The following is a 288358-nucleotide window of genomic DNA, read 5'->3' on the forward strand; positions in this document are numbered from 1 at the left end:
AACAGTAAAATATGGTGGTGGTAGTGTGATGGTCGGGGGTTGTTTTTCTGCTTCAGGACCAGGAAGGCTTGCTTTAACCTCCTTAGCGGTAACCCCGTGTGTGACACGGGGTAAGCCGCCGGAGGGTGCCGCTCAGGCCCTGCTGGGCCGATTTAAATAATTTTTTTTTTGCTGGACGCAGCTAGCGCCAGCACCCCGATCGCCGCCGCCGCGCGCCCGATCGCCGCTATCCGGTGCGGCGCGCGCCCCCCCCCAGACCCCGTGCGCTGCCTGGCCAATCAGTGCCAGGCAGCGCCGAGGGTTGGATCCGGAGTCCCAATGACGTCTCCGACGTCGCTGACGTCAGTGACGTCATCCCGCCCCGTCGCCATGGCGACGGGGGAAGCCCTCCAGGAAATCCCGTTCTTTGAACGGGATTTCCTGATCGGAGATCGCTGAAGGCGATCGAAGCGGGCGGGGGGAAGCGGCTATCATGTAGCGAGCCCTGGGCTCGCTACATGATTTAAAAAAAAAAAAATTAAAAAAAACTGCCGTGCTGCCCCCTGGCGGTATTTTTCATACCGCCAAGGGGGTTAATAGATGGAACCATGAATTCTACTGTCTACCAAAAAATCCTGAAGGAGAATGTCCGGCCATCTGTTCATCAACTCAAGCAGTTATTGCTGCTAAGGGTGGCCCAACCAGTTATTAGGTTCAGGGGGCAATTTTTTTTTCACACAGGGCCATGTAGGTTTTGAGGGTTTTTTTTCTCACTAAATAATAAAAACCAACATTTAAAACTGCATTTTGTGTTCAATTAATGTTATCTTTGACTAATAGTTAATGGTTTTTGATGAGCAGAAACATTTAAGTGTGACAAACATGCAAAAGAATAAGAAATCAGGAAGGGGGCAAATAGTTTTTCACATCACTGTATATATAGAAATATATACATTTTTATTCTTTTTTTTTAACCCCTTACACCCTTTCCCAATAGTTACCAAAATAAAACATTTGTAAGCAAAAAAAGACACCATTTAAAAACAAAACAAAAACAAATAGTTACCTTATGAAGTTTTTAGTATGTATGTGAAACGTGTATATTACTGTTAATTTTGCAAATAAAAGCTCTTCTTAGTTATTGATATAGTATTAACATCACTAAACGGAAAAAATACACCTTTATTCCAAATAAAATGTTATCACCATACATTGCACTAGGGACCCAATTTAAACCTTGTAATAACCGGGATAAATAGATAAATAAAATGTGTGTTTTCTCCACAGTAGCACATTTTATTTTAAAACTATAATTGCTGAAAATGGAGAAATAATGAATGTTTTTTTTTTCTTATATTCCCTTTTAAAATGCATATAAAATAAAATAATTCTTAGCAAAAAGTACAACCCAAAGAAAGCCTAATTTGTGGTGAAAAAAGGATGTATAGATCATTTCAGTGTGATAAGTAACAAAGTTATTGGCAAATGAATGGGAGGAGCGTGATGTGAAAATTGCTCTGGTTTTTAAGGAAAATAAAACCTGTGGTTGGAAAATGGATGCATATTTTTCCCATAAATCAATCACATTAGTTGATATATATGTTTGAAAAAATCTTTAATAATATTATAAATGCAAAAGTTTGGATGTTTGGATGTTTGTTACTCAATGATGCAACAATGGCTAAACAGATTTCATTGAAATTTGGCACACACACAATACATTACCTAGAATAACATATAAGAAACTTTTTATCCCCATAACCAAAAATTGGACAGAGACTAATACAAATTTTACTGGGAAAATGTAAACTGCAGCCATTCTTACACTGTTAATAGTAGGGTTCTCAAACTTTGCACAGTTGGTTACTGGGTGACTGGGATTAATATTCAGAAACGTGGGTGGAACCTACAAAAGCCAATCAAAATTCAACTATTGCTTTTCAAGGAGGATATTTAATTGCTGCCATTCTTGCACTGTTAATGGCACAAGCCTCAAACCTGGTACAGTTGGTCATTGGGTGACTGGGGTTCAAATTCAGAAAAGGGAGTGGAGCCACAGCCAATCAGATTTATTTCATTTCAATGCAAATTTTTGATGCCAAAGACCGCAAAGCTCACAAACTTGGTCATTGAGTAATTAAGTAATTGTGTGTTAGGATTAGAAAAAGTGGGCGGAGCCAGCACCAGCTAAATACATACCCAGGCAACGCTGGGTCATCAGCTAGTATTATATGAGAATATAGAAGTAAATGCTAAATAAACAAAATATTGGTAATATTGTTACAGATATTCTCTTTTTTGGCACTGCGAGTGCAAAAAAAATGCGAACCCCAGTGCAAAATGTACATGCCCCAAGCCCCCTGTGTTGGTGCACTTTTCCCAATGATTTCCATAACTGTGTAAATCATTTATTTGTAAAAGTTTCCCCTTTTCAGGAAAAAATGAACAAAAAAAGAAATGTCTCCGTTTTACTCCTAAACAATATGCTTGTAGATGCCTGGATGGAATAGATGCTTCTCTCACATTAGCCAGGCCTGTAAAGCAATAAGCTATACTGGGTTTGCCTTTGCTGTTCCCCTATGAAGCTGCCACTAGGAATGCAGAAAATACTTACTCCTTAATCCTTCCCTTCTAATCCCTTCTGTGACAGCGAACAACCATAATAGCAATATTATCTGGGATCAGCATAAACAACTATTTTTAGAAAGGCTAATTTTATTTTAATATCTCTGTCGCTAAAGCACAGGGATAGGAATAAAATCTTGACAGTAAAGGCAGCAGCCAGCCTTTAGTTTCCTACTTTTTTACCAGGTTCATGAAGAAAACAGGACTATTGTGTGTACATTTTTGAAAGGGGAAATTAGAGACGTTAGTTTACACCTTGTTATTTTCAGTCACTCCACACTGTAATATGTATTAACTGTATAGGTGGTGGATTCCATCGAGTATCATCAAGGACGGAGTTATACTTTGCAGCAGCACCCCTCCCATTCCATGTACAACTGTAACTAGTGGCTGGACAGCATACTGGTTAGGGCCTTTGACATAGGACACCTGTGTTCAAATCTCGGCTCTTCCTGCTCAGACTGCAGCTGGGGCACATGTGTGGCACTGTTTACTGGGCCCCAGATTCACTCGGGCCCCATACAGTAGTCCCCCCTGTGATGGCCTGAAGGCGGCCCTGGCCCAAGGCCCAGACCTTTGTGGTCTTCCCAAAAATCCGGCCCTGAGTATCACATGATAGATCAAATGGAGGGGTATGCAGCTGTGCTTGGCATATGGATAGGTTCACAGTGGACATAAGAATTAGTCATTTTGCACATGTTGATGAATTCTACGTTATCTACCGACTCTTTTCAGACATCTCGGGTTTTCAACAAATCCGCAGTCTCCATTGCGGTAGCAGAATATCCCCTCTTCCTCAGTCCCGTCTTCCTCAGTGTTTCCAGACACTGTGCACACTATGCTGACGGACACAATCAGGGCAGTTTCTAGGCTAAATTGCACCCAGGGCGAGGGTGTAAAAATTGCAACACCTTTCCCCGCCACCCTCGTGGACTCGCAAACTCTTTCTCTTTAGGGACAGTCACACAGCCACAGATAACAATTAGATCTGCCTACTTACTAATGACCAGCCGCTCATCCAGGAGGAAGCAGGGACCAGGAGAAAACACAGACGAATAAAGCCCTGAAAGCCAACTCCTCCATGGGGGCTATGCACTGACAGCCTGCAGTACCGCTACAGGACATCAGGTGTCATCACGCGGTGGTGACGCGATGATGACTTGACGTCTGACGCAGGCAGCCCAGAAGGAGTCAAGGAAGGGGGTTGCGCTGATAATCTTCTTTTTCCATTTGGCTGCACCGTCTGTCACCATCTCCCTATCGGGTATGTCTTTCTGCCTATGCCCCCCCCTCTTCTACTTGCCGGTCTGCGCCCAGTGCGGTCGTTTTGCCCGCACTGCCCAAGAAACAGCGCTGGACACAATTAAAGTCTATAGACACAGACTACTTTCATTCTCACTAAAGGCTGATGGGTGGAGGTATCCAAAATAATAAAATGCTTAAAACAATTTAAAGTGAACCTTAAGTGAAAATAAACCGATGAGAAGAACAATTGTCTATCTATCCAAAAACGAAGCGTATTAATAGTATATTAATAGCATACATACAGTAGAGTCTCTGTTCTCTGGCACTGAAGTGTGCTTTCCGGTTGCTTGAGAATCAATGTTAAAAATAGGCCTAGCTAACACAGTACTTTACCAAGCTCTACAAACATTACATTGAACTCTTAAATGTTAAAATACAGTCATTGAGAATATATTAACCTAGATGGAGCTGTAGAATCCAGTCTTTAAAGAGAAACTCCAACCAAGAATTGAACTTTATCCCAATCAGTAGCTGATACTCCCTTTTACATGAGAAATCTATTCCTTTTCACAAACAGACCATCAGGGGGCGCTGTATGACTGATATTGTGGTGAAACCTCTCCCACATGAAACTCTTGAGCACGTACTGCTGGCAGTTTCCTGTCTGGGAACCTTGCTGCATTGTGGGAAATAGCTGTTTACAGCTGTTTCCAACTGCCAAAAAAAACACCATGCAGCAGCTACATCACCTGCCAACAGTAAAAATGTCACCATGTAATAAATGTCAGAATGTAAATTAGGCATTTAAAAGATTTTACAATATGCACACACAATGACTAAATCATTTATACATAATTATTGTAAAAATTACGCACTTTTGTTCATTACGTTATTTTCACTGGAGTTCCTCTTTAAGCACAGCAGAGCCCTCAAACAGCCTAAGAAGCTGACGTTCACCACTGTGAGTACTGCCAGCTATTTGTCCTGGTTGGTTGAGACTGCTGGTTAGTTGAGTTCTGGAGAACCGGGACTCTACTGCAATTCTATGCAGGTACCAGTACTGGTTAAATGGAACTAAAAACACACCAAACAACCTCCAGTATTTGTTGCTTCAACTGCAAAGTATATTTATTAGCATAACAACATTAGTGAAATGCATGTAAATCACTAGAAACTGGCTGACATAAATATGACATTACACCACCTTGACAATGCATAATTCTGAAAGCTAACTGTCTGCAACATAGTTACACTGCATAAATGCACTCCTATAATTGTGTCTTGTTAGAAACAGTCCATAACAACATCATATGCCATAAAGGGATGGTTTATCTCATAAAGATTACTACTTAGATCACATTGGTTGTGAATGCAATTAATCAGTTGCCAAAAGAAACGCCCACTGCAGTGAGGCCAGATATCCCAATCTTTTGCAATTCAGTAGTTCAGATCAGGGATGCTCGGATATCACGTTTTAAAATCCGAATTAATCCGGATCCAGATATCCAGATATCCGGATCCGGTTCGGATTTCCGAATCTGACCTTTTCGATATCCGCATGAACGTGGATATCAAAACGCATTATCCGCGGATATCTGACCTATTCGGATATCCAGATAGACAAACCGGAAGTGCCTTTTAAAATGCTTTAAAAACGTTTTTAACCTTTAACAAGGCCCTCCACCCAATGAAATCATGCCTAGCAGAGGATGGTTTCAATCCATCAACCTCTGGGTTATGGACCCAGCACACTTCCACTGCACCACTCTGCAGTCTGCTTACATTTGTATACAATCTTCAAGTTTAAGAAGGGTACATTAGTTCCCTTCACAAAACACAAAAGGCAAGGCCGTCCCTGGGTGGGCTTGAACCACCAACCTTTCGGTTAACAGCCAAAATGCGCTAACCAATTGTGCCACAGAGCCTGTGTATGTAGTTTCTGCTTAACCTCCTTGCCGGTCTAAAAAATCCGGCAAGGAGGCAGCGCCGCACTTTTTTAAAATTTTTATTTTTTTTTAAATCATGTAGCGAGCCCAGGGCTCGCTACATGATAGCCGCTGAGCGGCGGCATCCCCCCACCCACTCCGATCGCCTTCGGCGATCAGAGTATGCAGGAAATCCCGTTGAGAACAGGATTTCCTGCAGGGCTTCCCCGGTCGCCATGGCGACGGGGCGGGATGACGTGGGACGTCACAGGGAATCCCGAACCGCCCCTCAGCGCTGCCTGGCACTGATAGGCCAGGCTGCGCAGGGGTCTGGGGCGGGGGGGGCGGCTCGGCGCGTTGGGTAGCGGCGAACGGCAGCGATCGCGTACTACACGCAGCTAGCAAAGTGCTAGATGCGTGTAGGAAAAAAAAATTATGCAATTCGGCCAAGCGGGGCCTGAGAAATCCTCCTGCGCAGGTTACCCCGAGCTGAGCTTGGGATAACCGGCAAGGAGGTTAATGGCTATCTGGGGTTCTCTTCGGACAATTGTTGAACACAAAAGGCAAGGCCGTCCCTGGGTGGGCTTGAACCACCAACCTTTCAGTTAACAGCCAAATGTGCCAACTGATTGCGCCACAGAGACTGTATATGCAGCTGCTGCTAAATGATTTTATCAGAATCAGAATCAGATTTATTTCGCCAAGTGCGGCGGAAGCCACACTCAGAATTATTTGTGGTACACACAGGCGTAGGGCTTAGTGCAAAAAAATTACAGGTTTACAACAGTGAACGTAACTGACATTGTGCAAAAGGTGCATAAAAACACAGACAGAATAAAAACAGAACATAACATGCATATATAAGGGCCTAAAAGTGGCAGTTCTGCAGGATGACCGGGGGGCCATGCTGGGTGGATATGCAGCGTAGGGGGCTCTAGTTTAGAAGGTGTACCGCTTGAGGGAAAAAAGAGTTGCTGTGCCTGGAGGTTTTGGTGGGAATAGTTCAGTAGCGGCGGCCTGAGCACATGCGGATGAAGAAGCGACTACCGGGGTGGAGGGGATCTTGTGCAATCCTGTTTGCCCTAGATCGTAGCCTGGATGCGTGGAGGAGGTCCAGGGGTGGCAGGGGTGTCCCAATGATTGTAAAAACAGTAAACACCCCGATACTGCGCTCATATAAGGGTAAAAAGTCCAAGTTAGCAAGCAAAAGCACCACTAATCAGTCTATTGTGGACAAGATTATGACAGTGGTAGCGCTCTTCCCAGATGCGTGTACCATCAATCAAAGTCTTTAGTGTGTATGGATAAGCGCTCAAAGACTTGCTTGCACATCAGTGATAGGTGAAATTGCAGAAAAGATAGACCCCCCTTCGGGGAAAGACTCACCAGATGTTGCGGCCTACAGGGCCCGTGTTCACTTCCGGGGTATTGGCCACCCCGCAGCCTCACTGGCAATCCACCAACCGCTGTTCCAGATCTGTTTGGGCAGATAAGGTGCTCCACATAGCGTAAAAGTGTAAAAAATGTATTCAGATAGCTAAAAGCTCTGCCAGCATAGGCAGGCAAGTCCAAAAGTAAAGGTGCATTCAGCAGCCAGTCCCCTTACATATAAAAACCGCCACTCGAGCGGGTCAGGGGGTGCAGGGGTCACACTATGCTCAGTTGGCGGCAAGGCGTACACCTCTGCCACGTCGCTCACCCTCAGTTTCTGATGGGGGATCCCCGCTGGCTAATGCTGGTAAAAAAGCTCCTCGCACATACAAAAACAAAAACAAAAAGAAACAATACCCCGGAAGTGAACACGGGCCCTGTAGGCCGCAACATCTGGTGAGTCTTTCCCCGAAGGGAGGGCTATCTTTTCTGCAATTTCACCTATCACTGATGTGCAAGCAAGTCTTTGAGCGCTTATCCATACACACTAAAGACTTTGATTGATGGTGTCCCAATGATTCTCTCCGCAGCCTTGATCACCCTTTGCAGTTTGTACTTGTCGCTTGCGGTAGCGCCTGCATACCATACGATGATAGAGGAGCAGAGGATAGACTCGACTGTGGCCGTGTAGAAGCTCGTCATCAGCTCCTGGGGCATGCCGAACTTCTTCAGTTGCCTCCGAAAGAACAGCCTTTGCTGTGCTTTCTTTTGGCATTTGGTGATGTTTTTTCCCCATCTCAAGTCTTTGGTGATAGTTGTACTCAAGAACCGAACGCTAGATACCTTGGCTACTTCAGAGCCTTCGATGAGGACAGGATTGAGAGGTGGAGGGCACTTCCTAAAGTCTACAATCATCTCAACGGTCTTTGCAGCCTTTAGGACAAGCTTGTTGCTCTTGCACCAGTTGCAGATACGCTCAATCTCGCTCCGGTAGGCGTGTTCGTCCCCACCGTTGATGAGGCCAAGGATAGTGGTGTCGTCCGCAAATTTAATAACCTTGACGCAGTCTGTGGTTGAGATGCAGCTGTTTGTGTACAGTGAGAACAGAATCGGGGACAGAACACATCCTTGGGGAGTGCCCGTGTTTGTGGTTCTCTCCCGGGAGGAGCAGCTGCCGAGCCTTACTAGTTGCTTCCTGTTGGTGAAGAAGTCCTTGATCCACGCGCAGAGAGTGTGGTCAACTCCAAGTTGCACTAGGTTGTCATACAGGATGCTTGGACAGATAGTGTTGAAAGCAGAGCTGAAGTCTAGGAAGAGGATTCTGGCATAGATGTCCGGCCTGTCTAGATGTTCCATGATGGAGGCCAGGCTAATGTTGATGGCATCCTCTGTAGATCTGTTGGCTCTGTATGCAAATTGGAGTGGGTCTAGGAGAGCGTCCGTGGCACCTTTCAGGTGGGTGAGGACCAGTTTTTCAAAGATCTTCATGACAGTTGAAGTTAGAGCAACAGGTCTGTAGTTGTTGAGGTATGTGATGCCCGTTTTTTGGGGTATTGGTATGATGGTAGACCTCTTGAGGCAGGAGAGAACTTTGCCCTCCGTCAGGGATTTATGAAATATGGAGGTGAGGACAGGAGCCAGCTGACTGGCACAGGTTCTCAAGCAGGTAGAAGACACTCCGTCCGGGCCAGGGGCCTTCCTGGGGTTCAGCTTTTGGAGCTGCCTAAGTACATCCGCCTCTTGGGCTGCCACTGGCACTGAGAATCCCTGGACCACTTTAGAGGAGGTGGTTGTGGGAGGCGGGCTAGGAGTGGTCGCCTGTATCTTAGGATGGTTGGGTTTGCGTTCAAACCTGCAGTAAAACTCGTTGAGTTTTTCAGCTAGTTCAAGGCTTGGGGTCGCGTGTTAGGGAGGCGGTTTGAGATTTGTGACAGCCCTGAGACCATTCCAGACTTCTCGTGAGTTGTTGGACCTGAGACTGAGAAGCAGCTTGTTGGAGTAGTCCCTTTTAGCGGCGCTAAGCGCCCGTTTAAGGGTGTATCTGGCGGTCTTGTATTCTTCTGGTGTGCCGGACTTGTGTGCTGCTTCCTTGGCTTTGCGGAGTCGGCGTAGCTTGCCGTTGAACCAGGGCTTGTTGTTAGGGTAGACCTTGAAAGTATTTTTGGGGATACACAGCTCCTCACGGAAGCCTATATAGGAGGTGACATTCTCAGTCCATTCCTCAAGGCAGGGTGTCTCCAGGGCCGCCCATTCGGTGCACTCAAAGCAGGTCTGTAGCCTCAGCTTGGCTTCGTCAGTCCATTTTCTCACAGTCTTGATAGCCAGTTTGGAGGTCTCAAGGAGTCTTCTGTAGGATGGTATTAGGTGGTTAAGCAGTGTTCAGAGTTGCCTAGAGCAGCCAATCTTGTGGGTTTGTAAGCATCCTTGAGAACTGTGTAACAGTGGTCCAGGGTGTTTTGGTTCCTGGTGGGGCACGTAATATGCTGCTTGTAGCGAGGCACCTCTTGGTGGAGGTTCGCACTGTTGAAGTCGCCGCAGATGATGAAGAGGGAATCCGGCAGAGACATCTCCCAGGCTGAGATGGAGTCGCTGAGAGTTCGCAAGGCGTGTGGGGACTACTCCTGGGCCTTTCTTGGTTAGCGCATTTGGCTGTTAACCAAAAGGTTGGTGGTTCAAGCCCACCCAGGGACGGCCTTGCCTTTTGTGTTCAACAGTTGTCCGAAGAGAACCCCAGATAGCCATTAAGCAGAAACTACATACACAGTCTTTGTGGCACAATTGGTTAGCGCATTTGGCTGTTAACCAAAAGGTTGGTGGTTCAAGCCCACCCAGGGACGGCCTTGCCTTTTGTGTTTTGTGAACTAATGTACCCTTCTTAAACTTGAAGATTGTATACAAATGTAAGCAGACTGCAGCGTAGTGCAGTGGAAATGTGCTGGGCCCATAACCCAGAGGTTGATGGATTGAAACCATCCTCTGCAAGGGCATGATTTCATTTTTGCACCTCGCTTTATCGCATGGGCAAACGGTTTCCATAGCCCTGTAAGAGAAAGTGTAATAAGGGCCCTGCCGTAACATAGATATTACGGTAGCTAAGACTACTCCTGGGCCATTCTTGTAGTTGAAGAGATGAGTGAAATGGCTGGCTTCAGCCTGGAATGTTAGTTGACCTGGGTTTCAATCCCAGCCAATGGTGGTATAGTGGTGAGCATAGCTGCCTTCCAAGCAGTTGACCTGGGTTCAATTCCTGGCCAATGTATGTGAGCTTGCTTTTGACAGCCTACAAATCCCTGGAAGACAAAATCAGAGAGAGAGAGAGAGAGAGTGGTGGTGGTGGTCGTGGTCCTTTTTGCCCCTGAACTAGTAATCTACTCGGATTCGAAAATATCTGGTAGAAATCCGCGGATATCCGGGTCATGGGTGAAACGATCCTCAGATACTGTAGCTATCCGGATTTTAAAAAAAATACGGAATCCGAATCGGATAGCTGAAAAAAGTTTGGAGATCCGGGTTACCGGATGTCCAGAATCTAGATGAGCATCCCTGGTTCAGATAGTTCCATATATGGCAGATATTGCAAACTGTATGCATTCAGTCCAGTTAAACAATAGCTCCTTATGTAAAGCTGCACCAGTACACCTTTGCATCATCAACCAGTAATACTGATAACTTGCCATCAGGATAAAGCACCATCTGTAGGAGCTTCCATCTTGATTAAGATATTAGTGACATCTGACACTGAAAGGTTATCTCTGCATTTGAGCTACCCTGAAAGCATTTTTGTTTACATTAAAGAGTCAAATGAAAGCCAAACCTTTATACAAGCAAGTGAAATTCTCATCTTATTACAGGAAAACTCTGAAAATGTAAATCACCTCAAAATGACTGTTGATCTGCAACAGAAACTATGAGGTAAATTCACTCACAATGAACATTCAGTTTTGTGGTGCTAATTGTAGTGAAAATAATGTAATAAATACAATTGCTTTTTTTTTTTTTGCAACATTAATTTAGACAAGACAAATAACATTTATATTGCGCTTTTCTCCTGGCGGACTCAAAGCGCCAGAGCTGCAGCCACTAGGGTGAGCTCTTTAGGCAGTAGCAGTGTTAGGGAGACTTGCCTAAGGTCTCCTACTGAATAGGTGCTGGCTTACTGAGCAGACATTCGAACCCTGGTCTCCTGTGTCAGAGGCAGAGCCCTTCACCATTACTCCATCCAGCCACTAATTTATAAATTATTTAGTCAGTGTTTGCCCATTGTAACATTTTCTCACCCTGATTTTAATTCTAAAGTTTATCGCAGGTGGTGACATATTTACTGCTGGCAAGATGCATCACTGAGGAATGGTTGGGTGTTGTGTGTAGCACAGAACAAAAAATACTCAATTTATATAGGAATAGAGATTGTGCTACAGAACAAAAATATTCAATTTATATAGGAATAGAGATTGTGCTACAGAACAAAAATACTCAATTTATAGAAGAATAGAGATTGTGCTACAGAACAAAAATACTCAATTTATAGAAGAATAGAGATTGTGCTACAGAACAAAAATACTCAATTTATAGAGGAATAGAGATTGTGTTACAGAACAAAAATATTCAATTTATAGAGGAATAGAGATTGTGCCACAGAACAAAAATACTCAATTTATATAGGAATAGAGATTGTGCTACAGAACAAAAATACTCAATTTATATAAGAATAGAGATTTTGCTACAGAACAAACATACTCAATTTATATAAGAATAGAGATTGTGTTACAGAACAAAAATATTCAATTTATAGAAGAATAGAGATTGTGCTACAGAACAAAAATACTCAATTTATATAAGAATAGAGATTGTGTTACAGAACAAAAATATTCAATTTATAGAAGGCGCTGGAATCACCCAACCTAGATGAGTGGGCTGATGCGGTCTCATCCTACATCAGCTTCTGTGAGGAATCCTGTGTACCCACCAAGTCCTTTAAGATTTACACCAACGACAAACCGAGGTTCTCGAGCAAGCTGCGCCAACTGCGGAAGCGCAAGGAAGTCGCCCACAAGTCTGGCTCCCTGGAGGACTTCAGAGCGGCAAGGAACTCCCTCAACAAGGAACTGCGCATCACAAAACGGTCGTATGCCGAAAGGATTCAGAGCAATCTCCGCTCAAACGAACCTCGGGCTGTCTGGAAGGGCCTGAAGGCTGCCACCGGCTACAAGCCCCCACCCCAACAGGCCACTCCCTGCCCCAAGCTAGCCGAGGATCTCAGTAACTTTTATTGCAGGTTTGAGGTTCCGGGTGCCTCTGGGGAGCTGCCAACTCCTTCTGCCCGCCCCTCTTCCTCTGAGAGCTTTGAACCCAGCTGGAGCACAGGCCCGTCCCCGGCAGTATCCGAGGCCGATGTCCTGCACCTGCTGTCTTCCGTGAACGCCAGGAAAGCATCTGGCCCTGATGGTGTGTCACCTGCATGTCTGAAGTCCTGCTCACGTCAGCTGGCCCCCGTCCTGACCTCTATCTTTGCCAGGTCCCTCACCGAAGGGAAAGTCCCTACTTGCTTCAAGGACTCCATCATCATTCCCGTCCCGAAAAAGCTTGGGGCTTCTGACCTAAACAATTTCAGGCCCGTGGCCCTAACATCAGTGGTCATGAAGACCTTTGAAAGAGCGGTCCTGCCGCTGCTCAAGTACGCTACCCTGGACCGACTGGACCCTCTCCAGTTCGCATACAGGGCAAACAGGTCCACTGACGATGCTATTAACATCGGCCTGGAGTTTATCACCGACCACCTCGACAGGCCGAACTCATACGCTAGAATTCTTCTCCTGGACTTCAGCTCAGCCTTTAATACTATCTGTCCCCGGATTCTGCATGACAATCTCACAGAGCTAAATGTCCACCCAACCCTTGGCCTCTGGATCATAGACTTCCTCTCGAACAGGTCCCAGGTTGTTAAGCTGGGTGACATATCCTCCAGACCCAGAGTGACCAACATTGGAGCCCCCCAAGGCTGTGTCTTGTCACCATTTCTGTTCTCTTTATACACGAATAACTGCATATCCACAGAGGACTCTGTCAAAATCATCAAATTTGCGGACGACACCACAATTATTGGCCTTGTTAGTGAGAACGATGAACAGGCTTACCGCAAGGAGGTGGACAGAATCTGCAATTGGTGTAGTGAGAATGGGCTGGTTCTTAACACTGCCAAAACAGTGGAGATGGTCATTGACTTCAGGAAGCATGCCAGTATTCCTCCCCCGTTATATATTGAGGGTACCGAGGTCGCTAGGGTTCCCAGCGTCCGCCTCCTGGGTACAACCATCTCTGATGACCTGACCTGGAGGGCAAACACTACCGCAACCCAGAGGAAGGCGCAACAAAGACTCTTCTTCCTTCGCCAACTAAAGAAGTTCGGTATGGACCATGAACTTCTGAGGTCCTTCTACTCTGCTACAATCGAGTCAGTCCTCTGCTCTTCCATCCTGGTCTGGTTCGCTAGCTGCACCGCCAGCGACAGATATAAACTCCAGAGGGTCATCAGCTCAGCGGAGAGGATTATTGGAAAACCCCTCCCCCCTCTAGATCTCATCTACAACACCAGACTGCGTAACAGAGCATTGAAAATTGTGGGCGACCCCTCTCACCCTGGTCACAGTTCCTTCAGACGACTCAAACTGGGCCGGAGGTTCCGGTCCATCCCTGCCAAGACTAACAGGCGCATGAACACTTTTTTTCCCACAGCCGTTAGACTCTTGAACTTTTCCCATTCCTTTGACCCCACTCTCTGCTGCCACCTACAGACTAATACCTGACTTCGGCTACGGCCGCTCTTGCTTACCTGCTTACTGCTTTACCTGGTTGTACCAGAATCACTATCCTCCGCTACACTCTGTTATTCCTGATAGACCCGCAATTGCGCTACTGCAAATGTTGTATTACTCCTGTTCTGTTGCATTGCTCGTGTTGTATTACTCCTGTTCTGTTGCATTGCTCGTGTTCTGTTGTATTACTCTGTATCATCTTGTCTGTTGTATTATTACTATCTCTATGCCAATCAATGTGCCAAATCCAATTCCGGGCACGGTCCAACCGTGCTTGGCGAAATAAATTCTGATTCTGATTCTGATTCTGAAGAATAGAGATTGTGCTACAGAACAAAAATACTCAATTTATAGAGGAATAGAGATTGTGTTACAGAACAAAAATATTCAATTTATAGAAGAATAGAGATTGTGCTACAGAACAAAAATACTCAATTTATATAGGAATAGAGATTGTGCTACAGAACAAAAATACTCAATTTATATAAGAATAGAGATTTTGCTACAGAACAAAAATACTCAATTTATATAAGAATAGAGATTTTGCTACAGGACAAAAATACTCAATTTATATAAGAATAGAGATTGTGTTACAGAACAAAAATATTCAATTTATAGAAGAATAGAGATTGTGCTACAGAACAAAAATACTCAATTTATAGAGGAATAGAGATTGTGCTACAGAACAAAAATACTCCATTTATAGAAGAATAGAGATTGTGCCACAAAACAAAAAAATGTTCAATCTCCATTTTCCTGCAGCAAACATACACACATACACATCTGCATGCTGCAGTTTTGGTTCATCTTTGCAGAGTGGGAAGGAAAAAGTAGGAAAACTGCAAGTACATTACAGCAGAAATTGAGAAACAATCTCCTGCAGGTTTTTTTTCCCTATGTAGACAGAAGTTCATACACTGCCCCAGCGCTATAAGAAGCAGGAACTTAGTTTAGATCTGCAATCAGGTTTAAACTTGGCAACGTTCCTAAGGCTTTTCTTCAACAAGCTCTCATTGAGCCAGAGCAGGCTGGCACATAATGCAGAACAGGTGTGCAAACTGCTGCTAAACCATGTCCTGGGGAAAACGAGAGGAAACCCCATCCGCAGGGGGTCTCAGTTATCAGAGTAACTCAGTACAGAGTCCTCAGGGTCCCCTTTCTCCAGGGTGCTAATGGAAAGCTGGACAGTGCAGCCAGAATTTGTTAGCAGTGTCTGCACAGGGAGGGGGGTAGGAGAGGGGATTGGAAAGTAAAAGCTGGAGTTTGTTGCTAGTTGTCCTGCACAGAGATAGCAGCACACTGTAGCAGCTCATCTGACGGTACAGTATCTGCTGTCAGCTATGGAGATAAGGCAGGACTGTAACTCATTACGCATAGACCTTATGCTGACTGTTCAGTCACAGGGCAAGCAGGCAGCAGAGGACAAGGGGAAGACCGTCACTCGTCCAACAGCAGGTAGTGTGTCTGTATATAAGTATGTATGTATGTGTGTGTCTGACCTTTACTTACCACTTAACCTTTGTGCCGGTTGTGAAACAAACTAATGCAATAATAAACTCTGAAAATACTATTCATTGCCTATCTGTTCGAACAGCAGGTTTTCTTAGGCATGCATTGGTTCCAGTCATAACTTGTGCTTAGTTTTGTATACACACGCCAATCAGATTGTATATAAAAAAAAATGTGCATGCAGAAAAAAACAACAGGCATAATTTCTAAATTTCACCAATATTATTTTGTTTTTAATATTTCCTGCAAAATGTACTATTTGGCTAAGTAAACTGTAGAACTGACGCTTCCCCTGTGTTGGAAAGTAGAAATTCCATTGGTTATTTTAGCTTGTGAGCAAAACTATTTACTTGGAGTTTGTTGTTAAATAAAGACTGTCATGGATCACTTAAACACAACAGCTGTGAGGTAACAACTGCTCCAAGGCTACAGACTCTACAGAAGCCATCTTTAGTCAGGGCGCACGTGAATCGTGAGACTCATAACAAAAAAAAATCAGAATAACTGAACTTTATTACTCAGATGCGATTGACATTAACAGGCCAAACTATCAAGAAGGAATAATGACTTAATATAACATTCGTTAATAGATACTCACAAGTCAGGGTCACCAGCAGGCAACCACTGTAAAGGCAGGTGGGGAGATTATCCTGACCCCACTCAGGATTAAGAAGTCGCTCTCTGTAGACAGGAAAAAAAGGGTAGCAACCCTCCACCAAGGGTGGACTCGAAATTGTATACAATGAACAGAGGCGCCAAAAGTATAAAATTAGATTCAATGAGCTTAAAAACCACCTCAAATGGCAAAAATGAAGGAGGAAGTGGTGGTCTTACCTCCCTCAAGCAGACACGACAACGACTGCGATTCAGACAGTCAAACACATTTATTAGAAACTCCCCCAAAAAATTTTGCAACGCGTTTCGCAGGCTCAATCTCGCTTCATCATGCAATACAGGGAGGAGTATCAAGCGATCTGCGCGAAGATTCAAGTTAAGCACCTCTGTCAGCACTTTAGCATCTCCTGTTCAAATTGTACAAATTACTGTAACAAATAAAGTTGCAAAAAACAACATAAACAAGGTGGTTCAGATAATATATACAACACAGCAATGTTATTCAGTATTATATACAGTATGTATAAAAGCCTGAAGCGGCAGTTTGTTATAGTGCCATCATCTCCCGCACAGGACGAGGTAATCACAAAGCTTTTAACCACTGATGTTATGAAATAGATATCTGTTGTGTCTTTACCACCAGAAATATCTCCCGGTCGTCATTATCACTCTTCCCTGGGATAAAAAAAAACTTATTTTCGGTAGTAACAGAATTTATTTTTATCACCAGGCAGAAACAGGTGTCAATTGCATCTTCAGCGTAGGAATATATAGAATTTGCTGAATGAGATTTTGTGATGTGTGCCGGCCAAACAAATCTTCAGCATAATATACTTCATAAAAGTAACTTCTAATTGTGTTTGATCACAGGTTAATGTAACATAACATAAAATAAACTCATAAGATATATTATTTTGTAATAAATCATTACAGTTTATAAATGTAATCTTGCCTTCTTAGAACACAATGGGGTTGATTCACTATAATAAATAGCATGCCTTACCAGAGTTATTGTGCCTTATCAGAGTTAAAGTGCCTTATCAGAGTAGTATAACGAGCACTACGAACTTATGCCTGCTAATTGGCAATGACGATAGCTCCACTCGTCCTACCCTGAGCCTCTCCAATCACTTTAAAGGACATTATCCCCACACTTTGATTGGCCCAATACGCTGCCTGTCACTTGACAGGAAACTTGACAGGCAGCCTATTTGGCCAATCAAAGTGCGGTGATAATGTCCTTTAAAGTGATTGGACCCGCAGGGGGTTAAGGCAGGACGAGTGGAGCTCTCCTCATTGCCAATTAGCAGGCATAAATTCGTACCGCTCGATATGCTACTTTGATAAGGCACGTTGACTCTGATAAGACACGTTAACTCTGATAAGACACGTTAACTCTGATAAGGCACGTTGACTCTGATAAGAAACGTTGACTCTGATAAGACACGTTAACTCTGATAAGACACGTTAACTCTGATAAGGCACACTATTTGTTATAGTGAATCAACCCCAAGGTATTTGCGATAATTCAGATATAGGCCCTTTTTGCACTTGCAGGTAATTCTTGCGTTGCATTACCCTATTTTACCAAAAGGAGCCGCAAAGGCAATGAAAGTCTATGGAGACCTTCACACTTATTTCTATCCATTGCAGTGCGCCAGAAGAATTTGAGTCGGCACAAGGGCAACAGCACGTTACCGCAAGGACCACAATTAACACACAGTGCTTGGGGTAACGGAAGTCTATGGGAAATGCAGAAAGTGTAAATCCAGAGTGTTGTGAATTGTGGCGTGCATTCACGGACCAACAGGAATTCCAGTGACATACTCTGAGCAGCGGGGAGTACGTCAATGAATGCTTATGACCCTATTGGCGCACTCTACCGCAGTCATATGATTGTCCTTTTTGCGTTGCTTTGGGATGCGGCAGGTATGCACTGCAGCGCAAAAAAAATGCAAAACTGGCCTCAAATGAGCAACTGTGGTTTCCAGTTATGCTTTCCTCCTGATGATGATTTGCATCATGGGAAACCACAGTTGTTCACTTTAATTTGAATTATAGCAAATGCCTTCTAAGAAAGCAAAATGACATTTAGCATTGCTTTTTAATAGAGGGCTTTTTGGTCCCTTTTAGCCCTTTAGGTCGCAATCACAGTGCCACGTTGTGGAGCTGCGTTATAAAGTCTTATAACACAGCTTACCGCACTGCAATGCTAATCCTATGGGTCATTCACAGTGTGACGTTAAAGTTGCATTGAAAAAAGGTTGTGTTGTGGTAACTCAGACGTTACCTCTCAATGCAGACACGTTGTGACTTTAACATCGCATTAAAACGCAACGTCCCACTGTGAATGTGACCTTATATACTTTCCTAGTGGTTCTGGGTCAACATAAGCTGCTTAGGTATTCATTTTATAAAATAACAGAAATGTAAGCCTTTTCGTTTCCTCCGTATTGTTAAAGAGGAGCTGTTAGGTATAAGGTCTCAGAGAAAATAAACACATATATCAGTAGCTAAAGATTGGCTGTACTTACATTACATATGCATTTCACTGTCCACGTTTGGATTTCACAGAATTTGTATATAGTATATGCAGAGATAGATGCTCCTGACAGCTCATGGCAGGCTCCATGTTTTTCTGTCAAATGTGTCGTCATGTCCTGCCTGCTTCCTGATCACAGATAAGCTCGTACTTGAATAACACAGTGTGCAGTGAATATTAATGAGCCATGTGGCTAGGAACAATAGCTGACTCCTGCAGTGTACTCTGCCCGGAGATTTATCAGTGCTACGCGCTGGACTGATTACAAGCTGCTGTAACGTCTCATTAGCAGCCGAGGGGAGGGCCCCAGAATGCTTTGCAGTTTAGTATGCAGCTTGCGTCCTTATGGGTCTATAACAGCCTTACTGATAAGCACACATCAAAGGTAACTGAGATTTTTATCTTCACTAATGGCTTTTGGGCTTCCTTCTAAACTGTTTAACACAGGAGAATAGAGGTTTAAATTAGCTTCTGCAGCCTGACAGTTACTCTTTAACAGTGCAATGTCACTTTTTTTTTTTTTTTTTTGACTGAATGAAACTGAACTGAAATTCACTGAAATTGAGTAAAACTCACAAACGACTTTTGAAAACTCAATAAAAAGGTACGAGACAACAAAATCGTTCATAAGATGCTGAACAGCAACAGGAAGATGACGTTACAAAAAAATTAACTTTTGATAAAAATGTATGTCAGGGCCTGTCTGTGCATTTTCTGCACAAGAAAAATGAGAACTAATGTTAATCAATACGCTAGTTCACACTTGAATGCATTTTTCACAGGCAAAAACACAATTGACAGCAGTGCAGCATGGTCAGACAACTCATGCAGGAAAAATACTAATAGACAAGTGTGAATCCAGTTTAACATAACAGGCCTGATTTACAAGCTGAAGGATTGTAAATGGTGATTCTTCAGTCCACTACAGAGGTAATCGCTAGGCGGAATAGTATCTCATGAAGACCAAGTAACAGTGTGGTAATGAATGAAGTGCAGATAACTGCAGATTCCTGCATCTCTCTGCACATCAAAAGCCTTGACTGGCTCCCTTGAAGTAAATAGGGCAACATGCATGCATGTACATGTCTCCCTATTCATCACCAGGCAATAGTCTGCTTCAGTTTTAGGCAACCCTTCTCATTTATCAAAATAATGACATCCATAGCCATGCCCAACAAACACTTTTTTAAACACTATGCATGCGCTTATGTGAAAAGTTTTACAAAAATGTAAACTAAGGCCCGGTTCACATTAGCGTTTTTTTCCTGAACGTAACCGGAACGTATGCTGTACAAACGGAACAGATGTGAATGGATCCAATGTTAACCTATGGATCCATTCACATGTGTCCGTTGGTACAGATACGTTCCGTACGTTCCGGCCCCCGGATCCAAAAAATGCTGCAGGCCCGTATTTTCCGGACCGTTCTTCCTAGCGGCAGCATTGGGGGACAATGGGAAACGGAACGTTTCTACACACTAGTGAAGAAACTGACCGATCCACGGGGAATGGGGGCATGGGCCGACGCAAATCTAGAGACGGAAGGGTATAGGAAGGTGCAGCAGCCGGGAGGGTGGGCGAGGGAGGGTTTATACATACCTAATCTTCTGTAGCAGTCGGCGGTAGAGGCTTCCGTCTTCTTCCGTGTCATGTGACTACATGACGCGTCATGTGGCTAGTGTACTTCACCCACTACTGCAGCCAAAGAGATCAGCAAGACTGCCAAGCAACTGGTATTGTTTAAAAGGAAACTTCCTTCAGTTAAGGTTCCCTTTACGGAGGCTTCAGACTCTCTTTAACACTGGTAAAAACTTGCAAAGGGATGGAAAATTTTTTCCTCCTCTTGCAAAGCCTCCCAGTCTACTTTTTTCTTCCTGACCCATTAACCATTTACTAAAAAGGGTTAACTGTAAAAAAAACAAAAACAAAAAAAACAGTTTGAACACTTAAGTTTTAAAAATCTTTATTGAAGACCAAAAGAGTAAAAGGTGTCTATTTTCCAATTCCAATACTCTATCTTCCATTCATAATCTGTGTTTTTCTTTTTTTTTTTTTTTGTTCTTCTAGCTTGCTTGAAGAATGCTACCTGTAGTGATGGCAATCCCTGCCCCAACTGGACAAGGTGCCGGTCACCAGGATATCTGAATTTCCTGCTGAGGCCAGTCTGGCCATCTGGACCAACGGGAATAGTTGGTAGCAAATTCAAATAAGCCAAAACAGGAAATTCAAATAACTTTGCTAAGGCTTTTTACTTGTTTGAATTCAACCAAAACATTTTTATACATTTTCATAAGTAATTTTTCACACGTGGGCATGCATAGAGGTTAAGATAAAAACCCTGTTTCATGGCCATTTGTGTTAAATATTACGGGGGGTCAGAAAGAAAACTACTTCCTAGTTTTGTAATGGGCAGTGACTATTTGGTTCCACCCTTATCATGCAGTGACCAGATAGGAACATCAAGCCTTGACTGTAATCTGGGACTAGAATTACCTTTGTAAATCTGACCTTCAGTAAAACCATTTCATAAGTTTATATTATTAAAATTACTTATTATTAAGACAGTTTCCAGCAATGATTTCCAGTCATGGCATATCAGTCAAAATATGTTTCCAGCCATGACAGCAATATGGAGCAAAACATAGTGGAACACCGCTGCACTGCACAGGATGATAAAGTGCTGGATCTCAGGTTGCCAGACCAACAAAACCATATGAAAGCCACAAAATCCGCACTTATATCTCCACAAATAGCGTTTATTCAGGACATGTCCCAGCACAGTAAAAAAGCATCCGCTGACATGTTTTGGACTCACAGGTCCTTAATCATAGCACGTTTTACAGCTTTCTGCATGGAGTTTAAAAAGGAGCGTGTCTATTGGGGGAGGGTTTAACCACCCCACTCATAGGAGGAGGAAATCAGACGGTGACACCCATACCCAATCGACTCCTCCTGCACATGAGAAAATACAAATGTGATTAAAAAAAACATACAACAATTAAAACAAAAAAATGTAGCGAATATATTGTCATGGCTTTAAAGAGAACCTGAACTAAAAATAAAAAGTCAAAATAAACATACACAGGTCATACTTACCGCTCGTGTAGTCTACTTCTCAATCTCTTTCTCCTCTCCTGCATCCCATTTGTCCACTGTGATCGATGGAATTCTCCGTCCTCCATTTTAAAAATGGCGATTAACCCCATAACAGCTTCCTGGTCAGCACACTGTTCAACTGTAATATCGCCCACTTGAGCCATAGGGAAACATGGATATTACCTTGCACATTCAGTTGTAACTGACAGGTGCTGATATATAACTGACAGCAACTGGTATATTTCAGTTCTGACAAAATATTGCCAGAACTGGAAGAGATCACTGTAAGGAGAAAATAGTGAGCTTCTGAGAGGAACTGACGATGAGGTTAGTATGTAATATTCATTTGCAGCTACGTCATGTGCTTATTTTAAATAATTTTACTCGCTTTAGGTTCCCTTTAAGTGTTTAGTTAACCATCACTGTACTTCGATTCAACCTACTGTAAAAATATAGATTATTATATACTGAAATACTTTGACATTAAAAATAATAAATAGCAATATAATTCCAATGAAGACACTTTATACATTCTAAATAATAATAATAATAATAATAAAAAAAAAAGTTATTGCAGCTATTAGAATGCAAAATATATAAGGAAAACAAATCTATAAATATTGTGAGAAAAAGAAATGAGTTTGTACATTCAAAAATATTTAGCGGTCACTCATACTAGTCAATTAAAAGACCGATATCACACAAAAAAATGTAAAATGTATAATACGTACCATACATAAAAATTGTACATTTCTCCCAGAGTAGAATGTACTATAGCTACTTTTCTCTAATGTTGCTATCACTTACAGTAGGTCGTTAAAAGCTGACAGATCTGACAGATTTTGGAGTAGTCTATGTTTGTAAAAAGGCACTCCCTGGAAAGGATCCATTCAAAAATTTCATCTAACTCCCCTACTTGTTTTCAGACTATTTTGGCAGTTGGGCTGAGCAACCGCAGTTCAGTAAGTGTTTTTGTAAGTAAAGAAATAACTGAGACTCCACAATGAGGAGAAGGACTAGTCCAAAACCTGACAGATCTGTCAGATTTTCACTAACTTCTATAAAAGACAGCAACTAAATGCATTCTTAAACCAGCTGGGCGTTACGGACAAGCTCAGCTCGTCCAGTACCGCCGCGCTGGACTGCTCAGGCCCTGGTGTGCCGATTTGCATAATTTTTTTTTAAAACACACAGCTAGCACTTTGCTAGCAGCGTGTTTGTTCCGATCGCCGCCACTCGCCGCCGATCCGCTGCCACCCGCCACGAAAGAGGGCCCCCCCCCCACAGACCCCTAGTGCAGCCTGGCCAATCACCGCCAGGCTGCGCTATCGGGTTGATCGGGACTCCCCCTGACGTCAATGACGTTGGTGACGTCAGTCCGATCGTCTTCATGGCAACGGGGGAAGCCCATACAGGAAATCCCGTTCAGAACGGGATTTCCTGTTGGGTATTTGCACCGGCAGCGATCGGAGGGGTGGGTGGGATAGCGAAGGGAGGGGGGAAACATGTAGCTAGCGCTAGGCTAGCTACATGTTAAAAAAAAAAAATTAGCCCAAAAAAAACCCCTCCCGCGGCCGTGCACCACATATAATCAGAACGCTAGGGAGGTTATTAATCTTAAAATGTTTGCAATAGTTGTTACTTAAGCGGACTTCTTGGTTTTGCTTCCTGCAAAACGAACAGATAAGCCTGATTGGATTGGATTCATGCTGTCCTCATTTTTCTCAAGACTTTCCGCTCCAATTCTATTAAGATACGCATCTACCAGCTCTACACACTGAATGATTGAGACTTATTCTTCTTTTTAAGAGTACAGTTTTCATGTACTTTAATATTGCACCCATTTAGGTGGTAATCCAAACGTTGGAATATCTAGTATTATATATTCAATCAGCTAATTACATTTTCAGAAGAGTCAACATCTGGGGTAGTCACACACATTTTATTTGTGATCATTCAATTGCATATTTGATTCAGTAAAACAATTAACAAAAATTCAGTAAATTGAATTAACTAGTTAAGAACAATCAATTGACTACATTTATCACAAGACTATTTGATTAAACAGGAGAGCTGGAAGCAGGGGCGTAGCAATAGGGGTTGCAGCGGTAGCGACCGCATCGGGGCCCTTGGGCCAGAGGGGCCCCAAAGGGCCCTCCCTCAACAACAGTATTCGCTCTCTATTGATCCGGTGCTCATAATAATCACTTCTATAGATACTTTGAATACTGGTAATCATTAACAAACTGTTCCCCATCCCCTTCTTGCACCTCAGACACTGTAGTTGCCATTGGCAGGTTTTGGTGCGCCGTATCCATTGATATGTATAGAGTGCTTGGGGGGCCCCATTGTAAACCTTGCATCGGGGCCCACAGCTCCTTAGCTACACCACTGGCTGGAAGAGTTTGATTGCATTGCATTAATTACCGGTATTATAAAATAATGAAAAACAGGCACTTTCAATTCTTTTGATAAGACTTTAAAATCGAGACTGAAAATCTACATGTGCTTGACTAGCATGTATTATTAGCTTTTCTATTCAACTCAGTACATTGAATAGATAGATTTAGTTTTATCCCTTTTGGTCAGATTACCGGTATGTATGGTATGTTATGATAAGATTATCTGCGATTGGCATTATTGAAAAAAGATCACAATCGCCTCCAAATTGTTATATGTGTAGGTGCCATTCCACTGATAAATACCAATGCATTGGTTAGAAAACAGGTGCAAGCAAATATTCAAGTGTCTGCGTCATTTAGAAGGAAGTTACATCAAAGACGCTACTTAAAGTGGACTTGAACTCAGAACGTCCTCTCTGCTCTAAAAGATACACAACAGCATAATAAAAGCCAAGCAAAAAACATTTATTTGTTACAACTGATACATATCCTGAAATAAATCTGCACTGTTTCTACTTCCTGATTCATGGAAGCAGAGTCATTGTTTACATCCTGTGCTTTCAAATAAGCTTATCTACCATCTCTGCCATGGCAGTCATGGGGAGAGATATCAAATAAAATGTTGTGATTAGACACAAATAAGGGGGAATTAGACAGGCGAAACTCTCTAAACACATACAGGGTGCATTTCACTACGCTTTCCTTCTGTCCTGTGCAAGAGTTCAGGTCCACTTTAAAACAAATCTGAAGCAAAGATAAAGTTATACGATAATGAATTGTATCTGTAGTACAGATAATACATAGAACATTAGTAGCAAAGAAAAGAGTCTCATGTTTTTTATTTTCAGTTATTTAGCTTTATTTATAAAATGTCATCAACTTGTCACATATTTCAGTTTAGAAACCACACTCTATATTGTAGGCTTTAAAACAAAACACAGCTAATGACCCTTTGAACTTGCCTGCAGTAAAACCTTGTCAAGCTCTCACTCACTGTTTCTTGGCTGTTTTAGTGCTTCAGAAAACAGGACTGAGTTTGACCAAGTTGGTTGACGAGCTCAGAAAAGATCTTTTGCATAGATAACAACTCAAGTTTTTTAACTCTTCCTGCACTGGTAAAACAATAGGAGACTTTTCTTTTCGCTGTAGATTTGCTTTAAAGGTTCATCCCTTCACAAACACGACCAAAGATATGTAAGAGAAGCAATCGAATGCTTAGCAATTTTTCTAAAGAATCATAACAGTTCATTAACTGCGACTGGAGTAAAAATGTTCAAGTCAGTCTAAAATATATACATACAAATACAAGTTAGTCTAAAGTAAACGCGTACAAGTCAAACTAAGGTAAATGTGTACAAATGAAACTAGACTGAATACATACACATCAATCTAAAGTTACTGTAAAAGTTTGACTAAAGTAACTGTGTATAAGTCCGGAATACATGTGTATAACTTAGGGCCTATTTCCACTGCTGCGGAATAATAATAATCTGAACATTTGTATAGCGCTTTTATCCTGTCGGACTCAAAGCGCTCAATAGTTGCAGCCACTAAGGGCTCGCTCCAGAGGCCACCCTGCAGTGTTAGGGAGTCTTGCCTTGAACTCCTTACTAAATAGGCACTGACCCTAGCCAGGATTCAACCCCGGTCTCCCATGTAAAACACAGTGCCCTTAACCAGTACAATATCCAACCACTGCATTTTCCTGCAAGCGGTTCGAGTGGGGATATGCTGCCTATTCCGGCAATGGTGCTGCTGTCCAAATTGCATGCCGGCATGATTCAGATGGCATGCTGCATTTTACTGCATGGCACGGCTACGGGGATTCGGATCCATACTTGCATCACTGCAAGTGCCGGGGCTGGCTCAGTGGAAACCAGCCCTTAGTCGTTAGTAAATGTGTATAAGTTAAGGTGCCAATCAATGATAAAATCTTGGTTGTAGAATCTTAACTCTTCTATGTAATATGAGGGACTACCTAAAGTATCCATTTAAAGTATATCCACTCAGTGTACCTGTCTAGTGCATAGATTTGGTAAGATTGGACAATGAAGATTGTATCATTCATGTGTATCTTTAGTCAGCAGTAAACATGTACAATTTAGTCTGGGATTAATGTGTACGAGTTAAACTGGAGTTGATGTGTACAAGTCAGATTGGAGAAAATGCATACGAGTCAGAATGGAGTAAATGTGTACAAGTCAAATTGCAGTAAATGTATCTAAGTCAGTCTGGAGTTAATGTACCAGGTAAATAACCTAAATTAATGTCCAGCGCTGCGTAATATGTTGGCGCTTTATAAATACAACAAATAAATAAATAAATAAATAAATAAACTGCCGTTCATGTGTACAAGCAGTGGTGTAGCTAAGGAGCTTTGGGCTTCTTTACACATTTTGTTAATGATTACTACTATTCAAAGCATCTATGGAAATGATCATTACCAGCACAGGACCACTAAAGAGTTAATACTGTGATATAGGGAGGGACCTTCTGGCCCAAGTGCCCCAGTGCGATCACAACCCCTGCACTCCCTATTGCTGTACCATTCAGACTATAGAAAACATTTCCAAGTTAGATGTATGAACAAGTCTTGTTGGGGATTGGTCTTCAGTGCTTCGAAAGCATCAAGTAGGAATGTGGATCTGCTATATCACCAATGGTAAGCATGGCCTCATTTCAGCATGCTCAGTCCAATGATGGATCTTTCTTCACGCCTGCTCTTACTCTTTGCTCCAAGAGAGATTTGAAGTCACATAACTGATTCCTAATAATGGCAATCTGGCGTATCCCATTAGTGATAGCCAATAGTAGGCAGGGAAGCCATACAATGCATAGTCAAAAAAGACTGAAGGTTAGGTCAGGTTTAGTAAGTACTTTGAGCAGAAGGGTGGGGTCAGCTTATTCTTCTGCCAGAAGTAGAAAGGCCCTAGCAACAATCTTTCTCGAGAGCATAGCAAGTCTGCTTTTGCCTTGACTGAGGATAGGTTTCTCAGCCGCTGCTTCAAATTCATCGGACATTATTACTTCAAAAACCTTGGCAGTCTTTAGGATCACCAGAAAAGCCTGGTGGCATAGTGGAGGTAATTAGCAGCAACTGGAGCAGGTGCTGGAATTTGAGACAGAGCTGGACAGGCTGCAGCAGATGCCCCATGAGCAGTCTTTAGCTGTTAAAAAAGGTTTTAAAGAGGTTCTCTAGGAACTGGACAGTGTGATATTGCGCATTTTCTTACTTTTCAACCAGAAAGGTTAGATTCTTCAGCTAGTCAGGGAAGGGCATGAGTATCCCTTATTGTACTCGTATCCACGAACTACATCCCTTGGCACGTCTTTGCCAAGAAAATTAAAATGTGCCACAGTGTGGTCGACCCATGGAGAAGATGGTGGATCCCATGGGGATGAAAGGTCAGAGGAGCAACTCCCCATAGGTAAGTAATGATGCTCACCCCAACCCCATTCCCCCAACAGTACACCATTACAAACCTTCATTTCATTAAAAAAAAATCATTCCAGGTGCTCAGATCGCTTTAAAGCACACCTGAAGTTAGAGGAATATGAAGGCTGACATATTCATTTCCTTTTACATAATGCTAATTGCAAATTGCCTGGCACTCCTGCTGATCCTCTGTATCTAATACTTCTAGCCATAGAACCGAAAGAGATCAAGTGCTCGGACTGATGTCTGACTAGATGAGTCACATGCTTGTTTCAGGTGTGTGATTCAGATAAAACTAATGCCAGAAAAATCAGCGGGACAGCCAGGAAACTGGTATTGTTTAACAGGAAAGAAATATGGCATATGTTCCTCTCTTCAGAATCCCTCAAGGAGGAATGGGTTTTAGGAAATACAAAGAACCTGTTACCATAGAGAAAAAAAGCCGCCACCTCCCTCCGTCCAGGAATAAAAACATTAGAAAGACCCCAAAACTCAGACCATAGTTTTTTTTCTGAGCGGGAATTCCAAAACCAAGGCCAAAGTAACAGTGCATTGGTCTAAAGGCTCGTACACACGCTTAACTAAACTCGGCTGAGGTGGCCAATAACGATCGCCTCAGCCGATTATCAAGCAACTGCAGAGCACTAGTGACTTCCAACCAATCTGCATGAAATAGGAGCTTGCAATCACTCAGAAATAGTGGCAAAGCTTGTAGATAATTACTTTAAAAGACAAAAGTGCAGTACATTCTGAGGTAGCTAAAATGGGCACCATCATTTTGGTGGTACTCAGTTTTCAACTGTACAGGTTTGCCTCAAAGCAAACCTGTATAAACAAAAAAAATAGATACCTCAGTGAAACAAAAAGAGTGTCCTGGGCAGCGGCAGTGGGGTTGACACAGGAAGCCTCTGGACTATTCCCTCTACTTAGGTAAGTATGTATTTTTTATCTTTATTCTTTCTCTACAGGTTTGCTTCAAGTTTGTATTACTATAAAAGTTATTACTATTATTATTTCTATGCAACTATGTTTAAGAAGGTTTAAACTTGAAACAGTGCTTTGTGATTAATAACATTTTTTCATCATCTTAACTAAACGCTAATCGCTGCTCCAATTTGTGCTAGAGAGATAATGCAATGAAATGAAAGTGTTCTCTTTACCCGAGCAATAATGAATAAATGGCCAGGCTGGACTTAACTAACTAGCGCTTGTATTAGAGTGCGGTGATGATTAACAAGGATATTATGTACAGGGGACGTGTCCAAGTCACATGTCTCATTAATCCGTTTTTAGCTTCAGATCTTAATATTTTGGCAACATGGAGGTCATCAGACACCATTTATTTATGGATGCAAATGTGTCCTAAATGGAAGGTCATCTAATAGTGTCATTTACACTTTGAGTTATCTTTATAGAGATTGAGTAAATTCAGGCCCTGTTGCCTGGGTGGACTTCACCAACTCTCTCTGTCATCTGCCAATAGTATATATTGCTATTTAAAGACATTTAGTGAATCCAATACATTACATAAGTAAATGAGATTTTTTTTTTTTTTGCTAAAGGTGAATGAAAAGTGAAATTATAACTTTGTTAATAAGATCTACACATCTCAAGAGTGTTGGCAACCATTACTTCAGCTTTCATATCTTGGTTTAAGAGAAAGGCAAGACACAGCCATTCCTAAAAGCAAACTGTCTGGTGGGTGTGTCAGGGTGCGGATTACTTCAGGTTCACTGTATGTGAAGAGTTGCTTGATAAAAGTTTATATGAGATTTACACTTCTTATCCAAATTAGAAGTAGAAAAATAATTTCAAGGGTAACAAAGGCAGCAACAAATCAAGTAGTAGGTTGAGGAAGCATTAGAATTCCTAACTAATTCTTATTGTTGTGCCTTGTATCCTGTCCCTGGGATTACCAGTTCTCATATTGAAGTCACAGAGCTCCGTGTAGGTCTCATAGACAGGAGCAATCTCTCTACTGAAAGCACAAAATACAGCAAAACACTCAAAAAGTTGCTAACCCCTTTCCGCACTACATAAGGCTTGTTCGAAGGACAAGGGGACATGATCTGTGTATGGAGGATAAAAGGTTTTGGCATCTCTTTAGGAAGAGGTTCTTTACAGTAAGAGTTGTTAAAGTGTAGAATATTTTACCACAGATAGTAGTTATGACAAAAATTCTATATCTGCATTTAAGAGCGGATTGGTTGCTTTTCATGCATTGAAGGACATCCACAGCTATAATTACTAGGTAATTGCCAGTAGAGTTGATGCAGGGATTTTATCTGACTGCCACCTGGAATCGGGGAAGATTTTTTTTACACCTTAAAGGTTAATTGGCCTAAGCCTTGTAAGGGTTGTTTTTTTTTTTGCCTTCCCCTGGATCAACTGGGATATGTGGGGGTACAGGAGAAAAGGGTACTTAATGTTTACTTTTTTTTTTTTTTCTGGTTGGACTTGATGGACAAACGGCTTTTTTTAACAAAGCTAACTATGTTAAGCAGACCTGTGCTGCTGTTGGTTTGCTTGCTTACTTGACTGCCTCCCTACAGCGTCTCCCTGTATGCCACTACATTGAGGAAGCACTCCAACAGCAGTGTATAGTTGGAAAGCTGAACACAAGGCCACAATGCCTCTATTTGAAGCAATATAAGAAAGAATATTTTAGCTTTATTAACTTTTGCAAATACTGTATTTTTTGGACTATAAGACTCACTTTTTCTCCCCCAAAAGTTGGGAGGAAAAGTCACTGCGTCTTACAGTCAAAATGCAGGGAGTTCCTGACTTGTAAATGCCTGCCAATCCGAAACCTCCAACCCGCCGCAATGTCGGAAACTCCCTGTACTATGCCCATGCAGTGGAGGACATGGTGACACAAAGGTGCATAGAGGACAATACAAAGAGGCATAGAGGATGATACAAGGAGGATGAAGGCGGACACAAGGGGGACACAGGAGGACACAGGGAGACACAAGAAGCATGGATGCACCAGGTTTAGCATATATTATTTTTCCCCTGGTTTTTGTCCTCTAAACCTAGGTGCGTCTTATGGTCAGGAGCGTCTTATAGTCCGAAAAATATGGTAGGTTTTAAATAATTTTTTTAAGTTTTATGGGGGAAGGGAGAAGAGATGTGCACAGAACTTGGGAAAATATCAGTCCATTCCAATGTAACAATGACTACATTCTGTACAGTGATTCACATTATACTTTCCAGCAGTGACACCATCTTTGAGGACGTCTCTTTCCGGAAGACACATCATCAGTAGCTACGAGAGCCAAGGTAAGATCTCTGCTTTTCTTGTTCATCAGTTCGGAATTAGAAAACTAACATGAAAAAAAAATGAGCTTTGTTACATTTGAGCAAAATTAGAGATGAATCTAATAGGAACCATGCTTGATCAATCATATACAGGAGTGCAAGTGATTGCTATAGGTAGCAGTTTCAAATTTAAAGTAAACCTGAACTCAGAACCTCCTCTCTGCTCTATAAGATACGCAACACCATGATAACCTTTAAAGAAAAAAAAAATCTTTGTTACAGCTGATACAAATCCTGCAATAAATCTGTAGTGTGTCACTTCCTGCTTTTATGGAAGCAGACATATTGTTAATATCCTGTGCGTATCAATCAGCTGCTCTGCCATGGCCGCCAACTGATGCAGCTGAGAGATCAAATTACACTGGTGTTAGTCAGAGATGAGGAATTAGAGAGGCTAAACTCTAAATACATAAAGAGTGCATTTCTATATTTTTTCCTTCTGCCCTGTGCAAGACTTCAGGTCCACTTTAATTTAGCTATTGTAAAATAAGGTACTTTGAGCATGTTTACTCATAGCATGATAAAAGTCTCTTCATCACATCTGGAAAGCTTGCTGCCATAATCTTAATAGTCATTAAACAATGTGGTATGTGCACTAAACTGGCGTTAATAAGAATAACATGCATAAAGTCTTGTGCACAATGAGTAGAGTCTAAAGGCAAGATAGATTAAATTCGGCAGAGGTGGGTGCTAATCCGGCGTGTCAACTTCCACCTGGCCAGCAATCCGCCGGTGGATCAACTCAGAAGAGCGACGGCCAATAGCTCTCTCTCTCTTCTCTGTGCCCATCATCCTCTCAACAGTCCACCATTCAGTTTTGCCCACCAGCGCGAAGAGTTATTTTTTACAGCAGGGCTGTCCAACTGCAGTCTTCAAGGGCCGAGGTCCTCACACAGTTATGGTACAGCTCAAAATAATTGATGGGACTGAATCAGGAAAGGTGTGGATAAGCAAGTAGAATACATTTCTCAGTCCATCCTAAACACTGGCATCGATATGGAGCTCAAGCACTGGAGTTCCCCGTTTTACAGTAATGAATACCCAAACCTATTGTGCTCAAAAAATACAAACCACACACAACAACACCTTAACCTCCCTGGCGTTTTGATTCCGTACGGCGCACGGCCGCGGGATGGTTTTTTTAACCTAATTTTTTTTTCATGTAGCTAGCCTATCGCTAGCTACATGATTCCCCCCTCGCCACCGATGTGAATACCTATCAGGAAATCCCGTTCTGAACTGGATTTCCTGCAGGGACTCCCCTGTCGCCATGGCGATGAATGGAATGACGTCATCGACGTCATGACGTCACAGGAATGCCGATCCACCCCATAGCGCAGCCTGGCGGTGATTGGCCAGGCTCTGCAAGGGGTCTGCGGGGGGGGGGGGCCTCTTTCGCGGCGGGTAGCGACGGATCGGCGGCAATCGGGTAAGACAAAGTGCTAGCTGCGTGTATAACAAGAAAAATTATGCAAATCGGCCCAGCAGGGCCTGAGCAATTCGCCGCGGCGTTACTGGACGAGCTGAGCTCGTCCATAACGCCCAGGTGGTTAAATATATATTGGTTATATATTTATACATTTGGAAAAATGAAAATTCTGCTTCCATTTTCCTGATCACCTATAGCTGCTGCCTGTACTTATATTGTGTAGCCAACCACAGCCAGCCACCCCACTCCACACTTTTTGTCCTACAGCTCGTTCCTTACTCTGCAGTGGACTTTTTGGCCAAAGGCATTTCTGCATCTGTCTCTCCCACTCTCACCTGTGCTGTTATAAGCATCTTTAATATACACTTAAATGGAACCTGAGGTGAAAGGGATACGGAGACTGACATATTTATTTCCTTTTGAACAATGCAAATTGCCTGGCTGTCCTGCTAATCCTATGTTTCTAATACTTTTAGCCATAGTCCCTGTTGATCAAGTGTTCTGACTAGATTAGCTGCATGCATGTTTCAGACTCTTCTGCAGTCAGAGACATTAGCAGGACAGCCAGGCAAGAGGTATTGTTTAATAGGAAATAAATATGGTAGCCTGCATATCCCTCTCTTGGTTCAGGTTTTTTATAACTCAGCCCAAACAACTGACTTCTAACAGGCTTGTCCTGCTCGGCTGGAACAATGCCCACCACCACAAACACAGCCGCATCCTTCCACACAAGTACGGGTGTCACAACTTAATTTGCACACATATTTGTCTCCTTCACACAGCACTGCTCTGCAACACACAAGGAAACACTGTGCCAGAATCAGTGTCCTGCTAATCCTTGTCCTGCAGCAACATCCAGTTCTAGGAGGCTTAGACTTCTGCCAGAAGATGTTAGCAATGCCTTGTTAGGTTACCCCATCCACATACTTTTGGCCAAAGCATGTGATGCAATTTCAATGAAGAAGAGGACTAGAGTGTCTCAGTATAGGATTGGATACAGCTGCTCCCATCACTCAAACATCCAGGACATTGACCAATATATTAGCAGGTTGATTTGCATGGATACTAACCATAACCACTAGGCTACCAGAGAAAGTCAACAAAGACATTTGCCTGGGATATTTCCAGTTACCACTATGCACCTAGGGTTATTACCCACTGTGTAACCAGGGGGCATGTATGGGGACGTTAGTCATAATGTCAACATGGAGATTTATCACTAAGATACCAGGACCATTTCACCACAAAGCCACCATGGTCATTTCCAAGGACGTTAAGTAGTATGCTGTCGAGGATATTTACCAGAGACATTTCCAAGTAAAATAATTACTGTCACCAAGGACATTCATTTGTATGCTATCAGGAAAATTCCTCAGGTGAATTTTCCTCCATACTACTTAAGACATTTCTATGGATATCAGACACCACCACCAACTATAGTGACCAATAACATTAACCACTGTAACATTAACCACTTTTTTTAGGAAACAGTAGTTTGCTAGGACAATGCCCCACCAACGAGGCCATTATTACCAGAGATTGTACACACAACACCACTGTGGACATTTCTAGGATTAGTAGATACCATACCACCAAGAACACAAACTACAACATTAGCAGACCATCATCCAGTATACCGCTGGGGGCATTACTGATCTCCATCAGTCTGGTTCTCTGGTCCCCAATATCTAACTCTCTTTGTATAACAAGCCTCTTTTCAACTCTGCTACTTTCAGCAGGTTTCCCAACAGCCTCTCTTTTGTGTTGCTACTTTCCTACCTGTGCCTGACAAGCCCAACTTTACGACTACAAACAATGTATTATGTATTTACCATGCCAAGCATCTTACAAATGATCATGGGCAAAAACAGAGATTAAAACCGCTTCACTCCACAAATGAGAAAGTGCTGGAACTAGGGCAGCCCACCCAGGAAAAACAAACGTAGATAAGGAGGTCTGCTCAATTTCTCTTTGGAACAAGTTTATTCAGGACGTATCCCAACAAAGTAAAAAGAGCATGCAGCTGACATGTTTTGGACTCATCTCAGTCTTTAGGCATAGCTATCACTAAGGACTGGGACGAGTCCGAAACATGTCAGCGGCATGCTCTTTTTACTGTGTTGGGATACGTGCTGAATAAACTTGTTCCAAAGAAATATTGATCGGACCTCCTTATCTACATTACAAATGATCATGTTGCTGGTTTCAATGACAGTACGGGAGAATTCCAAATACATCTTTTTTCCATAGCAGTCCCTACTATAAAAGAAAACCCTAAGGATGCTAGGTACCATGATGTATATACTAATAAGAGAAGAATATGTAAGGGGTAGGAGGCAGGTCTTACAGCTGCTGACTTATTAGTGAACCTCCAATCATTATTTTAGGTATGTGACCAACATAGCTTTAGTTTCACAGTTATTTAGGTTGAAAACAAAAAGGCATGTCCAACAAGGTCAACCTCTTGAGCGCCTCTCTGTACCTTGATCTAGACCACAAGTGTTGAACTCCAGTCCTTGAGGGCCATATCCATGGCAGCAGGCCCGGATTTACCTTACAGGACCGTATAGACACAGATGTCCTGGCACCTTAGACTTCGCCCTCCATGAATCTACAACCCCTGCCGAACCGCACCACAAGTGTACTGGCTGCCTCAGCTGTCACTTCTCCCTTACTTCCCCTGCCTTCATTGGATGCTACTGGTGCCCCTTAATATTAGGGTAGCCAGAAGTACCCTAAATATTAAGTAGCTAGAGGTGCACCCAACTGAAGGGAGATCTCATTAGTGGAAGGCCAAGAGCTGGGAGAGTAACCTCTCATTTAAGCCCTGCACAGGACTCTGCATAGGGAAGGAGAGAGGGAGGCACTTGGGGAGTGGAGTGAGCCACCTTTCCATCATCAGGCCCCTGTAGGCATGTGCCTACAGTGCCTTATGGAAAATCCATAGCAGTATTTAAGATGGAGTGAGAAATGGAGTCATGTGTTCTACTTGATGAACCACACCTTTCCTGATTCAGACTCGTACATTAATTTTAGGACTGGAGTTTGACATCCCTGATCTAGACTTATTAAAATCATAAGGGTACATTTTTGTTCTTACTGGATCCAAGTAATTTTCTGTATTACACAACTCTCAGTTGTCTGCATAGATGATATTTAAAATGTGAATTTTCTGTATCAGGAGGTCAAGTCCGTGTAGAAATTCACCCACAAAACAGCAAGCCCCAGATCTTCAGCAGACCTCCAGCTCCAAAAGGTAAGAGTAAGAGAATACAATTTACCATTTTGTGCTGTTGTGTTTTCCTCACAGCCATGAATTGACAGCAAAGAAGTGACTTGGGACAATATGCTTCACCTACTTACAGATGCTCATTATCCTGTGACTGTTATCCTAAATGGCCTGCCTACCACTTTAACAGCTCTTAAGGTTGGGGGGGGGGGGGGGGGGGGGCAGGACCCTAACACTTAAAGCATCTGCCCCTCTGTTTATTTACATACTATGCCGCTGCCCACTCTGGCTTCTAGATGAATATATACACTTTATAGCAGGTGAATATATACACTATATAGCAGGTGATTATAAACACTGTAAAACAGGTGACCTTTCTATTCTCTTCATTGGAGAGTCTGTCTACTGTTTCATGCAGTTTTTACTTTTTGGGGGAACCGATTACCAACAGATTTGTTCAGAGTGATCGAATATGTTGAGGAATTACATGGATGGGAAAATCAGCTAGTGTATGGACACCTTTAGAGTTATACAAAAACACTTTCAGAGTTATGGTACATTGGTGCTAAAATTCTCCATGTGTTGCAGTGTTGTCTCTGCACTTTCTTTGTGACTTTTTGCTGAATTACTAGTGAGCCAGATTCATCACCAGCAGGGGCGTAACTAGACATCACTGGGCCCCCCTGCAAAGCTTTGCATGGGGCCCCCTCCCACCAAGGGGGCTGGGCGCTGTACAAAAGAGCCTAATGCACACTGAATGGGGACTGTCTATAAATGTTTGTCTGCAAACTTTGTATGATTCCTTATCAGTGGCTGAGCAGATGCAGTCATTAGAACAATTGTGCAGAGTGTAGAAAGCTTCTTCTCTTCTTGCCCTTAGTTGTCAATCTATCAGGATGGGCCCCCCCTGCAGCTGCACCCCTTGCAGGGTCTATTGTTACGCCCCTGATCACCAGCATTCTGTTTTAGCCAACAAAGTCCGTGGGTGATACTGTTTGTTGTCTATTGGTTTCTGTTCACAGGTTCGGATTGTAGCTAGCTCAATAACACCAGAAGAAGACACACATCTATAAGAAAATAAATGTACATTAGAAACCATGACCATGAGAATAGTGCTGCTGGGTGCTATTTATAATGTTGCTAAACTTTACAAAGCATTAAAAAAAATAGCTTGATCACCTTTAGGGTATTCGACTTTAGTCCCCCTCGAGTTCCTGTAGCCTGGCAGCATTTTGTAACAAGAAGCCCTGGTCATTTTGTGCAACAGGATGTAAACAAACATCACATGATAGAGAGTGACAAATAATAAAGCAGATCATCCTTGGTGCTATTATTAGACACAGCAGGCATATGAGGAAAGTCTTTGCTGTACGTTGCAGTGATTGTATATTTTGAAAAATAAGGTGATCCTTTTTTAATGAATTGATGAAAACAAACCTGAAGCGAAAATATTCGTATGAAATAATGAATTGTATGTGTAGTAAGGCTAATGGTGGCCATACACGGAACAATAAAAACGTTCGATTTTCTCTTTTTTATTCGATCTAAATGATCGAATTGAATGAAAGTTGAAAATATTTTTTTTTCGATCAAGAAATTCGAACGATTATCCCGTTTTTTCGGGAAAGATGATCGGACATGCTGGAAAAATCTTTATATTCAATCTAACAGAATAATCGAACTAAATTATCTAATTCAAAAATTGTACCATGTATGGCCACCTTAAGAAATAGAACATTAGTAGCCAATAAATCTCATATTGTTTTCCTGTACAGGAAGAGTTAAGAAATTTAATTTGTAATCTATGCAAAAGAACTTCTTGGGTAGAAGATGGGCCTGTTTTCTGAAGCACTTATCTTAACCTGTCTCTCACTGTTTCTTGTATGTTCAAGGTTTTACTGCAGGAAAGTTCAAAGGGTCATTAGATCTCCTTTGTTTTATAGCTTAATATACAGAATGTTTTTTGCAAACTGCAATATGACAAAATGGTGCAATGTTATAAAAAAAAGCTATATACCTGAAAATAAAAATAGTAGATAATTTTATTTGCTACTAATGTTGTATTCATTATCAGTACTACACACACCATTCATTACATCATAAGTTTTGGGAGGTTTTTTTTGCTTCAATGTCAGTATAAAGACATTGCAATACACAGCCAAGTGTAAATAAATCTTGTGAAATTAGAAAGTGTTCCATAATTATGTCACTATAGGTCTCCAGAGAGGGTGCTGGGAAATGTGTCATTACCTTGCATAAGGTCTTTTAGGTGTAGCAGCACTGGCACTGCACAGTACTATTTAAATATTCCACATCACTCAGGCATGATTATTGATGAAAACAGCTCTTTCAATTTAAATCACCATGTAAACGATCTTAATAAGCAAATGTGCCCTTTACCAATAACATCATAAACCCACCTACCAGCTGTAGAGTGTAGATAGACCCAAACTACGAAGTCCATCAGCAATCTGTGTACATGAACCTCAAACTCTTATTTCTTGATCCAGGCTCTGTACCAACTCCAGTCATCAGTAGTATGTACTGAATAAAATATCAAATCTAAGTTAACAGCGATTACATAAAAGTAAAGCGATTTATTAATTACACACATTAAAAAACGTACATTAAGGTCCATCAACCATGGACTCAAAACAATATAAGTACACTCCCCTTGTGAAATCAACCATCTCTAATAGCTTCGCATTTCCTTGGGCGGAACAAGAGGTTACATATCTGGGAATCAAATTGACCAAACTATCAGAAAATCTGTTCAAGGCCAACTACATTCCTATGCTTACATCGGTAAAAAAAGAATGCACGGACATGGCCAAATCCTGGCTCTCATGGTCTGGTCGAGTGTCGGCATTCAAAATGTTTGTACTGCCAAAAGTCCTATATATATTTCGAACAGTAAACATCCCAATACGGAAATCCTTTTTAATAGATCTAAAAAAGTGTGTTTCCAATTTTATTTGGCAGGGAAAGAAAATAAGAGTCCCATACAAGGTAATGACACTGCCCAAAAAACAAGGAGGAATGGGCCTACCTTGCTTAGAATCTTATTACTATGCGGCCAATCTAGACATGATTAAACAACTCCCCAAAACCATGGGTACATTTAGAAACAAACCTGATAGGTGCCAACCTAAGAACAATTCTTATGAGTAAAATGTTAAAAGCTAAAACTCCCCCTTCCCAATATCAAACAATTCAAGCAGCTTTCCTTGCGTGGGAACATTTCCTCAAGTTTCCTCCAGATGACACTCATAAAAAATACCCAATCTTCCCATTGGAAGTGCTGCAACAATTCACTCCACAGCTTAATCTTCGCCTGTGGCAGGATGCTCGAATTAATACCTTAAATGTGCTATTCGAGGGGTCAAAGATCAGGACCTTTGCCAGCCTCCAGGAACAATTTCAGATACCAAACTCCCAATTATATACATATCACAGAATATTCCATCTGATAAAGAACCACCCTATTAAGATGCCTCAAGTATCGTCTAAAATTCTAGCTATATTAAATCATAACAGCCCGGGTATTGGGGGCATTTCGGCCTGGTACGAAGTCATGAATGAAAACTCACATTCTCCTATCCAAAAATACGCTCTGAGCTGGTCAAATGACTTAAAAATGCAAATAACAACAAACCAAGTAATTAAAGCCACAGACCAAATCCTGAAGCTCTCTAAGTGCAATTCACATTGGGAGCAATCCCGTAAAGTACTATACAAATGGTACTACACACCTAGAAGATTGGCTTCCTTCTCGGCGGAGGTGTCCCCTATGTGCTGGCATTGCCTATCGGCTCCAGGCACTCTACTTCATATGTTTTGGGAGTGTCCAAAAATGATTGTTTTCTGGAGGCAGGTAGAAGCCCTGATCAGGAGGTCTTTTATATATAATTTTAAGATCTTACCACAAATGGCCCTCTTATTAATAGGAGTGGAAGAACTACCACAACAGCATCGACTGCAAATATGCCATATACTGATTACAGCAGTGTCATTAATCTCTTTAAACTGGAAGTCCGCAGATCAAATATCTATATCACAATTAAAAGCAACAGTGAAGAGAAATCTAGCGATAGAGCAGAAGATCAGAAGCAGAACATCACAAAAAATAGTCAACTGCAGACTACCTAGCAGTTGGGATTAATTGGGTATAAGAGATAGAGACCCACACCTCCCATCTCTTCCCCCTATCGTTTATCAGAAAAAACTCCTGGATACTAACATAGTGAGCTCTGGTTGTCTTTTACTTTCTTTTTCTTAGTTTTCTCCGTTATGGTAAGGACTAGTTCCAGCCTTCTCTTTATCCTTTATATCCTCACAGGGATATAGATGCTACCCAAACAGAACAGTTTAATTAAAGGCAAAACCGTAGCATTGAATTAGCACATATAAGTATAGAAAAATAAAAATGTTAAAATAATAACATCTATAGATAGATTTCATACAAATAAGCTTATTGAGGGGCTACCTAGCCCACTGATTCAATAAGTCGAATGCCACCCCCAAGTTGGCAGGATATTGTAATGATATCCTAGGACACAACAGTAAGGGATGGCTATATAAGAAAATGGATGTTACAGGAAGGAAATTGTACGGAAATGAATGTATACAAAAAAAAAACAAAAAGTTGTTATAAATGAATAATGCGTAGTTTATTAATGTATAGATATGACATTATACTGTTATACTGCTGTTATGATCGCTTCTGCAGCGTTTACTGCTGACTGCAGTGGTATTTCAAACCAAGCAGTTCTAATGTCATTACATGCATTTGCTTGCATAGTTTGGTTTGCACTTAAACTAGTTGCTGATTCCATCTGCAGTCGCTCTGAAGTTAATGACAGTTTAATATGCTTTTGTGTAAACAAACATTGTCTGCTGAAATGGAGTGGCAATCCCTTTCCTGCAGGCTGCATATCATTGTCTGCCTTTTCCTGCTATCAGCCTGTGATTAATTACCATTCACTTGTGTGGGAATCTGCAGGTCTGCTCCCATTGGATGACCTCAGTATAAAGAACTGCTTCCTGCAATGCCTCATGGGCTATCATAGTTTCAGACTCTATCTGTTACTCTGCTCGTGCCCCACCTCGTTCCTGGTCCGTGTGGACTGCGCTGACTCCTGCGAAGGGGTCAGCGAGTCCTCCTAGTTCTGCTCTTGTTCTAGAAGTTGCTACTTGCTTGTCTTGTGTCATATATTGGTTCATCGCCAATATATACGCATACTTGCGCATTTTTGTTATTTTCCTTGTATTCGTGTTACGTTAATATATCAGTGTCGCTGATATATACGTACACGAACTGTTTATTTCCTGTGTTCAGTTAGTCAGTTTTCCAGCACGTTTTGGTAGTTTGCGCGTATCGTGAACACCCGTGCTGAGCTAGTTATCCTGTTCCTGGTCCTGTTTGTGGATTGCGTTCATCTCTGCGAAGAGATAACGAATCCTTCTGAATCCTGTTCCTGGTCCTGTTTGTGGATTGCGTTCATCTCTGCGAAGAGATAGCGAATCCTTCTGAGTCCTGTTCCCTGTATTACTTCAGTCTTAGTCAGAGTTCCTGCTTATGTCATATATCGGTTCATTGCCAATATATACATATGTTAGTCAGACGTTACGAATAGTTTCATTGATAGCTGTAATTGTAATACGCTAGGAAAACATACTTATTGTATATTTATCTGTGTTACGTTCATCTATCTCGATCCTGCTATTTCCTGTCTCTCCTGTCCTGTCTTTGTGAGGCACGCCATCGCCGCAACGCATTGGCTGCCTCATTCCAGTCTGTCTGGTTTTGGACGCTTGCTGTCGCTAAGTAATCGCTAGCTAGCAAGCGTTCATTCTGTCTACCTGTCCTGATCTCCTCAGTCCTGGTTTATGCGCTCAGCGCTACTTTGCGCTGAGACGTTATTACGAAAGTGTTTGTGGCTGTTCAGATCTGCACCGGCTCTGTGCACCACAATCTCCTATTGGAGTCAGTCCTCTCCTCCACTAAACTGGGGATATCCTGATCCCTTGTGCTGGTGTGTGTACCTCCTTCACGTCAGCTTATGTGTTGTATGCTGACTGTGGAGATTACACCCCCAAGCTTAACATTATGATAGCCCCTTTACCAATCCCCATTGTGGGGGGGGTTCCCAGCAAAAATGACACTGTTGGTTATGGTTCCTGTTCCTTTAAGAAATTTGAGAAGCTCAATTCTGAAACAGAAAATGAGTTTTTTTTCTGAATGTACCAGGTTCCTGGCTAGTCCCGAGCTCCAGGCTACTCCTGTTTCAACGTGGGCCTCCCAGCTAGTTTATGTTTTATTTAAGGGAAGATTGTTTCAGTGGGCCTACGATGTCTTAGATCATACCAATTTAAAAGAAAGACCACTGGAATTTCTAGCGTTTGTGATCCATAACTGGCTGCGCAAAACCGATTTGCCTAGCCCTTTTGATAAGCTCCTGGCAGCTTGTCAATCAGCTGCTCCTTCTACTGCCTACAAAAATAATCAGCAAGCAGATAATTGTTCTGATAACTTTTCTTCTGCTAAGGCAGCAGGGTCTAAAGCCAAACGTAAACGCTCCAAAAGAAAGGCGTTACAATCAGCGGTGTCGTTGCCCTTAGCGACTGCGCATCAGATCTGTAATGAGACTCCGCCAGTAGCAGATAATGAAATTCAGTCACCATTCAGGGGAGTCAAATGGACCTATGAAACTACTAATGAACTTTCATTGCTAGCCAGGGAAAATAAAAGTTCTTGTTTAAATGAATTATCTGAATATGATTATGAAGATATATTACAGAGTATTGAACAGATCAATTTATTCGTGCAGCAAGGGAAATTTGCATACACTACAGTTCAACACTTGCTACAGGTATTGGAGACCCTTAAGGTGCGTACACACATGCGACTATAGTCGTTTGTAACGATCGTTCCCCGATCTTTACCAACGACGATCGTTACAAAAAACGAACCAACGACTATTAAGGCAAACGACAAACGAGGCAAATCGCTACAAAACAAAGTTCTGTCTTGGCGGATTTTTACCACCGACGATCGTTAGCAAAAGTGGTACATCGTTGGAAACGATCGTTCGTACCAGGCTGGACATGCGCATTTCACTTTTTCTCCAAGGAACTTTACAATTTTATGCGCAGGCGCATTAAGTGCTTTTACGTGGTGTAACGTTCGTTCTAACGATGTGATCGTTACACACTTTTTACAACTAACTTTACTTCGGTCGTTCTTTCGTCAATTAAAAGATCGTTCGTCGTTGACAACGAACGATCGTTGTCGCATGTGTGTACGTAGCATAAGGAATAAGAAATCGGCCAATCACCTGCTAAATAACCCAATGTATGTTTCTGCCACTAACACATTTGCAAACTATGATCAGCCGGAATGCTCAGCTGTTAAATATGCATGGGATCCTCCATTTGAGAGAGGAGAGATGGAAGCCCTGGTCTATGAATGGAAGAAAGATGCAAGTTCATTTTGTCAGTTTTACAGTGCAAAAAGTGAATTAGTATTGAATGCATGCATTAAGTCTGCCTATAACCTAATAAAAACTGGTGTGTGTGGGTATGACTTTGTGGCTCCATTGATCGATGTGTGGAGAATGATTCTGGACGATTTTTATGCGATTCAATCAGTTGATACCAGGGAAGACACACTGTCAAGTGGAGATTGTTCCACTTCCTCAGTTCCTGAGGACTCGCCTGCTTCAGCACCTTTGGCTGATTCAGCGAGTGATTCAGAGCTCCTTTTGTGTGAAATTGAAGTTCCTGTAATTCCACCCTGTACCATGGATAACTCAGTGTTACTTCCCAGTAAGACAGAAATTACTAATACTTCCTTAATCTTGCCCTGCACAAATTTCTCAGCAGAGGACCCAGAGGTCCTGCTGACTTCTGAGTCCAGCCTAGCTAGTACTCATGAGTCTTTGTTCAGTGAAACAGACACCAGAAAAATCTTGCCTGTCTCTGCAAACACTTCTGCAGAAATTACCTGTGTTAATAAAGTTCAACTCCTGTCTGATCCAGCAGATGCCAATAGATGCACTACATCAGTTTCTGAGTCCCAGCAATCCTGTCCAGAAATCTCAGAACCCCAGCATCTGAATTTTCCAATTTCACAATTGAATGGTGATTTAGATGCGCAAACATTGTGTTTTGATCTTCCTGTTTCTACACCTCACTCTAGTTTCATGAACAACTCAGAGCGTCTGCTATGTGAGTCCGAAATCGCAGAATTATTACCGTGTTCAGAAAATGTTCCAGTGAACTTGCCCTGTACCATGAATTGTGCAGTAGATCTCTCCAATGAAACTCAGGTCACAGAATCATTATGCTGTCCAGCAGGTGCTTCCATGGTTTTGCCCTGCAGTGTGGACTGTTCGGTGATCCTGTCCAGTGAAGCTGTGGTCACAGAGTCTTATGCTTCACCCAGTACTTTGGATACTTCAAACCCTCTAGCAGAACAGTCTGAGGCACTGCTTACCTCAGTTGGTGTTACAGTAATATTCACTTGTCTAGCAGCTGTTTTGGAATTACAGTCTGCTCTAATAAAACTTAATGAATTTCTGCCCAGCGAAGCAGAAGCCATTGAAATATTGTCCTCGTCAGCAAGTGTGTTAGATACCTTGCCCTGTACACAGTCTGATTTAACCAATGTTGTTGAGTCCCTCTCCAGTGTTGTAACAGCCGAGGAACTCCAGCCCTGTCCTCTGAATGTTTCAAAAGTCTTGCCCTGTAACATGGATAATTCTGACTCGCTGGAAAAAATAATAGAAATATCAGAATTTCAGTCCGGGTTAATGAGTGTTTCTGAAACCCAGCCCTGTATCCTGGAAAATTCTGGTTCTCTGGCCGGTGTGGCAGAAGTTCCTGAATTCCCTTCCTGTCCAGTGAGTTACTCAGTTTTGCCTAGTTCAGTGGGGATTGCTGCACTATTGACTTGTTTTGCAGCCCTTCATGAGCTCCAATCCAGTGTATTTGATGAGTCTCTGTCTAGTCCAGAAGAAGTTATGGGAACCCTGTCTAGTTCGGTGCATACATCAGAAGATTTGTCCTGTCTTGTAAATGCCCCTGAACATGATTTGTTAATAACTTTGCTGGAATCAGAGACATCTAAGTCTGATCCTGCATTTTTTAGTGAGAATCCAGTAACTGTGAAGTCTAGTCATGATGATTTTTTTTTGCCCAGTCCTGGTTTCGGTCCTACCTTGACTGACTTTGAGGTTTGCAGTTCCTTGACATGCCCAGAAGTCTCTCTTGTGCCAGTGTGCCCAGATGTGCTTTGTATGCCAGAGCGCCCAAGTGTGTCTGTGTTGGCGTGCTCACACGCTTCCCTAGTGGAGACATGTTCTGATGTTGCCGGTTGGCCTGCATGCCCGGAGATGGTTCTGGTCCCTAAAAACCCTGATCTTGATGTTTGTCCTTGTGACCCTGACTCTAGAGTCGCCCTGGGTTCCATAGGGGTTCTTGATGGTTCTCCATGTGAGCCTAAGGGGCGTTCTGACCTATGGGGATCTCTTTGGAGCTTCCAAGTGTTCTGGGAGATCTCTGGGGAAACTTGTCCTGGTACCTTGGACTGGTTCAACGGTGGGTTTTGTGTTGGTGGGGACAGTTCCGGTGGGCATTGCAAAGGCTTTGGCGTTTTTGGACAGTCCCGGGAAGGCGATGGGTATCGCTCAGAGAGTTTCTGGGGGCTTTTCTCTGGAAGTCGTGGTTCTGATGGGTATCACACTGAGGCTTGTGGTGCTGACGGGCATGGCTCGGTAGGTTCTGGTTCCAATTGGTCTAGTTTTGGTGAGACTGATTCGGGAATTTGGTTTTGTCGGACGGATCCGACCTTCATGAATTTTCAGTCAGATCAGTTTGCTGGATTTCCCACTTCTGATTTTTTGGTTTGGGTGGTTCAGGAGAAATATGTCAGTTTTCATAGGCGTCCAGAGGCCGCGTTTAAGGGAGGGGGTACTGTTATGATCGCTTCTGCAGCGTTTACTGCTGACTGCAGTGGTATTTCAAACCAAGCAGTTCTAATGTCATTACATGCATTTGCTTGCATAGTTTGGTTTGCACTTAAACTAGTTGCTGATTCCATCTGCAGTCGCTCTGAAGTTAATGACAGTTTAATATGCTTTTGTGTAAACAAACATTGTCTGCTGCAGTGGAGGGGCGGTCCCTTTCCTGCAGGCTGCATATCATTGTCTGCCTTTTCCTGCTATCAGCCTGTGATTAATTACCATTCACTTGTGTGGGAATACGCAGGTCTGCTCCCATTGGATGACCTCAGTATAAAGAACTGCTTCCTGCAATGCCTCATGGGCTATCATAGTTTCAGACTCTATCTGTTACTCTGCTCGTGCCCCACCTCGTTCCTGGTCCGTGTGGACTGCGCTGACTCCTGCGAAGGGGTCAGCGAGTCCTCCTAGTTCTGCTCTTGTTCTAGAAGTTGCTACTTGCTTGTCTTGTGTCATATATTGGTTCATCGCCAATATATACGCATACTTGCGCATTTTTGTTATTTTCCTTGTATTCGTGTTACGTTAATATATCAGTGTCGCTGATATATACGTACACGAACTGTTTATTTCCTGTGTTCAGTTAGTCAGTTTTCCAGCACGTTTTGGTAGTTTGCGCGTATCGTGAACACCCGTGCTGAGCTAGTTATCCTGTTCCTGGTCCTGTTTGTGGATTGCGTTCATCTCTGCGAAGAGATAACGAATCCTTCTGAATCCTGTTCCTGGTCCTGTTTGTGGATTGCGTTCATCTCTGCGAAGAGATAGCGAATCCTTCTGAGTCCTGTTCCCTGTATTACTTCAGTCTTAGTCAGAGTTCCTGCTTATGTCATATATCGGTTCATTGCCAATATATACATATGTTAGTCAGACGTTACGAATAGTTTCATTGATAGCTGTAATTGTAATACGCTAGGAAAACATACTTATTGTATATTTATCTGTGTTACGTTCATCTATCTCGATCCTGCTATTTCCTGTCTCTCCTGTCCTGTCTTTGTGAGGCACGCCATCGCCGCAACGCATTGGCTGCCTCATTCCAGTCTGTCTGGTTTTGGACGCTTGCTGTCGCTAAGTAATCGCTAGCTAGCAAGCGTTCATTCTGTCTACCTGTCCTGATCTCCTCAGTCCTGGTTTATGCGCTCAGCGCTACTTTGCGCTGAGACGTTATTACGAAAGTGTTTGTGGCTGTTCAGATCTGCACCGGCTCTGTGCACCACAATCTCCTATTGGAGTCAGTCCTCTCCTCCACTAAACTGGGGATATCCTGATCCCTTGTGCTGGTGTGTGTACCTCCTTCACGTCAGCTTATGTGTTGTATGCTGACTGTGGAGATTACACCCCCAAGCTTAACATTATGATAGCCCCTTTACCAATCCCCATTGTGGGGGGGGTTCCCAGCAAAAATGACACTGTTGGTTATGGTTCCTGTTCCTTTAAGAAATTTGAGAAGCTCAATTCTGAAACAGAAAATGAGTTTTTTTTCTGAATGTACCAGGTTCCTGGCTAATCCCGAGCTCCAGGCTACTCCTGTTTCAACGTGGGCCTCCCAGCTAGTTTATGTTTTATTTAAGGGAAGATTGTTTCAGTGGGCCTACGATGTCTTAGATCATACCAATTTAAAAGAAAGACCACTGGAATTTCTAGCGTTTGTGATCCATAACTGGCTGCGCAAAACCGATTTGCCTAGCCCTTTTGATAAGCTCCTGGCAGCTTGTCAATCAGCTGCTCCTTCTACTGCCTACAAAAATAATCAGCAAGCAGATAATTGTTCTGATAACTTTTCTTCTGCTAAGGCAGCAGGGTCTAAAGCCAAACGTAAACGCTCCAAAAGAAAGGCGTTACAATCAGCGGTGTCGTTGCCCTTAGCGACTGCGCATCAGATCTGTAATGAGACTCCGCCAGTAGCAGATAATGAAATTCAGTCACCATTCAGGGGAGTCAAATGGACCTATGAAACTACTAATGAACTTTCATTGCTAGCCAGGGAAAATAAAAGTTCTTGTTTAAATGAATTATCTGAATATGATTATGAAGATATATTACAGAGTATTGAACAGATCAATTTATTCGTGCAGCAAGGGAAATTTGCATACACTACAGTTCAACACTTGCTACAGGTATTGGAGACCCTTAAGGTGCGTACACACATGCGACTATAGTCGTTTGTAACGATCGTTCCCCGATCTTTACCAACGACGATCGTTACAAAAAACGAACCAACGACTATTAAGGCAAACGACAAACGAGGCAAATCGCTACAAAACAAAGTTCTGTCTTGGCGGATTTTTACCACCGACGATCGTTAGCAAAAGTGGTACATCGTTGGAAACGATCGTTCGTACCAGGCTGGACATGCGCATTTCACTTTTTCTCCAAGGAACTTTACAATTTTATGCGCAGGCGCATTAAGTGCTTTTACGTGGTGTAACGTTCGTTCTAACGATGTGATCGTTACACACTTTTTACAACTAACTTTACTTCGGTCGTTCTTTCGTCAATTAAAAGATCGTTCGTCGTTGACAACGAACGATCGTTGTCGCATGTGTGTACGTAGCATAAGGAATAAGAAATCGGCCAATCACCTGCTAAATAACCCAATGTATGTTTCTGCCACTAACACATTTGCAAACTATGATCAGCCGGAATGCTCAGCTGTTAAATATGCATGGGATCCTCCATTTGAGAGAGGAGAGATGGAAGCCCTGGTCTATGAATGGAAGAAAGATGCAAGTTCATTTTGTCAGTTTTACAGTGCAAAAAGTGAATTAGTATTGAATGCATGCATTAAGTCTGCCTATAACCTAATAAAAACTGGTGTGTGTGGGTATGACTTTGTGGCTCCATTGATCGATGTGTGGAGAATGATTCTGGACGATTTTTATGCGATTCAATCAGTTGATACCAGGGAAGACACACTGTCAAGTGGAGATTGTTCCACTTCCTCAGTTCCTGAGGACTCGCCTGCTTCAGCACCTTTGGCTGATTCAGCGAGTGATTCAGAGCTCCTTTTGTGTGAAATTGAAGTTCCTGTAATTCCACCCTGTACCATGGATAACTCAGTGTTACTTCCCAGTAAGACAGAAATTACTAATACTTCCTTAATCTTGCCCTGCACAAATTTCTCAGCAGAGGACCCAGAGGTCCTGCTGACTTCTGAGTCCAGCCTAGCTAGTACTCATGAGTCTTTGTTCAGTGAAACAGACACCAGAAAAATCTTGCCTGTCTCTGCAAACACTTCTGCAGAAATTACCTGTGTTAATAAAGTTCAACTCCTGTCTGATCCAGCAGATGCCAATAGATGCACTACATCAGTTTCTGAGTCCCAGCAATCCTGTCCAGAAATCTCAGAACCCCAGCATCTGAATTTTCCAATTTCACAATTGAATGGTGATTTAGATGCGCAAACATTGTGTTTTGATCTTCCTGTTTCTACACCTCACTCTAGTTTCATGAACAACTCAGAGCGTCTGCTATGTGAGTCCGAAATCGCAGAATTATTACTGTGTTCAGAAAATGTTCCAGTGAACTTGCCCTGTACCATGAATTGTGCAGTAGATCTCTCCAATGAAACTCAGGTCACAGAATCATTATGCTGTCCAGCAGGTGCTTCCATGGTTTTGCCCTGCAGTGTGGACTGTTCGGTGATCCTGTCCAGTGAAGCTGTGGTCACAGAGTCTTATGCTTCACCCAGTACTTTGGATACTTCAAACCCTCTAGCAGAACAGTCTGAGGCACTGCTTACCTCAGTTGGTGTTACAGTAATATTCACTTGTCTAGCAGCTGTTTTGGAATTACAGTCTGCTCTAATAAAACTTAATGAATTTCTGCCCAGCGAAGCAGAAGCCATTGAAATATTGTCCTCGTCAGCAAGTGTGTTAGATACCTTGCCCTGTACACAGTCTGATTTAACCAATGTTGTTGAGTCCCTCTCCAGTGTTGTAACAGCCGAGGAACTCCAGCCCTGTCCTCTGAATGTTTCAAAAGTCTTGCCCTGTAACATGGATAATTCTGACTCGCTGGAAAAAATAATAGAAATATCAGAATTTCAGTCCGGGTTAATGAGTGTTTCTGAAACCCAGCCCTGTATCCTGGAAAATTCTGGTTCTCTGGCCGGTGTGGCAGAAGTTCCTGAATTCCCTTCCTGTCCAGTGAGTTACTCAGTTTTGCCTAGTTCAGTGGGGATTGCTGCACTATTGACTTGTTTTGCAGCCCTTCATGAGCTCCAATCCAGTGTATTTGATGAGTCTCTGTCTAGTCCAGAAGAAGTTATGGGAACCCTGTCTAGTTCGGTGCATACATCAGAAGATTTGTCCTGTCTTGTAAATGCCCCTGAACATGATTTGTTAATAACTTTGCTGGAATCAGAGACATCTAAGTCTGATCCTGAATTTTTTAGTGAGAATCCAGTAACTGTGAAGTCTAGTCATGATGATTTTTTTTTGCCCAGTCCTGGTTTCGGTCCTACCTTGACTGACTTTGAGGTTTGCAGTTCCTTGACATGCCCAGAAGTCTCTCTTGTGCCAGTGTGCCCAGATGTGCTTTGTATGCCAGAGCGCCCAAGTGTGTCTGTGTTGGCGTGCTCACACGCTTCCCTAGTGGAGACATGTTCTGATGTTGCCGGTTGGCCTGCATGCCCGGAGATGGTTCTGGTCCCTAAAAACCCTGATCTTGATGTTTGTCCTTGTGACCCTGACTCTAGAGTCGCCCTGGGTTCCATAGGGGTTCTTGATGGTTCTCCATGTGAGCCTAAGGGGCGTTCTGACCTATGGGGATCTCTTTGGAGCTTCCAAGTGTTCTGGGAGATCTCTGGGGAAACTTGTCCTGGTACCTTGGACTGGTTCAACGGTGGGTTTTGTGTTGGTGGGGACAGTTCCGGTGGGCATTGCAAAGGCTTTGGCGTTTTTGGACAGTCCCGGGAAGGCGATGGGTATCGCTCAGAGAGTTTCTGGGGGCTTTTCTCTGGAAGTCGTGGTTCTGATGGGTATCACACTGAGGCTTGTGGTGCTGACGGGCATGGCTCGGTAGGTTCTGGTTCCAATTGGTCTAGTTTTGGTGAGACTGATTCGGGAATTTGGTTTTGTCGGACGGATCCGACCTTCATGAATTTTCAGTCAGATCAGTTTGCTGGATTTCCCACTTCTGATTTTTTGGTTTGGGTGGTTCAGGAGAAATATGTCAGTTTTCATAGGCGTCCAGAGGCCGCGTTTAAGGGAGGGGGTACTGTTATGATCGCTTCTGCAGCGTTTACTGCTGACTGCAGTGGTATTTCAAACCAAGCAGTTCTAATGTCATTACATGCATTTGCTTGCATAGTTTGGTTTGCACTTAAACTAGTTGCTGATTCCATCTGCAGTCGCTCTGAAGTTAATGACAGTTTAATATGCTTTTGTGTAAACAAACATTGTCTGCTGCAGTGGAGGGGCGGTCCCTTTCCTGCAGGCTGCATATCATTGTCTGCCTTTTCCTGCTATCAGCCTGTGATTAATTACCATTCACTTGTGTGGGAATACGCAGGTCTGCTCCCATTGGATGACCTCAGTATAAAGAACTGCTTCCTGCAATGCCTCATGGGCTATCATAGTTTCAGACTCTATCTGTTACTCTGCTCGTGCCCCACCTCGTTCCTGGTCCGTGTGGACTGCGCTGACTCCTGCGAAGGGGTCAGCGAGTCCTCCTAGTTCTGCTCTTGTTCTAGAAGTTGCTACTTGCTTGTCTTGTGTCATATATTGGTTCATCGCCAATATATACGCATACTTGCGCATTTTTGTTATTTTCCTTGTATTCGTGTTACGTTAATATATCAGTGTCGCTGATATATACGTACACGAACTGTTTATTTCCTGTGTTCAGTTAGTCAGTTTTCCAGCACGTTTTGGTAGTTTGCGCGTATCGTGAACACCCGTGCTGAGCTAGTTATCCTGTTCCTGGTCCTGTTTGTGGATTGCGTTCATCTCTGCGAAGAGATAACGAATCCTTCTGAATCCTGTTCCTGGTCCTGTTTGTGGATTGCGTTCATCTCTGCGAAGAGATAGCGAATCCTTCTGAGTCCTGTTCCCTGTATTACTTCAGTCTTAGTCAGAGTTCCTGCTTATGTCATATATCGGTTCATTGCCAATATATACATATGTTAGTCAGACGTTACGAATAGTTTCATTGATAGCTGTAATTGTAATACGCTAGGAAAACATACTTATTGTATATTTATCTGTGTTACGTTCATCTATCTCGATCCTGCTATTTCCTGTCTCTCCTGTCCTGTCTTTGTGAGGCACGCCATCGCCGCAACGCATTGGCTGCCTCATTCCAGTCTGTCTGGTTTTGGACGCTTGCTGTCGCTAAGTAATCGCTAGCTAGCAAGCGTTCATTCTGTCTACCTGTCCTGATCTCCTCAGTCCTGGTTTATGCGCTCAGCGCTACTTTGCGCTGAGACGTTATTACGAAAGTGTTTGTGGCTGTTCAGATCTGCACCGGCTCTGTGCACCACAATCTCCTATTGGAGTCAGTCCTCTCCTCCACTAAACTGGGGATATCCTGATCCCTTGTGCTGGTGTGTGTACCTCCTTCACGTCAGCTTATGTGTTGTATGCTGACTGTGGAGATTACACCCCCAAGCTTAACAACTGCACTGTTTATATACATGTAATGCTAGTTGGAAAATCTTAATAAAAGGTTTCATGAAAAAAAAAAAACAATATAAGTACAGAACACCAAAACCGGATAAAAGAAAGCTGCCGTCTTCCACCCAACAGTTTCGCATTATGCTTCGTCAGGGTCATCCCTGTAGTTTGGGTCTATAGACAGCTGGGAAGCAGAATTTTGATGTGATCAGTGAAGGGGCTGTTTGCTTATTTGGATGCTGTACACTGATTTGGACTTAAGGACTTACTTATAATCCTGCCCATGCGCTGTGGACTGCTTGAATTGTACGTTTTTATTGTTCTTGGAAAGGCAATATTCCTGTGGCTGAAAAGAGGATTGGTTATATTGTGATAAGTGCACAGAGCAATTACTTCTGTTTTTTGTTTAGCACTGCACAGTAGCCCGTGAGATTTTTCTTTCCACAAAGCTTCTGGAATTCTTGTACTGTGCTTGCAATGTACTCTACACAGCTACACACTGGGAAAGTTGCCAGGAAATGATAAAGTCCTCCCAAATTAGAGCACAAAAAGACTGGAATGATGATAGCGGGTGCTGGAACACACTGTTTATATCTTGCAGATGTACCTGTGCCCACCAGGAATGGCAGCACTTGGGAGCAGATGCTACAGCCCAGCGCCAATGACTTTTATGGTAAGATTTTAAAAATACTCACCAATAATTATATTATCATCAGATTCCTCCAGCTCTGACATCTTCTGCAGAGCTTTACAGAGGCTTTAGTCCCATCAGTTTCATTTTTGTGTTAGAAATTATTTCAGGCCAGTTGCATACCTAATATTAGCGGTGTGATGAGATGCAAGCACCGCATTGCACAGCAGAAATCAGCCTTGATATGACCCTGCGCCACGGTAAAGTGTAGAGAAACCGAGAGCCCAATATAGTGTAGTATGTTAAGCATAAATGAAATAAAGCTTATCGTGAGAAAATTATACTCACAAACATGGGTTACCACACAGGCAACCACTGTATAGGCAGGTGAGGAGATTAGACCTGTCCTCACTCAGGGATAAGAAGTCGCTCTCTGTAGATGCGAAAGGGGGTAGATCACCCCTCCACCAGGGGTGGACACAGTATAGCAGTAGAAGAACAGAGGCGCCAGCAGGATAAAAGTGGATAAAAACTTTAAAATTTGCTGGGAGGAAGCGGTGGACTTACCTCCATAAAGCAGACACGAAAGACTGTCTGAATAGTAGTCACATTTATTAATTAGTACCCCAAAACAGTGCAACGCGTTTCGCAGGCCCAGCCCGCTTCATCAGGCAATAAACATGGAGATAAGACAGAATTTCAGCAATAGCAGGTGTAGCGCCTCAGTCGAGACAGTCTTTCGTGTCTGCTTTATGGAGGTAAGTCCACCGCTTCCTCCCAGCAAATTTTAAAAAGTTTTTATCCACTTTTATCCTGCTGGCGCCTCTGTTCTTCTACTGCTATACTGCGCCACGGTGTGGGTCATATGCATAGTGCCGCCCCCAGATAGTGACGTACTGCCATGCTGGGCAGGAAGGACGTCACTGGGATTCCTGTCAGTCTGAGCATGCACGCCGTGTCACATCGCATTCCCATCATGAACGCTTACTGTGTTGCCCATTGACTTGCATTGCTGCATAATCCATGTGGCAGGCACAGTTCACATGGCAACGCTCTGCAGCCTTTGCCTCAGCATTGTGGAGACTTGGATACTTCTGGTGCATTGTGTAAAGTGTGCAAGTCCCCATATATTCTCATAGCCCTTGCAGCGTGGGGAGCAGATAACAATGGCGCAGGACGAGTGCCTATAAAAATGGCGCCAACATCGGTGGCAATAGTACATGCTGCGATTAATGGCAAGAAGGTTAAATTACGGTGCTCAATAAATTGCAGGCGCTTAGTGCCTGCTATTTATTGGGCAGCATGGTTTAAACTTCTTGCCGCTAATTGGGGCTTGTACTATTGCCGCCCTTTAGCACGGCAGGTACAGGCGGGGGCAGGGGCGTAGCAATAGGGGGTGCAGCGGTAGCGACCGCATCGGGGCCCTTGGGCCAGAGGGGCCCCGAAGGGCCCTCCCTCAACTACAGTATTAGCTCTCTATTGGTCCTGTGCTCATAATAATCACTTCTATATATACATTGAGTAGTGGTAAACATTAACAAGCTCTTCTCCATCCCCTTCTTGCACCTCTGACACTGTAGTTGCCATTGGCAGGTTTTGGTGCGCCGTATCAATTGTTATGTATAGAGTGCCTGGGGGGCCCCATTGTAAAACTTGCATCGGGGCCCACAGCTCCTTAGCTACGTCACTGGGCGGGGGGGGGGTTAGTGTTAGGCAGCGCAGCGGGGGGTACAGTAGTTAGGTTTAGGCGGGGAATGGAGTGGTAAGGTTTAGGCAGAGGGAGGGTTCAACGTGAGAGTAGGCAGAAGCATTCACATTAGTATACATTAACTGGTCCCAGGCGATCAAGTGTCCTTCACTTTCTTGTTAGTTTGCAGCTGTTCTGCAGCTGTTCATCATGCGACTTCAGTCCGCGCATGGTGATTGGCTGGCTGCAGGACTCCTGCACACTAAACAGGAAGTGGAGGATAACCGGGACCAGGTAATCTATTAGAGATGCTGATAATGACATCTTATTACTAAGGTTATTTAAAGAGACTTCGATCACCTCTAATGGGCATGCCTTTAAGACAGACGACTTCCAACAAAGTCGTTCTATGACCCATCTAGAGGAGCCTCTTGCAATGGCCATGCGTGTCACTTCCTCTTCCTGCTTTATTCAGTGATGCACTTTCTCTAACAGAGAGGACAGGGGCGACCTGCAAGTTATAACATAGCCAAGATGGCAGTCACGATTTTTTAAAATTGAGATCGAATGAAAACTATTTGGTGTAGAACAGCGATTCAGGCATCAAATGAAAGAGGAGAGCACAAGCTACAGAAAGGTATGAATCTTTAAGTACTTTGCAGTACTGGTCGGAGTCTTAAAGCCATGCCCATAAGATGTGCTCAGAGTCCCTTTAATGTTTTAGGATAATTCTGAAACGTTAAATACCCTTAGTAGCAAGATGCCATTATCGGCATGACCCTGCTACATTTTTTTGCCGTACCATTTTTTAATGTACCATACAGCGTGGAAGAGTAACGCAGTGTGAAGAAGTGTGCAAGTGGCCTCAGGGTCTAACTGAGTTCACCATATTCAGGGGAAGTGTCAGGGATTTACTCAGCTGTAAAGCTTTGTGCACACGCTCAACCATAGTTGGTAAAAAACATCAGTGGTGCGGCGGGTTCCGTAGGAAAAATGCCCAGCATGGACACGTTTACAGTGGCAGCGACGCATACTATCAATGTACTGTATGCTTCACTCTATGCCACGCATCACACTTATAATGCACAATGCATCTTTTCACCACTGTTGCCTTGAGATCCTATGGATTTTTCAAATGTAACATCTATGTACACCCGACCACCATTCTACCACTCCACACACAGCTTCCCTTACCTACTGTCCTATCCCTTAAACCTTTAGACTGTAAGGCCTTTTGGCCAGGGCTCTCTTCCCCTTTTGTCTCACAATGCTGTGTAATGGGTGTACATACACCCACCTCTTGTAAAAACATGTAGTTAATTTGGAAAACAAGAGTTTGCTTTCTTAAAACAGAAATAATTTGTGATAATTCAGGTTGGAGTGAGCTTGAGATGTCTCCCAGTGCATCACTGCTGAATATATGCAAATTAACCATTGTGGCCCTCCATAGAGCCAAATTAATCCATGCCATGCACTGATGAGGATCAAACAATTCGAAACAGTCTGTATGCATGTTGGAATATTATGGCTCTGTACAAATTAACAAGCTGACACATCATTGCATTCCAGCAGTTCTGGAGGTGTGCTTAGCTTCTAAGGGAAACAATGGTTAATTTGCATACAGTCAGCAGTGATGCACTGGGAGACATCTCAAGCGCACTCCAACCTGAATTATCGCAAATTCTTTCTGTTTTAAGAAAGCAAACTCTTGTTTTCCTTAGTATCTTAGTAAGGGGGCTTTTAGGACCATTGTAGCCCCTTACACACTCCAATGAGTTCTGGGTCACCATGAGCTTGCTGGTTAGACAGAGGTGCTATATCTGGCTCTTGACCTGACTTTGCTCCCTCCAAAAATTGTTTGCCTGAAGAAGCGGGACTGTTACCCGTGAAACGCGTTGCACTTTTGGAGCATAAATAAATAGTAATAATAATAATAATAATACACCTATCAGTTTCTTATGCCATCATCATTCTCTGTTTAGTATTACAATTACGACTGAACACCACGTTGCTACTTAAAAATGTATTTATCACATTTTTCTTTCTGCAACCACTCGTTGATTTCAGTTTTATATTTAAAATAAATAAACCAAATACAACACAGTTATATTTTACTTGTATATTTTTCTGGTTCACACTCTCCAAAAGGGTAGTGCAGTCATCCCTTTGAATTTTTGGCCGCCCACTTAAACACTATATATAACAGATATATTTTACTATCACTCTACCGAACGATTACATACCTTACTATTTCCATCTTGGTCTGAATTTTCCAACACCTTTAATCTCAAAACATTGAAAAAAAAATGGTAAATTCAATCAAACTTCTTGGTTGATTTTTCTGTACAACAAATCGTTTTCATCGCACTGCGGTTCAAAATTGAACAGAAAATCTGTAGCATGTATAGCCACCTTATGGCTACTATTACACGCACACACGCCCATATGCAATTCACTTTTTCTCCTTAGTTTTCTCCAAGTTGATATTTTTACACCTTGTCAATAAAATGCTTTTTAAGTCACCAGGAAGCAAGAAAATGCTCAGAATAATTTTGGCAGTACTTTTCCACCTAATTTTTTATATTTTTTCAATTGCAAATTGTTGAAAAGTTATTATAAACAGAAGATTAAAAATGATCTCCTTGGAGAAAACGTAGGTGAAAAAGGGAATTGCATATGGGCCCCTGTATTGCATTGTGCCAGGCAATATACTCATATAGCAAACATGATTTTATAGTAATCATTTATTCACATCGGCACAATAGCTGTGCCATGGATTCCATCAGAGTGATGTGATACATGCTGTTCTGTACAGTGCTTACAGTGGCAGTGAAACATACTTTTCATGTACTGTATGATTCACTGTATGTGTCGCATCCAGTGGCGGAGGGGGTGTAAAGGTAACGACCACACAAGGGCCCCTGTACCAGAGAAGCCCAGTAGGGGCTCTCCTTCAACTGCTTTATTACTGCGGGTACCTCAGTTAGTAACCGCTACTAATACTGAGGTATCTCTGGCTACCTAATACTAAGGGACACCTGTATCTACCTATGACGGGCAGGGGAAACAAGGGAGAAGTGACAGCCGGGGCAGCCAGTACACTAACAGTGCAGTTTGGCGGGGGCTTGTAGGTTGACGGAGGGCAAAGTCTAATGTGCCAGGATATCTGTGCCTGTAGGCTCCTGTGAGGTAAATCTGGGCCTGCGGAACACCCCTTGGATTTACAGGTGGTCCACAGTGAGGTAGGCTGCACAATATACCTCTATATGTGATATTAGCAGATGAGGAGAAAACTGATAAATATACTAGAGATGGAATTGTAAGATTGAATCCACTAAAACACCACTTACATGTGAGGAGGAGAATAATAATAATAAAGTGTCACAATAATGTTTTTATCACAAATGCAAGTTATTCACAATGTATGTTGTTGATGTTCTATGAGCAGACCACAGTTGCAGGTTTATTCTCTCATATTTGTTTGTGATATTTTGCTAGCTTATCCCTGGGATAGATCCACCTCCAAATCACTACCTGTCAACCTGAAGAACTTTGAAAGGCTGGATGCCTATGCTGTACAAGTAAGTACAAAGAGCCATTTGTTAATCAAGATTTAAATCTGTGCTGTATTTTTACCAAGCTAGGCTGATGTGAAAAATGAACTGAGATGGTGAATGGCTTGGAGAGATTGTTAATAAGACAAGACAAGACAAATAACATTTATATTGCGCTTTTCTCCTTGCAGACTCAAAGCGCCAGAGCAGAGCAGCAGCCACTAGGGCGCGCTCTATTGGCAGTAGCAGTGTAAGGGAGACTTGCCAAAGGTCTCCTACTGAATTAGTGCTGGCTTACTGAACAGGCAGAGCCGAGATTTGAACCCTGGTCTCCTGTGTCAGAGGCAGAGCCCTTAACCATTACACCATCAGCCAACTGCGATGAGATGCAAATCATTCTGGCTTGCATGTAAATTGTATGTAGCTTGTAATTGGGCCAATCAAATGCACTTCCTGTCAATTTTGATTGGCACAATTCCAAACTGCATTCCCATAATAATTTGCTTTTCATTGACCATCGCTAGTAACTTGTGGGAGTATGTTCCTATCTGGGTATATGCTCCCAGGGGCGTAGCAATAGGGGGTGCAGAGGTTGCGACCGCATCGGGGCCCTTGGGCCAGAGAGGCCCCGTAGGGCTCTCCTCCAACTTCAGTATTAGCTCTCTTTTGGTCCTGTGCTGGTAATAACTACTTCTATGGATGCTTTGAATTTTATATATAATGCACCTCTGACACTGTGTTGTCCTTGGCAAGTTTGGTGCGCTGTATCAATTGTTATGTATAGAGTGCTTGGGGGGCCCATGTACAACTTGCACTGGGGCCCACAGTTTCTTAGCTACGCCACTGTATGCTCCAAACAGCTCATAAATAAGGTTTGCTTGTTGTATTGACTCGAGGAAGCGGGCGAGGACCCAAGAAACGCTTTGTCAACAGCATAACCAGTTTTTGAACATTAAAGATTCATTTTTTGTAAATCTTGTGTGAGTCATCACAGGAGGTAAGATATTTATTTTATATCCAATATTTCAAAGCGCTTCAGCCTCTCCTATACATATTCCAGAGTGCGCTTAAAACTAGGCTTGGCCAGCACTTCACACAATGTTATTACACAGTTCAGCGCTCATCTGCAATTTTAGTTAGGTTGTTTCAAGTCCAACATATGTGGATAAAAAGTTTTTCACATCCAATGCACTTTGTTATATACATGCATAAAAGAGTCCATTCCACTAAATCTTACAGCATTATGTTGTAGATGTTCTTTACTTCACATAAAGTTTTCCACCACCAAATTGCACCCTTCAGGAAACAGACTCACCAAAATCAAAAGACCACTGCTAGACTGGTCAAAGTTCACAGGATCAGGATCCTGATCCCAATATCCGCACACATTCCGTGTATGCCACATACCTCGGATCAAAAACCTCTCATAGCGTTATTCAGTTTAAAAACATAAAACCTTTATTAAAAATGACACTCGCATGCTCCTTGATAAGTATTGCACATAGAGTTTTGTTTACGGCTCTCCCCCATTGCCAGAGCTGGGCAGCGCTGTGTCTCCACCGCTTGGTATATCGTATAAATGCTTCTCTCCTTCACCACCACAGCCAGCGAGCTCCCAATGCATCCAGCCTTTGCCCTACTAGTTTCGTAACTGTCTCGTTACACATCAGGGGCCCCTGATGAGTATCCCCTGATGAGAAATCTTTCCAAAACATTCATACATTGGGTGCCTCTCCAACATTTAAAAAAACCCTTGTCATTTAGACATCTCAATCAGAGGTGTTAGTCTTTACCAGCTGTAGTCTCCTACAAGTAAAAAATAACACAGGTGGAGAACGACCGCCCAGACCTAGAGGATCTGGGACATCAAGTGGGAATGGTTATATTCCCACAGGTGTATACTTTGTGAGCATCCATTACCCACAATTACTGCATTATACTCCTTATCTTACTATGCTGCACCATTCGGCTCTTGGATTCCCTTCACCCTACACTGTAGGGTGAAGGGAAATTCAAGTCCAACATAAAATTGTGGCTGCAGCGATGCCCTGTAGGGCAGGGATGCTTGTAGGGCCTACAAGCATCCCTGCCCTACAGGGCATCGCTGCAGCCACAATTTCTTGTATAAGTGTACAAAGTATCCAGAAACCCAGAGAGTGGCATGGCAAAGAATCAATGGCAAAATAGTCACAACAAAATATATATTTTACGCAAACGCTTTAAGCGGGTTAAAAGCAAAACCCCCATACATGCTGGAATCATCAAATTTGCGAGGTAGGATATGGAGAACAGTGGGAACACTGGTCTTTTCAAAAAGACTTTAAAGTTGCGACAGGAAAAAGCTTTTTTTTTTTAAATGCAGTTAAATGACAGATAATGTATCAACCTATTGGTAGTGTAAATTTACATTTTTCAAAAGAAAGAGCTGTGAATGTCATGCCAGGGTTTGCAGGTGGTCAGTAGGAAGTGCAGAATGGTGGTCAATACGCAGTGCATAATGACCACCTGAAATCCCTGTGGAACCTGTGATGCTTTGGCCAGGGATCGCTGTACATCCGCAATATTGCTGTTTATATGGACCTCTGGCAATTCTATCTATGATTTGGACTTACTTTATCTATTCTTTCCCTTGTTCTCTTAACATACCCTGCAAATGGTGATTCTAGCATGTATGGGGGCTTTGCTAATAACCCCTTAAGTCGGCGGCCATTGACTTTTTTTTGTATTTTAAATTTTTATTGAAGTTTTTGTATAACAAGTAAATTACAGACTTTAATGTTAAATGTGAATGCAAACTTTTGTACTGCTAACTGCTGGCGAACAGGCCATCACTAGTTAATATAAAGGCTCGCCTAATACATCCCTTAGATCAGGGGTCTCAAACTCAATTTACCTGGGGGCCACAGGAGGCAAAGTCAGGAGAAGGCTGGGCCGTAAAATGGGCGTGGTCATGACATCATGTGGGCGGGGCTAACTAATGTAGTTGCATTAAAAAAATATGAAGTAAATGCACATCATGACAGACAGCGTTTCACCAGTAAACGCACATAAGAGACAGCTTTTCACCAGTTACTGCTCGTAATGACAGATAGCGTTACCCCAGTAAATGCATATAGGAGACATCGTTACCCCAGTAACTGCACATAAGAGACTGCATTACCAGTCCAGGGGAGTGCTCACTCAGAGTCAGGCAGGCCTAATGGTGGTTGGTGGTGGTGCCTGCTGCTGGTGCTGCTAGGCCGCTCAGCACAGGAGGGCAAAAAAACAACTTGGAAGTTGGCTGGCTACAGGACAGGAGTCAGGAGGACACCCACCCACCTACCCACCGCACCCTGCACCCACCTTGTCTCGTCGGAGTTCCGACTTTAGTTCCGAGTCCTGCCTGCCTCTGCCTGGCTGTCTAGCTGAGCTTCCGGGGGGCTTCAATAGGGGCTAATGATGCGCCAGCCGGAGCTGAAGCCTGGGTAAGCCCCAGCGTGGCGCCGCTACTGGCTGCAGAGCCCCCAATTCCCCCGAGGGGCAATCTGTCCGGCATTTCCTGGAAGGGGCAGAGCTTTCAGCTTCAACTCTGCCCTTCCTGATGTCAATCGCGGCGGATCGCCGCCTCTGCCCGCCCCTTTCACTTTTCCTTCACAGAGGGGCGAGCAGAGGCGGCGATCCGCCGCGATTGACGTCAGAAGGGGCAGAGCTGAAGCTGAAAGCTCTGCCCCTTCCAGGAAATGCAGGCGAATTGCCCCCTGGGGCAATTGGGGGCTCTGTAGCCCTCATTTTGCGGCGGGGACAGGCGGATTAACTATAGGAGCACTGAAGCGAACAAAAGTAGTTCGCTTCAGTGTCTTGCCGGCGCGGGCCGCAAATCAATGTAACGAGGGCCGTAAATGGCCCACGAGCCGCCAGTTTGAGACCCCTGCCTTAGATAAACAAACATTACACTAGAAACACAGCTCCATTTATCTCTGTAAAGCCACTTGACATGACTTTGTGTCCATAATTGCAGGTGGGGAAACCAAGCACAGTAGAGGAGCTGGTGAGGTCTCTACTAAGGACAGCCCGTACAGACCTGGAGAAAGTCAGAGCCATCTGGATGTGGATCTGCCACCACATAGGTGAGAATAGTAGTAAAAAATTGATTTGTGTTCAGGAGATATTACAATCTCAGGAGTCAGATTTCCAGTGCACCTAAACATTACAGTTGGAGCCTGTTTTGAACCATTTTTTGTTGTGTGGAAGTACACATGCACATCTCTCTTGAGTGGAACCCCCAAGCCTTTGGGTGATTTTATATACAAGGATAATCCAAACTTGAATGGAATAGTTGTTTTGGGGTGTTATTATTGATTGGCATCACAACATTTTTGCAAAATATTTTAAAGTAGGATAAAACTCTCTAAGGTAAAATTCAGAATTCAAGTACCCACTCTTAGGTACCTTAAAGAATATGTGAAAGCATCCCCTGTGTGTAAAATACTTACAATGCAGAGAGCAATAAAACTTTGCACTGCTCTGCTAATTGGACAATATATATACAGGATCTTCTCAAAAAATTAGCATATTGTGATAAAGTTCATTATTTTCTGTAATGTACTGATAAACAGACTTTCATATATTTTAGATTCATTACACTACAACTGAAGTAGTTCAAGCCTTTTATTGTTTTAATATTTATGATTTTGGCATACAGCCCAAAATTCCTATCTCAAAAAATTTGCATATTTCATCCGACCAATAAAAGAAAAGTGTTTTTAAAACAAAAAAAGTCAACCTTCAAATAATTATGTTCAGTTATGCACTCAATACTTAGTCGGGGATCTTTTTGCAGAAATGACTGCTTCACTGCGGCGTGGCATGGAGGCAATCAGCCTGTGGCACTGCTCAGGTGTAGAGTTGGGCCGAACGGTTCGCCTGCGAACGGTTCCATGCGAACTTCAGTGGTTCGCGTTCGCGTCCCGCAGGCGAACCTTTGCGGAAGTTCGGTTCGCCCCATAATGCACATGGAGGGTCAACTTTGACCCTCTACATCACAGTTAGCAGGCCCAGTGTAGCCAATTAGGCTACACTAGCCCCTGGAGCCCCACCCCCCCTTATATAAGGCAGGCAGCAGCGGCCATTACGGTCACTCGTGTGCTGCCTGCGTTAGTGAGAGTAGGGCGAGCTGCTGCAGACTGTCTCTCAGGGAAAGATTAGTTAGGCTTAACTTGTTCCTGTCTGGCTGCATACCTGTTCTGTGAACCCACCACTGCATACCTGTGCTGTGAACCCACCACTGCATACCTGTGCTGTGAACCCACCACTGCATACCTGTGCTGTGAACCCACCACTGCATACCTGTGCTGTGAACCCACCACTGCATACCTGTTCAGTGAACCCACCACTGCATACCTGTGCTGTGAACCCACCACTGCATACCTGTTCAGTGAACCTGCCACTGCATACCTGTTCTGTTCAGTGGACCCGCCACTGTATACCTGTTCATTGAACCCACCACTGCATACCTGTGCTGTGAACCCACCACTGCATACCTGTTCTGTGAACCCACCACTGCATACCTGTGCTGTGAACCCACCACTGCATACCTGTTCAGTGAACCTGCCACTGCATACCTGTTCTGTTCAGTGGACCCGCCACTGTATACCTGTTCATTGAACCCACCACTGCATACCTGTGCTGTGAACCCACCACTGCATACCTGTTCTGTGAACCCACCACTGCATACCTGTTCAGTGAACCCGCCACTGCATACCTGTTCTGTTCAGTGGACCCGCCACTGTATACCTGTTCAGTGAACCCGCCATTGCATACCTGTTCTGTTCAGTGGACCCGCCACTGTATACCTGTTCAGTGAACCCGCCACTGCATACCTGTTGTGTTCAGTGAACCTGCCACTGCATACCTGTTCTGTGAACCCGCCACTGTATACCTGTTCTGTTTAGTGAACCCGCCACTGTATACCTGTTCTGTTTAGTGAACCCGCCACTGCATACCTGTTCTGTTCAGTGGACCCGCCACTGTATACCTGTTCATTGAACCCACCACTGCATACGTGTGCTGTGAACCCACCACTGCATACCTGTTCTGTGAACCCACCACTGCATACCTGTTCTGTGAACCCACCACTGCATACCTGTGCTGTGAACCCACCACTGCATACCTGTTCAGTGAACCTGCCACTGCATACCTGTTCTGTTCAGTGGACCCGCCACTGTATACCTGTTGTGTTCAGTGAACCTGCCACTGCATACCTGTTCTGTGAACCCGCCACTGTATACCTGTTCTGTTTAGTGAACCCGCCACTGTATACCTGTTCTGTTTAGTGAACCCGCCACTGCATACCTGTTCTGTTCAGTGGACCCGCCACTGTATACCTGTTCAGTGAACCCGCCACTGCATACCTGTTCTGTTCAGTGGACCCGCCACTGTATACCTGTTCAGTGAACCCGCCACTGCATACCTGTTGTGTTCAGTGAACCTGCCACTGCATACCTGTTCTGTGAACCCGCCACTGTATACCTGTTCTGTTTAGTGAACCCGCCACTGCATACCTGTTCTGTTCAGTGGACCCGCCACTGTATACCTGTTCAGTGAACCCGCCACTGCATACCTGTTGTGTTCAGTGAACCTGCCACTGCATACCTGTTCTGTGAACCCGCCACTGTATACCTGTTCTGTTTAGTGAACCCGCCACTGTATACCTGTTCTGTTTAGTGAACCCGCCACTGCATACCTGTTCTGTTCAGTGGACCCGCCACTGTATACCTGTTCAGTGAACCCGCCACTGCATACCTGTTCTGTTCAGTGGACCCGCCACTGTATACCTGTTTAGTGAACCCGCCACTGCATACCTGTTGTGTTCAGTGAACCTGCCACTGCATACCTGTTCTGTGAACCCGCCACTGTATGCCTGTTCTGTTTAGTGAACCCGCCACTGTATACCTGTTCTGTTTAGTGAACCCGCCACTGTATACCTGTTCAGTGAACCCGCCACTGCATACCTGTTGTGTTCAGTGAACCTGCCACTGCATACCTGTTGTGTTCAGTGAACCTGCCACTGCATACCTGTTCTGTGAACCCGCCACTGTATACCTGTTCTGTTCAGTGAACCCACCGCATCAGTGCGCATACCTGTGCAGTTAAGTGAACCCACCTACCTACGTGAGTGCACGCAGTGTGATATACCACTCCGTGCATACCCGATATGGACAAAACAGGTAGAGGAAGAGGTAGTGCCAGAGCCAGAGGAAGGCCACCCGGCAGGTCTGCGCGAGGTCGTGTAAATGTAATTTCGTGTGGACCTGGCCCACAGTACAGTGCTCGGAAGAAGGCACGTCCCATCACCTCCCAAGATTGTCAGGACGTGGTTGAGTATTTAACGACACAGAACACCTCATCTTGCTCAGCCACCAGCGCTACTACTAGCACCACTTCCGCTGCATTTGACACTTCGCAAGAATTATTTAGTGGTGAAATCACTGATGCACAGCCATTGTTGTTACAGCCAGATGAATTTTCACCAGCTCATATGTCTGAGTTACGCGGCAACACTATGGATGTAATGTGTCAGGAGGATGAAGGACCTACTGATGGTGCAAGTTTGGATTTGTCTGAGGCAAGCGAAGCTGGGCAGGATGACTACGATGATGACGGTAATAGGGATCCTCTGTATGTTCCCAATAGAGGAGATGAAGAGGGGGACAGTTCAGAGGGGGAGTCAGAGAGTAGTAGGAGGAGAGAAGTTGCTGAAAGAAGCTGGGGCAGCTCTTCGTCAGAAACAGTTGGTGGCAGAGTCCGGCACCATGTATCGCCACCTATGTACAGCCAGCCAACTTGCCCTTCAGCATCAGCTGCTGAGGTCCCCATAGTGCCCACATCCCAGGGTGGCTCAGCGGTGTGGAAATTTTTTAATGAGTGTGCCTCAGATCGGACCAAAGCCATCTGTTCGCTCTGCCAACAAAAATTGAGCCGTGGAAAGGCCAACACTCACGTAGGGACAAGTGCCTTACGAAGGCACCTGGAGAAAAGGCACAAACAGCAATGGGATGGCCACCTGAGCAAAAGCAGCAGCAGCACACAAAAGCAAAGCCACCCTCCTTCTCCTCTTCCTCCTCCATCAGGTGCATTATCTGCTTCTGCCGCTTTCTCCCTTCCACCTTCACAGGCACCCTCCTCCACTCCGCCTCTGCCCTTGAGCGCTTCCTGCTCCTCTGCCCACAGCAGCAGTCAGGTGTCCGTGAAGGAAATGTTTGAGCGGAAGAAGCCAATTTCGGCCAGTCACCCCCTTGCCCGGCGTCTGACAGCTGGCGTGGCGGAACTGTTAGCTCGGCAGCTGTTACCATACCGGCTGGTGGACTCTGAGGCCTTCCGTAAATTTGTGGCCATCGGAACAGCGCAGTGGAAGATGCCAGGCCGCACTTATTTTTCGAGAAAGGCCATACCCCAACTGCACCGTGAAGTTGAGAGGCAAGTGGTGTCATCTCTTGCGAAGAGCGTTGGGTCAAGGGTACACCTGACCACGGATGCCTGGTCTGCCAAGCACGGGCAGGGCCGCTACATTACCTACACAGCCCATTGGGTGAACCTGGTGGTGAACGATGGCAAGCAGGGCGCAGCGGACCAAATTGTGACACCTCCACGGCTTGCAGGCAGGCCTCCTGCCACCTCCTCTCCTCCTGCTACATGCTCTTCGCTGTCCTCCTCCTCCTTGGCTGAGTGGCAGTTCTCCTCTCCAGCTACACAGCCCCAGCTCCGCAGGGCCTATGCTGCATGCCAGGTAAGACGGTGTCACGCCATCTTAGACATGTCTTGTCTCAAAGCGGAGAGTCACACTGGAGCAGCTCTCCTGGCTGCTCTTAAGAAACAGGTGGATGAGTGGCTGACCCCGCACCACCTGGAGATAGGCAACGTGGTGTGCGACAACGGCAGCAATCTGCTTGCCGCTTTGCATATGGGGAAGCTGACACACATACCCTGCATGGCACATGTCATGAATCTAGTGGTTCAAAGATTTGTGGCAAAGTACCCTGGCTTAGCGAATGTCCTGAAGCACGCCAGGAAGTTCTGTGGGCATTTGAGGCGGTCTTACACAGCCATGGCACGCTTTGCGGAAATTAAGCGCAAAAACAACATGCCAGTGAGACGCCTCATTTGCGATAGCCCGACTCGCTGGAACTCGACCCTGCTCATGTTCTCCCGCCTGCTAGAACAGAAGAAAGCCGTGACCCACTACCTCTACAACTACAGTAGAATGAAACAGTCTGGGAAGATGGGGATGTTCTGGCCCGACAACTGGACACTGATGGAAAATGCATGCAGGCTCATGCGGCCGTTTGAGGAGGTGACCAACCTGGTGAGCCGCAGTGAGGGCACCATCAGCGACTTAATTCCCTACGCTTACTTCTTGGAGCGTGCTGTGCGTAGAGTGGCGGATGAAGCTGTGAATGAGCGTGACCAGGAACCGTTACGGCAGGAACAGGCATGGGACCAATTTTCATCAGACCCAGCTGTTTCCTCAACACCTGCGGCAGCACAGAGGGGGGAGGAGGAGGAAGAAGAGAAGTCGTGTGCAGAAGATGAGTCAGACTCAGAGGATGATGAGCAAGGTGTTTCTTTGGGGGAGGAGGAGGAGGAGGAGGAGGGGACAGCGGCAGGAGAACAACCTCAGCAGGCATCGCAAGGGGCTTGTGCTGCTCAACCTTCCCGTGGTATTGTTCGCGGCTGGGGGGAGGAGGTTGACTTACCTGATGTCACTGAGGAAGAGCAAGAGGAGATGGAGGGTACTGGATCCGACTTTGTGCAGATGTCGTCTTTTATGCTGTCCTGCCTGTTGAGGGACCCCCGTATAAAAAACCTCAAGGGGAATGACCTGTACTGGGTGGCCACACTACTAGACCCTCGGTACAGGCACAAAGTGGCGGACCTGTTACCAACTCACCGGAAGGTGGAAAGGATGCAGCACATGCAGAACCAGCTGTCAACTATGCTTTACAATGCCTTTAAGGGTGATGTGACGGCACAACGCCAGCAAGGTACCACTGCCACTAATCCTCCTCCCGTGTCCACGCAGTCAAAGACAGGACGCTCCAGCGATCTCATGGTGATGTCGGACATGCGGACGTTCTTTAGTCCAACGCCTCGCCGTAGCCCTTCCGGATCCACCCTCCACCAACGCCTGGAAAGGCAGGTAGCCGACTACCTGGCCTTAAGTGTGGATGTAGACACTGCTGTGAACAGCGATGAGGAACCCTTGAACTACTGGGTGTGCAGGCTTGACCTGTGGCCAGAGCTGTCCCAATTTGCCATCCAACTTCTCTCCTGCCCTGCCGCAAGCGTCCTGTCAGAAAGGACCTTCAGCGCAGCTGGAGGCATTGTCACAGAGAAGAGAAGTCGCCTAAGTCACAAAAGTGTTAAGTACCTCACCTTTATCAAAATGAATGAGGCATGGATCCCGGAGGGCTGCTGCCCGCCCCAAGACTAAGTCAGTCCCCGCACACACAGCATCTCTGCCTGCACGCCGTGTGACTGGCTGCCTGGCCTGCCCCAAGAAGACTAAGTCGCTCCCAGTCCCTCCACACAGCATGTCTGCCTGCAGGCCGCTTGACTACCTTCTCCGCCACCACCAACAGGGTCCGGGACTCCAGGCGGATTGCTGAATTTTTTAGGCCGCTGCTAGCAGCGGCCGCTGTAATAATTTTTCTGGTGCGTGTACATGACTGCCTAATTTTTCTGGCTGCACTGCGGGCAGCTGCAACAACAAAAGAAAAGGCATGTACATGCGCCCATTCCCCTTCGTGATCATTACCTTGCCGTGGTGAAGGGGCTTGCGTATCACAATGAAGCAATGACCGGCGCCTAGATGAGTGTCTCGGGGGGCACACCCACGATAATAAGGTCGTTGCTTCATTGTGGTCAGACCAAATTTGATCAGCTGGACAGTCACTGTTCTGTCATTCAGCTACATCAGCCAGGCGACCATATGGGCTGTAAAGCCACCAAAACCTGCACTCTCGCCATGGTGCGCACCAGTCCAGCACGGCCGTCACTACACAAACAGCTGTTTGCGGTGCGTTACACGGTGAGTTTGGTGTGTCAGTGTGAAGCAGTACCTTAATTACACTACCTGATTGATGTATACACATGCAAGATGTTTGAAAGCACTTTAGGCCTGTCATTTAGCATTCAATGTGATTTCTGCCCTTAAAACGCTGCTTTGCGTCAAATCCAGATTTTTCCCCGGGACTTTTGGCATGTATCCCACTCCGCCATGCCCCCCTCCAGGTGTTAGACCCCTTGAAACATCTTTTCCATCACTTTTGTGGCCAGCATAATTATTTTTTTTTTTCAAAGTTCGCATCCCCATTGAAGTCTATTGCGGTTCGCGAACTTTAACGCGAACCGAACCTTCCGCGGAAGTTCGCGAACCAGGTTCGCGAACCTAAAATCGGAGGTTCGGCCCAACTCTACTCAGGTGTTATGGAGGCCCAGGATGCTTCGATAGCGGCCTTAAGCTCATCCAGAGTGTTGGGTCTTGCGTCTCTCAAATTTCTCTTCACAATATCCCACAGATTCTCTATGGGGTTCAGGTCAGGAGAGTTGGCAGGCCAATTGAGCATAGTAATACCATGGTCAGTAAACCATTTACCAGTGGTTTTGGCACTGTGAGCAGGTGCCAGGTCGTGCTGAAAAATGAAATCTTCATCTCCATAAAGCTTTTCAGCAGATGGAAGCATGAACCCACTTTTGAACCAGAAACAGCGGCAGAGGCGCCTGACCTGGGCTACAGAGAAGCAGCACTGGACTGTTGTTCAGTGGTCCAAAGTACTTTTTTTGGATGAAAGCAACTTTTACATGTCATTCGGAAATCAAGGTGCCAGAGACTGGAGGAAGACTGGGGAGAGGGAAATGCCAAAATGCCTGAAGTCCAGTGTCAAGTACCCACAGTCAGTGATGGTCTGGGGTGCCATGTTAGCTGCTGGTGTTGGTCCACTGTTTATTTTATTAAGGGCAGGGTCAATGCAGCTAGCTATCAGGAGATTTTGGAGCACTTCATGCTTCCATCTGCTGAAAAGCTTTATGGAGATGAAGATTTCATTTTTCAGCACGACCTGGCACCTGCTTACAGTACCAAAACCACTGGTAAATGGTTTACTTACCATGGTATTACTGTGCTCAATTGGCCTGCCAACTCTCCTGACTTGAACCCCATAGAGAAACTGTGGGATATTGTGAAGAGAAAGTTGAGAGACGCAAGACCCAACACTCTGGATGAGCTTAAGGTCGCTATCGAAGCATCCTGGGCCTCCATAACACCTGAGCAGTGCCACAGGCTGATTGCCTCCATGCCACGCAGTATTGAAGCAGTCATTTCTGCAAAAGGATTCCCGACCAAGTATTGAGTGCATAACTGAAAAATTTTTTTTGAAGGTTGACTTTTTTTTGTTTTAAAAACACTTCTTTTAATGGTCGGATGAAATATGCTAATTTTTTGAGATAGGAATTTTGAGTTTTCATGAGCTGAATGCCAAAATCATCAATATTTAAACAATAAAAGGCTTGAACTACTTCAGTTGTAGTGTAATGAATCTAAAATATATGAAAGTCTAATGTTTATCAGCACATTACAGAAAATAATGAACTTTATCACAATATGCTAATTTTTTGAGAAGATCCTGTATATATATATATATATATATATATATATATATATATATATATATATATATATATATATATATATATATATATATATATATATATATATCTCCTTCCATGGGAAAAATTCATTCCTTGTCTGGCCTCTTCACTCTGTTCCCCCTTCCTTATCTGCTAAAGTGGCTTAGCCGTTACCACAGCAATGTGTCTATTCAGACAGAAAAAACATTTATGTGGGTGTAGTTTTACTATTCAAAAAGTCCTGGAAGCGAAAGTTCTCGCTTCCAGGAAGCATTAGAAGGACAGGAAACTTTTTTTGTGCAGAAACACCGCAGCCTCTGATAAGAGACCGTCGGTTTTTCTGCCGGGGACTTAGATCGATGAATGGGAACTATTTTCCCATTCATTGATCTTAGGGCTATCGGAAGGCAGCAGGAGCGTGCGTGATCGCACGCCCGCGCAGTGGCAGCAGCACAGTTTATCTGGACTGATATATCCGTCTAGATAAACTTAAGTGGTTAACTACTTCCGTTGCAGTGTGTTGAATCACAAGTATGAAAGTCTCAGACTTTCATTGACTTAGCAGACTCTTGCGGTAAAAAAAGCTTACAGCAACCGCATAGTGTAAAAAGGCTCTTACTGCTCTCTGCATTGAAAGTAAGCATTTTTAAACACAGGGAATGCTTTCAAATAATCTTTTATTTACCTAAGAGTAGGCACTTACATTTTCGTTAAGGAAGGAATCCTATTAAAGGCTTTTTTTTTTTTTTTTTTTTTTTTTTTTTTACAAAGGAAGATGAACTGCACACTTGTCGGGCTGTTCAAACTACCATCTGCTGGACACAGAGTGCCTTCTGGCTGCAATTTAAAGTGTAACTGTCGGGCATAAAATCAATTCTTTATTTTTTTCTGGTAAACAAGTAATAAGGATGCTACCCAGGCAATCCAAAAGTTTAAATCATTATTACTTTTCTTGTTGATAAATGATCATTGCCCAGTTTACCTGTCTCTTATGTGGTACATTGTCGCACAAAGGAAGCTGCAAGGCATGTTGGGTTGTCTTTTTTTGCTTCTTTACTTTGCTCGCAGACTTAATTAATGCAGCCTAATTGGCTGAAGCCTCTTTCCCCTCCCACACCTCTGTTCCTCTCTGATTGGCCAATATTTCTCATGCTGAGACAATGCACTTTCTATTGCAGAGCTGGGTGGGAGTGCCTGAAGACTGGTATGTGAGCGGGCAATGCATACACAATCAGGCACAGGAGAGTAAGGGAGGAAATGACATCAGGATTGGCTTTAAGATAGACACAGTTAAAATGGAGAATCCCAAGAAGGATTTTCTCTTTTTTTACTATCAAAAAGGTAAAGATGACCAGCTGTAAGGATCCGCTCCTCTCGGCCGCAGTATGGTCTGAGGCGACGATTGAGGTAGAGTCAGCTAACACTTAGCAGGGGTTTATTTTAATAATATAAAATTATAGTTTGTGACCGTGCCTAGGATTGAACCCTGGTCTCCCACATCAGAGGTGGTGAGCTTGACCACTGTGCTATGGTTAATACACTCAGAAAGCTTTGCTGGTCAGCATTGGGTGGGTCAGCTGGCCTGTTGTGGTCATCTGTATCAGCTGATCCCACTGTCAGCTGATTTATGCCTGCGTGTGATTGGCTGTTGTGTGCATGTGGCCGGCCACTGATTGGTTGCATGTAGTATATAAGTTTGCTTCCCTATCAGGTACGTCTTCTGGGTTTCCAGTGTTGGAGGATTGGCTGTCACATATGGTTTCGTTATGGGACCAGGTTAAAAGAAATTTAGAGGTGGCAGTCAAACAGCAGAAAAAATTTGCTGATAAACATCGTTCTCAGGAATTTTCCTTTTCACCTGGTGATTTAGTCTGGGTCTCCACCCGTAACCTTTCTTTACGGCAGCCTTCTTCCAAACTGGGTCCCAGATATATAGGTCCTTACCCTGTAACAGAAAAAATCAATAACGTCACCTACAGGATTTCATTGCCTCAATCCATGCGGGGAGTCAATTCATTTCATGTTTCTCTGCTGAAACCGGCAGTTAATACCATGATATCTGACTCTCCACCACCTCCGGTCATTGTTGATGGAGAACCAGAATACGAAATTGAAAAAATTCTGGATTCTCGTAAAGTACGTAATTCTTTACAATACCTTGTTGACTGGAAGGGCTATGGCCCAGAAGAAAGATGTTGGGTCCCAGCACGTCAGGTACATGCTAAAGAATTAATCCATCAATTTCATTTGAAATTTCCAGATAAACCAAGGTTGGAGTGTTCGGAGACCACTCCTCAGGGGAGGGGTACTGTAAGGATCCGCTCCTCTCGGCCGCAGTATGGTCTGAGGCGACGATTGAGGTAGAGTCAGCTAACACTTAGCAGGGGTTTATTTTAATAATATAAAATTATAGTTTGTGACCGTGCCTAGGATTGAACCCTGGTCTCCCACATCAGAGGTGGTGAGCTTGACCACTGTGCTATGGTTAATACACTCAGAAAGCTTTGCTGGTCAGCATTGGGTGGGTCAGCTGGCCTGTTGTGGTCATCTGTATCAGCTGATCCCACTGTCAGCTGATTTATGCCTGCGTGTGATTGGCTGTTGTGTGCATGTGGCCGGCCACTGATTGGTTGCATGTAGTATATAAGTCTGCTGAGTGCTTCCTGTCATTGCCCGTGATAGCGTTAGCTAGTCTAGCTGCTGGGTGTGTGTATCCTGGTTGGAAAACTATTCTTTATTGGATTACTTGGCTTTTGGACCTCTGCCTGATTTTGGACCTTCCTTGCTCGCTGCCTGAACTGACCCCGGAAACTCTCGACTACTCTCTTGCCTGCTCCTTCTGTACTGCGAATCTCGGATACCTGTGTTTGACCCCGGACTGTTATTGGACTCTGCTTTTGTTTCTTGTTTGGTGTTGGTGATCTATCTATACCCACCCTGCATTCAGCCTCAATATCTTGCGCCCTAAAGGCCTGGGTGTAACCGAAGTCGGGTAGGTGTTGTCTCTCACCTCCCGTTCAAGCGGGGACGCGCCACACAAGGCGAAGACGGCGGAGGTAGATTGGGACATTGAGGCTGATTCGTGGGTGGATAGGTTGCCAGGCCTTACACCAGCACTTACCAATTCTTAAAAAGCAGAATATTTATTCACAAAAAAGAGTGAACAAAAACAGCCATGACATCCGGACTCCCAGAATGTAACTATAGCTCTTGGTAGTAAGTATAGCTCTTAGCTGCATACAATGGCATGAGGACTTCCTCCAGAATAAGTTAAGCCTCCATTGCAGCCCAATTCTAGTCACAACTGACTGTCGCCGTTTCGAACGGATAAACTGCTCTTTGTCAAGTGAAAGCATGTCTTTCACTTGACAAAGAGCGGTTTATCTGTTCGAAACGGCGACAGTCCGTTGTGACTAGAATTGGGCTGCAATGGAGGCGTAACTTATTCTGGAGGAAGTCCTCATGCCATTGTATGCAGCTAAGAGCTATACTTACTACCAAGAGCTATAGTTACATTCTGGGAGTCCGGATGTCATGGCTGTTTTTGTTGGCTCTTTTTTGTGAATAAATATTCTGCTTTTTAAGAATTGGCAAGTGCTGGTCATCTTTACCTTTTTGCTTGCATCAAGTCTGTATTAGCCACACAGGCTAGACCTTGCACAGCCGTTGAAGCAAGACAGGTGTGCTGTCCAAGAAGTACTTAACTCTTTTTTTACTATAGAAAAATCACTAAAATCAAAACGTAGACAGTGCAATACATATATAATGTAAGTAGAGCAAGTATTTATCTACTTATACATGTGTTGTTTTTTTTCTGAGATAGTATGGCTGACCGCTTCTCTTTAAAGGGAAACTGAGGTGAGAGGGATATGGAGGCTGCCATATTTTTTCCTTTTAAACAATACCAGTTTTCCTGGCTGTTCTCTTGATCATTAAATCCTATACAGCTTGCAGCACTCTATCTGTTGCAATTACTCATGTTCAAGCCTACCCTGCCGCCTGATACACCATCAGATTCCAGCTCTTTGCCGCCTCATACAGATTACTGGCAGGTTGAAAAACAGGAGAAATGTTGTAACAAAGGGAAATTATGTCTCATTCTTTTTAGAATATGACTTAGAAGGACTGGAAGACAAGTCAAAGTGGAGTAGTGATCCCTCCCAGATTCTGCTCACAGGAAAGGGAGCGTGTGAAGGGTATGCAGGCCTGTTTGAGAATATGTGCAGGTAAGAGCAAACCCACTGCATTCATAGAGTGTTTCCACCTAGCTGTGGAAAGTGGATCAGCCTTTTAGGGCTAGTTCACAGTGCTTACTTGCGTTGCAGAATAATTCTGTATGCCAACTCACTGCCCATACAATTCTATGAGCCTGTTCACAGTACTGTGTTGTAACAGATCATGTTATTCTATTCTGCATGCAGGACCACTATCGTGAAAGTGTACAATTTAAAATACATGTAAACACATACCAATAAAGAAGTTTTTTCTTTCAGAATAAAATGAGTCATAAATTACTTTTCTCCTATGTTGCTGTCACTTACTGTAGGTAGTAGAAATCTGACAGAACCGACAGGTTTTGGACCAGCTCATCTCCTCATGGGGGGATTCTCAGCATGGCCTTTATTCTTTATAAAGACACTCCCTGCAAATGATTTATACAAAGATGCTGGTTAGCCTCCCTGCTCATCGCACACTTTTTTTGACAGTTGGATGGAGCAATTTCCATTCACTAAGTGCTTTTGAAAATAAATAAAACACTGAGAATACCCTATAAGGAGATGGCCTAGTCAAAAACTTGTTGGTTCTGTCAGATTTCTATAAACTACTTTAAGTCATAGCAACGTATGAGAAAAGTGATTTATTGCTTATTTTACTCTGGGAGAAATATACTTCTAATTTGTATATGTTCACATGTTTTTTAAATTTCACGATTTTCACGATAGTGGTCCTTTATGTGTGGGATTCTGTGATGCGTCTCATACAGCACAGCTCACAGTCCGAAGACTAAAGCTTGCACCGTACCCAGAACCACGTGTTACTATGATGAATTCATCGCATCACGGTGCACCCCAATAGCACCATTTAAGCGCGTTACGATGCGATTTTATTGTCTATTGTGCAGCAACGCAAGAAACGCTGATAATGCTACACGCAGACAGTGCACGGAAATATTACCGTTACTACCAGAACGCATGAGTAACGCTATTAGCACAACCCGTGGTATTTGAGTAGCATGACCATTGCTAAGGTAGTGCGCATTACCATTAGTAACGAGCGTTACCTTAGCACTGGTTGCGCTACTCAAGTACCGTGGGTCGAGCTAATAGCATAACTTGTGGTACACAGTGCCAGTAGTAACGGTAATATTGCAGTGAACTGTCTGCGGTCAGCAATATTACCGCACTTTCGTGCCTCGGCCACATGTTGTGAAAGGACCCCAAGTAAAGTTCTAACCAATGTGAACCAGTTACACAATAAATGCCTGACCGAACTTCAAACCACACTTTGCTCTAGGAATGATTATTGAGATGTTAATCATTTTGAGTTGATGCAGCATTATATCAAATTTTGTAAGCAAATTGAAGCAGCTTGAAAAAGAACCAATCAGATTCTGCTGAGGTAAGATTCAATTGGTCCATTTTCAATTTGCATATAAAATTTCCATAATTCTGCATCAACTCGAAATTATTTGCATCTCCATGACCATTCCTACTTTGCTCTAGATCAGGTCACTCCATAATGTTTGGGATTTTTAAGTATAAATTGACAAAATAAATTATATAAAGTATAAAAGAAAATTGACCCGCTGAGCATCTTTCCTCTCCCCCTTCTGCAGGCTGGCAGGAATACAGTGTGTAAAGATTGGTGGCTACTCGAAAGGTCTCTGCTATGTCTTGGGCCAGACATTTTCTGAAGAGACGAACCATGCCTGGAATGCAGTGTATCTGAACAAAAAATGGCATCTTCTAGACACCACATGGGGAGCAGGAATTGCAGACAGCAGGAGTCATCAGTTTACCTATCGGTAAGGAGATTGTTTGTAGTTCAGGTAGACTGTACAGTTAGGCAAAGTGAAACATTCAAGCAGGCAGAAGCATATCAGCTCATACAATATTTTGATTGGTCCCCTAGCCCTAGGCACCTTAGAGTCGTAACATCCCCCTCCATGAACATGATTGAACCAAACAATGCCCAGTCCATGAATCATACCATGCATATAGCATGTGGGTCAGTGGTGTAACAAAAACCACCTGCCGCCACTGCAGTGGCTGAGAGGCCCAGAGCTGGGAGGGGGCCCAGGAGGTGGTCTTGTACATTACTATGCAGAGCAGGCAGCTATTGGCGCACGCATCTCCTTCACTCCCTTCTTGGTTTGCAAGTGCCGCGCACTGCATGCAGCCAGCCAATCATCATGTGGCTTCAGTCCAAGATAGTTACACTCCTGACGTGGGCATAGATATACTGTTATAACCCCTTTCCCCACCGATGCAGAGCTTGCAGGAATGGTATGCTCAGAGCCTGGACAATGTTCTCCAGCACCCAAGGCTGAGACACCAAAGTGTGCCCCTCCATCCCTCCCAACCCAGCTGTCACACACGGATTGCTATTAGACTGAGACACCTTAATCTCTAGTTCCCTGGCTTGCAGCCACTGCCATGTATCTCCTTTTCTTATTTCTCTCTGCTTCAAACATAATAGGGGAATGATAGGATAGCTGAGTGAGTTGTGCACCCCCTCCTACACTGCGCCCTGAGGGTGGAGCCTCTCTCGCCTCTGCCTCAGCCCAGCCCTGGTTATGCTGGACAGTCTTTCGCTCCAACATATGTTGCTTAAAAATGCCAGTACCTCCTCTGAAGTGTACTGTGACCCATGATGGCACTTCCTGTGGGGGAATCGATTTATATTATCCAGTTAGTGTCAGGAGAGAGACACTGCTGGATTTTTAAAGGGGAGCTATTGCGAAAAACTGTAAAAATGTAAAATTCCTATTTAGGCACACATATAATATGTTCATTTTTCCCAGGATAAATGCACTATAATTTAGCGGTCACTTACAGTAGACCTTATAGTCTACCAACTCTGAACCCTTACCAACAGGTATGACAATGGTACAGTCCATCTGCTGGCAGGCTGATCAAGGAGCTCTGCTCCATGTCTCAGCAGGAAATAATCACGCATGCACACGTGTTCCCCGCTAATCCCCGCCCACCACTCTTGGCGCCGATTGGCGCTAGGCGGTCTTGGGGGAGCAACTCTGAGGCCGCCGATTTGCGTTAGGTGGTCGCAGAGTGGTTAACCTCTGTAACTACTGCTGCTGCTCTTGTGGTAGTAGGCCACCTTCAGTTTGTCTTTCTGTCTCCATAGATGGCAGAGGAATGTGTCTGTACAACAACTGTTACTAAACGGTCAGGCAGTACAACCACAAATGTTCATTTCCAATGTTTGGACACACCTGCTCGTATATTGGATTTTCAGCTGATAACTCATGCTTTCTCATGTTAGGGGAGGAGAACTAGTGTAGTATGTCTCTGCCCAAGAATACCGTGCAAGGAAAATAAAGGAGACCAGCAGAAAGTGTCATCCTCAATCAGCTCATGCAGACCTTGTATTAATGTAAAAATAAGCTGGAGGGCAACAGGAAGAGTCCAAAGAGTGCTATGCTGATTGCTTGGATAGTTATTGGAGTGTTGTTAGAACAATAGGGCCCAGAAAAGAAAGCTATGTGAATGGTTTCCAAGCAGGACTTATTGGTGAAAATTATATTTTGAGTGTTAGGTAAGGACTCTTTAAAAAGCAGATGGAAATCAAATTAAGGCTTCTTTTCCAAGGACGGCTGAACGGCATGCTTGTCAAGCAATTCAGCCTCTCAGCTGCCGGTCACGAGCGCCTTCAGGCTGCAATTTCATGCAGTCACATGACAGCATTCGGTAACACCATGCAGGTCATTGTTTGGTGTTACCTGCTAGGCAAAAAAAAAAAAAATAGGACTAGTGCTACAAAGCAGGAGCAGATGACAGCCATAATGTAATGAAGGAAATTCTCTTTGCACAGGTACAATGAATTCTACTTCCTGACTCACCCTGCACTGTTCATAGAGGAGCATTTCCCCGATAACCAGAACTGGCAGCTCCTGCAAGTTCCATTGTCCCTCAAACAGTTCGAAGGAAGCCTGTGTTGCAAGAGCAGCTTCTACAATGCTGGGCTAATTGCATCCTATCCTGAGACCCTACAGGTGGAAACAGGTATTGCTAGAAATGACTGCCTCTAATAATCTCACATGACATGAATTGATGTAAAATCATGGGCTTTCCTACCCATTTATTTAGTTATAATTAGTATTTGAACATAGGCATCAAAAACAGAGAAAAAGATTTAAAATCAGTTTAAGAAGGGAGGCAGTAGTGGACGTACCTCCCCAAGTAGACTCAAAACAGCCTAATATCATCAAAAATACTTTATTTGTAATTCAAGAATTTGCAAAGCATTTCACAGGTCTATGACCAAAATAAACCAGCTTTTGATCCTCCCAGTTATTCCTGTTATAGCCTGAGAAAGTGGGCATAGACCCATGAAACACCTTGCCGATTTTGGAGTTACGAATTAACTATTTTTGCTGATAGTTGACTGTTTCGAGTCTGCTTGGGGAGATAAGTCCACCACTGCCTCCCTTCGTAAACGGATTTTAAATATTTTACTCAGATACAGTAATTCTGAGTTGATGCACATTTTATGGTACTTTAATGATAATGTATGAAGCTCAAATTTGTAAAGGAGATTGGTGACACGCTGACGTCAAGTGGGAGGAGAGGCTGTGCACGGCGATAGCAGGCTGCATTCTGCGGTGCAGCCGCTGTTGTAACTTTTGATGCCGATCCCCCTAAGACTTAAACCTTTATGGGAGGAAAGTTTTTATATATATATTTTTTATAAAAATAACTTTTAATCCAAAGTTTGATCCTTGCGAGATCGGATGGGACCAGGAGCCAAGGGCGTACTTGGAGTACTGATACGCTATAGTGCAAGCAGCTTTCCGGTAAGTGCATACCCCGAGGGGGGTGGTCCCAGTGTGACTCCCAGCTGTGGGCACATCCCGTGGAGTGCAAAGAGTGGTGGCAAGGGTCCCTTAACTAAAACGTTATTCAGCACTATGTGCAGTTTTTAATTTAATTTTCCAGGGTAGATTGGAGATACCTCTGTAGTGAGGGTTCCATGAATGTGGAGCGCAGCAAGTGTGAATTGATAATGTATGAAGCTCAAATTTGGACCAATCAAATGCAGTCACTGTGTCACTGTGACATTGGATTAAACTTTTTAAAAACATTATACATTTTCATAAAACCATAACATTTGCATCAACTCAGATTTATTTGCATCTCACTAATTATCCCTACCTGTCACTACATAAATATATTTTTTGTTAAAACGTTAGCTTGAGCTGATTGAGCACCTGCACAGAAAGTGTTAAAAGGCGTGTCTGTAGATGAACTGCTCTGACTTTACCAAGGACAATTTGGGTGTTGTGTTTACCAAGCAGTATAAGATGCAAGGGGTACAAGTAAGGATACTTTGAATTATCATCAATGTCTGAGAAAGTGACTTCAGACTGAAAAATAAAGGTCATTTTGAATAATGTTAAATTACAAAATAGCTTAGGTAGCACTGATATTTTATACCAACTTCTCAACAAATGTTTGTTCTTCCTTAACTGGGATTTTAGCAATGTGCAATGGTAACAGCATCAATATACTGAACTTTAAAGCTATGTTTATAAGTAGTATACATTATAGATGACAGCGTTTTCGTTTTCTTACAGTTAATGGAAAGGCCGCCTTTACTATAGAAGGTCGTTCCCCAGCACTTTTCTCTTTCACATTAAATAAAACAGAAAAACCAGGACTGATGACCTTGACTAAAACTGGTATGCAGCTTGAAGTGTATCCACAAACCACTGGAAGACACAGGCTGGAAATATTCACCAAACCATTCGACAGTACCAAAGAATCCTATGATAATGTAGTAGAGTATATTGTTAACTGCAGATCTGTGGATCCAGAGTTCAAAATCCCTAAAGAGCTGGATGTTATAGTTGGCCCTAGCTGGCTAACTGACAAGAAGGGCTTTCTACAGCTCACATGTCGTGACCCAGTGATTAACACTCACGATGGCCGTTGTACGCTGGGCCTAACTCTAGCCAAAAGAAACACAGTTCTAGCAACATTACACAGTGATCACATTAGGCATGGAGATGAGAGGAGATACGTTCTTCAAACCCAAAGAGGAAACAGAGTGGAATTTAAAGTCCACATACCCCAGCCTGGCTATTATGCACTTAAAATTCACAGCTCCACTGGCCCGGGAAAGTTTGAGTGCTTCTGTAACTACCTCATCATATGTACAAACCCTGAAGTGGCCTGGCCACCCTTCCCACAAAAACTTCAGAACCCCGTTGGCCCATCTGCATTAATGGAGAAAAAAGGTCTTCTGCAACCATCTTGTGGTGAACCAATTATGTATACATCCAGTGGACATTCTTCTCTATCCTTCACTTTAAAGGAGGACATCAAAATTCTAGCAGCTCTTCAGAGCGATGATGCATCTTTGAACGACTGCAGAGAGAAACGCCATGTAACACAAATTCAAAGAGGACATCATTTAGAAATACAGGTTCGTTTGTCTCAGACCGGCTCATATGTTCTTCAGATCTTTGCCGACAGCAAAAGTTCCCCAAGTAATTTTGAATATATTTGCAATTACTTAATTTGTTGTTCTGGAATAGAGAGCTCATGCACCGAGTCTCTCGCTATACCACAGATACCTGTGGGCTCCAACAACTCCTCAGACAGAAAGGGTTTCATTCAGCCAACTCAGTTGGGGCAAGTAATTAATAGCGCAGATGGGCGTGGTACCTTGAGTTTTTCCCTTGACAGAGATATGAATTGCTTGGCTACATTACATTCTAATGATAACAAGTGGAATAGCCAAATGGAAAGAAGATACATTCTGCAAATCCAGAAACAACGTCAAGCGGAGTTCTACATCCAGCTTCCGAGACCTGGCTCTTATGAGCTTAGGATTTATGCAGATAATAAATTTCAACCTGGAAGCTACGAGCTTGTATGCAGCTATCTTATATCATGTTCAAACCCAAAGGTAGCTTGGCCACCTTTTCCCAACCTTCTCCAGAACCCTGTAGGACCAACTTCTCTGTCAGAGAAAAAAGGCCTTCTGCAGCCTTCACACACTGAGCCGGTCATTCACTCATCTGATGGAAGGTGCTCTCTCTCTTTCACACTCAAGAAGGATATTGGCATATTTGCCAGGTTGCAGTCAGAAGATGTGTTATTAACAGAGGAGGGAGAAAGAAGACACATTCTCCAAGTCCAGCGGCAAAAACGAGTGGAATTTCAAGTGCAACTGCCGCAAGCTGGGATGTATGTTCTGAAAATCTACACCGAATCTGAACAGGGCAATTTCAAGTTTGCATGCAATTATCTGATTTCCTGTGTTAATACTCAAGTGAAGTGGCCCTTACTACCCCCTGAACTGTGCAATCCTGCTGGACCTACTTCCCTGTCAGACAAAATGGGTCTTCTTCATCCATCCCACCTTGAGCCTGCAGTCTTTACAGATGATGGATGCTGCTGTGTCAGCTTTGCTATGGATGAAACGGTTGATACGGTGGCAACATTGCACTCTGATGACATCACAACAGAGGAAGAAAGGAGAAGATACATTTTTCAGTTAGAGAAGGAAGGTCGGGTGGAATTTCACATCCAACTTCCCAAAGCTGGCAGTTATGTTCTAAAGGTGTGCACGAAGAAGAAGACAGACCTCAGCAATGTTTACGATTATGCTTGCAACTACCTCTTGTGTTGTTCCAACACAAAAATAAGGTGGCCATTTTTCCCCATGAGATACAGTGGCTGGAACTCAGGTTATGAACTGCTAGAACCAAAGACCGGAATTCTGCCAGCCAACAGCGACGTACAATTTAGAATTAAGGCGAGAGGACTGGCAGCAGTGTCCGTTAAGGGTAAGAACCTTTGGCCTTTGACCTTAAGCAGAGATGGATGCTGGGAGGGGGTCTGTAGTACAGCTGGAAGCAAGGACATTCAAGTGTTAGTGACAAACAACCTCAACAAGAATTATGCCCTAGTGCTCAGCTATCAGGTAAAGGGAGCAGGTCATCAGAGACTAATAGAAAGCTCATATTCCTCTTAGCTTTACAAGCTGTGAACTGTCTTCCAAAGCCTCGGCTCCCACACAATATGAATCATCTTAACAAGTACGCTTGTCAGAGGTGCTAAAACATGATACAGATGATCAGCTACACTGAATCCTTGTTGTGTGCCATGTTCTCATTTTAAATGTTTCAGGTAACACATACAGCCACAGTGATGGACGTAAAAGCAGCATTAAGGAATTGCTGTTAAAGGAAGGATCTGAGAAGAGTGCTAGCTCTTGCTGAAATAGGAGTTTGTATATAATGTGGATGTTGTTGACGCTTTTTCCATGGCCGAATGGGCATTTATTTGTACTGCAGTAGGTGTGGTCTGAAGTAAGTTGGATCTTAAAAAAAATGAAAAGGAGCTTTAGTTGGTGTTTACTTCTTTTACATGCTTTGAAGTATGTTTATATTTACATGTATAGCTTTGTCTTATTTTTTTCAGATAAGCTTATGTCCCAATATTCCCTTATTGGCAGCTCAATGCATCACTTTGTCTTCCTCTGCCTCTCAGGAAGTGCTGAGGTTCCACCTACTCCAAGTGACATCACACACAATGCTTCTAATATAAAGTAACTACTTTTGTGCATTTTTTTTAAATAAAACAGCTGGGTTATGCATAAATTAAAAGTGCAGCCATTTAATTTCGCAATTGTTTAACAGATGTAATCAGCGAACATCACATTGGCTCCCACAATATTAAATGAAAGGCAATTTGGAGTCTTGCTGGACTGAAAGTGTACAGTTTGTTATAAAAACACTATCTCTGCAGGAATAGACCATTCCTTTACCAGTTCTAGGATGATGATTGTCGTGGCATAGAAGGAATAAATGAATGATTTGTAAATAGTTGTGCGTTTTAGAATACTTATTTGCATTTACGTACAGCATATTACACCAGGCATTAGATAGTACTGCTGCTTGTTTGTATAGTACAGCCCTGCACACTTGCATTTCTTCCTCATCATAGCTTTGTGTTACGGGGATTATTCTACTGCAGCTTATTACACCAGGCACTGAGTACCACTGCTACTTGCCTACATTATAAACCCATAACTACTTATACAGTACAACTTCATAATCCTTGCGTGATAGGGCATATTCTACAAAAAAATGCAAATGCAGCTTATTACACCAGGCAATGGGAAGCACTGCTGCTTGTCTACATAGTATATACCCGTAAACAACTGATTAATGCTCATCATCAGCAGCATTGCCTTGTACTGAGGGTTCATGCTACGACATTTGAGAAACAACTTTGTGTGTTAAGGTCCTTAAAAAATTAAATTACTTTGTATAGCGTTTGTATATTTATACCTATACAGTCCATCCAGTTCTTTCGTTTCTCACTTCAGGTTAATAGAACCATTGCATAAAGACGTTTTTATCTCACATGCCAGACAGCCATCTGTCTTAATTACAGGATAGTGTTAGCAATGGATAAAAAGAAGTACTCAACTAAATGTACACACAACTGTTGTCATATGGCCATAAAGTTGTCATTGGCCTCAATTCACTAAGATCATGCTAAAGATAATAAAGCAAGAGAAAACTTACCTCCACACGTGAGAGTTATCTTACCTCTTCATTCCTTAAGTTACCTCTCCTGTAGTTAATTTACCTCCTCTGTAGTTAATTTACCTCCTCTGTAGTTATTTTCACATGCAGCTAATTAACAGCCTGTCTTTAACTCTGGAGTTATTTTAAGGATTGGAGAGTTAATTTAAAGACAGAAGAGTTAACTTTAGGCTTGCCTGAGGTAAAATGTTTCCTGAATACTACATGCCTTATCACCATGGTAACAACTCTAGAAGAGTTATTAAAGACAGGAGATAAGCTTAGTGAATTGAGGCCATTGGCCTCAAGTCACTAAACTTATCTTCTGTCTTTAATAACTCTTCTAGAGTTGTTACCATGGTGATAAGGCATGTAGTATTCAGGAAACATTTTACCTCAGGCAAGCCTAAAGTTAACTCTTCTGTCTTTAAATTAACTCTCCAATCCTTAAAATAACTCCAGAGTTAAAGACAGGCTGTTAATTAGCTGCATGTGAAAATAACTACAGAGGAGGTAAATTAACTACAGAGGAGGTAAATTAACTACAGAGGAGGTAAATTAACTACAGAGGAGGTAAATTAACTACAGAGGAGGTAACTTAAGGAATGAAGAGGTAAGATAACTCTCTCACGTGTGGAGGTAAGTTTTCTCTTGCCTTATTATCTCTAGCATGATTTTAGTGAATTGAGGCCATTGTCTCTTACAAACTAGTGTCAGTGTTGAGAACAAAAAAAAAAAAAAAAAAGTTGTAAACTTTGTGTGCGTACATTTGTTGTTATCATACTGGTCAACTATTTAACAATAGAGCTGCAACAACTTGCGACAAGAGGACAGGCATGCCTGCCATTTCTTAAAGCAAACCCAACGCAAACCTAATGCAAAAAAAAAAATCTATGAAGGGGGAAGCCTCTGGATCCTCTAGAGCAGTGATGGCTAATCTTGGCACTCCAGCTGTGACAAAACTACAAATCCCATCATGCCTCTGCCTCCCCGAGTTAAGCTTAGAGCTATCAGAGTCTTGCAATGCCTCATGGGACTTGTAGCTCCACCACAGCTGGAGTGCCAAGTTTAGCCATCATTGCTTTAGAGTCTTCTTGTGTCCTTCTTGAGACCACTGTCGCTGCCCACAACCCCGTTTAAGTTCGTGTTCCTCGATGTGCATGAGCATGGCTATGCGCGTGCATGGAGCCACTTGCGGATGAGCGGCTCAACTTACTGTGCAGGCATGAATGACCATGGTTGCATATCCGACAAGCTCTTGCTGGATATGTTACAGTGGTCTGTGTGCGTGGCAACCTTGGTCTCCAGAAGAAATGGAAAGCCTCTGGAGAATAGAGATGGCCCGAACGGTTCGGGGGCGAACTTCCGGGGTTCACGACCGGAGAGCGGACTTTTCCAGAAGTTTGATTCGCCCCCATAGTGCATCATGAGGGTCAACTTTGACCCTCTACATCACAGTCAGCAGGCACATTGTAGCCAATCAGGCTACACTTCCTCCTGGAGGCCCCCCCCCCACCCCCTTATAAAAGGCAGGCAGCGTCAAGCTTTTCACTCACTCGTGTGCCTGCAGTAATTAGAGAAGAGAAAGCTGCTGCAGACTCTCATAGGGAAAGATCAGTTAGGCTCTTGTAGGCTTCTTAGCTTGCTCCTTGCTGATTCTTATTGCTAAAAAAAGCACCCCTCAACAGCTCTTTTGAGAGCTAATATTGTTCTTGTGATCTATTTTTTTTTTGTGTGTGTCCCACTGACACTTGTGTTGCATAGACAGCCTTGGTAATTCCTACTGTGTGTGCCACTGCCAGGCCCATCATCCATGGCAGAAACCCAACAGACAAAAACAGATGCCATAAAATTGAGAAGAAGTGTGAAGAATACACTGAATATCATTTATTGACGCTTTAAGCAACACATTTTACGTCTATTATCCGTTCCATCAAAATGCAGAGAAGACCTAGGGGTTGATTTACAAAGCTAACTTATTTTTCCTTCTAATGTAGTATGAAACTCAGCAGTTCTTTGCTCTAAAAGATTATTTACACCATAAAACCTATTACCACAAACAAAACAAAAAATATGGTAGCAGAACAGCTACCCGCCTCCTGTGAGCTTCCACCAATCGGAAACTAAGCCGCGACCCAGTAAGTACCTCCCAGGTCGCAGCTTACCTTCTGATTGGAGGAAGCTCATAGGAGGCGGGCAGCGGCAAAGACAGATGCGGGGAGTGCGCATTGTATGACATACAGAAGGTAAATAGACGGCTAGCGACAAGGAGAGAGTCGCTAGCCTGGCGCTTTTTACAGGGGGCACAGGAGACCCCAGGGGGGGACTAGAGGCGGCAATGGCAAGACCCAGATGCATGTCATTATGCACAGGAGATGCCTCTGTGTTCTCTTAAGAGTTCAAAGACCCGCCTTGGGTTCTCTTTAAGTAATTTAATGAGAGATAATTCAACACAAAAGCTTTGCATATCAGCCCCCTAGTGTGAAGTGAGCCTTGATCAGGATCAGTGGATGGCACATTTGTGCAGAGAAAGAAAAGCACCAGTGTTCTGCAAGGTTATAGATTCTGTACAATCTGAATGCATTGCCCATTTTCCATCCCCTGCTGTGGGGCATGCAAGTGGGAATAGCAAAGTTAACAGCAGGCTTCTATAGAGAGGACAGAGTGGGGGACATTACTGCACACATTTTATCATTTTTTTTACATTCTCATAACAAATGTCCTTTAAGAACTTAAAAAATAACACCACAAATCAGTGTATTGCAATAATTTATTTCAAGTATAAAAATATTATTTTATGTAACAGGAAGTTAATCAAGCAGTCATTTCACAGTTCAAATAAATTAAAGAGACATATTTAAACAAGGGGGTTTGTTTAGTAAGATGAAGACTAGCCTACAAATATCTCACAGCAACCAATCAGCAGTCTTTCACTGTCCTGACCTCAGTGTAGAAAGCTGGCTTGTTGTAATATTTGGTATTGAGGTTTTATAGAAATAATATGAAAGCAAATGAACTTCTCATGTAAAATAGAGAACCTGCAATGTAAGGCTATTGCTGCAGCATAGATGAGCGGGTGGTAGGGTTAAGTACGCACCTGCTAGCCTGTTATGAATTTATGACAGCAACTCCAGTAACTCCACCCCCACCTTAGCACAGCTGCCGTGGCAGATTTTAAAGCTGTCCGAAGCTCTGTGGCCACCCCCACCTACTTACGTAGCCCACCTCCAGTTCAGCAATTTCAGCCTAATTGGAGGCTGGTGAGCTGGGGGCGGGCCCCGGCAAGAAGGTGGGGTTTTTCACTGAAGTCTTTTACACTGGACGCACCGTATTCATTAACAACATTTGTACAAAAGCTGTTGAAGTTACATGCAAATGACAACTTCTTCTAATGACCCTATTCCATCTCTACCAATACACACCTTACTTTAATGAAGTTAGTACCTATACTAACAATAGGCACATGAAGGTTCTCAGCTACCTTTCATACTGACTTTAGTATTAGTTTTTTTGAAACTGCTGATAGCTTGAACATGCAGTTGCATGCTGCTTGGGATTGGGCCAAGCAAAAAACCCTTTTTGCAGGTTGTTGTTGGCCCAACTCCCTGCTGTATACAATTTACATGTAAGCTACAATTACTTACATTTCCTGGACGATCTCTACTTACTGTGTCAGGGGGTGCTGGGAATTTGGCTAGAATTCCTGGTTTGGAAGCCCTGTCATGCCCTCTCCAGCTACTTCCACCTATGCCATGAATACTAAGGCCAGGCAGTTGTCAGGAGGGAGATACTAGTCAAGCCATTGTTGTATTCTGCAGCGCCATGAAATCGGGGTCCAAGCAATTTTTGGTTACCCTGAGTCGGAGCCTTCATAAACTGAGGAGTCGGATGATTTTTGTACCCACTCCATAGGCCTGCAAGGGCTGTGGGGTTAGAGTCAAGGAGTCGGAGCAATTTTGGGTACCTGGAGTTGGTGATTTCATAAAGCGAGGAGTCAGAGTTGGATGACTTTAGTACCGACTCCATAGCCCTGGTATTCTGATCAGACTACGGTGGCTCTCAAGGGCTCAGTAGACCTCAGTTTATGACAATTGCTGCTTAGGTAGGTAATGTTGTCTAATGTGCAATCAAATTACCAGGTACGGAAGCAGTGACCCATTACAGTGTTACTTTAAAGGAGGAAATAGAAAGTAAATTTAAAAAAAAAAAAAACCCCCAAAAAAACCTGGGCCTGTTCAGAAAGGGTTGGTCACTATTTCTTTTTTTCTTCTTTATCACCATTTTCCTATTCACCATATTTAGTAATAAGTGTGCAGATCAGGTGAAAAGATCAGGGTAACCGCCAGTTTTATATATTATTCATTGCGTCCATTGCAGTGGTGTAACTAAGGAGCTTGGGGCCCCAGTGCGAGTTTTACATGGGGCCCCACGCACTCTATTGATATGGAGCCCCAAATCCGATTAAGGACAGCTGCAGAGTCCGAGAGGTATAAGCAGAGTAAGGAAACAGTATGTTAAGGATTACCACTATACAATGCACATATACATGGGTTCATTACCAGCATAGCACCAATGCAAAGCTAATAAAATGATGGATGAAGGAGGGCCCCTGGTGTGCACACCTAGTCCAGGGGCCCTGGTGCAGTCACAACCTCTGCACCCCATATTGCTACACCACTGGTCCATTGCTATCATTTAAAAAACAGCAAACAGATCCATGGAGATATCCGCTTTGATAGAGATGAACCCCATAGGATATAGCCGAGAGCAGCGGTGTTTGTTATTAGAACCCTGCTCACCCTTTTGCTAATAACAGCTAATGGCTTGCTACAATGCTACAATGTTCATCAGTTCTGGCAGGCTAATCACCAGGCAACAAAAGTGATCTGGCTTCTATAAATGCAGCCTGATGAAAGTGGTGAGCTGGATTTCAAGAGTGAAGAACAAATAAAGTGAAGCTCTGCTTTTCAGATCAAGGCCCCTTGTTGTACACATACATGTGTAACATTAATAAAGACCTTTTCACACCTTTGTTTACATGTCAGCTCTCACATTTTCCTGTGGTCATTGCTGAAAAAAATATGGTCATACTTCCCGTGTTGATATGGCAGCCAGAGTGAATAGCCGTTAATCTACTGCCTTGGTAGCAATGCAGTGGTCAGGAACGAAACGGCTAATTTCCGCACAGTGCTGCGGCGATAATTTGGGAGCCACCATATGCTGTAATGTGAATTACCGCTATAGCGCCACTCAGTGACTTATTTGGGCGTTTGCAATTGCTGAAGCTCGAATTAGAAAAAAAAGCGAGATAATTTGTCTGCCGGTTATAGCCGATGCCCGTATTACGCCTCCCCTCGCCCAAGTTCTATGACTCGCAGGGGAAATAGCATTAACGCCACCCGGGATTTTCAGCCGAAAGACTCATCCTGCCTCGGAATTTGGCAGCACCGATTTTAAATGAATGCGTAAGGAGAGCTACAAACCAGTATTCACAGTCATCAGATAGGCATTAGTGGTTAAGAGCCACTGCTAGGGATCATGGGAAGTTCTAGTCCTGTGTAGACCAGTTTTGGTTCAACCAAGCTAGCTCAGCTTCTTGTGTAGACAATCTAAAATGCTAAAATGTCCATTTAAAAAAAAAGTGAGTCCTGCTAATTAAATATGCGCATTGTACTTACACACACTTAACATGCACATACACGGTGTTGGCGTAATTAGCAAATGCTTATTTAATTAGCAGGACATAAAAATAATGAAAAAGCACATTTGGCAATTCAGAGCGCAGGACACAGAGTTACTCAGGTACTCATAGAGCCAAACCTAAATCTGTACACTAACATTAGTATAGACAGACTAGATAGGGTACAGCGTCTAGACCAGGCATGGGCAAACTTGGCCCTCCAGCTGTTGAGGAACTACAAGTCCCACAATGCATTGCAGGAGTCTGACAGCCACAATGCATTGTGGGATTTGTAGTTCCTTAACAGCTGGAGGGCCAAGCTTGCCCATGCCTGGTCTAGAATTAAACCATCAAGACAATGAATGAGTTGCTAATTTTTGTGGCTTGGTACAAATGTGGTTGAAATTTGTAACCAGACTGAAATTAGCTCATTTAAATGCAGTTGTAGTATTTTTTTTTATTGGCTAAACTACAATCTGCATATAAATTGCAAGCTTTATTTTTTTAAAGTTTTAAATGTAACCCAATTAGAGGAGAGGTGGGAAGGTGTATGAAACATGTTATAGGTGCTTGGAACTCCATTTCAATATACTTTTATGTACTCCATAGAACTGGTCAATGTAAGACATGACAGAAAAAAAATGACATGTAAAAATATACAAATAAATAGAAAAGGTAAAAAAAGAAAAAAAAAATAGAAATTACCGTGTTTCCCCGAAAAAAAGACAAGCCCTGAAAATAAGCCCTAGCTGAAATTTCGAGCATGCTCAAAATATAAGCCCTACCCGAAAGTGTTTCTATTGGAGCCAAAAGGTCTTGCAGGCTCTGTTATCAGGCCAATCACTGCACTCGCTGCTACTCAGCGAGTGTAGTAATTGGCACAATAACTAAGCGATGGTCCCACCCACAAGACCATTGGCTCCAATACAGTAGGCAGCCAGCAAGGAGACACAATGTGGTGCAGTGCCGATCGGGCATGGGTCCTGTCATCCTGGCACACAGCAAGGTTATCAGCTAGTAATCCAAGACAATCTTATTTCCAAGGAAACACGGTATATCATGGGATGCAAACAAATCACAATAAGAAATCTTGTTGGTGGCTATGGTTTGATGCACATTATACAGCCTGAACAACTGGCTAAGACAGGCAAGAAACAGGTTCCTTTCTTAACCTGCTGAGTTCATGAACCAACATTGTTGTATGACTACATGACAGAAGACTTTAATAGTAAGTCTCCAGGTGAACAGAGAGCGCAGTCATAAAATGTTATCTAATTGACTGTAGGATACAACTACTTGCCCTGCACAGTGGTTATTGGCCAAGCACACATCTGAACACTGATGTTCTCATTCACATTACAAGATAATTATACAATGTCTAAGCGTCTGCAAAGTCCAGCAGCTATCAGGAAGGACAAATGTTGAATTCACAGCCAGAGCCGCACTGCATTTGAAAGCAGACAAGTATATCTTTTTTTTTTTTTTTTTTTTTACAGATTTATAAGGTTCACTATCTTAGTATGCTTAAAGTGAACCAGAGACAAAGCACCCTCATGTATTTTATATATATACACACACATTAGAGAAAACACCTACCCTGCTCTCGGTTTCATTCTTCACTGTTAAGCCTGTTTCCTATCAGCCCTGATAGAATCCCCGACAGAGCATTCAGTCTGGCTTTGCTCAGGGGAATCATAATAGCAGAGTCTGTCTCCTCTGATGTCTTTTCAAGCCCAAGCCTGGCCTCTTGTGGCTCTGCTAGAATGACTCGGCTATAATGATTCCTGAGCAAAGCCACACTGAATGCTCAGTCAGAGTGGATAACAAGACTGAGCAGTGAAGAATGAAATAGAGAGCAGGGTAGGTAATTTTCTCTAATGTTCCCACTGATATATATGGTAAAATACATGAGGGTGTGTTGTCTCTGGTTCACTTTAACTTCTGTACAATGTGTAAGTTCAGTTTATGGTAGAACTAAATATTCCTGGTAAAACCTGCTACCCAGGAAATCAGTACTCTGCTAAGGCAAATTCGACATGTTTGGCAACTGGAAAATGCCCAACCAGAATTAATTACCACTAGCTCTGGGTTAAACCTGTACAGCTAATGGCAGGGAAGGATGATTTAAAGAACTGTCCAACAGCACAATTTGGAAACATCTTATTTATCAGATCCCAAATAAAATGTGATAAAATGTCCTAGCGCTTGATCCCCAGCCTCAACGCTGGCCACTTGGTGTACTAACACAAAGAGTGATTCTATGAAGCTGGGACTATGGCCTTGTGATAGAAAGAGGAGACTCCTACAGCTGGGATAGCTGTGCAATGCAAGCGGGTGGTCTGCAGGAAGCGCTACTGTCAGCTGATATCACTCCGATTCTCCTTCTGGTCTCAAAGCAGCGAGTCACACTGTAGCCTGGGAGCCATCTGTAAGGTCCAATGCTCCTTGTCTATACATATCTCTAGGAGGGGCCAGCTGTGATTCCTGGCTAAGGGGCAAGAGAGCAGACAAAATAGTGCAGACTGCAGAAAAAAACCTATGCATGGACTTGCAAACTTACAATATTCAAACTTGGTTTGTTGCACACAAACCAATACACTTAACCCAATTGGGTTTCGGCCTTAGCCTTTGTCAGGGGATGATCCTAATTTTGAATATTGTAAAATTCCAGTTAAAAGTCCATGCGTAGTTTCGAACAGTGAGTGCCGTCTGCACTATTTTGTCTACTCTCTCGCTTCTTAGCCAGGAAGCACAGCCAGCCCCACTGGAGAAACATAGACTAGGAGCACTGACCTTACAGACAGCTCACAGGCTACAGCCCGACCCATTGCATTGAGTCTGGAAGGATAATCGAAGTGGTATCAGCTAGACACTAGCGCTTCCAGCAGACCACCAGCTTGCAATGCATGGCCATCTCTGCTACAGGAGATTCCTCTTTGTAACACACAGGCACAGTACCCGCTGCATAGGATCACGCTTTGGGTTGGTATGGCAGGAAAAGGTACTGTGTATTTTATTACACTAAGTGGCCAGCTTTGAGGCTAGTGTTCAAGCATTGGGACAACCTCTCACTTTTTCATTTGCTAAATTTACAGGCTTGTGGACCGGCCCATAGTCCTTGGCTGCTCCACATTGCTGCCCATAGTCCCTGGCTCCTCCATAGAGCTGCCCATAGTCCCTGGCTGCTCCAAAGCGCTGCCCATAGTTCCTGGTTGCTCCATAGTGCTGCCCATAGTTCCTGGCTGCTCCATAGAGCTGCCCATAAACCCTGGCTGCTCCATAGTGCTGCCCATAGTCCCTGGCTGCTCCATACAGCTGCTCATAGTCCCTGGCTGCTCCAAAGCGCTGCCCATAGTCCCTGGCTGCTCCATAGAACGGCCCATAGTCCCTGGCTGCTCCATAGAACGGCCCATAGTCCCTGGCTGCTCCATAGAACGGCCCATAGTCCCTGGCTGCTCCATAGAGCTGCCCATAGTCCCTGGCTGCTCCATAGCACTGCCCATAGTTCCTGGCTGCTCCATAGAGTTGCCCATAGTCCTTGGCTGCTCCATAGAGCTGCCCATAGTCCCTGGCTGCTCCATAGCACTGCCCATAGTCTACGGCTGCTCCATAGCACTGCCCATAGTCTACGGCTGCTCCAAAGCGCTACCCATAGTTCCTGGCTACTCCATAGTGCTGCCCATAGTCCATGGCTGCTCCATAGCACTGCCCATAGTCCCTGGCTGCTCCATAGCGCTGCCCATAGTCTCTGGCTGCTCCATAGCGCTGCCCATAGTCCCTGGCTGCTCCATAGCACTGCCCATAGTCCCTGGCTGCTCCATAGCGCTGCCCATAGTCCCTGGCTGCTCCATAAAGCTGCTCATAGTCCCTGGATTCTCCAAAGCACTGCCCATAGTTCCTGGATGCTCCATAGTGCTGCCCATAGTCCCTGGCTGCTCCATAGCGCTGCCCATAGTTCCTGGCTGCTCCATAGCGCTGCCCATAGTCCCTGGTTGCACCATAGCGCTGCCCATAGTCCCTGGTTGCACCATGGCGCTGCCCACAGTCCCTGGCTGCTCTATAGTGCTGACCATAGTCCATGGCTGCTACATAGCATGGCCCATAGTCCCTGGCTGCTTCATAGCGCTGCCCATAGTCCATGGCTGCTCCATAGCGCAGCCCATAGTCCATGGCTGCTCCATAGCACGGCCCATAGTCCATGGCTGCTCCATAGCACTGCCCATAGTCCATGGCTGTTCCATAGCAAGGCCCATAGTCCCTGGCTGCTCCATAGCGCTGTGCATAATCCCTGGCTGCTCCATAGCACTGCCCATAGTCTCTGGCTGCTCCATAGCACAACAACAAAACTGTACTTTGTTCACTCAGATCCCAAATAAGTTTCCAGTACTAATGTATATTTACCCTCATCAATGGAGCTCATGTCATTTTGGTTTTATTATAGTTGTATGTACAAACCATTGTGATCCCTACTTTATTCATAGATGATATAATACAACTAAGAGTTTAAAGAAGACCTTTCACTATATCATACTTCTAATATTTACATTCATACAAGGTCTAATATCTCTTTCATTACAAGTAAAAAAAACTAAAACTTTTCATACAGATTTCTACTTTATGTCTTTGGCCAAAGCTCCAGAGAACCCTCACATGATGACACAAGGTAGTACCAGGGGCTTTATAGAACCAAGGCTGTTGGATTTTAATCCCACAGAAGATATCTGGGTGAGATAAACAGAGCACTACAGGAAATAGGCGCAGTAAGGCACAACTTGCGATGGCAGGTCTGTGTTAGCTTACACTCACTTGAGTAGAAGTGCCCGGAGAAGAGAATGCCCGTGTCAGATAATGAATTAGATGGCTCAACAGCAGAGGTCAAACAGGACAGGTGTTGAAATGCCCAGTAAGGGGCGTCCTGCAGGTGGCATGGAAGCCGTTGCCTGGATACTTCATGCTCTTTGGCCGGGAAGCACTGTGTGTGTTACCTGGAGTCTGTGTAATGCTGTACTATGCGCTGACTGTCTTGCTTGAGCTCCTCTATGTGAGAATCCAAGCGCTGAATAAGATCTTGTGATCGGAGGTCTTCATCCTGGAGGAAACGTGATGCTATCACAGTGGCTGGGGAGGATGCTGGCATGGGGAGCTGCAGAGGTTTTCAACAAAAACAAGGAGAGAAGTCAAACAAAAAAGCTGGAAAGTAGTTACAAAATACAGAGTGCAGTTCCTGCTGAGAACTCTTCCAAATGTTCTTTAGGGCTTCTCAGCACTGCATGTGCTTCAATCCCATTTTTCAAAGCACATGTGTTTTGCTGATTTGCAGGGACACCATGGTTAACTTAGTAATCGTGGTGCCCTGAACAGAATGGTGCAATCCATTTTTGGCCCAATTGCAAACATAGTGCATGCTACACATTGCCTGTGTTCATGTTAATGAATAAGAAGTGGATGCACTCACGTAGACAGCCAAATCTCATTTTAGGCAACACCCCTTCCACAAAATGTACATTTTCACTAGTGGTCAACTTTAGAGGATAAATTAGCCATGGAAGTTGTAGCAGGTTGGCACTACAGTGTTAACAGACACATGATGAACTATGCACTGGTGGTTCTTCAGCGTGCACGCTTCCTATCAAGCTTCACCCGCATGCTCTAGCCAATAGACTATAGCGGAAATAGCAAGAGAGAAGGAAAGCTGGCACTGCTGCAAATGCTGGGTTTATTGAAACGCAAGTGAATCACAGGTGCAAATTGTGCATATATCATAAAAGTTGTGATACACATACCAGGCATGAGAAGAGGCAAGGTGGTGGTGCTGGGTGCAGGATGCCTGATAGCCGTTTTGCGCACTGCTGCGCTACTGCGGAGGCTAGGCATCAGGCATCCTGTACCCAGCACCCACCACTGGGCTTCTTCTCATGTGTATCACAACCTTTATGATATATGCAAAGTTTGCACCTGTGATTCACTTGCGTTTCAATAAACCAGCATTTGCAGCAGTGCCAGCTTTCCTTCTCTCTTGTTTATTTACACTTTAAAGAATACCAGAGCCGGAAAGATTAGGACAAACGGGGGAAGCAGCCATGTATGGGTAGCTGTTCTGATGGCCACGGCTCCCTCCCCGTTCTCCCCTGCCCCCCTCCTTTCTTACCTAAAGCCCACCCGGCAGCCTGTTCTGGGTCACCGGAGTCGGGTATCAATGCACAAGCGCCAGCCTGGCTGTGCGTCCTACAGTGGTGACTGCGGGCGGGAGCGCTATGCGGTGATGGCCATCAGGACAGTTCCCCATACATGTCTGTTTCCCCGTTTCTCCTAATCTTTTCCGCTCTGGTATCCTTTAGTGGCAATCCCACACTGTTATGGAGCACAAGCTCCATGTGGATAAATGATTTACTACTGGGAATCTCTGGATTTGAACATGTAGCATAAACTATGTTTTTTAGTTGTTTTCAATGGGCTTTTAATGGGTGTTTTACTACAACTGTTTATACAATTCTGTAACACGTAACAACAAAAACCGTACTGTATATTTTGTCCAGAAAGACAACATTGTACATGTCCATTCTAACTCGAGTCGTTATATATACACACTGTATATATATGGTAATATTCTATGGATGTATGTATGATATTTCAATGTATTAGTGTCCTGAGGTTAGTGAAAGCTGAACAGTGATTGATGTCTGTGGGTTACTAAATACAGCTGCTCCGAGCGATGCTATTGGATGTGTGCTGCTTACGCAGGTGTTAGCAGGCTCAGCAGGTGTTTTCTGTCTGCTCCGGCCATAGGAATACATGGCGGGTGTACAATTACTGGCCTCCCATGGACAGCTGAACAGGCTGCCAGTCAGGGCTCCATTTAGAAAAGCTGCTGAAATAATCCAGCTGTGCACATTCTCTCAGTCACCTTCTCTGATACAGTTTATAGATACATTTCTCACCTTTTTCTGTATAAATACTAGCTGAAGACCCGGTGTTGCAGCATATAAATATTGCTTACTAAAGAACCACTAAGACATTTTCTAACACAAGTGTGTATTGTGGATGGGCACCTTGAAGTGAAAAACAAAACAACTTATGATAGAATGAATTGTATGTGTAGTACAGATAAAGAATAGAACATTAGTGGCAAAGAAGAGAGCCTCTTATTTTTTTTTTATAACATTGCATCATTCTGTCATATTTGCAATTACAAACCACACACTGTATTTTAAACTATATAAATATAAAAGGTGCGTACATGAGCAGTATTGTAACAAATGACGGTCTTATCAGTCTGCCGACAGCCTGGACTCACGTACTGCTGTCGGCAGAACGACCGCCCTGTGGCAGAGTCTGACGGATCCGTCGTTTGTAACAATACTGCGTGTGTACGATCCTTATAAGGGCCCGTTTCTACTAGAGCGAATCTGCATGCAGATTCGCATAACCAATACAAGTGGATGGGGCTGTTTCCACTTGTGCGGGATTATGTGCTGTCTGCTGTGCAGAAAAAATCTGCACGGCAGAGCCGTCAGAATTCGCATGCCGCACACCCTTCGCCGGTAATGTAATTTAATAGGAAAACCGCAAGCGTATTAGTCTTGAGGTTTTCTCAGCGTTTCCGCGTGCGATTCCGCTGAAAAATCCATGTCAATGCTTTCCGGCATTGACATGGTTAAAATCGCATAGCGCAAACCGCGAGCGATTCCGCATGGAAACGCGAACGAATCCGCACCCGCATGCGGATTCGTTGACGCATTTTCCGCAACAAAATCACAACGCACAAGTGGAAACGTACCCTGACAGAGCAGTGCTAATGACCCTTTGATCTCCCCTGCAGTAAAACCTTATCACAAACTGTCTCTCACTGTTTCTTTGAAGTGCTGAGTCAGAGCTCAGAGAAGCTCTTTTGCATAGATAACTGAAGTTTACTTGAAGCAATATGAGACTCTGTTGTTTTCTGCTAATGTACTATTTCTTAGCTGTACTACACATACAAATCATTATATCAGAAGTTTATTTTCACTTCAGATTCCCCTTAACTCCTACAAGAAGTACAGTCATCTGCACTGCGGTCTGTAGTATCGCAGCAAGAAATCACTGCACTGGTTCCTTTCCCAGGTAGGCACTATGAAGATGGTGCTCACCTGTGACACATTGGCATCCTCTTTACTATGCTCCGAGGACATGGACTCCAGAGAGCTTGTCCTGCTTAAGTCTTTCAGAATAGAGGTGGCGTCCTGCTGAGACTGGAGAGCACAGAGAACGTCCTCATAGCGCTGAGACACCTCATCCAGCCGCTCATTCAGGGCCTTCAGCTCCGCCTCGTGTTTGGTCAGCAGCTCCTGAGACTTCCTGTTTATGAAATAGAAGCAATTATTTCTTTATGAACCAGGAAATAGAATCTGCATCTGCTACTGTATGTAAAAAGTGGTCATGCTCAGGGAAAATAGGTTTAAACTAGCAAAGAAGCAATTTATCGGTTTTATACCAAAATTGCGATTTGGGGCAAGACAATCAAGTGATCGTCAAAGTGTCAGTTTTCCCGCCGCTCAAGAGCGGGATTCCAGTCCTCTTCCTGAAGCCCGCTGTGCAGTAAGAGCTCGCCGCTCCGTACACAGTAGCAGCGGCTCATCAGCTCTCAACACTCCCAGCGGCTCACTCTCTCCTTCCGCCAAAGTCATCAGCTGCGCAGGCCGGCCACAAGGAGTCACGATTTTCTTCAAGTCAAGCTTTAAAGGAGAACTGTAGTGAGAGGTATATGGAGGCTGCCATATTTATTTTCATTTTAAGCAATACCAGTTGCCTGGCTATCCTGCTAATCCTCTGCCTCTAATACTTTCAGTCATAGGCCCTGAACAAGCATGCAGCAGATCAGGTGTTTCTGACAATTTTGACAGATATGACAAGATTAGCTGCGTGCATGTTTCTGGTGTGATTCAGACATCTCTTCAGCCAAATAGACCAGCAGAACTGCCAGGTATTGCTTAAAAGGAAATAAATATGGCAGCCTCCATATACCTCTCACTACAGTTCTCCTTTAACACTAAATTCACAATGCAGTAACATTTACAAACATGACAGAAAATGACATCATACTATCAATTTGATAGTATGGTGTCATTTTCTGTCAATGTAGGTTTGTAAATGATACTGCATTGTGAATTTAGTGCTAAAGTGTGATTTGAAGAAAATCGGGAATTGAAATTTCTGACAGAAATTGGGCAAATCAATATTTTCCTAAAATCATTCTGGCCTAGTCTCAACCCATTATAGCCACAACTAACATGTTTTACAAGGGGTGTCAATGAAAACTTCCAGGTTTCTCTTATGACAGGCATAACTTAAATAATATCAGAAAAACAATGTAATAATTACAACTAGGAGAGGAAATACTTCAAGAGCTTACATACGAATTATGTCTTTCTCAGCTTCTAAGATTTATTATTCCAAAAACTGGATAAATATCATCACTTTCCTTATTCATGGAGATGTTAAAGCATATTTGTGATGTGTGTGCGTGTGAGCATAAGCCAATTGATTTCAAGCAGAACTGAAGATAAAATCTCCCCCCCCCCCAGAGTTTCACTTACCTGGGGCTTCTGCCAGCCCCTTGCAGCTGTCCTGTACCGATCCTCAACGAGCCTCCATTCCCCTGCCGCCAGCTAGTTTCAGTTTCGCCAACGGGCCACTGCGTAGCTCTGGCAACATGTATTTTTGCTTGCTTTCCCATTCGCAATAGCGTCCTGTGCAGGCGCAGGGCGATATTGGGAACGGGAACAAGGCTACGCGTGGCAGGGCTGCGCAGGTGCCCATCGACTTACAAGTTGACCGAACCGAAACTAGCTGGCTGGTAGAATGGAGGATCTTAGAGGACCGGCGCAGGACACAACAGCTGAAAGGGGCTGGCAGAAGCCCAAGGTAAGTGAAACTCTTTTTTTTCTTTTTCTTCAAACCCTGGTCTCCTGCGTCATAGGCAGAGCCCTTAACCACTTGAAGACCCACCCTTTACCCCCCCTTAAGGACCAGCGCTGTTTGTTGTGATCTGTGCTGGGTGGGCTCTGCAGCCCCCAGCACAGATCAGGGTGCACGCAGAGCGATCAGATCGCCCCCCTTTTTCCCCCCCTATGGGAATGATGTGCAGGGGGGGTCTGATCGCTCCTGCGTGCAGGCATGTTGCGGGGGGGGGGGGGCACCTCAAAGCCCCCCTCCGCAGCGACATTCTCCCCCTCCCTCTCCTACCTTTCCCCCCCGGTGATCCGGGCTGCACAGGACGCTATCCGTCCTGTGCAGCCAGTGACAGGACGTCCCCTGTCACATGGCGGCGATCCCCGGCCGCTGATTGGCCGGGGATCGCCGATCTGCCTTACGGCGCTGCTGCGCAACAGCGCCGTACAATGTAAGCAAAGCAGATTATTTCCGGCTATTCACGGAGCACCCCGCCGTGAATTGACAGGAAGCAGCCGCTCGCGCGAGCGGCTGCTTCCTGATTAATCAGCCTGCAGCTGGCGACGCAGTACTGCGTCGCTGGTCCTGCAGCTGCCACTTTGCCGACGCACGGCATAAGCGTGCGGTCGGCAAGTGGTTAAAAGGACAACTGAAGAGATAGCTATATGGAGGCTGCCATGTTTATTTCCTTTTAAGCAATACCAGTTGCCTGGCAGCCCTGCTGATCCTCTACCTCTAATACAATTATATTAGCCATAGCCCCTGAACAAGCATGCAGCAGATCAGGTGTTTCAGACTTTAAAGTCAGATCTGACAAGACTAGCTGCATGCTTGTTTCTGGTGTTATTCAGATACTACTGCAGAGAAATAGACCAGCAGGGCTGCCAGGCAACTGGTATTGATTAAAAGAAAAAAATATGGCAGCCTCCGTATACCTCTTACTTCAGTTCCCCTTTAAAGGGAACCGGAGACAAGAAGCATCTCAGGTTCCATACTAACCTAGGGCTTCCTTAAAGAGACAATGAAGTCTCAAGAAAAACGCCAGGAGTGATACACAGCACAGAGTCAAGGGAAGACTTGGCACTTCTTTGACAGAGGTGCCAAGTCTTCTCTTGACTCCGTGCTGTGTATCACTTCTGTCATTTATTGCCTGAAGAAGCGGGATTTTGCCTGCGAAATGCGTTGCAACTTTTTTTTGGGAGTATATAAATAAATTGTTACTGCTTTATACCCACAGTACATGTGTCTGTTTTGGGTCAGCCGGTCCACCACCGCAGCCCGACTATTTTTAATGTTTATATTGATTTTTGTCCTACTGGTGCCTCTGTACATCTTTGCAAATCCAGAAGTCCACCCTTGGTGGAAGGGTGACATACCCTTACTTTCTCCTGTCCACAGAGAGCGACGTTTTAACCCTGAGTGGGGACAGGCTTGTTCTCCCCACCTGCCTTTTCAGTGGTTGCCTTGGAGGTAACCCTGGTTTGTAAGTATAATACTTACGCTTCATATTGCTTCCTCCCTTATCCAATACATACTACACTATATTGGACTCTCGGTCTTTTACCCTTTATATCTCAAGAAAAACGTATTTTTATTTAAAAAATGTGTTTAATATGCTAGCCCTACCTAAACCACTGCATTCCCGCCGCTGTAATCTATCTAAATCCCCCCTAATTCCCACCTCCCTCCCCCGCACAATCCACGACTTTCTTGGTCGTGGATTTTGCTGCTATAGGAGGCAGAGCTATGAGCCGCAGCTCTGCCTCCTTACGCGTCAATCAGCCGCATATCTCCGCCTCTCCCCTGCCCCTCTCAGTGAAGGAAGACAGAGGGGGCGGGGGAGAGGCGGCCATCCGGGCTGACAGACACGCTGAGAGGCAGAGCTGCGGCTCATAGCTCTGCCTCTCACGGAAGCGCTGCCCGGATTGCCCCCCCCCCCAGGGAGTTTGGGGGGATTTAGATAGATTACAGCAGCGGAAATACGGTGGTTTAGGTAGGGCAAACATATTAAACACATTTTTTAAATAAAAATATGTTTTTCTTGAGCCTTTAGAGTCTCTTTAAGCCCACTATCCAGCTCTCAGCCACAGTAGCAAATCTAGATGTGCTTCAGCATAACAAAGGACATTGACATGGCAGCTTACGTCTCCACTGCACTCTGGATATCGGCCTGCTGTGACTGCAGAACAAGCTTCAGGTTCCCCCGGGTCTGGGACAACTCCTGCTGAAGTCTCTGGTTGTCACTTTCCAGATTTTCCAAAGCCTAAACACAAACAACATTCCAGATAAAATAGCAGAACACATACCAAACGCATAATAAAAAGGAAAGTTTTACTAGCAGTCAATATGGAAAAAATATATATAGCACACCATCAGATATTAAAGTAACCATAGACATCATGATAAAGAACTAAATGCTCCTGTCACCATGGTCATGTCTCCAGTTCTAGACTTCATTTAAAATTGTTCTGATAAGCACCAAATAGGCCTAATAGGGCCCCTTTTCCACTTTTTTTCCGATCGCAACATGTACACGTTAATCGCGTTGCTCAGTTTTCTGTATCGCATTACGATTTTTTCCACATCCCAATCGTCAGCCTACACGATTTTCGGTGCGATTGTGCTCTGTTCATGACACAACAACGGCGAGTAAAAATGTAAGTTGCCCTATCCGATTGCAGTGCGATTTTGTGTGCGATTGCGATTCCTAGTGGAAAAGGAGCCCTATACTGCAGAAAGCCCTGCAACACACCCTCAGTTCTAAAGAGAAACGACTAGTAGAACAAACCATCCCTAGATGATGAGGATCAGGATGATGCTTTGTAAGCAGTAATGAAAACCTATCCATGCTTGAAAAACCGACTGACCTGATTATACATAGTACACAGGGCTTATCATACATTGCAAGTGGTCCGGTATAATAGCTCTGATTCCTCCTCTGGTCCCGAATGTCAGTGCAACTCCCCTTCATTCTTTCACCTTGTCCACCACCCTTCATCATGTCCAACAATATAAAACCGGCAAATTCTTGCATGATAAAATGGGGTGTCCTATCTCCTGTGAAGGATTGGATGTCGGCACACCAATTATATACAGACAGGTTTATTGAGCCATGAATTGATAATCCAACGTTTCTGAACCTCCGTGTGTCCCTTTGTCAAGCAAAGACAATAATAATACCTAATCTGTCCGGTGTCAGTAATAGCACTCGCCAACATGCGATGTGCACGCTACAGGGGTATTCTTGGAATTATCGAAGAGGAGGATCTGCCACATTCCTTTAAAACTTTTATACAGTATTAGAGTCGCTATTCTACGCTAAACAGGAGATCACATATAGAGGTTTTTCTGATGTGTCCCCATCTTTTGTGAACTGGAAGAAGTGTGTTGACGCCTTATTAAAAAAAACTGCTGTATTCCTATAAGGATTGCCTGGGCAAGTTCCCTAAATCTGGGATAAATGGGTGAGAGCGGTAAACTTTGCTATAACGGTCTCCCTGGTTATTACTCTGTACGTTGCCCACTCCACTGAGCTCGCCTAGCCAGATGCAATTTACTTTTGCCTCAGTAGTCAGATTAGTGTGCAGTGCTTTACATTTGCTGTGTGTGCCTTGCTTACACTGCCTGTTAATATGACTTAGTGCATTTTTGTAAACCTTTGATATGCCACATTAATCTGCAACTTTTTGTGCTGTTGGTTGTATTAATAAAGCCTATCTATTCCATCGAAGTGGGGGCAATTGAGTGGTCACATTAAGGGCAGAGATTAAAGCTAGGTAACCAGCTGGTGAATTTCCCACCATGGTAGAGTCCATCTTACCAGCATCACATTTGGCTCTTGCTTCTCAAGCATCCCTTTCAGCTGCTGGTTCTCTTCTCTTAAACTTTCCAATGCTGCCAGGGAATCCTAGATCAGAGCACATGAAATGAATCCAGGATCAGAGTACAATTAGAAATGATTCCAGTAACTGAAACACAGGAAATGATACCCAGTTTTTAAGAGAGAAGACAGCTTAACCTTCGGAAGACCACTCTCACTGAAATGGTCCTCAATGCACACGTGAGAAATCAATGCCAATTATACTGTATATTGCAAGTAACTGTGCCTTCTAGTGGTTAGGAAGAGGCATGTTTGTTTGGGGAGGTTCCTAACCAAGCCCAAAGAGAAATGAAAGGAAGCCCATGGCGGGATGAAAAAGTTTGCTCCTGACGCTGTCCATCATTGTAAGCCAATGAGATTGGCTTACAGGGATGACAGCATCAGGAGCCAATTAAATCAGTTCCTGATCTGCTCACACAGCTCTGCCGTCATAGGGATGGCAGTGCGAGTGAGTAGCGGCGATGAGAGAGCGGCGCGACTGGCAGGACTGCGCGGCAGCGATGTTTGAAATATACGTCCTGCCAATCCTCACAGCCACAAGCAGGACGTAGATTTCAACCATGCTGGTCCAGAAGCGGTTAAGGTCCATACACACTATATAAAAGTCAGCACACAAAAACTAGAGATCGCTCAGATGACATTTCGTCAGGATAAAAAGAAACAGCAAGCAGTTTAACCCATTAGCAGCTTCAAACAAAATTTTTCATTTGAAAGCTGCTGTGCATTTTTAACCTGTCGGCATATCTAATTTGGCTGCCTAGTGCAACCAAACAAGCAGGTGGCAGGGAGCAGTTATAGTGACCTGTTCTGGGCAGCTCCTTCTTTTCCTCCACCGGCGGCTATGAACTTCCGACAGGTGTTCTGAGTCCCGACCACATGATATGACATGTGATTGGTATCCAGGAGACTGTGTCAGCGTCAAAGCGCCACCCAGTGATGGAAAAGACTTTTCCAGTACCCCGGCTTCCACCACCGGGTGGAGCTGTAGCACTGACACTGTCTCCTGGATCCCGATCACGTCATATCATGTGATTGGAACCAAGAAGACATGTTGGGATTACATCACTGGAACGGTGGAGGAGGAAGAAGAAGCCGATCCAGCTGTCCGGACAGGTAACTATAAATGCTCCCTGATGCCCACTCAGCCTAGTCTGCCAGGCTGGGGAAGGCACACTTCCCCAGTGGCAGGAGAAATGTTGCCCCTCTCCATAGCTACAAATGCTTCACTCTGCTTTTAGTACAGTGAGGCATCTGTACAGCGATTGACTGTCAAACTATTGCCTGAGGGCCCCGAGTCCCAATCCCTTTAGCCCAGTGTTCCCAACCCTGTCGTCAGGGCACACCAACAGTGCATGTTTTGTTGAAATCCAGAAGTAATTAGCTCTGCTGAGACACTAATTATCTCACCTGTGATTGTTTGTGGTTTCCTGCAAAACATATACTGTTGGTGGGCCTTGAGGACAGGGTTGGGGAACTCTGCTTTAGATAACAACTATGCATGAGTATGTGCCTTTACTGTGCAAAACAGAAAGAAAAGTGCCCAGCTGAAGATAGAGATACATTATCTTTTCTGTCTATATGACCAAGAGAAATGAGAAATGCTGGTAGTTTTCTCTAGAGAAACTACTGTATACTGTATGTGGATAACAGAATAAAGGAATGTCACTCCCTCTACTGGCTGATAGTTGTTATTACAGGAACAGAATACCCGCACTTTGGAGCTGATATCAAGCAGTATTATTTATGTATTTATAAAGCGCCAACATATTACGCAGCGATGAACATTAGTTTAGGTTACAGACAATATTTAGGGGTGACATACAGCAATATGACAATACTGGAATACACGCAAACCAGATCACGTAGTACAGTATGAGTAATGCTTAGTCAGTCACTGGATGGAGCATGGAGATTAGGCAAGTTGAGTTCACTCAAATGCATAGCATGGATGCACAGTAATGCAGGTGCATGATCAAGTAGGACACAAAAGGAGGAGGACCTTGCCCAAAGGCTTACAATCTAGAGAAAGAGGTAGTGACACAAAAGGTAGGGGACCAGAGTTCAGCTGTGGGTTTAGAGCACTTGTGGGGAGTGGTAGGCCCGAGTGAAAAGGTGAGTTCTGAGGGTCTTCTTGAAGATGCTGAAGGAGGGGGCTGCCTTAATGGGAGTTCCATAGTGTTGGAGCAACTCTTGAGAAGACCTGAAGGCGTGCATGGGACTGGGTGATGCGGGGGCGGTCAGCAGTGGCGTAGCAATAGGGGGTGCAGAGGTAGCGACCGCATCGGGGCCCTTGGGCTAGAGGGGCACTGAAGGGCCCACGCCTCAAACACAATATTAGCTTTTTATTGGTCCTGTGCTGATAATATTCACTTCTATAGTTAATTTGAATAGTAGTAATCATTAACATACAGTTTCCCATCCCCTTCTTGCACCTCTGACACTGTGGTTATCCTTGATTGGTTTTGGTGTGTTGTATCAATTGTTATCTATAGCATGCTTGGGGGGCCCCAATGCTAAACTTGCACTGGGGCCCACGGCTTCTTAGCTACGCCACTGGCGGTCAGGCGAAGTTCATTGGAGGAGCAGAGTGAGCGGCTAGGTGTGTACCTCTAAGTTAGATCTGAAATGTAGGTTGGACAGGTTTTGTGGACAGATTTGTAGGTCAGCAGGGCCGGGCCGAGGCATAGGCTGGAGAGGCTCCAGCCTCAGGGCGCAGTGTAGGAGGGGGCGCAGAATTCATTCAGCTGTCATTCCTAATTGTGTTTGAAGCAGAAAGAAATAAGAAAAGGGGATACATGGCAGTGACTGCAAGCCATATAACTAGATATTAAGGTGTTGGGGAGGTTGTGGGCCCTGTGGCGCCTCTTAGTCTAATAGCAATCAGTGTGTGGCAGGGATGGAGGGGCGCACTTTGGTGTCTCAGCCTTGGGTGCTGGATGACCTTGTCCCGGCTCTGTAGGTCAGACACAGTATCTTGAATCTGATTCTGGACTGGATAGGAAACCAGTGGAGGGATTCACGGAGGGGAGCCGCCGTGGTGGAGCGATGGGAGGAGTGGTAGAAGGAGAAAGCACAGTTTACCACTCAGAGGGAGCATGCACATTGTCAGTGGCATATAGGTGGATGGTGATTTAAATTTGAACTACATACAATTAGGAGATAACAAATGAAGCTGCATGAAATCTTGGAGACCAACAGATCTGCAAGTCTTTACATAATCAGCTGCTGGTGTACCCGGGCCAATGAAGACAATAGGCAAAGTACAATGACTGCAGCTGTTTGTTACTTATATTTCTCATCCATTGCAGCAGTAGTTGATTATATACTGTATTACAACATGCATGTTGGATTATTGAGTCTCTGTACAATTAACAAGCTGACACATCATTGCATTCCAGCTCTTCTGGAGGTGTGGCTAGCTTACAGGGACACAAAGGATAATTTGCATAATCAGCTGTGATGCGTTGTGGGAGACATCAAATGCTCACTTCAACCTGAATTATCGCAAGTACCTTCTGTTTTAAGAAGGCAAACTTTTGTTATGTTCTATCATGTTATCGGAACCTAGAAAGAAGATATCGGCATTGCAGCGCCCACTCCAGAGGAAGAGAAGAGCCGATCTAGCGTTCAGACAGGTAAGTATGAAAGCGATCTGCATTAAGCTGCAGTGAGACTGCTAATAGGTTAAGCAACGGGGGAAGCATTGTGGCAACTCTGGAAGGTTTTATAGTATGATTGGTGCTCCTCTTGCCCCTCTCCACCCCTCCCGTCTGTGATAGGCTGTCTCAGAGGCACAGCTTATCCACGAGTTTATACTGTATATTTTCTCAGCTCACCCGAGTACTACATGTGGAAAGATTGTACAATCAATATCATATCAGAGATGGGCACCTTTAGGCTACAACTAGTGAATTTATCCAAGACACACATCAAAGCCACCTTGGATTTTTTTATTTCTAGCAAGAGCAGAAAAGCATGGCGGCAGTTATTCAGGAGGACATGAGTAACTAACAAAACCTCGATTTTGCAGCACAGAAACTCAGGTTACAGCACTTATTCATGCTCTATTATAACTTCAGCTCTTTCCCCACACATTTTTAACCCAGAAGCAGCTTCTAAATAATGATGTCGTTTGAGATAAGTGCATTGCTTTTGACCTCAGCTGGTAGAACGCATTGTGCTGTAAATTCTTGGAATGCTTTGACGTCTCTCTGCTAGCAGAAAATATAGAAACTGAAAGCAGAAGTCCTCTGTTATTGTCTCACACTGCACCCTAGTGACAAGTGGCCATACATACACATTACATCAGTACAAATTAGTAGCAAGGAAATGTAACTAAGAACAAAATGTGCTAAAATAAATTGAACTGGAACACTTGCAAGCCTCTAAATTGATTGAAAAAGGGTTAGTTATTGCAGTGTGTTGTAGATAACTGCACATCTGGTGTTTGTGCAGTTTGACTTTATTTTCCCACATTAAGTTCCTTATGAATTTTTTCTTAAAAGAGTTATCAGGCTGTTATAAGTAAAATAAGGGCTACTTACCCGGGCCTTGCTCCAGCCCTAAGCTCCCAGCATGTCCCTCGCCGCAGCTCTGCAGTCAGCCGTTCGGCGCAGTTCCCTCCCGGTCCCCGGCGATGACGTCAGGCCGACCTCCAGGTCGGCCTGTACTGCGCGAGCGGCGTTGTCAATCACCACCACGTGGACCGGAGCGGACTGCGCAGGCACAGCAGTTCTGCGCCTGGTCCACGTGGCGGTGACTAACAGCGCCGCTCGCGCAGTACAGGACGACCTGACGTCATCGCCGGGGGACCGGGAGGGAGCTGTGCTGGGAGCTTGGGGCTGGGGGAAGCCCCCGGTAACTCCTTTAAGTGTTACTTACTATTGTACTGCTCCCCTGCCTTTAAATCCGTGCCCCAGAAGGAGTAAGCAAATCAGGGGTTCTGGTTCTACTGGCTGAATGCTTGGTGCAGGAATGTAACCGAGAAACCGATGACTACACAAAATAAGGCATACCTTATGCTGTGCTGCCTCTCTGTCAGCTCTCTCTCGCTCTGCCTGCACCTTCTTCTCCCATCCTTTGGATGCAGAACTGGATGATGCAAGGCTGATATCCCTCTGGTGCAGCTCTTGGGTCAGCTGTGAGACTTCCTTCTTCATTCCATCCAGAACACTGCTGTATGACAGTTCTGCCTGGCACAGTTGGCTCTTTAGCTATTGGAAGAAGCATTGAGGATTGTTAATCATTTTCTACCACTAGATTAATAGGAATGTTTAATTGTTACAGAAGCTTGTTTGATGTAAAGCTACATTTCCAAATTGATCCCTCAATTAGGACAATCACAAAATCTACCAAGAAGGACCTCTAAACCCAGAGAAGCAGCACACAATACTTCACATATTTTTGATGTGATGTGTGCATGTTATTATTCTGGTTTTCATAATAAACACAATTTCAGGAGCTGTGTTGGATTCTCACATTCCATCTGCAGTGCCACCTGCAAGTGGTGCAACCATAACAAACTCATCCTCCTAGGGTCAAAGACTGTTGAACTGATTGTGGATTTCAGGAAACACCCCTCCACCCAGTACTCAATGGCAAGACTGAAGTCTCCATGGTACCACGGGTTCTGTTCCCTGGCACAACCTTAACTAATGACCTAAGATGAGGACAGAACAACACCAAAATTCAGAAGAAGGCACAGCAGAGGTTATTCTTCCTGTACCAACTGAAAAAAATTGGTATGCCATGGGAGTTGCTGACAAGCTTTCACACCGTTACCCTTAAATCTATCCTTTGCTCCTTGGTCATTGTCTGGTATGCAGGTGCAACAGTGCTAGCGACACTCCGGGTGGTGCTGTAACGCCATAGTGAGATTGCCAGCTGTCGCCATGATGACAGACAACGATCTCACCAGAGGTAGGCAGAGCTTCGGAGGAGAGGAAGAAGAATGGTGGCCGACGCTGGGATCCCCCGGGAGGTGTGTGAAAAATGCCCGCTGCGCGCACTGCTTTGCATAGCGCTTTGGCGGCAACCATGAGTTCAGCTTAGGGTTACCACTCGTGGCATGTTTTTTCCACCCCGAGCTGTACTCGCGATTACCGCTAAGGAGGTTAAGAGTGACTGGGGCTCAGCAGTGTCTTGTTAAGTAGAGCAGCCTCACTTACACTGATGTGGGCAAGACTGTATACACTACCTCCATCTACGTTATGCCATTTGCTTTAGGCTGGGGTCACAATATGACATGGCTGCCCCTTCATCCCAGAACCGGCAGTCTATAGGTGCCTGCCGCAATCATGTGTAGACACAGGATGAAGGAAACAGGGTGGTCACTCAGTGGGTCTGGGAAAATGTTTGTAGCAAAGTGCATAGACAGCACTGCCATTATGAATAGCGTGGTCAGGTACTTGCTGCTGTTGTCCACATATTTGGCAGTTTAACTACCGCAATGTGCCAGCCTGTTGTCCACCCCTTGCTTTCTGGTGCCCTAAGCCATGGCCTTTGTGGCCTTGCCGGAAATCTGGCCATGATCATAATCATAACCGGTTTTGAGAGATGCACTGTACCACAGGCAGGGTCTTTAGTCTGGTCCACTGCCACTCCGGAGCAGAAGCGTACTATTCATTAATTAGACGATAACACAATCCACTGTCCAGAAATCATATGTGCATTCAGATTTTCCACAATGGTCACAAACAGAACTGGTTGAAATAAACTGGCCTACAGAAAATCATGTCAGTCTTCAACCAGTCTATTTTGTCCACTGCTCTGCATTCTGAAGTCAAGATGTGTCAGAGACCGCAGAGATTTTCTATAGGCCAATTTTTATAGCATAGTAGGTAGCGCTAGCAATGTAGTAGTGCCTATGCTCTACCCACAAAGCATTACATCCAGATCTATTTCAACTGTGGTGCAAGACAACATGTAGTATCCAGGCACAAAAAGTAGATGTAAGCACACACTAGGCATCCAGTAACAAAAGCCTCTTGTTTATTGAGTGTCTTGTCACAGCCCAGATTTACACAGTAACAGGATGAGAGCCAAAATATGACCTTGTTTTGAATCAATGTACTGGCAATTAAGATGCGGTCATTAAATATGGTCAGGAGTTGGAATGTAGATGAAAGTGTTAAAGGAAAGCTGTGTTAGCAGTGTAGCCGCTAGTTTTTGGTTCAGTGTCAACCACTTCAGAGACTGCAGGGAAATAAACACAGATAGAGCTGTACACGAGGGGACAAAAATAAAAAAACTTACCTAAGAAGTGAGAAACTCCTGGATTTTGCAGTCTTCCAAAGTCCTCCTGACCCAAACGTTGCTGTGCAAGGAAACCAAAAGAAATTCGGCAACAACAGATTTGGAGTTATGATTGCGATGGAGCTCCTCTTCATGCATGAGTGCGGCTGTACTACGCCTGCGGCTTTGTGATACAGTGCAGGCGTGCCGGTACTCACATGTGCACAGTACAGCAATGTTCATGCATGAAGAGGAAAGTAGCTTGCGAACTTCGAGAGGGTCTCTCAGGCAGTGGTGGTAGGTGCGAGGCGGACATGGGAAGCTTCTGGAGGTTGCCCTCTACCTAGGTAAGAACAGCAAAGTCCCCGTTAACCCGGAAGTCTGTTAAATGACATGCCTTAAGGGGATAATGGGGCCAATGCTTTGGGGGGTTGCAGGGCATGAAATTCTTATCGAGCCTCCAGGCGCAGTCTTCTACCCTTCCTACAGCTCCCTTTGGCCTACTGGCATCCATGCACGGCTCCGGGCCGCATTAGGTCAGGTGACACGACGAGAGTCATACAAAGAGGACGCCAGAAAGCTGTAAGGAACTACAGGAATGATAGAAGGTAGTGCCTGGAGGCTCGGTAAGTATTGTCCACTGTACGGGCAGGACAGGGGGTTGGGGGGGGGGGGGGTTGTGGAAGACGGGGTTGGCTGTGGTTCTGCTCCTGAGCAGGTAAGACTTGATCTAACATGAGCATATGCAAAAATAAAAACTGCCATGTGTGTCCCTTCAGGGCTAGGAGAATACATGACCCTGGAGTTGGGCTTTATTGACTGACAGAAGCAAACGCTACATCCCCTTCCCCTGCCAACATTCTTCCTCTACAGCTCTAAGTCTAAGACTTAGATTTATTTTATGGATTACAAGAATTGTGGTGTCATCCTCAAGCCTTGCTGGCAATACTATAATAGCAGAGCTTCTAGAGGACGTTCTTAGAAAGAAACGATGCCGTTACAACTCTGCACTGTTCATTGGTAACCCAGTGCACCTCAGTATTAAACTGTTACAAACATACTGGAAAAGACTGGCAGTATTTCACAAACTCTGTTCCCACCTTCTTAATTTCCGTCCAGCATTTCTTGTGTTCTTCCTCCAAGCGTTGCAGTGACTCAGCTTTCTCCTTAACATCATCCTGAAGCTGCTGGCACTGGAGATTCACTGACCCGATCTGACCCTCAAGCCTTTTCACCTCCTCCTGCAGTCTCTGCTCATTCATTCTACTGATAGAAAGCTGAGATCTCAGTACTTCCACCTCTGTGCGACCATCGGAAAGACGTGTAGCCTTCAGTCTTTCTTCTAAAGATCTGCAAAACACATACCACTTGTGACAACCAGCTCGTCATTTATATGGAGTAGCTGGTACTGACTTACAGCACAACAATAAGCTAGAATAGAGACTTCAGCGCTGGACCAAAGATTTACGTATCATAAAGGGAAGAATAGGATGAGGTTTTACAGACCGTACACTTTTTTCTATTAATGCATCTCAGGAAAAGTCTCATCTGAAGATAATTCATAGACAGTGTTTAACCCTAAAAAAAAGTTTGTATTGTATGGGTAAGAGACAAGATCCAGACTAGAGGCCTGCGCGGGTCCACTTTTTCATACCCGCACCCGACCCGCTTTCTGGTAAATTTGATACCCGCAACCCGACCCGCACCCGCAGAACCGCAGGCCCGCTACCCGACCCGCTACCCCCTTTTTTACATTTTCTTCTAAAGTGCACATTTAAAGTAAAGTAAGCAAAAGACACAGTCAGAATTAACATGCTTGCTTTCACTACCCGCTACCCTACCCGCAACTTGCTACCCGCACTCGACATCAATTCGGGTTCCCGAACCCAACCCGCATTTCGGGGTACCCGACCCGCTGCAGGCCTCTAATGCAGACTGCCCACACTATAAAGCTACGTACCTACGGCCAGATGGATTGGGGATCTCTGCTGTTTAACAATTGTCCCCCGATCCATCTGGCCAAATCTGCAAGCGTCATTGGTGACCGTGGAAAGGTACGGTCGTGTAAACGATCATTTACACAATAGTGGCAAATTACCCTGAAAGTCAGTGGGGATCAAAATGATTCTCTGCAATATGATCCTACATGGCAGTCATTTAAAGAGAACCCGAGGTGGGATTTAATTATGTTAGTGAGGCACAGACGCTGGTTGTGCACACTATCACCAGCCTCTGTTGCCCTATGGTGTGCCCCCAGGACCCCCCTGCGCTCTGCTATCCCCAGCGCCATGCTAGCAACACACAGCGGGTCGCCAGCAGGCTGTTTACCTGTGACTGTCTGTCAGCGACGCTCCCCCGCCTCCTCTGTATCGGCGCTACCAGCCGCGTCCCTTTCCTCCAATCAGCGGGAGGGAAGGGACGTGGGCGGGTAGCGCCGATACAGAGGAGGCGGGGGAGCGGCGCTGACAAGCAGTCACAGGTAAACAGCCTGCTGGCGACACGCCATGTGTCGCTAGCACGGCACTGGGGATAGCAGAGCGCAGGGGGGTCCTGGGGGCACACCATTGGGCAACAGAGGCTAGTGATAGTGTGCACAACCAGCCTCTGTGCCCCACTAACATCATTAAATCCCACCTCGGGTTTCCTTTAAAGATATCTGTATCGATATAAAATGTCCCTGGGGGGTACTCACCTCGCGAGGGGGAAGTTTCAGGATCCTATCATATCCTTCTCCATCGCATGGCGGCAGAAATAGAGCTCCCCAAATGGCGGGGATGTAAATATTTACCTTCCCGGCTTCAGGCTCGGAAACAGCCGATCTCAGTCAGGTCCACTCTGCTGCGCAGGCGCAAATCTCCTGCACCTGTGCAATAGAGCAGACCCGACTGAGATCGGCTATTTCCAAGCGGAGAGCTGGAGCAGTGCCCCCGCTGGAACAGGGAATGGTAAATATTGCACAGCCTGACAAATTGTCAGCTGTGCATTCAGTGGGCTGCAGCGAGACCACCATATGACAGAGGAGGACGAGGGAAGCCTCGATAGGATCCAGAGGCTTCCCCCTACCAAGGTGAGTACCCCCCAGGGGCATTTTTTTGTACAGAGTCTCTTTAAAAAAAAAGAAAAAGAAAGAAAGATCGCCCTGGGTGGCCTGCTTCGTGAAACATTGTTTAACAATTTTTTGTTAAACAATGTTATGCGTTATCGCAAGCAGACACAGAATTTTTTCTGTAATACAAGGATTCTGGGAAAAGTAGTCACACATCTATTTGGGTGTTATATGGCATTACCTGTTTTATGCAACCGGCGAGTGAATCTAGCTGAGTGAGCTAAAAATTGTAAAGTGCCTTGGGATGCTGGTGCTGAAGAAATGTATAACAATAACTGCACTCAGCAAAGTACAGAGACAAGGAAGACCTTCCTCCACAGTAATGTTACCTAATACTGTTGTCCTTTTCTCTCAGTGTGTCATTTACTCTGCACATCTCTTTGTGTAGCTCGTCCTTCTGAACCTTGGATTCCTGAAAGAACTCTGTCTGGACCTGGATGGTGGCCCGAAGCTCTGCTTTCTCTTCCTGGAGAACCTGTACAGCCACAACAGAGAGCTCCATTCAGCAGTCATAACAAAATGGGAGGTTCTAAACAAAATATAAGATGGCCCTCTCAGCCATTTCCAGTCTGAGACCATCTACTGACATCATGTCCAAGCCCTACTGACAATCAGATATCTCCTATATTTCTGCAAGTTACTACATTATGCTCAAAAGTTTACATACCCTGGTAGAATGTACGATATCTTAACCTTGTTTTATAGAATATGAATGATAACATAAAAAAATCTTATTTTACTCATGGTTAGTGGTTGGCTGATGCCTTCTATTGACAAACAACTGTGTTCACTCTTTTTAAATCATAATCGCAACACAAACTACCCAAATGACCCTGATCAAAAGTTTACATTCCCCAGTTCTTAATACCGTGTATTTTTCTGGCAACCCGAACATACAGCCCATCTTTCTTCAAAAGCCTCCTTATTGTGCATCTTGAAACTGCCACACCACATTTTTTTCAGAGTCCTGTATTTCACCTGAAGTTATTTGTAGGTTTTTCCCTTGCATCCCAAACAATTTTTCTGGCAGTTGTGGCTGAAATTTTCATTGGTCTACCCGACTACGGTCTGGTTTCAACAGAACCCATAATTGTCCACTTCTTAATTAGAGTTTGAACACTGCTGATTGGCACTCTTAATTCCTTGCATATTTTCTGATATCCCTTCTCTGTTTTGTTCAGCTACTTTTTCCCGTAGATCCTTTGACATGACCTTTGCTTTTACCAGGACTTAGAATCCAAAAACATCAGTGCAGCACTGAATTAAAGATGGAAGGGTCTGTCAGGAATCCAGAAACTTATTGACCTTCTTTTATACACACACCCACTAATTACAAGCAAACGGATCACAGGTGAAGATTGTTATGTTTAATAGCTATTAAAACCCCTTTATGTCAAGTTGAGCGCATGTTATCAGGCCAAATCACCAGGATATGTAAACTTTTAAACAGGGTAATTTGGGAACTTTTGTAGTGATTATGACTTAAAGAATAAACTCAGTTGGTTGGCGATAAATGGATTAAAGCGGATCCGAGATGAAAAACTAACTATAACAAGTAACTTGTCTATATAGCTTATCTAAAGTTTAGATAGTTTACACAGCAAATCTAGCTGCAAACAGCTTTAATAGAATATGATTCTTTCTTCCTGTGATACAATGACAGCAGCCATGTTTGTAAACATTACACAGAGGCAGGCTTATCTGTATCTTGAGCACTCAGCCTGTGAAAAAAACCTTATCCCCCCCCCTACTCCCTACTCCCCTCTGCCTCTGAAATCAATGGCTAGTACCACCTCCCCCTCCTCCCGCCCACCTGTGGGCATGGTTTATTTAGTTTCTAGGGAATTAGAGTATTAAAACAAAAAAGTATTTGGCTTGAGGAATGCCCTATAAACAATAGGAAAGGAACACAATTATGCAATGAGGAAAAGTTCACCTCGGATCCACTTTAAGCCAACCACGAGTGAAAGAAAAGGTTTTTGTTTTCTCATTCATATTCTATGAAAAATGGTTTATAAATCATGAATTCTGCCAGGTTATGTAAACTAATGAGCATAACTGTAAAACAGGCCTTGCTTGGTACCCACTGGTTTCAAGTGCAAAATCTGTACAAATCAGTCTAAATTTAATTTAAAGTTATAGCATTAAAGCGGACCCAAACCAAACTTTTTTTTTTGTTCAAAATATACCACTCTGACACATACAAAGATAAATAAACACTCCTTCAAGCCTATGAGCATTTCAGTGCATGCTTTTCACCCTTCTCTTTTCATAACTAGGGTTATACAGGTGGCAGCCATTAGCAATTCCTCCTTTGCTGGACACCTCCTACTACACCAGTTTGCCGGATTTTGTCCCGGCAATTTGAAAGGAAGGGGAGGGGTTTCTCCAATAAATGTAATATATTTGAGATTTGTCATCATGCAGCTGAAAAAAGGCTTCTATTTATTATAATTTAGAAAATAGATTTTATTTCTGAAATCTTGTATTTTTAATTTGGGTCCACTTTAACCAATTTGGGACCAGTGACCTCTGGGTAAAAACGGGTCTAGCAAACGTCACACTGCATAGACACAACTCGCTTTGCTGTTGGTATGACAGCAGAGCTCTGTGAGCCGGTCAGGAGCGGATTTAATTGGCTCCTAACGCTGTTATCACTGTGAGCCAATAAGACTGGCTCACAGTGATCACAGGGTCAGGAGCCAATTAAATCAGCTCCTGACTGGCCCATGGAGCTCTGCTGTCATATTGACAGCAGAGCAAGTGGGCTGCAGCAATGGGAGAGCAGCATGATCTTTAGTCTTATTTTTATTTTAGAACACTATGAATTGATACAAGCTTAATCTATGGACTTTTGCATAGAGTGGACTGTAATCTCAAAAACTGCCACAAGATGGCGTTTGCACAAGGCAGGATATCATTGTACTTATGATGAATAGTAATGGTTTATATTTTAACATATATGTAACTTAAAATAGCCTTAAGGTGGAAGTTTTTATGACTTAATGAAATGTGCTGGAAAATTACTAATATTTTAAAGAAATGTTATTAACTGGATAGCAGTGATATCATGTAAAAAACGGGCTCCCTCCCCAACCAATTACATGCTGAAACGCCAGTCAAGCTGAAGCGCGCAGGATTTTTTCCCCCCATCTCCTAATACGACACTTTGACGTCACCACAGTGCGCACAACATTGCCAGCATGTGGGCGGATGCGACGAAAAGGGCGCACACCACTGCCAGTATGTGGGCAGGTGTGACAAAAACGGTGCACGGCGGGATACTTTAAATCTATCTGGTGACCAATGGCTAACCACTCCCCTGATGAGTAACGTGTGTGACAAAACGTGTAGGGTGGAGCCATTGGACAACCAGGTAGCATTCTACGACGGAGAACGGGACAGCAGCGGTGCGGAATCCCTAGAGGCCTACCCGGGAGGCACAGGGGAGAGCCCGTTAATACTCTGCATGCTGTTTAACCCTTCACATGTTTGTGAGTATTTTAACAAAATAAAGCTGATTGTTTTTTATGGAATCACGCTATGGGATGCTAATTCTTTTATGAGGTACATACAAACTACAACACTACTGGAGGTGGGACTACTTCCTGAGAGTACCGATTGGACAACAGAAGACCGGTGAATCGACTGACCCGGGAGGACATATAAAGCGATTACTGACCAGTCTTACAGTGGTCAATAAGGACGTGTGAGTGCGGTCACCAAAGGGGCATTTCTTCTATCTATTGCTGTGGAAGTGAAGTGGAGCGCAGTATTTGTAAACATAAAGGACACACAAGGGCTATTGCTAAACCCTACATACAGAGCGCATACGCCAGAGAATTAGTGTGACCCAAACTGGGACTGAAAACACCGGCCACACATTAAGACTTTACTTGTATATATACTACTAGCTGGACGCCCGGCGTTGCCCGGGTATGTATTTGGCTGGTGTTGGCTCTGCCCACTTTTCCTAACCCTAACACACAATTACTTAATGACCAAGTATGTGAGCTTTGCGGTCTTTGGCATCAATAATTTGCAATGAAATAAAAGTAATCTGATTGGATGTGGCTCCACCCCTTTTCTGAATTTGAACCCCAATCACCCAATGGCCAACTGTACCAGGTACAGGTGATTAACAGTGCAAGAATGGCAGCAATTAAATATTCCCCTTAAAGATTAATAGGTGGATTTTGATTGGCTTTTATAGGCTTCACCCACTTTTATGAATATTAATCCCAGTCACCCAGTGACCAACTGTGCAAAGTTTGAGAACCCTACCATTAACAGTGTAAGAATGGCTGCAGTTTACATTTGCGCAATGAAATTTGTATTTTTCTCCACCTACTTATTTCCTAACATTGTTCAGGTATGTATTTGGCTGGTGTTGGCTCCGCCTACTATTTCTAACCCTAACACACAATTACTCAATAACCAAGTTTGTGAGCTTTGCAGTCTTTGGCATCAATAATTTGCATTGAGATTAAACAAATCTGATTGGCTGTTTGTGGCTCCACCCCTTTGTCTGAATTTGAACCCCAGTCACCCAATGACCAACTGTACCAGGTTTAAGGCTTGTGCCATTAACAGTGCAAGAATGGTAGCAATTACATATTCCCCTGAAAGATCAATAGGTAATTTTTTATTGGCTTTTGTAGGCTCCACCTACTTCTCTGAATATTAATCCCAGTCACCCAGTGATCAATTGTGCAAAGTTTGAGAACCCTACCATTAAAAGTGTAAGAATTGCTGCAGTTTACATTTTCTTAGTGAAATTTGCATTTGTCTCCGCCTACTGATGACCCGGCATTGCCTGATTATGTATTTTGCAGGTGCTGGCTGCGCCAACTTTTCCTAACCCTAACACACAATTAATCAATTACTCAATGACCAAGTTTGTGAGCTTTGCGGTCTTTGGCATCAATAACCTGAATTAAAATGAAACAAATCATATTGGCTGTTTGTGGCTCCACCCCCTTTTATAAATTTAAACCCCAGTCACCCAATGATCAACTGTACCAGGTTTGAGGCTTGTGCCATTAACAGTGCAAGAATGGCAGCAATTAAATATTCCCCTGAAAGATCAATAGGTAATTTTTGATTGCCTTTTGTAGGCTCCACCCACTTTTCTGAATATTAACCCCAGTCACCCAGTAACCAACTGAGCAAAGTTTGAGAACCCTACCATTAACAGTGTAAGAATGGCTGCAGTTTACATTTTCCCAGTAAAATTTGTATTTGTCTCTGCCCACTTATGACCCGGTGTTGCCCTTTTATGCATTTGGCTGGTGTTGGCTGTGCCTGCTTTTCTAACCCTAACACACAATTAATCAATTACCAAGTTTGTGATCTTTGCGGTGTTTGACATCAATAATTTGCATTGAAATGAAACAAATTTAATTGGCTGTTTGTGGCTCCACCCCCTTTCTGAAATTGAACCCTAGTCACCCAATGATCAACTGTACCAGGTTTGAGGCTTGCACCATTAACAGTGCAAGAATGGCAGCAATGTAAATATTTCCCTTGAAAATCAATAGGTTAATTTTGATTGGCTTTCATAGACTCCACCCACCTTTCTGAATATTAATCCCAGTCACCCAGCGACCAACTGTGCAAAGTTTGAGAACCCTACCATTAACAGTGTAAGAATGGCTGTAGTTTACATTTTCCAGTGAAATTTGTATTTGTCTCCGCCCCCTTTTTGGTTATGGGAATAAAAAGTATCCTATACTTTATTCCAGGTAATGTACTATGTGTGTGCCAAATTTCATTCAAATTTGTTCAGCCATTTTTGTGTGATCGAGTAACAAACATCCGAACTTTCCCATTTATTATATTAGTAGGATTGGCTGGATGGTGTAATGGTTAAGGGCTCTGTCTCTGACGTGGGAGACCTGGGTTCGAATCTGGGCTCTGCCTGTTCAGTAAGCCAGCACCTATTCAGCAGGATACCTTTGGCAAGTCTCCCTAACACTGCTACTGCCTATAGAGCGCGTCCTAGTGGCTGCTGCTCTGGCGCTTTGAGTCCGCCAGGAGAAAAGCGCAATATAAGTGTTTGTCTTTTTGTCTTTATTGCAGCGCTGTTTATAAGAACTATTTGTAGAGCGGCACGATCGGCAATAACGGCAAGAACGTGCGGCACAGTAATTGAAACCTACGCTCCGGCAGGGTTAACAGGTTCCAAACAGGATTTAGATTTGAGATAGTAGATTTCAATTAGCAAGGTCCGGAAGCGGTTAGGCAGTTCACATAGTTTCAGTATTATTAATTCAGCATTAAGAGAAACAATAGACACCGCAGCTAAAAGTGTAACAATGGGAATTCATGCCATACTTACCTTTATAGTGTGCTGAGCCTGCTGGAGCTCACGCTCTGCTTGCTCCTGTTCGGTTGTTGCTGACTCCAGCTGCACCTTCAGACTCTCCATTTCCTCTTCTTTAGCACACAGGCTGTCATTAGCACGCGCCAGCTGACCACTGAGATGCTGAAGCTCTGACCGACCCGCCAAGCTTGTCTGTTCCAGTATCTGCTTGCGGCTCTGGGATTGCTGCTGTTTGTACAGATAAAGGAATACTCATTAAAATTGAATTAAAAAGGGTACCTCCAGTATATTTGTACATACAATTGAATGTAAGGAAGAGTCTCCATATACTGTATATACTTGTGTATAAGCTTAATTTTTCAGCATAAAAAAAAATGTGCTGAAAAGTTACCCCCTTGGCTTATATGTGAGTCAGTGGAGCAGAACGAATGGTGGAGCAGGTTTAGTTACTGCCAGAGGAGCGGAAGGATTGTGCACTAGTGATCCTGCTCTTACCAGCTGGCTTCCTGCTGTGTCCGTGCCCCCATCCCCTGCAACACGCTGGTTGCTAGTGTGAAACTGGCCTTAAGAAGCATAAACTAAAGTGTACTCGGAGGAAAACAAATCCAAAGGCTTTCTGTGCCCTCCTCGCCTCTACCATTGCTGTGAATGGACCCTCGGAACAAATCTGAAAAAAGCTTGTCTGATATTTTATTGTGGTCACACTCCCCGCCAAGTGTGAGTATAGCTGAGCCAGCACAGTAAGCATTATAACTGAATGAGCTGCAGCTCCTCAGCATGACCTGACAGGACATGCTGGCTTGAATGGTCCACAGAGACAGGTACACTTTAAGGAAAACTGGTTTGGGCTGAGATCTTCTGTTGAAAGCATTTATAAATAAAGGTATGAAATTTTAAACATTTATCACCTGCGCTCCTTATATACATATAATTGAGATCTCATGTTAACTGATCTCACACCTCATTACACCACCATACAGAACAAACCTTACAGAGTTCCAGCTGTACCTGGTATAGTTCAGTCTGCTCTGCCAGAGTCCTTCTCTGAGCTTCCAGTGCTGCCACCTGCTGCTGATACAGGAGACGTTGCTTCTCCCAGTCCAGAGACCTCTGGCGGAACTCCTAGAGGAAAACATGACATCAGTGCACACATTTTACCTACAAATGATCTTATTATATGCTATGAAAGGCAAGGCACAATAAAATGAATGCCAAACACACTTTATGCTGCACTGTATGGTGCTTTCTTTGCTTCTCAACTGCTTCATGTCCATCTCTACCACTCGTGACTGGGTATGTGTACAATAGATTGCCTAGCAACCTCAGTATGTCTCTCTCGTGTAGACAGCCGAGATTAGAAGGGTCTTTTCACATCATTTCATTTTTAAAGTGGCCCCTACTGATCATAAACAGGGACTGAAAAAAAAACAAAAAACCCAAACCAAACTAAAACTACATTCAAGAGGACTTTAACCCAGGATTGAACTTCATACTAAACAGTAGCAGATACCCCCTTTCACATGAGAAATATTTACCTTTACTCAAATAGATCATCAGGGACACATGCTTAATATGGTGGTGTAGGATGTCATAACCATGGTCCTGACAGTGTGCTGTCTGTAAACCTCATTGCATTGTAAGAAAGAACAGCTTTTTCCTACTGCCAAGCAAGCAATATCTCCGTCTGTGCAAGGAATTCTCAGTAAATGAACATTCTGCAGAAATCATCTGACAGGAATAACTATGTGGCCACCTGTGATACATTTCAGAATGTAAATCAGGGAGAGGGAAGATTTTAAAATGAGCCAACACCGACTAAGTAATTTATAAATGAATATAAAGAATAAGTAATTTTATTCATTACGGTATTTTCACTCTAGTTCCTCTTTAGGGCCCTTTCACACTGGGGCAGAGGACCCCACCGCACCCCACTGAAAGTCTATGGGGTAGTTCATACTAACCACGTTGCGGTACGCTGCGCAAGAAGTGCCCTAATGCGCATCCACACTTACATTGTCGTGCGGCTCCTGCAGCGATCTGCCCCAGACCGAAAGTCATGAAAGTCTATGGCAACGCAGACATTTAAAAAAGGATGGTGGTGATGGCTCACATGCGCGGAAGTGTATTTTTACAACATGCTTCCGCACACTTCCATATTTCTGAAACAGGAATTGACTGCACGCAAACGTCACTTCCTGTTTGGATCTTGGTCAGAAGTGGATTACCGCATACTAACGCGGTAATGCCTGAAGGCCAGTTTTTGACGGTGCGGTCCCTGGGTCGCACCGCACTGCCAATCTACAGTCTGTAGCCGGCCTCAAGCCGAACACTCAAAGCACATGTACATAATTATTCAAAATAAAAAAGTGCTGGCTGATTACCTGAGTGCTTCTTAATAACCCATACTGCTCCCAGCAACATGTTTGCAAACACAGAAAGGAACTGTGGATCCTCCATAAACAAGCAGAGGCAAGTATTCAAGCAAATTTGGTGTGCTATAGCAGTGTTTCTAGAGGTAGAGAAGGTGCAGCCTCTTTTGTAACCATCAAATGCACTGTCTCTCCTCCATCATAATTCACTACGGTACTAGCTCCCTTACACTAGTCAGAATGCACATCTAGTATTAGTGTATGGCAGCTTGAACCACAGGAAGCTGAGGCAAACAATGTGGTTCTGGTGGGCCAAAAGCTCGACGCTGGCAGAGAGACCAACCCTGCTTATGGAATCATATTTATGGCAGTGCTAAGTGTTAATAAGCTTGATTCCGCAAACTGCTGTAAATATACCACACACACAGCACGGCTTAACATTACTGTTATATTAGCCTAGCGTGCACGCGTAACTATGCAATGCTGAAATAGCAGATAGAGCACTACTCCTGTACTTTGCTTTTATTTTTGTGGTTATTTTTACAGCAGTGCTACTCACGCCACTAAAATATACTAACAGTAGAGTAAAGCATACCCGAGCTCAGAACTTCCTCGCTGCACTAAAAGATTAGACACAGCATGAAAACAATCAGGGAAAAAAAATCGTTGTTACAATGCACAGAAATTCCCCAAAAAGCCCTGAAAATTTACTGAATGAACTTTAAGAGAGCAAATGAAGGCATAACGCATCTGTCTTTTGCTGTACAGCTAGCACTGCCAGCGCCAAGGTGCTGTGAGTCATGCTCACTGATTGCACACTTATTACATTCAACTGGAGCTAAATAAACAAACACAGCTCAGTGCAGCTGATTTCTTCAGCATTTCTATGTCTAATGAACACTTTTCAGTCTGTTCTTTGCAAGAGCTTGGGTCCACTTTATGTCAGAGATAGTGGAGAGGGACACTTACATACTGCTGTACTCAGATCCCCTTGTGTCCTCTTACCTCCAGCCTACGTGTCAGACGACTGACTTCAGTCCTCTCCTCCTCCGCTTTACTTCTCAGCTCTATCCTCTGGTGTCTTCTCTGAACTTTCTCATAGGCCCTTTTCAATTTATTGAGCTAGAAGTGGAGGAATAAAAAAGCAAAAAGAAAAGTAGTCTATTGTTTTCAAAAGGGAAAATGCTGAAATCAATGCATAGAGGACCTACTCAGGGAAAGCATTATTATCCTAATATTAGGTCTTGCACACACAGGTCAATCAATATTCACTTTCAATCGGCAAATTATTTGACCAAAGTTATTTTATTGTTCGTTGGGTGAAGTCCAATTTCTGTTTTGATCAATAGGTGAAATTTGCTGATTGATCCATGACCAACTGGGATTAGATCAGATAGTGATTGATTCCTATACTATACAGCAAATAGAATATTGATAGAGTGCAGCAGAAGTGTATTGCGCACAGTAGCGTTCCTACCTAAGGGCGCAGGGGGGCGTGGCGCACCGGGTGCCAGACAGCCAGGGGGGTGTCGCCACGACCCCCCTACACCTGACTAAGGAGGGGAAGAGCAGCGCTAGAAGGAGGGGTGACAGCAGGGATAGCGGCGGAGAGGGGGGAAATATCCCCCCCCCCTCCCTCACCTGGGTTCTGCCTCTCTTCTCCCCCCAAAAATGCGGGCAGCGGGCCTGGGGCAGTGGGCAGCAAGCAGGCTGGCGCGGAGAATACTCACGTTACTTCCGCGTATCAGCCTGGAACGCTGCGTCGCCATCACGTGCCGACTCTGCGCCGCCAATCATTGGAGGCGCAGTAGAGGCACGTGACGGCGACGCAGCGTTCCAGGCTAATACACGGAAGTAACGTGAGTATTCTCCGCGCCAGCCTGCTCGCTGCCCACTGCCCCCGGCCCGCATTTTTGGGGGGAGAAGAGAGGCAGAAGGAGGGGACCCAGGTGAGGGAGGGGGGGATATTTCCCCCCTCCCCGCCGCAATCCCTGCTGTCACCCCTCCTTCTAGCTACGGGGGGGGGAGGGGGAGCACTATACCACCTAAACTGGGGGCCACTATTCTACCTAAACTGGGGGCCACTATACTAGCTATACTGGGGGCCACTATACTAGGGGCAGCTAAACGGGGGGCCACTATACTAGCTAAACTGGGGGCATCTATGGGGGCCACTATATTACCTATACTGGGGGGGGGGGCACCATACCAGCTACAATGGAGGCAACTATACTATCTAAACTGTGGGCCACTATACTAGCTATACTGGGGCAACTATGGGGGCCACTATACTAGCTATACTGGAGGGCAGCTGTACGGGGGCCGCTATACTAGCTACACTGGGGGCAGCAACACTACCTACATTGGGGACAGCAGCTATGCTGCCTATCCTGGGGGCAACTATACTAGCTATATTGGGGCAACTATACTACCTTCACTGGGGGCAACTAGCTTCCTATACTGTGGGCAACTGCTAGCTACCTATACTGGGGGCAGTGGCGGCACCGGGGGGGTGCTTTGGGTGCTGAAGCACCCCTTAAAATTCTCCAAGCACCCCCCAGCGTGAACTGACTTTCGGCATCTAATAGATGCCGTATCAGTTCACCGCAGCGGCAGAGCAGGGCTATAGTAAAATGTCCGAAGCCCTGCTCTGGAGACTTTGGGAGTTGCTGGCTGCAGAGGATCGTGGGAGCTGCGCACTGGACGGAGGCCGGAACAGGAGCTCTGCTGCAGGTGAGTAAATGTTTTTTTTTTTTTTTTTTTATTTATATTAGCAGCCAGGGGTAGCGTTTATGTTCTGGCCAGGTCTGCTATACAATTGAAGTGTTTTCTGGACAGGTCTGCCACACGATTGCATGTATTTTCTGGTCAAATCTGCTACATGATTGCATGTATTTTCTGGGCAAATCTGCCGACATGATTGCATGTATTTTCTGGGCAAATCTGCCGACATGATTGAACGTATTCTCTGGGCAAATCTGCAGACATGATTGCATGTATTTTCTGGGCAAATCTGCCGACATGATTGCATGCATTTTCTGGGCAAATCTGCCGACATGATTGCATGTATTTTCTGGGCAAATCTGCCGACATGATTGAACATATTCTCTGGGCAAATCTGCCGACATGATTGCATGCATTTTCTGGGCAAATCTGCCGACATGATTGCATGTATTTTCTGGGCAAATCTGCCGACATGATTGCATGTACTTTCTGAGCAAATCTGCCGACATGTTTGAACGTATTCTCTGGGCAAATCTGCAGACATGATTGCATGTATTTTCTGGGCAAATCTGCAGACATGATTGAACGTATTCTCTGGGCAAATCTGCAGACATGATTGAACGTATTCTCTGGGCAAATCTGCACACATTACGTGTATTTTCTTGAGAAAACCTGCACAATTATGTGAATTTTCTGGGGAAAGGGTCACCAAAACTTGGGTCCACTGTCTTTGCGTTGCACTTTTAAAGGGGACCCGAGGTGAGAATAATATTGAGGCTGCCATATTTATCTCCTTTTAAGCAATACCAGTTGCCTGGCTGCCGTGCTGGTCCTCTGCCTCTAATTCTTTCAACCACAGACCCTGAACAAGCATGCTTGTTTCTGGTGTGATTCAGTTCACTACTGCAGCCAAATAGATCAGCAGGGCAACTAGTATTGTTTAAAAGGAAATAAATATGGCAGCCTCCATATCACTCTCATCCGGGTTCACGTCAAATTACAGTTAGCTCCGCCCTCATCCGGTCATGGCCAAGCCCATTTTTTGCCGCGGCGCGCCGCATGTTATAGCGCCACCCATTTTTTGCCCCTTTACTTTTTTTGGGAGGGGGGGGGGGTGTGTCTTATAATACCCAGCACCGGGTGTCAAATGCCCTAGGTACGCCACAGATTGCGCATCAATCAAATTGCAAGTTTTGTATTGCTTGATGAAGTGCAATGTGGCCAACGACCCCCCACAAAGCCAAGGTAGAGGTAAAGGAGGCTGCATTTTTATCACCCTAAGTTCAGGTCTAATATAAAGGACTTCTAAGGCCTTACAAGAAAACAATAAGTTGACCCTCAGAATAAGATTGCCACAGCATCATTAGTCAGAAAAGTGTAAGCCGATTGGTTACTGGTTGCCATGGATAACTGCAGCACTCATTGCGGTCTTTATAGTATCATGATAAGGTGGAGAGATTTACATACATCCACTATTTTATAAGGAAAGAGCTGGTAGAAAATATATCAATCAGACCTCTTCCTGAAACTGTGCCAGCTGAAATTCGTGGTCGCCTGTCTTTTTCTGGTTGCTTTCTTCCTGTTCCGCTAGTTGTTTTCTTAGCGTTCTGATCTGCAGGAGAATATCAGTAATTGTTTAAAACAGCAGATGTCGCACACCAAATTCAAGCAGACAGATATGGTTTAAACCAAAATTTCCATGAAACACATCTCAGGTTACATACTTACCTGGGGCTTCCTAATTGTCCTCTTGGGGCTGCTCTGTCTCTCGCTGTCTCCCCGAGTGGCTCCTGTCCCCCGCAGTATGGCCCGGTAGCCCAGCCGAGTTGCGCTTTATTGCACATGCGTGGCCAAGCAGTCTCACATGGGCTTAAGGAAGTCCCAGGCAAGTATGGGACCTGAGATGCATTTCATCTCAGATACACTTTAAATCTTTCAGGTCAGAATGACAGTACTTCAACCTTACCAGCAGTCTCAACCAACCAGTACAAATCGCCACCAGTACTCACAGTGGTGAGAGCCAATGGCTTAGGCTGTTTGTGGGCTCTGCTGTGCGTTAAGAGACTGGGTTCCACATCTCCACCAAGGTTAATAAACTTTCAATTACCATATTTTCACATTTATTACAGAGTTAATGGTATGTTTATAGAGTGGGTTATAGTGCTGTATTAGCTAGGCCTATTTTTAACACTCGGGGCATATTCACAGTGGGACGTTGCGTTGTAATGCGACATTAAAGTCGCAATGCAGCATTACAACACAAAAAAAGGTGGTAACGCAAATGAACGCTGCGTTACCATAGCATACAGTAGATACAGGCAATGAAAAGTATGCTTCCCTGTATCTGTTTAAAGTCTGCGTTTTAGAGGTTACCATAACACAACATTTACAATGCAATGTGAATGTTGTATAGGCTTAACATTACAGTGCGTTATCCTGCGTTAGAATGACTTTATAACCCAGGACAATAACGTCCCACTGTGATTGCGACCTGAATCTCAAGCAACTAGAAAGTACAATTACCAGCATCAGCCGATACCCGTTGTTGCCGGATAACCGAGATTCTACTCTAGCCTCGCCTCCCAGTGATGCTTAGCTATGAAGAATTGTCCCCCTCCCTCCACCCCATGCATTCTGGGAGACCGGATATTTTTTCTGCTTCAGAATGCTCAATAAACAAACATTTCACAGAGATGCACCTGTCAGCAGCTAACATGTCAACCGAATGTAAATCAGGGTAAGGAAAGATTTTACAATTCATTGCATCATTTTCAATACAGTTCCTCTTTAAAGAGAAACCATAACCAAGAATGGAACTTCATGCCAATCAGTAGCTGATACCCCCTTGTACATGAGAAATATATTCCTTTTCACAAACGGATCATCAGGGGGCTCTGTATGGCTGATATTGTGGTGAACCCCCCCCCACACACACACACACACGAAACTGTGAGGACCATGGTCCTGGCAGTTTCCTGTCTGTGAACCTCATTGCATTGTGGGAAATAGCTGCCAAAAAAAGCAAGCAGCAGCTACTTCCAGTGACATCACCTGCCAGCAGTAAAAATGTCACCATATGATAAATGTCAGAATGTAATTTAAGGAAAGAAAAAATTTGCAATGCGCAAACACTGACTAAATAATTTATACATAATTATTGTAAAAATGAAGAGCTTTTTTTATTACATTATTTTCACTGGAGTTTCTCAAGTATTTGTGAGCTTTCCTGTTGGACACACTTCACATCAATAGGCAGCACGGTGGCGTAGTGGTTAGTGCTCTCGCCTTGCAGCGCTGGGTCCCCGGTTCGAATCCCAGCCAGGTCAACATCTGCAAGGAGTTTGTATGTTCTCCCCATGTCTGTGTGAGTTTCCTCCGGGCACTCCGGTTTCCTCCCACATCCCAAAAACATACAGATAAGGTAATTGGCTTCCCCCCAAAAAATTGGCCCTAGACCATACATGCACTACACGATACATACATATGACTATGGTAGGGACTAGATTGTGAGCCCCTCTGAGGGACAGTTAGTGACAAGACAATCTACTCTGTACAGCGCTGCGTAATATGTCGGCGCTATATAAATACTTAAATAAATAAAATAAAATAGGCTTCAGCATCCATCTAATAAGCAATACTGGCAATAGCGCATTACAGCTACAGTGTTCTCCCCAGAATTTTTTTCCAGCTGGGTGGCATAAAAAAAGTAGCCGGGTGGCATGAAAAAATAGCTGGGTGGGGCATGATGAGAGAATGGAAGGCCGGTGCTTTTCTGCACAACTCTGCTTACAACAGAGGAGGAGGTGAGCTGACAACAGCCGGGTGCTCACCAAAACTAGCCGGGTGGAGCACCCGCCTAAAGGAGCCTGGGGAGAACACTGCAGCTAGTTCACAATGCCACCTCCACTGGCAAAACACATCCAACATGCTCCGTGCTAGACAGTGCCACATGTGATGGCTCCACTCCGAAAACTGGCTCCCCCTACAAGGTGGAGGCTTACCAGATGCAAGCTACCTTGTTAGCTGGTGGGGTTCTGGATTATAATCACAAACACAGGCCACTCATTCTGTAATTAAAATCTCCCATATTCTCAGGTTTATTGCTGGATACACAATTAACTCTTTAGCAGCCAATTTATTTAGAGGCATGCAAGTGCTCCAGGACAATTTATTTTAGCACTTTTTTTATTTCTTATTTGTTACATTTCCATGCTTCCAAGTAGAACTGCTGTAATCGTGTATGTATGGCCACTTGTCACTAGGGGGCAGTGTGAGACAATACAGAGGACATCTGCTTTCAGTTTCTACATTTTCTGCTAGCAGAGAGAGATCAAAGCATTCCAAGTATTTACAGCACAAGTTCTGCTGACTGAGATCAAAGGCAGTGCACTTATCTCAAACAAGATAACTCCATTGAAGCTGCTAATGAGTTAAAATATCCATATGGTAAACCATAAGAAAAATAAAATGTCTAGGGGGGAATCCTCTCTACCCTGCTTACAGCCCTTGCTGTTCCTTGCATGCCCACCTCCCTCCGCTTATGCATAATGACATCTCCCAGGCTGTTTCAATCAATAGATCCACCCGGCTGTTTAGACAATATATTTTCAGCTCAACTTTAAAATACTGTTTTATGACATGTATATAAACTCTATGCCTGAACAAGAGTTGTAAATATGTAGTAAGCCATTGGCCAGTTCAGTGATGGCACGATTACCTCCTTGCTCAGGCGTTCTTCTCGGGCTCTGGAGGTGCCGAGCTCCTCTTCTCGGAGCTGTAAGAGAGTCTTGAGCGTCTCATTGTGAGCTTCCCACTCCGCCTTCTTGTGTTCCAACATGATGTCAATCTGCTTCATGAGTTCCTGCAGCTCTGCTTCACAGGAACTATAAAGTGTTCTGTCACAGCGAGAAAGGAGGACCATCAGGTGACATCAAGCATGAATATGGCACGCATAAACAATATGCAAAATTACAGCTACAGAAAGACAATGTTCACCAACATTTTACTCAGAGAGAAAAAACTTCATGCAGAATACAAATGCTAAAAAGTTTTTAAAAACAAACAATTGACACACTGAAGCAGGGCCGGATCTACCATAAGGAGCTGTAGGCACATGCCTACAGGTGACTGATGATGGAAAGGCAGCTCACGCCGCTCACCAAGTGCCTCCTTCCCGCCTTACATATGCAGAGTCCCAAGTAGAGTGTAAATGAGAGGTTACTCACCCGGGTCTCTACATTCCACTGACCAGATCTCCCGTCAGTTGGGTGCAACTCAAGCTAGTTAAAGGAAACCTGAGATGGGCAGCTCCCCCCCCCCCTTCCTGCAGACCCCTCCAGGCTGATCGCTCATCTGTATCTTTGGCAATGCGCCCTGGAAAGTACTCCGGTCTGCGACATACTGCGCAGGACGCTCTCAGCTACGGAAGCACAACAGAGGAGCACAAGGCATGACCGCACCTGTGCTGGCTGGAGGACTTTCCAGGGTGAATTGCCGAAGATCCAAACAGCGCAGACAGCCCCGGGTAAGTTCAACTCTTTTTCCCCCTACAGTAGTCCTGTGCAGTGTAGGCACACATCTGCTGCAATCAGGATACCTGATCTGTATAATTGTTGTGGATCAAAATGCATTAGAGCATAAATGTCAAACTCCAGCCCGTGGGCAAAATTCGGCCCACATAGCCATCAAATGTGGCCAACAAGTGGTTTCTCCACATTACATTATGTTTGGCCCACTCTAGATCACTAGGGAAGCTATATTGAAGTTGAAGCCGTAAATCCCCAGGGAAACCATATGGGGGTGGGATGGGGAAAACACTAGACACCAGGAAACAGTGTAGGGGAGGGAGGGGTAGTCGCTAGACACTGTATAGGGGAGGGGAACTGTATAGGGGAGAGAGGGGATCATTAGACACCAGATAATTGTTTAGGAGAGAAAGAGAGTTCCACTAAACACCAGGGAACTGTATAGAGGAAAGGGGGCACAAGACACCAGGGAACTTTATAAGGGAGGGAGGTGGTCATTAGACATTGAGGTTGGCCTGAGACTGGGTCTCAGCGTTTCATTTCAACCCACATTGTATTTGAGTTTGACACCCCTGCATTAGAGGCAAAGGATCAGCATAAAAGCCAAGCAAACTGCATTTTTTTAAAGGGGAGTTAGCAATGGGCGCATTTACTTTCCTATCACTTCACATTTCTTAAGTGCTGTGAAGCCCTGTGCAATTAACTAAAGCTAAATAAATACGCAGTTTCAAATGCTGTGGTTTGTCTTCATACAATCTTTTAATCTGCCATAATAAAATTATAAACATTCAGGTTCGGTTTATTCATGCTGCATTGGTTGGCTCAACTTGCTGGCTATAGTTATTACAGATAACAGTGCATGCTATAGTTTGGGCTGTCCTCATTGTTACTATAGCGCTGTGGTGTAGTTCATACTCACCCGGTCTTTCCCTTCTTTTGCATTTCTTCCAACAAAGCTTCCATCATGAGTAATGGAGTCTCGGAGCCAGTATCACCTCATAAAGCTGGAATTAGACATAAAACAGGCAGATACACCCAGTGAGAGAACAGAACTATACTGTACATAAGAGCCAGCTTAGCTTATGACACAGGCAGCGATATGAAGGCTGAGTTTTTCATCTATTTGTGGGATGACTAAATAAAAAAAAAAAAAACAACTTTTAGCAGAATGAACACACTGCACAAATCATTAGCTCTTCATATTCACAAGCATGAATAGGTCCTTAAATGTCACTGTTTCTCAGCTCAATAAAGTGGCATACTGATTTTTAACAAACAGGATTTGGACTAGAACCCACTAGAAGGCACAAAGCACTATCACAATCACTAGTGATTTGTAATAACATTTTGCAAGCGATTTTGGGAGCGATTTCCTTGCTCCTATACAATTCGTTAGAATGGAAACGATACCAAAATTTTGCACGTCCTGTGATTTGCCTAATCTCAATCGCTCTAGTCTAGTGGAATCTGTCCCATTCATTTACATTGCCAGAGCATTTAGGGAAATCGTTAGCAATTTCAAGCACTCCCTAAACGCTAAAAGACCAAATTACTTACGGTAACGTCTTTTCCAGTAGTCGCGAAGACAGCACCCCTAATGAGAGACTTGTCTCCCTCCAACACACGGACAGGAATCTGCAAAAGATTTAAATTTGCATAATAGGCGGCCCCAGTATATAAGGCATTGGTCATCAATTACCTTCAGTTCTATACAAAAGACACGGACACCGTAATAATGCTCATATAATCTTTAATCCAAAATTTTTTTTTTTTTTTTTTTACCCAGGGTGGGTTGTAGGGGTGCTGTCTTCGCGACTACTGGAAAAGACGTTACCGTAAGTAATTTGGTCTTTCCCAGTACGTCAGCTCAGACAGCACCCCTAATGAGACGATATACACGATATATAAATTCAGGGAGGGACTACAGCCTGCAGAACTTTTCTGCCAAAGGATAGGTCAGAATTAGCCAAAACATTAAGCCTATAGTGCTTCACGAACGTGTTCTGGCTGGACCAGGTTGCTGCCCTGCATATCTGTTCTATCGAGGCTCCTGCCCTCTCTGCCCATGAAGTTGATACAGCTCTCGTGGAATGTGCTTTTACTGGGAAGGACAGCTGCCTGCCCTGTATTTGATAAGCTTCAGTAATCGCTTGTTTGATCCATCTTGCAAGTGTTGGTTTAGAAGCTTTACTTCCCCTGGCATTCCCTGAGAAGATTACAAACATTGCCTTGGTCTTCCTCCAGGATTTAGTCCTTTCCAGGTATTGAAGCAAGCATCTCCGAACATCTAAACAATGAAGCGTCCTTTCTTTGTCATTCGCTGGATTATCACAAAAGGAAGGAATGAACAATTCTTGCGATCTGTGAAACTTAGATACTACTTTAGGCAGAAATGCAATGTCCAATCGTAGGGTGATCCTATCCTCTGAGACCACACAATACGGCTCTTTTATGGATAGGGCCTGCAACTCTCCCAATCTTCTTGCGGTTGTGATTGCCAAGAGGAATGATGTCTTTAAGGATAAAAACTTATCAGATGCTTGTTCTAAAGGTTCAAATGGGGGTTTACATAAACCTTGCAACACAATATTCAAGTCCCAAGGAGGTATCCTTGTTCTCACCACAGGCTTAATTCTCTTTAATGCCTCAAAGAAACGTATAACCAACTCCTCCTGGGCTAATCTTCTCTCCAGGAATACGCTCAGAGCAGACGTCTGGACTTTTAGGGTGCTGGTACTGAGCCCCTTCTGGAACCCAGATTGTAAAAACTCCAGGACTGAAGCCAGGGAATTGTTGACCATTGATCTCTCAACACACCACTCATTAAAGATCTTCCAGGTTTTTTGATAGATCTGACGAGTCACTTTCTTCCTACTCTGGATTAGAGTGCCAGCCAACTCATCTGAGAAACCTCTTGCCTTTAACAATCTCCTTTCAGGTTCCATGCCGTAAGATGCAGACGCTCCGGATTTTGATGAAAGAATGGCCCCTGAGACAGAAGCTCCGGATGAGGAGGAAGATTGATTGGTTCTGATACCCTCAAGGCTTGAAGTAACGTGAACCAGGGTCTCTTTGGCCAGAATGGCGCAATCAGAATAACTCGTGCTTGGTCCTGTATAATCTTGTTCAAAACCCTGGATAACAGAGGTATTGGAGGAAACGCATACATCAAATGGAAGCCCCAATTCACTGAGAAGGCGTCCACTGCCCAAGGATTGTCTTTCGGGTGGAGGGAACAGAACTTCCGACACCTGGCATTCTCTTTCCTTGCGAATAAGTCTATCTCCGGACATCCCCAATGAGATGTAATTTCCAGAAGAATCTGAGGATTGACTGACCATTCGTTCTGATCCAAAGCTTTCCGACTCAACAAGTCTGCCAGATGATTTGAGGTTCCTTTCAAGTGGACTGCCCTCAACGATTCCAGATTTGCTTCTGCCCATCTGAGAATGCGACCCGATTGGCACCACAGAAGGTGACTCCTTGTTCCTCCTTGACGGTTCACATAAGCCACCACACTGCTGTTGTCTGATCTTATTAGAACATGATGGCCCTGGATCTGGCTGCTGAAAAACTGTAAGGCCTGCCATACTGCTTCGAGCTCCCTGCTGTTGGAGGAGCTTGATTTCATCTGGTCTGACCACTGACCCTGAGCTGGTCGAAAGTCCATGTGGGCCCCCCATCCACACGCACTGGCATCCGTCGTTATCGTCGTCTGAGATGGATAATGCCAGAGACGACCCACGGATAGATGCTTCTTGATCTGTCACCACATCAAGGATACCTTGATACTGTGGGGAATCATCACCGCCTTGTCTAGGGAACTTGACCTCCTGTTCCAGTTCTTTAGAATCCACACTTGTAATTCCCTTGAGTGGAGCTGTCCCCACTGAACTGCCGGGAATGAGGCTGTTAAGTGACCCAATGTGGCCATGGCCCTTCTCAGCGAGACTGATCTTGATTTCTGAAAAGAAAGAACAGTATTTAGTATAGAAGAAATCTTCTTATCAGTCAGAAAAATTCTTTCATTAACAGTGTCAATGTTGAACCCTAGATATTCCATAGATTGACAAGGGGTCAGAGAGGATTTCTCCCAGTTGACAAGCCAACCCAGGGACTGAAGGAATGAGAGACATGAGTCCAAATGGGCATACAGTAACCTCTCAGAGGAACCCCAAAGCAATAGGTCATCCAAATAGGCAATAACATTAACAGACTTCAGTCTTAGAACTGCTAAGACCTCTGACATGACTTTAGTAAACAACCAGGGCGCAGAGGATAGCCCGAAAGAAAGAGCATTAAATTGAAAATGTCTTACCTTTCCGTCCAACTGGACTGCAAATCTGAGGAATTGCTGAGAGGAGAGATGAATGGGAATATGCAGGTACGCATCTTTCAGGTCCAGAGATGCAAGGAAACTGTCCTTCTGTAAAAGATGAATCACAGAGATTATGTTGTTCATTCTGAACTTCCTGTACTTTACTGACTTGTTTAGACCTTTTAAGTTGAGAATGAAGCGAAAGCCTCCTTGTGACTTTGGAACAAGAAATACTGGAGAGTAAAACCCCAGACCCCTTTGACATGAGGGGACCTCCCGGATTACCCTTTTGAGAAGCAAGGATTTTACTTCGGCCTGAAGGGCTAGTTGTTTTGTATGTCCTAATGGCAGAGGAGTGACAAAGAATCTTTGGGGAGGTAACATTTCGAACTCTATTTTGTATCCTTCCAGGACAATGTGCAGAAGCCACGGGTTTGTGAAGTACTGATGCCATATTTCGTAAAAGTGGGCTAACCTCCCTCCCACTGGAAGCCTGATGTCATTGTTTTGTAGTCTTGCTAGTTGAGGGGGGATTGGGCTTCCCTCTCTGGTTTCTGTAAGGGGCCCACCTCTTTCTGGAGGTGGTGGGACGCTCATTGGATTCTGACTTTGGGGGCCCGCGAAAGGACCGTTTGTATTGAAAGGACCTTCTCTTAGTGGGGAAGTTTTTCTTAGTGTCAGCGGTTCTAGCTAAGGTCTCATCAAGTTTTGACCCAAACAAAAGACCCCCTTCACAGGGAATGCCACAAAGTCTTGATTTAGAGGAATTATCACCCCCCCAAGTCTTTACCCAAACCCCTCTTCTAGCGGAATTTACTAAAGCAGTTGTTCTTGCAGTTAATTTCACAGTGTCATCAGCAGCATCAGTGAGATAGTCCGTAGCATTAAACAGATTTGGGAAGTCGTTAAGTATCTCCTCTCTCGGCACACCTGAGGCAATCTTGGATTGTACATCCAAGAGCCATGTTTTCAAAGATCTCCCTACTGCGGTGGAAGCCACTGCCGGCTTAAATGTTAATGATGATGATTCCCAGGCCCTACGAAGGATATTGTCCATTTTTTTGTCAATGGGATCCCTAAGATTGCCAAAATCTTCAAACAACAAGTCAGTCTTCCTTGAAACCCTCGACAATGACGGATCTAGCTTAGGCGGAGGTCCCCAAAAAGCCTGGTCATCCGGATTAAAAGGATAGCGACTAGACATAGATCTAGGCCAAAAGGCTCTTTTCTCAGGACTATCCCATTCTCTCTTAATCACGGACTTCAGAGAAGAATGAACAGGGATAAATTGAGATTGGGAATACGTCAAACTTTCATACATCTGATCAAGGGCTGTCAAGGATCTTTGCTCAGTCTTTATACCCATTGTTTTATGCATGGCAGCAATAAAGTCTTTCATAAGCTCAGGAGAGAAGGCAAATCTATGTGGTCTGCTCCCCTTAATCACTGCCTCCTCCTCAGAAATTTCCTCAAATGCAGAAATCTCTCCCTCTGATAATTCAGATTCACCCAAATCTTCCCCCGACCTCTTTCTCTTAGTTCCCAGAGGAATAGGAAGGGCGGCACCTGATCCAGCTGGAGACATAGCAGCAGCAGGAGGATTCGTAACAACTATTCCAGAAATGTTTGCAATAGGATCCACAGGCAACACAACAGGCATAGTAGAAATATTAGAGGTAGAAGCAGTGCTCATACCTGAATCCTTTTATCTCCTTAATAGCAGTAGACATTTCTGCTCTCATCCAGCCCATCAAGTCTTTAAACACAGCAGGAGACTCATTCTTTACAATCTTATCAGTGCAGTATTGGCATAATTTCTTAGAGGAGGAAGAAGAGATGCGATTGTTGCAGATAGCACATTTTTTCTCAACCTTGGTGTCTGTGCGTTTGTCCTGACTGGAGTGCGCACTCGATTTATCACATTTTTTGGGCTAAAACACAAACAAACAAATCTAAATTAGCCAAGAAACCCCATGAAATAAGCCATAGAAAAGCTAGCTAAGCAGTGCGCATATAACCACTTGCCAGAGAGGTTTCGGAGCCAGACTCCACAGATAATGCTGGAGAGGGTCCTACAGCGTCCTCCATGATCCCAGCTTACAACACATCTGAGACCAGGATTTGAGAGGCTAAAATACCTGCTCCTGAAGAATTTGCATCCCAGCTGAAGCAGCTCACCGCCGCGGCCCCTGCCGCCTGCTGCACTTCCGGGTCACGTGGGACGCCAGCGTCGTGACCACTTCCGGATTTCCGCATCGGAAGTTTCTGTTGCGTGCCCCTGCACGCATAAAAACGCCGCCTTCCTAGGAGAAGCCTCCTAAGTGCTGCCAGGCTCCACACCGCTCCCCCTGAAGCGGACTGCCCAGGAAAACCTCCGCAACAGAGCCCCAGCCGCCTGACTAGATGGCTCCCTGGAGACCTCTCCCTCCTACACGTCCGGACAGGAAACTAGAACTGAAGGTAATTGATGACTAATGCCTTATATACTGGGGCCGCCTATTATGCAAATTTAAATCTTTTGCAGATTCCTGTCCGTGTGTTGGAGGGAGACAAGTCTCTCATTAGGGGTGCTGTCTTAGCTGACGTACTGGGAAAAAACAAACAAAAAAAAACGCTTTAGTGGGTTCTATAATGAATTGTATGTGTAGTACAGCTAAGAACTTAAACATTAGCAGCACAGATATTGTTTCCAGTACAGGAAGAGTTAACCTGGCCATACACTGGCCCGATTTGCCACCGTTCGACAGCAGATTCGATCACTGGGATCGAATCTGCTGCCAATCGTTCGCACTAAACGCACCCGCCGATCCGATTTCCTTCCGAAATCGGATCGGTCCGTCGATCGTGCCGCGCGGGAAATTACCGTCGATCGCCCGCGGGTAGGGAGCGCGTCGCTAGAGGCGGCCGATCCGATACAGGTATACATTACCTGACGCTGGCTCCCGGGAATCTTCTCTGTGCTGCACCGCTCTGTTCCTGCTTCCATCCCAGCGTACAGTAACTTCCTGTGTCACTCCAGTGACCAGGAAACTCAAATAGAGGACCCTGACACAGTGTACGCTGGGATGCGGTGCGGGATGCTGGGATGTGTGCAGCGCGGAGAAGAGGACCCGGAGCCAGCTTCAGGTAATGTATACGGGGGGGGGGGGGACAGGCGGCGGGAGCAGCTCAACAGATTGTGATCGGTTTCAGGCTGAAATCGATTCACAATCTGTTTGCAGTAAAGGCAGCCATACGATCCCTCTCTGATCAGATTCGATCAGATAGGGATCTGTCAGTTGGTCGATCTAATGGCAAATCGACCAGTGTATGGCTACCTTTAAGAAACTTCAGTTGTTATCTATGTAAAAGAGCTTATTTGAGCTCCATGACCAAAACGTGGACAGCACTGTCTTTGAAGCTCTTATCTCAAATGTCTCTCATTGTTTCTTGTTTGTTTATGGTTTTCCTGCAGAGGAAAGCTGAAAAGTCATTAGCTCTGCTCTGGGAAATCATTTAAATGCTGAGTGTAATTATGTGTAAACTACATATTTTAGAGAATGATGCAATGTTATAAAAAAAAAAAAAAAAAAAAAAAAAAAAAAAGCTATATAACTGAAAATAAAAATATGAGAATCTTTTCTTTGCTACTAATGTTCTATTAATTATCTGTACTACACATAGAATTAACTATATCATAAGTTTGTTTTTCCCTTTAGTGTTACTTTAACATGCATTAACATAGCAATTCTCATGTTACCCATGTACCTTTGGTTGCGCTAAATGTGCTTCACTTGCTAATCTGCTGGCGTTCATGTCGCTTATATTACTGTGTTCTGCCTTCGGACAGCAAAATTGCCGTATGTTCGTGCATGAGAACCATGAGGAGATAAACGTGAGTACATATAGTACTCATCCTACTTACTACCTACCTGTATCCACTTTTTATTTTTCTGCACTCGAAGAGTTAAGGTGTGTACATGCACAGTTACTGTTGCCCACAGGGATAGGACCTCAATCCCTTGGGTGACAGTTCAGTGCCAAATTCATTATAAACTTGCTGCAGTGGTGCACAGCAGAGCTGGAGAAGAACAAATGGCCTTGGCCTGAGATGATCCAGCAGTCAGGATCTCTCACAGACACTCAGAGCTGCCCAACACACAGGAGATTCAGGGCAGAGGTGTTGTCCCCAATGAGAAGCTTTAGTCAAGATCCACCAAGCATGTGTACAAGGCTTTACGAAACTAGTGAAAGCAAACTTTTGTTTTTCTTAGCATTTTAGTAAGGGGGCTTTTAGGACCATTGTAGCCCCTTACACACTCCAATGAGTTCTGGTTCACCATGAGCTTGCTGGTTAGTCTGTACCTCTCGGTGTTACAAGCCCTACTCCGTAGAGCCAAATTATCCATGCCATGCACTGAAGAGGATCAAACAATCCGAAACAGTCTGTATGCATGTTGGATTATTATGGCTCTGTACAAATTAACAAGATGTCACATCATTGCATTCCAGCGGTTCTGGAGGTGTGTTTAGCTTCTAAAGGTCCGTACACACGCCGGACTGCAGGAAACGACGGGTCCGTCGTCACCTCCTGCTGGGCGCGTTTTCAGCAGACAGTCCGGCGTGTGTACAGTCTGCCGGCAGACTGATACGGCTGTTTCTGAGCGATCCGCCCGTATCAGTCTGCGGACAGACTGTACACACGCCGGACTGTTGCTGGAACGCCCGCCCAGCGGGAGGTGACGACTGACCCGTCCTTTCCTGCAGTCCGGCGTGTGTACGGACCTTCAGGGTAACAATGGTTAATTTGCATACATTCAACAGTGATACACTGGGAGACATCTCAAGCTCACTTCAACCTGAATTATCGCAAATTCTTTCTGTTTTAAGAAAGCAAACTTTTGTTTTTCATATTATTATAAGTAAGACAATCGAACAGCAAGTCAAATACATAGGCTCTCCAAGAAACAAAATAGTTTTATCTGGGTGAGCAAACACTGCTGTTAACAAAAAAAAAATAGAGCTGATAAGTTTAAATGTTCATTATTTTAAAAAGAAAAAAAAATGTTAATGATTAATTTTTGCTAACAGCCGAGTAAACCTGATTGTGCATCACATTGAAAAGGCTGCTGTGCAACTATCAGATATCAAGCTTAAAACCTTAAGGTGGCCACACATGATACAATAAAATTATCCGATTTTACGGCAATTCTATAAATATGATCGGAGTTCCCTAAAAAAAAAAAAAAAAAAAAAAAAAAAAAACTTTTTTTTTCTCCCTCCATTCAACTGAAAAATCCTATCTATATCCATTTTTTTTCTATTTTTATCGGTCCGGAATGCTGGAAACTTTTCTTCAATTTTTCTAGATTGTATGGTGTGTGTTACACTGTCAATTTATTAACATACACACCCTAGCAATTTTCTCAGAGTTTCCAATCATTTTTATCATAATTGGGGGAAAATGTAACATGTGTGTGTGGTACATTGGTCATATTTTTTAAATGTTACAAACAGTCAGAAACATTGATTGCTATCCTTGAATTGAACAGATATTTAAAAAAAAATTGTATGGTGTTGATACTGCAGTGATAATAGCAGAAGGTGCACTGTGATTATGCTGCAGTAGCAGGTGCACAGCAGAAGCAGTATTGTGATACTGTAGTAATAATAGCAGGTACACAGCAGAAGGTGCACTATGATTATATTGCAATAGCAGGTACACAGCAGAAGGAGCAGTATTGTGATAATGTAGTAATAATAGCAGGTACACAGCAGTAGCCCTATGATGATAATGATGATGCAGTATAGCAGGACTATGATTATTATACTATAGTATTAGCAGGTACACAGCAATAGCAGCACTGTGATTATATTGCAGTATATCAGGTACACAGCAGAAGGTGCACTATGATTATATTGCAGTATAGCAGGTACACAGCAATAGCAGCACTGTGATTATATTGCAGTATAGCAGGTACACAGCAGAATGTGCACTATGATTATATTGCAGTATAGCAGGTACACAGCAGAAGGTGCACTATGATTATATTGCAGTATAGCAGGTACACAGCAGAAGGTGCACTATGATTATATTGCAGTACAGCAAATACACAGCAATAGCAGCACTGTGATTATATTGCAGTATAGCAGGTACACAGCAGAAGGTGCACTATGATTATATTGCAATAGCAGGTACACAGCAGAAGGAGCAGTATTGTGATACTGTAGTAATAGCAGGTACACAGCAGAAGGTGCACTATGATTTTATTGCAATAGCAGGTACACAGCAGAAGGAGCAGTATTGTGATACTGTAGTAATAATAGCAGGTACACAGCAGTAGCCATATGATGATGATGCAGTATAGCAGGACTATGATTATATTGCAGTATAGCAGGTACACAGCAGAAGGTGCACTATGATTATATTGCAGTATAGCAGGTACACAGCAGAAGGTGCACTATGATTATATTGCAGTATAGCAGGTACACAGCAAAAGGTGCACTGTGATTATATTGCAGTATAGCAGGTACACAGCTGAAGGTGCGCTATTGTTTATATTGCAGTATAGCAGGTACACAGCAGAAGGTGCACTTTGATTATATTACAGTATAGCAGGTACACAGCAAAAGGTGCACTGTGATTATATTGCAGTATAGCAGGTACACGGCTGAAGGTGCTCTATTGTTTATATTGCAGTATAGCAGGTACACAGCTGAAGGTGCACTATTGTTTATATTGCAGTATAGCAGGTACACAGCAGAAGGTGCACTTTGATTATATTGCAGTATAGCAGGTACACAGCAAAAGGTGCACTGTGATTATATTGCAGTATAGCAGGTACACAGCTGAAGGTGCACTATTGTTTATATTGCAGTATAGCAGGTACACAGCAGAAGGTGCACTGTGATTATATTGCAGTATAGCAGGTACACAGCTGAAGGTGCACTATTGTTTATATTGCAGTATAGCAGGTACACAGCAGAAGGTGCACTTTGATTATATTGCAGTATAGCAGGTACACAGCAAAAGGTGCACTGTGATTATATTGCAGTATAGCAGGTACACAGCTGAAGGTGCACTATTGTTTATATTGCAGTATAGCAGGTACACAGCAGAAGGTGCACTGTGATTATATTGCAGTATAGCAGGTACACAGCTGAAGGTGCACTATTGTTTATATTGCAGTATAGCAGGTACACAGCAGAAGGTGCACTTTGATTATATTGCAGTATAGCAGGTACACAGCAGAAGGTGCAGTATTGTGATACTATAGTAATAATAGCAGGTACACAGCAGCAGCCTTATGATGCTGCTGCAGTATAGCAGGACTATGAATATTATACTATAGTAATAGCAGCACAATGGTGATAATGCAGTATAACAGGACACAGCAGTAGCAGCACTGTTGATAATATTGCAGTATAGCAGGTACACGACAGTAGCAGGGGCACTATGATCGCTGTAGGACACATACCCAGCAGGCAATATTGCACACCTCCACCATAGACCAGCACTTAGGTTCTCCCAGCCGCAATTCTGTCCCAGCAATTCCTTTTCATATCCCTATATTATTTGAAAATACTGGCAGCATAATTACAAGAGACCGAACACTGTGACGACGTACAGTCTGCGCAGAAGCAGTGCGGCGGCCATTTTTAAGAAGACCAACCATTCTGGTTTCAGATAGCGCAAACCATGGAAAAATGGCGTCAGGAGCGAAGACAAGGAGAGCATATTGCATTACTTTCCTTGTGTCCGTCCCCACAGGCCCCGCCCCCAGTGCTACCACTGTCCTGTCGCTTTAGACTACCCCTTCTGAAAAAGCTACTTTGTGCACTGGGCATGCGCACATCCATCAGCTCTTCAATGGAGGGGGGAGGGTTGTCGCTTTTAGCTACCTTTCTGCTTCCTGCTCAGAACGGCTTCTGGAGACAATTATGTTTGGATTTATTGTGTCCTGCAGCTGTGTCCCCAGAGTTCTGAACTTCCCTCCTGCAGACGCTGGATTTCACTCTAGTGCAGAGTCAGACGCTGGATTGACCACTTGGGGAATAGGAACATTCCCCTCGCTGGAGACTGATCGTCTCTGCTGATTAGAGACTGATCAGCTGTTGTTCTGTCCCCCATGCCCTGTAGCTGTGTCCTGCACGATATGTGCTTTGCCTGCATAGCTGCTACTAGTGTACCCTACCCTGTCTCTGCTGCCCTGCCATTCCTGGTGACTCCTGCTACCTGTAACCCTCGTTCCTCCATGTGTCCTGCTCCTATTTTAGCCTGCCATTCCTGGTGAGTTCTTTGTCTGCTGACCTGCTAATCCCTCCATTCCTGCCTTGCTCCTATTCTAGCCTGCCATGCCTGGTTAGTTCTGTTTCCTGTAGCTATTCTAGCCTGCACTCTGGCTATTCTTTGTCTGCTGCCCTGCTATAAGTAATGCTCCATTCCTGCCTTCATCCTGCATTTATTCTAGCCTGCAATTCATTTGGTTTGGGTTGCCACGGTATGCCAGCATGACGGTAGACCACGGTTTTATTGTGCACGGTTTTATTGTGCATGGTAATTATACCATGCACAATCATGTTTAACTGTTTTCCGCGGGGGCAGCGTGGGGCGACACAGTAACTGGGATTCAATGCTTACGGCGGGCGCATGAACAGCGGCGTGGGTAAGCACATACTCACTTCGCTGGGGTACTGCGCGTGTGTATTACTTCATCCTCCTTGCTGTTCTTGCGTTCCATCTCCCTGTAACCTCCCAAGGAGATGGAACGTAATAACAGGAAGAAAAAATCAAGTACACATGCGCAGGACCCCTGCGAAGTGAGTATCTGTTTACCCCCCCCCCCCCCCCCCAACCTGGCTATCTATACTGCGGGCACCTATTCCTGGCTATATAACTGTATAACTGTCTGCACCTATCCCTGGCTACCTATACTGTGGCCACCTATTATTGGCTACATCCACCGGAATTGCGCAGAGACAGAATAGCACGCCATGAAAGACACACACCCACTGCATCTGCCGCAGCATCACGGGGAGGCAGGGGGGAGGGGAGTGCGCGCATGAGCAGGTGTCACCATCAGATGGGGGGTGACACCCAAGGCCTGGTAAATGCTGCGTATGCAGTGGTGTGTGCTGCTGAGGAACTCGCCTGTCCTGCTGGCACGCTCCTCCTTCCTGTTCAGCTCGTCCCATCTCCATGGCTCCCTGTCACGTCTCTGCTCACGTGACCCCCCGGTATGTGATGTCAGCCTGTACATTCCAGCGGGTTACAGTAACACGAGACAAAGGATGGTGTTCTGTACGGCAGGAAGAGGGGGTGCCGCACAGGACACCTGCTCTGCTAGACATGCTGGGGGGGGCACGGCAAAATATGCCAATTATTGGGACAGCACAAAGTTTCCCCTCCGCATTGCTGAGCCGATCACTCTTATTAGTCAGTGCTGCCAGTAGCGGTTCATTAGCATTACCTTAGTGGAATCCTCTGCATTGGGTAGCGCAGCCTAAGAATTTCAAGGGCAACTGTAGTGAGAGGTATATGGAGGCTGCCATGCTTATTTGCCTGTGCAGAGCACTCCAGGCCACGAGAGCACAAAAGCAAGCGGCACAGCAGCATACTCGTGCAGGCCAAAAAACGCCTTAAAAACACAGCACAATCCACCCAGGTGTTAACATGCCAAAAAAATGCCTTAAAAACACAGGTAGCACAATTCATTGAGGGTTATGATGCCAAATACGGCTGTCGGATTTTGCTCCTATGCCTGGAAAGTGCCTTACTAACTAAGGTAACACAATCTACATGCAAAACATGCATGACAGATGTTTCTACTTCAAAAACAAGTCGCTAAAAACCAACAAATGAAAAGCAAACATGGTATTAACATGTTAAAGAGACTCCGTAACAAAAATTGCATCCTGTTTTTTATCATCCTACAAGTTCCAAAAGCTATTCCAATGTGTTCTGGCTTACTGCAGCACTTTCTACTATCACAGTCTCTGTAATAAATCAATGTATCTTTCCCCTGTCAGACTTGTCAGCCTGTGTCTGGAAGGCTGCCAAGTTCTTCAGTGTTGTGGTTCTGCTATGAACTCCCCCTTCCAGGCCCCTCTATGCACACTGCCTGTGTGTTATTTATATTAGAGCAGCTTCTCTCTTATCTTTTACAAGCTGGATAAATCGTCCTCTGAGCTGGCTGGGCTTTCACATACTGAAGAATTACAGACAAGGGCAAAGCTGTTTGCAGGAGAAAAAAGAGCAGCCTGAAACATCAGTGCATGAGAACTGCAGGGAGAAAGAAACACACAAATGATCTCTTGAGATTCAAAAGGAAGGGTGTATACAGCCTGCTTGTGTATGGTTGTATTTTCTATATGTGGACATACTGTACATCAACCTACTTCCTGTTTTGGTGGCCATTTTGTTTGTTTATAAACAAACTTTTTAAAACTGTTTTTAACCACTTTTAATGCGGCGAGGAGCGGCGAAATTGTGACAGAGGGTAATAGGAGATGTCCCCTAACGCACTGGTATGTTTACTTTTGTGCGATTTTAACAATACAGATTCTCTTTAAAGGAAAACCATTTAATTATCATTAAATAAATAAGATCTGTAACATATCACTCAAGGTCAAACAATATAATATACAACATATACTTAAGATTTGTTTTTGTTTTGCCAGGGTAGCTTTTCCTGACTCACCATGCTGCCTGATTTAGTTACTGGTAGCTAAATCAGACGAGGTAGCTTTTTCAGACACCACACCACCATTGGTGATGCCCATTCACCCTCTTCCCTGTCTCGCTACTGGTGGCTGGTGCATTTTGGAGGAGCTCAAAAAGCTCCACTCTCACCTCACCAGCAACTAGGCTCTTTTCCATTGGGAAGCTCAATCGCGCAATCCACAATTTACACTCAACAAAGTCCAATCACAGGAAATCTTTTTTACATGGATGTTTTACATGCTTGATGCAGGGAGCCAAAACCAATAAAGCCTTTTTATGCTGATACTTCTGCAAGTGCCGACCATCTCTCTACAATCTAAATCTAAAACTCAGACAGCAGGTATCAGCTGTCGTCAAGTCTTCCTTCTTCCATTTAAGAAATATAGCGAAAATCAAACACCTTATCCCAGCTGAAGACCTACCTGCCCTGGTTCACGCATTTGTATCCTCCCGCCTAGACTACTGCAACGCCCTGTTCACCGGATCTAGAGATAAGGTTCTGCGCCCCTTACAGCTAGTACAGAATGCTGCAGCCAGACTCCTAGCCAATGCCCCCCGCAGCTCACACATCACCCCAGTACTGCAAACTCTTCACTGGTTGCCAGTAAAATGGAGAATCAATTTTAAGATCTGCCTGCTGACATTCAAGGCTCTACACCACATGGGACCCAAATACATAGCGGATCTATTGGAACTTTATGCCCCTCCACGCACCCTCCGCTCTGCCAACAAGATGAAGCTGGTTATTCCCAGGATACACTTAACATTTGGTGCTCGGGCCTTTTCCTATGCAGCCCCTACTCTATGGAACTCACTTCCACAATCAGTACGAGAGGCTCCTTCTCTGGACAGCTTTAAAAAAAAGGCTAAAAACTCACCACTTTTCCCTAGCCTTTGAGACTGCATAATGCAGGGTCACAGCGCTTTGAGTCCCCAGGGAGAAAAGCGCTATATAAATATTATTGTTATTGTTATTGTTACATAGCTACTAAAGTCCAATCACACCAGCAATTGAGTAAAAAGCCAGTCTGCAGACTGCGTTCTGGGAAAAAACGAATTGCACGAATGGGAAAAGAGAACCATGGCTTCAAGGGGCCAATTATTAGGACTGGTTCACACAAACGCTTGGTGGGCATTTACTGCCGGCATCTAGGACTTGTTAAATGCTCCCATTCAAGTGAATGGGAGTGTTTGTACCGGGCTTTTACCAGAATTTGCATGAATGTGGCGTTCCGATCCCGATTTTCCCCATCGTTTGAGGCGACCCTGGATGCTATATGTAGTGTCCACGGTCAATTAACTGCTCCGTCCAGTATCTCCCTACGGGGATGAAAATCGACGAGCAGGACGGACAGCCGCCAGAAGCCAGAAAGCCACACTGCAGAACAAGACACCGACAGAAGCCGGGTGGATGTCCATGTGAAACCGCGCTTCCTCGTCTTTTGTTTCCACCAGTGGCTGGATAGTGTACTGGTGTAAGGACCTGTACACACTGAAGTACTGGTGTAAGGGCCTGTACACACTGAACATTTTTTTAAATCAAAATTCTACTTCCGATTTGTGTGTTTGCAATGCGATTGTAGTTTTGCTGAGGCTATCTTTTCTTGGTTGTTTACCTAAAAAAAACACAATGAAAATCACATGCATTGCATTTTCCTTGCACTTCACAAACGCAAATAGAATTGCACCACTGTGTACAATGCCTCCCAATTTGCTTCATTTTCATGAAGATTTGCGATTGAAAGCGATTCTAAAAATCACAATGCAGCCAGTGTTTATAGGCCCTAGAGCCCTGTCTCTGACACAGGAGATGAGGGTTTTGAATCTTGGTTCTTCCTGTTCAGCAAGCCAGCACCTATTCAGTAAGGAGACATTGGGCAAGACTCCCTAAAGCTGCCTACTGAGACACGATTCAGCGTACATATCAAGCAAAATATTGTAGTGCTCCCTGTGGTACTCTGTATATGGAGGGGAAGGGGGGAGGTGTAAAATGTGCAAATAACTAGGCCATACATGTGGTGAGATGTGGGAGTTGGGTGACTGGCCAATGTGTACAGCGGAGGGGTAGCTAAAGTAATAACTGCCCTCCATGGAGGGGGTTAGGGTGTTTTAAAGCAATAACTGTGACTACCCACTGTTTGTGTGTGGGGGGGGGGGGGGGGAGGAAGGCTGCAAAGAGATTAAATGACTGGCCACTGGGGGTGGGGAGACTGGGTAAAGAGATGACTGGCCACTAAGTGTGGAGGAGGGTGGGTAAAGAGATGAATGGCAACTACATGCAGGGTGATGGATAAACCGATTACTGAACACTAGGTGTAGGGAGCCCATGGTCATTTTTCTGTAGCCTATGAGTTTGTGGTTAAACTGCCCTTGTTCGCAATAAATCAGCCTGGAGCACCGACAAGCCACTAATGGAACTCGAGGTGAGATTTATATGGAGGCTGCCATATTTATTTCCTTTAACCCCTTGAGGACCAGTGGTTTATACCCCCTAGTGACCAGGCAAGACGCGTCATGCGGACGCGCTTTACGGCTCTTTACGACGGGGAATGCAGAAGAAGAGGACGCTTGGCCGGAGGACGACTGGCAGTCGGCCGAAAACGAAACTTAGCCGCGGAGGGAGACTGGAGGGCACCGAAGGACCGGCGCAGGCACAGGACGGCTGCAGGAGGCTTGGGAAAGCCTCAGGTAAGTGAATTTTTTTTTTTCCGCCCACAGTTAAGGTTCCCTTTAAAACCACAAGAAACAGGAGGGAGTGCTCCTTCTCACAGTTGTCCACTAGCCACCATTAGGTTATTGCATCTCACAATCGCCCAGCATCAGCCTATGCAAATCGTGTCTGCCACCCGATTGGTCTGGCCATGTCTGGACCCGCCACCGACGCACACCTGAGGCCTCAAAAAAGCAGCTGCAAGCACGGTTGGTAAAACAAAACCCTTTGATATTCTGCATTTACTCCCGTCTTCATGTACTCTCAGCGGTGCCTGTATTGCCTTCTGCCTCGGCAGGATGAACAGCCGTCTCGTTTTCGGTCTTCAGTGGTGCTCCCGCTGAGTTGCCAGCTAGCTTCCGCTATCTCTCTACATGCCGACTAGCTCATCTCTCACCGCGAGACTCGTGAGGATCTTGCTGTGCGTGCGTCCAGGGGTCACGTGAGCGCTCACTCCTGTTCCTCCCCTCCTGCTGATGCGTTTCGCCCCTCCCACGCTCCCAAGGAAGGCACACTCCTTACACGCTATGTAAGGCATGCATTAGCGGCTTCTCCGTAATGCCTAATATACACCACACAATTTACTGTAAGATTAACCTGGCAGATAGATAATTTCCAACAGCATCAGCCTATGCAAATTGTGTCTGCCACCCGATTGGTCTGGCCATGTGTGGACCCGCCACCGACGCACACCTCAGAGGCAGCAAAAAAGCAGCTGCAAGCACCGTTAATTATCGATTTAACCCTCTGATGGGAGATTGCAGGGTGTGTACCACGCATAACGACTTTAGGCATAGGCTGACAAAAACATGACGATTTCTGTAGCTGCATGTTTGTTTCAGGTGTGATTCCATACCTAGTGACACTTAAGCCACACTTAAGCCTAATCACGCCCCCAGTACACATATGTACCTGTCATGCATACCATAAAGATTTAAAAAATAAAATGTTTTATAATTCAAACCACAGTGGTCCTTTCTATCCTGGTTCATTTTCCTTTACATTAACATGTGAAAATAATAAATGTAGCAATTTAAAGGATGGAAATAAAGTCAATTAAACACATTTTTCAGTAGATAAAATACACATATTTACATAGATCTGTACATGAGTCCTGAAAAAGGGACAAATGTGGGAGAAAATGGGACAGGGTTCCCAAAGAGGGACTGTCCCTCCAAAAGAGGGACAGTTGGAGCTGCGGTGATTCTACTGATGCTAGAATGATCATCAGGACAGTCAGACAACTGGTATTGTTTATAAAAATGGCAGCCTCCATATACCTCTACAGCAGAAACACAAATCCTAATACTACTAGAACTCCTCCAGAGTATTCCTAGCCTAGTACACACAACACAATTTTCTGTAAGATTTACCTGGCAGATAGATAATTTCCAACAGCATCAGCCTATGCAAATAGTGTCTGCCACGCGATTGGTCTGACCATGTGTGGACCCGCCACCGACGCACACCTCAGAGGCAGCAAAAAAGCAGCTGCAAGCACCGTTGGTAAAAACAAAACACTATGTAATGTTCAGTCGGGCTCATATGCACGACTCAAAGCAACTGTTACTTTGAGAAAGCCTCGGGGGGAGGTGCGAAACGCATCAGCAGGAGGGGAGGAACAGGAGTGACCCCTGGACGCACGCACAGCAAGATCCTCGCGGTGAGAGATGAGGACAAAGAGGCTAGTCGGCATGTAGAGAGATAGCGGAAGCTAGCTGGCAACTCAGCTGGAGCACCACTGAAGACCGAAGACGAGACGGCTGTTCATCACGCCGAGGCAGAAGGCAATACAGGCACCCCTGAGAGTACATGAAGTCGGGAGTCGTGAGTAAATGCAGAATATCTCAGAGCGGGGAATGCATTTAGTAAGAAACTCTGGTCACTATCTGTGATGTTCACAGGCTGGGTTCACACTTAGTGCAATTACTCCAATACTCAATCTATGGTCCTGCATACCTGGACATTCAGTTCCACTCATGACAGCAGTGCTGTATCAGAAGCGGGGATCTTACAGTACTAGTCCAGCACACGGAAGATTGATTGCAGGTTTACGTTGAAGTCTATATGTATATGAGCCCAACTGAACATTACGGCCTCAATTCACTAAGATCATGCTGGAGATAATAAGGCAAGAGAAAACTTACCTCCACTAGTAAAAGTTATCTTATCTCTTCATTCCTTACGTTACCTCTTCTGTAGTTAATTTACCTCCTCTGTAGTTAAGTTACCTCCTCTGTAGTTATTTTCACATGCAGTTAATGAACTGGATAGGCCTCAATTCACTAAGCTTATCTCCTGTCTTTAATAACTCTTCTAGAGTTGTTACCATGGTGATAAGGCATGTAGTATTCAGGAAACATTTTACCTCAGGCAAACCTAAAGTTAACTCTTCTGTCTTTAAGTTAACTCTTTAATCCTTAAAATAACTCCAGAGTTAAAGACAGGCTGTTCATTAACTGCATGTGAAAATAACTACAGAAGAGGTAAATTAACTACAGAGGTAACGTAAGGAATGAAGAGATAAGATAACTCTTGTTTTGTTTTTACCAACGGTGCTTGCAGCTGCTTTTTTGCTGCCTCTGAGGTGTGCGTCGGTGGCGGGTCCACACATGGTCAGACCAATCGCGTGGCAGACACTATTTGCATAGGCTGATGCTGTTGGAAATTATCTATCTGCCAGGTAACTCTTACAGAAAATTGTGTTGTGTGTACTAGGCTAGGAATACTCTGGAGGAGTTCTAGTAGTATTAGGATTTGTGTTTCTGCTGTATTAATACGAGAGGTATATGGAGGCTGCCATTTTTATAAACAATACCAGTTGTCTGACTGTCCTGATGATCATTCTAGCATCAGTAGAATCACCGCAGCTCCAACTGTCCCTCTTTTGGAGGGACAGTCCCTCTTTGGGAACCCTGTCCCATTTTCTCCCACATTTGTCCCTTTTTCAGGACTCATGTACAGATCTATGTAAATATGTGTATTTTATCTACTGAAAAATGTGTTTAATTGACTTTATTTCCATCCTTTAAATTGCTACATTTATCATTTTCACATGTTAATGTAAAGGAAAATGAACCAGGATAGAAAGGACCACTGTGGTTTGAATTATAAAACAACATTTTATTTTTTAAATCTTTATGGTATACATGACAGGTACATATGTGTACTGGGGGCGTGATTAGGCTTAAGTGTCACTAGGTATGGAATCACACCTGAAACAAACATGCAGCTACAGAAATCTAGTCATGTTTTTGTCAGCCTATGCCTAAAGTCATTATGCGTGGTACACACCCTGCAATCTCCCATCAGAGGGTTAAATCGATAATTTCCAACAGGTTCAATCAGGTTTTCTGAATGATTTGGTACAGAAGTGAATGGAAGAAACATTGGAAACCTGTTCTGACCTGTCGAAATTATTGATTTGAACCGTTGATCTAGCAGGAAACTGCATGGTGTGTTCCAGCAGGACAGCCAGGCAACTGGTATTGTTTAAAAAATATAGCAGCCTCCATATACCTCTCGCTTCAGGTTCTCTTTAAGCAGGGTTTTCATCTGTCTTTGAGTCAGCTGATGTCACTTCCTCTTCCTGTAGAGTGGATATTTTTATATTAGTTAGATTTGAGTCAGCTGATCTCACTTCCTCTTCCTGTAGAGTGGATATTTTTATATTCAATTTGAGTCAGCTGATGTCACTTCCTGTTGAGCAGAAATGTTCATATTAGTTATATTTTGTAATCATTACTACATCTCCTTTAAATGTTTGATTTTGGACTTTTTGTTAGACTATTACTACAGACCATATTGGTAATTGGAGACTGATAGAATAAAATTTATGAAGCTCAGCAGTTTAATGAAAGCTATGTATGCAGGTTCCTCAGCTGTTCCAAGCCCTAAGCTTTTGGGTATTACATTGTGCTGGTGTTAACCCTTGTCTTTATTCTTTATTCCCACACTGTAACTGATATTACTTTTGATGGCTTGCCAAGAGCTGCCTGGTCATATAGCAGACATACTTGATGAGTTCACAATTTTAGCTGGCATTACTGCATTCATCATGTTGCTTAAAGCTGAGATCAGCAACAAAACATGTGATTGTATGTAATGAGGAGTATATTTAGAAGGCCTTTCAACTCCCGTGTTATCTCTAGGCAGGAAATGACTTGACCCAGGAATATTAAATTGCTGGTCAGTGTTCAGCTATGCAGGGGGGAATGTCCTATGTGTTCACATTGGCATGTTCTTCTTTTTCTTTTATCTTTCTAGCTTCCATTCACATATACAGCCTGTATAGGCCTCTTCCAGGAAGAGTGCATCAGGTTATTACCACACCAGGAGAGTAACTAGACTTAATAGCCCCCCGATGCCGGGCATGCGGCGCGTCAGCGGGCTGCCGGCTGTGCGTTGGGTCAGCGGTGCGGCGGGTCAGCGGTGCATTGGGTCAGCGGTGCGGCGGGTCAGCGGTGCGGCGGGTCAGTGGGCGTGTGGGCCTGTGGCGAGTGGGCGTGCGGCAGGTGCACGCATACGTGGTGACACTGGGGAGGGGAGGTGGGAGGGGAGTGGAAGAGAGGGGATGTGGGAGGAGAGTGGATGTGGGAGGAAAGTGGAGGTGGGAGGGGAGGGGATGGGGATTCGACACAGACCTAGAGCCCGTTTTTAAACGGGCTTAGGTCACCCCTAGTAGACTATAATTTACCAGGTCCCCTGGCTCTTATTTGGTACGTACATCTGCCGCAAAAGAGAAGTTGCAATGCATGCTGGTTGTTTTGTTTACTTTCCTCCCCTTTTCCCCTTAGACATACAGTAACTAATACAGCCTGATTGGCTGAAGTTTCTTTCACTCTTGTTTTCCCTTCCCACGCCTCTTTTCCTCTCTGATTGGCCAATATTTCTTCTGAGAAGCTGAGAAAGTAACTCAGCTGAAATCTGATCCATACAAATAAACCAAGTCTGCAAAGTCACACAATGATTTGTGACGATGCACTTCTTACTGCAAAGCTGTATGGGAGTTTTTGAAGACTGGGAAGAGGGTGGGCAAGCATACTAAATCAAAAAGATGAGAGGAAACAGAGTAAGGGAGGAAATTACATCAGGATTGGCTTCAAACACAGGGATTCCAAAATGGCAACTGACAGAAACAGAAGTCTCTTTATTTACTATATAAAACTCACTGAAATCAAAATGTGGACAGTGCAATACATATGCTATGCAAGTAGAGCAAGTATTTATCTAGTAATATATGTGTTTTTTTATGAGATAATATGGCTGACAGCTCCTCTTTAAAGGACTTCTGTTGCGAAAATCTTAAAATTTAAAATATATGTAAACACATACAATTAAGAAGTACATTTCTTCCAGAGTAAAATGAGTCATAAATTACTTTTCTCCTATGTTGCTGTCACCTACAGTAGGTAGTAGGAATCTGACAGAACCGACAGGTTTCTGGGCTAGCCCATCTCCTCATGGGGGGTTCACAGGGATTTATTTATTTTCAAAATGCATTTAGTGTATGGCAGTTGCTCCACCAACTGCCAAAAAGTGTATGGTGAGCAGTGTCATACGGTTTTACGCTATGGGAAGGAAGGACCATATGTTTTATTTGAGGTGATTGCTGTGGATACACTGTTTGGCAAAGAACCACTAAGAGGAGCCAGTGTAGGAGGGGATTGCCTGAAAATTATCCCAGAGGTGATTGTGACCCATCTAGCCGAGGGCCATCTTCTAAGGGTGAGTGCCCACTTCTGAGGGTGAGGTGGTGGTGGTCATTCCAAATGAATCTGGGATACAAGTCTGGCACGGAAGTGGACAAAGTGGAATTATAGGACTTTGTGTATATTACTTATAGAACTGTGTCCATAGCAGGAGCGCTATTACCTTTTATACATTTTCGATTTTTTGGATACTTTAAAGGAGCGCACCACCGTGTATATATAGATACTCTCAAGTTGGTCAGCGCAGTGTGTTTGGAGTTGAAATTTTATGTATTATTTTTTACTTTGCAGCAGACATGGATCTATTTGAAATGAGATTGAATAAGCGTATTGACCTTGAGGACATCATCTCTACAATGTTGGCAAGAAATGTAACTCTGGACAGAAGTAAGTGTTGTGACATCTCAGGAGCTCATCAAAGCAATTCCCGAATCCCGAGTGAATGCGTGCCGTAATCAAAGTTAATAGCGGAACAACTAAATATTGACATGTGACTCTTTTTTTACTTTTTTTTTTCTCATTTAACAGGCAGTGCATTTACAGTATATAGTGCTAACATCCTCCACAGCATTTTACTAAGTGCATAGTCTTGTCACAAACTGTCATTTAAAGGGCCCGACAGTCTCTACAACAGTCAAATATACTTTCCATAGTCTGTGGCCAATTATGGAGGAAACCTATTGATAGGTCATCCGAAACAATCACAAATGACTATTTCACTGTATTAAAGGATACCCGGGGAGGTGACATGATGAGATAGACATGGGTATGTACAGTGCCTACTGCCTAGCACACAAATAACTAGGCTGTGTTCCTTTTTTTCTTTCTCTGCCTAAAAGAGTTAATTATCGGGTATGTAAGTGGCTGACTCAGTCCTGACTCAGACAGGAAGTGACTACAGTGTGACCCTCCCTGATAAGAAATTCCAACCATAAACCATAAAACACTTCCCTAGCAGAAATTGGCTTCTGAGAGCAGGAAAGACATAAAAGGGGTCAATAGTTCATAAATTTTAGCTCTGTGTAATGGATAGCAGAGATACCGCCGCAACAGCAAGCGGCATGGCGGCTATCTCCGCATCGCAGCCGGCGGTTTCCCACCGCACAGTTACATGCTGGTGCTTTGCCTGGTCCTTCTATCGCTCATAGACTAAGGGCTACGCGCGCGCGCTCCAAGCGAAAGGACCTTTATACATCTAGAAGGGGAGTCAGCTGATCACGCGGTCAGCTGACTCCAGCTATGCTCTGGATTGGCTGAGTGACTGGGGCGGCGCTATAGAGCGCGTTTAGTATATATAGGACCTGACTGTCAGTTGCTCCGCGTCTGCTGTTGCATATGCTACGTGTTAGCACTCAGACCTAGTCAGATCCCAAAGTGTGCTAGAACCAGCTGGAGCTGGGGATCCACACTTAGCCAGATTCTGTTGATAGCTTAAAGTACTAATTGAATTGTATTATTTGTTATGACCTTCTGCTAGTTTGACTATTCTTCTGCTCTCTGATTTGGTACCTTTGCCTATCTGATATAAGTTGCCGACTCTGCCTGAACTACAACTCTGATTTAGCTTCCTGTCTCTGTACCGTATCTGTCCGTGTGTTGCCGAACGTGCTTGTCTGACTCTTCTGCCCTCACCAGGGAGCTTAGTCCTGGTGAGGGACTCTCAGTTTAGTTATCACCTGCTCCTCAGGTAGATAGCTGCAGTATAGTCTGAATCACCTGCTCTTCAGGTAGATAGCTGCAGTATAGTCTGAATCACCTGCTCCTCAGGTAGATAGCTGCAGTATAGTCTGAATCACCCGCTCCTCAGGTTGATAGCTGCAGTACAGTCTTCATCACCTGCTCCTCAGGTTGCTAGCTGCAGTACAGTCTTAATCACCTGCTCCTCAGGTTGAGAGCTGCAGTACAGTCTTAATCACCTGCTCCTCAGGTGACTAGTTAATACAGCACTGTCGGGATCCCCTGCCCCTCAGGAAATCACCTGCTGTAGTACAGTCTGAATCACTCGCCCCTCGAGTGATCACTCTACATTGTCTCACTGTGTATCACCCGCTGCTCGGGTGAAACTATCACCATTGCTCTGAGTCTCTAGCCTTCTGGGGTACTGAATACTGTGTTCCTTAGAGATACCCCCTTCCACCAGCGCCTCTGGGATAGTGGGTATCTCCTCCAATATTACTGTTGCACCAAAACACTATCTTACACCTGTGTGTCCTGTGTCTTGCTATACTTGTATGATTGGTGATTCTGCAGATCACCACATGATCAGGTATAACATCTGTATTATTGGTGATACTGCAGATCACCAATAATCAGAAAATCTATGCTTGCTGACACCAATCGTTACACTCTGGCATACTTCAATGAATGTGTCATTAAAGGGAAGGTTCAGGGACTGTTTAAAAAAAATAAAAATCCGCATCCACTTACCTGGGGCTTCCTCCAGCCCGTGGCAGGCAGGAGGTGCCCTCGGCGCCGCTCCGCAGGCTGCCGGTGGTCTCCGGTGGCCGACCCGACCTGGCCAGGCCGGCGGCCAGGTCGGGCTCCTTCCGCGTTCCAAAATGCGCCTCACGGCGGCGCGCTGACGTCATCGGACGTCCTCCGGGCTTTACTGCGCAGGCTCAGAACTACTGAGGAGCCCGACCTGGCCGCCGGCCTGGCCAGGTCGGGTCGGCCACCGGAGACCACCGGCAGCCTGCGGAGCGGCGCTGAGGGCACCTCCTGCCTGCCACGGGCTGGAGGAAGCCCCAGGTAAGTGGATGCGGATTTTTATTTTTTTTAAACAGTCCCTGAACCTTCCCTTTAAGCAAAAACAATTAAACAGTTAAAACTTAAAAAGTAGATTTAAACATTATATAAAACTGTAGAATATCTTAAAAAGTCATTTTTAGGAGAAGGAAGATAGATACAATCGTTTATTTCATTAGTTTTTTTCCTCGGGTGTCCTTTAAGTCGAATCAGGTAAAAAGGGCGCATGAACCCTTATGGAAAAAAGGTACCACCATAGGAGCCTCCTGCGTCCTTTTTTCCAGGCACCTTTTTTTCATGTATGCCTATTCAGTACCATGAGGCTTACATACAATACAATTCAGTACCATTCTGTTACATACAATACCTGGGCAAGCCCAGGATTTTCAAAGGGGGATTTCTGGAAGGTCTCCCTCAGCCAGGCACAATACAGTATAATAATATGGTAGGACATCATGCTGGGTACACATAATGCAATTTCCCTTCTGACCGACCACGGGATCAGTCAGGAGCAGTTTCGATGCAGATAATGACAGCTGTAATCCCCCCCACGTTTGCCTATGCAATATGTGCTGAATTTTATAACCACTGGAGTGGAGTTGGAGTTCCGCTTTAACCACTTCACCCCCAAGGGGTTTTTACCCTAACGGACAAGAGCAATTTTCATTTTCACCTGTCAGTGCTCCTCCCTTTTAATCACCAATAACTTTATTACTACTTATCACAACAAAATGATCTATACCTTGTTTTTTTCACCACCAAGGCTTTCTGTGGGTGGTACATTTTGCTAAGAATTTTTTTTATTCTAAATACATTTTAACAGGAAAAATAAGAAAGTAATGCAAAAAGTTCATTATTTCTCAGTTTTCGGCCATTATAGTTTTAAAATAAAACATTCTCCTGTGGTTAAAACCGACACATTTTATTTGCCCATTTGTCCCGATTAATAAACCATTTAAATTATGTCCCTATCACAATGTATGACGACAATATATTATTTGGAAATATAGGAGTTATTTTTCAGTTTTGTTTTGTTTTTGTTCGGTCCATAATTACAAGCCCCTATGTAGTAAAGTAAAAGTAATTTTCCCTCAAAAAATATAGATTAAAAAAGCTGAGTCCCTAAGGAAACTATTTAATTTTTTTTTTAAACTGATTTTTTTTTACAAGTGTTTTTTTTTGGGGAGGCTTTGGAAGTTATTAATTTTATTGATATTTAATAAGTGTATGTGTATGTATTATGCCTGTATGTGTAATTTTACTTTGTGGCCACTAGATGGCGCTAGTGAACACACTCCTGTTTTATATGAAGTGTTGACTTTTTTTTCACATTTTACTATACTGTTTCCTGTTTTAAGAATGGACGTGGCCACTGATCGCGGTCATGTCCATTCATTCCAGGCATTGCAACTAAGTAGAGGACCGCTTGGTCCTCCTCTTCCCCAATCACAGATCGCGGTGACTCTACGGTTAACGGCGATGGCGGCAGGGGGGGGGGGGGTTATGGGGAGGGCGCACGCATGTGCAGAATGGCGGCGGGAGCAAGCGACTTATTAAAACGTCCTGGAGCTGTTAACAGGCTCAAACAGGATGTTTTAATAAGTCAGGTTGCCGTTAAGTGGTTAAAGTAAACCTGAGAAAAAAACTATCACAAAGATGTATACTTACCTCAGGCTTCCTCCAGCCCTCTGTAGTCCCTCCGTGTAGTTCTAGTCCCCTCTGTTGTGCCGCAGTGGAGTCAGTAATCCTGCCAGATTGTAGGAACACTATAGATCTCAGGAACACTATTTCTCAGGAACACAGTCCTCTAACAACATGGTTGGTGCTGATATTTTTTTATAAACAGAGAGCACTACACCTTGAACCTATCCATGGTTCCTCACTGTATATAACAACATGGTTCACCTCTGGAATTCCCCTTACAAAGCACTCTTTGAACCTGTGTAAAATTCCCCTGGGGGTGCACATACCAGCAAGTGAGACAGTGGTGTACTCCTCCCCTCTACCTGCTGTCTGCCAGTGTCATCTGGATGTGAGTAATCGTCTCTCTGACAGGTCAAAGGGATTTCAGGGGCCAGCAGTCATTAGTCTGGTACTGAATATAATTAGCTTAGAGAGCCAGACCTACCAGCACGTCAGACCCAATGAGCCACTCACAACAAGAAAGCAGAATAGCACTGGAAGCAGTCATTTCTGAGTAATGCATACTTTCATCTGTAAAAATGTGAGGTATTTGGAACTAAATGTGCTTTTGTCACAGGTGGTGTTTGTTTCCATTTATCGGTGAAGGTCAGGACAGTGGTGATGTTGTTTAAAATATCCTCTGACTTGTATCAATGACCTTTATTGTTGTACATTTTTAGTCCCAGAAAGACGTAGGTGTAGTAGGGCACACCTTGTGTTTACAGCCATATTGTGCTATTCATGTACAGCTGATCATCTTCACAGGGGCTGCAATGTACCTCTTTATCACTGTCCAGTAAGGTGGAGATTGGGAGGAGAGACGGAGGGTTAATAAATGGAATCCCAAAAAATGCTCCTTAAAGTGAGCCTGAAGCAATTTTTAAATAAAAAAACAGATACTTACTTGCCTAAGGAGGGAGAAGGCTCTGGGTCCTACAGAGCCTTCCCGCTCCTCTCCCAGTCCCCTCGTTCCAGTGCTGTCGCCCCACCCCCCTCCCCCCCTTAGCAGTCCCCGACTGATGGGTCCAAAGACTGCTCTCTTTTGCCATGGAATGCTTGGGAAGTCTTTGGAAGCCTGAGTACCAGCAGCAGTAACAGCCACTGCATAGCAGCCACCACTGTGCCAGCGAAGGTAACAGCCACTGATTAGCAGCTGCCACTGTGCCAGCAGCAGTAACAGCCACTGATTAGCAGTCACCACTGTGCCAGCAGCAGTTACACCTACTGATTATCAGCTGCCACTGTGCCAGCAGCAGTTGCACCTACTGATTAGCAGTCGCCACTGTGCCAGCAGCAGTTACACGCACTGATTAGCAGCCACCACAGTGCCAGCAGCAGTTATACCCACTGATTCGCAGCTGCCACTATGCCAGCATCAGTAACAGCCACTGATTAGCAGCCACCACTGGGCCAGCAGCAGTAGCAGCCACTGATTAGCAGCTGCCACTGGGCCAGCAGCAGTAGCAGCCACTGATTAGCAGCTGCCACTGTGCCAGCAGCAGTAGCAGCCACTGATTAGCAGCTGCCACTGTGCCAGCAACAGTAGCAGCCACTGATTAGCAGCCACCACAGTGCCAGCAGCAGTAACAGCCACTGATTATTAGCAGCCACCACTGTGCCAGCAGCAGTAACAGCCACTAATTAGCAGCCGCCACTGTGCCAGCAGCAAAAACAGCCACTGATTAGCAGCTGCCATTCTGCCAGCAGCAGTAGCAGCCACTGATTAGCAGCCACCACAGTGCCAGCAGCAGTAACAGCCTCTAATTATCAGCTGCCACTGGACCAGCAGCAGTAACAGCCACTGATTATTAGCAGCCACCACTGTGCCAGCAGCAGTAACAGCCACTGATTAGCAGCCGCCACTGTGCCAGCAGCAGTTACACTCACTGGTTCACAGCTGCCATTGTACCAGCAGCAGTAACAGCCACTGAGTATCAGCCACCACAGTGCCAGCAGCAGTAACAGCCTCTAATTATCAGCTGCCACTGTGCCAGCAGCAGTAACAGCCACTGATTATTAGCAGCCACCACTGTGCCAGCAGCAGTAACAGCCATTGATTAGCAGCTGCCACTGTGCCAGCAGCAGTAGCAACCACTGATTAGCAGCTGCCACTGTGCCAGTAGCAGTAACAGCCACTGATTAGCAGCCACCACAGTGCCAGCAGCAGTAGCAGCCACTGATTAGCAGCTGCCACTGTGCCAGCAGCAGTAACAGCCACTGATTAGCAGCCACCACAGTGCCAGCAGCAGTAACAGCCTCTAATTATCAGCTGCCACTGTGCCAGCAGCAGTAACCGTCACTGATTAGCAGCCGCCACTATGCCAGCAGCAGTAACAGCCACTGATTAGCAGCCGCCACTGTGCCAGCAGCAAAAACAGCCACTGATTAGCAGCTGCCATTCTGCCAGCGGCAGTAAAAGCCACTGATATAGTATATAGGTTATTTCCCGTGGAATTGGTAAATTTGTGAAAATGTGACAGGCATAGTGTACTTAAAGGGGCACAATGGCGAAAATTTGTAAAATTTAAAATATGTGCAAACATATACAAATAAGAAGTACATTTTTCCAGAATAAAATGAGCCATACATTACTTTTCTCCTATGTTGCTGTCACTTACAGTAGGTAGTAGAAATCTGACAGAAGTGACAGGTTTTGGACTAATGCATGTCTTCATGGGGGATTCTCAGGGATTTATTTATTTTCAAAAGCACTTAGTGAATGACAGTTGCTCCGTCCAACTGCCAAACAAACTGTGTAACAAGCAGGGAAGCTGGCCAGCATTATTGTTTAAATACTTTTTAGGGAATATCTTTATAAAGAATAAAAGCCTTGCTGAGAGTCCCCTATGAAGAGATGGGCTAGTCCAAAACCTGTCACTTCTGTCAGAGTTCTACTACTTACTGTAAGTGACAGCAACATAGGAGAAAAGTAATTTATGGCTCATTTTACTCTGGAAGAAACATACTTCTTATTTGTCTATGTTTGCACATATTTTAAATTTTACAATTTTTCGTCATAGTGCCCCTTTAATGACAATCAGCAAAAATTGTGTTTAATTTTGCTAGATTGGTCCCCTGGCACTCTCAAGAAAGGCGATATGGCCCCTGGCCTAAAAGTGCTCAAAAACAATCCACACATAACATACAGTATCTCACTTTGATAGAATGTAAACCAGTCCGTGCACAGCTTGTATAGAATCAGAATCACTTTATTCGCCAAGTACGACAGTTGTCGTGCCTGGAATTGGTTGTGGTACACATTGTGACGCCGGGCGACGCCCAGTCGTCCGAGGATTCGCGGCCGATTGTCCGATCGCAACCGTGATCGGGAAACTGACATTCTTTATTTTTAAAATAGAAGTTTTTCCTTCCTGCCTTCCCCCCCCCCTTTTGCCATGAGGGCTGAATGGGCCTGCGTTAGCATATGGCTAAAGCAACCTGGTTTAGCAAGAAATCCTGTTAAGGCTCCCGGAAAAGCTCTGGTGACACTAATGTGCTAATTGGGCAGAGCTGAAATACCAACAGAGTCTATTCAACAGGGGAAGCTAGCACAGCATGAGGTCTATTGACACCTACATTCCTCCCAGTCTTGACGGCACCGACTAAACTGAGTATGGAATGCATGGTGTTGATAACTTTGTCACATTTTGCAAATACCATCCATGGGAGGAATATGAAAATTACATAATTTTGTTTCCCTAATTCTGTAGAATATGGTGATACTAGACATAGCCAGGTAACCCGAGCAGGGGCTGAGATATGAATAATGGGGTCCCCGTGCGCCCCAAATATTGCAAGTTTGATGTCCTATGAACGTGTATTCTCAGCCCAATCTGAATATGAAATCGGTTTGCATGTGCGACAAAACCCCGGCGGGGTATGAAATTGGACATATTTTGTGGATGGCTGGAAGTTCCTCCCCTGAGAACTCACTGCCTGACACGCCCCTGGGCTGAGCTTGAGACTCCGCCCAGAAATGTCAGTGCTCAAAACTGATTGCATGAGGACCCCCAGCCAATTCCCCCACTTTCCATCATACCGAAAAGACTGCCACTGCTTGGGGAAATAGCAGTGGCCATCTTGCAGGCGGAGCAACGGCCATGTGGTTCGGCCATATTGCGAACTAACTGCAACAAAGGAACTTTGTCTTTTCCCGAACGGACTTTCCACAGAATCATAAGTATTCGTTCTTTTTATCCCTTTTTCTTTTATGTACTGTGTTATCACCGTCTCTCATCGTTTAATTGTTCACGATTGTCTGTATATATTAATTATTTATATTGTAACAGATAAAGGCTTTTTAAAAGGTCTTTACCTCTCAGTAAAACCTTCTATTCAGTATACACAGACGAGACCTAAACTTCCGAAGGGACGCTACTGTTTTGATAGATAGATAGGAATTGCACAGTTTTAACCGGTTGTTTGTTTCACAGGTCTATAGTCAGTTAGCAGTTTTCTCTGGGCTGATAGAAAACAGAGATGGTGGCAAATCTACCCCTGGGTTGGAGTAAAAGTGTATTTTCGTAACCTCACAGGCTCCCTACTGCGTCGTGACGCTCAAACTCCGCCAATTCTACGCAGATTGCGTCCATAGCTCTCAATCTGTGTGCTAGAATCGGATCGGACGGTTTTGCGTGTTCACGGCCAGTGGGGCTCTTGTGACAGTGGTCGGCAGCGTTTGGGATCTGTGTGTGCTGATAGTATCTCAGGTAGGGCTATCGAATTAGCCCTATCGAGAAACGAACTAATTCGTTGGTAGTGACTGAGTGCAATATATTTTTCATATATACAGAGAGACTGTGTAACCAGTACCCCTCCCCTAAGTTTTCTTTTATTTGGCATGGAAATGTCCGGGAATTACAAGGTCATGGTCCTATCCGACCTGCAGAGTCTGTGCGAGGCGAGAGGCATGGACATCCGCGGCAAGAAACAGCAGGACCTGATAACGGACTTGTACCGATGGGATAGCCAGAATCTGCGGACGCTGGAGGTGTCCACTGTGGAGGACACCGGCTCATCTAACGCAAGTCGAGGGGAACCAGAGACTGAAGATCCTGTGCGTACCGAGGTTGAGCAACCCGCGGGCAATGCGGCAACAGATACGCAGGAGGCTGTCAGTGTGATCCCCGACCCCAGAACCCCTGAAAGTACTCGCCTGGAACCGGCCAGTACTGGACTGTCCAGTTATGTTGATCCAGTAATGCAGCAGGCATTGCAAAAGCTGATGGAAACTGATGTGGACAAGTACCTGCAGTACATGGCGGAGCAAAAGCGAGAGGAACGCCAATCTGCAGAGGCGCGGGAGAGACGACAGCATGAGCTGAACATGGCGAAAGTGCAGCAAGCCAGCCGGAGTTCAACGCCCAGCCTCCCTGCTGAAGGGACTGCCGCTCCAGTAAGTGCAAAATTTAAATTTGCTATTATCGAAAAAGACACTGACATTGACTTGTTTTTGAGGTCTTTCGAAAAGGCCTGCCGTCAGTATCGTCTGTCCCAAGACCAGTGGGCCAGACATCTGACACCCTTGCTGCGCTACAAAGCGCTTGATGCTTTCTCAGAGCTGCCTGTGGAAAAGGACAATGATTATACCGCTATAAAGGAGGCTATAATCACTAAGTACCAGCTGACGCCAGAAGCCTACCGGAAAAGGTTCAGGTCCTGGCAGAAAAAATCTACTGATTCTTATCAAGATGTGGTCAGCAGTCTGCTCACCACACTCCGCCAGTGGACGCTAGGCCTCACTAAAGGGTCTTACGGTGTCCTGGAGGACTTAATCGTCCTGGAGCAGTTTCTGAACATTTGCCCGGCTGATGTACGCCAGTTTGTGCTGGAGCGCCGACCGGCGTCAGCGACGGTCGCTGCAGACCTCGCTGAGACCTTTGCAACGACCAGGGTGCCGGAGACCCGCAGGACTGCCCCATCTAGCTGGAGAGGAGGTCAGTCCCACAATTTTGCAGACTCTCCTACCTCTGTGAGCCGTGCGCCCCAGAGGCCCTCCAGCGCAGCTGCTGCGTCCAGGCCTGCAGTAACAGAGGGCATCACCTGTCACTTTTGCCGCAAGCCCGGACACATGAAGTTTAACTGCCCGGAGCGGAGGCAGACCGCGCCAGCTCCTGCACCACCTACACCTCGCCCACGGCAACTGCCGCCAGCCAGCGCACCCCAGCCGGGAGCACCCAACAACGTCATGTTCGCAGGTGGGAGAGGGATCCACTCCGCTACGAGCAACCACCAGCTGGTTACAGTGAACGACCAGCTTGTTACCGGTTTCCGCGACACTGGAGCGGATGTCACCCTGGTGCGTGCGCACCTGGTCCCGACGGAAAATATCCTCCCTGACAAATACCTTACCCTCACTGGAGTGGGGGGCACTCTTTCTCGCATTCCCCAGGCTCGGGTGTCCATCGATTGGGGGGTGGGGGTTCAAGAGAAGGTTGTTGGGGTCCTGGACCAACTGCCGGTCCCAGTTTTGTTGGGGACCGACCTGGGCAAGCTTGTGTCCTATTATGAACCTGCCCCAAGCCCCTCAGACTGCCAGGAGGGAGACGGACTCTCCGCCCACACTAAGGTACTTTGCACCAAGGGGCAAGAACAGGGGGGAGGTGGGTTGAATGTGCCCAGTCCAGGGGTACCGAGTCCAATAGTACCTGTGTCACAGGTACCTGTGTTTGATATACCGATTGTTTGTGATGAAAATGTTGTTGTACCTGTCACTGTAATTCATGCATGCAGCCAGGATGTGAGTAATGCCAGTATATGCCAGTCTGAAGGTGTACCTGTACTGGCAGTAACACGCAGCCGCGCTGCTCAGAACCTGGGCTCAGAGCAGGTGGAAGAGGTTCCGGCCTCCTCCCCCTCCTCTGACCACAGGGATGGTAGCCTTCAGCCACTAACTGCATATGCCACGGGCCAGCTGGCTGAGAGCGAGAGTGCTGCATTTGTGCAAGCACTCCAGACTGACCCTAGCCTCGAGGCACTCAGAAGGCAGGCTTCGGAGCCCCTCACGAATGAAGATACCTTCAAGGTATATGCCCTTCTTCCCGTGAGGCAGAACAAGCTGCAAGCAGCCTGGGAGGGGCCTTTTACTGTAGTGCAGCGGTTAAACCCTCTGACGTATCTAGTGAACATGGGGGGCAGGAAGCAGAAGAGCTTTCATGTAAACATGCTGAAGGCACACCATGACAGGACCCAGTATGCGCTGCCAGTGTGCAGCCGGTTAGAGCAGGGAGAGGCAGACCCCCTGTTAGACCTGCTGGCTGACGTACGAGATGTGGACGGCGACCTAAACGTCAATCCACAGCTCGCCTCAGCCCAGCAAGAGCAGTTACAGAAGGTGCTGGGCCAGTACCAGCACACCTTCTCCGGTATCCCGGGGCGGACCAGTATGGCGGTGCATGGGGTAGATACAGGTACCCATCCCCCCATCAGGCAATCCGCTTACCGTGTCTCTCCCGAGGTACAGGCGGACATGCAGAAGGAGGTGAGGGAGATGCTGGAGTTAGGGGTGGTTCAAAAGTCCAGTAGTGCCTGGGCAGCCCCTGTTGTCCTGGTCCCCAAGAAGGACCAGACAACTCGGTTCTGCGTAGACTACAGGAAACTGAACGCCATCACCACTACAGACGCCTACCCCATGCCTCGCATTGATGAGCTGCTAGATACACTGGCATCAGCCAGGTACCTATCAATCATGGATCTGAGCCGGGGGTATTGGCAGATACCACTTGCACCTGACGCGAGGCAAAAGTCGGCCTTCATCACCCCTTTCGGCCTCTTCGAGTTCACGATGATGCCCTTTGGGATGAAGAACGCCCCCGCCACGTTTCAGCGGGCCGTGAACGACCTGCTAGAGGGAATGCAAGGGTTCGCTGTAGCGTATCTGGATGACATTGCGGTGTTCAGCCCCACCTGGGAAGAACACCTCAAACACCTGTCCCAGGTACTAGAGAGGCTGGCCATGGCCAATCTGACGGTTAAACCGAGTAAGTGTCAGATTGGCATGACCGAGGTGCAGTACTTAGGTCACCGGGTGGGGGGTAACACCCTGAAACCTGACACGGGAAAGGTGGACGCCATCCTGGCATGGCCTCGACCTATCACCAAAAAGCAGGTCCAGGCGTTCCTGGGGACCGCCGGCTACTATAGGAAATTTGTTCCCGCCTATAGTACAATGGCGAAGCCCCTGACCGATGCCACTAGCAAGAAGCACCCCAAGGTTGTTAGCTGGACCCCCGCTTGCGAGAATGCCTTCCAGGCCTTGAAGCAGGCCCTCGCAAGCGCCCCTGTGCTTCAGGCCCCAGACTTCAGTCGTCGGTTTGTGGTGCAAACCGATGCCTCTGACTACGGTCTCGGCGCAGTCCTCAGCCAGGTGGATGGAAAGGGGGATGAACACCCTATCCTCTACCTGAGCCGGAAGCTCCTGCCCCGAGAGGTAGCCTACTCCACAACTGAAAAGGAGTGCCTGGCGATCGTGTGGGCCCTACAGAAACTGCAGTCGTATCTGTACGGCCGCTCCTTCACGATCGTCACTGATCACAATCCCCTGAGTTGGCTAAACCGTACTGCTGGAACCAACGGCAAGCTCCTACGGTGGAGCCTGTCATTGCAGCAGTACGACTTTACGATCCAACACAAAGCAGGCAGCCGACACCAAAACGCTGATGGGCTGTCGCGGTGTCAGGGGGAACCCGACCCAACAGCGCCAATAGCTGCTACGGAAGGCGTCCTGTTGACACCTCCCTGAGCAGAGCTCGGGAAGGGGGAGGTGTGACGCCGGGCGACGCCCAGTCGTCCGAGGATTCGCGGCCGATTGTCCGATCGCAACCGTGATCGGAAAACTGACATTCTTTATTTTTAAAATAGAAGTTTTTCCTTCCTGCCTTCCCCCCCCCCCCTTTTGCCATGAGGGCTGAATGGGCCTGCGTTAGCATATGGCTAAAGCAACCTGGTTTAGCAAGAAATCCTGTTAAGGCTCCCGGAAAAGCTCTGGTGACACTAATGTGCTAATTGGGCAGAGCTGAAATACCAACAGAGTCTATTCAACAGGGGAAGCTAGCACAGCATGAGGTCTATTGACACCTACATTCCTCCCAGTCTTGACGGCACCGACTAAACTGAGTATGGAATGCATGGTGTTGATAACTTTGTCACATTTTGCAAATACCATCCATGGGAGGAATATGAAAATTACATAATTTTGTTTCCCTAATTCTGTAGAATATGGTGATACTAGACATAGCCAGGTAACCCGAGCAGGGGCTGAGATATGAATAATGGGGTCCCCGTGCGCCCCAAATATTGCAAGTTTGATGTCCTATGAACGTGTATTCTCAGCCCAATCTGAATATGAAATCGGTTTGCATGTGCGACAAAACCCCGGCGGGGTATGAAATTGGACATATTTTGTGGATGACTGGAAGTTCCTCCCCTGAGAACTCACTGCCTGACACGCCCCTGGGCTGAGCTTGAGACTCCGCCCAGAAATGTCAGTGCTCAAAACTGATTGCATGAGGACCCCCAGCCAATTCCCCCACTTTCCATCATACCGAAAAGACTGCCACTGCTTGGGGAAATAGCAGTGGCCATCTTGCAGGCGGAGCAACGGCCATGTGGTTCGGCCATATTGCGAACTAACTGCAACAAAGGAACTTTGTCTTTTCCCGAACGGACTTTCCACAGAATCATAAGTATTCGTTCTTTTTATCCCTTTTTCTTTTATGTACTGTGTTATCACCGTCTCTCATCGTTTAATTGTTCACGATTGTCTGTATATATTAATTATTTATATTGTAACAAATAAAGGCTTTTTAAAAGGTCTTTACCTCTCAGTAAAACCTTCTATTCAGTATACACAGACGAGACCTAAACTTCCGAAGGGACGCTACTGTTTTGATAGATAGATAGGAATTGCACAGTTTTAACCGGTTGTTTGTTTCACAGGTCTATAGCCAGTTAGCAGTTTTCTCTGGGCTGATAGAAAACAGAGATGGTGGCAAATCTACCCCTGGGTTGGAGTAAAAGTGTATTTTCGTAACCTCACAGGCTCCCTACTGCGTCGTGACGCTCAAACTCCGCCAATTCTACGCAGATTGCGTCCATAGCTCTCAATCTGTGTGCTAGAATCGGATCGGACGGTTTTGCGTGTTCACGGCCAGTGGGGCTCTTGTGACACACATGGCATAGGCATTCTTACATAACAGACAATACAAGAACAGACAGGAATATACAACGAGACAGGTATAGCCGCATAGATTGTGGAAACTGAGGAACAGTTCATTTGAGAGCACTGGCAGCTAGAGTGAAGGGCAGTACTGGTGAGAGTTCAGGGATCCGAGCATTGGCTAGGGGCTAGGTGCTGCGGACGGTGACGGAGGGAGGGTTGGAGTTCAGGTGGAGGACAGCTTGAGGGAAGAATGTGTTCCTGCGCCTGGTAGTTCTGGAATAGATGGTCCTGTAACGTCGGCCTGTTTGCATAAATTTGAAGTAGTGGTTCCCCGGGTGAGAGGGGTCCTGTGAAATCTTGGAAGCCCTCGACCCCAGTCTCGCTGTGTGGAGGAGGTCCAGTGGTGGCAGGGGCGAGCCTATGATCTTCTCCGCCGTGTTAATTACCCTTTGGAGTTTGTACTTGTCCTTGGTGGATGCCCCTGCATACCATACAATGACGGAGGAGCAGAGTATGGATTCCGTGGTAGCGGTGTAAAAGCTGGTCAGCAGTTCGCGTGGCATACCGTATAGCAGTGTAAATCTGCTGTTCCAGCCAAATAACTCAACACGGAGCCATTCATTTTTAAACCAGACCATTGGCAACAAAAGTGAGTGCACCCCTAAGTGAAGACTGTCCAATTAGACATTTTCCCTCCAAGGGGTCATGTTACTCTTTAGTGCTGCAATGTCTGAGGAGTAAATGCAGGTGTGTCAAATTGGTGTTATCATTCTCACATGCTCTCATACTGGCAGCCGGAAAATCACCATGGCGCCTCATGGCAGAGAACTCGCAGAGGGTCTTAAAAAGAGAGTGATATCCATATTTTTCTCACTGCAAATTATCTTTCGTATAAACCACAGCATGTTCAATGTTACATCAGAAATAAAGTATTCATTCTCATATTGTCCACTAGAGGGCAGACTAACACCATTGATTACACTCCTTTCTTTCCAATTGAAGTTATTTAGAATTTATTTTAAATTATTTGCAATCATTTACTTATGTAATGCACATTATCATGGTGTTAATCATGTACATTATGAGAGTGTAACGCATGGAACACTGCTAGCGTTAGTAATGGTAATATTGCTGGGCTCGGCCTGCGCAAATATTACCAGCGTTTAGTGCATCATCCCCAATGTTTGCTTGTGGAACTCTGTTTATAGGATAAAGCCCCAGGCCACCCATGAGGCGGGGTGAGGCAGGTTCCTCAGGTGGCGGAAGTGCAGGGGCGGAGCCCACCTCTCCATGGGTGGGGGGCCACCAAGCTGGAGGGGGGAGCAGCAGGCACAGCGGTACTTCTGCAGTACAGTTGGTGGCATTGCAGGAAGTGATGCCAGCGGTGGAACGCAGCGCTGGATCATGGAAGTAGGTGAGTAATTGCTTCCCCTGCTGCCTGACAAAAATTAAATGCAGTGCAAATAGCTGGAGGGGGAGCACAGACGGGGGAGCCCCAGCTGAGGGAGGGGGGGGGGTCTGACCCCTCCTCCCCACTGCTGTGCCCGCTGCTCCCCCTTCCTGGCTGCTACCCCCTCCAGGCTACTTATACTGGGGGCTATTATACTACATGGGGGGGGGCGGCATCCTCATCAGTTTCTCTAAGGCGCCAAAAGTCTAGAACCGGCCCTGATAGGATAATGCATTGACCTTCCTATGTGAGAGGATATACACCTCAGGATCACATCGATCGCCTCAGGGCTATTTAGCCTAGAAACTGCCTTGAGCAGCTCCATCATGACGCATGCGATGAAGTTGGGAACAGGGGCGTAACTACAGGGAAGCAGGGGGGCCCAGGGCTGTAAGGGGGCCCCTACTACTACCTCACTCCCTCTGATAAAGGGTCCATCCTTTAGGTCAGGTGTTTTGTGGCTACACTTGTTATGGGTGTGAGGATGATGATGGCCACACTTGTTTAATGACCCTTGTAAGATGGGCTCCCAGGCTGTGAGGGTCACAAGGGGGAGGCAAGGGGAAGGGGTGTAAACATTGGGGGGCCCAATCAAAGTTTTGCTAGGGGGCCCTCATGATTTGACCCCTGCTTGGGGACCTGCACAATACATGAATCAGATGCCATTACCATGCTCATTGGTGGCACAAGTAGCCTAAATCAACCTCACTGAGAAAAAGCCAGAACCACAAAATGTAATTCTCTCATATGGTACAAATGACAGTAATGTGTGTGGCCAATAAAGCCTAGTGGTTGTCTCACACTGGCCCAGCGCTTCCTCCAAGGCCTCTTAGAGTCAATTATTATGGGATACGGTTACACAAAGAAGCCAAGTGTGGGTACCGACCATGTACACTGGCATAATGGGAGTCCATGCCCTGCACCAGCAAGCAACTACAGACTAAGACAGGGCTGCCCAATAAGTCGATTGCGATCTACCGGTAGATCGCGACCGCCTTCTTGGTAGATCGCGGACTCTCGGCCGCGTCTCGTAAAATTTGTTGCGGCCAGCAGCTCGTGTTTAGCTGCTGGCCAATAAGGATGCATGCGAGGAGAGAGGGAGGAGAGAGGCGGCGCGGCCGCTACAACATGGCTGGGGGCGGCGACGGGCAGCCTGCAACGTGCATGCTTGTAACGTACTCGGCGCCGCACCGCCTCTCTCTCCGCCGCCGCTTCTCCCCTGCATCCCATTGGCCTGCCAGAGTCTCTCCTCGCCGCCTCTTCTCCTCTGACTGCCTGCAGGTACATATACCTGGCTAGCCTACACTGGGGGCCCATACACCCGGCTAACTACACTGAGGGCCCATACACCCGGCTAACTACACTGAGGGCCCATACACCCGGCTAACTACACTGGGGGCCCATACACCCGGCTAACTACACTGGGGGCCCATATACCCGGCTAACCTACACTGGGGACCCATATACCCAGCTAACCTACACTGAGGGCCCATATACCCGGCTAACCTACACTGGGGGCCCATATACCCGGCTAACCTACACTGGGGGCCCATATACCTGGCTAACCTACACTGGGGGCCCATATACCTGGCTAACCTACACTGGGGGCCCATATACCTGGCTAACCTACACTGGGGGCCCATATACCTGGCTAACCTACACTGGGGGCCCATATACCTGGCTAACCTACACTGGGGGCCCATATACCTGGCTAACCTACACTGGGGGCCCATATACCTGGCTAACCTACACTGGGGGCCCATATACCTGGCTAACCTACACTGGGGGCCCATATACCTGGCTAACCTATACTGGGGGCCCATATACCTGGCTAACCTACACTGGGGGCCCATATACCTGGCTAACCTACACTGGGGGCCCATATACCTGGCTAACCTACACTGGGGGCCCCTATACCTGGCTAACCTATACTGAGGGCACGTAACCTATGCTGCAGGCACATATACCTGGCTAACCTACGCGGGGGGGGGGGGCTTAGACGTTGGTAGATCTCCTGGCCTCGGCAAATTTTAAAGTAGCTCGAGAGCCGAAAAAGTGTGGGCACCCTTGGACTAAGACATTAGATATGAAGAGATACTACTACTAGTGATACATTGTAACCTGGACAGCACGGTATCATAATGCCTTGCAGTGCTGGGTCCCTGGTTCAGATCTCAGCCAGGGCACTGTCTGCATGGAGTGTGTATGCTCTCCCCGTGCCTGCATTGGTTTCCTCCCACATCAGATGAGCATACAGAAATGTTAATTAGCCTTACCCCTAAAAAATAAGTCTTAGACTATGAGGGACACAAGACTATGGTAGGGATTAGATTGTAGGCCCCTCTGAGGGACAGTTAGTGGCAAGGCAATATACTCTGAGCAGCGCTGCGGAAGATGCTGGTGCTATATAAATGCTAAATAATAATAATCACTTGGCAAATTGTTTTTGTGAACATGAATGTTTAGACACCACTGTCATTGGCCTCAATTCTGGTAGTATTTATATACAAACACACCACGCGCTGATACTAGGATGGCCTCTCAGTGTACCTATATCTGAATCTTCCACTGGGTCGCCCCCTCTGCATAAATTGACAATAACTGATATATCAGAGGTTGGGGCTCACGGTATTATGCAATCCACCAAAATAGCAGATCAAATGATATATATTACATTCAATTCACAGCACCATGTAAGTGTGCAATACTCTTCCCATTATACACCATATATAACTATATACAGTGGTGTGAAAAACTATTTGCCCCCTTCCTGATTTCTTATTCTTTTGCATGTTTGTCACACTTAAATGTTTCTGCTCATCAAAAACCGTTAACTATTAGTCAAAGATAACATAATTGAACACAAAATGCAGTTTTAAATGATGTTTTTTATTATTTAGTGAGAAAAAAAACACAAAACCTACATGGCCCTGTGTGAAAAAGAAATTTCCCCCTGAACCTAATAACTGGTTGGGCCACCCTTAGCAGCAATAACTGCAATCAAGCGTTTGCGATAACTTGCAACGAGTCTTTTACAGCGCTCTGGAGGAATTTTGGCCCACTCATCTTTGCAGAATTGTTGTAATTCAGCTTTATTTGAGGGTTTTCTAGCATGAACTGCCTTTTTAAGGTCATGCCACAACATCTCAGTAGGATTCAGGTCAGGACTTTGACTAAGCCACTCCAAAGTCTTCATTTTGTTTTTCTTCAGCCATACAGAGGTGGATTTGCTGGTTTCTTTTGGGTCATTGTCCTGCTGCAGCACCCAAGATCGCTTCAGCTTGAGTTGACGAACAGATGGCCGGACATTCTCCTTCAGGATTTTTTGGTAGACAGTAGAATTCATGGTTCCATCTATTACAGCAAGCCTTCCAGGTCCTGAAGCAGCAAAACAACCCCAGACCATCACACTACCACCACCATATTTTACTGTTGGTATGATGTTCTTTTGCTGAAATGCTGTGTTACTTCTACGCCAGATGTAACGGGACACGCACCTTCCAAAAAGTTCAACTTTTGTCTCGTCGGTCCACAAGGTATTTTCCCAAAAGTCTTGGCAATCATTGAGATGTTTTTTAGCAAAATTGAGACGAGCCTTAATGTTCTTTTCGCTTAAAAGTGGTTTGAGCCTTGGATATCTGCCATGCAGGCCATTTTTGCCCAGTCTCTTTCTTATGGTGGAGTCGTGAACACTGACCTTAATTGAAGCAAGTGAGGCCTGCAGTTCTTTAGATGTTTTCCTGGGGTCTTTTGTGGCCTCTCGGATGAGTTTTCTCTGCGCTCTTGGGTTAATTTCGGTCGGCCGGCCACTCCTGGGAAGGTTTATCACTGTTCCATGTTTTTGCCATTTGTGGTTATTGGCTCTCACTGTGGTTCGCTGGAGTCCCAAAGCTTTAGAAATGGCTTTATAACCTTTACCAGACTGATAGATCTCAATTACAGTACTTTTGTTTTCATTTGTTCCTGAATTTCTTTGAATCTTGGCATGATGTCTAGCTTTTGAGGTGCTTTTGGTCTACTTCTCTGTGTCAGATAGCTCCTATTTAAGTGATTTCTTGATTGAAACAGGTGTGGCAGTAATCAGGCCTGGGGGTGACTACAGAAATTGAACTCAGGTGTGATAAACCACAGTTAAGTTATTTTTTAACAAGGGGGGCAATCACTTTTTCACACAGGGCCATGTAGATTTTGAGTTTTGTTTCTCACTAAATAATAAAAAACATCATTTAAAACTGCATTTTGTGTTCAATTATGTTATCTTTGACTAATAGTTAACGGTTTTTGATGAGCAGAAACATTTAAGTGTGACAAACATGCAAAAGAATAAGAAATCAGGAAGGGGGCAAATAGTTTTTCACACCACTGTATATGGTGTATAATGGGAAGAGTATTGCACACTTACGGTACATGGTGCTGTGAATTGAATGTAATATACTGTATATCATTTGATCTGCTATTTTGGTGGATTGCAGCACAATATTGTGAGCGCCAACCTCTGATATATCAGTCAATTCTGGTAATGTTAGCGTCGATTTTACCACATACACAGTAATTAACCGCATTTGGTAAAGTTTGCAAGTCTGATAGATTTTAGTCATAAATTACCAAATGCGGAATATCAGGTCATAAAATGTGCAGTATTTTACATTATTTTACCGGAAATTGGAATTCTCATTGAAAATAGGAGGCATTTTAGCAAATAATTTAGCGATCATGGTTAAGACCTGCCTGTACCTGGCAACTAGTAAAGTCAATTTGTGTGTAATTTGCAATTTTTAGTGGAGTTCCTACTCAGTTCCTATTGTTGTTTTAATGGAATGTGTAATAGGAAATAATAGTTGAAAACTCAAAATATTTACTGGAGTTTTTTTTTATAGGGGAGATGCCTATAAATATACTTTCTATAGGTTGCTACATAATCATATACACCTCCCCTCCCCCCCCCCCCCCCACCGCCTTTCAAAGACTTTTAACTTATACTGGTACACACCGTACAATTTTCTGGCAGATTTACCTGCCAGATCGATTATTTCCAACATGTCCGATCTGAATTTCGATCGATTTTGCAAAAAAAAATTTTTGGGATCGATTTTCATAGAACTGAACGAAAATCTGGCAGAAAATTGTATGGTGTGTTCCTAGCATTATGGAAGACAATTATAGACTGCAGTATTATCATTGTTTACTGCATGCTTACTGCTGAAATACCGCACTTTTAACTCATTTTACGCACTTATTTTCGGAAAATTACCGAAAAACTGATCAGAATTGCCAAAAAAATGAAAAATATTGATTGCGGTATTTTCTCAACAACAAAAAATTACCGCACACAGCTACCACACTTGAGGCCATTATGTTTATTGTACTATAATGCAGAACTGGTTGTCAAAGATGAATGAAAGTGATATGAGACTCTTGACAAGGTTACAATTTTGGTTCCCCTTGCTTGCCATCTGATGAGGTGAGGTGGGGCTGGAGGCTTCATGTTTGCTCAATGTGTTTTACTGTATTAGGGTTTTTCCAGCAAGAAGCATGAGGAAAAGAAAGAGATGTCTGGGAGCGGAAATGAACTCCAGTGTGATAGAGCTCCTCGCAAGTTTAGAATGTGGTGAGGAAATATGAAAGCTCATAAAATTGTGTGGCTTGGCTTGATCTAAGCTTATAATGTTTGCTTGTGGAGCTCTGTTTATAGGGCAATGCAATTACTTTCTTATGTGAACAGATCTAGGGCCTTTCTCCACCGGTTGCAATTCGCTACAAAAAGCTGATCGCACGCAGTAGCTGGTATAGGGGCTCCTGACCAGGCACTTCGAAAACGATTTTTCAGCACAAGCTAAGGGGCTTCTCCACAGCTATAACCTGACATTGGCCTGGAACCCACTAGAACGCGCAAAACGCTATCGCAATCGCTAGAGATTTGTGATAGCATTTTGCAAGCGATTTTGGGAGCGATTTCCCTGCTCCTATACAATTCATTAGAATGGAAACCCTCCCAAAATGCTGCATGTTCCTCAACTGCTATTTCCTTAAACGCAATCACTCTAGTTTAATCAGTACCATCCATTTACATTGGCAGAGTGTTTAGGGAAATCGCTAGCAATTGAAAGTGCCCTCTAAACGCTCAAAAAAACTTCTAGTGGGTTCCAGGCCTCTAAGTGCTTTTATAGAATGGGGAACCCATTGCTAGTTTTCCTTCAGGAGTTCTTAAAGGGAAGCCAAGGTGAGAGACATATGGAGGCTGACATATTTATTTGCTTTTAAACAATGTGCATTGCCTGGCTGTCCTGCTGATCTCTGCCAGTAATACTTTTAGTTTAAGCCATAGACCCTGAACAAGCATGCAGATCAGATGTTGTTTACAGAAATCTGACTAGATTTGCTGCATGCTTTTTTCAGGTGTGTGGTGCAGATACTACTGACCAGAAAGATCATCAGGAATGCCAGGCAACTGGTATTGTTTAAAGGGAACCCGAGATGAGAGGGATATGGAGGATGCCATATTTATTTACTTTTAAACAATACCAGTTGCCTGGCAGTCCTCCTGATCCTCTGCCTCTAATACGTTTAGCCATAGACCCTGAACAAGCATGCAGCAGATCAGGTACTCTGACTCAGCTGATTTAGGTTTTACTGGATTAGCCACATGCTTGTTCCAGTGTTTTGTTTCAGACACTACTTATGCCAGAAGATCAACAAGGCTGCCAGGCAACTGGCATTGTTTACAAGGAAATAAATATGGCAGCCTCCATATCAGGGGCGGAACAATAGACCCTGCAAGGGATGCAACCACAGAGGGGCCCTCCTGAGAGCCTGACAACTAAGGGCAAGGAGAGAAAAAACTTTCTGCTCTCTGCACAATTGTTGTAATGACTGCATCTGCTCAGCCACTGATAAAAATCATATAAAGTTTTGCAGACAAAGATTTGTAGACAGTCCCTATTCAGTGTGCAGCAGACTCTTGTGTACAGTGCCCATCCCCCAACTTTTCTACCCGCCCCCAAGTGCTCTGTACTGTAGTGATGCTGGAAAAGTCTGCAGAGACAGTCCTGTCCCATCAGAGATGGACATAGTGAGTGTAATAAGCTGAAGCTGGGAGCACACTCGTCTGTCGGTTTTCTATATGCGATTTCTGCACACAATCGGCTTGATTCACTAAACCATGATAACTCAAAGTATCGCACCTTATCAAAGGTAACACGCCTTATCAGAGTAGCATAGCGATCCCTACAAACTTATGCCTGCTAATTGGCAATGGCACTCCTGCCCTGAGCCCCTGCAGGTTCGTAGCACTCGCTATGCTACTCTGATAAGGCATGTTAACTTTGATAAGGTGTGATATCTTTCATAAGGTGTGATATCTTTTCATAAGGTGTGATATCTTTTCATAAGGTGTGATATCTTTGATAAGGTGTGATATTTGAGTAATCACGGTTTCGTGAAGCAAGCCCATGGTGTGACTGTTTGTATGAAAACATGCATGTTTTATCGCAGAAGCTAATGTACTTGATAGAGATAAGAGTTTGACTCACTAAACTGTTATAACTGAAATCACGGTACGCTGTTTTGCGCACGTTATAACACGCATAACGTTTTTGCGTTTTCACGTGCACAAGCAAATTTTCACTTAAAAACGGATCACGCAAAAAAGTTACACGAGTTATAACGCGCACAAAATGCTAGCGCGACCGTGATATCAGTTTTCACGGTTAAGTGAATCAAGCCCAATGTGTGCACTAGCCAATTGAATAACACTGGTTCTCAGCCTACCTGTGCAGAAAGCGGGGGGTAAGTTCAGTTGTAGTTGGCGGGAGGGGGCCCCATCCAAAGTTTTGCAGGGGGGCCCAATGATTTCTAGTTACGCCCTTGCTCCATATCCCTCTCACCATGGGTTCCCTTTAAAAGGGTATAAATATGGCAGCCTCCATATGTCTCTCACCTCAGGTTCCTTTTAACCCGATAGCTGAGCTTTTTCTTGCTGAGCCTGTGGCCTATGTCCTTATTTCCTATTATTGAGCATTTATAGACATAATAAAAGTGCATTTAGTGTCAGATTCTTCTGTCTAGAGGTCCACTTATTATTATCCCAGCCAAAGGGCAGAACTCATCCCTCGTGAGCCTGAACTAGCTGGAGTCCATTTTTAAGAAATTTTTAACACACGATTACATTACACAAAATTTTATTACACGCATTTCAATCTTTGCCTTCTGGATTTAATCAAATGTAAACTAGTTAGGGAAGGAACCTATTCTTATGGAAACCGAATCTGCCAAAGTGCTAGGCTTTGATTGTGAGGAGCATGTGCTTATAATTGAATCTGTTGGGTTAAATTTAGTTTGTAAACAGCAGTTAGTCTGACGGTAGTGCTATTTTCTGAGCGTTATACAATCATTCGCCCACTTAGAGGGAAATAATTCGGTGAAACCCATAATAGTTAGTCTGTCATTTTTCAGAGATCTAATTTGGACACCAGAAGTGGCTTCACATGTTCTGAATTTACCAGGAAACAGAGAGACAGCTTCAGAAGGAACTGAGGCGGAAATAACCCTAATGGAATGTAAATGTGATTTAAACCTCTAAATACAGACAAAAGGCTGTGTCAGGGCAGGACTTTATATTATTTAATGATGAGCTCTGTGACTAGCTTGAATAAGCCTATGTTACTTGTCCCCAGTTCCTCAGCCTTCTCCTTTCTCTGTCCTCTATTTCATTCATTCATTACTACTTTATCTACTACGCCATCCTTCGAGTCGCCCATTGCCAAGCGCAGACCCCCTGAAGATTATTGACAAGGGCTTGTCAGCAGGCTCAGTCCACCCATGATGCCAAGTGAGGCGACTTCCTCAGACTGCAGAAGTCTGGGCGCAGCACCAGGCAGAAATAGAGTGAAGAGAGTGTCTGGCCAACCTATACTGGGGGCAACTGTACCCAGCTACCAATACTGAGGGCACCTGTGCCTGGCTACCTACCTATACTGAGAGGTTTTTTTTTGGGGGGGGGGGGGGCTCCCTGCACCTGTGCAATCATTCAAATTCAGGGAGGGGGGGCATCCTCACAAGTTTGTCTCAGGCAGCAAAAAGTCTAGAACCAGCCCTGCTTGTCAGTAGGAACATCGGGGCCTTGCTTCTCTTCAGGCACGAGCGTGGCCATACTGCATGAGCTGGAGCTTCTCTTGCACAAATTGCTCCATGTTACTGGACAGGCGTCGCCATGCTTGAATGAGTGCAGCCAATGTTACAGGGGGTTCCAGGCATTGGCGGAAGGCCAGAGAACAGTGTAAAAGCCTCATTATGATACAGGGGCTTCCCTTTCCTTAAGGTGCATACACACACACTACTATAAGGAACGACGGGTCCGTCAGACCCTCCCGCTGGGCCAGCATTCCAGCGATCAGTAGAGCATGTGTACAGTCTGTCGGCAGACTGATAACACTGTTTCTGAACAATCCGCTGAGCGGATCGTTCCTTATAGTAGTACGTGTGTACGCACCTTTAGGTAAGTATTTACTTTTATAGCTTTGTGACGCCTTGGGATCTCTTTAAGCAACCCTGTGGTGGGTCCTTCATACCCAACTGTACCTAATACTATACTATCCAAAGCAAAGCAGCTGGTATAGGAATTCTATAAAGCACAGTGTATTAAAGGGATACTGTAGGGGGGTCGGGGGAAAATGAGTTGAACTTACCTGGGGCTTCTAATGGTCCCCCGCAGACATCCTGTGCCCGCGCAGCCACTCACCGATGCTCTGGCCCCGCCTCCTGTTTTTTTCTGGAATTTCAGACTTTAAAGTCTGAAAACCACTGCGCCTGCGTTGCCGTGTCCTCGCTCCTGCTGATGTCACCAGGAGTGTACTGCGCAGGAACAGACCATACTGGCTTGTGCTATACACTCCTGGTGACATCAGCGGGAGCGAGGACACGGCAACGCAGGTGCAGTGGTTTTCAGACTTTAAAGTCTGAAATTCCAGAAGTGAACAGGAGGCGGGGCCGGAGCATCGGTGAGTGGCTGCGCGGGCACAGGATGTCTGCGGGGGACCATTAGAAGCCCCAGGTAAGTTCAACTCATTTTCCCCCGACCCCCCTACAGTATCCCTTTAAGAACAGCTCTGTGGTGCCCTTTGTGACACTGCTTATATGCCAAATATACCAAATGACACTGCTTGTATGCCAAACTAGCGACCTAAGCCCGTTTGAAAACGGGCTTTAGGTCTGTCATCACCGCATGCGCCCCCACCGCCGGCATGCGCGCACCCGCTCGCCCACCGGCCCGCTCGCCCTGCGTCCTGTCTTAACGGCTGTCAGTGCTTGACATGCGCAGTAGCGCAAAAGTACTGACAGACGGACAGGATGCAGGGACACTTGCCAATTATTAGGTAGGATATACCACAATGGTGCTGCCAAAAATCTTTCTTCCAAGGAAACCCATAAGATAGTTAGAAACATATCCTGTTTCTAACTATAACTTAAACTATGTAGCTTTACCAACTTGGCAACAATGGCCATTGTCAATAACACGGCTCTACCACACCTTAGCAAATCCATGCAGTCACAGCACAACCCAACAATTGACTTGCAAGTTTGTTGCACCTTCCATGTGACAACTGCCTGACTGATGGCTAGAGGCCTGGCTACAACACAGCCAGGAGGCCAATATATGACATGGACGGCAAAAAAGAGGTGTAGCAGGGTAGGCAGAGTTGTGTTATGACTGGGATGACACTTCTGGACTAGGAAGTTCATTCAAATTATTCAGTAGAGTTCCATTATCAAGTCAGTGCAGCTGAGGTGATAGCATGGCCGTTTCTGACCGTTTTGGTGCCCCAAGCATCGTACCTTATGACTTCATCTCCCCTTACCTTCGCCCATCTTTGAAAATTGTAGCCTACATTAATTGGATTTCTGTGCACTAATAACAAATGGATAAATTTGATTAATTTACTCAAAACAACAAATACAAATTATTATCATTCCAGATATACCTCACTGTTCCAAATTCACCGAACCCACAAACAAACCTTTTCTAGAGTTATAAGCACTGTATATTCAATTTGGAAAGAAAAAACAAAAACATTATACTGTTCTTGTGTCTTCACAGGTTGGATTACTGTCCTGGAAATCCAGGAGAGTTGCAATAATCAATGCAGACCAAATCTAAAGCCTCTTATACACGCAGAGCCTTAGGTCCCTTTCACACTAGAGCGTTTTCATTACGTTACATTACCCCTTTTTACCGCAGCAGGTATCTACAAAGCCTGTTTTTAGCATTGAGGTGTAATGCGGTCATATCGCACTGCAACTTAAACACAGGCTGCTTATATGAAACCGGCCTTACTGTTAGTAAGCTGTGATGTTAAAAGTAAAGTGTCCTGCCTACTGATTGGCTTCTGCAGAAGCACAGTTGGGCGAACACCTAGATGTTCGGGTTCGCGAACGTTCGCCGAACATCGCCGCGATGTTCGGGTGTTCGCGCCGAACTCCGAACATAATGGAAGTCAATGGGGACCCGAACTTTCGTGCTTTGTAAAGCTTCCTTACATGCTACATACCCCAAATTTGCAGGGTATGTGCACCTTGGGAGTGGGTACAAGAGGAAAAAAAATATTTGAAAAAGAGCTTATAGTTTTTGAGAAAATTGATTGTAAAATTTCAAAGGAAAAACTGTCTTTTAAATGTGGAAAATGTCATGTTTCTTTGCACAGGTAACATGCTTTTTGTCGCCATGCAGTCATAAATGTAATACAGAGAAGAGGTTCCAGGAAAAGGGACCGGTAACGCTAACCCAGCACAAGCAGCAAAACACGTGATGGAACAGGAGGAGGCGCAGGAGGAGAAGGCCACGCTTTTTGAGACACAACATCCCAGGCCTTGCATGAGGACAAATAGCGTGCGGATATAGCAATGCTTTTTGCCGCCATGCAGTCATAAATGTAATAAAGATGAGAGGTTCAATAAACAGGGACCGGCAACGCTAACCCAGCAGCAGCAGCAGCAGCAGCACACGTGATGGAACAGGAGGAGGCGCAGGAGGAGAAGGCCACGCTTTTTGAGACACAACATCCCAGGCCTTGCATGAGGACAAAAAGCATGCGGATATAGCAATGCTTTTTGCCGCCATGCAGTCATAAATGTAATACAGATGAGAGGTTCAATAAACAGGGACCGGCAACGCTAACCCAGCAGCAGCAGCACACGTGATGGAACAGGAGGAGGCGCAGGAGGAGAAGGCCACGCTTTTTGAGACGCAACCCAGGCCTTGCATGAGGACAAAAAGTGTGCGGATATAGCAATGCTTTTTGCCGCCATGCAGTCATAAATGTAATACAGATGAGAGGTTCAATAAACAGGGACCGGAAACGCTAACCCAGGCCAGCAGCAGTAGCAGCACACGTGATGGAACAGGAGGAGGCGCAGGAGGAGAAGGCCACGCATTCAGACACAACAACCCATGCCTTGCATGAGGACAAGAAGCGTGTGGATAGCGGTGCGGTGTACTACTGTTCCCAGCAGACACAGAGTGGCAGTAAACACAATGCTATATAGTGTGGCTGAGCGAGGTACACAGAGTGGCAGTGAACACAATGCTATATAGTGTGGCTGAGCGAGGTACACAGAGTGGCAGTAAACACAATGCTATATAGTGTGGCTGAGCGAGCAGTGTACTACTGTTCCCAGCAGACACAGAGTGGCAGTAAACACAATGCTATATAGTGTGGCTGAGCGAGGTACACAGAGTGGCAGTAAACACAATGCTATATAGTGTGGCTGAGCGAGCGGTGTACTACTGTTCCCAGCAGCGACACACAATGACTGGGGGGACCCTGGCTAGCGTGGCTGGAGCGCGAACTACCCTGCCTGCCTACCCAAAGCTAAACCCACAGACAAATGACGGAGATATGACGTGGTTCGGGTATTTATTTACCCGAACCACGTGACAGTTCGGCCAATCAGAGCGCGTTCGAGTCCGAACCACGTGACCCGTTCGGCCAATCACAGTGCTAGGGGAACGTTCGGCCATGCGCTCTTAGTTCGGCCATGTGGCCGAACGGTTTGGCCGAACACCATCAGGAACAGGGTGATGTTCTGCAGAACCCGAACAGTGGCGAACACTGTTCGCCCAACACTAATTATGGGGCAGCCCACAAATACTAGCATGAACAGCAACACAAATAAACATGTCCCCCTAGATGGGCTGCTGTACCATCAGGCTCCCTCTCTGTGTGCCTATGCTGGGGATTGTACAGTATATACCTGTCACTATCCTGGAGTTACATATAGGAAGCTGCAGACAAAGCTAAGACTCGGCTCTGTGCTTTGGCTGTTTGTGTACAATGGACCTCTGTTGTCATATCTACGTCTAGAATGAAAGTCAATAATGTCACATAATTGCATTACTGATCATGGGATGTTGCTAAACAGGAACTCCACACAGACTACAAAATACTCAGAAACACAGTGTATGATGACTTTAGAGGCTCTGTCTCTTTGCATAAGCAGACAGGTAAAGGAATCTCACTTTTAATCATTTAATGATCAATTTTGATCCTACTTCCATACATATAAGAAAACGGGAAATAAATTTCACATTTATTTTTTAGAGACAGTTTGGGAAGCTGTGTAAGCCATTGGGAAACTATCCAAAAACATGTATGGCGTTACTCTCAATTTAGAATGGCTCTAATAGACAGTACTAAAAATGGATTAGGTTTTCAGCTATAGCTTTGTCGTCTGTTGCTCCTCTTTAATGGTTGACATAGGTTGTAGCAACACCGCATCATTCAAAACTAGGTAATAATTGTGCTTATGGTGTTGGCATAGCCCAAAGGATCTTATGTATTACTGATTAAGCCTGGTACTTGATGGTCTTCTGGTTTTTTTTGTTTGTTTTTATATATATATATATATATATATATATATATATATATATATATATATATATATATATATATACTGTATAATGGTAGAAGTTATCTATGTTTCTAAATACTGTATGTTTAGTTCTGTATGACTACTTAGACTATGATGATAGATTATATGTCCAGTTGTAACAATTGATAAAACAATTTCAATAGTGTTATTTACAAAAAAAAAATAAAAATGGATTAGGTTGGATGAATTGTGGTCAATTAGGAAAAATGCTACATAAGTTTTTTGAATGCCCCTTTGTTAAACAATTGTGGAATAACGTACATATTCTTTTATTCCAAATTACATCAAGGCACATAGAGCTTCGAATGATTGCTGGTATTTATTGTAAACACTGATTGAACTATCCTACCTAATAAAAGGCAAGTGTCGCTGCGTCCCATGTCTGTCCATCAGTGCTTTTTGTGCACTGCGCATGTGCAGGGACGAAGAGACACTGCTGAGAGCCGGAGGAGGATGGGGCCAGAAGGGACGGGCATGTGTGCGGTGGGCGGGCGCGGCGCATTAGGGACATACCTAGCCCATTTTTAAAAGGGCTTCGGTCCAGTAGTTCTGTACTAGCCAACCCGCGTCGTAGCATACGCCGCATCTATCTATCTAATAGAGTACGTGCCTCAACCTTGAAGCAAGAAGAAGTAGGCTTTCCATGAGAAAAATGTATGCGTGCTCAAACACCAAGTTTAACCCTAGCAAGTCTGGCTTTGCAAATCCGGCCTAATTGGCTATTCATGAGGCAATGCTCATGCAAATATGCATTTGCTTTCGCATGCCAAACTATGCAGGGTCAAAAAACCAATACTGCAAAGTGCTCTCTCGCTGCCTGGGAACCACAGCGGCACCCCGGAGTGGGAGGCTGGGTGGCGCAGCCGCCCCCCCCCCCCCCCAAGCGTGGCCAGCGCTGGGGAGAGCCATCCGCACCCACCTCCTAATATTAAAAACAGCCACTTACCTTAACATCCATTGGGTTCTGCTACATGCGCATTAATTTTCTCATGGAAAGCATTTTGTGCAGTTTGTATCCTTTGGAGGCAGGTGGTGGTGGATGGCTTGCTCCAGTGGTGTGAACCCTGGAGTGAGTGCCCCCCCCCCTCTGGAGTCCCTCTGGAGACCCATGCTTCTCTCCTTTCTCATGTGGTGCCCCCAAATTAATGCGCATGTAGCAGAACGCAATGGACGTTAAGGTAAGTGCCTGTTTTTAATATTGGGAGGTGGGTGCAGGCGGCTCTCCCCGGCGCTGGCCACACTTGGGGGGGGGGGGGTCGTCCACGTCACCCAGCCTCCCCCTCCGGGGTGCCGCTGTGGTTTCCAGGCAGTGAGAGAGCCTGGGACCCTGCGGTCCCCCCAGTTGTATAAAAAGGGGGCATTGGGAATCCTCCCCGTGGCGCTCCTGGAGGCCTGGAGCACACCAAAAACTGCTAGCAGATCCGCAAAATGCTAGCAGATTTTGAAACGCTTTTTCTTATTTTTCTGTAGCATTTCACCTAGCATTTTGCGGTTTTGTAAAGCGTTTTTGGTGTAGTAGATTTCATATATTGTTACAGTAAAGCTGTTACTGAACAGCTTCTGTAACAAAAACGCCCGCAAAACCGCTCTGAACTGCCGTTTTTCAGAGCGGTTTGCGTTTTTCCTATACTTTACATTGGAGGCAGAAACGCCTCCGCAATCCAAAAAATGCCTCACCTCGGGAGTATGCGTTTCAGCAAAACGCCTCCCGCTCTGGTGTGCACCAGCCCATTGAAATACATTACCCAAGCGTATCCGCAGCCGCAAGTGGATCGCAAAACGCTGCCGAACCGCTCTGGTGTGCACTAAGCCGGATAGTGCTAATGTAGCATGTAGCAGGGTGACTGCTTTGTGGTATTGGTTTGTGCATGCATTTGCATGAGCATTGCCTCATGAATAGCCAATTAGGCCAGATTTGCAATGTCAGACTTGCTAGGGTAAGGCCTCTTTTACATGGACTGTGAATAGGCAGTGAAATGGCTCTCAAACTCTCACAACTGCTCACTGCTGCCTGGTAACTGCTTGCTGCTGCCTGGTAACTGCTTGCTGCTGCCTGGTAACTGCTTGCTGCTGCCTGGTAACTGCTTGTTGCTGCCTGGTATCTGCTCACTGCTGCCTGGTAACTGCTTGCTGCTGCCTGGTAACTGCTTGCTGCTGCCTGGTAACTGCTTGCTGCTGCCTGGTAACTGCTTGCTGCTGCCTGGTAACTGCTTGCTGCTGCCTGGTAACTGCTTGCTGCTGCCTGGTAACTGCTCGCTGCTGCCTGGTAACTGCTTGCTGCTGCCTGGTAACTGCTTGCTGCTGCCTGTTAACTGCTTGCTGCTGCCTGTTAACTGCTTGCTGCTGCCTGTTAACTGCTTGCTGCTGCCTGTTAACTGCTTGCTGCTGCCTGTTAACTGCTTGTTGCTGCCTGGTAACTGCTTGTTGCTGCCTGGTAACTGCTTGTTGCTGCCTGGTATCTGCTCGCTGCTGACTGATAACTGTTTGCTGCTGCCTGGTAACTGCTTGTTGCTGCCTGGTATCTGCTTGTTGCTGCCTGGTATCTGCTCACTGCTGCCTGGTAACTGCTTGCTGAGCACACAGCTCAACAGTCCGTGGAAAAGAGGCCTTAAACTTGGTGTTTGAGCACGCATACATTTTCTCATGCAAAGTACTTCTTCTTCTTGTTTGAAGGTTGAGGCACTTAGTCTATTATATATATAGATAATTGTACAGTAAATCCTAATAAAACGGATGTAAAAAGAAATACAGTGTATACAAATGTCTTGTGAAGTAGTTTTAAAGGACCGCTATAGCCAACTGTTTGCAGCCCCTGGAAGGTCTGTCACCGCCCACCAACTGAAGCCCTCCCCCTCTCAACGGCCCATACTATTTTGTTTGTTTTATATATTTTACTCATTAAGTGCTGAAATGCCTTCAAGGGTTACAAACAATAGGTGATGAACGTGGAGTGAGATTAACCACTTGCCGACCGCACACTCATAACGTGCGTCGGCAAAGTGGCAGCTGCAGGACCAGCGACGCAGTACTGCGTCGCCAGCTGCAGCCTAATTAATCAGGAAGCAGCCGCTCGTACGAGCGGCTGCTTCCTGTCAAATCACGGCGGGGGGCTCCGTGAATAGCCTGCGGGCCGCCGATGGCGGCTCGCAGGCTAGATGTAAACACAAGCGGAAATAATCCGCTTTGTTTACATTTGTACGGCGCTGCTGCGCAGCAGCGCCGTAAGGCAGATCGGCGATCCCCGGCCAATCAGCGGCCGGGGATCGCCGCCATGTGACAGACCACATCCTGTCACTGGCTGCACAGGACGGATAGCGTCCTGTGCAGCCCGGAACACCAGGGGGAGGCAGCAGGTAGGAGAGGGAGGGGGAATTTCGCCGCAGAGGGGGGCTTTGAGGTGCCCCCCCCCGCCACCCACAGCAGGCAGGAGAGATCAGAGCCCCCCAGCACATCATCCCCATAGGGGGGAAAAAAGGGGGGCAATCTGATCTCCCTGCCTGCACCCTGATCTGTGCTGGGGGCTGCAGAGCCCACCCAGCACAGATCAATCAAACCAGCGCTGGTCCTTAAGGGGGGGTAAAGGGTGGGTCATCAAGTGGTTAAAGTAGGTAAGATTACAGTGGCTTGCAAAAGTATTCAGTCCCCTTGAAGTTTTCCACATTTTGTTACATTACTGCCACAAACATGAAACAATTTTATTAGAATTCCACGTGAAAGACCAATACAAAGTGGTGTACACTTGAGAAGTGGAACGAAAATCATACATGATTACAACCTTTTTTTTTACAAATAACTGCAAAGTGGGGTGTGCATAATTATTCAGCCCCCTTTGGTCTAAGTGCAATCAGTTGCCCACAGACATTGCGTGATGAGTGCTAATGACTAAATTGAGTGCACCTGTGTGTAATCTAATGTCAGTACAAATACAGCTGCTCTGTTATGGCCTCAGAGGTTGTCTAAGAGAATATTGGGAGCAAGTAGCAACAACACCATGAAGTCCAAAGAACACACCAGACAGGTCAGGGATCAAGTTATTGAGAAATTTAAAGCAGGCTTAAGCTACAAAAATATTTCCAAAGCCTTGAACATCCCACGGAGCACTGTTCAAGCGATCATTCAGAAATGGAAGGAGTATGGCACAACTGTAAACCTACCAAGACAAGGCCGTCCACCTAAACTCACAGGCCGAACAAGGAGAGCGCTGATCAGAAATGCAGTCAAGAGGCCCATGGTGACTCTGGACAAGCTGCAGCGATCTACAGCTCAGGTGGGAGACTCTGTCCATAGGACAACTATTAGTCGTGCACTGCACAAAGTTGGCCTTTATGGAAGAGTGGCAAGAAGAAAGCCATTGTTAACAGAAAAGCATAAGAAGTCCCGTTTGCAGTTTGCCACAAGCCATATGGGGGACACAGCAAACATGTGGAAGAAGGTGCTCTGGTCAGATGAGACCAAAATGGAACTTTTTGGCCAAAATGCAAAGCGCTATGTGTGGCGGAAAACTAACACTGCACATCACTCTGAACACACCATCCCCACTGTCAAATATGGTGGTGGCAGCATCATGCTCTGGGGGTGCTTCTCTTCAGCAGGGACAGGGAAGCTGGTCAGAGTTGATGGGAAGATTGATGGAGCCAAATACAGGGCAATCTTGGAAGAAAACTTCTTGGAGTCTGCAAAAGACTTGAGACTGGGGAGGAGGTTCACCTTGCAGTAGGAGAACGACCCTAAACATAAAGCCAGGGCAACAATGCAAGGGTTTAAAACAAAAACATATCCATGTGTTAGAATGGCCCAGTCAAAGTCCAGATCTAAATCCAATCGAGAATCTGTGGCAAGATCTGAAAACTGCTGTTCACAAACGCTGTCCATCTAATTTGACTGAGCTGGAGCTGTTTTGCAAAGAAGAATGGGCAAGGATTTCAGTCTCTAGATGTGCAAAGCTGGTAGAGACATACCCTAAAAGACTGGCAGCTGTAATTGTAGCAAAAGGTGGTTCTACAAAGTAATGACTCAGGGGGCTGAATAATTACGCACACCCCACTTTACAGTTATTGATTTGTAAGAAATGTTTGGAATCCTGTATGTTTTCGTTCCACTTCTCACGTGTACACCACTTTGCATTGATCTTTCACGTGGAGTTCCAATAAAATTGATTCATGTTCGTGGCAGTAATGTGACGAAATGTGCAAAAGTTCAAGGGGGCCGAATACATTTGCAAGCCACTGTATATGTAGATGAAGAGCTGTTCTTGAAGCAAACTATGATAAAGATTAGCTGCTATTGCATTAATGACTATTGACAGAATGTCAGCATTTTCGCTTTGGTGGTCTCATCAGTTCTGTATCTGCATTTGAGAAATATAGGTTGGATAAAGCCACACCCTCCACCACCTGCTGATTGGACAGTGTGGAACAGTGGCACAGCAATGAGTCATCATTCTGCTCTACCCTAAACTATACCAAAGAAAGCATCAGGGCCACATTGTAGCCCTTCCTCTTTCCAGTTTATATGCGCAAGGATTACATGAACTGATCTCAAGACAGAATGAGGTATTTACTCCTGGCTGTGCATAAAAGGCGTTCAGTCATTAGTTACACAGATTAATGCCTGGAGTTTAACTGACATGAAAATAATGTAAGACTTCAGTGATTCTTTATGTTCCTCTTTACTGCATTTTTAAATGTTACCTTTTTAAACAATCATCAAACATTCCAGGATAAGAAAGGTAATTAAAGCGTCCATCTTACAAGAAGCAGAGAAATCTTTTTCTCTGGGCCTGAATGAAGCTTTGCCATGAGAAGCGAGTTGTGCTATCTGCAAACATTCCATCCGCCTGAAGGAATGTAGAAATATTATGTAGAAAGATGGAAGATATGCGGGGAATTTCGGTCTCTATGTATGTAACCTGTTGCCTTCCAGACCATTTGTTACAAAGACTTTGAAACTGGTTGCGGCCAAGAATGTTAACCGTCTTATTTACTTTTTAACTGTATATTTACATTAGACACATTTTTTAAAAGGCCAAAAGCCTGTTGTGAAAGGATCAGTAACGTAAAAACAAGTTGGCTTGTATAAAAGAGCTGTTAATACCATTTACAGCAACATGTGACAGTCCAAGGTATGCCTGGCACTAAAGATGAGCAGAACACCGCACCAAGATCAAGGCTGCTTTACACTGACTTGCAGTAGACAGACTCGATGATTTATTCAATGAGGTACGAGGAAAGCTGGAACAAAGAATAGAGCAGCAGCCAATCAGGTGCAAGGTGAAACAAGGATCCTGTTTAGTTGCTCAGGGCAACTGCTTACTCACAGTATTTGTCCGCAACACCTGCACTGGTGAGTGTGCTGGGGTAATAAATATAATGCAAAAAAAAAGGAGAGGACAGAAACCCCTTACAAAAGCACCACTCAAGACAAAAATATCAATATCATAGATATCCAACATACTAACACAGCACAAACAGTTTAAAATCATCTAAAAAACACACACAAACACACTGATATCAATAATGACCTAGCCAGAATGTAATAATATGATCATGTAAACCTGCAAGATATAATAATCATTAGTAATACAACCTTTATCCTAGGTAATAATATATCCCGTGAGGGGTTCAGATAATGAGCCACATCATGGGTGAACCCGGGTTCACTATGTACAGTATCTGTGCAAGAGAGCTGTGCAAAAGAGCTATAAAGTGACTGTAAATAACAAGTACTACCGTATATCCTCGAGTATAAGCCGAGATTTTGGGTCCAAAAAAGTCGCTTATACTCGAGTCACTTCATCTGCCCCCTCAAGTGTCCCCGAGTGCCTGCTCGACCCCCGCCATATACAGCATGTGCTGTATAATGTTGTGGCTATATAGCACGTCAGTGGCTCATTTACCAGTATGTCAGCAGCTGCGGCTCCCCCCGCGCGTCTTTTACCCCCCCTTGCTGGAGCATTGTGGTCCGGGCTGGCATAGCGCCGGTGCACGGCATTCATTCACAGGATCAGGCTGCCTGAAGGAATCTCATGTATATGACACCCTCTAGTGGCGCCTTTAACTGCGAGCGCCGCTGCAGGACGTCATAGAGCTGAGACTCCTTCGGGCAGCGTGGTCCTGTGAATGGATGCCATGTACCACTATGCCAGCCCGGACCACATCGATCCAGCGGGGAGGTTGAGACGCGGGGGGGGGGGGGGAGTAAAAGATGCGGGGGGGGGGGTAGCCGCAGCCTCTGGCATGCTGGGAATTGAGCCAGTGACATGCTATATAGCCGCAACATTATTCAGCATTATTCAGGCTGGGAGACACAGGCGAAGGACTTGGAGTAGGTGCTAGGATGCTAGTAAATTGAAGGAACACGATGACTCTACCCATTTATGGCAGGGGACACAGGCAGGGGTCGAGCAGGCACTGGGGGCACATGTTATGCATGCTGACATATGTGTACATGATTCACCTACACCATAATACCACCAGCATATGGTGTAGGGGGCACATATGTCATGCATGCTAATATATACATGATTCACCTGCACCATAATACCACCAGCATATGGTGGAGGGGGCATTCTGGATGTCATTAGCAATAAAAAGTTTACATTCATTCTGTAAACCTATTTCTTGCTATCTGCTGATGATTTTGTTCTGCTTTTCCTGTGTATGGTTGTGGCTGGTCATGGATGTGAGTGGTGGTGTGGTTGTGGCATTTCCTACCCCCGGCTTATACGCGGGACAAGCACTTTTCCCCCTTTTTTTAGGTAAATATTGGCGGGTCGGCTTATACTCGGGTCGGCTTATACTCGAGTATATACGGTAATTAATAAATCACTCACTTAAACATGAAAATACTTGTGAAAACATTAATAAAAAATACATTATGTTCTCCAAAACCATGGATGTGCAAAAGGTATATATAAATATAAATAAATATTAAAGTGCAAACAGTGCTATCAAAACTGTCATTTACACAGTAGTAAGTCTAGTGAGAAAAGTCAGGAGCAATATCGAGTGCAAAACAAAGGAGATACAGGTAGTCCTCGGTTAACGAACAAGATAGGGACTGCCGGTTCGTTCTTAACCTGAATCCGTCCTTAAGTCGGGACAGCCACCTTTGCCCCCATGCTATAAGCATAGTAGATGCAGCGGAAGGCAGATAGGGGACATCTCACCTGTTCCACGGTGATAGAAGGTACTAGCGTACTGCCCGGAAGCTGCGCGGCCCGTCCTCTCTCTTTCTTCACTGTCCCCCCCAGCCGCCTTCTCATGCGTCGCATAATGACTCATCAGGAGGCGCCGCCACTAGGGGGCTTTTCCCGATTGCGTTATTATGCGACGCATGTGAAGCCGCCGGGGGGACAGTAAACGAAGAGAGAGGACGGGCCGCGCAGCTTCCAGGCAGCACGCTGGGACCTTCTACCACCGTGGAACAGGTGAGATGTCCCCTATCTGCCTTCCGCTGCGCCTACTCTGCTTTAAAAACGGCAGCAGAAAAAGTAGTCCCCGGTTGCATGACGTCATCTCGGCGGGTCGGTGGCCGTTTGTATCGGCGGGTCGTTCGTAAGTCGGGCGTTCGTAAACCGGGGGCTACCTGTAGTTAGCCGGGTAGTATGGTGCAGGAAATTGGCTAGGTCAGACGGAGGATCCCCTCAAAATAGGTCCCACATGCTCTGCGGGCGTAACCCCGCTTTGAAAGGAGAGGAGGATATCCGCAGGGCAACTGCTTAAAGAGGAACTGTAAGCAAGGATTGAACTTCATCCCAATCAGTAGCTGATACCCCCTTTCTTATGAGAAATCTTTTCTTTTTCTCAAACGGATCATCAGGGGGCTCTGTATGGCTGATATTGTGGTGAAACCCCTCCCACAGTGTGATGTCAGCATCTAGATACTGACATCACACTGTGGGACCCTTGTTGCATTGTGGGAAATAACAGCTGTTTCCAACTGCCAAAAATGCAGCAACTCCTTCCACAGACATCACCTGCCAGCAGTAAAGATGTCGCCATGTGATACATTTCATAATGTAAATCAGGGAGAGGTAAGATTTTACAATGGGAAAACACTGACTAAATCATTTATAAATAATTATTGTAAAAATTAAGCACTTTTTCGATTACATTTTTTTCACTGCAGTTCCTCTTTAAGTTTGGCTACAGTTTTCTTTTAACCTGCTTGATCTAATAGCAATAGAAATTCCTAAATATTTTGTAAATTTCATCTAAAGTCAAAATCTAAAAAGTGAAAGCAGGGCTAGTGCATTAAGTATAACACTGCCTTAGTACTCTTACCTCTTAGAGCAGTGACCTCGCATTGTGTAATGGTGTGTGGCCTGCTCCCCTTCACATGGTTTGCCTGAAATGTTGGAGCTTAGGCCAGAACGCTCGTCTAGCAGGTGGATGGTGAGAGAACATATTGTGGCACCGCATTAGGTGGGCGCAAGGTGGTGGCGCTACTAATAAAATATTAGTAATTTACTTTACCAGTATATTACTATATACTTCCTGGTACCTACTCTAATCTTAACCTTCTGCTCTAAGTGCCTTACACTAACCCCCACACCTGATGCCCAACTCTAACTTTCCTGTTGGTGCCTAACCCTAACTTCTGCACCTAATGCCTAACCTCAACCATAAGTGCCTACAAAGAAGCACCCCCACCTAATGCCTAACCAGCCCCGCCCCTCCGGTAAGTGCCAAACCTGATGCCTAACCTTCCCGTAGGTGCATAACCCTAACCTCTCCACCTAATGCCTAAACTCTGCCATAAGTGCATAGAAAGAAGACTTCCCTACCTAATGCCTAACCAACCCCCACCTCCCGTAAGTGCCTCCCTCTCCCCCTATCCATGTAAGTGCCTAACACTAAACAAAAAACAGCTGTCGACCACTGCACACTTTTTCCTACAGCTATCATTGGTGGTGTGAGTCTAAAACCTATGTACCGCTTTGTATTTAAAGGGGTTATTTCGCAAATGAGGAAAAAAATAAAAAGTGGTTTATGCATAAACTATTAAACACCCTTCTAAAATAGTGTAAACAGTTTTTAAAAAAAAATGAATGGTTTCATCAATACAACATGTAATGTAAATAGTAACGGATGACGGATGGGAGGCTAATCCATTTGTTAGGGGTGGTGTTTTTTTTCTTTTCTTTTCACAAACGTAACTTCTGCCTAAGTAGTTTTCAGTGGTATAACCCACTTCTAGCAGGAATCGCCCTTATAGCCCTACTGGCTGAGCTGCTGAATATGTGTTTACATTGTTGCTAGGCAACCAGAGGCGGTGCAGGGACTCCTTTGTGAAAAAGAGTCATAAGCTGCTGGGAGAATGAATCAGTCCCATCTACACCATATGATTCTTTGTCAGATTCGATTCAATTTGATTTGATTCATTGATTTGATTTGATTCAATCCGACATGTCTGATTCATGATTCGATTCAATTTGAATCAAATTGAATCAAACCATGAATCGGACATGTCAGATTGACTCACATCAATGAATCAAATCAAATTGAATCGAATCTGACAAAGAATCATATGGTGTAGATGGGACTGATTCATTCTCCCAGCAGCTTATGACTCTTTTTCACAAATGAGTTTCTGCACGGCCTCTGGTTGCCTAGCAACAATGTAAACACATTCAGCAGCTCAGCGGTTAGGGCTATAACGGCGATTCCTGCTAGAAGTGGGTTATACCACTGAAAACTACGTAGGCAGGAGTTATGGTTGTGAAAAGGAAGTAAAAAAACAACGCCCCTAACCAATGGATTAGCCTCCCAGTCCTTCATACGTCACTGTGTTACATTACATGCTGTATTGATGAAACCATTCATTTAAAAAAAAAAACTTTTTACACTATTTTAGAAGGATGCTTAATAGTATATGCATAAACCACTTTTAATTTTTTTCCTCATTCGCGGAAGAACCCCTTTAATGTGTATGATTTTTAATGCCAATTTGAATAACGTTTTTTGAACTTTAAGGATGTGCTCCTCTTTATTTGAGATTAATTCAATATGGAAAAATCACATAGTTACATAATTATTTGGGTTGAAAAAGGACATACGTCCATCAAGTTCAACCAGAAAATAAATAACAACACCGGCCTGCACCCTCTGCTCACATATCCCTGTTGATCCAGAGGAAGGCGAAAAACCCTTACAAGGCATGGTCCAATTAGCCCCAAAAGGGAAAAAAATCATTCCCTACTCCAGATGGCAGTCAGATAAAATCCCTGGATCAACATCACTGGGCATCACCTAGTAATTATAGCCATGGATGTCTTTCAATGCAAGGAAAGCATCTAAGCCCCCTTTAAACACAGATATAGAATTTGCCATAACTACTTTCTGTGACAATACATTCCACATTTTAATCACTCTTACTGTAAAGAACCCTTTCCTTAATAACAACAATCAATGTTTTATGAAGTAAAGGCACAGCACAATTTTGTGCTTTAACCACTTCAAACACAAGCCTTCCGACCCTTTACTCCCTTGTGGGAAAATCAGACTGTTGGAGGTGTGCTATATTTTCTGATAACTGCTTCCTGGTTTTGTAGTCAACCCAGGTAACAGCTGATGCCCTATGAAAGAATGAGGACATCCTATGAAAGCCTGTGTGTTTTAAAAGCATTTTTGGACAAATGGATATTTAATCTCAGTTTTAACAATTATGGGAGATTCAACTAATATAACTTAACAATTAAAACTGAAGTAAAGTATTTTCCAAAATCGTCTGTAAAATGTAACTCTACAAAATGATATTTCTAGTCAGGGATAAATCAGGACTCCCCATTTTTATTTCCACTTAAATGGCTCAAATCACACACAGGTGTACATCAGGTGTAATAGATTAGAACATCATTACCCAGCATTTTGGAGGAGGTTTGGTGCCCTATTTAAACCTCAGATATTTAGGCCTCTTTTACAAGGTCTGTTGATAGGCAGTGAAATGCCTCTCAAACTCTCACAACAGCTCACTGCTGCCTGACAACTGCTTACTGCTGCCTGGTAACTGCACACCGCAGCCTGGTAACAGCTTGCTGAGCACACAGTTCAACAGTCTGCGGAAAACAGGCCTGAGTTTGGTACGCTCTTGACTGTTGAGGTGAGAGAGAGAGAGAACACCAAGGTGAGATCAAAAGAGCTGTATGAGGCATTAAGAAAGAAGATTGCAGCAGCTAATATTGTGATAAGGGATTTCAAAAGATCACAAAAGAATTTGAAATCAGCCATTGCACTGCCTGCAAAATTTTACTTATTATTTATTGTATTTAAAGCGTCACATGTGATAAGGTGGTGCCTGTTCGCTTGTGAATATCTGAAGAGAGTGTAGCTGCTCGCTAGATGTTACATGCAGTGGTTTTCTATTGTGCTTACAAATAAGCCCTGTCATTCAGCTGCCATTCACTAAAGCTGGGTGTCGCTCATTCCTCGGCTAATCATCAGCTGAACTGCATGGGGGGCACTATCTGCCTACTTATACTAAAGGGAGAGGCAATCTCTGGCTACCTATACTGGGGTTGCCTCTCTGGCTACCTATACTGAAGGAGGGGTACTCACTGATTACCTACACTGGGGGGGGGGGGGGCTCTCTGGCTACCTATATTGGAGTAAAGGTTGCACTTACCTATACTTTTACCTGATTACCTATACTGTGGAGATTCTCTCTCTGGCTACCTATATGGGGGGGGGGGGGGGGGGCACTGTCTGGCTACCTATTCTGGGGGGGCGTGCTCTGATTATCTATACTGGGGAGACTCTCTCTGGCTACCTATATGGGGGGGGGCACTGTCTGGCTACCTATTCTGGGGGGGGGGGGGGGCGTGCTCTGATTATCTATACTGGGGAGACTCTCTCTAGCTATTTTGTATTTCTAAATGTAAAGCGGTAGACAATGCATTCTTTAAGTTTAGAAATACTAGAATATTCAGACCGCCAGAGAGGTTAATGCATAAAATAGACAATAATAAAGTAGACCCTGGGTCTGTTTTGCAGAGACTGTGACGACAATGCTAATCACATGGATATATATCAAACACAGAACATTTATATTGCGCTTTTCTCCCGGCGAACTCAAAGCGCCAGAGCTGCAGCCACAAGGACACGCTCTATAGGCAGTAGCAGTGTTAGGGAGTCTTGCCCAAGGTCTCCTACTGAATAGGTGCTGGCTTACCGAACAGGAGATTCGAACCTTGGTCTCCTGTGTCAGAGGCAGAGCCCTTAACCATTACACCATCCAGCCACCATATATGACAGACTTACACCTCTTTTCTTTGGTCGGCACACTTTAATAACTCACCATACCACGTGAATGCCTTCTAATAGCTCTCTTGCAGTAATGGCCCAGCTTGGAAACAGATGTTATGAAAGATGTGTTGGATTCACATGTTAGGCATATCAGTGTGATCTCTTACTTACATTGCGTTTCAGTGTGCACAACTGCTAGCGAGCTGCAATGTGTGCCAATTTACATTCCTACTTAACAGCATCTCCAGCACCTCCGGTGTGAAATAAGCCTGTTTGTGCTTGAGAAAATCTGTGACCTCTCAAACACGAATGGTATGCTTCCATGTCAGTCCAGTCATCCCCTCCTTAGCTTAATTAAATATTAACCTTGTAGAGCTGGAATGTTGATGCTTGCATGTTACATGTGCCAGTCTAGATCACCTAGCGAGTGACCGGGCTTCTCATTGTAAGGTCAGCCGTAAGAGCAGATCTCCTGTCCATAGCAGCAGAAAGCCAGATACATGCTGGGCATTCTTCCAGTCTCGGCATCAAGGGGAACATCACAGCTTAGGTCTGTCATTGGTAAGCCTGGGCCAGGAGCAGAGGCATGGGGTGCAGGTATGGCATGTGCCCAGGGCAGTGTCTAGGCTAAATTCCACCAAGGGCAAGGGTGTAAAAATTGCACCCCGCTCCCGTGAACTCACAAATTCTTACTCATTAGGGACAGTCACACAGCCACAGGTCACAAGTAGATCGGCCTACTTACTAGTGACCAGCCGCTCATCCAGGAGAAAGCAGGGACCAGGAAACACACACATGCGAAGAGAGCCCAGAAAGCCGACTCCTCCATGGGCCCCGCGCTCTGACAGCCTGCAGTACCGCTACAGGACATCAGGAGTCATCACGCAGCGGGCGAGCGTGTACATTGATCGGCATCTCCAGCCTCATGTGCAGGCTCTGCCCTCTTATGTCAGGGATACCATGCATCTGTTGAGGATTTTGGAGGGGGTGTTCGTTCCCCCTGATGCATACCTTGTTGCTCTGGACGTGGGGGCGCTGTACTCTAGCATTCCACACGACCTTGGCATTGCTGCTGTTGAGACCTTCCTGTGCGAGCTCGACATTAGACAGACGGCCCACAATATCTTTCTATTGGATCTACTGAGATTTCTACTTTTGAATAATATTTTCGTTTTCGACGGGTCGCACTACCTCCAGGTACAGGGGGCGGCCATGGGGACCACTTGTGCCCCCTCTTACGCCAACCTGTACCTGGGGGAGTGGGAACGTGTCACCTTCTCGGATGATGGTCTCTCGATGTACCTGTGCCACGTTTTGATGTGGCACAGGTACATTGATGACATTTTTATCGTCTGGACGGGGACCTCCTGCGAACTTAGACAATTCGTCGATATCCTTAATAAAAACACAAGGAATTTACGTTTTACGATGACTTTTGACTGTAGTAGGATCTCGTTTTTGGATATGTGGATCATCATTGATGATCATGGCTGTCTGTCTACGGGCCTGTACAGGAAGGAGACTGCTACGAATGCCCTTCTTAGGGCCGACAGTTTCCATCCTGGACATACCGTCAGGGGCATCCCTGTGGGCCAATACCTCCGCGTTAGGAGGAACTGTTCCTCTCTTGAGAACTTTGAGGAGGAGGCTGTGACCTTAAGATCACGCTTTAGGGATCGGGGATACCCCGATCGCATTTTGCGACAGGCGTACCAACGGGCTCGGATGGCTGACCGAAGTGCCCTATTGGCCTCTGGCGGGTCTCGGAGAGATGTGGCGGAATGTGCACGCCTTTGCGTGCGCTATTCTGCGCAGTTTAAAGAAATCACACGCGTTTTACAACGCCATTGGTATATTCTTACCAATGACCCCAAAATTGAACCATTAGTGACTCCGGAACCCAAGATCACGTGCAGGCGTGCGCCGTCTCTCCGCGACCTAATCGTCAGGAGCCACTTCCGGGGCACTGAGATCACGCGTCCCCATTGCACGGTTACCGGGACATACGGTTGTGGTGGATGCACTGTTTGCCGCTTTTTATCTATTGGGAGGGAGGTCGTCCTCCCTAATGGTCATCACTGGTGTTTACAACATTTTGTGAATTGTAATACCAAATTCGTGGTCTATCTCCTATTGTGTCCTTGCGGCGCATTCTATATAGGGAAGACCGGACGTGAATTGAAGTCTAGAATTGGCGAACATATCGCCAATATTAAAAGCATTGCATCCACCACACCCGTTGCGAGGCACTTTAGAACTGAACACGGCGGTAGGCCCTCTGGTATACGCTTTGTCGGTCTCGACCGTATACATACCACGATCAGAGGGGGCAACTTCGATCGCTTATTGCTACAGAAAGAATCCAGGTGGATCTACGAGTTAGAGGCCACTGAATATCCTGGCCTTAATGAAACGGTCAGTTTTGCGGCCTTTCTACCTAACTGATGCTTATTACTTTCTTCCTATTGGTCCTGCTGTCCCCTTTCCCTGCCCCCTTCCGCTGCTCTGTTCCTCCACTGCCCCCTGCGTCTGCGGGCTCGCATATGCTCCGAGCTGTCGCCTCCATGGGTTCTCCCCTGTGACATTCGCCGTTTATAGCTAGCATACGTTTGCTCAGTTTTCGTGCTCTTTGAGTGCGCTGTTTTCTCGCACGGTTTGGATCTTGGCACTGTGTTTCACAGTCTCCCTTGACCCAACCTCTCTAGTCGCCGATGTTAGTAAGCTAATATTTTTTGACTCTGAGCTAGGTTACATTTATATATATTTTTTCTGGTTTGCTTGTGTTTGCATGGTTTTGTATTATTTTTTCATATTGGTTTGTTTGTTTATACATATATGGAGAAACTTTTTGTGTACTCGTGTGCCGCCGTATGACCTCCTTGCCCCTCGCCCCCACCTTGCCCTTTCACGTATTCTGTCCATCTTACGCACCAGGCCGACCTTTTTGTCTGGCCTGCCTATTGGGCTCTGGTGGGGGCGAGGCTGCAGCTGCGTGTCCGTCGCCGCGTTAGTGCGCATGTGTACGCGTGCGCGTCTGTTGACGCGTACGTAATTACGCATGCGTGCTCGCGCGCGGCTGATGTCGCGGCCCTATAAGGAGCCGTCGGCGGCACACATTTCTAGCCACGCCTCCCTTTGAAAAAGCCGGTAGACCCGGTGAAACATGTCAGGGCTGCCGGCGTGGTGCTAGCACCTGACTGCCTTGCTCCGCCACCTGCCCACCCTCCGCATCCACCCTCTGCTGGCCTGAGGCACTTTTTTGGTCTTCACCCGGAAAGGCTATCCAGCTTCCTGCATACATGGGACTTTGGCTTATGGGACTCTGCTTGATCATCACAGCCATTACAGCCTGCTATACCAGCATATTGGACCTGACTTCTCTACTGGATCCATAATCGCTCCCCCAGCCTGGGGCTTCTACACAGGGGGCTGAGCGACCAGACAATCTCCAGGAGCTAACTGGACTCCGCATCGCTGTACCAGGATTGGGTATAGTATGGCTCACGCTTCATGCCATCCCTTTTGATCTGTGCTTGTTGCTACTTGCATTTCATCTCTTCATGCTGGCTGTGCTGTTTCATCTGAACTATTGATTTGCAGATGCCATATTGGCTTTTTAGCCTCTGCTGGATGCATTGATTCATTTTACTTCTGTCACTTGTACCGGCTTGCTTTCATCATCATTTTCCTATTACCCTCAGTTTTTTGATCAGACACTTGTTTAGGCCTATCCTCGTTTTGGGATCCCCGACCACACTAGGTGGTCGCAGGCAGTGGTGTGTCTGAGGTGTGATTGGTGACCAAGTGTGGCTTTTTGGCAGGTTACATTGGTGCTATTTTAATATGTTTAATTATGATATTAATAAATTTTTGTAAATTTTCACTTATTTTTGGATTTCGTTATTTGTGACATATGCTCCCCGACCCTCCCTTTTTCCTTACATTTACGTTATACGTGATCATGACTTGACGTCTGGCACAGGCAGCGCAGGAGGAGTCAAGGAAGGTGTTGGTGCTTGTAATCTTCTTCTAATTGGCTGCACTGCATGTCACCAGCTCCTTAGCGGTTATGTCCTTCTGCCTTTGCCCCCATTCTACTTGCCGATCTGTGCCCAGGGAGTTCGCCCTGCCCGCACTGCCCAAGAAACGGCCCTGCATGTGCCATGGGCGCCACTTACTGGGGGTGCTGCTTCGTGGCATCCTGTGTTCTCCATACAGATTCTATTTTTTATCTGGTGGACACTCTGCTGCCTGGTTACATATTTTGCAGGGACAAGCTGCCTGTTATTTGGGGGATATGTATAGGGTGACATATTGCAATACTTCATTCTTACAGGCCATGCTTTACCTCAACTTGGACACAACCAATTCTACCAAGACTTAATCTTTGGAGGTGCACCCCTTACCTAGGGGCAGATTTCAGTTTTTGCCATAGGCATTGTTTTCCCTAGATACACCTCTGGCCAGGAGACTGCTCAGATGATGTTGCAGTTAAAAGTCAATGCAAATCCATTTTGGTCTAATGATAGTCACACCTGGTTGGCTGAGTGGGATGTGATGACATGTTAGGGCACCTGTAACAAACCAGGCAAACTGTAAAACTCTGAAAGGTATCCTGAGGCATTCAGCTCACTTCATTGCCCTGCACCAGGTATTTGAAGGGTGGTCTGCTGGCATCTGGAATGTCCACTTGTATCCCTCCATGTGAATAAGCCCTTGTTGGTCCCTACACAAGAGATGTACACTGGAAGAATGCAGGAACATGTTTAAGGAAGGACTATTTATAATCTGACTAATATTTGCCTAACATCAGTTGTTCTTCAGCATTTCAAAAATTAAAAAAAAAAACAGACTCTGGGCCCCATTTACACTTAATCAGTTAGTATGCGTTAGTGCGCGTTGGTACGCGGTTTTTTCATAGCAGTGCATTGGGAAGAAGATTTAAGTTAAAACGCGTTAAGTGTGAAAGGTGCCATAGGAAAACATGGGACTTACTTTGAAAATCAGTTTTCTTTCAGTTATAACTGAGAGCAACTGATTAAGTGTAAAAGGGGCTTTAGGCTTGGTCTTTACTTGCCCCGAACCAAGTGTGGCCAGCGGGAGTGGACAGTGTAATGTCCGCTCCGATGGTCTGCTGTGATGCGGTTGGAACATGGGGCAGATGCGGAACCCCCATAGGCTATAAGGGGGAATGCTTCTGCCTGCCCGGGATTATCGAAGATTCCACAGAAGTGCGGTTCGCTTACTGCAACGAGTCCAATGCAGACTGTGAGCAGCTCCTATATATAAAATTCAAGCTGTTCACTGTCAGTTTTGCAATGCAGTAAAATGGACAAAATGGGAACAGAGCCTTATAAGGGCCATATAATTTGACTCTATAGTCAACTTTCCACGTCATCTGGTGCATACTGCGCCTGCACACAATGCGCCCGATGACTTGGACGTGCGCTCGAGAGGGCGCAGAAGACCCGACCCCATCATTGCAGGCGGCCAGCGGGGACACCAAGGACCACCGGAGCTGTGGCAAGGGACTGAGACTGCTGCTCAGGACTGGAAGAAGCCTCAGGTGAGTAAAAAATAGATTTTTCACAGGAACAGAGAAAAATCAATAGCTTTTCAGGGAGAACAATGGCTGCCCAGTGATACCATATTCTAACACAGTGATTATTTTTAGCTGGACCTCAGTAAAAAAATTCCGTCTGGCATAGAGAGAGGCACAGGGAAGTCCAGGGACAGAAGACAATGACTGGTTTAGACATCCTCACCACACTTTAGTGGACAGTATCAGCATAATAATTTAATTTTAAAAGGCATGACTTTAAACAGTTAGAGAAACTTATGTGGTGCGCTGTGCTCTTTATTTGACTTTAGTTCTGCTTTAAGCTTCCTTTATTTTCAGTTGAAGATGAAAAGGCAAATTGGTGTGGCAGGCAATGAATTTACGAACTTACTAAATATATTCTCAGATGCAAGCTTTCAAGAGAAGTCATCACTGTTCCTGGGGCAAGATGTTATACCCAAAACTGAAACCCCGCCAGCTTCCATACACACACCAGTACAGGGTACATCAAAGAGGAGGCATTCAGTAATCAGGCTGGGAGGCACAGAACAGATAGACCCCATTATTAGTGATGCTAAATACACGTTTGTAAATTTCTAAACTTTATGTGAGCAGGAAGGAACTCCCATGATGAATCACTGTTTAATATGCAAATCATTCCTTTAGGTCCCTGAAAGGCCAAAGAGACATCCAGAACTTCTGGTGTGCAGTGTGTCTATAACCTATTAATTTTATAGAGCCATACCAGCTTTCAGAGAGCAGCTGTTCAGGTTAACTAGCCTTTATCAGAGCAAGCCATATCCATATAGGTCTATTGGTAGGGCTTGGGTAGTAGGAGTTTTACAGTCTTAGTTATTTCATGGTTTGTTAGACAAAGCAGATGGTTTTGGCACTCAGCGCCGAGTGCCAAAGCTGGGCACTTCCATAGCACTAATGCTGTGGTGCACACCCCGCTCAAGGGTAATTTGGGGTACCGGCAATTGCCGGACCCCGAATTACTACTTCCTCTGAGTTGCTCTGACTCGGAGGGGGTATAGTATTTAACACCGCCGGGAATTTGAGTGGCAGCAGGGTGATTTGGCTCACCTTGCGCCCAGCTCACCGCGACCAGTCAGTATTACATGTACACAAGTTAGAACCATTAGAACTTTGCAAAAGACTAAAATGAACCTAGTAGCTACTTTATTCATAAAAAAAAAGTTTAAATTAAATATAAATTTGTCTTTTTAAAACAGAATTTTCACTGCTCTCCGACCGCCTAAGGGCGATGGGCAGTTGCAGAGTGGCTCCCCCAGGACCTCCTAACGCCGATTGGCGTCAAGAGCGGTGGGCGGACATTAGCGAGGGATGCATTCCCCACTGAGTTACGGAGCCCCGCTCCGTAGACAGCCTGCAGTGCCAGCCGGGATTGGGCTGACAGGCTGTGAGGGAAGAAAAAAAATGTTATTTTAGTTTGTACAGCGCTGCGATCTAGCGCAGCACTGTACAGGGGACAGCTTTGTCACTTAGCTGTCCCTTCAAGTGGCTCACAATCTGATCCCTCTCATAGACTGATCCCTATAAGAGGTGATCACACTGATTGGATCTCGGATGGGTGGAGGAAGGTGGGATGGAGGGAATTTAAAAAAAAATAGCCATTTTTATATAAAAAATCGCTGCAGCAATCAGATCCCACTAACAGAAAGCTCTGTTGGTGGGCAGAAAAAGAGGCTAGATTCATTTGGCTGCTAAGTTGTATGGCCGAGCAATAAATTGTTAAAGCTGCAGAGTGCAGAATTGTAAAAAATCGCCTGGTCACTTGGGGGGTGTAAACCTGTGGTCCTCAAGAGGTTATGTGAGACGTGAGATGTTTTTCCATTCTTTGTTTCAGTTTTGTGTTAAAACTCTCTGGCTGCCTAGCGAGAGGTACAGGGAAGTCCAGGGACAGGAGACAATGGGCTCGATTCACAAAAGGGTGCTAAGCAGTTATCACGCCGAAAGCTTTTATTGATCGCGCGCACCGCGCAGTGTTAAACTTTGCGCGTGATCAATAAAAGCTTTGGCCGTGCTAACTGGGTTAGCACCCTTTTGTGAATCGATGTTGCGCCGGGTGCGATGAAACCGTTGCACCGGGTGTCCCTAAAACGTTGCACCGGGTGCGCCCGAAACATCGCACCATGCGCCGTTTTGGGCGTGCCGGGTGCGACGTTTTGGGCGCACCCGGTGCGACGGTTTGATCGCACCCGGTGCTATGTTCCGTGCGCACTGTGCAGCGCTAAACTTTGCGCGCCCTAAAGGGCTTTAGGCATGCTAAGGGGCTTTTAGGCATGCTAACTAAGTTAGCACCCTTTTGTGAATCAAGCCCAATGACTGGTTTAGACATCCTCACCACACTTTAGTGGACAGTATCAGCATAATAATTTAATTTTAAATGGCATGACTTTAAACAGTTATAGAAACTTATGTGGTGCGCTGTGCTCTTTATTTGACTTTAGTTCTGCTTTAAGCTTCCTTTATTTTTGGTTGAAGATGAAAAGGAAAATTGGTGTTGCAGGCGATAAATGTAATGAGCTTACTAAATACAGTATATTCTCAGATGCAAGCTTTCAAGAGAAGTCATCACTGTTCCTGGGGCAAGATGTTATACCCAAAACTGAAACGCTGCCAGCTTCCATACACACACCAGTACAGGGTACATCAAAGAGGAAGCATTCAGTAATCAGGCTGGGAGGAACTCCGGGAGGCACAGAACAGATAGACCACATTATTATTGATGCTAAATACACATTTGTACATTTCTAAACTTTATGTGAGCAAGAAGGAACTCCCATGATGCATCACTGTTTAATATGCAAATCATTCCTTTAGGTCACTTTTTTTTTTCATATTTCACCCTTCACAAATTTTACATGAAAATGGCCACAGCTATAAAACATCTTAAAGAGAATCTGTACTCTAAAAGTCTTACAATAAAAAGCATACCATTCTATTCATTATGTTCTCCTGGGCCCCTCTGTGCTGTTTCTGCCACTCCCTTCTGCAATCCTGGCTTATAATTGCCAGTTTTAGGCAGTGTTTACAAACAAAATACATGGCTGCTAACCAGCTTGTGATAGGCTCAGATAAGCTCAGTCTGTGACTCATACAGAGCCTGCAGGGGGCCTGGAGAGGGTGTGCATAACTTCTATCTTATCACAGCAGAGCAGCACATTCTTGCCTGAGCCGACAAACCTGACAAAGAAAAGAAGATTAGATTAGATAACAGAGATATTACAGCGACTGTGCAACTAAGAAAAGCTGCAGTAAGACAGACCACATTAGAACAGGTATAGGAACTTATAGGATAGAAGAAATAGAGGTGAAAATTTTGTTACAGAGTCTCTTTATAATAGGTTACTTGTCTTTTTCCAGTTAAGTCGATACCCTACACGACATATTTCATCATCAGTTGGGAATGTTGCATACCATTATTGCCAGCTTGTGCGTTTGTAGCGATTGGATCCAATCGCTATGGTGCACAGTTTGGGAACCTCAGTGCGGTACAGATACATTGCTAGGCCACAGCACAGCAATGCATATGTACGGTGTTGGGTCCCGGAGCCGTCGCCATATCGCTACTGGCGGCAGCCATTACAGGTATCCGCTAATATTAGGGCTAAGTTTAGGTTACACAAGGGGTTAATTAGTTAGGTAGGAGTTAATATTTTACTTTGGGAGGGAAAAGGAACACTTTATTATTTAATGGGAATACTGTCACTTTAATACTTTGTTTTTCTTGGTTTCATGAATGAGCGCTGCTATTAGCAGCATTCATTCACAGTTAAATGAATGCACGCTCGTGCACGAGTATGTGCACGTGCGGGACTGCCGGGGGCGCACATGCACGTGCGAGAGTGTTTGGCGGCCTTTTAAGTGCAGGACATGAATTTCACATCCTGGAATGAACAGGGGGGCCAATTAGGACATAAAATTCACGTCCTGGATTTATTTTATTTTTTTTAGATTCTTTTATTTTTCAAAAAGAGAGAAAGAATATAAAGGAGCAGAAAACATGAGGCAAAATACTTACATTGTGCACGTAACAAGGCTTGGCATATAGTAATCAATTGCATACATTACAGACATATGAAAAGGGAACACAAGCCAGTGTGCCACCGAAAATAGCAGAGAAAGAAAATTACATAAGTAGTATAACAATGAGGAATGTTAGTAAAATCACAGATCTAAGTCCGTGGATATTTCAGGATCGGAATCTCATGTTCTCTAAAGGTCTCAATAAAACCTGAGCGGAAACCTTGGGCCCAATAGGGATCATACACCAAGGAACCTAATAGTGTTGAAATAACATATAGAGAACAAAAAAGACCGCCTATTGAAAAGCCTCTAAATTTCGAAAAAGTAGTAATAGCTGCTTAACCGGTTTATATAACCCCAACGGCAAAAAAATAAAAATGAGAGGGAAAAGGCCTCAGAGGATAACGCATAGAACTACTCAGGCTCTTATGTTCTTACTCAGAACCCATCTCTTATGCTGGGAATACACGGTTCGTTTTTGCCTTCGTTTAAACCTTCGATTCGTTCGGTAAACGAATCGAGTGTTGAAAACGTATGTGAAAATAGTCATAATCTCATTATAGTTTCGATTAATAGACCCCAAAAACGAACGACTAGTGATCGAACATGTTTGATATTATCTCTCTTTATCCATCTAATCGAGCCATTGGTAGGCTTGATGGCTGTTCAGATCGATTATATATTCGTTTATGCTAGTCCGTCCCTGTAAAAAGGGATTTTCGTTTCGTTTCTTTGCAGCCTTCGATCATTGGAAAAACGAAACCATCAGAATCGAAAAAAAAAACGAAACCGTGGGTGGTGATATTAACCGTATGACCGATTATTTCGGGATCGAAAAGGACAAAAGGCACAATCGAAACGAAGGTTTAAACGAAGGCAAAAACGAACCGTGTATTCCCAGCATTAGCCAGACAAGAGAGACTGATACTGCTGAGTCTCCTGGAATTCAAACCAGCCAAACCAGGTTTTCCAAAATTGCTCCTGTCTATCCTGAATAGTGGCCGTGAGATCCTCCATATATCGCACCGGTCCACCTCCTTGAGCCACTCCTGCACAGAAGGAGGGTCTATGTCCTTCAACCATCTAGCAATTAGGACCCTAGCTGCATTAACCAGATGTCTAGTAAGGGTTCTCTTGTATCTCTTGATGGACCATGAATTATGGTGTAGCAGAAAGAAAGCTGGTGAGTCAGGTGGTAGAAAATCAGTAAGTTCATGCATGTCTCTCACGTCTGTCCAGTACTGAGTACGTTTACTGCATGACCAAAAAGTATGCAATTTCATTCCAGGTTCCAGCCCACATCTCCAACACAAAAGGAGAAATGCAGCCTGGAGGAGGTCAGATACCACCTCGTCAAGATTTTGTATCCCGCCTGAAACTTCGAGGAGATGGAAAATTTATGTGAGAATAACAAAATCTTTCTCCATTGTTTATCACTGAAGGAGATACCCATGTCCCGCCACGTCCTGGAATCTTAAGTGGTTAAAGAACCATTCCAGAAAAATAGTAATCAGTTTAAATCTGACAGAACTGACAGGTTTTGGGCTAGTCAATCTCCTCATGGGGGATTCTATAGGTTTTCAAAAGCATTTCCTGAACGGCAGTTTTACTGCCAGAAAGGTAAGTTACCAGCCGACCTCCCTACTTACTTGCACACTATTTTGTCAGTTAGACTTAGCAACTGCCATTCAGGAAATGCTTTTGAAAACAAAGAAGAGAGAATCCCCCATGAGGAGACGGACTAGTCCAAAATCTGTTGGCTCTGTCAGATATTAACTGCTTACTTTTTTAGCTGGAGTGGTCCTTTAAGAAGTGTAATGTGGCGGTTAGACTTTAACTGTAAGCCTTTTTAAAAATGAGTGGAAAATCCCAAGGTCTATGCTTTTACCGCCTTGAGGGAAAAAAATCTGTGTTCTCCCTTAACGCTCCTAATGAGTTAATACTGAGAGAGCAGAAAATGGTATTTTAATTTGTCCCATATGTGCCTTGTATGTACACATACCAATGAGAAGAATGATGGGATACTGCAGAGCCAGGGAGACTGCAACTTATCCTCTGTGCAATTATACCCAGAACCCAGCAGTAAATGGAAGAAGGTCCCAGGAGTCATTTATTCATTTCTCCTGTTTATTATGTTTTAAAATATTTTCTCCCCTCTACCACCCGCCTTCCCTTCTCCTTTATCCTTCTCTGGCGTTCGAGGTATTACGAAATGAATCTGGGATCCAGTCCAGCACGCGTGGAATTCGGATCGCCATGACAACTGTATTTTGGGATGGCAACAAACATTGGTGGAAATGAATGCTTTAAATTCATGAGCAGGTCTCGGAGGGGCTGGAAAAGGCAGGAGGAATTTAAAAATAGGAATGAAGCAGAGAGAGGAGAGAGAAACTCCTATACCAAAAAATTCCGGAGAGTAAGGCCTGGTGCACACCAAAACCCGCTAGCAGATCCGCAAAATGCTAGCAGATTTTGAAACGCTTTTTGTTATTTTTCTGTAGCGTTTCAGCTAGCATTTTGCGGTTTTGTGAAGCGTTTTTGGTGTAGTAGATTTCAGATATTGTTACAGTAAAGCTGTTACTGAACAGCTTCTGTAACAAAAACGCCTGCAAAACCGCTCTGAACTGCCGTTTTCAAGCGGCTGCAGAAACGCTGAAAAAGCCGCTCGGTGTGCACCAGCCCTAAGAGAGGAGCGGATGAAGTACGCTGTTTATTGCAGTCATTGTGCCCAATTAAAACATACTTGTTTACGACTTGCGTTCAGCTCTAGTTTTCTATTCTTCATGTGAGCTTTTTTTTTGGTTAATTGTTTTTGTATTTTCTCTGTCCCATGTACATCATTCTGTTGAAAGTTTAAATACAGATACTTTTTGTGTTGAATTTGTGACTTACAGTATGTTTTTAGGTTTCAATGACTTATCTGTGTTCCTGTTCTGTGGCTTTTAAAGTGAATGGGAATCGCCCCCCCCCCCCCCCCCCAAAAAAAAATAAGGCAGATACTTACCTAAGGAGAGGAAAGGCTCTGGGTCCTATAGAGCCTTCCCGCTCCTCTCTCGGTCCCTGTTCCAGCGCTGGCTCCCCTGTAGCAGTATTCGACCATTTGGTCAAATATTGCTTGCTCCACCGCCAAAGGGAGGCTACAGAAGTTTTCTGGAAACTGAGTGCTCCCGAAGACAGGCCACTACATACTGCGCACATGCAAGCGCCCTCTATCACACACTCGATAGGACTGTCTTCGAGACGACTCGGCTCCCAAAGACTTCTGGAATCCCTCGCGGCGGGGGTTTCAAACGGAGGAGCTGCTGCTGCAACGAGGGCACTGGGAGAGGAGAGGGAAGGCTCTATAGGACCCAGAGCCTTCCCTCTCCTTAGGTAAGTATCTCTTCTTTTGTTTTGTTTTCTACGATTCCCACTGCCTTAAAGGTTCTTCTTTAAGAAGGCTGCAGGGGGCCCCATGGGAGGAATAGATTATTTTCCCTGTCCTGAAAGACTGACAATTAAGGGCATGGAAAGAAAAAGCTTTCTGCTCTCTGCACAATTGTTCTAATGATGGCATCTTCTCAGCCACTGATAAGGAATCAAACAAAGTTTTGTAGACAAAGAGTTGTAGACAGTCCCTATTCAGTATGCAGCAAGGTCCTGTCTACAGTGCCCTGCCCCCAGCCTCTCCACCCCCTCCCCAAGTGCTCAATACTGTAGTAATTCTGGAGTCTGCAGAACCTGTTCTGCTCTATCAGAGGAGAACATTGTGAGTGATATAAGAAGCTGGGACTGGGAGCATTTTTCTGTATGCGTTTTCTGCACACCACGTGTCTACATGTGTGAAAACATGCACGTTTTATCACAGAAGCTAATGTAATTGATAGAGAAAATGTGTGCAGTGCTTCACTGCTGTCTGTAGCCAATTGAAGAACATTGGTTCTCAGTTTTCCGGTTTACCTGTGCAGAAAGCGAGGGGGAGTAGATAGGGCCTCATCCAAAATTTTGCAGGTGGGCCCAGTGATTTCTAGTTACACCCCTGCTTCTTCCCTATTGTTTCCACCCCCATTCCTCTAGATTGTAAGCTGGCAAGGGCTGGGACCTCCTCCTGTTGTTTCTTATTTTGCTGTAATTTGCCATATGAACGTGTACTAATTTTAGTGATGTCTCAAGCCACACATTAACTATGTTTGCACTTGTACTACTGGATATCATAATTGTACAGTGTCTTGAACCTCTCATGAATATACAGTGCATTGCAAAAGTATTCGGCCCCCTTGAAGTTTTCCACATTTTGTCATATTACTGCCACAAACATGAAAGACCAACACAAAGTGGTGTACACATGAGAAGTGGAACGAAAATCATACATGATTCCAAACATTTTTTACAAATAAATAACTGCAAAGTGGTGTGTGCAAAATTATTCGGCTCCCTTTGCCTGATTGCACCTGTGTGAAATCTAATGTCAGTACAAATACAGCTGCTCTGTGAGGGCCTCAGAGGTTGTCTAAGAGAATGTTGGGAGCAACAACACCGTGAAGTCCAAAGAACACACCAGACAGGTCAGGGATCAAGTTATCGAGAAATGTAAAGCAGGCTTAGGCTACAAAAAGATTTCCAAAGCCTTGAACATCCCACGGAGCACTGTTCAAGTGATCATTCAGAAATGGAAGGAGTATGGCACAACTGTAAACCTACCAAGACAAGGCCATCCACCTAAACTCACAGGCCGAACAAGGAGAGCGCTGATCAGAAATGCAGTCAAGAGGCCCATGGTGACTCTGGACGAGCTGCAGAGATCTACAGCTCAGGTGGGAGACTCTGTCCATAGGACAACTATTAGTCATGCACTGTACAAAGTTGGCCTTTATGGAAGAGTGGCAAGAAGAAAGGCATTGTTAACAGAAAGCATAAGAAGTCATGTTTGCAGTTTGCCCAAAGCCATGTGGGGGACACAGCTACCATGTGGAAGAAGGTGCTCTGGTCAGATGAGACCAAAATGGAACTTTTTGGCCAAAATGCAAAACGCTATGTGTGGCGGAAAACTAACACTGCACATCACTCTGAACACACCATCCCCACTGTCAAATATGGTGGTGGCAGCATCATGCGCGGGGGGTGCATCTCTTCAGCAGGGACAGGGAAGCTGGTCAGAGTTGATGGGAAGATGGATGGAGCCAAATACAGGGCAAACTTGGAAGAAAACCTCTTGAAAACTGCAAAAGACTTGAGACTGGGGCAGTGGTTTACCTTCCAGCAGGACAATGACCCTAAACATAAAGCCAGGGCAACAATGGAATGGTTTAAAACAAAACATATCTATGTGTAAGAATGGCCCAGTCAAAGTCCAGATCTAAATCCAATCGAGAGTCTGTGGCAAGATCTGAAAACTGCTGTTCACAAATGCTGTCCATCTAATCTGACTGAGCTGGAGCTGTTTTGCAAAGAAGAATGGGCAAGGATTTCAGTCTCTAGATGTGCAAAGCTGGTAGAGACATATCCTAAAAGACTGGCAGCTGTAATTGCAGCAAAAGGTGGCTCTACAAAGTATTGACTCAGGGGGCCAAATAATTACGCGCACCACATTTTGCAGTTATTTATTTGTAAAAAATGTTTGGAATCATGTATGATTTTCGATCCACTTCTCACATGTACACCACTTTGTATCGGTCTTTCAGGTGGAATTCCAATAAAATTGATGCATGTTTGTGGCAGTAATATTACAAAATGTGGAAAACTTCAAGGGGGCCGAATACTTTTGCAACCCACTGTATGTTCCCCAATATTTGTTTTGTACAATGTAGAGCACTACGGATGTTGGCGCTATATAAATAAAAAATAATAAATCTCCTTTCCTTTACTTATAAAGCAACAATATTTTTACCTCACAGTATAAGAGATTAAAATATTGATGTAGATTAAAAAAGTTTAGAAAATTACAAAAAGGACATTTGTAGGGGACCCTGCTGGGCCGGTTCTTCCATGGGGTCAAACTGGGCAATTGCTCAGGGCCCCTTGCTACTTAGTGGCCACACAAGTCAGGGACTTTAGAAGTCTCAAGTTTACTGTCTGTACAGTATGAAATGGTAGTTGGCCCTAAAACTACCCTATATAGTTTACAATATAAATGGTTAAGGAACACAGGATACACAGAGGCATAACTACAAATCAAGGGACCCCCAGCCACACTTTGATAGGGACCCCCATCATGCACAGCCAAGTCCGGATTTATACTTTTTCTGCCCCTAGGCCAGCTTTCCTTGTGCAGCCCCCTCTTCCATGTCTAACATGCACTTACAGTAGCCTCCTTCAGTTCTATACAGGTTCCTTAGGCAGCAGCTCCCTATTCACATTTGTTGCTCCTTATTTGCAACTTTTGTATTCCATTTGCAGCTTCTTCTTCCATATGCAGCAATCTCTCTTCCATGCCCAGCTGCCCCTTGGCCCATGGCCTGGGCCTAGGTGGCTTTTCCTGAAATCCGTCCCTGTGCACAGCCATTTTCGCCTCCACTGATGTGCTGCGTCCCACAGCCTACAGACTCATCTGACTGTCCCCCATCTGGAACAAGGAAGGCCACAACAACACCTACAACAATCAGGAGTAAGGGGTGGGCTCCTGCATTGGTGTTAGGGTCAGCAGTTGGAGCCCCCACAGCCCTGGACCCCCATGCAGTCACAAGGTCTTCTTTACTATAGTTACGCCTCTGCGGATATGGTAGGAAAAGAAGATATAAGCCAGAAGGGCAAACTAAAAAAAAAGTACTGTTGAGAGCTATGCGTAAACTGATAACGGTTATGGGGACATCAGGTTGTGGTGCTAATGGTGTAGTTCCAGAGCCATGGGCCACAGAGCAGATTTTACAGCACAGCACCAATAATGTAGTACTACTGCAGTGACTGGAGGGTGGCTTCATGAGTGCCCGCCAGGTCTAGGGGCCCTGGTGTGGTTACAACCTCAGCATCCCCTATTGCTTTACCACTGGACTGTGGCATGAACTGTTCAGTGTACTCTGTAAAGCACTTAGCTTCATAGCAGATTAAATTGTTCTTAACCACATAACAACCGCCTTCAGCCGATGGGCGGCGGCAAAGACTGGGCCTAAACGATCGCAATACGCCCATCGGCGGCGGCTCGCTATGTGCTGGCTGGCCGGTGATCGCACGCTGGTGCCCAGTGATCGAGGGACCACCAGGGCAGGCTGCAGCCCCCCAGGTAAGCACCCAAACACACTGATCCTGCCCTCCCCTGCCCTCTGATCGCCCACAGCACCCCTCAGACCCCCCCTGCCCACCCCCAGACCCCTGTTTGCACCCAATCACCCCCTAATCACCCATCAATCACTCCCTGTCACTATCTATCAACGCTATATTATAGATTAGGTCCTAAACTGCCCCCTGGGGGCTTCTGATCAACCCCCCACCCCACCACTCAGATCCTCCCCAGACCCCCCCCCCCTCCCCGCTGTGTACTATATACATCTATTCTTCCCTGTAATCACCCACTGATCACCTGTCAATCACCCATCAATCACCCCCTGTCACCACCTGTCACTGCCACCCATCAGATCAGACCCTAACCTTCCCCTTGCGGGCATCTGATCACCCACCCACACCATCACATCGCCCGCAGACCCACCCTCAGATCACCTCCAAAATGCATTGTTTACATCTGTTCTTCCCTCTAATCACCCACTGAACACCCATCAATCACCCATCAATCGCCCCCGTGTAAGTGACAGCATTATGGGAGAAAAGTAATTTATGGCTTATTTTACTCTGGAAAAAACGTACTTCTTATTTGTTTATGTTTGCACATATTTTACATTGTACAATTTTTCGCCATAGTGTCCCTTTAAACATCAATGTTAGAGATGCTGAAAAGCGGACACAACTGCGTCAGTGGGCTCAGGCACATGCCCACTAGAATGAAGCACTAATGTATGGAGGAAAAAAAGCTGAGCACAAGTAGCTTTATTATAGTGGGCCGTTATAGTCAGAAAGGTAAAAAAGGGTTCCTATGCTGGACCAGAGGGCTGCAGATACATCCAGGAAGCCTTTTTTTTACACTTCAGAAGTACTTTAAGAAAAAATGGGGAACAGCTTCCCAGACCAAAATTATAAGGTGCCTATCACATCAAAATGAACTGATACTAATTTGTGAATCAGTCAGCAGAGGGCGCCAGTGCACTGCCTCTGGTCTTTCTGACAGACACACTACTACATTGCTGTTCATCAGCTCGTTATTTGCCTACTAAGCTTTCCAGGGCAGGTAGAACCATGGCTAAAGAACACTAGTATACAGACAGAACATTTAAAGATTACCCTGATCAAATATAATTATACTATAAATAAGCATTGAATCTTAATTAATATCGCATCATTTGACTGAAGGCTGTGGTGTGTGGTACCAGGAGGTTATGTTAAGATTGTGAATGAAAATGAAGACAAAGGCACGTGCACCATCTGTCCTAGTCATGGATTGGTTTATTGCATCAAGACATCAGTATTCCATGAGGGAATGCATTTTGCTTACATGTGGATCAGTGTAGCAAAGTCGGCTATTGGAGTGGAGGGGGGGGTGTCGGGAGATGCGGTGGAACAAGCGACAGCCATTTCGTGTCCTCCTGGATGCTTGGGTTGGATGAGTTCCACTGAAACTGTGCAACGCAGCCTGACCAATATTTATGTTTTATATCACTTTTTTTTTATTAAAAATTTTGGGAGGGGAGGTAAGGAGTTAACCAATGCTATTTTAAACGTATTTAAAATAGAACTGAAGTTTTAAGGTGTAATTTCACTTTTTGCCCACTAGTTGTCCCCCACACTTTATTTTGATTTTACTTTTGAAGGCCGACACAGGTTACAGGAAGAAACGGGTGTACGCAATACATTGATTTTATTTCAATGAATTCCAGCATCTCATTGATGCCAGAATTCATTGATATCGGGCACTTAGATCAGTGAATGGAAACTGTGTTTCCATTCACTGATCTGTACACTAACAGATTGCGGCAAGAATGGCGTGCGGGAGCCATCGGAAGCGTGCACAGCGGCGATTGTGGCTAGAGACTAATATCTACTTCCCTGGGTCTTCCCTGGCAAGTCCTGCGGGGCGTAGATATAATGCCCGCACCGCGGTGTCTAGTTAAATTACATTATACAGTGGTGTGCTAATACTTATGTTACGATTGTGGAACTTTCTCCGTGATCAGCGCACAACGCGTGCGCTGATACGGCGGAAATCCTCCACAAGCGTATAATTGCAGAAACCCAGCAAAAGGTGCTACGCACCCGTAGAGGGAAATTCCTGTCGGCAGATGGCGCTGGGGAGTGCAGAGGAATCAATCCTCTGTACCTCCACAAATGCCAGACAGGAATTGTACGAAGCGCAGAACGCAATCGCAAGAGAAGCGATTGCGAATGAGAACGAGCAAAGGGACAGGTTGTATGTGTGTGCGCCAATCTAGTCGCCACCCCGCGACAGCGCACACATAACAGCAGATACAAAACAGAAATGCAACCGCAAGAAAGGCGATTGCCAAAAGTGACACAAGGCAGATCAGAACAGAATACGAGGATAGCAAAGGCACAGCAAATCATACAATGAGGAGATACGGAAAATAACAAACGCTAACTGAACGCGAACACCGCACTCATTCGCAACAGTGCACGCGTTCATGCGCGGTCTCCACGTGATAAGCACAATAGAGACAAGCACGCCTAACTAACCATCGACAGACAAACATGAAACAGAGGACGCGAGCGCTTGCTTAACGGTTACCTCACCGAGCCTCCAGCAAGCGTTCGTAGCAGACAAGACAGACACACGAAAACAGGGACAAGCGAGAGATAGGATCCACAGCACTAGCGAAAGTGGCTAGCGCGATCCAGGAAGACAGAACAGAAGGATCCACAGTACTAGCGCAGGATGCTAGTGCGATCCAGGTACAGAGTAGCAGAACAGAAGGATCCACAGCACTAGCGCAGGATGCTAGTGCGATCCAGTTACAGAGTAGCAGAACAGAAGGATCCGCAGCACTAGCGCAAGATGCTAGTGCGATCCAAGTACAGAGTAGCAGACCAGAAGGATCCACAGCACCAGCGAAAAGAGGCCAGTGCGATCCAGGAAGACAGATCAGAAGGGGCTACCAGTAACAACCGCTGTTCTGGTTAGCACCCAAACACACAGAACGATTTCCTGTCGACCACCGCTGGGACAGGACAATCGCAACAGACAAACAAAACAGATAAGCAATCCTAACTGCACTAGGGAAACCTGCCCAGTGCAGTTTACAGGAATTACTCTAAGCTGATCTTCAAACAGAGAGTAAGGCTGACACTCCTCCAGGAGTGTTTCACAGGAAGGAATCCTTATGACCAGCCAAGCATTGTGGGAAACACATAGTACTTATAGTACACGCCTCCAATGAATGTGGCCAAGCAATTTGCATGACAACGTATGCAAATTCCTCAGCAAGAACAAGCTGCAAAACTGACAGAAGGTCTCCTTTCCAGAGTCCTGCAGCATGCAAACCTAAACAATGGTCAAAAGGCTGCCTGCCTGCGCAGGCAGCTAAGCGGATTCTCACAACTTATCTGTCTTTACTACTACAGTTTGTTTCAGAGAACCGAATGAAAGCCCCTGTTTAAAACTTTTTATTAACCTTGTTTAAAGAAAACCTGAACTGAAAATTAAAAGTCAAAATAAGCAAACACAAGTCATACTTACCTTCCATGTAGTCTACTCCTCAATCTCTTTCTCCTCTACTGCATCCTGTTTGTCCACTGCGATCAAGGGAATTCTCGGTCTTCCATTTTGAAAATGGCTATTACCCCATAACAGCTTTCTGGTCAGCACACTGTTAAACCGGAGCAGTGCTTTTCAGCGCTGCTAGATTTGGGCGCAGCCGGCGCCTCCATAGACTATAATAGGAATCACTCCTATTGCAGCGCTCAGTGAGTAACGTCGGCGCCGTCAGAAGACGGAGCCGAGGTTGCTTAAAAAACACAATAATTCGGCCTCCAGCAATCGATGGATGCCGAATTATTTCATTCCCCCACTATCCATGGCGGCCTGGAGGGGGAATAGTAATTAAATCGGCCCGGACTTGTGCAGAAGCAGGATCAGCCATATACCGCTGTATCCTGCGCCCAAGTCTACCGGCGCCGATTTCAAATGTACTCTGTTAAACTGTCACATTGCCCACTTGAGCCATAGGGAAACATGGACATTACCTTGCTCATCAGTTGTCCTCTCAGCTATAACTGACAGCAACTGATATATAACTCACAGCAACTGATATATTTCAGTTCTGATAAAATGTTGTCAGAAGTGGAAGAGATCATTGTCAGAAGGAAATGGTGAGCTTCTGAGAGGAACTGATGGCGAGGTAACTATGTAATGTTCATTTGAAGTTAACTCGTGTTTATTTTAAATAATTTTACTCAGTTCAGGTTCCCTTTAACAGATGTGTAAATAAGCACTGCTCTATAGAGAGAGAAGGATGGACGATGGGCAGCAAACATGCAGGAGGCATCCTGCAGCATGTGGGATAATGTAGAAAATGCACTCATTAGTCGTGTAGCAGTCCACCATGGCAGACGGCTACTCACCATCATAGGGCAGCTGTACACACTGAATGCCTTCCTACTCCTTCCTGTAGGCACATACGTAAAATGTAATCATTCTAAATACCTTTATTTTGACACATCATGGTCACATCCCTGCTGCTGAACACTACCACAGTGATGACCAGGCTCTCCATCCCAGAATTCAACACAAAACTCCACCCCCTTCATCACCTGATCAATTTTCAGTCAGATCAGGTGGAAAGTTCGTACATTGGTAGACATTGGGCTGGCTACAGAAGCCTCATGACTCAGGTATTCGAGCACAGGAGACAAAGCAGACAAAGCCCTCTTACCCACATGCCATAAATTCTGCCGTGTTTTCTGGAATGCAATGCAGAACGATCTGAGGGGACATCAGAACACGATCCACGGTATCGGAAAGCATGGTTGATAATGAAAATATGCGAAAGTATTGCGATTTCCATGAATTATGATGAGTGGAATCGCAATCACATTGCCGAAGATTGCATGGAAACAGAACTGCTGTGCGTTGTGACTGCACTCCCGTTTCCTGAAGTGCTGAAGTAGATAGAGTCTTAAGGTGGTCACTAACGGTCCAATTTCTAGCGAAAAATCGTTTGAGCGATCAAAAATTCGGATCGGATTGAAAAATTCGGATCGGAATCTCAGTTGAAGGACTCAATCGATTACGAACGATTATAAAAATAGTCGTCCGATTGGATTTTTGTCAAACCAGAATTTGGATTTTCTTGTTGGTTGTGCAAAGATTGGTTTGTTATGGTGTAGCAAATATTTTTTTTTTCCGATCACAATTATCTGATCGCTCGAACTATTTTTCGCAAGAAATTGTATTGTTAGTGGCCACCTTTAGGATAGTACCTGACAAGCTTTCTATTGCATGGCTTAGCAGGATTCTCACAAGAAAAAATTAAAACGGCTGGATCATATATATTTCACTACATCAGAAGTCTTCAGCCAGCTTTACAGGGTTTTTGTTATTTGCAAAAACAAATGAGCCACAAGCCACAGAGAAAAGAACAAATCTGTTATGACTACTTTATGGAACAATCACTAGGTCCTAAGACCAGCCCTATAGGTATGATTGATTAAGCAATAAGCTCAACATAAAAATAGGTAAAAGATTGCTGGATGATATGTGTTGTCACCAGCACAACTAGCTAGATATATGAGACTCATATATCTAGCACTTTGTATATAGGCACTCTCACTGTATATATATGTTCCTCCTTACTGTGGGCTGAGTAGGTACTAGACTCAGGGCTCCCTGGGAGACACGGCCTAAGGACAAACCAGGGCAGCCGGTACGACTCCCCACAAGCTACAACTACAGACTATTACAATTAAATGGAATAGCTACACCACACCTTGCAAGTGTGGGGGATAAGCAAAGACCTCCATTTTACCATTGTACTCAACCTCCACATTGAGGCTGTAGTAGCATATACGCTCACGTCTGCAGTTGTGCTGGTGACAACACATATCATCCAGCAATCTTTTACCTATTTTTATGTTGAGCTTATTGCTTAATCAATCATACCTATAGGGCTGGTCTTAGGACCTAGTGATTGTTTAATTTTCCCTGGTATTGTCTCGGATAGTGTATGACTACTTTATGGCACAGGTGTCAACCCAACCATTTTATGTGGCCTTATGAACATTTTTGTGCATTGTTGCAAGTAAAAGAATGACATCACACTGCCTTCCCATGTAGAAGAGCACACCAGTGATGGGGTTTTGGTTGAAACATACTCAGTTTGAGCCACTGTGATGCAACAACCCATGGGACCCCTCAAGGCCCCATCCCTCCTGGCAGGGCCGGTTCAAATAACAATTGGGCCCTAGGGCAAAATTAGCCTGGGGGCCCCCCAACAGACACCCCCGGACAAAAAGTGTCATTAGAGGCCCTTTGTTGCAGCCCCTACAGGCTCTGGAGCCCTGGGGCATTGCCCATTTTTTCCTATGGTAGCTCCGGCCCTGCCTCCTGGAATCTAACCCCTCCCCCCATATGACTGGTGAAACACACAAACCTACACACCTTCCCAACCCCAACACCCTCTCCCCACATAGCAGAGGAGCACAACAGAGCAGTGTATTATTTACCTGCTCCAGCGCTGTGTCGTGTTTCTTCTGTTCTTCCTGGCAGCCGCATCATGCTTTATGTTGCATATCACCAGCTACTGATCACATGACATGCATTCCTAGCCAGAGGTATGCAGCATAGAGCATGCGTCTGACAGGAGGATTATAGCACACTGAAGCAGGGAAATATTCCACTGTGCTACTGTGTAGAAGGGGAAGCTCCGAGCAGCCCCCCTACAGTGGTGGTTATTATAGTTACTCCACTTAGTTTGAAACTATTAAGTAGATGTTAAATCTTAATAATTTGGCCCGCGACTTAGACTATGTTTTAGATTTTGGAAAATCAGATCATTTTCACTAATCTGACCGGAATTGTTCGGTGATTTTTGTCCAGTAGTGGTCCCAAATGATCATTTCTGATCGTTCACACTAAGAATCATTTGTAAATGATTGTTTGGCAGATTGTATGGTTAGTGGCCCTTTCACACATCACAGAAATTGTGTGCAATATGCATTTTTGTGAATTAATGTTCATTGTACATCTAATTACATCTATTACCGCTGGCTGCACTTCGAGTCCAACTGCGGTCTCCATCCAGCTCCAACCTATCAGAGCAGTGGGGGAGGAAGAAGGGGGCGGCTGGTGAAAGTAGTCTTGAGTGGTAAACAGTTCAAATCTGTCCCTGGGCGCCACTGTGGGGTTCCCCAATCCTCAGGTAAGTACTCAGCTTTACTTGTTCGGCTGTACCAGGGCGCCCCATGACCCCAATCCCCCATAGTATCAGGCACATTGCTGTGGACTTGTAACATTATTATTATTTAGTATTAATATAGCCCTGACATCTTCCCCAGCGCTTTACAAAGCATATAGTCTTGCTTGCAAGTCCTCTTTAATGTTCTCTGAAAGCAAGAAGGCCAACAAAACTACAAACACAAATATTTTTCCACAAAAAGATAGTAACCATAGAAGACAGAAGGGCCGAGGACACGCAGAACCTTCTCACTAATGGCTTTCTGTTTTCCCTAATTCACCGAAATGGTTGGAATCGTGTTTACAGTGTGAAAGGAATGCAGACTCGGAGCAGGAATTCTCTCTATGTCTGGTATTATTTCTTGCACTTGATTTATCAGACTGGGAGAATCTTGTGGACAATTTGATAAACCTCCCTTGAAGAATAGCTGAGGAATTTCTCTCTGCTAATAAATCCAGCCTCCAAAATGCAAAAACGAGATATTTACACAGTCATGGAGGAGACAGATACCGGTCTAGACATGAATTAAATAAGAATGAACATGGACCGTGCCCTCCCTCACAGGGAACATTGCTGTATGGTCATTTAAAAAAAAACAAAAAACCATACAGATACGTTAATTGACTTCCCCCTAAAAATGTTGCCCTAGACTATGATGGACATATGACTATGGTAGAGATTACATTGTGAGCCCCTCTGAGGAACAGTTAGCCTACAAGACTACATCATCTGTACAGCACTGCGGAAGATATTGGTGCCATATAAATACTAAATTAGGGATGGTCAGAAATGTTAATTTCCAGTTCCATGGAAATTCCAATTTCCGCCAATGCCGATTATCAATTCCATGGATCTCGAATGAGTCCCTTTTTGTAATTTTTTGCATCGTCTTATTGGTCAAATACTTCCAAGTTGACTCTGCATTCTCGTGAGGAATTTTACCATGGTAATCGAATACCACAGAAATGTTAGGCCAATCACAGAACTCAGAAGTATTGGACTAATCAGAGATAGAGAATTTTACCACTGTAATCGAAGCCACATACATTTTAGGCTAATCACAAGACTGGGGAATACTCGGTAATATCCGAGTCTTGTGATTGGTTGACAATTACTGTGGTAATCCGATTAAAAATTCTGCCTTCTCTGATTGGTCCAATACTTCCGAGTTCTGTGATTGGGCTAAAATTACAGAGTTGCAGTATAGCGGTATTTCTGTGGAAATCCGTTTTCCATTTTCCAATTGGAAACGATGATTCACGATCAGATTTTTATTTCTGTAGAATCCGAATGATCATCCTTACACCAAATAGTAATAATGATGGATGCTCGGCTCCAGCTCTTCAGGGTTCTACGCATGCACACTCCTTGCATTCATTGTAATGTTATTTGAAACTACTTACATAACAGAAGTGTAAACTAAGTGGCAATTACCATTTTGCACCGAAAATCGCAGTCAGCATGGCAAACATGCTGCAATGTCGATTATGATTCTCAAAGTGCATTTTCAATGCCGATTGGTGGCAGCGAATCGGAAAAACCTAATACGGGGCAATATGGGCAAAAATCAAAACGCACCAGTGGATTACCATGTTATCGCGGTGCCCTTACGATTGGACACAATCCAAAAATGTGTTTGCACATGTGGCCGGTGGAAAAGGGCTCGTACAGTTCAATGAAGCCTGTCAAAGAGACTGTGCATGCGTAGTAACAATATTTACATATTGCGCAAGCGCAGAAGCGCATGGTAGCCATTTATAGGAGAGTTATCAGAAAGCCCGGGGCCCCAGGGCCACGCATACAGCGGACAGGTGCTGTGGCTGATTGGAGGATTGCGTAGTGACAGCAAGGGCACAGCAGGACCGCAGGGCTGTCACGGACAATTCACAGTCCAGAAGGCACGGCTGGTACACACAGATGCCAGCAGATGTCTTGGCACAGTTCAGTGGGGCCCCAGGCATGGGGGTATGGCATGCAAGCATGCCACGTAAACATTGGCGGTTAAGGCCATTGGTGTAACGCTGTGCACGCGCCGCCTCGTCTGAACAGGTAACTTGCCATGACAAGGGCCAAGGATGAAGCCTCAGTGAAGTTAAACTGCGTTTTTTTTTTTTTTTACTTTAGGTTCCATTTAAGTATAATAGCGTCTAAAAGGGCATTACTCTTTCTAATGACCCAGGTTCGCTGTTATCTCTTCTACTGAAACAATGGCTGCCATAAAAATTGTTAGCATTGCTCTGGTGGCTATGGAGTTGAAATAGATGTTGTGCAATAAGTGCACTAAGGATGACTACAAATATTTAGTCCAAGAATTCTATCCAGGCCTTAAGCGTGGATTACGAGCCAATAAAGCTGGTTTAGGGATGCTGTAATGGATCGTTTAGCTGTGTGGCAGAGTAACATATTTTTCTCTAACATTCCTATAACTCTCCTGCTCACAAGAGGCCTCTCCAATTACACCTTCACATTCCCTCTCTGGATCTGGCCATCACCACTTCCTGTGTGAGGAAATTCCATCAATTTGATCACTCTTTGGATGAAGAGGAATTTGTTTGCTTCAGCCGCAATTAGTAGTGCTGTCATGCCTGGGTTGATGGATGTGCTTTACGTCACCGCTGTGTATGTAACCTTCTTTTCTATATACTTTGCTACTTTCCAAAACCACATTTTCAGCCTGTTTTTAGGTTTAGAATTTGTTACTCTCTGGAGCCAGGAAAGGCCTGAAAACAGAGGAATTTCTCACCAGCCCATGAATCTGTAGAGATCAAAGGTTTGTACAAGCACAGAATCACTTCCCCCTTTAAAAAATTCCATGAATGCCACAAAGATAGCTGAGGTTCTTATCTGCCCGGACCACAAGGCTGACTTCCTTTTATAATGTTCTTGAGCAATTGCTGACATTAAAAGCATGTTACTGAGTATGAACATATTTCAGCTAAAACCCCCACACTGATGATTCCTGTATTTATACTACATCAACATGTTACTTTACAGAGTACATAGAGCCAAATTAATCCATGCCATGCACTGATGAGGATCAAACAAACCGAAACAGTCTGTATGCATGTTGGATTATTATGGCTCTGTACTAATTACAAGCTGACACATCATTGCATTCCAGCGGTTCTGGAGGTGTGTTTAGCTTCTAAGGGTAGAATGGTTAATTTGCATATATTCAGCAGTGTTGCTCTGGGAGACATCTCAAGCTCACTCCAACCTGAATTATTGAAAATTCTTTCTGTTTTAGGAAAGCAAACTTTTGTTTTTCTTAACATGGTATCATCCTGATTTAAAACTTCTTGCTTTTACAGAGTACAGTATATATAAGTTAATTGGCTTCCCCCTAAAATTGGCCCTGGACTATGGTACAGGTATTACACGATACATGCATAGACGTATGACTATGGTAGGGACTAGATTGTGAGCCCCTCTGAGGGACAGTTAATGACAAGACAATATACTCTGTGCTGCGGAATATGTTGGTGCTATTTAAATACTTAAATAAATAAAAAAAATATAGCACTGACATTTTAGGCAGCACTGCACAGAGTACCGTATGTTGTCTTCTCACTAACTGTCCCTCAGAGGGGCTCACAATCTAGTGTCTACCATATCTATCTATCTATAAATCATAGGGTGCATGTATCATAGTCTAGGGCCAATTTTTAGGAGGAAGCCAATTAACTTATCTGTATGTTTTTGGGATATGTGAGGAAACCGGAGTGCCCGAAGAAAACCCATGCAGACACGGAGAACATACAAACTCCTTGCAGATGTTGACCTGGCTGGGATTTGAACCAGGGATCCAGCACTGCAGGGCAAGAGCTCTGACCACTACGCCACTGTGCTGCCCATGTATGGTTATTATTAATATTACTACTATATATATATATAATGCTATGTTCTTCCATGACGCTGTACAGAGTACAATAATATACGCATACATGCAAAAAGGGCGCCAGGAAATTCGGGAGCTGGGTGAAGCCAGAAAATGGCTCACCCTGCTACTGTAAATTCCCTGGCGTCGTAGATTACTATTCCCCCTCCAGGCCACCATGGACTCAGGGGTAAGATGTTACTGCTGGCGGCTAAATTGCATCGTTTTTTTGTAATTTCAGCTCCATATTTTGGTACACCCAAATTACCTTCTGAGCGCTGCTACAGCCATAATTCACATTACAGTTCATGGCGGCCCTTTTTGCCTGTCTTGTAATATACAGTGACCAGACATCCGAGTTTACCTGAGACTTGTCCCAGAATTAGGGTCCCCCATCCCAGGCACAAATATGTCCCAGGCAATGTCCCAAGTGGGCCACTGGATGTCCCAGATGGGCTGCCAAATGTCCCAGGTGGGCCACCGGATCTCCCCTCCACTGCATTCTGTGGCAGTACCATTGGTTCCCATGCTCTGTGCCCGCCTCCTTAGAATAGTGGCCCGCCCACAGAGCAGAGATGTAGCTGATCTGTGGGTGGGCTGCATCTGTGATCATTCTTCTTTTGTGTTCCCCACTTAGCTGTTTCTGGGCAGCATACTTAAATGTGTGATGGTGGTGGGCTCCCACTTCTTAATTATATATGTGGGGAGATTCTGTCTAATTATATTTTGGGTTGGAGGAGTACAATGTTTAAAGTGAACCTGTAAGGCGAAATAAGGTAAAAGCCATCACGGTCCCATCCCATATTGCGCCCAAAATTACCTGGTCAGTGTAGACAATAGTTGTTTCCAAAAATATATATATTCACTCCGTTTGTACACATTACAACCAGAACATCCGCCAGCAATACAAGTATAAAAATAGATATATAGCTAATGCGTAGTATAAAAACATCCAGCAATACAGATAGGGCTTAACAAAAACAATGGTGGGGGTTGCGAGGGACCAGAGCACCAGTGGCAGTAAAATCAGGGGGCGTAGCAATAACCACAGCAGCCATAGCAGCTGCTATGGGGCCCAGTTGGAACTTAATGTATTCACCATTGATTTTCTTGTGTTCTTCCACCCTCTGACTTTGTCTCAGTGCTCATGAACAAAGCGCAGTGTTGATTGCATGAGAATGATTGCTTAAGAGTGCCTACATGAGGGCCCCGTGAAAGTTTTGCTATGGGGCGCCGTGATCCCTAGCTACACCACTCAGTAAAGTGTTATACTGTAGATTAACGGCTTCTGGTCGCGGGAATTTCCTCCTCTTCAGTGTACACAGTACAGCCAATCACCATGCAACTACAGAACTTGCATGGTGACTGGCTGTATGACGCTTGTACACTGAGGAAGAGTGAGGAGGACCTTACTGCAGCCAGAAGCAGTTAATGAACAATGCTCTGCAGGAGCTCATCAAGTCTTCATTTGGTAAAATAAGTACAGGAGGAATGATAAACGCTAGGGGAGGACACTGTGGAAGAAGGTGTTCAAGAGACTCTAGAGAAGGTGACAACAGACCTAGAGAATGAAACAAGCAGTCTTCTGGCTTCTGCTGCCAAAGTGGATATGTGTCTGAACTAGGACTTATAGATTGCATGCTTGCCTGCCAAGGTACGATTTAAAGCAAACCAGGACTACATTTTTAATCCAACAATAAATGATGGCCGATGTCAGTGATGTTGCTGAGGAGCTACAGGCCCTGGTGGGAGTTTTACATGGGGCCCCAAGCACTCTATTGATATGAAGCCCCAAAACCTATCAAGGACAGCTGCAGAGTCAGAGAGGTGTAATCTGAGTACGGAAACAGTTTGTTAAAGCGGACCTGAACTCAGAACTTCCTCTCTGCTCCAAAAGATGTGTAACAGCATAAAAACCCTTAAAGAAAAACATTTCTTTGTTAGAGCTGATGCAAATTCTAAAATAAATATGCAGTGTGTCTACTTCCTGCTTTTATAGAAGCAGACATCTGCCGTGACAGTCAGGTGACACAGGGAGAGATCAAATTACAACTTGTGATAAGAGGGAGAATTAGATAAGCTAAACTCTCTAAATACATACAGGGTGCATTTTTACATACAGGGTTCATTCTGTTTTACTTCTGTCCTGTGCAAGAGTTCAGGTCCACTTTAAGAATTACTAGTATGCAATGCACATATAGAGGTGTTCATTACCAGTATAGCACCAATGCAAAGCTAATGAGATGGATAAAGAAGCAGGGGCCCTTGTGTGGTCACAACCTCTGCATCCCTTATTGCTACACCACTAACCAATGTTCTTATAGCTTATTGCAATCAGGTTTGCATGGGCTCTAGGGATCAAGCACAGGCAAACAGGAGTGGTGCAAAGGTAAAATGAACAACATTCCCATATCAATTTTTGATCAAGGAAGTTTCAGTTCTTCTCTGTATCAAGCATACATTGCATAGTGTTTGCTTAGCCTTGTACTGCAAAAGTGAATTATGGGACCCGCATACGCCTGCTTACGCTACATCATGTTCATGTATGACTGATACAGGTCACATTATAGGGCAGAAGGGAGGGACAAGTATATGTGTATATTTTCTTTTGTAAATGTCACTCTCCGATATGCCAGAGACCTAGCCTCACTGTGAACATGCACTGTAAAATGAATTAAAATTCAGTTTGGCAATCCACAAATGCTTGTAATAAAAAATTAAATCGAATAGATTATTTCCAACAGGTCAGATCTGATTTCCGATCATTTTTCTGATTATGGATAGAAGTGATTGGAAAACGATCAGAAAAATGATCGGAAATCAGATCAGCCCCGGTGGAAATAATCGATTTGACCGTCAATCTGATCTGATGGAAAATTGCATTGTATGTACCAGACATTAGGGTTGCTGCACTCACTTTATTGAGCAAATCGATTTACAGCTACAGTAACAGTTTCCGGTGTTCTCACCCTTTATCCAACTGATTAACATAGTCGGTCATATGCTTTCTAAAGTTTTCTGACCAGAGATTTGAGGGATAGTAACAGTGGTGTAGTTAAGGATTCTCCCCGTCATTGGCCAACCTCTACATGGGTTGGTGGGAGGAGTTCCACATCTTTGGGGGTGGGGGGCGCCATTTGGACCATGTTGTATGGTACGGGAGATTTATTGATGATGTACTCATTATTTGGAGGGGTGATCCGAGTCAGGTTACAATTTTCATGGAAGGCCTGAATAACAACAAGTGTGACCTTCAGCTTACCCACTCCTGGCAACATAGTTCTATTGACTATTTGGATCTTACCTTAATGGGCGATAATATCCATGGTGTCATCCACACAATAACATATAGGAAAATATGTGCGGGCAATTCAACCCTGCGGGCTAATAGTTGTCATCCACGGCACACCATCCGGGCAATTCCGGTGGGCGATTTTCATCAGGGCGCACCGGAATTGCTTGGATGCACCCGAGTTTAAGGCCCGGTTCACACTTGCGGTTCTCTGCCAAACGGACCGGATGACCTGACCGGATCCGGATCCGGATCGGAACCGTACGGTTCTGATCCGGATCCGATCCGGATCCGGTCAGTTTGCATCAGGTGTTCATCAGGATGCGATCCGGATCCGTTTGGCAAAAGATAGTAGAAAAGGAATAAAAATGTTGGGGTCTGGGAGGTCAGCATAAGGTGGACCTGTGGAATCAGGCCCTCCGCTGTTTAGCACTCACCTCCACCTCCGACATACTGCCAACATCTCCAGCACGTTTAAAATCACTGCTGCTCCACTCCAAAATGCTTGCCCATGTGTCCCCATCCAAAATCGCCGCTTCAATACGCATAGGAAGTGGGGTAGAACATCCGGATTTTTAGCCAGTGTGTTGTGCGCTCTCCGGTTCTCATAGCTTTGTATTGGCCGGATGGTGCAGTCCGGCTCCGCCCCGGATACGGCTGCCGGAGGAGCCGGACCAAAAAATAGCGCATGTTGGAACGGATGCCGGAGTCCGGATCCGGTCCGGATCCGGTCCGGCTCCGGTCCGGCAGAACGGACGCATGTGAACGGACGCATAGGCTTTCATTGCTTTGCCGTGCGTCCGTTCCGTCCGTTCTGCAAGCGGTCCGGCTCCGGCACGGCGATTCCGGACGGCCACCGCTAATGTGAACCGGGCCTAACCTGGAGTGTTCCATAGTGGAACAACGTTTAGTGGAAAGGGGGTATCCCGGGTGCATCATAGAGAAGGGTAGACGTCGGGCTCTCTCAGTTTCCAGAGATCATTTGGTACAGGGAGCCCCTGCGAGGTGTCCCCGTGGAGAGAGACCTGTTTTTGTCACCACATATAACTCAGAGTTTCAGGATGTAAGACGTATTATTGAGGAATATTTACCCATTTTGGAGAGTGATGGTGACTTGCGGGCTTTTCTCCGTGAGGGTGTGGGCTTTGCCAGTAGACGGGCCCCTACACTGGGTAGCATGTTGTCACCAAGTTTGTTCCACTCAGAGCCAGATCATTTTACATGGCTTTCTGTGAAAGGTTCTTATAGATGTGGAATACAAACTTGCAATTACTGTATATTTCATAACAAGACGCAGAAGATAAAGTCTCTTGTGAATGGGCATGAATCCCCACTATGTCAACTGTGGTTCCAAGAATGTAATTTATTTGGTTACATGTATTAAATGCTCTCTACAGTATGTAGGCTGTACGACTAGGCCTCTCAGATCTAGGATCTCTGAGCACTACCTTGGAGCGGGTTGGTCTACCACCAACATATCTAATGTGGCTAGACATTTCCACACCGTACACGGTGGTGACATGTCCGTTTTTTTGTTCCAGGGTATCGAAAAAGTTTGTTTACCGAAAAGGGGTGGTAACCTACAGGCCCTCATACGCAAAAGGGAAGCATTTTGGATTTTTCGCTTGGGAACAAGAATTCCTAATGGATTAAATGCACGGTGGGATCTGGCCCTTGTTACGGACTAATTTAATCCAACCCTTAACTGGAGTCGTGGACGTATTGGTCATATATACGTTTTCTGTACATTGTGGTATCTTTTATGGTGTTTAGAACTAAACATGTTTTATTATTCTCTCACTATCAAGTCTGCATTCTTTGCTCCTGTGTTATTTTACATTATTTTATCTGTTTGCCAGATCTATACCTTTTTTAGCAATTATGTAAGATAAGGTTCACTGAGGAGGAGTCAATCAGATGGGGTGGGTAGCCTGTGGGGCCTTGTGCCCTCCCCCTTTTGGGATGGACCTATCCCCGTTTTGATTGTCACTCCCTTTTAAATTGTGTGCTGTAAGAATAGACTATGATTAAGGACCCAGGGTCCAAAATATGTTAGTCTTGTGCTTTGTTTTTTGTACTGGAATTTGTCCCAAATAAATGTTGATCTTCTAGAGACATTTGTGCGGATCATCCTCTTCCTTTGTGCATTTTCAGTCGGGCTTGGCCGCCTGTGTTCCAGCACTGTCTCTTTCATGGTCAGAGAGCGGTAATCTCCTGTTTTATATCTATGGTGTAGCTAAGGAGCTGTGGGCCCCGATGCAAGTTTTACAATGGGGCCCCCCAAGCACTCTATATATAACAATTGATACGGCGCACCAGAATCAGAATCATATTTATTTCGCCAAGTACAACGGGGGTTGTACCCGGAATTATTTTTGGCACAACAGGGTCGGAGATGGTACAAACACATGCATGCAATCCAACTCATACAATCAGGTACAGTAGTACAGTAAGCATATACCTATATATACATAGAGCCCTTAAAGGGGAACTGAAGAGAGAGGTATATGGAGGCTGTCATGTTTATTTCCTTTTAATCAATACCAGTTGCCTGGCAGCCCTCCTGGTCTATTTCTCTGAAGTAGTATCTGATTAAAACCAGAAACAAGCATGCAGCTAGTCTTGTCAGATCAGACTTATAAGTCTGAACCACTGAAACACCTGATCTGCTGCATGCTTGTTCAGGGGCTATGGCTAATAGTATTAGAGGCAGAGGATCAGCAGGGTTGCCAGGCAACTGGTATGGTCTAAAAGGAAATAAACACGACAGCCTCCATATACCTCTCTCTTCAGTTCCCCTTTAATCTAGTGAAGGATGCGTGGGGAAGTCTGGAGTGCTGTGTGAGGGGAGCAGCCTGCAGTCTACCGGTGGCGCTCGCTCAGCTCCGCAGCAGTCCCAGATCCCCGCAGTGTGTCCTGGAACAGAGTGTATAGAGATAGAGAAAGAGAGAAGGGATAGCTAAGAGAGAGTGTAGAAGAAAGAGAGCCAAGGCAGGGGGAGAGACAGAGGCAGAGTCTTTTTTGGGCTTCAGGATAAACAGTCAGTCCGAGTAGTGGCCATCCCTGTGGAAAATCGCCAGGTGGCCCACCCCACGCGGATCTTCACGGCTGGGTGGTGGAGCAGGCTGATCGCTGAACTTCAGGACTGGGAGGTGGTGCAGGCTGGCCTGGTCCGCGGCAGTGGCAGGGGTAGACCCAGGGTGGCCGAGCAGGCTGGGCTACGGCTGGTGGAGGCTGTGGCTGGTGAAGGCCCTCTCTGAATTCCACGTGGGAGGCCCCGCAGGAAGCGGTGGTGGTCAGGCCTCCAGCATGTGGGGTGTCCCACATGCTCCGGCTGGCTTCCTGGACTCCTAGGCCCCATCGCAGCGGCCCACGTGGTGGAGGGGAATCCTGTAGCCTCCTCAAACCCGGGCTGCGGAAGAAGGCTGCTCCTGCAGTGCCGGTGGCGTCCTGGTCGCCCTGGGTAGCAGGGTACCGTGGTACCGCTGAGCTCTGGGTCGGCAGCTCTCCCTTGCCTGCTTAGGTGTGGGAGCCGATCCCTGAGGCCTCTGTCGTAGCGGTGGCTGGAGGGGCTGGCTCAGGGAATCAGTCGGGCAGCAACTAAGATGCCCGTGCAGGAGCGCTGATCCACCCGAGCAGCTGGTCCTTTGAGTGAGGCGGGCGCACCCGACCAGCAGAGGAGCCGGTGGCCTGCACAGGCATCATCCTCCATGGCTGGAACGTATGGAGGACGGGTGCCTCTCCCCTGGGAGCCCTCAGTACTGTGGTGGTGTCAGCGCAGGTGGTGTCACTGATGGTCCGGCGGCAGATCAGCAGAGCTCCATGATGCCTCATCATGCCTGCACGCGGGTCCCCGAGCGAGCAGCTGATCCTCTTGCCGGCCGTCCTCTGCTGCGATCAGTGGCTGATAGAGAGCCGGACCGGCAGTGGCCATGTCCTCCGCCTCCTACCTAAGCGAGTGGTGAAGCCAGAGGTGAGTGGAGGAGGGATAGCCCTATGAAAATATAAAAAAGGCCGGAGCCCTGTGGCCGAGGCGTCCGAGTCCGGCGCCATCTTGTTGTCCAAAACCTACCAATGGCAACTGCAGTGTCTGAGGTGCAAGAAGGGGTTGTGGAACAGTTTGTTAATGATTACCACTATCTATCTACAAGAATCTATAGAAGTGATTATTATGAGCACAGGACCAATAGAGAGCTAATACTGTAGCAGAGGAAGGGCCCCTCTGGCCCGAGGGCCCTGATGCGGTTGCAACCTCTGCAACCCCTATTGCTATGCCCCTGGATAGTAAAGATTTACTGGGGCCCAGAGACTATACACAGAATCTTTGGGATAAGGCTGAACGCGCAGCACTGTTGAACCTTAGCAGTGAGGGAAATATTACAGTGAAACCAGCTGACAATGGCGGTGACCTTGTTGTCATGGACACTAGGAACTATGAGGAGGAAATCAAGTCACAACTCTCTGATTGGGCTGTGTATTAGACTATGGGCTTGATTCACAAAGCGGTGATAACTGTTAGCACGCCTGTGAAAACCCCCTTAGCAAGTCTAAACAAGCTTTTCTAAACAAGCGAAGTGCCCATTAAAGTCTATGGGACTTAGCGCGCGTAAAACTTTGTAAAGTTAGCGCGCGATCTGATTGAGAAATCTGGTGCTAACCTACTTAGCACCCTGGTTAGCGCGTCTAAAGACTTTAGACGTGCTAAGTAGGTTAGCACCACTTTGTGAATCAAGCCCTATATGGTCTATAAGACTTCATGGGGTTCCGGTCAATTAATTATAAACTATATTTAGGAGTATATTGGAGGCCGCATTAAGGATCATGTTATCCCTAGGGATTTCTAAGACTGTCTATACAGCCAGCTTCCAACCAATAACTCCTGTGTTATACACTACTAGCAGACCTAAGCCCATTACAAATAAGGGGCTCTAGGCCTCCCTCACAACCCCCTCCCCTCCATTCCTGTCACCACAGACATCCGCTGCATGTCAGCGCACATGCAAGCCGTGCTCCCCGCCGCACGCGCACACTACCGCACGTATATATATATATATATATATATATATATATATATATATATATATATAATGTACCATATATAGATCTTGTATTTATACAGCGCTACACAATTGATAAATACAGTTAACATACAAGGTAGGACATACAAGAGGCTCACAAGAAACAAGATCATGCAAATGTCTTAAGCTACCTACCCACATCACGATTTTTCAAACGATTTTCCCGCAACCAGCTATATTTTTGCACGACGAGAGATCGTTTCCACGTTCTTGTGACGTGGGTATGTGTGCGTGATTAAGCAAACGCCGCTCTGCGACGTGCGGTGATTACGACCATCACTGCGTATTGGATCTTTAGGATCCCCAACGACTCCCACGCGAAGTATTGAGATTGTTTGAACTCTTGTCGCGCCTGTCATGTGCTGTTGCGTGACATTGCGCATTCCCGCAGGTAGGAAAATGGATCAGGGAACACTCGTTTGTCGGGCCGCGTTGCTGAACTTTCCCCAATCCATCTAGTAGTGAGTACAGGGCTTTAGGTAACAGTAGTTCAGTGTCTTTGGTAAAAATAGATAAAGTCTGTTCTAGTCTGTTAGAGGGGTGTTCAACAGTGGGGGCACTGGCGTAACAATAGGGGGTCTCAGCATAAGAGGAGAGTGTGGCAGATCGGTGGGGAGGGGGGAAATCCCCCCCCCCATCCCTCACCTCGGGCTCTCCTCTCAGCGCTCCCCCTCCTGCAATCATTGGTGGCAGCGGGCAGCAGCGGCGGCGGCAGGCTGAATACATTACCACCTTCTCGCTGGAGGACTTCCGTTCTCTAAGAGCTTCATGCAACTTCCTGTGTAAACAGGAAGTTGCTCTTAAAGAACGGAAGAGCTCCGGCGAGAAGGAGGTGATGTACTCAGCCTGCCGCCGCTGCTGCTGCCCGCTGCCACCAATGATTGCAGGAGGGGGAGCGCTGAGAGGAGAGCCCGAGGTGTGGGGGGGGGGGGGGGAATTCCCCACCGATCTGCCACACTCTCCTCTTATGCTGCGACCCCTCCTGCCCCCGAAAGTCCCTGAGCGGGCCCTTGGGGGGGTCCGGATTTTTTTTTTTGCAGGGGGGCCCGGGGATTTCTAGGTACGCCCCTGAGTAGGGGTGCATGATCAAGTTGGACACACTAGAGGGGAGGGCCCTACCAGAGGCTTACAATATACCGGTGTATATATATCATTGAATTAACATTTACAACAGTCCTGAAAGCCTCTATTTTGATGTTATATCTAATTTTCTCATTTTTTTGCTCAGAAAGAAAATTTCCACTGAAAAGGGCGCTTTTTGCTGTTCAGTTTATTTTTCATGAATGCATTTCATCTTTTCCTGCTATATATAATTCAGGTTCAGCAGTTTTGGTGTCCAGCATGATTTCCTGGAAAGCTGATGATGTTGATGAAGCTGGTGGTACAATCATTCTGCCTCATGCGTGTTTCCTGGCTTGGGGCTATTCTTCACTCTAGTCTCTCCTACATTCCTTATATCCAAATCATTACCAAGCCCTGATTCATCTACTTGCTCAACATTTCTAAAATATGCCCCTAAGACCTGAGGCCTCCAAAGTCCTGCGATTCAGGTAACTGTGGCTTGTCTCCAATGCCCTTCAGTTCCTAATTAAATGTTTGACCTCGTACTGTAAGTAAATATAACACAAACTTTGCTCTATTGCCATACTCTTCTACACTCTCTTGCTAGTTGCCATACTATTGTCCTCGTCACTCAATAGTCCATCCAAACTATGCATGTCTGCAAGACTTCTCTACAGGGGTCCTAATTCTATGGAATTCTTTTCCTCATTCAGTTAGGCTTACCTCGATTCCACAACTAAATCAAACAAGTCCTCAACCCCTAACTCTGCTTAACAGGCTTACTATATTATTTGTACCATAACAAATAATACTTATTACCAATGTAGGGATCTCCAGGTGTAACGCTGGGTAATTATGTGTACAAATGAGTACAGGGGCGTAGGAATAGACCCTGCAGCCCCTGCAGTTGCAGGGGGGCCCCTAGCAAGTCAGGGGCCCGGAGGAGGAAAGGCTGTCACCACCGGCGTACCTACCGGGGATGCGACTCTCTCAGCCGCAGGGGGGCCCGGCTGCTCTGGGGCCCGCTCACTGTGCGTGGGGGGAGCGCTGCTCTGGACCCCCCAGCAAGGTGCTCAACTGGCCGCAGCGTCTAATAGACGCTGCGCCAGTTCATTCCCCGCAGCCCCGCTCCACCAGCAGCCTGTATAGTCTCCGGCAGGCAGAGCAGGGCTACGGCAAGATGGCCGCCGAAGAAGCCCTACACTGGAGACTATTTGTGTCTCTAGTACAGGGCTTCGGCAGCCATCTTGCCGTAGCCCTGCACTCTGCCTGTCAGCGCGGGAGATGTGCTGCAGGAGGACTCGGGGAGCTGCGAGCCAGATGCCGGGAGAGGAGAAGACTTCTGTCAGGTAAGTGAATTGTTTTTTTTTTCACAGGTGCATTTTTTTTTCTAGTGTCTGCTGCCTACATTGTGATTTTCTGGTCACTGCTGCCCACATTGTGATTTTCAGGTGTCTGCTGCCCACATTATGATTTTCTGGTCACTGCTGCCCACATTGTGATTTTCAGGTGTCTGCTGCCCACATTGCGATTTTCTGGTGTCTGCTGCCCACATTGCGATTTTCTGGTGTCTGCTGCCCACATTACGATTTTCTGGTCACTGCTGCCCACATTGCGATTTTCTGGTCACTGCTGCCCACATTGCGATTTTCTGGTGTCTGCTGCCCACATTGCGATTTTCTGGTGTCTGCTGCCCACATTACGATTTTCTGGTCACTGCTGCCCACATTGCGATTTTCTGGTCACTGCTGCCCACATTGCGATTTTCTGGTGTCTGCTGCCCACATTATGATTTTCTGGTGTCTGCTGCCCACATTACGATTTTCAGGTGTCTGCTGCCCACATTACGATTTTCAGGTGTCTGCTGCCCACATTAGGATTTTCTGGTGTCTGCTGCCCACATTGCGATTTTCTGGCCCACATTACGATTTTCTGGTGAACACTGCCCAAGTTACGATTGTCTGGTGAATGCTGTCCTTGTTACAATTTTCTGGTGAACTCTGCCCACATTACGATTTTCTGTCCCACATTACGATATTCTGGTGAACGCTGCCCACATTACGATTGTCTGGTGAATGCTGCCCACGTTACAATTGTCTGGTGACTGCTGCTCACGTTACTATTTTCTGGTGACTGGTGCCCACATTACGATTTTCTGGTGAACTCTGCCCACATTATGATTTTCTAAAGGCCCACATTACGATTTTCTGGTGAACTCTGCCCACATTACGATTTTCTGGCCCACATTACGATTGTCTGGTAAAATGCTGCCCACTTTACAATTAATTTACAGTGAAACGCTGCCCCATTACGATTATTTGGCACCTATGGGGGGGGGCCCCATCCAAATATTCGCAGGGGGGCCCAGTGATTTCTAGTTACGCCCCTGAATGAGTACACAGTAAATCGAGGTCAGATGGTCAGCTATGGTCATGCACGTAATATCAGATAGTCTGTGGTACAAAAGGACTAATGCAAAGCTAGGTCAAATAACAGGCTGAGGTCATACACGTAAGATCAGATGACTGGGGTACAAACAAGGATGAGACAGAGACAGTCGTTAAGCTGGTCAAGGTCTATACCGGGTATCAGATGAGTAGTACAGAGGGAAGAGAAGTGAGGGGCTCGCCGGGTCATACACAGAATAACAATCAGGATAATATACAAATTACAATATATATATATATATATATATATATATATATATATATATATATATATATATATATGGTCTAACTAGAGTACATACAGTTTGCAAGATTAATTATTATTATTATTATTATTGATTTATAAAGCGCCAACATATTCCGTGGCGCTGTACAAAGTAAGAAACAAACATGGGGTACATAATAATACAGACAATGGTGTACACCAATATACAAGATACATAATTAGTGACAAAATACAAAGAATGATACAAAATACAAATTATCAAATTGGTGATGACAGTGATAAAATTAACATGGTGAATAAAATGTATAATGGCTACCAAGACACAAAAGGGGGAGAGAGCCCTGCCCTTGCGAGCTTACAATCTAAAGGGAATGGGAAGGGGGGGGGGGGAACAGGAGGAGGGGTAGTATGCAGCAGATATAGAGAGACTTTGTGTTTTAGGATACCTAGTAGGAGTGCAATTTGGTCTTAGTACAAAGGGAAGTGGCCTAAGGTAGAGCATATGCTTGTCAGAACAAGTGTGTTTTTAGAGAGCGTTTAAAGGTAACAAAGGTTGGCAATTGACGGATGTGTTGTGGGAGGGCATTCCAGAGGAGGGGTGAAGCGCGTGCGAAGTCTTGTAAACGTGAATGTGAGGAGTTGATTCTAGAGGAGGACAACAGAAGATCATGTGCCGATCTGAGATAGCGATTGGGTTTGTATCTGGAGATTAGTGAGGATATGTACCGGGGAGAGAGATTGTGGAGAGCTTTGTAGGTTAGGGTTAGGAGTTTGAACTGAATCCTCTGGTTAATTTGCAGCCAGTGAAGAGCTTGACATAGAGGGTCGGCAGAGGAAGATCGAGAAGAAAGATGAATGAGACGAGCAGCTGAGTTCAGTACCGACTGGAGCGGGGCCAGTTTGTTAGACGGTAGTCCACAAAGTAGTACGTTGCAGTAGTCCAGACGAGAAATTATGAGAGCATGTATTAACATTTTAGTTGTGTCTTGAGTGAGAAAGGGACGGATGCGAGATATGTTTTTGAGTTGGAGATGGCAGGAGCTGGTTATGGAGTGAACATGTGGAATAAAAGAAAGAGATGAGTCGAATATCACCCCCAAGCACCGAGCTTTGGGAACTGAAGTTATGGGAGTGTTATTAACATTTATTGTAACTTCAGGCAGGGAGGTGGACAGAGATGGTGGAAAAATTATTAGTTCTGTCTTACACATATTAAGTTTTAGGAAGCGAGAGGACATGAAGGAGGATATAGCAGACAAGCAGTCAGGAACACGTTTAAGGAGGGAGTTAAGGTCTGGGGCAGAGAGGTACAGTTGTGTGTCGTCTGCATAGAGGTGGTATTGAAACCTGAATGAGTTGATTAAATCACCAAGACCATGCATGTAGATGGAAAAGAGGAGGGGACCAAGGACAGAGCCTTGGGGAACCCCGACAGACAAAGCATGAGGAGAAGAGATCTGATCTGAGTAGGAGACTGTGAAGGACCTTCCAGAGAGGTAGGAAGATAACCATGTGAGAGCAAGGCCCTTTATTCCGACATTTGAAAGTATTTGTAGGAGTAAGGTGTGGTCGACAGTATCAAATGCTGATGACAGGCGAAAATTGACCTTTGGATTTGGCTGTAAGAAGGTCATTGGCCACTTTGGTAAGGGCTATTTCCGTGGAGGGGTTAGAGCGAAAGCCAGACTGGAACTGATCAAGTAGGGAGTTAGCAGATAAATAATGGCTTAATTCTGCATGTATATGACGTTCAAGTAGTTTGGATGCAAATGGGAGAAGTGACACTGGGCGGTAGTTGGCAAGTGTGGTAGGATCTAGAGAAGGTTTTTTAAGTAGTGGTGTCACAACAGCTTTTTTGAGTGGGAACGGAAAGATGCCAGTAGAGAGGGACAGGTTAAATAGAGTTGTTAGTGCAGGCAAGAGAGATGAGGATAGCTGCGGAATGAAATGGGAGGGAATAGGATCCAAAGAACAGGTGGTTAGATTAGCTTTGGCAATTATAGAGGAAAGAGAGTGTTCAGAGAGTGGAGAGAAGGCAGTTAGAGAACAGTCAATGAGAGGTGTGGAGGTGGGATTTGAGGGCTGCATGGAGAATTCACTTCTGATTTTGTCAATTTTATCAGTGAAGTATGTTGCAAATTCTTCAGCTGATAAGCAAGATGAAGGAGGAGGAGGAGGGGGATGGAGAACGGAGTTGAAGGTGCTGAACAAGCGTTTTGGATTGTGTAAATGGGCGGATATTATGTAAGAAAAATAGGACTTTTTTGCCACAGAGAGTGCGAGATGAAGTCCTCACTTGTGTTACTTTTCCTCCAGCGCCGTTCAGCTGCTCTAGAGCATCTTTTTAACTGTTTAGTGGTTTTGGTCATCCAGGGTTGGCGACAGACACGGTGAGGGCGGACATTGACGAGGGGGGTGAAGTCATCCATGACTTTTGTAATGGAGCTGTTGTAGTGTATAGCAGCCGAGTCTGGGCCAGTGAAGGATTGTGTGAGGAGAGGTGCCAGGGCATCAGAGACAGTTTGAATGTCTAGATTGCGATAGTTTCTTCGAGTATGTGAGCGTGCTTGTGCCAGGGTGATAGGAAAAGAGGAGGAGAGAGAGAAGCTAAGTAGGTTATGGTCAGAAAGTGATAGTGGATCATTAGTAAAGTCAGTGACAGAGCAGAGACGAGTGAATACAAGGTCAAGCGTATGGCCATCAGTGTGGGTTGAGGTAATAAAACGGTTTGAAACTAACTAGAGTACATACAGGTCCTTCTCAAAAAATTTGCATATTGTGATAAAGTTCATTATTTTCTGTAGTGTACTGATAAACATTAGACTTTCATATATTTTAGATTCATTACACACAACTGAAGTAGTTCAAGCCTTTTATTGTTTTAATATTGATGATTTTGGCATACAGCTCATGAAAACCCCAAATTCCTATCTAAAAAAATTAGCATATTTAATCCGACCAATAAAAGAAAAGTGTTTTTAAAACAATAAAAGTCAACCTTCAATTAACTATGTTCAGTTATGCACTCAATACTTGGTCGGGAATCCTTTTGTAGAAATGACTGCTTCAATGCGGCGTGGCATGGAGGCAATCAGCCTGTGGAACTGCTAAGTGTTATGGAGGCCTAGGATGCTTCGATAGCGGCCTTAAGCTCATCCAGAGTGTTGAGTCTTGTGTCTCTCAACTTTCTCTTCAAAATATCCCACAGATGGCGTTCAGGTCAGGAGAGTTGGCAGGCCAATTGAGCACAGTAATACCATGGTCAGTAAACCATTTACCAGTGGTTTTGGCACTGTGAGCAGGTGCCAGGTCGTGCTGAAAAATGAAATCTTCATCTCCATAAAGCTTTTCAGCAGATGGAAGTATGAAGTGCTCCAAAATCTCCTGATAGCTAGCTGCATTGACCCTGCCCTTGATAAAACACAGTGGACCAACACCAGCAGTTGACATGGCACACCAGACCATCACTGACTGTGGGTACTTGACACTGGACTTCAGGCATTTTGGCATTTCCCTCTGCCCAGTCTTCCACCAGACTCTGGCACCTTGATTTCCGAATGACATGCAAAAGTTGCTTTCATCCGAAAAAAAGTACTTTGGACCACTGAGCAACAGTCCAGTGCTGATTCTCTGTAGCCCAGGTCAGGCACTTCTGCCGCTGTTTGTGGTTCAAAAGTGGCTTGACCTGGGGAATGTGGCACCTGTAGCCCATTTCCTGCACATGCCTGTACACGGTGGCTCTGGATGTTTCTACTCCAGACTCAGTCCACTGCTTCCGCAGGTCCCCCAAGGTCTGGAATCGGTCCTTCTCCACAATCTTCCTCAGGGTCCGGTCACCTCTTCTCGTTGTGCAGAGTTTTCTGTCAAACTTTTTCCTTCCCACTGAGGTGCCTTGATACAGCACTCTGGGAACAGCCTATTCATTCAGAAATTTCTTTCTGTGTCTTACCCTCTTGCTTGAGGGTGTCAATGATGGCCTTCTGGACAGCAGTCAGGTCTGAAGTCTTACCCATGATTGCGGTTTTGAGTAATGAACCAGGCTGGAGTTTTTAAAAGCCTCAGGAATCTTTTGCAGGTGTTTAGAGTTAATACGTTAATTCAGATGATTAGGTTAATAGCTCGTTTAGAGAATCTTTTCATGATATGCTAAATTTTTGAGATAGGAATTTTGGGTTTTCATGAGCTGTATGCCAAAATCATCAATATTAAAACAATAAAAGGCTTGAACTACTGTGTGTTGTGTGTAATGAATCTAAAATATATGAAAGTCTAATGTTTATCAGTACATTACAGAAAATAATGAACTTTATCACAATATGCTAATTTTTTTAGAAGGACCTGTATATATCGGCAGTGTCTGCATATATATACTGTATATAGCTCTGTAAACTAGCTGCCTAGGCACAATAGCAAGACAAGGTCCAGCGTTCAGCGAACTGATAACTATAACGAACACTGTGGAACTGACAAGCCAAGTCTTAAATAGTAAGTAAAGTGCAAGCATGCCCCCTAACCTCTAGCCAATCAGCAGCTTCCTTAGTGTCAGCTGCCCGCTGTGTCAGCTGACCTGCCTCACACCCGCCTCCTCAGCCTATAAAGGCTATTGTGGATCGCGCGCGCCTGCCTGGGACCAGGGCCGATCCACATCTAGAGGAGAGCCAGGGATGCCGCCAAAGGAAGACGGAGCAGACGGCCTCCGCCGCTGCCCAGAATCGCTGACGGAGCTGCCGGCCGCGGCATCATCCAGGTTTGTTACACCAGGCAACACTACTCTCCCTTCACATTCATATCGGTGGGAAGGTTAGTGTTAAGCATATCGTTGGTAAGGTTAGTGTTAGACGTATCGAAAGGAAGGTTAGTGTTAGGCGTATCGGTAGGAGGCTTAATGTAAGAGGATAGGGTAGGGGGAAGGTCAGAATAGCACCATCAGGATACAGCTGATTGATAAAGAACCGCCACTAACCATTGAAGAACATCAGTAACACTATGTTACCTATATTCAAACTATTGGCACAGCTTGCACCAAAAAACCATAGTGCCGATAAGGAAGATATGCCACCTAGGGGTCCTCCTAGCGGCTGAATAAGCCCTTCACTAGTGTTGTACTGGAAATGATCATACGTATTAGTGCTAGAATTACTAAGTGTAAAATTCGCCCATGACTAATTAGCCATTTATAAATAGAGGATAATCATAATTATGAAGTCTCTATGGCCACGATCAGGTTGCTTGTGTACACCTGGAGTGATTCAACCAATCTCAACATGTTTGCACCATATACAGCTGGTCCAATAGATGAGGATGTATCTGTGACCTCAGCGAACGTCAATAAAAAATAAAGACAATGCAATCATGCTTCTATTTTAAGTATATCGGTATACAAAATAAAAAGTCTTTCTTAACCGACCCACAAACCTGAGCAGAATTCACAGCTGGCTATCGATGACGTACATCACCAGGCCAAATTGATTTTGTACCCTGGAGTAGTGCTTACAGGCAGCACAGGCTGATCTGTTTAGCTTTCATCAAGAATGCAAGAGGTTAACATACTTTTGATTGTGAAAGAAAATAAAATGTAAGGTTATGTTGCCAAAACAAACAAACTGCCTGTCGATGAAATGCCTGCAATATTTCTACAGTATACACAGCACTCAGGCACGGATCGCAGGAAAGGAAGCCAGGCATTTGCTTCTTACAGGGCACGTGGGCAGTCATTTGGGGTATTCATGTTACTTGTGTGGCAGGGGGACGCAATGTTCCCTAAATAAATCGTGTTCTTTGTAACTTTTCATTTATGTACATGTTAGCGAAGATTTGCAGAGCCACTGAATGGAGCTCTATTCCAGTCACCACCCGGGAAACAGGCTATAATAACCTACTGTGGGCTGATTTAAAGGTACTGGAGGTGTTTTAGGGACGTTGATTTGCGAGACAGGTCTTCTTGGTGCCTGCACCAAGCCATGCACCACCTGCTTACGCCGCCATAGACCTCATGTTATCACGACAATAGCAGGACTGGAGGAATTTCCCAGAAAAACCTGTCATTCGGGTGCCACCACTGCGTGCATGAAATAGAGGCACAAGGGAAAATGGGCACGGGATGAACCCGATATACAAGTAAACAATAACTACCGTCATGAATTGGGCGCCGAATTAAAATGGTCAATAATTACCAAAACATTGGTAAATGTTACCGATATTTTACTACAGCTAAACCTAACCCTACACTCACACAGACACCCCTCCCCCACCCCGTCGGCTTACCTTAAAAAAATCCTTCCTGACCCCTAACCCTAAAGCCTCCCTTCCTGATGCCTAACCCTAAAACCCCCCTTCCTGATGCTTAACCCTAAAACCCCCTTCCTGATGCCTAACCGTACCCCCCCCCCCCCCGTCTTCCTTATGCTTAACCCTAAAACCCCCTTTCCTAATGCTTAAAGAGAACCAGAGATAAAGCACCCTCTTGTATTTTACCTTATAAATCAGTGGGAACATGACAGTAAACATCTAATCTGCTCTTTGTTTCATTGTTCTCTGTTTAATCTGACTGTTATCACCTCTGATAAGAATCCCCGACTGAGCACTCAGTCTAGCTTTGCTACGGAAAGATTATAGCTGAGTCTGTCTTCTCTGGTGTCTTTTCAAGCCCAAGCCTGCCCCCTTGTGGCTCTGCTATAATGACTCAGCTATAATTATTCCCTGTAAAGCCAAACTGAATGCTCAGTCCGGGATTCTTATCACAGCTGATAACAGACACTTTTAGCAGTGAGGATGAAACGGAGAGCATGGTAAGTGTCTTCTCTAATGTTCTTACTGATATATATGGTAAAATACACAAGGGTGCTTCGTCTCTGGTTCCCTTTAACCCTAAAACCCCCCTTCCTGTTGCCTAACCCTAAAACTCCCCTTCCTGATGCCTAACCCTACCCCCCCCCCTCCTAATGTTTAACCCTAAAAACCCCTTCCTGATGTCTAACCCTAAAACCCCCCTTCCTGATGTCTAACCTTAAAGCCCCCCTTCCTTATGCTTAACACTTAAATCCCCAAAAAGGTAAAAAAAATAGAAATAAATAAATCTCTATAACTTTCTAACTAATTTTGAAAACAATAATGTTCAAAATAGAAAAATTGTTAAATACAAAAAACCTAACATTTCAATAACTATAATGTTCTAATTTTCAAAACGATAAAAACTACAACAATTATAGCATTCTAATGTTCTCAAATCAAAATAAACTTCAAAATCTATAACGTTCTAATTTTCTAAATGATACAGTATTTATTGGGTGCCCAAATTTCTGCTTTCAGTGCGCAATAGCTGATGGATGTGTGACCTACCTGTTCTGCTGCACTGGGTGCCAGTTGGGTCTATTCCTACTTGCACTAGTGCAAGGAGGCGACACGTCAATCAGTGGGGTGGAGGCGGCGGTGCCAAGTTGCGTGCTGTCACTCTGGCCTGCATAGTATTGTTAATTACATGGTGCAGCATGATGCTGAAAGGGATCAATTTGTCAGACTTTAGTAGTGCGAATAGTCTGACGCTGTGCCAAACTCGATTTGCCAGTGGCACAGATAGTGCAGAGCCCAAATGGGCCCATGTAATATTTATTTTGCATGGCGTGGGGCCGATAGTGGATTGAAAAGGGGTTAATAATAAATCAGTAGACCTTATCGCAAAATTGCTATGGAATCTGTAACTCTCCAGCCTACAAAAGACAAAAGAGACAATCCAGCTATGCAGATGTATGTCATTCCAAAGCCATGACTAACATTGCAGCATATTCAATTCATTATTAGTAATCTGGTTAACGTACCAGAACGACACATTCTATGAATTTTATCAATATAATTAGTCAAATCTGAATGCTGTTTGGAGAAATATCCAGAGAGACCTGGGGTGGGGGGACAGCAGAGCTCTGATCTATGCTGGTCCCTATACTGCTCAGTCTTATATCACCTACAGTATATGGGCTGCAAAATAATATTGACCCATAAAGGGAAGGAGATGTAAACAATGGAGACTGCAGATACTTTGCCTCAGGGCAGTAAGTTCAGGATCCGTGCATTACCCAATCAATAACTGAATAACCTGGCCCATCTGGCTATTATACTGAGGAGGGGGCTGCCTAATACTGGGGACACATCTGGCTATTATACTAGGGGAGGGGGATGCCTAATACCGGGGGCACATCTGGCTATTATACTGAGGAGGGGGCTGCCTAATACTGGGGGCCCATCTGGCTATTATACTGAGGAGGGGGCTGCCTAATACTGGGGGCACATCTGTCTATTATACTGGGGGAGGGGGATGCCTAATACCGGGGGCACATCTGGCTATTATACTGAGGAGGGGGCTGCCTAATACTGGGGGCACATCTGGCTATTATACTGGGGGAGGGGGATGACTAATACTGGGGGCACATCTGGCTAGTATACTGAGGAGGGGGCTGCCTAATACTGGGGGCACATCTGTCTATTATACTGAGGAGGGGGCTGCCTAATACTGGGCGCATATCTGGCTATTATACTGGGGAGGGGGTTGCCTAATACTGGGAGCACATCTGGCTATTATACTGGGGAGGGGGCTAGCTAATACTGGGGGCACATCTGGCTATTATACTGGGATGGGGCTGCCTAATACTGGGGTCACATCTGTTCATTATACTGGGGAGGGGGCTGCCTAATACTGGGGGCACATCTGGCTTTTATACTGGGGAGGGGGCTGCCTAATACTGGGGTCACATCTGTTCATTATACTGGGGAGGGGGCTGCCTAATACCGGGGCACATCTGGCTATTATACTGGGGAGGGCGCTGATTAATACTGGGGGCACATCTGGCTATTATATTGGGGAGGGGGCTGCCTAATACTGGGGCACATCTGGCTATTATACTGGGGAAGGGGCTGCCTAATACCGGGGGCACATCTGGCTATTATACTGGGGAGGGTGCTGCCTAATACTGGGGGCACATCTGGCTATTATACTGGGGAGGGGGCTGCCTAATACTCAGAATCAGAATCAGAATCTGATTTATTTCGCCAAATACAGCACACGCTATATTCGGAATTTTTTGTGGTACACATGGCATAGACATAGTACAGGAGGACAAGAATCACAAACACAGACAGTTTACAACTGCAGTAATGATATACATGACAAACTGGGTCGTCGGTAAGGGTTCGTTCCTGCCGTGCAGGAGCAGTCCAACAATAATACTAATAGTAGTAGTAATAATAATAAAGATGATGGTGGCCCCAGTACAGTCTCTGGACAGTGAGAACAGGGGCGTGTGCTGATGGAGAGACCCCGCTAGGGCATGCTGGTAGGCGGGCCCGGTGGGGGAAGGTTGGAGTTGAGCAGCCGAACCGCTTGGGGGAAGAAGGTGTTCATCCGTCTGGTGATTTTGCATGGTATGGACCTGTAGCGGCGGCCCAGTGGGAGCAGCTTGAAGTAGCGACTGCCTGGGTGGGAGGGGTCACGGGAGATCACAGTGGCCCTCTTCCTCATCCTAGCGGAGTGGAGGAGGTCAAGAGGTGGAAGAGGGGACCCGATGATTCTCTCTGCATCAGCTATGACTCTCTGCAGTTACTGGGGGCACATCTGTCTATTATACTGAGGAGGGGGCTTCTTAATAATGGGGGCACATCTGGCTATTATCCTGGGGAGGGGGCTGCCTAATACTGGGAGCACATCTGGCTATTATACTGGGGAGGGGGCTGCCTAATACTGGGAGCATATCTGGCTATTATACTGCGGAGGGGGCTGCCTAATACTGGGGTCACATCTGTTCATTATACTGGGGAGGGGGCTGCCTAATACCGGGGGCACATCTGGCTATTGTACTGGGGAGGGCGCTGCCTAATACTGGGGGCACATCTGGCTATTATAATGGGGAGGGCGCTGCCTAATACTGGGGGCACATCTGGCTATTATACTAAAGGGGGGGCTGCCTAATACTGGGGGCCCATCTGGCTAATATACTGGGGAAGGGGCTGCCTAATACCGGGGGCACATCTGGCTATTATACTGGGGAGGGGGCTGCCTAATACTGGGGGCACATCTGGCTATTATACTGGGGAGGGGCTGCCTAATACTGGGGGCACATCTGGCTAATATACTGGGGAGGGGGCTGCCTAATACTGGGGGCACATCTGGCTATTATACTGGGGAGGGGGCTGCCTAATACTGGGGGCACATCTGGCTAACTATACAGGGGAATATCCTACCCAATACTAGGCGGACATCTGGCTACTTAAACTGGGAGGGGATGGGGCTACTTACTACTGGTTGCAAATTTTCTACCTATACTGGGCACAATTTGGGGAGTGGGGATGCACTTTGGAATCTCTGCTTCTAATTCTGGAGAACCATACTGTATCCAGGCCCTGCTCAGTGGGTTATGTGTGGCCTCACCTTGTAATCCCCCTGGGCTTTCGATGTTCTGCAAGCGCACCTTCCTATACTCCTTTCTGGTTTTAAGAGAATTCTTCTGTGATGTGAGCAGTGATGTTACTCTTCCATGACTTTGGGCACCACATTGGAGTCTGACCAAAGGCATAACTGTGTCTGAATGGAGTTTTTATGTCCTCTTCTTCCTTGCTGAGTGTCATGCAGTTCTTCTGGATTCCTCTGTAACAGAGAAAATACTGTTAACCAGTCACAAAATCTAAATTCTTACTAAAACCTCAGATTAAATAATACAATAAGACAAGACAAATAACATTTATATTGCGCTATTCTCCTGGCAGACTCAAAGCACCAGAGCTGCAGCCACTAGGGTGCTCTCTATAAGCAGTAGCAGTGTTAGGGAGTCTTGCCCAAGGTCTCCCTACTGAATAGGTGCTGCCTTACTGAACAGGAAAAGCCAAGGTTTGAACCCATGTTGCCTGGGTCAGAGGCTGGCCCTTAACCATTACCCTATCTAGCCACTATGCAGATAATGAAGGCATTATGACATTAAACAATGCTACATAGGGACATAACAGCATCCAACAGTAGTTACATAACAATGTAGGGATAAATATAGCACACAAGTCATATGGTGACACAGGAGAGCACATCGGAATGAAGGCCCTGCCAAACAGGCTTCCAATCTAATGGGTAGGGGAGAGGTACACATGAGGGGTGTGGGGTGTCAGTCCAAGGGAGGGGGATGGAGCAGTGAAGATGATAATAAGCAGCGGTGAATAGATGGGTCTTTAATACCTGCTTGAATGAGTTGAAGGTGGGGGTGAGCCTGTTGGGGGGGGGGGAGTTCCAAAGAGTAGGGACTGCTCTGAAGAAGTCCTAAAACTATCCCTGAAAACTTGCACTAGGGCTCTTAGCTCCCTAGTTACACAACTTAGGGGAGAGGGAGGTTGGTGACAGAGGCCTGTGGCTAGGTCACTAGGTATGAGTAGTTCTACATGTGCATCATATATCCATAGCAACCAACTGTCCCTCTTTTGGAGGGACAATCCATCTTTGGGAACCCAGTCCCTCTGTCCCTCTTTCTCGCTCATTTGTCCCTCTTTCAGGACTCCTGTACAGATCTATGTAAATGTATGTAATTTATCTGCTAAAAAATGTGTTTAATTGACTCTAAGCTTTATTCTCATCCCTTAAATTGATATATTTCTTCTTTTCAAATGTTAATATGAAGGAAAGTGAACCAGGATAGGAAGGACCAGTGTGGTTTGAATTATAAAACAACATATTTTTCTCATGAAATCATTAAGGTATGTATGACTATGGGTGTGCCCGGGGGCATGATTAGGGGTGTGGCAGTGTCCCTCTTTCTTATCTCAAAAAGTTGGGAGGTATGATATATCAGTACTGTGAGAAAACAGAAAATACATATTTTTCCGCCTCTGGATCTCATAATCAGCATCTGTGCGCGAGTCATGCTCATAGAAATAATAGATAAGCTCTAGGCCTGTGCTTATGATGCTCAGAGACCAGTACCGTACTATATTCTTTTTTGGTCCAGCAAAAACTATGTGATTCCTTTCCCGAAAATAAAAGTTTGTTGTAGTGTCTCCCACAATGCTTCACTGCTACAAATGCAAATCATCCTTTGTTATCCCTGCAAGCTAACAACACCTCCAGTACCGCTGGAATGTAATGATGTGCTTGCAAATTGTATAGAGCCACAATAATCCAACATGCATACAGACTGTTTTTGACTGGGTGATCCTCATCAGTGCATAGCATGGATTAATGTGGCTCAATGATGTAGGATTCGAAACACCCAGAGTTTCAGACTACCCAGCAAGCTCATGGTGAAGCAGAATGTCTTTGAGTGTGTAAGGGGCAACAAAAGGACCAAAAAGCCCTCTTACTAAAATGCTATGCAAAACAAAAATTTGCCTTTGTGGGAGACATCATATGCTCACTCCAGTCTTAATAATCACAAATTCTTTCTGTTTTAAAGAGACTCCGCAACAAAAATTTCATCCTGTTTCTACCATTCTACAAGTTCCAAAACCTATCCTAATGTGCTCTGGCTTACTGCAGCACTTTCTACTATCACCATCTCTGTAATAAATCAGCTTATCTTTCCCCTGTCAGACTTGTCACCCTGTGTCTGGAAGGCTGCCAAGTTCTTCAGTGTTGTGGTTCTGTGATGCATCTCCCCCCTCCTGGCCCCTCTATGCACACTGCCTGTGTGTTATTTAGATTAGGGCAGCTTCTCTCTGCTCTCTTATCTTTTACAAGCTGGATAAATCCTCCTCTGAGCTGGCTGGGCTTTCACATACTGAGGAATTACAGATGGGCAGAGCTGTCTGCACTCTGCAGGAAGAAACAGCCTGTCACTTCAGTGGATGAAAGCTGCAGGGGGAAAGAAACACACAAATGATCTCTTGAGATTAAAAAGGAAGGCTGTATACAGCCTGCTTGTGTATGGATGTATTTTCTATGTGTGGACATACTGTACATCAACCTACTTCCTGTTTTGGTGGCCATTTTGTTTGTTTATAAACAAACTTTTGAAAACTGTTTTTAACCACTTTTAATGTGGCGGGGAGCGGCGAAATTGTGACAGAGGGGAATAGGAGATGTCCCCTAACCCACTGGTATGTTTACTTTTGTGCGATTTTAATAATACAGATTCTCTTTAAGAAGACAAACTTTTGTTTTGCATATCATTTTACTAAGGAGGCTTTTTGGTCTTTTGTAGCCCTTTACACACTCCACGGAGTTCTGGTTCACCGAGAGCTTGCTGGGTAGTCTGTAATTCTTTTACCAAGTGGATAAAGCATTTGCTCCCTGGCCTGCATGTCAATAAGCTATTTGCCCAGCAGGCCATTCTCCTTTCGAGCAGATTTATTTTAAGCTATATATTTTATATCTTTTCTCCCCACCTAATGAATGCTGACGGTGTAACAATTCTTTTCCTTAAAGATATCTGGGTTCCAGTAGTAATGTGCTGGGCTTCCTGTTTGCCTCTGTGGCAGGTTATTTGTGTGTTTCACTAAGCAGACATTCCACTGGAATTCCTTGGAGGATAACAATGATGGGAAATAGATCACTACAAGAATGTCTCTCTGAATATTCATGGATCAGCATTCTCCACAGTCTTTGTCCTGTGCCCAGTACTATTGTTTGTGTTGTGTTACTAAAGTGCCTCATTGTGTCCCTTCCCAGAGCCACATTCCACTTTCTTCTGTCCCAAACATTAGGAGGGGAGCTTCATCTTGAATAGTTAAATGAAGACTTACCAAAAGAAGCAATCTGCTATAATGTAACTATGCCTTGCCATTAGCACTAACAAAAACTCACCTTATTTATGTATTTATTTGTTGTATTTATAAAGCGCCAACATATTACGCAGCGCTGGACAATAAATAGGGATACATACAATATTTAGGGGTGACATACAGCAAAATGACAATACCTGAATACAATCCACTTGCCTATGGAGTTCCACAGGGTTCTGTACTATCACCATTACTCTTTGCAGTCTACATGCTCCCACTGGGCAAAATAATCCGGAACTATGGTTTAGGATACCATTGTTATGCAGATGACACACAACTGTATCTGTCCTTCAAGCCTGGCACCCAAGACCCATCAGCATCCATAAATGCGTGTCTAGTGGATTTACAAAATTGGATGAACACCAGCTGGCTGAGGCTGAACTCTGACAAAACAGAGGTGTTGGTGGTAGGTGGTCCACACATGATGGATAAAGTTCAAAACGCTCACCACCTCAAACTAGCAATTGGGGGAGATACTGTACAGTATAAAGACTCTGTGCGAAACCTTGGGGTGATCCTGGATGGAAATCTAAAACTCAGACAGCAGGTATCAGCTGTCGTCAAGTCTTCCTTCTTCCATCTAAGAAATATAGCGAAAATCAAACACCTTATCCCAGCTGAAGACCTACCTGCCCTGGTTCACGCATTTGTATCCTCCCGCCTAGACTACTGCAACGCCCTGTTAATCGGATCTACAGATAAGGTTCTGCGCCCCTTACAGCTAGTACAGAATGCTGCAGCCAGACTCCTAGCCAATGCCCCCCGCAGCTCACACATCACCCCAGTACTGCAAACTCTTCACTGGTTGCCAGTAAAATGGAGAATCAATTTTAAGATCTGCCTGCTGACATTCAAGGCTCTACACCACATGGGACCCAAATACATAGCGGATCTATTGGAACTTTATGCCCCTCCACGCACCCTCCGCTCTGCCAACAAGATGAAGCTGGTTATTCCCAGGATACACTTAACATTTGGTGCTCGGGCCTTTTCCTATGCAGCCCCTACTCTATGGAACTCACTTCCACAATCAGTACGAGAGGCTCCTTCTCTGGACAGCTTTAAAAAAAGGCTAAAAACTCACCTCTTTTCCCTAGCCTTTGAGACTGCATAATGCAGGGTCACAGCGCTTTGAGTCCCCAGGGAGAAAAGCGCTATATAAATATTATTGTTATTGTTATTGTTGTTATCAGATCACACACCATAGTATGAGTACCAGGTAATGCTTAGTCAGTCACTGGATGGAGCATGGAGATTAGGCAAGTTAGGTTCACTCAGATGCCTAGCATGGGTTCACAGTAATGGAGGTGCATGATCAGGTTGGACACAAAAGGAGGAGGACCCTGCCCAAAGGCTTACAATCTAAAGAGAGAGGTAGGGACACGAGAGGTAGGAGACCAGAGTTCAGCTGTGGGTTTAGAGCACTTGTGAGGGGTAGTAAGCCAGAGTGAAAAGGTGAGTTTTGAGGGCTTTCTTGAAGATGTTGAAGGAGGGGGCTGCCCTAATGGGTGGAGGTAGGGAGTTCCATAGTGTTGGAGCAGCTCTTGAGAAGTCCTGGAGGCGTGCATGGGACTGGGTGATGCGGGGGGCGGTTAGGCGAAGTTCATTGGAAGAGCGGAGTGAGCGGCTAGGTGTGTACCTCTGAGTAAGATCGGAAATGTAGGTTGGACAGGTTTTGTGGACAGATTTGTAGGTCAGACACAGTATCTTGAATCTGATTCTGGACTGGATAGGAAGCCAGTGGAGGGATTCAAGGAGGGGATCTGCCATGGTGGAGCGATGGGAGCAGTGGATAATTCTGGCTGCTGCATTCATGATGGACTGCAGTGGGGCTGTTCGGGTCATAGGGAGACCAGACAGCAGGGCATTGCAGTAGTCAAGGCGGGAAATTATGAGGGCATGGATGAGGAGTTTGGTGGTGGCAGAGGTCAGGAAAGGGCGAATCTTACAGATGTTACGAAGGTGGAAGTTGCAGGACTTTGTGAGGTTTTGGATGTGGGGAGTGAAGGAGAGTGCGGAGTCCAGGGTGACACCCAGACAGCGGGCTTGAGAGGTAGGGTGAATGGTAGTGTGGTTAACAGTGACATGCACATCTGGGAGGTTTATGGATGTCCGGGGTGGGAAGATCATAAATTCCGTTTTGTCTAGGTTTAGTTTCAGGAACCTAGCGGACATCCAGGAGGAGATGGCTGATAGACAGGAGGAGACCTTGTCCATGGTAGTGGTGGATATGTCAGGGGTGTGGAGGTAGATCTGGGTGTCATCTGCATACAGATGATAGTTAAAACCCATGGAGGAGATAACCTTGTCAATGGAGGATATGTATAGGGTGAACAGTAGGGGGCCAAGGACCGAACCTTGTGGGACTCCCACCGAGAGGTGGTTGGGGGTGGATGAGGACTCATTGAAGGCGGTCGCGAAGGAGCGGTTTGGAGAGGTAGGATGAAAGCCAGGACAGGGCAAGATCGTGAATGCCCATGGACTGGAGGGACTGGAGGAGTAGGGGATGATCTACTGTGTCAAAAGCTGCTGAAAGGTCAAGAAGGAGGAGAATGGAGTATTTACCTTCAGCTTTAGCTAAGGCAAGGTCATTGACCACTTTGGTGAGAGCAGTTTCGGTTGAGTGGGCAGGCCGAAATCCAGATTGCAGTGGGTCTAGCAGTGAGTTGGCATTGAGGAACTGGGTCAGGCGTTTGTGAACCAGACGCTCAAGGAGTTTTGAGGCAAAGGGGAGGAGGGAGATAGGACGGTAGTTGGAGGGTAGCGAGAGGACGAGGGAGGGTTTCTTGAGCAGGGGTAGTACAGTGGCCTGCTTGAAGTCTGAGGGGAAGGTGCCTGTGGATAGGGAGAGGTTGAACAGGGTAGTGAGGACTGGGGCCAATTCCGTGAAGTGAGGCTGGAGTAAATCAGAAGGGATGGGGTCAAAGGGGGAAGTAGTGGTATGGGAAGTCTGCAGTAGGTGGATGACTTCCTCGGTGGTAGTAGGAGTGAAGGATGTGAGGGGAGGATAGGGTGGAGGAGGAGCTGGTTGGGAGGGGGTGGGAGGTGAAGGTTTGAGATTGGATATTTCCTGGCGGATAGAGACAATTTTGTTGGTGAAGTGGGTGGCTAAATCTGTGGCAGAGAGGGAGGAAACGGAGGGTGGGGGGGTGGGTTTAAGCAGGGAGTTGAAAGTGGCAAAGAGACGCCGGGGGTTGGAAGCTTGTGCTCCGATGAGCTTGGTATAGTATTCCTGCTTCGCATGAGCAAGGGCAGTGTGGAACTGCAGCAGGTTGGTCTTGTACTGTAGGAAATCCTGGTTAAGTCTAGATTTCCTCCATTTCCGTTCAGTGGCGCGTGTTTCCCTCTGGAGGTTGCGAGTATGGGTAGTGCGCCAGGGCTGGGGGTTAGGGGGTCGGTTGCGGCGAAATATTGGAGGAGCAGCTTTCTCTAGGGCTGATGAGAGAGTTTGGCGATACTGAGCTGCTGCAACCTTCTGTTGCCTTCTATGGTTGGCTTGTTCACACTGGGCGCTTTGGTAGAGTTTTGCTGATCGTCGGCGAACAGCAAAAAGCTATTTTTTAACTGTACAGGAAAGCAATTCAGGAGTGATTGTGTTTTGTGATTCTATAACATTGAAATGCAATCGCTCCAAAAATGCTGCATGCACCATCAGCAAATCACTAATCACTGGCAATTGCTACAGTGTGAACACTACCATTGACTTGGATTAGCAGCAGCATTTTGCTGATCGCCAGTGATCAGCAAAACACTGAAAAATTGCCCAGTGTGAACCAGGCCTTAAAAAAGGCACCTAGAAAAAAGGGTGCAGGGTATTGCCACTAGTAGGATATTGGTTAAGTTACTGATATTCAACTACTCTCACATAAACCCTCCTACCCATGCCTAACGCTTAACCCTCCCTCTACCGATGCCTAAGCTATAACACCACGAGTGGTGAACCCTCTTAACCCTCCCCCCACCAGTGGTGCCTAATCCTTACAGGGAACCTGAAGCGAGTACAATTATTTAAAATAAACACATAACGTAGCTGCAAATGAATATTACATACTAACCTCACCATTAGTTCCTCTTAGAAGTTCACCATGTTCTTCTTACAGTGATCCCTTCCAGTTCTGACAATATTTTGTCAGAACTGAAATATACCAGTTGCTTTCAGTTATATATCAGCAGCTGTCAGTTACAACTGAATGTGCAAGGTGATATCCATGTTTCACTATGGCTCAGGTGGCCGATATTACAGTTTAACAGTGTGCTGACCAGGAAGCTGTTATGGTGTCACAGCCATTTTTAAAAGGGAGGACAGAGAAATCCAGTGACCACAGTGGACAAATGAGACGCAGGAGAGGAGAAAGGGATTGAGGAGTAGACTACACAGGAGGTAAGTATGACCTGTGTATGGTTATTTTGACTTTTTATTTTCAGTTCAGGTTCTCTTTAACCTTCCCCTGCTGATGCCTAACCCTGTGGTGCCTAACCCTTAATTTCCCTTAATCCCCTCCCCCCCCCCCCCCCCCCCATCTCCAAGCAGCGATATGGAAAAAAGGGTGCCGCCATAGGAAATAATGGGGAAAGCCGCAATATGCACCAGTGTAGCAAAATGTGGGCACCTGGGGTTGCAATTATCGGCAATGATGGGCGCCCGAGGCAACACAGGGGTAATAAAGTTACATTTGGGAACCCAAGGCTACTTATAAAAAAAGTGGACCCCGGGCCTACTTGCTATGCAAACCTGCGTTTTTATCGGTAGCCTTGGGCACCCAAATGTAACTTTATTACCGCTGGGTTGCCGAAGCCTCGGGCACCTACATTTCTTCTGAAGTTGGTGCATAAAGGCTTGGGGTGGGGAGTTCAAAGCAAAAGCCCAGAGAGTCATCATACATTTTTATTACAAGTTAAATCAGCTAATGCTTAGTTTTTACTTTATCGTCTCTTGAAGCCTCCACACAGACTTATGCTGGGAATACACCATGAGATTTTTGGGCAGATAGATGGCTCGATAGATCATTTCCATCAGGTCCGATCTGATTTTGATCATTTTTCTGATCGATTTTCTCATAGAAGTGATTGGAAATCGATCAGAAAAACGATCGGAAAAATGATCGGCCAGTAAATCTGCCGAAAAACTCATTGGGCTTGATTCACTATGCAGTGCTAACCTAGTTAGCACGCCTAAAGGCTTTGGGCATGCTAACTAGGATGCTAAGTACTTAGCACGCACAAGTGAAATTTAGATCGCGCGCAAAGTCCCGCCTGCAAAACTTTGTGCATTGAGCGCGAAACGTCGCATCGCGGTGCGACGAAAACGGCGCGCCGTATGCGCCTATAAGGTCGCATTGGGTGCGACCTTATATGTGTATCGGGTGTGCCGGTTTCGTCGCAACGCGTGCAGGACTTTGCGCGTGAGCGCTAGTTAGCATGACCAAACTGACTTTAGGCGTGAAGAGGGGGTTTTCACAAGCGTGCTAACAGTTAGCACCGCTGTGTGAATCAAGCCCATTGTGTATTCCCAGCATTAGAGAAGTGTGTTTCTTTAAGGCCCATACACACGGCATACATTTGTCTGTAGTTGTGAGGCAACAACAAACAGACGAGACAGCATATTTATGGCAGCGACAGTTGTACACACGTGACAACAGAAAGAGTGAAGACACAACGGAAGCTGTCTGCCACAGACTACGTATAGTAGTAGCACTATGGTAACGCCTCTGCTGTCTGTAGAAGACTTTCGTAGACACGACAGGACACCAACAGATTAAGCGACGGTTTGTGAGACAAAAGTCACAAGCGATTCACCAGATGAATCGTTCAAACATGGCCGTGTCTGCAGACAATCTGCTGTCGCTTGCCGTGTCCACACGAACAAACCGTTGCACGAACCGTCGCTCAACACGTGTCTGTACAGACATTTGTACGCCGTGTATATGGGCCTTAAGACTGTGCTAGTAACATTAGACTGGAAATTTCCTGGGACAGAGCCTGTTGTAAAAAGCTTTATGTCTTTAATGGAGTACTGTGGAATTTCTGTATAGCTGAGTACAGTCCTACATACATGTAACAGAAGCCCCCAACAGAGACACACTTACCAGCATACCCAGGGTGACATTCCTGTCCACATGGAGGACTTTCACATATCTCACATGCCTACACTTTTTCCAGTTATCTTAGCCGCTCACTATCGCTACTGTCGCTATTTGAACAATGCAGCGCTGTCATAAATAGAAAGGTATTCAGCATGTTTTGAGGAAAATGCTCATATAAAAATGTTTTTTCCTGGTTTGTGATGGCTGAGCTGGCTGCAGTGACACAATCAAGCCTAGTGAAATGTCTTTGCATTCTCTACATATAGACGGGAGCATACTGCATCAGACATGTTTCCAAGGTTAAGCAATATGATGTCAGACGCGGCTCCACCACCCCAATACACTTAAGTCTTGTACATAGGCCAGAGATTAAGATGTAATGGGCCGTAGGCAAGGTAGTATATTTGGCCCCCCTTGTGGTTCTTTTGGTAAGCTGAAGAGAGGTCAAAGAAGGTGTCAGGTGGGCCCCTTGACATCCACTAGGCCCCAAGCCCCTGCCTAGGATGCCTGGTGCTTGATCCTGCTCTGATACTTAGCAGATGCAGCAGGTCAGAGCCATCTCTGCAGAGAATCTAGCATGTGTAAAGCAGTTCCAATACATCACCAAGAGATCCGGAGTGCTGGATCACCTTATTTTAGCTCATTGTTACCCTGCCCTGCTGGAAACCACTCTGTCATGCACGGCCATCTCGTCTCCCCCCAACATAACGTATGAACAGAATATGTAACTCACGTGTAGCTTTGCAACGCCTCTGTACAGCACTCAGCTCTGAAGTATCACCTGAAGGATTGTGTGTGCACCTTAGGGCCACCCAAAGGGAGTAAAGAGTGATCGAATATGGGTGACCAGTGCAACTTGTCAAGGCTGTTAAATACTTTAGAGCTCTTCAAAATCATCTATACTCAGTTCCACCAAATATATGTTTTATGTTAAAGCAACCTAAACAGAAAAAAAGAATTAGATTCCCACCTAAGAAGCGAGAAGTCTCTTGATCCCTTTGTGCCTTCCAACGTCCCCTGCTTCCCTCCTTTCAATTTGCCATCAGGACTCTTTGGATGGCTTCAGAAGCACGTGTGTCCCCAAGACAGGCACATTCATGCTCAGGGCCAGCCCTACCATGAAGCCGACTAAATCACATGATTCATGGTGGCGTCCTGTAGGCGGCGGCATCAGTTCTACACTGAGCTGATTGTTTTCAGTCTATCCCTCTGCTCTGCTGCTTTAGCCATGCCACAGGCAAAAGCAGTTGCAACAGGTCAAATTGACATGCACTGTTTGCGCACATCCATTTTACCCTCATTGAGTGAATCAAGCCCAAGTAAAGTGAACCATAAGTGAAGACAGATAAGATTTAATTTATGAGTTCCTTTTTTGTGCATTAACCTCAATGTTTTAAGTCCTTCCTTTTTAACCACTTGCCGACCGCACACTCATAACGTGCGTCGGCAAAGTGGCAGCTGCAGGACCAGCGACGCAGTACTGCGTCGCCAGCTGCAGCCTAATTAATCAGGAAACAGCCGCTCGTACGAGCGGCTGCTTCCTGTCAAATCACGGCGGGGGGCTCCGTGAATAGCCTGCGGGCCGCCGATGGCGGCTCGCAGGCTAGATGTAAACACAAGCGGAAATAATCCGCTTTGTTTACATTTGTACGGCGCTGCTGCGCAGCAGCGCCGTAAGGCAGATCGGCGATCCCCGGCCAATCAGCGGCCGGGGATCGCCGCCATGTGACAGGGGACGTCCTGTCACTGGCTGCACAGGACGGATAGCGTCCTGTGCAGCCCGGATCTCAGGGGGGGGAGCAGGTAGGAGAGGGAGGGGGGAATTTCGCCGCGGAGGGGGGCTTTGAGGTGCCCCCCCCCCGCCACCCACAGCAGGCAGGAGAGATCAGACCCCCCCAGCACATCATCCCCATAGGGGGGAAAAAAGGGGGGCAATCTGATCTCCCTGCCTGCACCCTGATCTGTGCTGGGGGCTGCAGAGCCCACCCAGCACAGATCAATCAAACCAGCGCTGGTCCTTAAGGGGGGGTAAAGGGTGGGTCCTCAAGTGGTTAAATGAAACTGTTTTGAATGTTGTTTCTGTAGCTGAAAACTGGTCATAATTTCTTGGGTCAAAATCTTTAAATGTATGTCATTATAAAAGGTGAGACTTTTAAAGACAACCGACCTACCAAGAAGTCCTTATAAATATACACTGGTTTGGATTGCTTTCTTACTCTGCAGGTGCCTACTATCCGACAGGCTGGAGGGAGCCTAGGGTTGCCAGTCAGATGATACGAGATAAGAGGACCACCTGTTCCAAGCCTGGCTGTCCTCAGCTATGCTGATGATTGAGAAAGTCGTGTGACATCTCGTGCCTGACTGATGGAGGGTGGAGGTGACAGGATGCTCCACCTATTACATCCTGCTCCTCAGGAAATTAGTCTGTCGTTAATGAAGTCTCATTTAACAGCAAGGTCTTCATCTCCTCTGAACTCACCATGAAAAACACAGAATGTGACGGCAAATAAGGGAACTTCTTAAATCCTTGACGTCTTCCCTCTTGTGTCTTAAACCTTGTTCTTATGACCAGTAGGCTTGACTTATGGGTGGATGGTTATTAATATAATACACACTATGCATATACTGTATACAACAGTACATGATAAAGACTTTTGTGTTTGATTAAATACTAGATTTACACAGTTGACCACATAATTATTTTTAATCACAAACTATTCATTGCACCTCATCCAAAGAATAATACGCAGGTTGTAGACCCACCAGGGGAAAGGGGGGGGGGGGCTGGTCAAATGTATTGTATAAGTACAGTCTGACCTTTAAACATGTATATGTATTATGGTATTATGGAGGTGAGGATAGTCCCTAGATATTACCAGGGTTACACTGTAGAGTTGTGAACATACTGTACTGTATAGTATACCATACATGGTTTCTTGTGGACAAGTAAAAGTCTTTTGTCCAAACAAGGGGACTATCCTGTCTTGTGTACTAGTGTTTTTAGCTTATATTTAGTAAGGAGGCACCACTTAGCCATAAGCGGAAGAGGAATGGCCTAAGTCAGAGTGTTTGCTTGTCTGAAAAAGTGAGTTATGAGGGAGCCCTTAAAGTGATCCCAAGTCGGAGCTTTGGATCAAAATGAGATACCTACCTTAGGAGAGGGAAGCCTCAGCATCCTATTGAGGTTTACCTTGGTACTCCGATGTCCCTCGTTGCTGAGTGCAGCTCCCCTCCAGATCAGGGCCATGGTCCTCCTCCGTTGTGAGCGTGGCTGTGCAGTAGCCACGTGAGCCCGCCCATGCGCAGTAGCATGGAGCTGCTTGTACACGAGTGACTTCAGCTTACTACACATGCACAGGTGGGCTCGCACGGCTACAGGAAGAGGAGGAGCGCGACCCTGATATGATTAGCAGCGATGCCTTGTCACTAATCTTCCGGGGGGCGCGCTCAGTGACGGGGAACATCAGAATACAGAAGAATGCATCAATAGGGTCCTGAGGCTTCCCTCTGTTCAGGTAAGTATCTTATTTTGTACCCGAGCTTAGACTCAGGTACACTTTAAAAATTTCAAAGTTTTCAGAGTGATGGATGTGATGGTGTTTTAGAAGGGGATTCCAGAGGAGGGGTGGGGCTCATGAGAAATCTTGTATACGTGAATGCAAGGAAGTAATCCTGGAGGAAAACTAGTGGATCAAGGAGGACTTCGTGGATAGAGCTTCAGTTTGCCACTATTCTATATAAAGAATGGCAATTTGTCCTTTGCATATAGGCTGTTTGTGGTCTGCTCATAACCCTTATGTCTGTTTTATAAATATGTTTAAATTCATAGAAAAAATATTTCACGGTTCAGCAGAATTAAAAATAAAAACAAAAACAAGAAAAAAATCAAAATGGAAAAATTCGAACATACCTATGAAAATAGCTCACGTCATTTCATTGGTAAAACATTGAAACATCCTGATGAGTGATGTGGCTGACAGAAGTGAAATAGCCTGATCATCTGCTACAAGTATGATGAAGTAAAGGTTTTAAAATAGCATAAAACCCGGAACATTCTATAATTTCACCTACTAGGTGTCAATTCTACCACCTCCCACTCTTTTGTTTTCTCAGAGTTGATTTTGGAACTCCTGTTGTAAGACTGTCCCTGTTTCTTTACATTTTAGAGCCTTCTTCAGACCATGTATGAAAGTGTTAAGGTGTGTACACACGCATTACGGCCGCCAACGACGGGTCCGTCAGGCCCTCCCGCTGGGCGGACTTTCAAGCGACAGTAGCGTGTAGGCGCTGTCGGCGGACTGATAAGGCTGTTTCTGAGCGATCCGCTGAGCCGATCGTTCAGAAACAGCCTTATCAGTCCGTCGACAGCGCGGACTGAGCAGATCGTACAGAAACAGCCTTATCAGTCCACCGACAGCGCGTACACACGCGCTACTGTCGCCTGAAAGTCCGCTCAGCGGGAGGGTCTGACGGACCTGTCGTTGGCGGCCGTAGTGCGTGTGTACGCACCTTTAGACTTTCTGACCCAGTCTTCCAGTACTTCAGCCCATCGCAAGTTTCTTTCAATGTGCAGCAATAAGTTATTAGTTCTTCCACCAGGACCCTACAGCAGCCAATCCAGTGCACTCAGTTAGAGATCCACCCTTAATTGCAGTACCTCTGGTAGTATCGCACACCCACAGATAAGGACACCACTAGGGATGCTCATTCGGATTTTGTGGAATTTAAATTTCTGCACTTTTGATCTGAAATTGACATTTCTGATTGGAACCCATAAATCAGAAGAAAGGTTTCTGCGGAAATACTGCATTGCCGATATTTTGGTCATTTCAGCCCAATCACAGAACTCGGAAGCATTGGACCAATCAGAGAGTGCAGAGTAAAGTTGGAAGTATTTGGCCAATCAGAGAATGCACAAACATGACCCAAAAAAAACACAGCATTGGCAGAAATTGGAATTTCTACAGAATCAGAAATCAGCATTTCCACCATCCCTAGACAGCCCCAGATCTCTTGCTCATGCCTTCACAATGTTTTGTTTGACTTCGGGAAATCTTCCTTTCTGGTGTTCTAGTTATAAAACCAGAATTGTCCAGCATTTTTTTGGATGGGAGAACTGCATGCATTTTGGGTAACATACATTCAGGCCTCGAAGGGGCTAAGGAAGTCTGCTTCTTGTAGCTACAACTTATGTAACTTTTTTAACTTCACTAGAATGCAAAGTTTCTACAGTCAGATATGCAAACTAAGCTATGTGTCTACTACATCCGTATTGAAGGTGACAGTAAATATGTTCCCATGGTACAGGTGACTGCTTGTGTGAGAAAACACCGCTCTACCTCTCTCACTTCAACCAGAGGTGCCAACTTTGTTTGGACAACCCCTAATAATTGGCTACCAAAATAATATCACAGGGGCTTGAGTGAACATAACTATGACACATGAGTCTGGTTTTTTTTGGTACAGCAACTCAAGTGACTTAGTGCCCTGAGGTCATGTCAGAAGAGCCCAAGTCAACACAGCCATGTCACAAATATGTGGGTGACTGCTACAGTGTCACAGCAACCTAAGTGACCACAACATGTCGCATTAGACTATTTGCCCCATGGCCATGTTCTAGGAGGCTGAGTGGCTAAAGTCATGTCACAGTAGAGTGGAGCAGGGAAACCTGAGTGACTACACCCAAGACACAATAGATCTAGTGTCCCATGACTATGGCACCTCAGTCATGTGACAATAGATTTAAAGGTGACCAGAGCCTTAGAACCCATGGCTATGTCCCAGGAGCCCTATTCACCACACAGCCACACCACCAGAGAATAGGTAACTGTACCATCGTCATCATGTCTAAGTAGCATTGGCGCCCTGTCACTGTATCTTTAATGTCCCATGGCCAGGTCACTGCTCTCTACATGGCCAATAGCTGTCAGAATGGCAGGACAATTCTTGTGTTTTGCCCAGCCAGCATTCATCTTTGCCAAATAGCGTCTCCCGGATTCCTTCTCCTATTCCTGTATCACATTGCTGTAATTGTTTGTCTCAAGTTTGTAATGCAAGTTTCATTATGTAACGTACAGGGATGCATAATAAGTTGGTACTTTACACATAACGTATAACACATAACAGATACATAATAATAGTAACAATGATCACAGCAAGAGAACAGCCTCAGGCTCAGAAACAATCCTGAGGGAGATTAAGGTCAACAATGGCCCTTCTTCTGGCTCAGAATCTTATTTATGACTTGGGCTGACTTGAGGGTTCTAGCTTGCCATGTACTGTATGCTCTCTCAACCCTTCCCTAGAACATCCGTCCCCCACCCGGCACACCTATTACCCACTTGGCACACCAATTCTCCATCTGACACTCCCACCATTCTCCACCCCACCAAAGTCCAAATTAGAGTCTGCCATGGAGACTCTGGCAACCAATAGAAGTAGGGACGGATTTCTGCTGAATAAGAGGACAATCCCAGCCCCCCCCCCCCCCCCATACGTCTGCTAAACTGACTGTGTACTGCATTATCGGACATGCCAGAAACAGACAGGGGCAGAACTACAAATCATGTGGCCCCCCAGCAAAACTTTCATGGGGCACCCCAATGTTCACACCCTTTCTCTTGCCTACCCTTGGCGACCCTCATAGGCAAGGGTCATAAGACAAGTGTGGCTATAATAATGTTCACAGCCGTAACAAGTGTAGCCACAAAACACCTGATCTGAAGGATGGACCATTTATCAGAAAGAGTGAATTAGTAGTTGGGGTCCCTCACAGGTCCCCCTGTGGTTGCAGGGGCTGCTCCCCTGTAGTTAGGGCCCTGAAAGTAGGGATAGTATTTGCCACGATATAGGCTCGCCAGGGGTGCATATTATTTAGGCGCCGTGAGAACCGAATGACAGCTCTCACCGCTGCTGCTAAACTCCGAGGCGGCGTTAAAAACTATTCCCCCTGCGAGTTGTGGCAACTCGGAGGGAAATGTATTTCGGGGTCTGGCAGCCCCGAATTACCACTACGCACCCCGCGCAGCATAGCATTGCTGCTATGGGGCGCCCAGTTTTGTCGCTCGGCTCTTAGAGACGCGTGCCGAAATAAGCTGATCCGGCTCACCAGGGGTAAACTTCTCCCATATTCCCAGTATGTCCTCTGATCTAAAGTCAGCTGGCCGGTGGCATATGCAAACCTGGGTGTCCCGATGGAGACACAGCTGGGCATTAAAGGACTACTGTAGGGGGTACGGGGAAAAAGAGTTGAAATTACCTTCTTCTAATGTAGAAAAGAGAGAAATCGAGAGCCCAATATGGTGTAGTATGTCAGAGATACGAAGGGAAATGAATAAGTGAGATGGTTATACTCACAAACATGGGTTACCGCTCAGGCAACCACTGTATAGGCAGGTGAGGAGATTAGACCTGTCCTCACTCAGGATTAAGAAGTCGCTCTCTGTAGATCAGAAAAAATGGGGTAGGATCACCCCTCCACCTGGGGTGGACTCAAGTATACTGGTAGGTGATCAGAGGCGCCAGCAGAATAAAATTGATATAAAATTGTTAAAAATTGCCGAGAGGGAAAGTGGTGGACTTCCCCTCAATAATTAGACACCAAGGTCTGTCATCAAATCAAACGAATACATGTATTCAATAGTACCCCAAAATCTGCAACGCGTTTCGTGGGAACAGACCCACTTCTTCAGGCAATAAAACGGGGACAACAAACACAGCAATCAATGTGCAGTGAATTTAGCACCTCTGCTAAATTACCTTCTTCTAATGGTCTCCTGCAGAAGTCCTGTGCCCGCACAGCCACTCACTGATGCTCTGGTCCTCGCCTCCGGTTCACCTCTGGAATTTCCTACTTTAAAGTCAGAAAACCACTGCGCCTGCGCAGCCGTGTCCTCGCTCCCACTGACGTCACACAACAATGTTTGCCATAGGGCCGGCAGATATATAGCAACAAGCAGAAAGCTCTAGATATTTCTCAGCAAAAGTGGAATTTCCTTTAGGGCTCTTTCACACTAGGATCTGATCCGTGCGTTCTGGCGGATCGCTCCTAGGATGCGGTAAGCAAGGTAACATGAGAGTCTATTGACTTTCATGTTACCTTTTACATAAGACAAAGAGTTTCTGAGCATTACATTGTGCATCCATCTGAAAATGGCGCCTGTGAATAATGGCGCACAGTGTTGCCGCTAATCCGTTTGCCGCTTATCGCTATTTAACGTTAAAGCCTTATTGTTATTTAGCGTTAAAGCCTTATCGTTATTTAGCGTTAACACACAGAACCCTCTCTGTACCTATCCCTAACCCCTAAACCCCCCCCCCCCCCGGTGGTGCCTAACCCTAACCACCCCCCTGGTGGTGTATATTGTACTGTAACTATACCTAACCCTACTCTCACACAGAACCCTCCCTGTACCTAACCCTAACCACCCCCTTGGTGGTGCCTAACCCTAAGACCCCCCTGGTGGTGCCTAACCCTAAGATGGCCAGAAACCCTAACCTTGGTGCCCAACCCTAACCTTGACAGTGTTACATTAAATCCATTCACCGCTTTGCAGTTAAATAACGTCTGCAGTTTGGCTTATGTAGGGCGCTATTTATAAATAACGTTAGTGTGTGCCATTATTGATAAATAACGTTAGTGTGTGCCACTATTGTTAAATAACGTTAGTGTGTGCCACTATTGATAAATAACGTTAGTGTGTGCCGTTTTTCTTCTTTTTTCCCTGTGCGCCATTATTATGCAGTACTAACGATAAATAGCGATAAGCGTATCTTTTTAATGCGGCGCCATTTTTATGCATAGGCGCTGGGCGCCATTATTCACTGACCCGTTACATTGTAATGCTTCTGGGAATTTTTAATCGTCAGCCGCAAGCATTTTCCCATCGGGTGGATTAGAACTAGCGTCACTGATCATCGTCAAACTGCAGGTCGCCGTAGGTCATAACGTGTAAACAAAATAGTGTTCGTGCACGCGTTGCCTAGTGTGAAAGAGCCCTTAGGCCGGTTTTACACCTGAAGCAAGTGTTGCGGTGTGATGCGGCACCGCCATTTCACATTACCGGAGCAATAAAAACTACATTCATATGACCCTGTGGCAGAGTGCACCAACAGTGTCCTATGCATAGTGCCCCCTTGCATGCCCCCTGCCGCCCTTCGCCACCTGTCGCCCGCCCCTCGCCCAGTGACGTACTCCCTGCTTGACAGGAAGTGCGTCACTGGGATTCCCGGCTTCCTCATCGAATGTGTGTCATTCCGTGCACCGCCACGACCAACAAATTAAAAATTTCTGTGTCGCCCATTGACTTGCATGCATTTTGTTGCGGCTGTGTCGCCACCAGGCCTGGTTTTACCTCACAAGGTTGCCTATAAGCACAGATGTCCTGGCACCTTAAACTTCGCCCCCTATGAACCTACAACCCCCCACCAAACTGCACTCCAAGTGTGCTGGCTGTCCCTGCTGTCACTTCTCCCTTAGTGCCTTTTTCCACTAAACAGCTGAATCGCAAATCGCTAGTGATTTTTAAATCGCTAGGGTTGTTACTTTAGCATAGAAATCATAAGAAGTATTTTCCACTATAGTGATTCAACTTGGAAATCGCAAAATGCAATTGCTTTCTGGAGCGATTTTTAGAGCGATAATGCAATGCAAATGAAAAATCGCAATCGCATAACAGAATTAATGAAAAATTGCAATCACTGGCGTTTGTGATTGCGATTGCTAGTGGAAAAGGGCCTTGCCTGTCATAGGTGACCCTTAGTATTAGGTAGCCAGAGAGGTACCCTCAATATTAAGTAGCTAGTGGTGCCCCTGACTGAAGGGAGATATCGTCATTGGAATGCTGAGAGCTGGGTGAGTAACCTCTCATTTACACTCTACCTTATGATAAATCCTGTCCTGTTCGCCACATAAATCACACAGTAAAGCGCTGTTGACTTTGCGGTGGGTTGGGAACTTCCAGCAAGATGAGGCAGGGTAAGAGTACAAGCCCCTGCGTTACCCTGCATGCAGAAAGGGTAATGCAATGCAAAGAAAGAGGCCTAGTGTAAAAACAATACAGCAAACTCAAAGTGAAAATAAACGTATGTGATAAATAATTGTATCTGTAGTCCTCGGAGACCCAGGTTCTTATTTTCAAGCCAAGGGTTGAAATTCAAAGTCTGAATAGTAAACAGCAGCAGCCATTCAGCATGACGAAAAATCTGTTTCAATCAGCTATCTCAAACAGAAACTATAAGCGAATTAGCCTTTCAGAACTATCTCAGTATGAGAAGCGTGTGCACAGCCATACAGGGGTTTTGGCCTCTAAGTAGTTTTCAAGAGAGCTGCCCCTGCAGTCTAGAACTAGAAGGGATCACTGTAAGAAGTAAATGGTGAGCTTCTGAGAGGAACTGACAGTGAGGTCAGTATGTGATATTCATTTGCGTGTACGTCATGTGTCATGTATTTTAAATAATTTTACTCGCTTCAGGTTCCCTTTAAGTTGAATCTTTAGCACACATATCTAGCAGTGAGAGGGTTAACTGTCTCAGGCCACAACATGGCTGCCTCCACACTGGGCAGGGGCACATTCATAAATCACAAGATGAGTGGTGTGGTAAATGTGTCCAGGAATGTGTATGTATTTCCACACTGAAAGAGCCTTTATTTCTTGCAGAATGACATCATCTGCTCAGTTTACTTTACTCGACTCCCTCCCTGCTTAAATGAAATATCGTGTTATGTTGGCATTACCTGTCATTCAGGCATAAAATAACTCATATTAGCATGAGTACGTAACTGCTGTGCCCAAGTAGCTTTTTCTTCTCAGTAGCTTGTTGGAATTCCCGTGTTTTATATGTTTATTTCTCCCAGTATAGATACACGTATTTTATAGGTGCTGTTGAAATGGTGTTAAGTTGGCCACTAATGATACAATCAAATCAAATCAAAGATAGCTTTATTGGCATGACCAAGATTCATACAGGTATTGCAGAAGCAAGGGTAAAAGGGGGACATGGTAGGGGGGGGGGGGGGGGGGGCAATGGCTAAGTAGTCTGTGGACATTTTTAGGTTTACAGTACAATCTTTACTGTACAATCTTAGTAAATCTATGTAGTAGAAGAGTAAACTGAGTGAATATAGTTTGAATGGATACTTTAGTTAGTCCCTCATATTACCAGGGCCAGCGCTGCTGCCATTAAGGTAAAGGGGGTAATTGCCCCAGAGAATCTGACAGCTGCCGGTGTTCCAACACTTTAGCATACCCGACAGAATAGCATACATTTAAAGTGATATAGTCCTCTTAAGTAGAATCAGTGTCCCCTTGCCCGCTCGCTTCGCTCGCTGGGCTGCGGACACGGTCCTCGCTTCGCTCGGACAACTTTTTATTCTAACTCTATGTCCACTTGGATAGTGGAGATTGCACATCAGCATCCAGGAAGCTAACTCGGGTTGCAAGGTTAATGCTGCTGATGGGCATTATAGTCTTAATGTATGACCTGCATCACTTTGCACATGCTCAGTAGCATTTGTATGCTATTCTGTCGGGTATGCAAAAATGTTGGAACACCGGGCGCCCTGCGTCGATGGAACTCCAGGCGTTCTCCCCCTGACTGCTCCCGTGCAATATGAGTAGCTAGATGCACGGCATTGCAGCGTAGTGTAGGGGGATCCGTAGGTCACACGCATCCGCACTACAGCCCCCACAATCCCTTGCATCGCCTTCAGCTCGTACCAGGTGATCACTCATTGGCTAGGAGCAATCACCGTGTATGAGCAGTAGGCAATGCAAGGGATAATTGTGGGGGCTGTAGTGTGGACATGTGTGGCCTCCGTACCCCTATCCAGGGCTGCAATGCCATACATTGCAAGTGGATTATAACTGCGGACTTGCAGCGGGCCAGATCAGGGCCTCTGGGAGCTGACTTTGGTGTTGGGGGCCCAGGTTACATTTGCCTCGGGGCCCTCATATAGCTTGAACCAATCCTGCATGTTACATCGATATGATGGATGGTTAGTGTTGGGTATTAGGAGGGTGTTAGTGTTAGGCATTAGGAGTGAGGATGATGCTAGGCATGAGGGCTGAGGCTTACCATTGATGCGTACTGATGTGATGCTCTGTTCCCTTGCAAAAAGACTCCCGTTTCCGGCTGCAACTTGGCCGAGTCACCAACCTTTTTACCTGGATGTACTCTGCTGTGCATGCCAGTACTGTATGTCCGAACCATCCCCCCTTGTACTGCGGTCTGGATGGGAACACACGCACTGGGAATGCAGGAGCTAGGAGGCATGGTCACAAGAGGTGTGAATCGGGCATACTATGCATGTGCGGCCGAGTACGTCCAGGTTAAAGGTTGGTGACTCAGCCAAGTTGCAGATGCTAAGGGGGCATGTTACACAGGAACAGAGGATCATAGGAGTGATTGGGAGGAGCGGTAATCCACACCCCTGTAGCTTCCATTTAAAGCATACCTGTTCAACTCGGGACTCCTGGGGGGGGGCGTTTAATGCTCGGTATTAGAGGGAAGGTTAGTGTTAAAATAGGGGACCAGGTATGTCTATAGTAAAATATTAGTAATGTTATAATACAGTATATTACCGATAGTTTTACTTTACTTCTGGTATGAAGCCATGCCCGATAGCACAGATACCCTAACTGTACGTATCAGGGTCGGACTGGGACACTAAGGGCCCACCGAGGAAGTTTCAGCCTAGGGCCCCCCCGCCACATCCCCCCCCTCATCCCCCCCTCCCCCCCTCCCACCCCCCCCCCCTCCCCCCACATCCCCCCCCCCCATCCCATTTTGGGCTCACATATACATGTACTCTAGAAATGTTGCATGATTTGATGGTAGGGAATAGATTCTAAACACTTCTGAGGACAGTGTCCAATAGGGATATGTCCACATGCGGCGCGCGCAGCGCGCCGCAGCAAAAATTAATGGGTGTCGCCACGCACCACACAAAATAAGTAGCGGTTTTATTCACAGAGATTAGGTCCGACCAGATACATTTTAGATAAAATCATCAAGTAGTTACATGCCTCATGATAATTCATCAAATAGTCAAATGGCAGCAGATTTTCCCACAAAATGCAATCAGATTGGCGGCAGATATCCCCACAAAATGCAAACAGATTGGCGGCAGATATCCCCACAAAATGCAATCAAATTGGCGGCAGATATCCCCACAGAATGCAAACAGATTGGCGGCAGATATCCCCACAAAATGCAATCAAATTGGCGGCAGATATCCCCACAGAATGCAAACAGATTGGCGGCAGATATCCCCACAAAATGCAATCAAATTGGCGGCAGATATCCCCACAGAATGCAAACAGATTGGCGGCAGATAACCCCACAAAATGCAATCAAATTGGCGGCAGATATCCCCACAAAATGCAATCAAATTGGCGGCAGATATCCCCACAAAATGCAATCAAATTGGTGGCAGATATCCCCACAAAGTCAGGTCCCCTGTTAGTGGGGGCCCCCATGCTGGAAGGGGGTGCAGTGGGCACAGAGCGGCGGGGAGGGGGGAAGCTTCCCCCCATCCCTCACTTGGAGCTCCCCCCTCCCTCACCTGGAGCCCCCCCAGTTTAGGTAGGCAGGTCACAGGTGTCCCCAGTTAGGTAGGTCTAATATCCCCCCGACCCCCCCCCCCAGCTTGGTAGGGGGGGCAGTGGGCACACAGAGCGGCGGGGAGGGGGGGAAGCTTCCCCCCTCCCTCACCTGGAGCCCCCCCCCCCAGTTTAGGTAGGCAGGCCGCAGGTCACAGGTGTCCCACAGCGCAGGAAGGGGGGCAATGAGCAAACAGAGCAACGGGGAGGGGGGAAGCTTCCCCCCCCTCCCTCACCTAGGGGCCCCCCCTTCCGCGCTCCCCCTTCCGCACTCCCCCTCCCTCCACAATGTCAGCCAGCGGCAGCGAGCGGAGAATAAGCTTACCGGCATGAAGACATAGACTGTAGACATCAGTCATCAGAGGAGACCCATCGCTCTGCTTGCCGCTGGCTGGTCTCCGTCTCTCCTGCAAGGCTGCAATGCACTGACCAATCACGCTCTTACAGTACTTCCTGTAAGAGCGTGATTGGTCAGTGCATTGCAGCCTTGCAGGAGAGACGGAGACCAGACCAGCCAGCGGCACGCAGAGCGATGGATCTCCTCTGAAGACATGTCTTTATGCCGGTAAAGCTATTCTCCGCTCGCTGCCGCTGGCTGACATTGTGGAGGGAGGGGGAGTGCGGAAGGGGGAGCGCGGAAGGGGGGACCCCTAGGTGAGGGAGGGGGGGGAAGCTTCCCCCCTCCCCGCCGCTCTGTGTGCCCAATTTCCCCCCTTCCTGCGCTGTGCCGGCTCTGGGGCCCCCTGGGGCCCCCAGGAGGCGGGGCCCACCGATGGAATCATCGGCAGTTCGGTGGGTCAGTCCGAGGCTGGTACGTATTACTGTGAATGATCTAGCTCTGAGTTCAGGTGTGGAAAATAACAATCAGGACCTCCTGCTTTGTGCAGATGAATGATTACTCATGAGAGAAAATAAAACACATAGGCTGTCTGTACCGTAACACCGTAACACAGAGTACAGATTACAGGCTAGAAAATAATTGCTGTATGCGCTTACAGTATGTTTTAAAAAGTATGAACTGGCTGCCGATTGAAATGCACATGTAATTTTGAATAACATTAATGAGGGCAGATGATGAGGGCATGGACGAGGAGTTTGGCATGGACTACTTCCATAGTTCCCCATTATATTTACTGTAGACACTCACATTACCAGAAGAATCCCTTGTTATGTTACAGTAATACGCTAATGTGTTCACTAATTCCTGTCCCAGGCGTCTCTGATAGGAGCCACAGTACACAGCCGACGGTGTTTTCTGCATTCCCAGAGTAAAAGCTGCACGTACTTGCTTCTCTCTGACTAACTGAATGTTCACACAGGAAGTAAACACACCATCATCCGTAACATCGCCTCAAGTCTCAAGGAAATCTGATGTCTCCTTAGCCTGGAATGCTCTGTGGCTCATTCTGACATAAACTGCAATGTGTGTTACGTGATTCTGGATTAGCCAACCCTACACAATTTCCATGTAAGATACCGTAAATTAGTCAAGTTATTATTTTATTATTTTTTATTTACTGTATATAGTGCCAACATTGCATACATATTAGTACGCCGCCATTGAACTGGGCGCAGGGTGAGCCGAACGATTCAAATCCCCGGAAGCGTTAAATACTATTCCCCCTCAGAGTCATAGCAACTTGAAGGAAGATGTAATTCGGGACCCTGAATTACCCCTACGGACCCGCGCACTACAGCATTGCTGCCCGAAACCTCCTGCTTCTTCCATAGCGCTGTACAAAACAAATAGTGTCGAGCAAAGATACATGAGAAGTTCAAAGCTCATTTATGAAGAAGGGTTACGGTGGATTGACGTGGGCTCATGACACTGCCAAAACTGGCTTCATGTGAAAACACAAAATTGTTTACATTGTTGCAAAAATACACATTTTCACAGAAACTTTTCTTAGAAATTTGCATAGGTACAGAGGACTTCATCAGTCCCTTCCTGATCTATACGCAGGAGATTCTGCACCGACAGTAACTACTGTCTCCTGGCTGCCCTCCAAAGTTGATAATACTAAGCTGAAAGAGGCTCCTCACACGGTAGGTAAACGTGCCTCTGACCAGATCTTAAGTAAACTAAGGTGCTGATTGGCTAGACCTTACTGGCCAATCAGAACATGGCCTTTCCTGCCACATGAACAGTAGTGAACTACGTCTTTGTGGGTTCATTAAATAACAGAGGTGCCAGTAAGTGTAAAATCAATTAATTTATAAAAAAAATGGGAGGGGGGATAAGTGATGGACTTACCTACCTCCTCACAGATGACTGAATGGAAATCAATAAAACAATAATCTTTTCAATTACTCCAAAACACAAAGGTGTTTGCAATGCGTTTCGCGAGTCTACATCCCGTATCATCGGGCAACAATACTGGGAGCAAGCTTATTTGGTCAGGAACAAGACACAGCGCCTAAGTCCATCTTTAGTGATACAATTGAAGAAGACTTGGGAAAAAAATAAGCTACCGGTTTCTTAAACTTCTTAAAGTAATCTTATTTACTGACCTTCTATGGCAGACCTTCATGGAGAATAGACTTCAATGTATTTTAATTTTGTGAAAATCTAAATTTTGATTTTGTTAAATGATTTACATTTTCAGAAAATGATTTGCATAAAATGTACCATCCTGAAAGGGCAATTAACCCCTTTGCTTTTTGGATTTGTGGAAGCAATGACACATAAATTACTTTTATTTTAAGAATCCAGTGCTGGTCTCATGGAATAATGTATTTAGAACAGGGGCATAACAATAGACCATGTAAGGGATGCAGCCACAGGGGGTCCCAGGAGCCGCAGGGGGCCCCATGGGAGAGAAGTTTCTTTTCTCTGTCATAAGAGATTGACAACTAAAGGCACAGAGAAAAAAACCATTCTCCTATTTGCACAATTGTTCTAATGACTGCATCTGCTCAGCCACTGATAAGGATTCATGCAAAGTTTTGCGGACTAAGATTTGTAGACAAACCCTATTCAGTGTGCAGCAGGCTCTTGTGTACAGTGCCCAGCCCCCAACCTCTCTACTCCTCCCGAAGTGCTCTGTATGACAGTGATGCTTGAGGAGTCTGGGCACGGACAAAAACAAATTCTTATCTCTGCACAATTGTTCTAATGATTGCATCTGCTCAGCCACTGATAGGGAATCATACAAAGTTTTGCAGACAAAGATTGTAGACAGTCCCTATTCAGTTTGCAGTAGGGTCTGTTTTTATCTGCATGGGGAAAACACATTCGTGTGTGCACTAGCCAATTGAATAACATTGGATCTCAATTTACCTGTGCAGAAAGCAAGGGGGGGGGGGGGGAGCATCCAAAGTTTTGCAGGGGGGCCCAGTGATTTCTAGTTATGCCCCTGATTTAGAAACTGCTGCTTAATAATATATTTAGGAATATTAGCACTCACCACATTTGTCGCTTTTTAATAGTTTCCAGTAACAGGCAGTGGTGTCTCTCGAGAAGAATTTCAAATTTGCCATTTATGATATGGACTTCCTTACATACATGCAGTCATTTGTCTAACTTGGCCATCGCTAAGATCCACATTCAAACAAATGTTCAAAGGAACCAGAGGTGAGAGACCTATGGAGGCTGCCATATTTATTTGCTGTTAAACAATACCAGTTGCCTGGCAGTCCTGCTGATCTTTCTGGACAGTAGGGTCTAAATCACACACCTGAAACAAGCATGCAGCTAATCTTGTCAGATTTTTGTCAGAAACATCTGATCTGCACAAAGCAGTTTATTTCAGTGCCCACTGTTTACTGCTATAGCTGTAATGCTATAGCTCCACGGAATCAGGAATTTTGGGTGCCTGGATCTAATGGACCATTTATACGCCCCAAAGGCGCTAATGCTTAATGCAAAAAAGCGCCAAAGATCACTAAGGAAGCATACCGTAAGCACTCTTAGCTTTCACTCACTCTTCTGAATTGAACTGTGTAGAGTTTGTGAGGCTTCACTGAATCTTGCTGACGATGGGTCAGTCAGAGCATAAAAATAGGCCATTCCACATCTTCAGTGATGTACTGAAATATTTACAGACACACATGTGACTGGAACCATTGACGAGATGAGATTACAAACTTGTTTTTCATGTGTGGTAGTGGAAAATGATGAAGCAGTCTGTAACATTCTTCTGCTGTAGAGAAAGTAAACATTTTGCGTGCTTCCGCTGATTTTCCCATTGCTGTTAGTTGGCTCTAATTATATATATAACCGCTCTGAGAAAAAAAGTTATTCCAAATAACTAAACTATAACATGCATTAATCAGGTACTTGTGGATGTGACATGATATTTTTCCAGATAGTTAGACCTGTCTCGAGTCGGTCTCAATATATGTTTACCTCTGAAAAAGGTCCCAGGGTTTTTATTTTAAAAGGCCAACTCCAGGCTCTGACCACTCTGGTACTGATGTAACTTTATATAAAATGAAGAAAATGTACGTCTAATTTTGAATTCATCTTGAAATCACACGACTGTTCCCCATGAAAGCCTTTGGCACTGGAGGAGAGATGTTGTATCAGAGCAGGGATGTAACATCCAATAACTCCTGTAGAGGGGGCAACTTCTTCCCCAACAGTTTGTACTAATCACTGTTTGGTCAATGCATCAAGCAAAAAGTGTGCCCTAATTTTTTCAATACTTTTGTCTAATCAGTCATCCAATCTTCTGAAAACACCACATAGTGTAGGTCAGTGGTTCTCAAACTTTTTGGGATGACAGCCCCTTGATGGCTTTGACAATTTTTCAAGGAACCCCTGGGCAACAACTTCCGAAATGCTTTTATGACTCTTATTAGGCAGCACAACCCCCCTCCCCTCCTCCAAGTGGCTACTGATGGTCATTAGGCGCCCCCCCCCCCTTCTCCCAGTTAGGTAGCACCCCCTCCAAGTAGCAACTGATGGTTATTAGGTGCCCCCCCCCCTTCTCCCAGTTAGGTAGCACCCCCCTCCAAGTAGCTACTGATGGTTATTAGGAATACCCCCCTTCCCCCAATTAGGTAGCAACCCCCCTACAAGTAGCTAGTGATGATCATTATGCAGCTATCCCTTCCTTTCAGGTAGCTAGTGATGCTTATTAGGCCATATTCCCCCTTCAAGTAGTCAATGATTCCCCCCCTCCCCCCTTAGACAGCATCCCATCTCCACACATTGTATGTAAATGTGCAGTTGCATTATCTGAAGGCAATGTACAAGGTAGGAGGATGAATGCCAAGACACCCCTGGAAGGTGGTCATGGAGCACCAGTTTGAGAACCAAGGGCAAAGGCCTATATTCAGTATTTACCCAGTCATATGCGCAGGGCCGGTTCTCTCATGAAGCAAGGTGAAACATTTGCATCAGGTGCAGAGATTACAGGGATGGCATGTTTGTACTGTGTTTACACTAACAGCATGCAGTCAGAGTAGCAGGAGTAGCAAGAGGAGAGTGAGTGAGGTGATCATTAGGGAAAAGCAGCTTGTTGTGCTGTGTGAGGAGTCTGACAGTGAGTGAGGAGGGGGGAGGGGAGCAGCAGTGTTTCATTTCAAATCAAACACTGTGAGATATATATGGGTGGGTATGGTCCAAATCAAACAAAAACTGCTCAGACTATTTTTAAGAAAATATCTACAAAAAACTTTTATTAATCACTGTATCAAGACAAAACAATTTAAAAATGTGAGCCTCCCAAGCCTCCCCAAAGAAGCACCCACCCCACCCGACAAGCCCCTCCCCTACAGCCTTCAATCACCCTCATCCAATAGCTAGCCCCTACTTGACCTGTAATCAAAAAATGAAGTGAAGCATGTGCACCTGCCCCACTACAAAAGTTCAGACACCGGTGTACCCGTCTGATCTCAGACTCCTAATGTCCGGTCATTGGATAATCTCAATGGTGGGTTGGTTCATATATTCCCAGTGTGTAAGCCACAGATAGGGACATTAAGCCAGCAGATGTATAAGCCAAGATCGTCTTATCCAATAGAGAATGGTAAGGCAAGGAAATCCAACAAGAGTAGTGAGCCACAGTAGCATAAGCCTCTGGTTCAAGCAGCAAAGATAGGCATCCATGCGTACAAATTCCCCCTCATAGGGTAATGTATGTGATTCTCATTGCCTCAGCACAGTTCAATCAGGTTAATGCAGCACAAGCACCACAGCAAGCAGGCTGCCAGCACAGTTCAACCAGTTTAGCAGCAGCACAAAAAGAAGAGAGCAAGCAAGCCTTAAGCAACATGGATTGTTCTTACATATGTTGTAGTTCCTCTCTGGGATCAACCAGAAGTTGCCCGCTGGATGGCCTCAATACTCTGTGGCTGGATAGTCGTTGCAGGCTGGTCTTCGACTGGGGCTGGTGGATGCTGGATGAGGCTGCCGGGTGAGCCAGATGCCCAGGTGTTCGGCCAGTGGCCAGGCAAATCACAGGTGCGTGGTGCGGGGAGGCCGGGACGCAGCACATGCGTCCTCGACCGGTTTCGCCGGACTTCCGGCTTCCTCTGGAGGTATGACACTTCCTGTTTAAGTACAGCGCTCAACACCAGCCTTGGTAAGTCTCAAATTCCCACAACACACTTCCTTGGCATAAGTTACATGAACAAGAGTCCAGAGTCCACTCTGAAGTCTGCAATCTCAGATCTCCAATACAGATAATAGGTATCACGCTTACCAGATTTGATGGCTGACTAGTTACGATCAGCATAGATAGCATATGATTGATGACACCTCACTTTCCTTTAGCCTTCTCCTTGTATGTTCCTCAGAATAGAAAACAGCAGTACATAGCATAATACTGTTTCAATAACGGGTACAGCACACCTTCACCCATGCAAATGATCACCCGTGTGATATGTGGCATATACACCTCAACCCCGGTGCATAAAATTGTTAAGGCTGCGGGCTCACCAGATCTGAACGCTGATCAAATGACAAATCAGCTCTCTGCACATAAACTCGCAGCACGGAGTGGAGACGCAAGACAGGCAGCATAGAGGACGTCCGGCGGTGTTATGATTACATGCGCATGATTTTATTCAGAAAATGTGAGTGCACTACTTTGTTTTTACGGATTTTATTAAACGGTATTACACTATAGAGACTTTGTCCTTGAGTCTATTAGGGGAGAAGATTCTGCCAGAGGAGAGGACTTGAATGTTTATGTGCAGAGAGCTGATTTGTCATTTGATCAGCGTTCAGATCTGGTGAGCCCGCAGCCTTAACAATTTTATGCACCGGGGTTGAGGTGTATATGCCACATATCACACGGGTGATCATTTGCATGGGTGAAGGTGTGCTGTACCCGTTATTGAAACAGTATTATGCTATGTACTGCTGTTTTCTATTCTGAGGAACATACAAGGAGAAGGCTAAAGGAAAGTGAGGTGTCATCAATCATATGCTATCTATGCTGATCGTAGTGCATGGTGCAGCCACCACAGGTGTAAGTGCCTGTCACTTTACAATGTTTAGATCTAATAGAAGGATCCGAAAAGTGGCTACCAACCACCCTATCTCTCAGTGAAGGAGCCCGTCTAAAAGAAAATAAAGGTTTGGTAGGAATGATTTTGTTTAATCTGGAATCATTGGTCAAAATATGCCAATGTTTCTCAATTATGTGGGCAATCTTGGAGTGTTGAGCTGAATATCTGGTGCAAAAACGCACAGTTTGTCCACCACTGTCCCTCACACGGGTGCCAGTCGCGAGCAAAGAAGCTCGCGCACTGGCATCTGCTCTTCTAAAAGCTTTTTTCAGGGTGCCCTCCGGATATCCCCTTTCCCTGAATCTCCTCCTTAGGATGTTGGCCTCTTCCCTGAAAGCCGCATCTTCAGAACAGTTGCGTCTTATTCGCAAATATTGGCCAGTAGGAATACCCCTTAAAGTGTGCGAGGGGTGAAAACTGTCCGCCCTAAGGAGTGAGTTAGTTGCGGTTTCTTTTCTGTATAGGCGTGTTGCCAACTGGCCATCCCCATCTATCCGGATGGAGATATCAAGGAAGGGGACCTCCGAGGTGCTAGACTCCATAGTAAATCTCAGATTGCTGGAATTTTCATTCAACGTCCCTACAAACTTCTCCAATAGGGGACCACCCCCTGTCCAAAACATGATGATGTCATCGATGTACCTGTGCCACGCCAGAATGTGGCACAGGTACATCGAGAGGCCATCATTGGCAAAAAGCCACCGTTCCCACTCCCCCAGGTACAGGTTTGCATACGACGGGGCACAGGTCGTCCCCATCGCTGCCCCCTGCACCTGTCTAATCAGTCATCCAATCTTCTGAAAACACCACATAGTGTAGGTCAGTGGTTCTCAAACTTTTTGGGATGACAGCCCCTTGATGGCTTTGACAATTTTTCAAGGAACCCCTGGGCAACAACTTCCGAAATGCTTTTATGACTCTTATTAGGCAGCACAACCCCCCTCCCCTCCTCCAAGTGGCTACTGATGGTCATTAGGCGCCCCCCCCCTTCTCCCAGTTAGGTAGCACCCCCTCCAAGTAGCAACTGATGGTTATTAGGTGCCCCCCCCCCTTCTCCCAGTTAGGTAGCACCCCCCTCCAAGTAGCTACTGATGGTTATTAGGAATACCCCCCTTCCCCCAATTAGGTAGCAACCCCCCTACAAGTAGCTAGTGATGATCATTATGCAGCTTTCCCTTCCTTTCAGGTAGCTAGTGATGCTTATTAGGCCATATTCCCCCTTCAAGTAGTCAATGATTCCCCCCCTCCCCCCTTAGACAGCATCCCATCTCCACACATTGTATGTAAATGTGCAGTTGCATTATCTGAAGGCAATGTACAAGGTAGGAGGATGAATGCCAAGACACCCCTGGAAGGTGGTCATGGAGCACCAGTTTGAGAACCAAGGGCAAAGGCCTATATTCAGTATTTACCCAGTCATATGCGCAGGGCCGGTTCTCTCATGAAGCAAGGTGAAACATTTGCATCAGGTGCAGAGATTACAGGGATGGCATGTTTGTACTGTGTTTACACTAACAGCATGCAGTCAGAGTAGCAGGAGTAGCAAGAGGAGAGTGAGTGAGGTGATCATTAGGGAAAAGCAGCTTGTTGTGCTGTGTGAGGAGTCTGACAGTGAGTGAGGAGGGGGGAGGGGAGCAGCAGTGTTTCATTTCACTTGCACAGCCAAAAGGAAGGAAGTGGCTCTGCTGTCCTGACTGAGGAAAAATGGAGTGGCTGAGGGTGAGAAGTTTGTCACAGACTCACAGCCAGCCAGTGTGCTATTGTGTTGTGCTCCAGTATGCATAAACGACAGGGAACTGTCACAATACACAAGTTCTGGATTTATTATTAGTTTCTACAAAGATAGATTAGTACAGGGATTGAGGTGACTGTAAGAGGTGATTGGTAAAAAAAAGACAACTCTCTTAAAGAAACACTGAAGTGAGTCTAAATTCCCTTTTTTAACTTGTAGTTATGTTCATCACTATAACCCCTGCTAAAACGCCGCCATCCCACGGCAAAACGAGGGGTTAATACCCCCAAATCCCCCTTGCAAAATCCACGACTTTCTTGGTCATGGATTTTGCTGCTTATGGAGGCAGAGCTATGAGCTGCAGCTCTGCCTCCATGCGCGTCTATCTGCCGGCGGATCTCAGCCTCTCCCCCGCCCCTTTCTGTGAAGGCAGATTGAGAGGGGCGGGGACAGGCGCCGATCACCCAGGATTGACGCGCTGAGAGGCAGAGCTACAGCCATTAGCTCTGCCTCAAGCATTAAGCGCTCCCCGGACCCAGGAGAGGGGATTTGGGGAGTATTAACCCCTTGTTTTGCCGCGGGATAGCTGCGTTTTAGCAGGTTAGCAGGGGTTATAGTTATGAACATAACTACAAGTTAAAAAAGGGAATTTAGACTTCAGAGTCTTTAACCACTTGCCGATAGCATCCTGTGCAGCGGGGATCACCGGGGGGGGGGGGGGAATTTCGCCGCGGAGGGGGGCTTTGAGGTGCCCCCCCCGCAACATGCCTGCCGACCGGAGCGATCAGACCCCCCCTGCACATCATCCCCATAGGGGGGAAAAAAGGGGGGCAATCTGATCGCTCTGCATGCCACCTGATCTGTGCTGTGCTGGGGGCTGCAGAGCCCACCCAGCACAGATCACAAAAAACAGCGCTGATCCTTAAGGGGGGGGTAAAGGCTGGGTCCTCAAGTGGTTAAAGTAAACCTAAGATGAATGGAGGAAAAGGATTTTTACTTGCCAGGGGCTTCTTGTTCCAGCCCCCAGTAGTCCGTCAGCTCATGCGATGTCTTCCTGGTTCCCTCGGCTGTGCTCTGTGAAGTCTATGATCCAGCTGGGTTGCAGCCACTGCGCATGCGCTGTTTCGAGCCACATGCTTCCTTCATTGCGCTCCTGTAGCCTGGAGAATTCTGGGGAGGCAAGCAGCTTGGACAGTGCATTTACTGGGGCTGACAGTGGAACAGCGGAGGGGACTGGGAGGACATAGAGGAGGTTGACAGACTACAGGGGGGCAGAAAAAACCCCTCCAGGTAAGTAAAAATCCTTTTGACACAAGAAGAGGAAGAAACTGGGCCAACCAAAACAGGCAATTACCGATCAGTTGGCTGGCAGCTGATCAAACAAACATCAGATAGAGGTTATGGTTGGCTACAATTAATACCGTCCTTGGGTTACTGGAGATTTGCATGTCAGAAGAATTTTATGTGCAATGCTAAAGGCGAGAGGTAAATGTTTTTTTCTGAACCTGGAGCGAGACTTTAATCTCTTCTATGTCTTTAGGAAAGTTGTGGAAAACACTTGAAAAAGTACCTTAAAAACACTCAATGAGATATGATGTAATGTGAGCTGTTGTGGTCCACGTTCTTCTGGGATGCTGTCAGGTGCCCCTGGCAATTACTGCTCAGTGTTGGCACTTACATCACTGTTGGCGTGCTGGTGGTTAACACAATCTCAATAACGATAAACATCATTAACGAAATTGGTTATTTATAAATACAGTTTAAATAGAGTTGATAACGAAAATATATTAATGTTAAAAATTGTAACGTAATTCAACAATACAGCTTAAGGGCCGGTTCACATTACAAAACGCGGACGGCCACACATGCGGAACGCAACGCATGCGAACGCACGCCATCCGCGTTTGTATATGTTGCGTGGCTGATCCCATCACTGAAAAGTGAATGGGACAGCCGCGCGTTTTTGCAAAATCTGCGTGCAGCATGCGTTCCCGGACCGCACTGGTCCGGAACGCATGCAGTGTGAACATCAGACAGTTCACTGTCTGATGTCGTGCGTGTCTGCCTCCTACACGCGTTTCCAAAACGCGGCTGGAAACGCGTGCAGTCTGAACGGGCCCTAACCCAACGCTACTCTCACACCCTCCCTCCCCTCTCCTGGTGGTGCCTAAAACTAACCACTCCCCTAGTGGTGCTTAACCCTATCCACCTGCCCGGTGGTGCCTAACCCTAACCCCTCCACCCATAGGTCCCTAACCCCCACTCGGTGTTGCCTAACCCTAACCACCCCCTGGGTGGTGCCTAACCCTAACCACTCCCCCTGCAGAAACACCCTTTTACACATAGTAACGATAATATCTTTGATAATGTAAAATCTGTACATACAAACAAACTAATATGACAAAAACTATAACTTTGCAAGCTTCTAAAACAACATATTTCAAAAACTTTAATGTTATAATGTTAACAATATTTATTGGGCACCCTTTATTCTGCTTTTTTCTCCGTATTAACGATAATTGCACCAGAGTCTATGGCGGCACCCTATTCGTCCACTAGCTGCTGGCGCCCTTTTTTCCTGCTACTCACTGTTGCAGCTTCTGCCTTCTGTTAAAAAAAAATTAAAAACATATTTTCACTAGATGCATTGACTTCTTTCTAGAGCTTGATGGTAATTAGTGATGATCATAATATGCCAATCACAATAAAGCAAAGTTTTGCGTGTATTTCTGCAATTACGCCCATACATTATTATGATTTTGGTATTCCACTGATGTTGTGTAGTCCATTCATAATTTTGTGTAATTTTTGTATAATTTATTGCTGACTTTAGGGGTTAATAGCAAAGCCCCCATACATGCTATTGTCATTAAAATTGCTACACATGTTAGGCAGAACGGTGGGAAAACGGCAAAAAAAAAAAGACCTTGCAGAAAACTGACAGTCTAAAAGCCATTTTTAAAATCGATTTTTTTCTCAAAAACTATCAGGTATTTTTGGAAAATAATTTTTCCGTCTTGTTCCCAATATTCCCCTTAACATACACACCATGTTTTGGTGATGATAGCATATACTGTATGGGGGCTTTGCTATTAAAGTGGACCCAAATTAAAAATACAAGATTTCTGTGAGAATCTGCTCAGCTGCCTGTGCAGACAGGCAGCGTTTTGACCACTGTTCACGTCTGCATTCTGCAGGTCTCTTTAAGAGAGACCTTCTGTCAGTTTTGCAGCTTGGGTTGCTGAGGAATTTGCATACATTAGTCATGCAAATCCCTTACCTGCCTTCTTTTGATGACTGGCACTATAAAGCATTCTGCTCCCAGAATGCTTTGCTGGACATTTCCCTTTTATGGTCTGTTCCTGATGGACACTCCTGGAGTGTCAGCCATTCCCGTTTGTTAAGGTTATCTTAGTGTAATTCGTGGGAATGCACTAGGCAGTTTCCCTAGTGCAGTTAGGATTGCATTATCTGTTTTGCCTGTTCCGTCTGTCTTGTGTTTGGATCGCACAAGCCCTAGTGTTAGCGGCTGTGGATCCTTCTGTTCTGTCTCCTGGGATCGCGCTAGCCACTTTTCGCTAGCGCTGTGGATCCTTCTGTTCTGTCTCCTGGGATCGCGATAGCCACTTTTCGCTAGTGCTGTGGATCCTATCTCTCGCTTGTCCCTGTTTTCGTGTGTCTGTCTTGTCTGATACGAACGCTTGCTGTAGGCTCGGTGAGGTAACCGTTAAGCAAGCGCTCGCGTTCTCTGTTTCATGTTTGTCTGTCTTTGGTTAGTTAGGCGTGCTTGTCTCTGTTGTGCGTAACACGCGGAGACCGCGCACGAACACGTGCACTGTTGCGAATGAGTGCGGTGTTCGTGTTCAGCTAGCGTTTGTTATTTTCCTTATCTTTCTCTTTGTATGATTTTCTGTGCCTTTGCTACCCTTGTGCGCTGTCCTGCTCTGTCTTGTGTCTCTATCGGCAATCGCCAATCTTGCGATTGCGTTCCCACTTTGTTTCAGCTGTTGTGTGTTCACTGTCGCTGGGTGGCGGCTAGTTTGGTGCACACTCATACATCCTGTCCCTGTGCTCTTTCTCTTTAAGGGCTCTTCAGCCCCGTTTATCGGGTTCTGTACAATTCTTATCTGGCATCTGTGGCTGTGCAGCGGCGGTGTTCGCCTGCACTCCACAGCGCCATCTGCCGGTGGGAATTGCCCTCTGCGGGTGCATAGCACCTAGCCTGGGTTTCCCAAAATTATACGCTGGTGGAGGGTTTTCGTTGTGTCAGTGCGCGTCTTGAGCGCTGACCACGAAAACGACCCCGCCATCGTTACAATTTCAGAAATAAAACCTATTTTCTAAATTATAATAATAAATAGCAGCCTTTTTTCAGCTGCATGATGACAAATATAAAATATTTTACATTTATTGGAGGAACCCCTCCCTTCCTTTCATATTTCCGGGATTTTTCCGGCAAACTGGTGGAGTAGATGGTGTCCGGCAATGGAGGAATTGCTAATGTCTGCCCCCTGTATAACCCTAGATATAAAAAGAGAAGGGTGAAAAGCATGCACTGAAATGCTCATAGGCTTGAAGGAGTGTTTATTTATCTTTGTATGTGTCGGAGTGGTGCAACTAAATATTTTTAATAAAAAAAATGTTTGGTTTGGGTCCGCTTTAACCGCTAAACTCAGCACGGAATTACCGTATATACTCGCATATAAGCTGACCCGCTTATAAGCCGAGGTACCCACTTTTCCCTCAGAAACCAGGAAAAAGTAATTGACTCTCATATAAGCCCCCTCCCCAGGCTAACCCCTTGCCATAGTAGCCAGATGTGCCCCCAGTAGAAGTAATTCCCTCTCTCCTTAGCCAGATGTGCCCCAAGGATGATACAGCTGTGTCTCAAGGCCCCACTAGATGGCGTCATAGATATCAGACACAGCGATTGCAACACAGGAAGAATCCCCGATCATTGCACCTCTGGCACGCTCCACTCCACAAGCCATGGGACACAGGTAGTCTTGAGCAGTGCACTCTGCACACCATGTTACTAGGGGTTGGGGGGACACAGACACAGCAGGGAGCCAGCTGGCAAGAGCAGGATCACTAGTGCACAATCCTTACGCTCCTCTGCTAGTAACAAACCTTCCTCCACCATCTATTCTGCTCCACTGACTCGCATATAAGCCGAGGGGGTAACTTTTCAGCACATTTTTTGTGCTAAAAAATTAGGCTTATATGCGAGTATATACAGTACATGAAAATTAAGGGGAAATGCAAAATTACGTTTCCTGATAATGTTAACAAACAAATTTAATTACAGTAAGATTTTACCCAAAATTTCCTATTACAATTTCCCATGGTAATTGCGAATTACAATGTGAAATTACAATTATGCAAAATTTGTGCTCATCACTAATGGTAATCCCACCATTAGACAAACTTATCTGCCAGAAAAAGAGAAGACTGGCCCGTGGGTGTGCGTGTGTGTGTGCGTATGCGTGCATGTGCGTGCATATGTGTGCGTGTGCCTGCGTGTGTGCGTGCGCATGTATGTGCGTACGTGCACGTGTGTGCGTGCATATGTGTGTGTGTGTGTGCATGTGCATGCGTGTGTGTGCATGTGCATGCGTGTGTGTGCATGTATGCGTGTGTGTGCATGCATGTGTGTGTGCGTGCGTGTGTGTGCATGTATGCGTGTGCGTGCGTGCATGTGTGTGTGTATGTGCGTGCATGTGTGTGTGTGCGTGCGTACGTGCATGTGTGTGTGTGCGTGCGTGCATATGTGTGCGTGCATGCGTGTGTGTGTGCGTGCGTGCATGCATGTGTGTGTGCGTGAGTGCGTGCATGTGTGTGTGTGTGCGTGCGTGCATGTGTGTGGGTGTGCATGTGTGTGTGCGTGAGTGTGTGTGCGTGCATGTGTATGTGCGTGCGTACGTGTGTGTGCATATGTGTGTGCATATGTGTGTGCGTGTGTGTGTCCGTGCATGTGTTCGTGCATGTGCGTGTGTGCTAGCATGTGCTAGCATGTGCGTGTGTGTGTGTGTGTGTGTGTGTGTGTGTGTGTGTGTGTGTGTGCGTGTATGTATGTGTAAGGGGGGGGACTGCCTACCCGCTACCTTGCGGGGGGGGGGTGTTAACCTGCAGGGACCCCATAATAATTTTGCTGTTGCCTTCTTAGTGCAATTCTCACAAGATCAGCAGCCAATTCTCACCATGAAGACATGTTAGATGAAAACAAGGATTTTCCATAAAAATGCATAATACATACATAAATAAATACAAAATAAAAATATTACGATCTATTGGTCGACTATAGCCCAGGAAACCTGAGACTTAAACGAAAGAAAGCATTTATACATATCTGGTGCTTCTTCCAGAACCCTTCAGGCCGTGGACTGCCTCGCCATCCTCCCCGGCCACCTCGATCCTCTGCTGGCCGGCAAGGTTAATCCTCCATCGCGTACAGAGCGCGGCCTGGCCATCCATGCACCCCCATCGCAGGACTGTCGCCAGGAGCATACTGCCCCCCCCCCCCCGTGACGGCAGCATGATGGGGGCTCCTGCACGGCCTGGCTGTCATGCGCAGTACGCACCTACTGGTGGTGTGACTGGAGGATTTCCCAAAACCATCAGTAGAGGATTGAGGCGACCCTGGCAGATTTATGCATCTGCCTAAGTTTGTCTAAACAATTATTGCACACTTTCTGTAAATCCAATAAACTTCATTTCACTTCTCAAATATCACTGTCAGGGGCGTAACTAGAAGGCCCCATCCCCCTGCACACTGAATAGGGACTGTCTACAAATCTTTGTCTACAAAACTTTGTATGATTCGTTATCAGTGGCTGCGCAGATACAGTCATTAGAACAATTGTGCAGAGAGCAGAAAGTTTTTTTCTTTCCTTGCCCTTAGTTGTCAGTCTCTCAGGACGGGCCCCCCATGGCTTCTGGGCCCCCCTGCAGCTGCATACTTTGTAGGGTCTATTGTTACGCTCCTGATCACTGTGTGTGTCTCCTATATGATATATTTAACTGACATTTTTTATCTTAAAAACCAATGATTTATACAGGAAAATCATGACGATTAACAAGGTTGCCTTAACTTTCGCATCCCACTGTATATATATATATACTAATTCATAAGCCGAGCATCGTATCGCAGCCCTCAGCAAATATGTAACAATTTACATGAAACAGATTTCAAGCTGGTTTCTATATTGTACTCTTATGCAACGTTTCCCGTGAACTTCAAAGACTTCAGGGTCAGAAAGTGGAATGAATGAATTTTAATCTGTTTAGAGGGATATTTTACATATTTAAGACAAGAGAGAGTAGTATAATCACTTGGTTATTCACTCATTATATCACTTACATCTTGACATCTTCCAGATGCTGCAACACAGCAGCTGACAGCAGGATTCTGGTGTGCAGCTAGATAGTACAGTAGAGAAGTGATGATTTTGGGATGTGACCTGCATTTTATATTTACATTTTCCCCCCGCTGCTTGATTGTACATAACTGTATATCGAGCGTCGGTGCCATTCTAGTCTTATAATGTTATTAGGCATCAACTCACCTGCAACCAGCCCGAAGAGAGCAGATGACCATGGGTTTCACACATGTGACGCATGCTCCGCCCACTTTTTACTATATCCAGAGTCAGCATCACGTAGGGGCCAAAAAACATGTTTACTATAACAGAAGTTTTATTATAACTGGGTTTACTATACCAGGTGTGGCTCCCATAGACTTATAATTGAGATTGGCCTGGACATGGAGAGGTAGTTTACTATACCCAAATGTTTACTATATTATTATTATTTA

General features: G+C 45.2%; 2 protein-coding genes and 2 long non-coding RNA genes across 6 annotated transcripts; 3 read left to right on the top strand and 1 right to left on the bottom strand.

The window, feature by feature from the left end:
- Positions 1-15162: 15162 nt before the first annotated feature.
- On the top strand, positions 15163-83785 carry LOC137571395 (uncharacterized). Of its 2 annotated transcripts, none has more exons than XM_068280416.1 (10): positions 15163-15412; positions 30774-30839; positions 35489-35563; positions 52777-52848; positions 57992-58074; positions 62045-62153; positions 74819-74936; positions 76547-76735; positions 78763-78953; positions 80525-83785. In XM_068280416.1, exons 1-10 carry the CDS (start codon positions 15298-15300, stop codon positions 82930-82932), a joined length of 3426 nt encoding a protein of 1141 aa, XP_068136517.1. In that variant the 5' UTR covers positions 15163-15297; the 3' UTR covers positions 82933-83785. The 2 variants fall into 2 exon arrangements, with proteins under 2 accessions (XP_068136517.1, XP_068136518.1); XM_068280417.1 differs by having other exon boundaries at positions 30777-30839.
- A 9322-nt stretch (positions 83786-93107) lies between these two features.
- CEP63 (centrosomal protein 63) lies at positions 93108-152690 on the bottom strand. 2 transcript variants are annotated; one of them, XM_068280419.1, is made up of 14 exons: positions 152512-152690; positions 132182-132266; positions 130455-130632; positions 127254-127349; positions 124019-124135; positions 121653-121766; positions 120660-120872; positions 114649-114794; positions 112314-112563; positions 108996-109193; positions 103921-104007; positions 102245-102363; positions 98300-98507; positions 93108-95316 (listed from the first exon to the last, which is right to left on the bottom strand). In XM_068280419.1, exons 2-14 carry the CDS (start codon positions 132226-132228, stop codon positions 95155-95157), a joined length of 1935 nt encoding a protein of 644 aa, XP_068136520.1. In that variant the 5' UTR covers positions 132229-132266; positions 152512-152690; the 3' UTR covers positions 93108-95154. The 2 variants fall into 2 exon arrangements, with proteins under 2 accessions (XP_068136520.1, XP_068136519.1); XM_068280418.1 differs by lacking the exon at positions 152512-152690 and adding an exon at positions 143038-143271.
- On the top strand, positions 143446-182608 carry LOC137571397 (uncharacterized). Its single transcript, XR_011031353.1, has 4 exons — positions 143446-143849; positions 154995-155090; positions 176254-176348; positions 182463-182608. It is a non-coding gene; the product is annotated as an uncharacterized lncRNA (long non-coding RNA).
- Positions 182609-203413: 20805 nt separating this feature from the next.
- On the top strand, positions 203414-260353 carry LOC137570474 (uncharacterized). Its single transcript, XR_011031062.1, has 3 exons — positions 203414-203473; positions 208809-208921; positions 259975-260353. It is a non-coding gene; the product is annotated as an uncharacterized lncRNA (long non-coding RNA).
- The last annotated feature ends 28005 nt before the right edge of the window (positions 260354-288358 follow it).

The sequence above is a fragment of the Hyperolius riggenbachi genome, chromosome 4 (assembly GCF_040937935.1).
Source record: "Hyperolius riggenbachi isolate aHypRig1 chromosome 4, aHypRig1.pri, whole genome shotgun sequence".
Taxonomy (NCBI): domain Eukaryota; kingdom Metazoa; phylum Chordata; class Amphibia; order Anura; family Hyperoliidae; genus Hyperolius; species Hyperolius riggenbachi.

Coding starts and splice junctions, on each gene's coding strand:
- LOC137571395 (XM_068280416.1), top strand. CDS start 15,298: ATGGAGATAAGGCAGGACTGTAACTCATTACGCATAGACCTTATGCTG. Junction 35,564..52,776: donor CAGACCTCCAGCTCCAAAAG/GTAAGAGTAAGA, acceptor TATATCTTGCAG/ATGTACCTGTGCCCACCAGG. Junction 58,075..62,044: donor TGGATGCCTATGCTGTACAA/GTAAGTACAAAG, acceptor CCATAATTGCAG/GTGGGGAAACCAAGCACAGT.
- CEP63 (XM_068280419.1), bottom strand. CDS start 132,228: ATGATGGAAGCTTTGTTGGAAGAAATGCAAAAGAAGGGAAAGACCGG. Junction 124,136..127,253: donor TGGCACAGTTTCAGGAAGAG/GTCTGATTGATA, acceptor CTCCACTTCTAG/CTCAATAAATTGAAAAGGGC. Junction 112,564..114,648: donor GAAAAGGACAACAGTATTAG/GTAACATTACTG, acceptor TGTGTTTTGCAG/ATCTTTAGAAGAAAGACTGA.